Source organism: Polypterus senegalus, chromosome 1, assembly GCF_016835505.1.
Source record: "Polypterus senegalus isolate Bchr_013 chromosome 1, ASM1683550v1, whole genome shotgun sequence".
Taxonomy (NCBI): Eukaryota; Metazoa; Chordata; class Cladistia; order Polypteriformes; family Polypteridae; genus Polypterus; species Polypterus senegalus.
Genome location: NC_053154.1, coordinates 140,516,834 through 140,777,458, shown reverse-complemented (window position 1 = coordinate 140,777,458; position 260,625 = coordinate 140,516,834). Strand labels below are relative to the sequence as shown.

The 260,625-nt window shown below is 38.2% G+C and overlaps 7 protein-coding genes and 5 non-coding genes across 18 annotated transcripts in view; 8 read left to right on the top strand and 4 right to left on the bottom strand.

Annotated features, from left to right (window-relative positions):
• Positions 1–18,936: 18,936 nt before the first annotated feature.
• On the bottom strand, positions 18,937–46,836 carry LOC120532845 (DCN1-like protein 1). The gene is made up of 7 exons (XM_039759272.1): positions 46,438–46,836; positions 40,028–40,244; positions 30,081–30,249; positions 29,635–29,765; positions 29,458–29,540; positions 25,952–26,048; positions 18,937–21,879 (listed from the first exon to the last, which is right to left on the bottom strand). The coding sequence occupies exons 1-7, from the start codon at positions 46,438–46,440 to the stop codon at positions 21,803–21,805; spliced, it is 777 nt and encodes a 258-aa protein (XP_039615206.1). The 5' UTR covers positions 46,441–46,836; the 3' UTR covers positions 18,937–21,802.
• Positions 46,837–75,666: 28,830 nt separating this feature from the next.
• Positions 75,667–107,118, top strand: LOC120532823. Of its 3 annotated transcripts, none has more exons than XM_039759247.1 (8): positions 75,667–76,170; positions 82,334–82,447; positions 87,740–87,865; positions 88,373–88,513; positions 94,633–94,760; positions 96,671–96,803; positions 101,174–101,327; positions 103,219–107,118. In XM_039759247.1, the coding sequence occupies exons 3-8, from the start codon at positions 87,781–87,783 to the stop codon at positions 104,693–104,695; spliced, it is 2,118 nt and encodes a 705-aa protein (XP_039615181.1). In that variant the 5' UTR covers positions 75,667–76,170; positions 82,334–82,447; positions 87,740–87,780; the 3' UTR covers positions 104,696–107,118. The 3 variants fall into 3 exon arrangements, with proteins under 3 accessions (XP_039615181.1, XP_039615164.1, XP_039615174.1); XM_039759230.1 differs by lacking the exon at positions 75,667–76,170 and adding an exon at positions 77,048–77,539; XM_039759240.1 differs by lacking the exons at positions 75,667–76,170; positions 87,740–87,865 and adding an exon at positions 77,048–77,539.
• Positions 107,119–107,308: 190 nt separating this feature from the next.
• mccc1 (methylcrotonoyl-CoA carboxylase 1 (alpha)) lies at positions 107,309–152,395 on the bottom strand. The gene is made up of 19 exons (XM_039759258.1): positions 152,124–152,395; positions 151,633–151,676; positions 147,878–148,017; positions 147,296–147,391; positions 146,205–146,326; positions 137,752–137,899; positions 136,162–136,283; positions 133,568–133,679; positions 132,925–133,006; positions 128,675–128,802; positions 120,327–120,510; positions 119,507–119,616; positions 118,328–118,544; positions 116,271–116,357; positions 114,177–114,226; positions 111,187–111,324; positions 110,971–111,078; positions 110,032–110,103; positions 107,309–107,546 (listed from the first exon to the last, which is right to left on the bottom strand). The coding sequence occupies exons 1-19, from the start codon at positions 152,180–152,182 to the stop codon at positions 107,427–107,429; spliced, it is 2,139 nt and encodes a 712-aa protein (XP_039615192.1). The 5' UTR covers positions 152,183–152,395; the 3' UTR covers positions 107,309–107,426.
• Positions 152,396–154,232: 1,837 nt separating this feature from the next.
• LOC120532812 (lysosome-associated membrane glycoprotein 3) lies at positions 154,233–175,493 on the bottom strand. 2 transcript variants are annotated; one of them, XM_039759210.1, is made up of 6 exons: positions 175,346–175,493; positions 172,778–173,088; positions 172,416–172,535; positions 160,228–160,306; positions 156,703–156,873; positions 154,233–154,555 (listed from the first exon to the last, which is right to left on the bottom strand). In XM_039759210.1, exons 1-6 carry the CDS (start codon positions 175,374–175,376, stop codon positions 154,419–154,421), a joined length of 849 nt encoding a protein of 282 aa, XP_039615144.1. In that variant the 5' UTR covers positions 175,377–175,493; the 3' UTR covers positions 154,233–154,418. The 2 variants fall into 2 exon arrangements, with proteins under 2 accessions (XP_039615144.1, XP_039615153.1); XM_039759219.1 differs by having other exon boundaries at positions 172,778–173,085.
• A 12,279-nt stretch (positions 175,494–187,772) lies between these two features.
• On the top strand, positions 187,773–209,548 carry kng1 (kininogen 1). Its single transcript, XM_039759195.1, has 7 exons — positions 187,773–188,055; positions 196,477–196,587; positions 196,670–196,751; positions 198,886–199,058; positions 199,244–199,348; positions 200,022–200,111; positions 208,579–209,548. Exons 1-7 carry the CDS (start codon positions 187,840–187,842, stop codon positions 209,047–209,049), a joined length of 1,248 nt encoding a protein of 415 aa, XP_039615129.1. The 5' UTR covers positions 187,773–187,839; the 3' UTR covers positions 209,050–209,548.
• A 12,960-nt stretch (positions 209,549–222,508) lies between these two features.
• On the top strand, positions 222,509–228,005 carry eif4a2 (eukaryotic translation initiation factor 4A). Of its 3 annotated transcripts, XM_039759150.1 has the most exons (12): positions 222,571–222,614; positions 223,806–223,919; positions 224,001–224,058; positions 224,141–224,273; positions 224,520–224,659; positions 225,002–225,170; positions 225,305–225,414; positions 225,806–225,949; positions 226,268–226,405; positions 226,488–226,577; positions 226,670–226,749; positions 226,911–228,005. In XM_039759150.1, the coding sequence occupies exons 1-12, from the start codon at positions 222,586–222,588 to the stop codon at positions 227,053–227,055; spliced, it is 1,350 nt and encodes a 449-aa protein (XP_039615084.1). In that variant the 5' UTR covers positions 222,571–222,585; the 3' UTR covers positions 227,056–228,005. The 3 variants fall into 3 exon arrangements, with proteins under 3 accessions (XP_039615091.1, XP_039615084.1, XP_039615100.1); XM_039759157.1 differs by lacking the exon at positions 223,806–223,919 and having other exon boundaries at positions 222,509–222,614; XM_039759166.1 differs by lacking the exon at positions 222,571–222,614 and having other exon boundaries at positions 223,888–223,906.
• On the top strand, positions 224,320–224,388 carry LOC120520247. The gene has a single exon (XR_005631798.1). It is a non-coding gene; the product is annotated as a small nucleolar RNA SNORD2 (small nucleolar RNA).
• On the top strand, positions 224,831–224,958 carry LOC120520071. The gene has a single exon (XR_005631757.1). It is a non-coding gene; the product is annotated as a small nucleolar RNA SNORA63 (small nucleolar RNA).
• On the top strand, positions 225,203–225,266 carry LOC120520255. The gene has a single exon (XR_005631800.1). It is a non-coding gene; the product is annotated as a small nucleolar RNA SNORD2 (small nucleolar RNA).
• On the top strand, positions 225,439–225,619 carry LOC120520219. Its single transcript, XR_005631790.1, has one exon. It is a non-coding gene; the product is annotated as a small nucleolar RNA SNORA81 (small nucleolar RNA).
• Positions 226,026–226,207, top strand: LOC120520208. The gene has a single exon (XR_005631789.1). It is a non-coding gene; the product is annotated as a small nucleolar RNA SNORA81 (small nucleolar RNA).
• Positions 228,006–228,066: 61 nt separating the features above from the next.
• rfc4 (replication factor C (activator 1) 4) overlaps positions 228,067–260,625 on the bottom strand; it is a 59,839-nt gene continuing 27,280 nt past the window's right edge. For both annotated transcript variants that reach the window (XM_039759183.1, XM_039759175.1), the window contains exons 3-11: positions 256,716–256,794; positions 242,297–242,376; positions 241,589–241,708; positions 233,309–233,452; positions 230,085–230,205; positions 229,777–229,902; positions 228,712–228,792; positions 228,322–228,438; positions 228,067–228,240 (exon numbers count right to left, since the gene is read on the bottom strand). In XM_039759183.1, the coding sequence (XP_039615117.1) occupies positions 228,145–228,240; positions 228,322–228,438; positions 228,712–228,792; positions 229,777–229,902; positions 230,085–230,205; positions 233,309–233,452; positions 241,589–241,708; positions 242,297–242,376; positions 256,716–256,794 (964 nt within the window). In that variant the 3' untranslated portion in view covers positions 228,067–228,144. The remainder of the gene's footprint in view (positions 228,241–228,321; positions 228,439–228,711; positions 228,793–229,776; positions 229,903–230,084; positions 230,206–233,308; positions 233,453–241,588; positions 241,709–242,296; positions 242,377–256,715; positions 256,795–260,625) is intronic.

Below are 260,625 nucleotides of genomic sequence, written 5' to 3'. Positions count from 1 at the left end.
AAATGTCTTGAATACGGTTGACCAAAGTTGACTTTGATGTCTTTATCATCAGGGTGGTGGACAGTTGATACTCACACAGGGCCATGTCTGCAGACATCTCTGTGAATCCAACGCAGCCCATGCAATGTGGGCAGGACACTGTCAAGACGAAGAAAGGATATGGTCAACTGCTTTCTTCTCCACTTTTCTCTGATTGATGTCACAATTGCCAAATCAAATCAGAATAGTTTTGTCCAGTTTATGAGCCTTTTGAGGTGTTTGAGTAGTATGGATGATGTCCTCCACATTATGACAGGTTGTGCACATGATCTTGCTGATACTTACATTTCTTTGGTGTTGGAGAGCCCTCATGCTTCTTCCATGGTTCTGATTGCTGAATTGTATTTAGGTGTCATCCCTTCTAAGATTTTCCCCATTCTTAATCCATCCATTATCCAACCCACTATATCCCAACTACAGGGTCAAGGGGGTCTGCTGGAGCCAATCCCAGCCAACACAGGGCGCAAGGCAGGAAACAAACCCTAGGCAGCCCACCGCTGCCCATTCTTAATCCAGTAACTGGACAACCCAGCATGCACAGAGTCTGCTTGTTTTTAAATGTCTCTGTGGTGTCTGCTATCATACACCTCCGCTCTCTTCACTTCTTCAGTGAGATTCCTCCTCCTATTGCTGAAATCAAAGGCCAGCCTGATCTTATATCATCTTCAAGATATGCCTTGCAATAGTGGAATTCTGCAGACCACCTCTTGAACAGGTCAGTATGAACCTCCAAAGATTGATGTCAAGTGTCAATAACTCGTCGATAACTCAATGGTTGAGTTTGTGGTTTTTTCTGTATCCTTGTTGACTTGATTCTGAAACAAGAAGCATAAACTTGAAATCAAATATTCTAGCTATTTTGGTCACTTACAAAATGGTCACAACAGAATTGTCCTTCCAGGTTTAGGCTCCAAACACCTTGATCACTCCACGGACATTTGTGGTCTATAAGAGATGTTCACCACTGTGGACTTTTTCACATTGACTTGTATTACAGTCTGGACACCTAATGTATGTTTTATTTATTAATTGTTTTAAACCATGAATGATGTTGCTGAGCTTTGGCTCATTGTTAATCTGAAAAACGATGGCCCACCAAAGCCCCTGTCCTCTTTCACACTGGAGCACATTCCCCCATTTGGTGTTCTCTTCTTCAAATAGAATATCTCTGTAGTATAATGGTGGAGGCACCGTGTTCCATGCTAACAATGGCTGTTGCCACACCAACATTTAGCCTCCATCACAAATTAGAGACTCTGATCTCCCTCAAACTCAAGATGATGATGTTCTTCTTGATCGTCATGATGGTTTTTGTCTGCATTTCTCCCAGATTTGTCAGTTAGCCAAGTAGTTTCTCCCATGGAGGGCTCTGTGACTTCTTTAGAGTTGCACTTTGGACTGACTCCTTTCTGCCATGTTCCACATTCAGTCATGATGGACCCTTGTTAATGCTGGTTTTTACTCTAACTAGTTTCTCAATCAATGCATTATTCATACTTTATAAACTGATCTCTTTGTTTATTAAACTGTCCAATATTGTATATTTTGCCAAAAATGTAAATGCTTTAGTTTACCTTACCATTTTCTTTTTAATTCACCCTTTTCTATAGAGTTTGGCCCCTTAATAATATCTAAAGGCTCACAATGCTAAGCCGAAGGCAAGCAATTTCTTCAGTGCCATATTCGCTTAACTGCTCTTTTGTAAGAAACATTTCTTAATAAATAGACCACTGAAGATGGCATTTAAGTAATTGCTCTTATTTTGCCTTCAATGTTGTTTGCACCTGTGTCTGCACTGTTGCTAATCACCAGCTTATGGATACAATTAGGTCAGCAAATTCTGCAAAAAAGAGTAAATTAAAAAGAAAAATGCATATTGTAGGCTAAACAATGAGATCAACTGAAAGTAAAAATGATGCATTGACTGTAAAACTGACTGAAACAAAAGATTGCAACTATGGGGATCCGCCAGGACTGAGTTTGAAATCTGCTGCTTGTGCTGTGTCTCCATTTGGACTTCAAGCTTTTCAGTGTCTTGTATCCTCCCTTTAATTTTCATTAATTTTATTTTGATATTTGGTCCGGTTTGAGATTTGATTCCCTTTTTTATCCCATGCAAATAGCAGTAAGACCTCCACAAACATTGTTAGACTGGCACTGAGATTTCCATTCTGAAATGACAGCAATTCTCAGAAGGTGGCCTGTGCGTGAAGACAAAGGTCGGGTTTTTCTAGTTGAACACTTAAAGCTCATAGCCATGCAGTGCCTGGCACCCTCACCGGAGTTGATTGTGTGCTTGCTATCAACTGATATCTTTGCATCTTCCCAGAGTGCCACCAAACTTTCTCCGCACAGTAGATGCCAAGTGATCACATCTCTTTTTTCCAATCCAGGATACCACCCCTTCTTCAGTTGTTCGTCCACCCGATTGGTTAGCTTAGCTAGGTTAGCTTAACACAACCTCGGAGCCGATGGACTGCACCTGGGCCTCTGCGGAAAGGTACTGTACTCCGTCACACCCGCTGGCAAATCCTAACACGGGAGTGGTATTGTTGAATGGGAATTCAGTGGTGGCTCTGTTTGACTCCGGCAGCAACATTGCCATTGTCGCTTGCCATTATGTATTACCGCGACAGTGGCTTAAACAACATTTGCAAGTCACTTGTGTGCATGGGGAGACCAAGTCATATCGTTCCGCTCGCTGTTACATCACCTGGAAGGGGCAGTTATCCAACTTGACGGTTGCAGTTTTGCCCGAACCCCCCTATCCAGTGATTTTGGGACAAGACTGGTCACACAGGAAATGCGGTAAGACCAACACCACTCCCGGGGCCTCACTGGGTCTGGTTATGAGGGGGCGAGGCACCCTTCCCGCGGTCTCCACGCCGTGCTCTGGGGCAGGCCCTGGGGAAGTGTCCGCCGGGGAAGGGACGAGCCGGGGAACGCTTCCGCTGACCAGCTCACAAGACTCCCTGAGCAATTTGGACCATCAGTTTCGCGCCACGCCTGCCTCATTTAAAAGAGAGCAGTGGAATGACGATTCCCTGCGGTTTGCCCGTAATGCGATTGTTCTGCCAGGCAGCTTACAAGCTGACGGAGCCATGCCACGCGAGCCCTTCTTTGTTCTGGAGAATGATCTGTTGTATCGGGTGGAGATCCACGAGGGCGAGGTGCGGAAGTTGTTGCTAGTCCCACGTACCTTCCGGCAGGAGTTATGTGAACTAGCTCACGCTCACCTCCTAGGCGCCCACCTCGGGGCCGAAAAAACATTAGAAAGGATAAAACTCCGTTTTTACTGGCCCGGGATCAACGAGGAGGTCCGGCGTTTCTGCCAATCCTGTCCGGAATGTCAGATTCGCCAGATTCCTAGGAGGGACCGCGCTCCAATACCTCATAGATATTCCCTTTGACAGAATAGGGGTGGACTTAGTTGGACCCCTGGAACCCTCAAACCGTGGCCACAAATATATATTGGCCATGGTGGACTATGCTACCTGATACCCAGAGGCGGTTCCCTGCGCTCCGCTAACACAAAAAATATCGCACGGGAATTAGTCAACCTATTTTCTAGAGTCGGTATACCCAAAGAAGTCCTCACGGACCAGGGTACACCCTTCACCTCAGATACGTTCAGGGAGGTTGCCAGATTACTGCAAATAAAGCACCTGAAGACGTCTGTCTATCACCCTCAAACAGACGGGCTGGTAGAGCGTTTTAATCAGACGCTTAAACAGATGCTCCGCAAGGTAGTCAACGCCGATGGCAGGAATTGGGACCAGCTTCTACTGCTCGTGCTTTTTGCTTACGGGGAAGTGCCCCAGGCCTCTACAGGCTTCTCCCCTTTTGAGTTATTGTACGGGCGACAACCCCGAGGACTTTTGGACATACTAAAAGAGGGCTGGGAGGCTGAGGCCCTTCCCTCCTCCAATATATTGGAGTATGTGGCGCAACTGCGTGACAGGCTCGCTAAAATCAGGCCACTCCTAAAGGACCACGTGACTCATGCGCAGGCAGCGCAGGCCCGGTGTTACAACCGCAACTCTGTTCTCCGGGAGTTCCATCCCGGGGAATCGAGTGATGGTGCTCGTTCCTACCTCCCATTCCAAGTTGCTAGCTCACTGGCAGGGGCCATACGAGGTTAAGGAATGAAAGGGGCTCGTCGACTATTTAGTTAAACAACCTAATCGTCGGCCGAGTGAGAGGATCTACCACGTCAATTTGTTAAAACCTTGGAAGGACAGGGAGGAGTCTCCCGACACTCATAGACCCCTCTCCCTATTCACTAGCACGTCTGCCCTTAACCTCAGTGACGAGCTAACACCCCTACAGCAGCAGGAGATAACCCAGGCAATCCGGGCCGTTCCCGAAGTAGTGAGCGAGTCACCGGGCCGGACCTCGCTGATTGCGCATGATATAGTCACGGACCCCGGAGTAATCGTCCGGGAGAGGCCCTATAGACTCCCGGAGGCAAAACGCGCTGAAGTGAAACTAGAGGTGCAATGGATGTTGGATATGGACATTATCGAGGAAAGTCATAGTCCTTGGTCCAGTCCTATCGTCCTCGTTTCCAAGCCGGACGGTTCCTGGAGGTTCTGTAATGACTTTAGACGTCTAAATCAGATCTCCAAGTTCGACGCCTACCCGATGCCCCGCATTGATGACCTACTTGAATGGCTGGGTGTGGCTTGATACTTGACTATTCTTGACATGACTAAAGGGTATTGGCAAATTCCCTTAACGGCATCTGCGAAAGAGAAAACGGCCTTTAGCACCCCTAGTGGACATTGGCAATACAAGGTCCTCCCATTTGGGCTGCACGGGGCCCCAGCGACATTTCAGCGTCTGGTGGATAGAGTGCTGAAGCCCCACCAGTCCTACAGTGCCACCTACCTGGATGACGTCGTCATCTATTCCGGCACCTGGGAGGAGCATCTATTGCAGGTCTCTGCTGTCCTTGCGATACTAGCTAAAGCCGGCCTCCGCATTAACCCCCGTAAGTGTTTTTTTGGCTTGAAGGAGGCCAAGTATTTAGGCTACCTTGTGGGACGAGGACAGGTGAGACCCCAATGTTCCAAAATCAAAGACATCCTGGAATGGCCCCGTCCGAATACCAAGAGACAGGTGCAGGCTTTCTTGGGGTTGGCAGGGTACTACCGCCAGTTCTACCCTGTTTCTCCGAAAGGGCAGCACCCTTGACCAATTTAACAAAGAAGGGCGCTCCCCTGCATGTGGTATGGACCGACAAGGCAGAACACGCATTCAGTGACCTAAAAAAGGCCCTAACCTCGGCACCTGTATTAAGGACCCCTGACTTTGGGCTCCCTTTTATCCTCCAGACCGATGCTTCGGACACAGGCCTGGGCGCCGTGTTGAGCCAAAGCGTCGATGGTATCGAACACCCCGTGATGTACTTAAGCCGGAAACTGCTGGACCGAGAGACCAGGTATGTGGCAGTGGAGAGGGAAGCCTTGGCCATTAAGTGGGCTGTAACCCATCTCCGGTACTACCTGTTGGGTCGCGAATTCACTCTAGTGACTGATCACGCTGCGCTTCAGTGGATGTCCCTGCACAAAGAGTCGAATCCGCAGGTCACCAGGTGGTTTCTGGACTTACAACCCTATAAGTTCACGGTCACTTATCGTCGCGGCAACCTTCAGGCCAATGCTGACGCCCTCTCTCACATCCACGACCTCTCGGTTAGGTCCGCCTGACCTGACGGTCTTGGGCGAAGGAGGGTTCGTGTCACTCACGTGCGAATAGGAGACCGCGGACGGACCTTAACACGCTTCGGAAGACATTCGCCGGCAGGGAGTGCCGGGGTACTAACCTTTCTCCTTTGCTTTCTTCCAGGAACAAAGACGCTCCGCCACCATAAGCCTCATTTCCGCAGTATGTTACTTCCGCCCTTCCTCCGCCATCTTTCTTGACGTCATCAGTCCCATCCTCCCTCACGGTTCCTTCCCAGCATTCCTCCACTTCCAGTTCCTCCCTTATAAAATGGCCGCCGACGCCTAGTATGGCGTCGCGCATATGAACTGCTTATGTTTATATTTTGACCTGCTTTTGATTTATTGTGGATTTGTCTGCAATATACGGGGCCGGAAACCCCAAACCCTTATGTTGTTTTCTGTTGAGTCTTTTACTATATATATATATATATATATATATATATACTGCTCAAAAGAATTAAAGGAACACTTTTAATCAGAGTATAGCATAAAGTCAATGAAACTTATGGGATATTAATCTGGTCAGTTAAGTAGCAGAGGGGTTGTTAATCAGTTTCAGCTGCTGTGGTGTTAATTTAACAACAGATGCACTAGAGGGGCAACAATGAGATGACCCCCAAAACAGGAATGGTTTAACAGGTGGAGGCCACTGACATTTTTCCCTCCTCATCTTTTCTGACTGTTTCTTCACTAGTTTTGCATTTGGCTACAGTCAGTGTCACTACTGGTAGCATGAGGTGATACCTGGACCCTACAGAGGTTGCACAGGTAGTCCAACTTCTCCAGGATGGCACATCAATACGTGTCATTGCCAGAAGGTTTGCTGTGTCTCCTGCACAGTCTCAAGGGCATGGAGGAGATTCTAGGAGACAAGCAGTTACTCTAGGAGAGCTGGAGAGGGCCATAGAAGGTCCATAACCCATCAGCAGGACCAGTATCTGCTCCTTTGGGCAAGGAGGAACAGGATGAGCACTGCCAGAGCCCTACAAAATGACCTCCAGCAGGCCTCTGGTGTGAATGTCTCTGACTAAACAACCAGAAAGACTTCATGAGGGTGACACAAGGGCCCCATGTCCTCTAATGGGCCCTGAGCTCACTGCCCAGCAGCATGCAGCTCGATTGGCATTCGCCATAGAATACCAGAATTGGCAGATGCACCACTGGTGCCCTGTGCTTTTTACAGATGAGAGCAGGTTCACCCTGAGCACGTGACAGAAGTGAAAGGGTCTGGAGAAGCCATGGAGAACATTATGCTGCCTGTAACATCATTCAGCATGAGCAGTTTGGTGGTGGGTTAATGATTGTCTGGGGAGGCATATCCATGGAGGGTCACACAGACCGCTACAGGCTTGACAAAGGCACCTTGGCTGCCATTTGGTATCAGGATGAAATCCTTGGACCCATTGTCAGACCCTATGCTGGTACAGTGGCTCCTGGTGCACGACAATTCCTGGCCTCATGTGGTGAGAGTATGCAGGCAGTTCCTGGAGGATGAAGGAATTGATACCATTGACTGGCCACCACACTTTCCTGACCTAAATCCAATAGAACACCTCTGGGACATTATGTTTTGGTCCATCCAATGCCACCAGGTTGCACCTCAGACTGTCCAGGAGCTCAGTGATGCCCTGGTCCAGATCTGGGAGGAGATCCCCCACAACACCATCTGTCATCTCATTAGAAGCATGCGCCGATGTTGTCAGGCATGTATACAAGAACACAGGGGCCATACAAAGTGCTGCGTACAATTTTGAGTTGCTGCAATTAAATTTTGGCAAAATGGACTAGCCTGCCACATAATTTTTTCACTCTGATTTTTGGGCGTCTTTGAATTCAGGGCTCTGTAGGTTGATCATTTTCATTTCCATCAAACGATGTGGCATCCTTTCGTTCCTAACACATTACCCAGTCTATATCAGTATAGATATCCAGGAGGATTTCTTTTTCCCATTGAGATCTGATGTGTTTTCAAAGTGTTCCTTTAATTTTTTGAGCAGTTTATATATATATATATATATATATATATATATATATATATAATATAATATACACACACACACATTAGGTGCAATGTATTGTTTCTGGTTAATTTTGGTTTTCTTCAACTCAAAGCTAGTTCACAATCATGGTATATACAGTATATACTCGCGTATAAGCCGGGTCTTGAAACCCAAAAAATTGATCATAAAATCAGACCCCGACTTATATGCCCGTCCAAAATTACAACACTTAATTTTATTATTTGTTTTTTAGATTAGGGTTGCTCTTATGATAAAGGAATATGAGGGTGTGAGATACAAAAAACACAAAACAGTGCAAATGTCGCTTTAGAATAGTTTGTGTATTACTGTGTGGCCGCATAGGCACGATACATAGAAAAAAAAAAGTCAGTGTGCTCCGTGGCTCCTCTCTCGGGTGGGTGTTAGCGTATCACAATCTCTTGGATCAATAGCGTGAGTTTTCCGTATTCTACTTATATGACCGACATTATAAAATACCAGGAATAATACTGTAAAATCAAGTCCCGACTTATCTGCGAGTATATACCGTATTAGTTTTATCACATGAAACTACATTTTAAAATGAAGCATATTTTATAGATTTTCAAAAATAACAGGCCTATATAATTGAGCCAATGGCTACCGCGGTCTTCTTGCAAAGAAAAGCCTTAAAACTTACAATGAAGTAGCAAAGTTTTTGATTTAAGAACGCGCGCCTTCCGTGTTGCAGATATACAGTAAGCTTGTGACAACAAAAGTAAAAGGGAAATAACACGTTTGATCTCAGATTCTTGGTACTCTTCTCTTGAGGTAAGGAAGAGTTTCTTGCTTGCTTGTCTGCTTGCAGCGGCCATCATGAATGGAATTCTGGTAACCTGTGGCATGTCTTGTGCATGCACATAAAAAAAAAAACAAAGGCAGACTAAAGCGCCACAAAGAGAGGAGGACATGACATTCGCTGTTGCTGATGAAGGGGTAATAAAAAAATAAAAAAGCGTACTGATAGCAATCATTCTGTAAATACATGGGGAGGCCATGCAGACTCCATGTGGAACCTGGCGCTGTGAGGCAGGACTGACAGCCCACTCTGCCTGGTTTAAACATCTGCACTGAACTTCAAGCTGGCTAACCTCAGGTGTGTGTGTGTGTTTGCCATGTGACGGCCTGGCGCCCTGTCCTGGTGGTGTTCGTCCCTTGTGCCCTACAACTGACCCTAACCCTGCCCTAAATAAGCGGGTTAGGATGGATGGATGGATGCCTACACCGTCTGTTCAGTTTCTGCCATTTCAAGCTCAACATTCTCTCTCAGTGAAGCCTACACATAGTCGACCTGCTTTTAAAATGGCTGAATCTCACAACGTTTTTTTTTTAACTCTTCTTATAGCGACATGGATGTTTATAACATGTGATTTATCTCAAGACACAGATCAACACTCTGTATGTAACAATTTTGGCTTGAAAAATAGGCATAATCTGTAAGTTTTAAGGCTTTTCTTTATAACAGAACTCTGGTATCATTCACCTTCATTATAAAGTGCAGGAGCAGGCTAATTATTTTTTTTAAATCATAAAAATATGCTTCATTTTAGAACACAATTTAATTTGACCAACTAACGGAGACTATGATATGAAATGAAAAACTTGTGGGTTAAGGGTGGGGAATCTTCCTGATCCTGAAGCCTAAAAATACTGCTTGAACAATAAGTGCTTGAACAGCAATGGCTGACTTCTCATTAAGAAGCTGAGGCGGCACTCCAGGACTGACAGTGCAGACCCCCGATTTGAGCTGCTGGACTTACGGCTACGGTGGTTTGGGTCTGACGAGGCCAAACTGCAGGCTTGTCAGGCTGAAAGAAAAGCTGCTGCTGCTGCCGACCACCAGTCTGAGCTCCTGTTTCTGTGTTAGAAATGTGGGGAGGGATTTTAGTTCGGGTTTCTCCCCACATCCCAGGGGTGGGTGGAATTCAGAAGAGTTGTTAATACGACAAAGAACGAAAACTGGAACGGTCCGCAAAGAATGTTCTGGTATTCAAAGTAACACCATTTTTACCGCTTTACAGAGCTTACCGGTTTAGTCTAGTAGTTCTGCATCTTTGCCCTATAGATGCTTTCCTACCACAGGATCTTTTTTGAAACAGTAATAGCATTCCCAGCCCTGGAAGTCAGCTATTTATAATTCCCAGTATTTCGTACGTATTTTTTGTTCAACCAGGAACTACTGTGGCTAATGAATTGTCCTGATTGGTTGGCCACAAGCACTGGCACCATGTTTTTCAACCTGAATTTCATTACAGTATTAATGAATGTCCATTTAATGAATAACGTTAATGTGTTACCTTCTGCCTGCATGATCTTGAGTCTCTGCAATCCGACGTGAAAGTTGTCTTCTCTTCTGCACTCACGGTTTCCTTTCATTTTTAACAGTGTTGACTAATTCCATAAATCGATTCTCTGAAACAGCAAAAAATGAATTTACTATAACATACAGCACAAGAACTAACAACACCTCGTTCTCTATTGTTGTTGTGGTGGTACTGCTGCTCATTGAAATGACGTCAACAGCTCAGCCTGCGACTTTTGCACGTCAAATGTTTTGCGTAAAGGGTACAGTTCCTCTTGTGTGGTGGGAAGAAAGTGGTGCAAGGTCTGCATTACACGGGGGGCTCATTTTGATTCCTCCATTGAGAATGGCAGCATTCTCATTCCTTTGTTATGGCTTTTCTTTAAGGGGAGCCATTCGATCCGAGAGGAAGTTACTTGTGTGCCAGCTGAATGACAGATCTGACAAAATAAATGAAATCACCTGGGAAAGTGAATGGGACCTTCAGCCACCCTCAGTCACCACAATAGCTACATACTGTACAGTAGAGAGACCCCACTGGTCTACAAAATCAACAATCTCTGAGAGATTCAATCATTCAGTGTTATGGTGTTGGCTGGAGGTACCATCTAGTATTGGGGTCTTCAATCACAATCCTGGAGGGCCGCAGTGGCGGCAGGTTTTTGTTCCAACCCAGTTGCTTAATTAGAAAGCAAATCTTGCCAAAAATTTAATTTAATGGCTTGTTAGTGCTTTAGCTCTGCTATGTCAGGTAATTATAATATCCTAGATTTTCTTCCCCTTTCTAAGGATATCATCCAAATGATTTGAAGGAAAAAATGGACGAGTAATTCACAGTCCTTCACTTTTTTCTCTTCACTTTCCTTCCAAGTATTTAATTAAACCCAATAGTGCATGATAAATACACACAGGTGTAAATGGTAACAAGCTAAACGGAGAAAGGCTGGTCTCTTTTGTCATTTGCATGCTATTGCTAATTAGGAGCAATTAAAAAAAACAAGAATACAGCTGTTTAAGACTAAAATAAGTAATAAGGGTTCAAAATCTTAGTGAGCGAGACAACTAAAGTGAAGCAGAAGTGTTACTTGAGCAATAAGTTCTTCTCATTATGCATTTGGTTTGGAGCAAAAACCAGAAGCCACTGCGGCCCCTCAGGACCATGAGTGAGGACCTCTGATCTAGTACACCCCTTCATAGTGGTCAGGGGGTTGTCTGTGCGTTTCTAGCCATTCACTGAGCCTTTGTGCCCTGCATATGTCATTCATGTCATCCTAAAGAATACGTTACAAGCAGGTTGGAAATGCTCCATCATAAGATGACCACTCAGGCTGTAAAAAAAAAAGATAACATACGCTGCCATAAAAAAATAACATAAAATGGCAACTAGTGCCTTCCAACCTGTATGCATCTCCTGACGTGCTGCACTCGTGTACTCCTTTAATGCTCAGCAGATGACTACATGTATTTATTGACGCGCACAAGCACATTACAGACATACCAGAGGATTTATGTGCCACCTGACTGTTCTTTCCCCCTTGTGTTGGCACTCAGACTCAGTCCCGGGGCTCTACTGGGGCTGCAGGTTTTTGTTCTTTTGACTCCTAGCCCACTTAATCAAGCTGCTATCTCCATTTGCTGTGTTTTGAAGTCAAAGTAGAAATGACAAAATGAAATTTGACAAATTTCTATTAGAATTTATCAAGCATTTATGTCTACTGCATAGTGATAGCGTTTTGTTTGGGTTTATTTTGGTGGATTTTCATCATCATGACTTTTATTCCAGACGTTCTAGTTATTTAATCCTTTATTTACTATTAAGCAGTTAGGGGGTCTGATGCTGAAGGTGTTGGCGTCCTTTCAGTATTTAATATTTAAAGGAGGAAAGTATGCAAACTAACAGGAAAACAGTAAGAGAGTTAACTATACTATATATATACAGTGGTACCTTGGTATACGTCTGCTTTGGAATAAGTCCAACTTGGTATACGTCCTGTTTGGACACAAAATATTTTGCTTGGTATACGACCTTTGTTTGGAATATGACTCGCGTGCTAACCTTGTCTACCTCTCTCGAGACAAAGCCATGACTGCCCACGAGCGTTAGTGCGCCAGTTGCTAGCATTTAGTGAACAACCCGCGCTATAACTCTCTTTGAACTTTCACGTGTGTGATATAGCGGTTCCATAGCTCCTGTCAAAGTCCAGCTTTAAAATAAATAATAACCGCGCTTGCAGCTTGGTGAGGGGGCGTGGTGGTTATGTGGCTGAAGGTTGTCAGGGCGATTCGCAATGTGGGCGTTTCTCACCAAAGTGCACTTGTGAGGGACCATCCGCATTCATGATTGTTCCTGGGGCTGCTTATCTTGATAAACAGAAGCGCGAGTCGGCTAGAAGTGGAGTAAAAAGAAAGAACGGATGAGAGGGTGAGTGTGTGAGGGAGAGAGGGCTGCTTATCTTGATAAACAGAAGCGCGAGTTGGCTAGAAGTAAAAAGAAAGAACGGATGGGAGAGCGAGAGAGAGAGAGAGAGCATGGATGAAGTGGCTGAAGCAGGCAGAGCAAAGGTCAGCTGCAAGTAGGGCGACTCCCCAGTTGGGAAGCAGGCACCGGACTTCTTGTTTTTTTTATTTTTAAAGAATGCCTCCTGCTCTATTTTAACTTCGTCGTTTTTAAGAAGACGTTTTTCTATTGTTTTTAACCTCCACGTTTCACTTTTGATTTTATGGATTATTTTTTGGAACTTTGGAGACTGCACTTTAATTTGAACACCTTGTTTTGTTAATTGTTTTATTAAAAGCACTTTGCACTTTTTCACCATCCCCTTGCTTTACCGATGAGGTTAGCAGTGAGGCACATTACCGACGGTGTAGGATTCAAGGGCTTCCCGGCAGCAGATGGGAGCATACAGCAAACCTGCATCGTCACAATGTGATTTTGTGTTTTTTTCATGTAAATTTTAACTGATTGTTGAAAAGTATGAAGGTGGCATGCGTATCTGGGACATGGCTGTTGCATACCGTTTGCCGAGAACGACTGTATCTACGATTGTGAAAAACAAAGATGTCATTAAAAAGTAAAGTGAGGTAAAATTTTCATTCATTTCATCTAATTGCTTTTGTATTTATGTATTTTAGTATTAAGCAGTGTTTAAATTATTTTATACAACCCCATCAATGTATAATATGCCAATATCAATAGGATTTTTTTTCTTCATGGGAACGGATTAATCATTTTCCCATTATTTCTATTTATTTCAAAATTTGTTTGGTATAAGTCAAGGGTCTGGAACGGATTAAGGACGTATACCGAGGTTCCACTGTATGTATATAAAGGAGAGTTGGGATCGAAGAGACTGTGTTTGTGTGTTTGTGGAGGGATGGAGAGTTAAGGCGGGTGGAGGAGTCACGTGACCAACTCCCTTCCCATTCACGTCATTTCATTCACTTCAATTCGCTCCGAGCTGACGCGGTCTTGCCGTTCTTTTTCCTTATAGTGTTTAGTCCATTCTCCTTTACTAATTTACTGCTTAGTACACGTGGTACTTACACAGTCACTCATAAAAGGGGAGAAGACTCTGTGCAAGAAATGGGTATTGAAACTACCTTGGAAGACATGCAATCAACGAGGCCATTAAACAGATCTCAAGAGAGGTCTTCTAGGTTGGAAAAAAGCGCTTGGCTGCCAAAACCAGGCGATTAAACGAATCTAAAGAAGACAGGATTTCTAGATTGGGAAAAGGACGATCCGCTGCCGAAACTTGCCGGTTAAACGTGCAGCGAAGTGCGCCAGGTCTGCTAGTTGAATATATAAGCTTAACGTGTGATTGTTTAGGTGGCAGATCCACCCTGTAGTACCCATCGCTGGTAGATTTTGCCCAGATTTGCCATTTGTACAGGGTAACACAACAGTCTAGCTTTTGTCTGAAAATTCTTTCCCTTGGGGAGCTTTCTTTAGTGATCGCTCCTGCACTTTACCCTCCCGAGCAGCCCACAGTACCCCTGTAAATGCAAAAATGACACTGCAGTGCTTTTCTGAATGCAGAATAAGAGAAGAGAAAAAAAGACCAGAAATCAATTTGAAAAATGATGACTCGCATACTGTAGCTAGTTGGAAGAAAAACCTGCAGCCAGAGGGCCAAGTGTGAGCGCCACTGCTTCAGCCACATAGCTCTCCCCTCTGACCAACATCAGACATCAGCTTCACCACTAACCCTCATGAAAACCCTCTGAAATTTGGCCAGTCTTCATCAGTTAGGCGTTGGTCAAACACACCCCAACAATCATTCATTCATTCATCCATCCTTCCTTCCACCCATTCATTCGTTCATTAGCCCCCTCTTTCGAGACTGAGCCATTATCTTCTTCAAGCCTTGGTGATTAACCTAATGAGCAACGTCATCTGCCCGCATGTTTCCATGTGACTTTAATGTGGGCCAGTTAATGATTGCTTTATTTTAATCACCTCTGGGTAGGAATAACTAGCAGCTCCAATCTAGTCAAGCGTTTCTTTATGGTGTCAGTTACTTGTGTATTGCTGTCAAGACTAAGGTTAGACTTCCTCAGTGTTACTAATAGCAGTAGAGTGTTGTACCGTGTTAGCCATAGATTGACACCTTTTATTGGCTAACTAAATAGATTCCAAATGCAAGCTTTCAACGAGCTAAGGCCTCTTCATCAGGCAAGGTGCCTCAAAAGCTTGCACTTGGAATCTATCTAGTTAGCCAATAAAAGGAGTCATTTCAGCCTACTTTCTCCTGTATCAGTGTCACGAATGAATGTTGACATGTCGCACTTCTAACGCCATGCATTGGCTTGAGGAAGCAGACCAAATGCAATTAGGCCCCATTCTGAAACAGTTTTATTCCAGCAAGAAATAATGGCAATGTGAATAGCAACAGCTCGAATGGCTGATGTTGAGTGCGTTGGTCCTTTACAAAATCTGGCAAAGCTACCCAGTTAAGCTGGTAGTGAACATTCTTGCCAATGGTGTTTCCACATCTCTATGAATAAGAAAATCATTTATTAAGTGTGCACTGTCATTGTAAGGTTCAGAAAGAAGTTCACTTAACTCAGCCAAGCCTGGACAGAATACAAGTTTGTATTTCAAATATAGTCGATTCTGTCTGAATGCTTGCTGTTAGCATGACATAAAATATACATAAATTTACATGCTTGGCGGAATAGTATAAAAATTCAATAAAAACATCTGGCAAGGCTTCAAGTAAAGGACTTGTGTCAGTGTTTGATAATCTGATCAGCTAGGAGTATCATTATTAACTCTTATTAAAGTGCTATAGTGTAGCTCTGGGGTACCCAATTCCAATCCTGCAGGTTTTCATTCTAACCCTAATTTCTTAATTAGTAGGGATGGGAAACTGATACCGAAGTGTTGAAGCTTGTGTCAATCAATCTGAAGTGTAGTGAGTCAAATCACCACTGTCATATGACCCGTGACGTTTGAAGCGTCAACTGTCATCAGTGCTTCACAGCACGTTTTATTGGTTTGACGGCTTTGGCACTAAATTAACTGGTGGCCTACAGGAAATGCATTGTTCTCATTCGACAATTTGGGGTTATGAGGAGAGAGAGATTTGGAGATCTTTGGTGACAGATGGCAACTAACAGCAGAAAATGGTGTTCAAAAGTTATAGTATAAATGGACAAGAACCTTAGCAGAATAAGATGAACAGACTTTTCTGACCTCTTACTGCTGATATGAGCCTGACAGTTGAGTGCTGCTTCACATGCACTCTTGAGAGCTGCCTTGACCTCAGTTAACCACCAGATGTCACTCTTCAAACTGGGGCTGAGGCTACAAGGCTTCAAATCTTTTTCAGCACAAATAGAAAGAAAGTCTCAAAGCTTCACGAGGCTTCATTTTCCCATCACTATTAATTAGTGGCCAGCATTTTCTATTTAACATCTTTTGTCTTAAAATTAATTGACTTGCTATTTAAAGCCCCAAGCCATTAATTGTTTCTTTTTTCCTTGATTAGCAGCCAAACAAAAATGAGATGCAAAAATGAGCCAACACATGACCAGTTAACCTGTGTCCATCATACAATATTTGAAAATATATAAAGAAAGGTGAGGGTCTCCGTAATGTTGATCTGTTCAGGTCCACAAAACATTTTAACAGTAGCCTTCGAAAGTCAGGTTTGGAAATGTTTGGTGTGACTTAAACAACAGACTTAAATTAATAACAAGAATTGGCTTCCAATTAAGAAATGAAATGGAGATGGGGCCCTGACGTAGCTGGCCATGTGTTGGCTCACTTCACATCTTCACATTTTTAAGGAAGTAAAGGTACTCCTGTGTTATAACCAAGCCACTGAACCCTGACAGCACTCCCTGCCAAAGCTGGAAAACAAAACTCTATGGTGATGACCCTTTCAATGTTATACTTAACAACATTAGAAACTTTGCTGTTTCAAAAGAAATTAAAAATCAAATTTTACATATTCTTGTTTTTGCTTTGTAAACAAACGAGCGTAAAAACCAATGAGGTTTTTCTCTTGCCTGTGGCGGAGTTATAACACACAAGTAGCAGAAAAAAAGAATCAATTCAGAGGGCACAGCCTTAAAAAAAAAAGCAAGGTGGTTAAAATAAAGGGAAAAGAAGTCAATGAAAAATAGAAAATGGTCACTGATTGAGAAATCGGCAGGAAAGAAAACCTGCTGCCACGGCCCCCCTCAAGGATCACAGGTGGACACCTCTGCTGTAGAGCAACACATTTTATAAGAATTGTTTTTTAATGTATAAATTATTAATACAAGCAGTTCATGCTGAGAATCAAACTTAAATATTCCTAATCCTGATCTTTTTATGTAGGCTGCAATGCTGATTTCTGACAGTTGTATTGCTCAGTACTTCAAATGTATGGAAGAGTATTTAAGACAACATAAAAAAATAAATTTATTATCGCTTATTGCATTTATTAATAAACAAAAACATAATAAGAGCATAAATAATTAAACGTTTCATGTTTTTGCTAATTTCTTTATGTATTTAAGGATTTCTTAATTTATTTTATTTTAGTCAAACCACTCACACAACATGAAATGTGCCTTGAAATGAAAACCGTCGATTTCAACCATCGAAGTTGAGAGGGAGGGCTGTAGTGAGTTCTGCGTTTTGATTGGTTGAATGGTCAGCCAGCAAGTGCCACATTCACAGGCAGACGTTTCAGATGCAGAATAAGGAATTCAGAGCTTCCTGAATTAAAATATCCACTTCACAAGGAAATTTCAGGCAACTGGTGTCCTCCACAGACGCAGACAGTCACAACGTTGAGCACAGAGTTTGCTTGCCTCATAAGCACATCTGCGCTACAGACGATTCACCAAAAACACAATACTCACTACAGCCTACCATCTCAACTCTGATAGCTGAAAATGACAAGTTATGTGTGGTGTGAATAAAATAAACAAATGGAGAAATAATGAAATCAATACAGAAAGAAATATGCAAAAATAAACCACAACAAATTTTGTTATTTATAGTCATTTTATAATACATTCACATATTTGTGTATTTATTTGCTTATTTAACTATGCCTCCATTCAATTCCTCCTATATGGGGATTATGGCCAAACTCAGCACTGAAAAGTAACATCATGAATGCAAAAACAGAACACAAGGTGGAGGCAAAGGCTGGCAGAAGAGTCCAAATTAGCCTCAGTATTGTATTCTGTGGCCAAGAGAGCATCTGATCCCAGTTGTACTGCCGATTAAACACATCACATCAAAGTAAGCAAATGGCACTGCAACACAAGTGTTGTCTAAAGAATGCTTTTGTTTAAACTATTGTTGTTTCCCGGAAACGAGATTAGATTTTTAATGTCAATATTTGCATTAACCAAAAAAAAAATTAGGATTTGTCATTTTATTTCGAGACGCGGAGGGGCTTTTTTCTCTCATGGTGTTTGTACCCACTGCTATTCCAATAGGCCCAGCCCTCTGCACAACTCTTAATTGGGTTAATAAATTTGAGAATGTGTGTGTGTGTATTTTCTATATATAACTGAAGACTAATGCAGAAGTACCCAGAGGACAGTATGAACCTTGGCAAACACTTACATATAGATATATATATTTATCTACCAGAGTACACCTACATACATACACATATTGTGATGGACAGCTGGGACACCTCCTTAAGGGAAGGAGCTTGCACAGCACAATACCTCAATACCTCCCCCAGGACAACAGAGGGTTGCCACTGCGTTGAAGCATGGAAGTTCAACATTGCCAGGGCCTGTGGCCACCACCAGGGGGTGCAAGGGGAATGGCTAAGTCCTCCTTAGCCAGGTGCCCTATAAGAGGAGCCAGCTACCACTAACCCAGGAGCCAGAGTCGGGAGGAAAAGAACAAAGCTTAAGGGAGAAGCGGAGGTGGAAGAAAGTGTGAGAGATAGAAGAAGGGACTGTGTGCTGTAGTGGTGCTTGTTGTACTGTGCTAAAGTTGGGAGACAAAAGAAAAGCATTTCCCACTCTGAATAAAGCCTGTGTTATGCTGATACCTGTCTCTCTGCCCATCTGTGTTGGATTAGGGTGCCAGGTGCGCTCCCAGGTCTGCACGGTGTGTGTATATATATATATATATATATATATATATATATATATATATATATATATATATATATATATATATATATATATATATATACACACACACACATATATTATAAGCTACAATTTTGGAGAGTGAATAAGTATGATTTCTTATTATCCCCATCACAACTGGAAAGTTTGCCAGGAATTCTATAATGACCCCATCCTGTTTTAGCACTACTCACCATTTTTGGAACATCACAGTCTGCAAACTGAAGACAATTTTAAGCTTTAATAAATCCATATAATTACACAGTAATTATAACAAAGTTCCACTTTGCTCCCCTCCCCTTTCTTTGAGCAGAACTGACAAATGAGAAAGGGTGTAGGAACTGTAAACATTTCAGATCAATTAATCAATGAATTTTTTGTTTCCAAAATGTCAAATGATAACAGTACAAAAGAAAGCAAGCACAGACATCAAACAAAAGTAACGCTGCGTACATTCTACTTTGGCCCATCATCAAACAAAGTAGATCAAAATATATACGGACAGTCATGAATCTGCCTCTAGAAGGTTTCAAAAGAGAACTTTTGAAAGAAATCAGGATGAATGTCATTAGGGTATTTTGAGACCTTACAGCATAAAGGTCTGCGGAAAAACAAACATTTCTAGCACTATACAAAGTGAACAGTTTTGCATTTCTCCATTTAAAAATCATCAATACACAGCAGCCACTGACATTACTCCAGTCTCTCACTAGCACTCTCTGGAGTGTGCAGAATTGTTTTCCTTCTTTCCTTAAGATTTTATCAACCACCTTTTTTTTATTTTACGTTTTTATTGGCACCCAACGCTTAATCCCACATTTTGGTAGCTTTCCTTTTTCTTCTCCTCATTCACCTGCTTTATTTTCTAGATCGGCTGGCTTTCACAACCACACTATTTGTAGTTTGGGTCAATTTGGAATGTGGCACTTGACACTTTCCTAGTATCTCTTGCTTTAGTTTTACTGAGTTTTAAACAATACCAATTTTTCCCTCACAGCAGCTGATGCTGGTCTCATGCTGCTGATTGACAAACACATATTTAAGTTTGAACATCTGAAAGCCAGTAGATAGGTCCATATATTTTTAATAGCATGACACATGAAGGATGCCTGTCTAACATACAGTTTGATATTGGGGAGAAGAAGAACTCAAATCGACATAAAGCAGTCCGAGAACTAAATAACAGTTTGTAAACCATTTCCTTGCTATGACTACATGAACAATATTTTTTTGATCGCTTAGCCGGTTCCATCTGCACCATTACAGGTTGGAGAACAGCATATGTGACTAGTGGTTAAATTCCTGGACAGAAGTTAAAAGGTGGTTCACAATTAACATACTTAATGTAACAAAAACACATCTACATTAACTATGAAACTGAAAGCTGTTCAACTATTTGAGATGGACCAGCATCCTATTACTGCCATTAATGAGTCACCTACAACACTTCAGGGTCTAAGCTGTGAACACCAGCCTAGCAATGTCATGTTGCCAGTGATGACTGGATTGGGACACAGCTGTGGTCTCACACTGTAGCCATCAACTGGCAAACAAATAGTTGGCATCATTAATTAAACCTTATGCCAACCAGCAGCCTGATCAGCTTTTAGACTACTTGAAGTTACTAACCTTACTTGTGTCTCCTGGGAGACACCTTTTAAGGTCAAGGTGACACAGGACTTCAGTACAACTTGTTCAGACCATCCCAGTCTCCTCAAGCATTGTGACAGAATTTGTTTCAAAGTAGCTGAGGATTATCTGTAAATCTGTTTTCAAATTTAAATTCATGGTAAATGACATGTGATTTAATGGAACCGATTTTTTAAGTTGTGCTTTAAAAAGACAACAGTTTGAGGTACTAGAGGGGCACCTCTGTGTCAAAGCACTCAGCTACAGGAAACATAAGCCATGTACATAATGAAAATTCAAAGGCTTTTTGGGTATGCGAGTTTTGAAAACACCAGAAGCCTTCACTGATGTTTCTTCTAAGGCTTTATAAAAGACAAAACACTTCAGCTTAATGTAGTGGTAAGTTAAATTACACATGTACTCCAAATTCTATCACTGAATTAATACAAGTTGTATCAAAATACAGAGTTTTATCACTTTTTTTACCATTTTAAGGCTTCTCAGAACTTAGGGTTAGAAAACTGAAAATCGTTGCAAAATTGTAAAAATTCCATGAATGATGGATATGAAGAAACTAAAGGTTTTCTTAATTTTACCATGAAATACAATTAATAAAAAGGGATGAGAATTAAACTCTTTCTAGAATTACTTGACTTTTTTGATTCAACACATTATACTCTTAATGAAACTGCACTATAATCTTTAGTAGCATTTCTAAACTCAAAATAGCATTTAAACATGTTTGACTTCTAATCCTATTCAGTATTTTCAGAATAACTTTGACCCAAAAACTAAAAAAAAAAAGAAATTCAAATTCAAACATTAAACTCGGCAGATACTCTTCTAACAAACCAAAAATAACAAAACGTTTAAAGGCAAATGATGAATTTAATTCAAGTGTGCTGTCTTCTTTATTTCCACACGAGAAATACCATGGTCAGTTAAGAATCCATTGTTTCAAACTATGATCCTCTTGGAAATAATAAAAACACATCATACGCTTCGTGCTGGTCTGTCACGTCCTGGCTTAAAAAATGAAACCAAAGTGGAAAAGTGATACGAGGAATAAAAATTAACAACATAAAGTTGTGTGACATTCATTAACAGACAGACCCTTGTGTGGATTAAGACATGTGCTGTGCTTAATGTCAACTGCTTGAAAACAAAAAAATATGAAGATTGGTAAAAAGAGAAGTCAAGGATGATCCAAAATGGGAAATTGTCTCCAGGTGTTTGAAACAGGTACAAATGGAGGTCCCTCACTAAAGAAAGAAGTCCACACCACCATCAGATGACTGATAAAGATATGTCTTTGAACTTCTTGTGTTTTCTTAGCCCTCATAAGATGAGGGAACATTGATCTTCAGCTCTGTCCCATCATCAGCTCTTAGCTGACTGTGCAATTGTATGATTTTTATTTGTACAAAACACATACTGTACGTTCTAGAAGGTTCCAAAGGCTACTAGACTGTTGTACTTTTTGTTCCAATCTGAGGTCGTGCAAACTCCACAAAATCATCAATAAGGACAGGCCATGCACCTAGAAACAATTGAAAATAACTATTGTTAACAAAAAGTAGCATTTATATATGCATGATCCAGCTTATTAAAAGATATACATTGTACAGTATTAAAATCATTTTTAATTTCCTGCTGTTCATTTCCTGTTAGTTTTTAATAAAGTATTCTAACTCGGCATAGAAAAATAGATCTGAAAAATGATCACATTATTTTATTGTACAGACCACTCATTTTACTGAACTGACCTGGGTAATGGCACAAAAGTCAAATGTGCATTAAAAACAAATAATATAACTACCACTATTATCCATCCTCCTCCTAGAAAAAAAAACTATTTTAATTTATACCAAAATAAACACATAGCTTATTCTGGCATTGAGAACACCAGGGCTTAAATTTCAGTTCAGGATTATGGGAACAGTGCCTTTTATTTAAACATTGGGTAAGGTTTATTTTAATAAAGTGGGAAACTCTTAGGCTTACATAACACAATTATGCTTTTATATAATTTTTTAATTAGATCAGAAACACAAATACTGTACATGATTCTAACATGCTTTGAGGGAGCAATAATGTGACCAATCAACTGTGAATTGAAATCGATATAACTAGTATTGTCAAATATTTAAACTGAGAAGGTTGAAATGACAAAGAGATTATTTGCTTTTTTATTGCAGAACTATACGTAGCTTTGATAAAGAAAGGGAGATGTTGCAGTCATCCTCCAACTGTAATGAACACAGCTACAAGTTGTCTATCCAACCATCAATCTTCTAAGAAACTTTTCCACTTCAGGGTCAAAAGAAGTAGGATCACAGGATGTTAGGCAGAAACTAATCTTGGACTGGGCACCATACTCGTACACATCCTCCCCTACTTATTTAAGGCTAATTTAACATCATCTGATTAACTGACTTTGGATTATGTGAGGAAAACAGGGGTACCTAAAGGAAACTCCATATGGATAGGCCAAAAAAGCAATAAAAAATAATTAAAAAGTTAGAATACCTATTTCAGGCAATTTGAAAACAACACAACATATACAGGAGTTTGAAATAATGGATCAATCCTTAACAGGCAAACCTGATTTGAAAAGTGTGTGGTTACAAAAGCAGTCTCTAAGAGTTGGAACAAAATGAAAATATCTTCAGTTATCTTGGTATTCACTAACTCATGTAATTCATGTAGCACTGATATGATGTTTTAATTTTTATATTTATATAGATTTAAACCAGCATTTTTTTTTTTGGTTACCAGGCAGAACATTTAAACAAATCAATGTAGCATTTACTGCTAGATAAATCAAGCAGTCCATGATGATTATATCATCTTTATAGACTCCCTAGACAATAAAATAATGAAATTAAGGTCCTGAAATTTGACAAATCAGCAGTCTATAAGACATTACACAAATGGAGACGTTGTAGGGTACTGAAAGAAAAAGGAGTCCTGAATGAGGTCAAATATACTCGATGCATCATATTAACACAAAGTCACCTACAGGGTACTGGAGGTATGTGATAGATATTTATTAATTTTATTATTATTAATACAGTACTGCTTATGTTTTATCAGTTGTACATCCTACAAAATGTTTAATTATCCATAATTTGTATCATCTGTTCTGCTATAGTAGTAAAAATACCACACACAAGCAAATTGCTCAAAGTTTTCCAGCCTGCTAATTAAAACTATACTACTGTGTTATTTACAGTATAAGGCTTTACAGTCAACTAAAGGGTCTAGACTACAGTAAAACCCTTTGTAAAGCCATTTTTCAAGTAAAGCTTCAGTTAAAGCCAAATAGTGGTTACTATTCAAAATGAAATATTCAAATATTGTCAATTTAATTTCAGTAAATGTAATGTGTTGCTTTTGTGAAATGTTTCCCTTTTACTTAATACTTTTCTTTTTAAATTCAACTATGCAACTATGAATAATATGTATGATGATCTGAATGATTAAGCTTCATACAAATGTATAAAAAAATGTGACCCAACAAAGGCTGCAACAGTTAGGGTTGACACACTAAGAAAGCATAACCTTCACTCATAGCTACTCATGGCAATCTAAGAACTAATAAATGTACAGATAAAAAAAAAAATTAATTAATTCTGTAAAACTGATGGTAAACAAGTACAGTAGACCCCCGTGAAGTTGCGGTTCAGAGTTCGCAGCCTCAGTCATTCACGGATTTTTCCTTAGAACCTAAATAATAATTGTTAGCGGAAACCGCAAATATCCTCCGCAATTTTTATGGCTTTTTTTGTGGCAATACTGTACTGTAGAGAGAACCGCGACTTGGGACGATGAAAGTAGCCAACAGAATTTGAAACGGCAACTTCCAGCAGTCCCTGTAGTGGCTCTGATTGGTCTTCTGCTGAGGGTGCTGGGGCTGTTGAGGTCAAAGGATGTCAGCGCAGCTTTTAAAAAGGGCGCCGGTGACCAAAAGCAAAAAAAAAAAAGTTTTTGTAATTTGTGTTTCAAGTTCCTGTCTGCCTTCTGTTGGGTTACCTGTACTTATTAATTTTGTCCTAGATCGTTTCGTGCGCCTGGATTGTCTGCCATCTTTCTGTGTACATGAGGACTGTAAGTGGATTCATGGCTATCCTGCAAAGAAAGGAGCGCTCCTGAACCCGCCCACCTGTCTTCAGCATTTCAGGAACTAGCCATAGGACTATCTGTACATTCTCATTCAACTTGTGGATCTATGGACTATCTATTTTCATCATTACATTTCATCCGTTGCCCTTTTTCATTATTTACTGTGTGGGTTTTGTATGTGCTTTGTTGTATTTAATGTGTAATCGCCGTAAGGGGAACAGGGGTGGTATCGTTGTTTTCATTACATTCTTTATTTGCTGTTTGATTACCGGTTTGCTTTGTTTTTGTCTCTGTTTGTGAATGCGCGCAGGTCGGGTCAAGGCTGGAATCTCCACCATAAAAATAAATAAATCACCGTCTTCTCGCGCTACGCTCACTTAAAAGCCTGAACTGTACCTGTCCTTTTTGGCTGATTGCTTTGTTTCTTTCTCCTCCCTCAGACATTCCCTGCTTCTGTTTGGGGTTGTGCTTCCCTATAATATTTGTCTGTTCTTTAATCGATAGCTAACTGCATACTGAGCTCCTTTCACTTCTGAAAGAGACAAGTTTGTTTGAAGTGTTTGAATAAAGTTCCTGTCTCTACAATCACCTGTGTTTCTGTGCATTTTTGTGACCCAAGTGTGACACCCTGCAAGCCTCACTGTCCCTGGGATTAAGCTGCTGCAGTAGACGAGCCTGAGAGCGTCAGCGCTTACCTCTGTGTGCTTGTGTGCAGCCTGTTCAAGCACAGTTGGCAAGGTGATTTTTTTTTTTTTTTCCATCCATGGCGTCAGTTGAACTTTGTACATATTGTTCCAGAAGTTTTTAAAATCGTTTTTACAATTCATTAGCAGTGTGTAAAATGATCAGTGTTGCAGTAATTGTGATGCTCTTTGCATGAAAAAAAAAATGTGTTCCATTAAAATTTCTTTGTTAATTGTGACGTTTTCTTAAAGTGCAGCAAAAAAGTATTTGGTGTCTAGGGATGCATTAATACCTAAGTATGTGGCAGTTTAAGGGTTAAAGCCCCAAGACGCCACTGAAACAAGCTGCACCGTCTAAGGCTTCTGGCAATGAAAACACGCTTGCATGACTCACAGTACATATAGCGGTAACGTCAGTATTTTACATTCTAGCACTGCAGGAGACATAGTACAGTATACAGGTTTACCTTTACATTCTTTATTTTAGGTAATGTATTAAGCTGATTTTGAAATTAAAGTGTTTTGGGGGCATATTTCGGGTTTAAACTATGAAAATACATATTTTTTTAACCACATCCAAAATTCATGGTGTTACATTCCTAGGGCACCCGCGAACTTTGGGGGTGTACTGTATATCCTGCCAGTCTTAACATTTAGCACTGATCATGCTTGGCCATTTCAAAATTACTGTACATTCTGATAAAGTAATGCTGTATCTATCGTTCATAACAGGTTCCCTTCAATAGTAAGATTGCACAAGCTAAATACATTTTGCACATTACTTACGTAAGCAGACAGTCTTACCTTCTTCATCATAATTTGACATGTCATCAGCTATCATTGTGCTAAAATCTAACAGGAGGTTCCAGGTATCTTTTGGAATTGATCTTTTATGATGTTCCTACAATAAAAAAAAAAGTGTGTCTCATTTTCATAACTCATAAGAAAACATTCATTTCTAAAAATCATGATTAAAAAGCACGGTACTGACTCAAATGTTGCTTAAAATATCAGAAGTTAATTTAAAAAAAAAAAGACAAAAATGCGTCCAAAAATCTCACAGACCTATTAAATCCCCTTTGAATACACAAAACTGTAAATCAACCATGTATGGAGCTAATGTGTTGAACTATAGCTCAAAATTTAAAATAGTATTAACTCAACTCTAAAAACAGAGCATATAGCAGGCAAATTCAGAACTCAGTGATCTGTATATGCGCATACGGTATAAAGAATGCTTTTTCTCAAGAGTTATTTATTTAAGTAAATTTCCATTCACTCCACCCCACTATCACAAATACAGTTGTGCCAGAAGCATCAAAACTGTGCTTCTACTGCCAAAAACCCCACCAAATGTTATTCCTGGGTTTTATTCCAGTCATTCCCTGCCACAAACTGAAGTTCTTAATATCTAGACAGCAAGTGCTCCAAGAACTGCCAATCTATAGTCAAAGAAATGATTCAAGGTCAATGTTTGATTTTTCTGAATAACTCAGAAAAAATACTAATTTCTGCAATTAAATTTAGTGTACAGGTCACCTTATTTTGAAGTTTCCTTATTCTAATGAGAATACTACATATTTACATTACATGGGTAACTTATGTGTTTTGCCTTTTTTTGACATGCAGCTACTTGCATTCTACTTCAGCTTTACATAACTGAATTGACCAGGAATATTATGGAGGTTTAATCGTACAGTGCAGTATACATCAGTTACAATATCTGTATCAATCTCTGATGGCCAATTGATAATGTCATCCCTATCACTGGTTCAACTAATGGTTCAGTTTCAGTTTGTTCTAAAGCTGCCTTTAAAGGTTCTTATTTATATACCATTGTTTTTGGTTGAAGGTTCCACCTCATTCATGAATATAGATGTGTTTGTTATCTTAGAGAGAAAAAAAGCACAGAAATATTCATGCGTTTTTTGCAACATTATGTCATCCACTAGACAGCAAAAGAATACTGTCCCAATAGTTATTTGGGCGCATAACTGTAAAAAAACGGATCATTACTGTCAACTCAATTCTGACTCTGGAATAACTAATTTCATAGAATTCTGAGCATGAGGAACGATCAGGGGTAATGCTAAGGGGGTTAACTATATAGAGGCACCTACCTTGTTCGTATTAGGGTTGCTGCAGTTAATTAATGTTATCGATGGGCAGGCAAAAATCTTAGCAATCCTACAGCAAAAACAGCACACATAACTGGCAGCTGTACAATAAGCTCTGTAACAACTAAGCAATTGGATAGGCAGCTTTAGTTAGCTGAGGAGAGGTAGACTGCTGCTTATAATTCCCAGCATTCTAAATATGCCACGCATCCATGCCATATCAGGGAGTACAGTTGCTTGGAGTGACACTCTTATTAACCCCTCAGCAAAGACAGCATGTCTCTGCAGAGGAATCAATATTCAGTTAGTGGTGGGATTTTCATTCCATCATCATGCCTTTACCAACTCCACTGTGTCATTATCAAAACTATAAGATGTTTAAGCATAAGGTCAACATATTTTACGTATCTGTGGTTCATTTTAGTTTAAATTATCTGTGTCTTGTGATTTAAGTACTGGTATATTGCATCTATGTCATTTTACAAATAAGTCTGAAACATTTCTCTGTAAAATAAGTAATAAACATCAGGCATTCCACTATTTCCACTAAGTGACATTTTCCATGCAAATTGTAAATAGCATAAAAAACTGGGTTAAGGACACTGGTGGGAACAGAACTCATTCATAACCCAAGAGGCTCCTTTATAAATGTTGTAACTCATGTGTATCTATTGTTTTTGTAAACTACACATTCCATAAATAAAAACAGTGTACATTGATTTAGATTATAAACAGCAATGGCATATTGTTTTAAAATGCTACCGCAACTGAAAGAAAGGCATGACAATATGACACAAAAAAATATCAGTTATGTAAAGACAGTTCATGCTTGCACAAGATGACGTAGATGAATTCATCATTACACACAAAGTGAAATACATGACTTGTATTGTTTGTTTGGCAGTCACCATGAAAAGGACATTTACCTATCAAATTTTCACCAACATTTTTTATTCATGAGTAGGTAAGACTTTCAATTGTGAGACCATGTGTCATGCACAAATTCTTGTCAGCTATATTTTTTAATTTTTTAACATTATTTCACTATTCAGCTTATCAAAATCAGATACAGAATTTATGAGTTCCCAGGATTATCAAGGCAGCAAGTGCATTTTCTAGGGTTTTCAAAGATTTCTAAGGGTCTTAACAATCCTGTGACAGCTTGGGCGAGTAGGTTATCTGCAAAAACACTACTCAATGGTTGGGAATGTCTTTTTACAAAAAACAGTGGTACAAATTAAGCCCTAGTACATTTTGATCTGGTGTCAAAACTTCCTTAGTGCTGGAAAAAACATCTTAATAATGAAAATTCAGCATTCAACTAAAATAGCCTTGACTGAGGGTATATAGTTTAAGAAAACACAAATAACTACAGTATCTCGTTTCTATCTACACCAGTATCAAACAGATAAAGATAAACAGCAGATCACTGTCAACAAAAGCTACAGAAAATAGTGACTGAATAGAAAGAACTTATTACTGGACAAAAAAAGACAGAAGCATTTCTTTTTAAATTTATCAGAAACGTAGTGTGTATAAAGCCTGTTACACAATTATCCATTTGTATTGAACAAGAGCAGAAAGACAGTTAATTTAATTATGTGATCAGATTCAAAAATTTGATTTGAAAGAAAAAAAAAACAGAAGTAAAACAGGATTTGTAAGGCAGAGTGTAAGAACTAAATTAATTAGACAGAGAATACTAAATATGCATAGACTAAAACAGAGATTTCAAGCAATTATGTAGTATATTAAAGTGTTAAAATCAGAAGCATTTGTTAAACAACACATTTTTACATATTATAGTAAGGGTGGCATGATGGCAAGGCAGATCTTGTTCAGGATTAATTCTTACCCAGGCACTAATGTTAACAGAACAGGTTCTAGCTCCCACAGCATTGAATTGAATTAATCAGATTGGAAATTCATATATAGATGATTCTTGTTATAATTAATAATAATGGGAGTATGATTTACTTACAGAATGCAGTTAAATGTTTCATATATAATAAGCATGACAAAGTTTCAAAATGTAACCTGTCAAGCGATATCAAAAATAGTCCTTTTCTAAAAGTAAGTAGAGTAGCATTTGCTAAAAATTAAATCATATGTCTATATGTTTTCTTTTTATAACTAAAAAATTACAATTAACTATGAATAAACAATGTAAAAAAGTTTGATTCTGTAACTTACCAACAAAAACCTATTCCAGAGGTCTAAGAATTTGAATCTTCCTGCAAGTACTAAATTCCAATATGCAATTGCCATTTCTAAATCTGCAAAAATAAAATTTTAATTAAATAATATAGGTTTGGAGCTGTATAAATAAAGAGGATGGATGGATCGATAGATAGATGTTCTAAAACATACCTAAACCTTTCTGTCCAGGATTCTTTGCAAAATTAAATGTAAACTGATAAAAGTCTTTAAATTTCCCATGGTCTTTTAATTCTTGTTCCATTTTGGGCAGCTGTGCTTTTAGTTTTTCTATACTGTCACATCTTGAGGAAACAAAAAAAAATAGTAAGAATTCCATAATGTTATTTTCTAACTTCCATTAAAATATTTACATGCATAATAATCTCAAATACAACATTAATGCTCAATGTTTAATAGTGTAAACTATAGAATAGAATTAACTTTTTACTTTTTCAAAGCCTAACTTACATCAATATTTTTATGTACTTAGAATTACAAGTCATAAGAAAGTTATCAAAAATCTACCGAAGCAAATAAGCGGAACTGTTTAGCAAACAAACTTCAGTTCAGTTATAAAAAGAGATGCATTGTAATTATATTGTTGATATGTAACGTACCCTTGTTCTGCCATTCCTTCCAAAAATTCCTGTTTGGAAAATTCACACTGTGTGGCAGCTTTAAATTTCCAAGCAATAATGAGTACACTTATACTTGCTGGGTCCAATCCAAGGTCATCACAAAACTGTTGTATTCCATCTATACCAATTTTGTTATCATCCTGAGGATCTACACAAATAAAAATGATTATTATTTCATTTCAATTTACTTTGAACATTAGTCCATATCTTGAAATATGCAACAGTAAAACAAGAATAGACTTATTTCTACCTTTACAGTACTGTATTTGTTCAGATTTTAACTATTTAGGGCATCTGTATCTGTGAGAAAGGTAGGCTAAAAAGTCAATTAAACTTAAATCTATCACAGAGTTATTTGAACAAAAATGGGGGCCATTTAAATTAACTGTAATTAGGTTTTCATGTTATGAAACACATTTTCAAAAGGGTTTTGGAATGCATTAACTCTTTCTTAAAGCAGTGTTACTGCTTAAAGTTGGTTACTTGGCTTATTTACTTTAGTAACAATAATATGACTTGCATGCAAAAAGAAGGAAGTCTCAATTATTTTAAGTTTAATTTAATGATTATATATAAAACACAGGGAGCTACTACATTTACTTGTACTTTTAAAACTTAGGTACACTAAATATCAGAAACGTTCTACTTTTTACTGGAGTAAGTTTCTCATGGGTAAATTTTACTTTTACTTAAATCATATTCCAGAAAGGTACTTTTGGGAACTTTATGCAACACTGCCAGTTCTTGACTACAAACTTTAAATCAGTAGTAATGTTACTTTAACTTTTTCAAAAGAAACAAATTGTCTATGTTTATGCTGTTCACTTCCTCTGACCAAATTTAAAATGACAATATTTTCAACACGCATTGTATTTTTTCTCTACACTATCAATAACAACAAAAACAGATTTGAATATAATCTTCGAATTAGAATGAAGATCTACATTCATAATCTAAATCTTAATTTGGCTATGATTACATTTATCAGAACCTGACATGTGAATATGCTTAGACTGGATTTTTGAAACTGAAATAGTTCCTATATTCTTCTTTGTAATTGCAACATGTGCCTAAACCAAACAATATAGAAGAAGTGTTTGATAATAACCATTACAAAAGATGTAGAGGTGGTAACTCAATGTGGGTGGATAAATGTTTCCGTAATAAAATTGCATTTAGGAAAAAAAAAGAACATCTTTGAATACAATGCTCTTTTTGTTGTATGTAAATGCACTAATAAATTTAACTTCACAGGCAGTATTGTTAAAAAATTTTCAATGACTCTCTCTTGCATTAAATCCTTATTAATTTTTTGGCTAGAAAATTCTAAGTAAGAGAAGATTTTTTCAAGTAACCAGACTGTCCACCACTTAGAACAGAGATCAGGTGGAAATAAACAAATGGGTCCATTTGTAATTTGAATTCATTCTACAGCTCATAACAGCAGCTACTTTCTCTTAGTGTCTTACTTCTTTCAGTTTTTGCACATGTAGGGTGAAGGGGGTACAACTTAACTCCCGCAGTGTACAATTTTTATTTTTTTAAAAACGGAAGCTTCTATTAGCTTCTAATTATTGTATAATCCTACTGAAAACTGTCACTTCTGAATAGTTGTATGCTGGTAAAGACTGACAAGTTTGCAATGACAAAGAAATACTTAAGCTGTTGAAAAGTGAAAAATGTGACAAAAGTAATTAATACCATAGACATCTACAAACTTATATCCACATACTCTAAAGTCTCCCAGCATACATGGATTAATCATGGCTTAGATGCTTGATGATGCATAAACACTGTTTTAGTTCAATTTTAGTAGCCGAAGTTGGATGGATAGACGACCCTTTTGATTTTTGACTATCATGGTCAAACTTTATACTTTGTTGAAATATTAGATAAACTGAATGATGCATGCTGCACACTATGATCATATGCCCTCAACATAAAATTTTCTGGGTGAAAAATAATCAAGACATAATCAGATGTGGGGTCTCATCTATAAAGATGTGTGTAGAATGACCTTAAATTTATATGGATGATTATTTACTAAAGGTTTCCATAAATGATTTGTAAAATACTCGTACACATGAATAAGTGTTCATAAATCCTATTCACTAATGGCTTCTTTAAAAGATCACAAATGACCTTAAACTTGTGCACATATGAATGAGCATGTTGTCTCAACCCTAATAACTCTCTCAAATATCTTTATTTGGTAGGATTATCTCTTGAAAAGGCCAGCGATTGGGGTGAGAATTTAAATGTTGATTGAAAGCTGGTGTTTCCTATTCACATAAAGTGTGTTCATTCACTGATGGTACTCATTTCGCAAAATGTGTACTGCACTGGTAAATTTTGGGGAATCCATCTTCTGCTCACATCTACTTTTTTATCATAGGAAAAACTAATGAAAAGCCTTCATGACAATAGGCAAGGTTTTACTAAGAATAGTCTGAAATACTCCAAATCTGTCTATAAGTTGTTTCTTAAAGATCCCTGCTACAATGAATCCATGTACAAAGAACATCTGTACCTTAACTGAAATAGCTGAACTACATAGCTGACCTTTCAACGTTGCAGAGCTGCTGCTGGCAGAGATCCATAAGGACTGCAACTTTTAGCCAAATGTGGCATGAGCGAAGAAGTCTAGTCAACCTCTAAAAGTGCACTCTCTGTGCAACATGCCACTGGTGAAATCCTAGCAAGTGCAGTCATGGCTCACTACGTTTCAAATATTTTTTCCCATATATAAAGTAAATACACCACCCTAATTGGTGATTAAAGATGCTAGACCATTGGGGTTAATGCTACATTTTAAGCAAACGATATCTGAAATAATGAGAAACAGTTTGTGCTTCATAATAGCCTATAGCAAACTCAATGCATTGTATCATTGTGCAAGTTTGTGTTTAAATGGAATTAAACAGTATTTCTATTGCATGCTCTGATTCGTCATTCTGTATTGCTCTTCTGCTGACTTATATCAATATGTGAATACATTTAAATTTTGGTTGCCCAATTTTGTCTTATTGCTTTAAGGTTCTGACACCTGATATTAGCTAAATCTCATGTATTGTTGTTATATTTGTCTACTTATCTTTTTGCATGTGCATAAATTTTGCTTTACTATGCATAAGTCTCCCAACTGAAAAACACAGAGTGAGCAGAAGCCTATGCCAATGTGCGTAACAAGCAGTTTGTAGACACACTTTTAATAATGTAATTGCATATATGTAATTACATTTGAAGGTCCACTTCAGGTTTGATATGTAGTCCACTTTTCACATATAGACAAAGCCATAGAATTTAGGATCAAATCTCTTTGCATGATCATTGTAGAAATGCCTCTGATTCAAGATAGTAAATATGGGGAGTGGGGTATTTCTGTACATTTTCATTGCTGCCAATTTTTGTTTTTAATCATGGACTTGTAACTGAATTAAACATATTATTTCAATTATAAATTTACAATATCATGTTCACTAAAAATTTCACATCATGGCTTATTTACTTCATATTTATTTCTTACATGAATTTAACAAGTATGTGTATATGTCATTTTCTAACTTATTTTTAGATACCTTGGTTGTTTAATCCATTTCTTGCTAACAATTAAAAAGGTGGAAAATATTATGATACAACTGCTTCCCTTTAGTATTGCTTGTCATTTGCATAAGTCTGCTATATTAATGGCAGCTATTTAAATAAAATTTAGAGAGAAAACTTCACAGAAAAAAAGACGTACAAATGAAAAAGACACTTTGATATTTAAATATATCCACTCATTTTGTAAAACCACTTATCCACTTTAGGAATTGAATACATGCAAACCACATATTGAAGTGAATTTCTGACCACAGAAAAAGCACAGAAAAGGGACAGCTATTCAAAAAAAGAATATTATGTAGAAGGAGTAATCAGAAAATATGCCTTTTAATGACAGGTAACTAGCTGACACAGATGCAAATGATTATGAATGCCATACAAGCAAAGCTACTCAACCATCATTTGCACTAAAGTACTAATCATCAGCAAGCAATAATTTAGATATCTCAAAATAAGCAATATCAGAAAAATGATTTTAAACTGATGCAAAGAAGATACAATGTTTGATGTTGAATGAGTTTTGAGGTTTCATTTTTGCCTCACTTTAGTACTTTTATGGAGGCAATTTTCTGTCCAAGGGGCCACTTTAGGAAAGCACCAAAACAATCTGTAACTGTTTAAAAATCTGTTCCTTTTAACCCATATGAGTGAAAGTGTTGATTTGAAAACAGTACTTCATAGTGTTAAATTAACTATTAAAAACAGTTTAATATATTGTTACAAATAAACTCTTACAGAGACAGACTGACAAAAATCAGTTTACTTATCTCAAAACATTAAAAATTGTCACCATTAATTGAACAAATACAGTTTTAATATTGTATGTATTCTTATATCACTGTCACTATTCTGAGGAGACTCGCAATTATGAATTTCATTGTATTATGTACACTGGAAAATAAACTTAAATATTTAAAACTTATCAAGTCAAATGGATAAAAGGATGAGAAAATGTATCTTTCATGTTTTTCTACATGCACAACAGAATACCTGAAATAATAGTTTAATATACTAATATTATTATTTATTGAAATCTCCTCATGTGAGGTACTTTATTTGCCACTTGATTTGCAATGAGGGCAAAGCCAAATGAATGCAGTGTATATTTTCTGTGAAGAATTCCTCCTTCAGCCCTTGCCACTGCTGTCTTAAAACCTGTCATTACCCAGTAGTAGCAATAATTTTAAGAATAAGAAACTTTTAAGAATAAGAAACTTTCAATGAAAATACATTGCTGTATTTGTTTAAAATTAATATGTACATCAGACTTCTGTTTGATCCCTGTATGTAAAATAAGTATGATTGCTGAATAATTGTAGACAACCAGAGCAAATCTGGATTATTCTTGCTGACAATAGCCTGACATGCAAGTGCTTGTGCTACACATTTGCAAAATAAGTTTATTTCTTTAGAAATGTACTGTTTAGGTCAAATAAGATACAGGCTCATGTGATTACAATCGCACATTTAATAAAACTCACTCATACTCAGTCACTCCCAAATCCAAAAACTGATCCTCCTCGTGCAGAATTCCCCTTACTGCTTCGACCATTAACTCTGTGCATTGCAGGAAGATGGCTGCTGCAGTTATTCTTATTATGTCATGAATGTAGAGGCACAGATTTCTGTTGAGGAATATCTATGGCTATGTTTTCACCAGCAACTACAGATCTGCAATTTAAACTACCGCTAAATTGTGTCATTCATGACTTTGGAAGGTGCATTTCACATTTTAAATAAACATTACATTAGTGTTAGGGCATTTCACTCTGTGAAAAATCATTAGGTCTATAAAAGATTTGTACTTTTTAAAAATATCTTTTTTCAAAATCATATACACAGCTTTATGAGCTTTCTCAATAAATTCTTGGTTTAAATTCACACCCATTTGATGGACTCTGCATAATCGTTTCAGTGTTTCTCTTAACTGAAGAATTTTGGTGATCTTTAGATTTCACAGTGAAAGTAGTCATTCTAAAATAATTGCAACCCTCAGTGTATGGACTGGTCTGATTTTTTTATTTTGACATATTTTGCTAAAAATCTTATTGACAGGACCACCAACAATAACCCAACTGTTCTGTTCGACCCATTCAAACTAAAGGTGACGGCTATTTTGCCTTACATGCTTAACAACTTCCAGCAGCTTCTTCTTCAGTGATGAATATAGTATATGGCACAAACTAATTTTTTTAAAAAATATTTATCAACAAATCTCTGTGTTTTGTTTATTCATTTTTATAATGATATTTTATGCTCATTTTTACTAGTGCTCCTTGCAGTATACTTACTGATGGCAACTCATTTTGCCACCTATCGATGGCAGAGTAGATTTTCAACTGAATAATATGCAGAGGGAGAGTATTGTCACTTCAAAATTTTAAGTGCAAAACTAGACATGCACACTTGTGTCTAGTGAGAAAGTATGTAAAATGGCAAAGGAAAAACTCATATAAACAAAGAAATAACAGCATGAATAATTCATACAGAATCAAATTAAAAGCAGAATTTGGCTGATGTAAAAACCTACAAGCAACTGAGGGTCTACAAGACCAAAATTGAGCATTCCTGGAATAATCAGTGAAAAGAAATCAAATTATAATAATTTAAAATAAAAAAACAGAATTAACTTCTTCCTCAGGTTATAGTATCTGAGTAACACTAACAGAGTTTCAAAGTGCAGTCTTAAGTATTTAAGATCGATCTCAAAGATATCCATACATAAAGACAGCTGATTAATTATGAATATGGCAAACTGAACTCTCTTTAACACTGACACTGTAACATTTATTGGTAAATATTACAATGGAAACTGAATTATACTTTTACTGTTCTATTTTGCATTTACATAAATTTCTGGATGTTGGTCTTAAACAAATAATGGTACTACAAGAAGTTGCCGATTTTCCCTCCAGTTTTATCTCATCCTCCCAAAAAACTTACAATCATAGATGAAAAACTCACGTACATTGACATTTTAGAAGTTTATAAATAGCTACTCTCATTAAGCAACTGATCAGTCACTGGAAAGGCTTACAGTATATTAAGGATAGGGAAGGTTGAGGATTGGAAAGGAAGACTAAGTTTATAGGTATATTTATATATTTTTATGGCTGATTTGCACTGTAGTATCCAAGAACATGGGCAAAAGTGGTTCTTACATATTATAATCAGACTATTTCATAAGACATTTACATTTGCTGACAAGCAAGAAAACCTTTTTCACGTGTTTAGATGTCACAGGAACACACAGAAAGTCTTTCTGAATATAGTGTTCATATACCTTATTGTAATATATTGCCACACCACTGCTATATGAGAATATGGTTAACACCCATGTATCACTTTCACATATTGTTCAAAAATTAACACAGTCGTCTCTGAAAATTACATATTGACGGTTCAAAGATTTACCTGCACTGCTACCAAAAGAAGGAGCTGTGCTATTGCACCCAACTTTCTGAGATGGTATCTGTGGGGGAAAGGAGCTATATAAATAATATATTATTACTGTACTCTTACAAAATGTATTGGGGGAAGACTGTGCCTTTTCCACACACTTATCACAATTAGAAATGCTTTTAACTGCTGGGTGCAAGCATCTAGGCCTGTAAACTAGGGTGAGTTTACAGATTGACCACACTAGGAGTCCTGATCTGATCTCAATGTACAAGCAAATCCACTTTAAAGGTAACTGGCTTTCACTTAATGATTCAAAATTTGAGTACACTATTGTCAATCACTTCATTAAAAAATTAATCCCTAATACTGATTGTTTATAAAATGTTTAAAATAGAGATGGGTGTTTGAAATAACTCTACAAAATAATATCACATAAGCTATTACACTTATAAATCGCTGCAAGGTCCGTAAATCACTCTGCATCTCCAACACTGAACCTGGAAGCAGATTTGTACACAGTTCGCTGTAAGACATCCACCTGGCCCTTACACATATTTTTAGTTTGGCAGGAATCCTTCATTCAGTACCACAATTACATGGACATGTTTTTAAAACATCTTTATTTTTAAAGCCCCCCAATTAATAAACAATGCAGTTTAAAATATGTACATTATTTATATCTTAACTTCCCTGCAAATATTACAAACATTTCCTTTATGCCACAAACATTTCTCCTACTTAAAATATGTATTCTTCACTCCCATTCAGCAGAGGCACGTCTACTGCAAAATCAGCATTAACCTCTCACTGGATATTTTCAGACTCTTATCGTTAACTTTTTGGAAAGCTTTATTCTATAATTTATTTATACCTGAACTTTCAGTGGCTTAGATGATCGAATGCCCACTCCAGTTCTAAGAAGTGGCAATCTGCTGGGCATGTAGTCTAGAGAAGGATGGCAAATAACCAACATCATGATTTTAATCCTTGATTTCTCATAGTCATATTTGATGTGCTCATTTTTTTATTCTCCTCTGAGGTCTGCAGTATGTGTTGCGCCTCTAACTCTGGTTTGTTCAGGCATCTCTAGCTCCAAAACTCCCAATGACTAAATTTGGTTCATATCAAGGTATGATGGATGGGGTCCTTGCAGAGGGATTTGACACTTTATTATTTTAAAATGTATTGTTAATGCTTTGTTCTTTGTGTTTACTAGGTTTTCAAAAATGCTCCCAATAAATAAATAAATAAATCTTTCAAGGAGTAGGGGTACTACAAATTTGAGATTTAATACCCATGGCAATAAAAATTTGAAGTAAACAAGTGTTACAAGAGATATGTCTCCTGTATTTCTACAATAGGTAGAAAGACAGCTGACAAACAGTGTGGTTTTCATTAGCAAGAAGGTCCTACTTAGCAAGTTCCAATGCCAATGAGTAAGACTTAATTTTAACACACTACTGATCACCTGTAGCTACTGGATTACATATTAATATAATGTTCAGTCACTTGCTTTGCTACTGTTACACTGAAGTGGTTTGTTCCAGGGCTGCTTTGGAACTATGGATTAGCAAAAAAATCCATTTGAGTCATAAAAATAAATGTGGCTTTTCTAAATTATGTTTTCTGTAAAGTATCATCACCTTTTTTAAACCACTGTACTCCTTACTATGTTATAATCTCCTTGTTTCCTGATACAGAAGCAGCAGTAAATATATATTCTCCAACCTTACTGTTCAAATCATCTGTACTGCTGTTTTTCTCATTGAGTGTAACATGAAAACTGCTTGTAAGATATAGCACATCAGGACTAATTGATTGTTTGAGGAGATAGACTGGGACATGAAAACAAAAAAATAGAAATTAACAGTAATTACTTCTAACACTTTAGCAAGCAATACTGATAGCATTGTAAACCACACAGAAGGAATATAGTGCAGCAATTAAAACCTTGCTAAAACACAAGACATACACAAAACTTCTATAGTCAAGCTTTTCAAAAGTAGTGTTTATACTATTACAATCAACTTGGCAATTAAGATCTGTGAGGTTATTTGTTACCAATCACTCAAGGTGTAGTATCAAAAAATGATGGCTTAGTATGCAGTGTGATTTCACATACTAGTACTGTATGTGGTGTGGAACAAATACATAAATGGTTACATCTTCTTATATAATACGCTACCGTGGCTGTTCGCTTGTCTGTCCAGGATTTTAAATCACCTGTAGCTCGCAAACCGTTTCACCTATTGACTTGAAATTTGGTACACATATACTACGTGACGTCTACTATCCACTTTCGGGGTGATGATTTGTATTACTCTTTTATTTTTATTTTATTATAGAATCAACTTTCGGCAGTGCACAGCAGGGCAGCCAGGCGGCGCATGCGTATGGGCACCGTTCTCATTCCCTACAACCTTCGCTAATCATTTTTGAGGCAGATTGAAGACTTAAATGCAAGTGAAGGCTTAAGTGAAAAATTAAAGAAAACGTACTAAGCAATTGCAACACAAAAATTAACTTGATCAGTTTTAATGCGAAAAGATGCCGGCGAAAGAAGAGAAGCAGCAGGCCACTAGGGTGGAGAAAAGAAGAGCTGCTCAGGAAGCAGCAAGCGCATCAACCTCTAAGCAAATTAATGCTAAATGTGCAGAGAAAGAGGATGAAAACTAGGAATGCTCAAGTCAAGTGTATTCACTGCAAGTTATTGTGCAGTACGCTGTTACTGGTATCTAATAAATGACACACACAGTCTTAAACATATACATTAACAGTCATATCTCCAAAAATTCAAATAAAGGGAATGGTGCAATTTACCATCAGAAATGATATACAGGTAATGGTTTTATGCAACACTTTTTTATGCACCATCTGGTCCATAAAAGAAAACATTTAGCCACCAAAGGAACTCAGCTTACCTCTGTATCTATTGTAGAGCTGTTCTAACCTTTTTCTGTCCAATGTTCCTTTAAGGTTTTCCCGAATATAAAGTTCTGGATTTTGGAAAAAATTGTCTGTAGCAACATCTAATTTCCAGTCATTCTGAGATAAACAGCTCACTGCAGTCTTTTCACTAGATTGTGTGAAGATCATAAATTGGCGAACTTTATCCTTTTGAGAGGACTTCAGCTTGTTCTATAAACAGACAAATTAAAAGTTATTAGAACAAAAGAGCTGCCTTTTTCCGACCATGCCAATAACATCAATAAACCAAATATACAAACTATAATTTTACCTAAAATAGCTAGCTTTATTTTTAAATAATTTTAAAAACAAAAGCAATATTTCAATTAAATAATTACCTTTACACAAATTGATTTAACCAACATTGTACATGTAAACTTCAACTGAAGTTAAATTCAACATTTTTTTTGTGATTTCATGCACATGTATTAACTCTTTTGAACAGTAACACAGAAACAATTCAAAACACAGAACAGCACTGGGTTACCTTGAATGAGCTATTCAGATAAATCTGTGATTTAATTGCAAATATATTATTTTGAATTCAGTTCAAATACTTTTTAGCTGTGGTTTTCATCAACCAAAGAGTTTATGTTTTATTGGCTGGCTTATATCAATATAACACTGTGACATACTTTCAACATTTCGATGAGCCCATACCTGAATAAAATAGGGCTATTCTGAGAACAAATGGGACACCATATTGCTATTATGCAAATGTACATGTTAAAAGTCACCTCTTGTACTTCTGACTTACTTTCACACAACAAAGTGAGCCACAATACTAATCTGAGCTAACCAATAAATGTGTGTTTAACATGTTGAAGAGGGAAACAAAAATCTTGATATATGTACTACAACACAGCAAGACACCGGTCAGCACATCAGAAAAACCCACTGAAGACATTCAACAGTGTGGTGGACAATGGATGAGTCAAAATAATGATAAACCATCTCACACATCTGGAAACCAAAGCCAAGACACCACTACAGTCACTACACCAGGCCAATACGGTAGCAAACTCTGCTGCACTTTCCCAGCAAAACACTTCAACTATAGCAGTGGTCAGCTCTAATGCTTAGAGGAAGCGGTTAAAATGGGTGACTCTATCCAAAGAGGAGAAGGCCGCTGTGAAACAAAGAGATTGGGTGTGTATTACTATACCAGACCAAATGGACAAAAAAGTATTAAACAAAAAAAAAAAAGAGGTCTATGCTAATTACTTAATTAATTAACCCATCTTGAATGGGAAGTAGTAGGAAATAATTCATACAAGCCTTATAAGCAAAGTATTTGAATTTTGTTTTTTTTTTTTGTTTTTTTCACCTTATACAATTTCTTGCATTAGGAATTTGTTCATTTTTGCATACCCCTTGGGGTCTTGGAGCGCAGAGTCAGCCATTGTACAGCACCCTTGAACCAATTGAAGGTTAAGGGCCTTGCACAAGGGTCCAGCAGAGTAGGATCTCTTTTGGCAGTGACGGGGATTCTAACTGGCAACCTTTGGGATACCAGCGCAGATCCTTAGCCATTTCTTCAGTATTTCTCTGGAAAATGAGGAAAGACTAATTCTGTATATGTAACTGCAGCAGCAGCAACAAGAATTCAGTGGTTATATGCATATGTGGAAACCATTCTAAGATACTCAACCTCTAAATGTGGAGTTGCGACCTTTTTGCAAGAAAAAGGTTTTTAGTCTGATTCCCACAGCTTGCAGGAACAGTGTACATAGCAACATGAAAACCTCAATTGTATATAAACATTAAGGAAACACAACTGTATAATTTAAACCATTATTCCATCATCCATTACCCGGCTGTGACACCAGTGGAATAGAAGGACCCGGGGAGAGAGCATCATTGAGGCAATACCTCCCCTGGGACGCTTGAGGGCACCCCTCCTGGGCAGCTGTGGCACCAGGGATGCCCACAGGACACACTGGGAACTGGAGTTTGGTGTAGCCCTGTTGGGTTGTGTGGGGGCCAAAACGGGGAGCTGCATAGTCCTACAGAGGATTTCCACCACACCTGGGAGTGATTCCAGGTAATCCTGATGAACCACCTGCAGGACTCTCAGGTGCTGAATAAAAGGGGCTGCCTCACTCCATTTGAGAAGCCAGAGTCAGGATGAGGTGGAAGAAGCTTGCCAGGAGAGGAGCGGAGGCAGAGGAAGAAGGAAAGAAAAAGAAAAGGACTGTGTTGATTATTGATGCTTTGGACTATATTGTGCCGAGGGGAGCGAAAGAAAAGCACTCCCCAACTGTAAATAAAACGTGTTGTGTGGCAAAGTCGTGTCCTGTCTGTCTGTGTCAGGTTAGGGCGGCTGTATTTGCCCCAGAGCTTCACACAGTATATACTGTATGTCACTGCAGCTTCATTACGAATACAACATTTAAAAACTAGACTTTATCCATATATTTTATATTTAAAGCTGGGAATTTATAAAAAATACTTTTTATCTTCAGAGTTATGGGCCAGCTTGACAAATGAAACAAAATCTTTCAATACAACAAAAAAAAATTTATAAAACTTGTTTATAAAAAGTTAAGACTAAAACTAGCATGAAGAAGAAAATTTGAAAAATTAACAAGACTAGGGGACTCTGTGCCCTGCTTGCTTCATTCGCTAACCCCCGTGCGGGCTCTGTTTCATGTTGTGTTAGAGGTATTTGTTGCGTTATACGATTTTGGTCTGGCTTTGAAATTAACACACAAATACTTTTTAAACGTATACTTTTACAGTAAAACGTCAGTAAAAACAATATTTGAAATTAATTCTTCGTCACTATTGCAATGAATTTTGATTCTGTTTAAAGTTACATCGTGACAATGCAACGTACAACTGATTGTGAGTGAATATTATTTATTTCTCTTTAATAAATAAACTGACTTTTTCGAATGTTTGTCCCTGTGATTTGTTAATTGTCATAGCAAAAGCTATTCTTACGGGAAACTGTAAACGTTTTAATATGAATGGCATATCAACATGGCATATCAACACCTCCTTTGGTGTCTAATGTTATCTGCGGAAGATGTACTACATTACCTTTCTTGTCGCCTGTTAAAATTTTACATGTCAGAATTGTTCGACCAATTTTGAATACAACTAATTTTGTCCTATTGCATATCCCATCATTCAGACATAAATTACGCAATAACATTATGATACAGCCTTCTTTCAACAGTAATTCGGCTGGTGGAAGACCAGACAGTGTTTATGGTTGTAGATATTCTACCGGAAATTGTAAGTTGATGTTTTCATCTTCCGCACCATCACCACCACCTGTTTCAGCATAGTCTATCGATACACATTTAACCAATTTGTCGTGTGACTGATCGACAATTTTCACGTTATTTGTTTGTCTTCATCATTTCTCGATGCTAGGATTGCCCATGTACTCATTTCTTCTGTTGGCAACCCTTTGGGATGAAATTCTTCAATGATTAGGACATAATAAGCTTTTATTGGGAAATTAAAGTGAGGAAAGCATAAAAATTTATAAGAGCTGACAGTGCAGGAACTGTCTTTGTCAAAAGCATTCACACGAATGAGAGGTGAGAAGACCGTGGGCGTGGGCAGTTAACTGTAGATGGTTGAGAGGAGAGCGGGACTTGAAAAAATCTCTTGGCAATAGTCTCATCTCACGGGACATTAAAAAATTTCTTAGAAATAGTCTCAAGTCAAGATTTTATTTTATAATAGAGAGATAAAAAATAAGGATGTTCAGATTTACTAAGCGCCACAAAGGAAGTAATTCACTACAGATCTGTTGCCATAGTAGTGCTTTGCAAAATTCCTAAGTGAAATGCAGATTTTCAATATCAAAATACATTTACTTATATATTTTAAACTGAGATTTGTGTAAAAACAAAAACACTGTGAAGTACATTGATTCCACAAGGAAACTGTAGAATTTGCATACATTATGTCCACAATGTCCATTAACATTTATTTACATTTCCAAAAAATTACCCCAAATTTATGTGATGAATTTTTTTTTTAAAGCTTAAGCAAACAGCTTATCTTTTCTGGGACAGCAAGGATATCTTTTAAGTTAACAAACAAAATCTATCTATGGAGCTATTGATGAAACTTTTCATATTATTAATTGCATACTTTGATATCAACAGAACATAATTAACAATGTCGTGAATCAGTAGGTAAAACAAATGTTTCATCAAAATTAGCTACTAAAATAAACAAAAATACATTGTTCACACTTCTGAAATGTAAAAGAAATTGACGTTCAAAAGGCATCAAAATGGTCAAGCAGAACAGCACATATTTCGAACTCAACTCACAGAGGACCTTTAGCACACAAATAAAATTGTGTGTAAAAATCTGGTTCTCTTTAAAAATTGTGCCTTCTCTACTATGCCCAAGAAGATGAGAGGGATTTTTCTTTTAGTTATGAAATCTCATGATGGTCAAGGACTGCCACTGAGTAAACGGACACTTCCAACATACTGTTTTGTTACATGTGCCCTACTGATGACAAGACATGACCAGCAGCACAAGAATTCTTAAAAATAATTATTAGAAATAAGTAAGTAAAATAGGCAGTAATATCAAGCGACACTCATGTCCAAGTTTAGTGTTCAGCTTGTGTGTGGCCATGTTTTTGCTAACAGTCACAGCCTCTGCTTCAAGTTAGCCCACTGCGAAAAAGCAGGTTAACCTAGGTTGAAGTGCTTGTGATTATTACATTTACATTCCGTATTGTCTGCTATATGAACTGAAAAATTCTTAACCTTCTCAGGACAAGAATCCGGCTGATATACACTGAACCAAGCTATGTTGGGAAATAATCTTTGCCCAAATATTAAGCTACACACTCTCCTAAATCAAGGGAAAAAGTACTTTATTACAGTATTTCACTAACAATATTTAAATGTTGCTGTAGTTACATCTTCAAAATAAAAAAACTATTAATTAATGTGTTTAATTTAATCTTTCTGGTGGTATTCACTTCTACAAGCACATTAATTTATCATTTCGATCCCTCCAGGCAAATCATACAACTTTAGAGAGTGAGTGAGCAAACCATGCAACATAGTTTAACTAATACCTATCTACCCTGCATCTAGCCAAAGCAAACAAAGATTAAAATTTATAAGAAAAAAGTTGAAATAGTATTTAATGCGTCTTCTTTAAAGCTCAGTCAAACGATCATTGCACAGCATTTCAGTGGTTTTCGGCATAATGTGTACACATTTCAAAAAGCAGAATGTGACCAAAAAGCTCACTCTATGTCTACATTATGCATGCTTTGAAGAAGCAAACCCTTAGTAGATGCTGTACACGATTTCAGCACCTCGTCTGGCTATTTCTGCTACTCCTGATATTTCTAAAGCTGCTTTTTAATCTGTCCTAAATTATTATACAAACCGTGAATACGCATACGTGTCCATGGTAATTATTGTTGTTATATGCACTCAGTTCCCTAAGGTAAAACAACAGTATCTTTAAAAATCTTCCGACAGATCTTTTACTAAATTGTTCACATCTATAAAATTGTTCCGTTTTGGCAATTCATCAAGAAATGAGTAAAAGGAACCGTTTAAATCAAACGAATAATTATTATACATCCATAAAAAGACTTTCGCTTTTACAAAGGCTAGGCGACGTGAGAGAAATGACAGCTTTGAGAGTTTGAGGCGACCGCCAGGATTTGTCAAGCCTGGCAAAAGTTTTTGCGGCGCAACTTCCCTGTGTGCAATTGGTATTGTGATCACCTTTTCGCCACCACGTTTTAACGAAAATAGGGTACCGTTGCAAAGCAGATCTCAAATACATCACGTAGATTTATGTTCACTTCAGACCCAACCCAATGTAATGTTGTCACATCTCGTCAGACCCGGCACTCCACCGCTATTATAACCCCCCCCACCCCTTCCCCTGTATGAATAAAATGCAACATCAAAAGGCACTGACATCAGTCACGCTTTCCTTATTTTATCGAAACATGCAGCTGCATCGCAAATGATTCGGTTTCAATACTGCTTTTCATACTGTAAAAATGTAAGACCGAAACAACGACAGTCTATCCCACTAGGCCTCGCGAATCACCGACTCTCGAGTGCTACCGCCTGCAGCGACTCATTCGTCTCTATACGGCTGGGCTTTGAGGAAAGGGGGGACCCGGCATCTTCAGCCTTTGGTGTTACAGTTGCCAACAATGAATTTAAACCGAGCACTCTTTTTTATTTTATTTTTCTCTGTAACAAACCTTCAACCCTCTTGAATTACGCTAAAACATGCACGTTTATATTTGGGTTCTTTCTTCCCGTCCCTTACTTTGAAAGGCATGTCCCATGAGTACATTCTAGAAAGAAAGAGAACGACGGCTATATTTTTCACTTACCATGTTTGTCTATAATTGACAAGACTCTCCTCGACTTCACAGTCTGTTCCTGTTCCTGCTCATGCGCACTGCCTACCGCCAGATCCACCGATGGCAGCGGCGTGCAGTGAGAGCAACAACCGCGTTAGTGCCAACTGCTTGCCGAGTGCCACCGGGCTGGAACCTGCTGGCACCTGTGTGTGTGTGTGCGTGTGTGTGCGCGGGGCACTAAACAAAAACGCGGATCACGCTCCCGCGGCCTGGACCCACACACGATCGTGCAACACAAATGGAATTAGCACATTCGATCGCTTTCTCTTGTGCTGCCAACTTTACGCTAACGTCTACCGCTTCAGGTTGAGAACTTTTGAAAAATTAAATGTCAACTTATACCGCCACTTTAATCCCCTTTGCCGATTCCGGTGACAGTTTGGGATAACTACTATCGCGTTTGATGGTACAAAGTGAAAGCGCGGAGGCACGGAAAAGGGAATGCTGTAGGCATAGAACACTTTGTTTGATATTGCACTGTGACATAAAGGAAACTTTCGTGAAAACGCAGTTTTTATATTTTAAGTTATTGACGCCATGCTAGGTTACAATATGGATTTAAAATTAAAAGTGGTACTTTGCTTAGACATAACATGGAGTTATTATCGAAAAAGAGAGTTAAATATATTTAAATCTTGTTGAATTTCCTTGCAGCAGCCCTTTATTTTATATTTACTTAAAATTACAAAAAAAGAACGCATCATAAGAACATATGCCTTTGCAAAGTTATATAATTATTTCATCAGTTTCTTAATTCACAAAATTCAATAACGGGACTAGGGTTTACCATAGCAGGCAGGGTACATATTTATACAATTTTTATTAAAATAACTGTGGAATGAGTGTAATTTATATATAATATTTTAAATGTAAAAGTTATTTTAACAATAATATTGGAACTAAAGTTTTTAATTTAAAAAGTCTGAGTTAGTGTAAGGCACACTTATTTGGGGTGTTCATTAGAAATGAAACAATTTACTTCATAAGGTAGAAGTACTGTACATTATGAACAAGAAGAGTCATGTCATTTTCTATCCCACATAAATTGTGGACAGGATCACAGGGGAGCTGGAGCCTAACCCAACAAGCTCAGAGCACAAAGCAGGAACAGGGTTCCAGTCCATCACAGGGTAAGCACACCCACACTAGGACTAGTTTAGTGACAGCAGTGCACCTAACCTGCATATCTTTGGACCGTGGGAGGAAACCAGAACACCATGAGGACACCCACAGGGAGAACATGCAAACACCACACAGAGAGGACCCAGGATGTGAATGCTTGTCTCATTTCTGTGAGTCAACAGCACTACACTTCTGACAAACAAGAATAGTTTAGTCAAATATTTGAAATACAGGGCTATTCAAAATGAAAGAGCAGATTTCAAAAAATAATTTCAAACAAACTGTGTAAGACAGAAACATATTCTGCACATCACTGGATAGAGGAAAGCTCAAAGTTTGGTCCTATGGTCCTTGAGGTTGTATGCACTTAACATGACAAACATCAAAACGGTAGACCATTTCTTGCTGCGCAACTAGTCCCTAGTTACCGAGTTCACAGCTTCATTAATTCAATGTTGCAAATCTTAAAGAGGATAGGTGGAACAAACACTCTTTCTTTAATGTACCCCCATAGATAAAAATCGCAGGGGGTAAGGTCTGGAGACTTGGGAGGCCATAGATGATTAGCAAGATCTTGTTGTCCACCTCTTCCAATCCATCATCCTTCACAATTTGCAGCACACAAAATGATTTATCTTGTGGTGTTGTCACCATTTTACTATAAATGAGAAACAATGCTCTCATGTGTGCTTCAGTTTAAACTCTTAAGTCTAAATATTCTCGATTGTAACAGACATTTGTGATAGACGTCCTTAAAAAAAGACCACAACTCAAACATAACATCATATTTGTAATCACTGACATTGAAATAGTCTAAAATTATACCCCCCATACTTATATTAGAAAGTTGTCATTTTTAACTTTCTGGGGGTGGTTCTTAGAGAGCTAGGAGCACAGATAAAGAATCAGATATCAAACTTATTATCATATTTGTGATCAGCAACCTCAAAATAGCCTAAAACAGCACTCCACACAAATATTGTATATTATGGATCCCTATTTTTTCAAAACTCTGTGAAAAGGATTGGTTGATGTGGTATGCACAACTTCAAGTCCTTCTGATAATTTTTGCTGAAGACACCTATTGATTTGCTCTTTATCATATGGATGTCATTTCCTGCACAATATGCAGTTCTAAAATGAACTACAAATTATCAGGTGTGGAGGATCAAAAATAGGGGAAAACCTGAAATATTTTCAACATCTTGCATAACAATTACAGCAGCCCATGTGAGCAGAGAGCTGAGAAGACTTCGTGCCAGCAAAGCAGCGGGTCCAGATGGTGTATCGTCACGACTGCTGAAGGCCTGTGCGTTGGAACTGGGGAGTCCTCTACAGCGCATCTTCAACCTGAGCCTGGAACAGGGGAGAGTCCCAAGGCTTTGGAAAACATCTTGTATCACCCCAGTCCCAAAGGTATCACGTCCTAGTGAGCTGAATGACTTCCGGCCTGTTGCTCTGACGTCACATCTGATGAAGACCATGGAGTGGCTGCTGCTTCACCACCTGAGGTCACAGGTCCACCACGCCCTCGACCCTCTGCAGTTCGCATACCAGGAGAAGGTGGGAGCGGAGGATGCCATCATCTATATACTACACCGATCCCTCTCCTACCTGGACAGAGGCAGTGGTGCTATAAGAATTATGTTTTTGGACTTCTCTAGTGCCTTCAACAACATCCAACCTCTGCTACTTAGAGACAAGCTGACTGAGATGGGAGTAGATTCACACCTTGTGGCATGGATTGTGGACTATCTTACAGATAGACCTCAATATGTGCGTCTTGGGAACTGCAGGTCTGACATTGTGTGCAGCAATACAGGAGCGCCGCGGGGGACTGTACTTTCTCCGGTCCTGTTCAATCTATATACATCAGACTTCCAATATGACTCGGAGTCCTGCCACGTGCAAAAGTTCGCTGATGACACTGCTATTGTGGGCTGCATCAGGTGTGGGCAGGAGGAGGAGTACAGGAAGCTAATCAAAGACTTTGTTAAATGGTGCGACTCAAACCACTTACACCTTAACACCAGCAAGACCAAGGAGCTGGTGGTGGATTTTAGGAGGCCCAGGCCCCTCATGGACCCTGTGATCATCAGAAGTGACTGTGTGCAGAGGGTACAGACCTATAAATACCTGGGAGTGCAGCTGGATGACAAATTGGACTGGACTGCCAATACTGATGCTCTGTGTAAGAAAGGTCAGAGCAGACTATACTTTCTGAGAAGGCTGGCATCCTTCAACATCTGCAGTAAGATGCTGCAGATGTTCTACCAGACGGTTGTGGCGAGTGCCCTCTGCTACACGGTGGTGTGCTGGGGAGGCAGCATAAAGATGAAGGACGCCTCACGCCTGGACAAACTTGTTAGGAAGGCAGGCTCTATTGTAGGAGTAAAGTTGGACAGTTTAACATCTGTGGCAGAGTGACGGGCACTAAGCAAACTCCTGTCAATCATGAAGAATCCACTGCATCCACTGAACAGTGTCATCTCCAGGCAGAGGAGTAGCTTCAGTGACAGACTTTTGTCACTGTCTTGCTCCACTGACAGACTGAGGAGATCGTTCCTCCCCCACACTATGCGACTCTTCAATTCCACCCGGGGGAGTAAATGCTAACATTACTCAAAGTTATTGTCTGCTTCTACATGCATTTTTTATTACTCTTTAATTTAATATTGTTTTTTGTATCAGTATACTGCTGCTGGATTATGTGAATTTCCCCTTGGGATTAATAAAGTATCTATCTATCTATCTATCTATCTATCTATCTATCTATCTATCTATCTATCTATCTATCTATCTATCTATCTATCTATCTATCTAGACATCAACATGCTTCAAAGAGTATGTCATATTTTGAAGCTTTTCTTGTACAGGTGAGTCAGGAGGCGCTGGACAAAAAACTGAAGTGGTTTCAAAGTATCCATATGAAAGAAATTTTTATGAACACAAAATGCCAAAACAATCTAGTTTAGCTTGAACAAGAGAAGCAGAAGCGAACATTTATTGAATTGCTGCAGATGAACATAGCTATTATTTGTCTTTTCACTTGATGTCTGTGTGAAAATTGCTCATATCTGTCGCATGCTGAGCAGACATCCACTTGAGTCCATCATCAAATAGTGTACATTGTTTTAGTATTTACAAGTATTTTCCATTTGCATTTAACAGAATCTAATTATTAAAACATATTCTAAAGTCAGTGGTTAGTCAGGTTGGTCACTTGGCAAACTGAATTAACATTTAGTGATACTGTATCGCAAAATGAATTTCAGACTCTGAAAATGTAGATTAGTTTTTAGGATGTCTGAAATATATTTGAGATATCTCTTGAAACAGATGTATTTCCAGATATCTGTAACTGTTTTTGAGATATCTATTAATGCATTTTGAGATATCGCTGTGTTAATACGACTTGCCATACTCTCTATTTAACCTAGAAAGTAGGTAGAGAGATGTTGCTTCTGGTGGAAGCATGTCTTGAATAAAAAATCACCTTCATCTCTTAAAAAATTCTTAGAGCCAAAATATGAACATATTCAGAGATTTTCTGGTCAGTTTTTCATTAGCGTGTCTTTATAAATACAGATTCATATATTTTACGTGTCCTCTTCTTCAGATATACCAATATTTTAATAAAATCTTTATCAGAAATTATGATATCAATGCCATGCAAAGTGCAGTTTGTAGTAAAACTAATGCTAGGTCATCCCTATTGTAAGCAATATGCAAAAATCTCACCCGATTGCTGCAAATTGTTTGCAAGAGCTAGTGCATTAAGAGTGGGCACACTTAAATAAACCATTGCATATAGAAATACAAAAGTAACAGAGGAAGGTAATCACTACAATCAGTGTTGATAGTTTAAAGAGAAAGTGCAGGGAAGCTGCTAAAAAGATGCAAGGGCCACATTCCGTGTGTATAAGAAACTAGAAGTAAAGAAGAAAAGGCAAAGGAACTTAGTACTGGATGCAACATATACTATTGTGAAATGTAGTTAAGAAATGGAAGTCAGGGTTGTCCTGGATCTGGAGAAACAACAGAAAATAATACATGGAAAATGTTTTATCAGTTTAGATTCCACATAAATAATGTTCTAAAAAGGTAAAAGATATTTTCTGGAAAGAACTTGAAGAAGGTATATAAAAGATTCATAAAAGTATAAATTGTCATTGCCAGCGACCCATGTAAAGATGTCAAGAGATGGATATAAGGCTGTAAATGAAGAATTTGGTTTTGGCCAGAGGTATGAAGAAGAAAAGTGATGTTGATCTTTGAAACAGCTAATAACCTGTTTTTCTGCCAATACCTAGTTCCAGAGACAACTGATTGCATGATAGTGGAAGCAGAGTTCTGAGATTTACTATATTCATGTATCTTGGTTAAACATGAAAGAATATTATAAACCTGCGGAGATATACCTGGGAATCATGCATTGTTTCGGCATATGACTCTAGTCAAATTCTGAACAACACCAATTGCAATAGAGGATCATGGACAAATGTGGAATACTGCTCTCCAACAACTGAAAGAATCTGTCAGGAAGCTTTTTGGTGGTCGGTAATTTTTCAGAAATCTCTGAAAGGGAAAAAGCTTATCATGGCAGAAGACCATACATATAGAAAGCTAGGCTGCTCACAAAGGAGGAAGGAAGAAAAAAATATGTCAACAGTAAAAAAGCTGCCTTTTATTAGGAACTACTGTATATGTTTAACTTGACATTTTGTCATAGGAAAAGACGATAAACCAGTTGGCACAAAGATATATTGTAAATAGTTAACTGATATTAAAGATGTTCAAAGGATAAAAATGAAGAAGAAATCCTACAGACAAAAAGGCAACATTATTGACAAATGGAAGTAGCACTTCTGCAATTGTTTCATAGATTTGCAAGGCAGCCATTGGAAGAAGCCAGTGCAGTATCAAGAAGAAGTGAATGTCAGCAGTGCAAAATAATAAAGCCAAGGGCCTTACCCACAGATCTTTGGAAACAATGTAGGCATAGTTGGAATGTAATCCTAAAGATGGAAGAGATATGAAATGAGTGTGCAATGTATTGGTAACCAAATGACTTCTTTACTTCAAGAAAATACTGTATGAAAAAAACAAACAGTGAAAGTGTACTGAGGTTCAAGATACAGTAATCAGAATTTATATCATTATTGTATTATTTTATGATGATACATAAACTACACACACATTTGTGGGACTGTGGAGACAAAGCCAGGAGGAGAAGTACCCTCAGGAAGGAGAGCAGTCACACAGAAGAAGGAGAGAGAGTCACACACGTAGAATTCAAGCTACAACACATGGCCATGTCAGAATGCAGAGACCACTAAATGAAACAAAGTTTTGCACATGTGCTGCACGCCCCAGGAGGACAAGAGAAACTGGAACCGATAAAGGAGACATGGAGCTGTGACCTTCGTTAAAACATGGGAGGACTCTAAAGAGTAGGAAACAAGCAGGTGCCTGAGATCTCTGTAACCAATCCAAGGACAGCAAGTGGAGAGAGCCGACAAGAAACTACAAAAATGCCAGGCTGACAGAAAATGAATACCAGGCAGGTAAGCTGGGGTCTGGTAGCTCTTTCAAGTGTCATTTTGATACACGAGTTCTGAAAATATTCAAGTAAGGAAGAGGTCAATTTTGAAGTAAGGCTGTTATACTCACTAATCATGGAATCAGACAGTGGCAAGCATTTTGCTATTTTCTATAAATGTGACAGTAATAACTCCATAAACCTAGAAATAAGTAGAAGAGTACAAATTTTCAAGAATAAAGGGCTTCGCTCAGAGCTCTCAAATGATCATAGTATCACCAAATAAACACAAAGGTGAAAGAAGAAAGAAACCACCAGAGAGAAAACCTGGGTAGTTAAGAACTTGATTAAAGAAATGTATTTCATTAATAGAAAAAATAAGAAACAGGTTCTATAAATACAAAGCAAAAAAAATAAAAAGGAAGAAAGTTACAAAGGTAATACAAAGCTAATGATAAATTTCAAACGAAGGGTAAAGGTTTAAAGAATCAAAATAAGTACAAAACTAGTGCTAAATATCAAAAAGGGAAAAAAATAAAATTAAATACTAAATTTTCACAAGGTCAAAAATACAAAAAACCAAAACAAGATCAAAAAGAGTCAAAGTGAAAGACTCTGGCACAATGAGGTTCCCCAAGTCATAGGTTTCATACATGGAATTTAGCCAAGGGTAACTACTCCCATTATTCTTGCAAGCAGACGTAATGAAAAAGAGACTTTTCTTTTGATGCCATCATTGTTATTCAGGAAAACATACTGCATTTATTCTGGAAAAGATCGTGTTGAGCAAAACTCCCAGTTAAAAAGTGAATGCCGACTTTATCATAAAAAAGCAAATGCTGTGAAGAAATGTTCACCAACCCATTTTCTGACTTAGGGTGCTTTTGAGGCACAAACAAGCTCTGGATGGGGCACCAGTCTATTGCACAATATATCCATGCACATACATTTTTGAAATTATTTTCTTTACGTTTTGGACTGATTATTGTTTGAATATTGAATGTTGATTGTGTAAATCAGAGTTTTCCAGTCTGCTACAAATTATCAACGTATCATAGTGATGTTAGTGAAGCTGAGCTGCACTGGTGACACTCCTTTCATCACGCCCAATGTGTAGTATTTCATTTATTTTGGTGTTGTTCATGGTGGCACGGAGGCGCAGTGGTAGCGCTGTTGCCTCACAATAAGGAGACCTGGGTTCACGTCTTAGGTCCACCCTGCGTGGATTTTGCATGTTCTTCCCGTGTCAGTGTGGGTTTCCTTTGGGTGCTCTGGTTTCCTCCCACAGTTCAATGGCATGCAAGTTAGCCTTAGTGTGTTGTTGGGGTGTATGTATGTGTGTGTTCACCCTCTGATGGACTGGGTTTGTTCCTGCCTTGTGCCCTATGCTACCTGGGATAGACTCCAGCACCACCACAGCTCTGTTCAGGACAAAGCGGTTTAGAAAATGACTGACTGGTGAGTTTCACTGCAAGGTTTAAACAAAGCATTGCATTTTTAGGAGCAACAAAAATATGTTTTAGACTAATTTAACCAGGGATTACTTTTTTAAAAAAAAATCTACAATCACCCAAGTGGAATTTTCTAAAAATATAAATATTCTTTTTATAATTTTTTTTCTCCTGCTTTTTAGTTCATTTTGTACAAAACATTTGTAGCATTTTCTAAAAATATCAAGTGAGCACAAATATTCTTTGACAAATGTTTTCTCCTGTCAGGTAATCAAAAAAAAATCATGGCTGTTTAGCATGTACCATGTTATTAAAATATGAACACTGACAAATTTTCCATGAATCAATTAAGATTATGACAAGATTTATTAGGACTTGGTAGGTCAGGTCAGGAGAACATTACTTTGTTAATAAATGATTATAAAATTCAAATATCGTGAAACTTTTAATAATAACCCTTTCTACTCACCTGACATTTTATTTAAATTAGCGCTTTTTTGTTTTGAGTCTTTGTTTTTTGTAATTGTGTAAAGTTCATATCAAGTGTATGTTACCTGTTTATATTATACACTTTAAGGTCAGTTAACAAGGGTTTAAGTTCATGTTTGACAAAATATTCAGTAATTTAAATAACAGTGAAAAGGATTGGGGGGCGGCACGGTGGCGCAGTGATAGCGCTGCTGCCTAACCTTAGGAGACCGGGTTTGCTTCCGGGTCCTCCCTGAGTTTGCATGTTCTCCTGTGTCTGCGTGGGTTTCCTCCGGCGTCGGTTTCCTCCCACAATCCAAAGACATGCAGGTTAGGTGGATTGGCGATTCTACATTGGCCCTAGTGTGTGCTGGGTGTGTTTGTGTGTGTCCTGCGGTGGGTTGGCACCCTGCCTGGGATTGGTTCCTGCCTTGTGCCCTGTGTTGGCTGGGATTGGCTCCAGCAGATCCCCGTGACCCTGTGTTTGGATTCAGCGGGTTGGAAAATGGATGGATGGGTGAAAAGGATTGGCACATTGCCACCTAACCTTGTTTGGATCCTGACAGGCTTCCTTAAGAGTTTACAGTTTTAAATGTATGCTGTTATTTTTTACTAGTAACACCAAACATATACATGATCTGTGATGGATCTGGCTGGTTGTCCTAGTTGGATGAGCTTCAGACATGAAATGAAACAAGAATAGGCTAAAATAACGCAATGTTACTTGACAAAAAGAAACATTTCTTGGAATGATAGAAGATGAATGCTCGCTTTTGTCAGTGAAAAAATGAAATCAATGTACTTTAACATGGTGCAGTGAGGCTTAAATGTAGGCTTTCAAGCCTCCTAAATAGTCTCTTCAAAGATCTTCTTTGAACATTGCCAGTTTGATAGAATCACTCCCACGCCAATATAATTTTAATTTCACCAATGTAATTTTCATTTAATTTCTAAGACATGTCTCCGTTCAAAAAGTTGGAAACTTAAAAATTTCCCCAAACAACTGATAAATGTGATGAGGCGGAGTATAGGAGTTTGGTGTAGAACTTGCAGAAAGAATTGTCTGCAACTTAACATCAGCAAAACGAAGCAACTGGTTATTGACTTTCACTGCCCTAAAGAGCCTCTGAGCCCTGTCACTATTCAGGGAGTGGATGTACAGGTGATCCAGCCCTACAAGTACTTGGGGGTCCTCAACAATGAAAGGTTGGACTTGCCTTCTAACACAGTGGAACTATATAAGAAAGAGCAAAGCAAACTCTTCCTTCTTAGGAGATAGCGTTCCTTTAATGTGGGAAGTGACATCCTTCACATCTGCTATAACTCTGTGATAGCCAGTGTAATTTTCTACGCTGTGGTGTGCTGGGCTGGTAACATCACTTCAAGAGAGTCCCACTGAATTAACAAGCTAATACAATGGATAAACTCTGTTATGGGTTCCCCTTTTGGACCCCCTGGCGGTGGTAGCGAAGGAGAGAATTAAAACAAAACTGAGGGCTATTATGAACAATGCTGCACATCCTCTCTCTGACACACTAACACTGAGGAGTTTCAGCCAACAAAAACATTCAGCAGAAGTGTGTCAAGAAATGCAACTGCGGTGTTCCTTGATACTAACAGTATTATGTCTGCATAATACCGCACTGTGACCGTGAGAGCTAGTCAGAAGTTTTTGTTTCTTTTTAAATTTTCTTCCTTTTTAGTCTTTCTGGTCACTAAATCAAAGTCCTGTGCTGCCACCTGTGATATCTGAATGAAAGCAGATACCCCAACTTATCATAAGACCCACTGTTTTGAATTCTCTAAGCGAAAGCCAAAAAAACAGAATACAGAACTATTTAAGAACATTCATGTTAGGTTAAATGTCCAGTGGCCTGAAACCCCTACAGATCTTGTTTTTTTCTCCAGCTTACCTAGACTTTTTTTTCTGTCCACCCTGGCCATCTTAAATAATTGACTGCCATTTAGATACAAAACAATTCTAGATTTAAGGACTCTGTTTCTCTTAATTATATATCATTCTTATGTACACTATATGTGCATTATGTATTTGTCTTTTGTATGCTATTTATGAATTAATATTCTAATCTAAATTTAATTTTGCTGCTTCACCACCTGAGGTCACAGGTCTGAATATATATACAGTATTTATATTTTATATATTTATTTAAAGAGCTTCCATAAAATATCGCCCAAAAGTTGACCCTCTGCAGTTCGCATACCAGGAGAAGGTGGGAGCAGAGGATGCCATCATCTATATGCTTTACCAATCCCTCTTCCACTTGGACAGAGGCAGTGGTGCTGTAAGAATTCTATTTCTGGACTTCTCTAGCACCTTCAACACAATCCAACCTCTGCTCTTTAGGGACAAGCTGACAGAGATGGGAGTAGATTCATAACTGGTGGCAAGGATCGTGGACTATCTTACAGACAGACCTCAGTATATGAGTCTCGGGAACTGCAGGTCTGACATTGTAGTCAAGAATTCAACACAGGGGACAAGCGCCGGTGGCAAGGACTGTACTTTCTCCGGTCCTGTTCAGCCTATATACATCAGACTTCCAATACGACTCAGAGTCCTGCCACATGCAAAAGTTTGCTGACGACACTGCTATTGTGGGCAGCATCAGGAGTGGGCAGGAGGAGGAATATAGGAAGCTAATCAAAGACTTTGTTAAATGGTGCGACTCAAACCACTTACACCTTAACACCAGCAAAACCAAGGAGCTGGTGGTGGATTTTAGGAGACCTAGGCCCCCCCTGGACCCCCGTGATTATCAGAGGTGACTGTGCAGAGGGTGAAGACCTATAAATACCTAGGAGTGCAGCTGGATGATAAATTGGACTGGACTGCCAATACTAATGCTCTGTGCAAGAGAGGACAGAGCTAACTTTACTTCCTTAGAAGACTGGTGTCCTTCAACATCTGCAATAAGATGCTGCAGATGTTCTATCAGATGGTTGCGGTGAGTGTCCTCTTCTACACGGTGGTGTGCTGGGGAGGCAGCATAAAGAAGAAGGACACCTCACGCCTGGACAAACTGGTGAGGAAGGCAGGCTCTATTGTAGGCATGGAGCTGGACAGTTTGACATCCGTGGCACAGTAACGGGCGCTGAGCAGGCTCCTGTCAATCATGGAGAATCCACTGTATCCACTGAACAGTATCAGTAAACGTTAACATTATACAAAGTTATTGTCTGTTTTACCTGCGTTTTTATCACTCTTTAATTAAATATTCTTTTTTTATTAGTATGCTGCTGCTGGAGTATGTGAACTTCCCCTTGGGATTAATAAAGTATCTATCTATCTATCTATCTATCTATCTATCTATCTATCTATCTATCTATCTATCTATCTATCTATCTATCTATCTATCCATATACCAGCACAGAGCCTTGCCCACATTGTCATCTTTTTTCTGTAACAGGTTATTGTTATTTTAAAAAAAGTATTAAAAAGTCATGTAAAAATGGACCATGAATCAAATATGTTATAAATTTTGTTTTTGGGTTCAGAGAAGTAGAAAGTAGCCTGCATATTATATATGGGTTATCCACATTATAACCAAAATGTAATTTTCCCATGGGCTCAGCATTTGGTTGAAATGATGGCAATATATTGCTTAGTTCTGCCTCCTCACAATTCCAGAGGATGGGGTTCATTACCTGCCTGGTCATTCTGGAGTTCACACTTTCTCTCTGTGTATGCATAGGTTTTCTCCAGAGTACTGTGGTTCTTCTCTAACATTTCAATGTGCAAGTTAGATTGATATAAATGTTGAGTGCAAATGACTCTTGTTATGTGCTGGAGTGGTAGTGATAAAGTCCATTCCAGTGATAAATTGGTGCATCCTGCCTTGCTCTCAGTACCCCTGACTTCACAGAAATTTGACTTGTTTAAGAAAACATAAGAGCCCAACATGTCTTAAAGTGCTTAACAGGTTTTAATGCTTCTAGGGTCATTATTACAGCATAGCCACAATATGCTGTAGGTCTTCTTCCCAGGAGAATAAAACACAGTGTCATCCCAAATATCAGGATGTGAGTGACTGATAGAGGTTCAGAAATATGTTTACAGGATGCTGGATATTACTGGGCGATTTACACAATCAGTGTTCACTACCTAGTATCAAGTAATCTAACCTAGTTGTGAAGTTGAGCCATACATAGAATTTACTGTGTGTGACATGTTCCCTTCACAAACAGTGCATTCGCTTGCATATCCGTACAGTGCCACCATAGCATTAGCTTGAGATGGCATGTAGAGAGTAGTCAGCAGAACTGAGACAAACTCTCTTGACAAAGAAAATCATCTCTACTTGGTTGTCAGGTGCCCCTGAGCTGTTGAACTGTACTACAGAACAGTTTCCACGCTGGGGCTCTAGTTATTGATCTATAAGCAGATGCCTCCGCCTTTTTCTTTGCTGGTGGATACTATATTGCAGTCTAAGTGGTGCAGTCTAAATGGCGTCTTTTACTGTATGTTACGGTCCATTTAGGTTTCTGTAAAGATCTGTCTGAGAGGTGATTTAGCAGTGTAGTCTGTCCTCTTTGTTCTCAAAGAGGAGGTCAAGTAGACAACTGTCACAGGCTGGCCAGAGTTCCACTTCTCCTCCACCTCCTCCACCTGCAAGACTTCCACTGGTTGTTGCTGTTTCCTGGATTTGTAACGTCCAGATAAATATCTTGTGGTTGTTAAAATTATATTGAACTATCTGGAGCATTCAGTTGGATGTTCAGTAAGCTCTGTTGATCATATAAATCAATAAAGACACTAATGTACAAACTAAGGAAAGAGCAGCTCATTTTCTGTCGCCATATGATGCCACCAAAATATGTAACAAGTCTTATTTTTTGGTAGATTATTGTGATTAGGGGGCATGTTCTGAAGACAGGTCAGTATCTATGTACAGTACACTTCCTTAAATTTTTAATGTTAGTGTTTTAACCTGGTTAGTTTTATATGATATGTTGCTCCATGACATCCTTTATGAGGGATATAATTCACAGGTACTGTATATATTGAAACTTTTTTTTTTGATTATTTCATGTGATTTTTATATATTTTTGAATTCTGAATTGAAAAATGAAAAACTTTTTCTCCACTATGTTACTTTTTTCACAAACACATGTTTTAGCTGTCAATTATAATTCTTTTGTTATTTTCACATTATAGTTAGTTAAATATCAGTATTTTATTTTAATGGTAATTTGGTTGAAAAAGTACTTTAATAACAATGAAGAATTTGTCTGGATATATTCAAGCAATGAGTCACAGCCATTCACTAAGGATGAACTAAATGATTTGATAAGAGATATAGGCCTGTCCAAGGATACGGCAGAGCTCTTGGTGTCCTGATTAAAAAATAACAACTTATATCCAGACTCAACATTCTTTTGGTACTGAAATAAAGTAGAAGACTCTGCAGCAGATTTCAATAAAGATGGATCCCTGGGTTACTGCACTGACTTTAGTGACCTAGTGCAGAAACTTGGTAGAGATTACAATGCAGAAGAATGGAGACTATAGTCTAAAAAGAGTACTTCTTCATAATGATAATAAAATATGCATGGGTCGTCATACTACCATTGTATGATTCTAAACAATGAACAGTTTGCTGTTGAACTGTAGATGCAGTAGGAGTCATAAACTCATTTTTAAGGACTGTGACATGCAAGTGTTCCAGAAAACACAGACAATGACAAAAGTGAGCTGCCATGTTATGTTCAGACTTTCCAGACACTTCTCTGTATTCAGTAAAGTTGCACAATCTCAGTACTCATATGTCCCCTCGAAACTAAATTCTAAGAAGAGAACAGTGATATTGCATCTGCAGTATTAGACACCTGAGAATATCCCATTTATTCTCACCATTTCATTGTGCTTTGCCACTTAAAGGCATGGACACTTGATATGATGCCAAATATGCTCAGTCGGGCAAATGCCCTTAAATTACGGGTTCTTAACCATTTTTTTTAGTAATACAACCCATTTTGTATTTGCAGCCTACCTCCAAAAAAGTTACACCCCAAAAAATTATTTGCTTTTCCTTAATGCTGAAGTAAGTCATTTAAAAAAGATCTGCATTTTACCATCCATTTCAAAACTGAAAGAATACATTTTCTCCAAAGGATTTCCTTCTTCACGGTAAACTTCTGTGCTACACAAAACAGGATTATTTGCCAATTACAATATAAATAGATTCATTAGTCACAAACAATAGCAATAAATAACTAACAATTTCACAAAGCTTAAGCTTGTTGGGGGTTAAATGATAAAAGATGGCAGTTTAATAAATAACTGATTAACAGCCAATCAGGACATGATTTAAAAAATGACCCATAAGAAGGTTTGCTTACCAATGAGTGATCACGGTTTTGTTCTAACACTTGAAGTAAGGATGATTTCCAGCCAGCCAATGAAACCAGGGGTCTCTGCGTGTGTTTGTCTTCAGCAGGTAAACAAGTTGCAGCTTCACTTCTGCCTGGAAATTACACTTGGGTGAACTTATCCAAAAATAATAATAGCAAAAAAGCTTTTATAGCATGTCACACCTCATGGTCCTCCACCAAAGGTATCTCAAGACCTACAGTAGTAGGGAACAAGGACCAGTAGGGCAATAGGAGAGCTACTATTACAAAAATATGTGCATTTATTGTGTAATAAATAGTTAAAAACAGTACATGGTGCTCAAAATCAGTAAGTATGCGGAGCAAAAAATAAGCAATCAATGAAAATAGTGACAGAGTGAGCACACAACCTTCACGATAAATAATTACAAAAATTCCTTCAACCAAACAAATATTGCACAAATGAGTAAACTAATTGTGCAAAAAATGTAATCTTTTAAGGGTCTCCTCTAACCAACTTATCAGTCTAGAACCACAAATCTCTGTAGCTTTCTACCTTTATATTCAGAAAGTGCAGAATTTTTCACCCAGTGCTGTGTTATCCCCCTTGGGTGTGTTGCCAATTGTTGTTTGCTCCTCACAGGTTGATTCACCATCAATCCTGGCAACAGCAACCCAGCAAAGAAGGTGGCATGAAGCCCCTACCAGTCAGATGTCCACCAGCCACCAACTGGCTCACCATGAGTGACACCGGTAAAAAAAACTAACTTTTTGTTAAACCAGCTTCTTTTAAGACTCATAAAACAAAACAAAAATAAGTTGAGGGACTAAATGCTTGCTTAGTGATGCATCTTGTTACATTGCCTAGTACTGGGGCACTCCTCAGGACAGCTGGGGCATGTGCCTCAGTGTAGCCCCATGACTGGCTTGATGTGTATTGGTATGCCAATCTCAGTAGGGTGAGTGGCTGCCTTCAACATTTAGGCTGATTTTAGTCATTTTTTAATTTTCAAATTCTATTGGTGCATTACTGATCACATACATGGCTGTATTCTTTCTGTTGCTGTATGCCAGCCCCGTAGCCATTAAGTATATCATTAAGTCACTCTGGCTTGGATGTTGTCTCATCTGTGCCAACCCCTGGACAAGGCTACAAGCCCTAGATACCAGTGTGGTGAGACCTGTCATGCCTCCCCTGCCACAATTTTACTAGGGCACATTGCTTTTGCAGTTGGCAGAGAAATTCAAATGACGTAAGTTCTAAATAGCTGTCTGAGAATTCTCATGGGATTTCACAGAATAAAGTTTCTGGCTCCAAACCTAAATAGGGTATCTAATAAAAAAGAAAAGAGCAAATGATGACTGTTCAACCAATCTTTTAGGAATTAAATATTTAGAGCTGTTCTAAAATTTAATATTACTTATTTTTTGTGTTTTTAAGCAAAGAGCAATTTTACAGAATTAATAGATGAAAATAATTTCAATAACAACATATTTTTTAATTAACCCTTGATTGGTGTTATTCTGTGTCAGAAATATTAACAGACCAGCACGATTTCTCCATTTTTGTCATGTGCTACTTAATCATGCCCAATTAAGAAGTTCTCCCATTTAAAATACAGCTTCAGCATGAAATCATTTGAAATTGTTTATCTCAGATAAACATTCCTACCTCCCGTCCCAGCTCCTGCTGGTCTGATCAGGTATGTATGCCGTTGCCATCTCTTATTTCACTGAGCTTATATTTCAAATGTGTTGACAGCTACAAAACCAACAAACGGTATTCCCTTCTTTATAAATAAACCTGATGCAGTAGCTCTGGAAGCTGAATCTGAAACATTAAAGGATTAAAGCCTCGGAGCAACTTTCAGCCTGTTTACTCGTGATATTTAACACATTGTTCCTTGCTAGTATGTTACCAGCATCATAGTGCTATATGATACTCCATTTTGTCAGAGTAACTCTATTTTCATCACAAACTCTAAGTATATCAGATTATTAAACTACGATTAACCAATCAAGCAGAAAAGATAATATTTGAGTAACATAAAAATATAACGATGTATTCATATTACCATACTGCTTTATTATGGTGCTTTTTGTATTAGTTGTGAATGCACAGACCATTATGAGCTTCTCTTATCTGACAAATTGATGGCGACTGATGGAAAGGAAGCAATTCGAGACAATTGAAACACTTTACTAACTTTTATGTTCCATTTACCCAGGAAGTTAGAGCTGGGAATGACATCACACCTGAGGTGACTGCACTCCAGTAAAACATTTGGAAAACCGATATGGATGACTTCAGGAAAGCATTTGTTGTGCTTGCTCATTTGGATTACAGATAACTACTAAACAATGTACTACATGGTATTTTGCACGTCCAAACACTGCAGAATGGAGCCGGGCTGTGTGCACGACTGATTTAATCAGTCACAAATAAAGGGAAGTGCAATAAACTGTATAATACTACAAGAAGGCAGTGTGGTGTTGTGGTTAAGGTTTTGCACTTCAAACCATGAGGTTGTGGGTTCAAGTCCTGCAACTGACACTGTGTGATCATAAGCAAGTCACTTGACCTGCCTGTGCTCCAACTGGAAAACCAAAAGAAACATAACCAATTGTATCATAAATGTTGTAAGTTGCCTTGGATAAATGTGTCAGCCAAATATAATGTAAATAAATGTGTACAGCTTTCACTACTCCATCTTGGAGTTTGACGCCACGGTCAATGAGGATCTCATGGCTTTCTGAGTAGGCAATCTGACCTGTGGGGGGTCTTCCAGTTGAAACTTCCCACTGGTAACTTGGAAATTCTGACTTTCCAGTTCAAATGGAATGCAGCCTGACAGCTCCTTTGAAGGTCTGTAAACACACAGGATTATATAACCGTGTATGTGTTCACCTTGCAAGCACTTTCATTATTTTTTTTCTTATTTTTCTTTAAAATGTTTCTATTGCTAAACAACAATATGTCAGATGGAAACAAAAGACAAATGGCAAAATTGTTTAGGTTCTTCTGTGTTGAATATATTTATAGGGTCTGGACATACTGTACTACTAACAATACCATATATCACACATGTGTGTCTGAGGATCACCATCTAATTTCTTCCCTGGTATGTAATACCATCCCAGGCCAAGAGGGGGCAATGCTTCTAACACCCTTGTCATTTTCTTCTTCATTTTCGGGATTCAGAGTATTTTACATTGTTAGATTGTACAGCTTTTAATTCACATAAGAAAATATTGAGCTTAGTGATAATGATTGCATTAACATTTTCCGTGTGTTTTCAGAAAACTGCAAAATGGCAGAGTGCTCATCTAAGATGCAAGTAAGTCATACAGGTGTTTCTTGTGAGTGAGTAGGAAGAGGGTTGCCATTTATTTGACATTTTTCAAAAAGAGCTCAGTTCAGTTGCTTCTTTTCTAACAGTTTTGCAAAGAGCTCAACTTAGTTGTAGTCTGGTAAGCACTTTGAGCTACTTTTTGTATGAAAATGTGCTATATAAATAAATGTTGTTGTTGTTGGTAAAAAATGAATGCTTGGAAGGAGACTCTCTCTATCTGCTGCTGCTCTTAAAAACTAATACTGGCACTGTCATGAAACTCTTTCTCAGCTGCTGGACACTTAGTTTTCCCTTTAGAAAGATATCTTTTTCTTTTCATTTTTTACACACGGATATATAACTTTAACTAAGGAACTGGACCACCTGAAGTGTCATCTGTGTATTGATGTTGCAAACAGGAATGAATGAACCCACCCAGTATGTACATCTCTTTGCATTGCTTTATATTTGCTGCTATTAAACAAACTTAATTTTTGAATGAAAACTTAACGCCACTGTCTCTTTCCAACTGTTATAAGCATCACTAAGGGTTTTATGCTGTACATTTGTTGTTTACTTCAGTCCCTTAAGTGCTCTTGCAAAATCCTCCTTTGGTAAAGGAGTGAAACTAAAGACAGTCCCAGTGAGCAAGCAGCCTACCATAGGGACCCCTACGGTTAAATACAAAGGATACATTGTGGACATTGACATACATGAGAGGTTACAGCTAACAGTTGCATAGCTGCTTTTAACATTTCCTCCTATTGAACATTTAGTAAAGAACCTAACAGGTATGTTGGTGCCTTCCATGCTAAGTGAATGTCACAGGTGATCTGGGAACACAATAAAACAGTAATTTTGGCATTAGTGCTCTTATCCCATGATAACAGAATTTTGATGATGGCAGCACTCTAATCATGATTTCCCAGACTGTGGAATTAGTTTGTGTCACAGACAGCCAGAGTCCTTGTTCGACCGGGATGCCTCTTCATGGAGAGGACCGGGGGAGCAAGCGTGGACAAAACAGTACCTTCCCCGGGATGTTAGATGGCAGCCCCCATGAGTTGCAGTGGTGCCTTGGATTCCTGCAGGGCTTCATGGGAGTTGGAGTTATCTACAGCCCTGTTGGGATCCGGGGGTAATAATTCATTAATAATAATAATTAATTATTACATTTATATAGCACTTTTCTCAGTACTCAAAGCACTATACACACAGGGAGGAACCAGAAAGCGAACCCACAATCTTCCACAGTCTCCTTACTGCAAAGCAGCCACACTACCACTGCACCACCTGAGAGGACATTGACATACATGAGAGGTTACAGCTAACAGGGTACAGTTAGGGTGTGCTGCAACAACTGCTGAGCCCTCTTGGGCGGGTTTTCTGCCACACCCAGAGGTGCTGCCGGAAGTAGGTCATCGAGCACCTGGAGCATTTCCGGGGATGTTATAAAAGGAGCCAACAGTCACCACTCCTGGAGCCAGAGTTGGTGGTAGTGGATGAAGCTTGTATTGTGCTTTGGACTGTGTGTTGTGGACTTGTGGGAACGGGGAAGACGTTCTCCACGAGTGAAGAAAAATAATAGCATTTGTGTTTTTAGTAGTGTGCCTCCCTTGTATGTCTGTGTCAGGTCAAGCTGGTACAGTGCCATCTACAGTCACATGGAAAACTTGTTGTTTTAGCTTGCAGTTAGTTCAATCTGTGGAATCACGACTTTCTGCATTTAGTCGCTAAGATCCAAGTTTAAGTATCAGAGTTTACCATTTTTGTTTTTTTTTTTTGGATTCCATGACTTCAACCAACTTTTTTGCCAATATTTTTTTCTCATCTCCTGGTCTGTGCTTAAGTCTGTCTTTATGGCGGCAAACATCCAGTTTTCATTCACGTAATCATACAGGAGAACATTAAATATAAATAGACGATGACTGATGTATCCTACAGCAAATGTAAGGGATAAATAAAATGGAACAGTCTCATTTTCCATGCAATGTAGCGAAGCAACTAAAAAGGTAAATAAAATATCAGCTTATATTGTAAAAACTATTAAATATAAATCAGGGGAAGTTATGCTCTGTTGTGTTTCATTCTGGTCACCACACTACAAAACAGAGCAGCTCTAGACCTGTACAGAGAATACCAACTCGGTACATTCCTGACGTTCTTCTTTGACAAATGAAGGGAATTAAACCTCATTAGTAGTTAACAGAGAATGCTTTATGAAGACCTCATCTACTCACTTCTTTAAAATTCTCCACAGCATCCAAATAACTGATCTGTTTGATTTTTTAATTAAATAACTACTCACATATACTAGTGGAAAGTTAACAGAAGACTATTTAAGGTGGAAGCCAGGAGGAATTTATGTACAAAAAAGGCCCAGAGATGGTAAAAACAAACTATGAAGTTATCTACTTGAAATGGACAACTTGGCTACTTTTAAAATGTTGTTGGATGAGATACTGAAACTCCTCAGATAGCAGCTAACCAAATGAGCTTTTTTGGACTGAGTGGTTTCCTCTCATTTTTTATTAATATTATTATTATTATTATTTATTACCAAGATCATTTTCACAGTCTACGATGAAACATTAATTAATTAATTCATTACATTTACCGTATATGGTGCTTTTCTACACTTCTCAAAGCACTTTACATAAGACAGTGGAGAACAATTTCATCCACCACCAATGTATAGCATCCACCTGGATGATGTGACTGCAGCCATTCTTGTGGCAGTATACTCACCACACTTTGGTTATTAGGTGACCAGGCTGTGGTGGGCAACCTAACCAGGAAATTGGGAAACATCCTACTGTTTTAAAAAGATGCCTAGAGATCTTATATGACCAGAGAGAGTTAGAAGCTTAGTTTTACATCACATCCAAATGACGGCACCATTTTACATCACAGTGTCCCCAACACTGCACTGGAGAGGTTAAATCTACATACAGACCACGGGGTAAGTGCCTCCTGTTGGCCTCACCAACATCTCTTCCTGCAGCAACCCAAACCTTTCCTAAATGGTCTCCCATCCTAGGAAAGGTCAGGCCCATATATGCTAAGCTTCAGGTGGATGACCTTTTCTGAAGTGCAAGTGGTGGGGCTGCTGACCATTCATTCAGACCTTTTATTTAGCCTGACTTTGCACCTACCAACACTTGCATTTCAAACTATTTCAGGCACAACCCCGATGAAGGACTAAAAGCCATGCTGTGGCTATAACCTTTTTATTTTTAATCATGGAAGTAACCTTTACCAATTTTTTGCTAAAGTCATCTGTTAAATAATATAAAACTTTAAAGAGTCACAAAATACTGAATTAACAAAGTGTAATAAGATGGATGTAAGATGTGTTAAACTAAATATAAAAAGTAAGCAAATTATGACAAATTCTTTGCCAAAGATCAAAAATATGACTATATATATACCTAATGTATAAAAAATAAGAAAAAAATGAAAAATATAACAGCGGGAATTACATTTATCTAAAACAGAAAAATGCACCATGGTCACCACATCTTCTTTCTAGTACAGTAGCCTTTTCTATAACATTCTGTTGTTTGAAATATCAGACTGCTCTCATTAAATCTCAGGGTGTCTTCCTTACTAACCCACCATCATTCTGACATAATGTATTGCTTTCTTCTGTGTTGATCTTTTGAGATGGTATATTTTATTTGTTCTGAGGGGAAGTTTGTCTTTTTACAGAAGCTCTTTAAATAGATAAATAAATATATATTGTGGCAATCAAGAGTCCAAGACATCATACAGATTTGGGGCAGCCACCCATATATTGTTTTTCCTAGCTGAAAAGGGGTTGCAATAAGTAGCACAATGTGCATATAACAGAGTCCAAAACAGAACTGACTATAGTAGTCCAAGATGGAGGCTTTAAAGGCCTGTGGAGGAACTGATGTCATCAAAATGGCCGGAACCAGAAGTGACATCAGTGAAGGGGCCGGCTTTGGAAGTGACATCAGCAAAGGGACTGGCTCTGGAAGTGATGTCTTCTGAGGCGCCGGAATCTTGCAGGATTTCCCGGGAAAGATCTGTAAGGAACTGAGAAAGACAGTCAGCACACTCCGCCGCCCCCTGGTCGGATGTTTTATTACACTTACTTAGACCCTTTAGCTGCCTCCTACTCGCACGTGTGTGACAATATACATACACACAATAGTCTGAACACACACTAGAATGACTAAAAGGAAAGAAAATTACAACAAAAGACAAGTTCTGACTTGGCTTTCACAGTCAGAGTAAGCCATTATGCATTTGTACTGCTGTTGGTATAAAGGAGGCCCAGTAGCATTACCTGTCACACTTCTGCTGAAAAATTTGTTGCCTGAAAGTCCTCAGTGGTTAGTGTGTCATAGAGAGGATATGCAGCATTGTTCATCCTGGCACTCAGTTTTATTTTAATTTTCTCCTCTGCTACTAACTCAAGGGGGGCAGAATGCATCCTATAACTGAGACTGCCCTTTTAATTAGCTTATTGATTTGGTGTGCCTCTCTTGAAGTGATGTTACCATCCCAGCACACCACAGCATAGAAAATCACACTAGATATCAAAGAGTAGTAGAAGATGTGAAAGATGTCACTGCTCACAATAAAGGAATGCAGTCTCCTAAGGAAGAAAAGCCTGTTCTGCCCATTCTGTTATGGTTAATTTGTGTTACAAGACCATGGAGACCATTGCATTATGAAAATTAATTTTATATTACTCCTCTTCTCTGGAAACTACTGTGAATAATCTGGTCGGAGGCAGGGGTTGTCACCACCAAGCAGTGGAGGTTTGTTCAAGGTATCTGGATCCCCAAAGAGGCGAATTCCATAGGCATTAAGCACTTCAGATTAATCTCATTGCTCAGTATCAAAGGCAAGATTTTATTCAGCATTGTGTTCTGGCGGCTGACTGATTTCCTGCTTAAGAAAACTTATATTAACACCTCAGTGCAGAAGGGTGGAATTCTAGGGATGCCAGGCTGCCTGGAAGCTACAAGAGTAGTCACTCAGCTTATCAGAGAGGAAAGGAGATCTGTTAGTGCTGTGGCTAGATCTGGCTAATGCATATGTGTCAATACCACACAAGCTGGTGGAGGCTGCACTAAAGCGGCACCATGTTCCCAGTAAAATCAAGGACCTCATCTTGGATATTATAACAACTTCAGGATAAGAGTCACTTCTTGGACAATAACATCAAGTTGGCATTGATTAGAGATGGGTATTATCACTGGCTGTACAATCTCAGTCATAATTTTAGCTCTGGCCATGAACATGGTAGCAAAAGCTACAGAAGTAGTTTGCAGAGGCCCATTAACCAAGTATGGATTGTGACAGCCCTCCCATTGAAGCCTACATGGATGACCTCATAGTTACTACATCTTCTGTACCAGGTAGCAGATGGATATTAGAAGGGCTGAAAAGGCTCATGCAATGGGCAAGGATAAGCTTCAAGCCTGCCAAGTCTAGATCATTTGTTCTGAAGAAAGGCAGGGTTTCTGACAAGTTCTGCTCTTCCAGGATGACAACACAACTCCATCTATCAGGAAGTGGCCAGTCAAAAGCTTGGGGTAAACTTTTTGACCATAGATTCAGAGATGTGGCAGCCATCCAGACTTCGATCAAGGAGTTGGAGGCCAGGCACAACTGAGTGGATGAGTCAGGACTGCCCGGCAGATTCAAATGCTGGATTTTCCAACATGGCATTCTCCTTCGATTGCTTTGGCCATTGCTGGTTTATGATGTACTCATTACATCAGTGGAGACAATGGAAAGGAGTGGGTGTCTTTGCAGGTGGCTTGGTATACCATGTAGTCTGAGTAGTGCAAATCTATACAGGAACAACATGCTGCAGCTTCATTTTAACAGCATTATGGAACAGTTTAAAGTCTCCTGTATTGGAGAGGTGTTGCAATATAAAAAATGTATGTCTCGGGAACTTAAGGTCTGACATTGTAGTCAGCAACACTGGAGCGCCGCAGGGGACTGTACTTTCTCCAGTCCTGTTCAGCCTATATACATCAGACTTCCAATACGACTCGGAGTCCTGCCACGTGCAAAAGTTCGCTGACGACACTGCTATCGTGGGCTGCATCAGGAGTGGGCAGGAGGAGGAGTACAGGAAGCTAATCAAAGACTTTGTTAAATGGTGTGACTCAAACCACTTACACCTGAACACCAGCAAGACCAAGGAGCTGGTGGTGGATTTTAGGAGGCCCAGGCCATTCATGGACCCTGTGATCATCAGAGGTGACTTTGTGCAGAGGGTGCAGACCTATAAATACCTGGGAGTGCAGCAGGATGACAAATTGGACTGGTCTGCCAATACTGATGCTCTGTGCAAGAGAGGACAGAGCCGACTATACTTCCTTAGAGGGTTGGCGTCCTTCAACATCTGCAATAAGATGCTGCAGATGTTCTACCAGACGGTTGTGGCGAGTGCCCTCTTCTACGCGGTGGTGTGCTGGGGAGGCAGCATAAAGAAGAAGGACGTCTCACGCCTGGACAAACTTGTTAGGAAGGCAGCCTCTATTGTAGGAATAAAGCTGGACAGTTTAACATCTGTGGCAGAGCGACGGGCATTAAGCAAACTCCTGTCAATCATGAAGAATCTACTGCATCCACTGAACAGTGTCATTTCCAGACAGAGGAGTAGCTTCAGTGACAGACTTTTGTCACTGTCTTGCTCCACTGACAGACTGAGGAGATCGTTCCTTCCCCACACTATGCGACTCTTCAATTCCACCCGGGGGAGTAAATGCTAACATTATTCAAAGTTATTACATGCATTTTTATTACTCTTTAATTTAATTTTTTTTATCAGTATACTGGTGCAGGATTATGTGAATTTCTCCTTGGGATTAATAAAGTATCTATCTATCTATCTATCTATCTATCTATCTATCTATCTATCTATCTATCTATCTATCTATCTATCTATCTAAAGACCCTAAAGTCTCAGCAGCAGGCATTGAAATCCATACTGGCAGAAGATGGAGTGCTGCTAAGGAGTTGAAGATGGCAGAAGTGAGCCTGATGCACAAGACAGTAGGGCGGGGCAGTGGCTACAGGTAGATCAGGCTTGGGTAGCTTTCCGATGCCTAAGTGTACCAAGGCCGAGAGCAAGGAAAGGTGTCTGCTGGTCCAGCAAGAAGTGAGATCAGCAATGGATGAAGTAAGAACAAGCAAGACGGCAGGTGTGTGGCAGCAGGGGGCATGGATGAGATGGAAGAGTGTGACTGAATAAAGGCTCACTTGGAATAACATCTGTGGAGCAGAGCCCCACCACATAAAATTCCTGATCCAAGCTATATATGACACCTTACCTAGCCCGGCAAACCTCCATTTATGGGACAGGTTTGACAAACCTTTCTGTTCTCTGTCCTCTGGGACAGAGACACTAGAACATATATTGAGCAACTGCCCAAATGCCCAAGGAGGTGGTCACTACCACTGGCGCCATGATCAGGAACTTGATGAGAGTGTCTCCTTAGCCATAATAAATAGCAGGCCCCACTGCCCCCCACTCAAATCAGTTAACATTCATCAAGGTAAGCAAGCAGTCCAAACAACAACCAATAGCTTTGGTCGGTCTACTCTCCACTGCACAGGATTGGTAGTTAATGGCAGATCTAGGTAAGCAACTAAAGTTTCTGGTAAATGCTGCAGTAACATTATTGTGACCAGACACTGTCATTTTATCAAAGGCCTCAAAACAGCTAGCTCTGAAAGAACTGACATTGCCTTGGGAAGAATGCATAGAAGGAGACATCTGAGATGAATCTGGCCAAGAACCAGAGACCTTCTGGATGATTGGCGGAAACAGGGTTGGTGAGCACACTGCCACCCAGTGGAAGTAGAGTGCAGAGGCTTTGCTGGACCTTCTTTGAACAGAGTCTGCACCCTGTTGGGTATGAGAGGGCCATTGAGGAGATCAGTCATCAGAACAGCAATGGAGGCAGCAGAGAGAGCTTCCAGTTGGCTGTGGATTAACAGGGTTGATCCATGGGTTAATGATGCTGGGACACAAGTTAGGGCTGGGTGAGGACATATGATGTTGTGAGACCTGAAACACCCAACGAACCCGGGAAACATCACTGACGATGCATCCCAGCATATTTGATCTTCTGGTAAAAACAAGATTAGAGTCCTCTGGAACAGATTATGTCAAAATATAGTAGATTTAGGTTAACTGAACCCAAAGCAATAGCACACATACCAAGCTGAGTGGAACATACAGTGTTATAGAATTTCAGGTAAAGCTACAAGTGATGCTCCAATTGAATAGCTATCAACTGAAATCTGTCCATTTTCAACCCAAATGACGTGACTGAGAATTTCCAAATTGGCTGATCTCAAACATAGATCTTTTTTTTAGGCTAAGTGTTATAGTAAATAAATAGGCTGTACTACCCATCTAAAACAGAATGAAATCTAACAACATAGACCTCAGTGTTAACGTTTGCAGTGAACCATCTATTGGAATGTACTTTGTAATGCATGTACTGTAGTATTCTAAAAGATGGCGCATTACAAACATTAAGAATGCTTTTACAAATCCCATACCAACTGGCATATAACTGAGATGTATGCATTGTATTTGTCAGACCAACTGATGGAGTATTACAAACATTACCACTGCATTTACGATAGACATAGCAACTGGAGAGACATACAGATACACAGACACTTGTCCTTTCGTTAAGGTGGATAGGCTGGTTTCTGCCCATTCAGCAGTTACTCTCTGTTGGAGGCGTTCAGCGTTAATGTTTGCAGTGCAGTGTGTTCGTCCAGTTGCTTTGTCTCTGTTTACACACCATTTGGTACAGGATACATAAAAGCAGTGCTTGTGTTTGTGATGCTGCATGTGTTGGAGAGCAGAGACATAGCAACAGGATGGACACACACACAGACAAACAGACACTTGTCCTTTTATTAAGTTGGATTATAGTGTTATAAAGTATTATGCCCATCTTGGGTGTAACGTTAATCCGCATCTAGTCCTGCATGTAAGCCATGCAACCTACAGGGAAAAACCTGGGAGTTGGTGGCAGGATTTGCACTCCAGCCACCATAAAACACCTCACATTGTTCCATTCCATCTGAACTAATGTGGTGCTGAGGTCTCACCAATTGCATGGCTGCACTCGGGTCCTAATCTGGGATCCTGAGTTGGTTTGTCATGTGGTGGGTGCGGCAATGCGTTGTATCAGTGCGTGCTTCTAGCCTCTCTCTCTCTCAAAGTATTATGGTACTTGAGAAAGTAGCCATGCAGTGCTGCAGCAAGAAGGTGGCCTTTAAAAAGAGAGGGGCGTGTTAGGTTTAGGGAGAGAGAGAAGATTGAAGTAATGGCTTTCACATTGAACAAAGTGCTATAATAAACTGAGAACGTGAGGATAAAAAAATAGGTAAATATGTTATCCTGTTGAATTTAGAGAGAAAGAAAAGGGCTCTGCAACTGACTGAAAAAAGAACACTCACAGAGGTGTGTATCTTCCATTGAAATTAAAAGACAAGCTGCTTCAATCAGTCCAGATCTTTTCATTTTGTCTTTTAGTTACAAGGAATTCTCCTTGTGTGAATGTGGACAGCGGGCAAACTTGTGTTTAGTGCAGGAGCTTATGTTTTGAATTTAAAGAGGAAAATATTGTCTTAAAAATAAAGAGATGCTCCTTTTAACAAGTTCAGAATCTGGCCATGCTGCTCAGTAAACAACAGACTTGTTACCTTTAGAGCCAAATTAGGCAATTTTACTTACTAAATTCTTAAGCCTGTTAGTTTTATGTCTTCTTGGTAAAGATCTTATGAACATTTTAGAATTGTGGATTGTAAGAGAGACTAGACAACGATTTTACTTTATGTACAGTACTTTAGACTATTCAGTCGCCAAAACTTTTTAAAAATGTTCCAGCATTGTCTCAGATTCTAAACTCACCATATATTAAAGTAAGAATTTTAGCAGTTAATCTACAAAACATTGTACATCGTGTAAAATGAAACAAAACAAAGTGAAAATCTTTCCGCAATTTTTGTTAAAAGAGGAAAAATGAGAACAGTGAGATTTATAAAGTATTCCTAACTGTTGTAAATATAAAGTTGACTTTATTCAAGCACCATACCAAGTCACCCAATTTGATGTAGGAAATATGGGGATCACATGTTCTAAATTAATTTATGAACTCACTCTCTTACTGAGGTCCAACAGTATTGTAGAGATTTTCCAAAAAGCAAATTAAAATTAAGATAAAAGTACATTCAACACAAGTCAGCGATAGCATTACAATGGATCACAGTGCAAGTTCATCTGAAAAGCCCTGAAACATACCTTGCAGTTCAGTGAAGTCCATCATACAGAAGTGGGAAAAAGAAAAAACTACAGTCACACTTATAAGGTCAGACCACCATTCTACACTCAGTTTTCAACGAGAATGGCATTTGTCTGAGAGGCTACTGTGACGCCAATTGACTAAAGACCACGTCACACTAGAGGACTCTTCCACTCATAGCATTCATTACATAATCTTAGTGAGTCAGAGGCAGTTGGCAGTGAGTATAATGTGACAGACCCGGTGGCTCACACCAACTAGTCCACAGTTCGCTCAGACAAAATCCAAGAGATTTAGATTTGTTTTTAGTCAAGGGGTGGACTCTGTGTGCATGACAGCTGACAATTAAAGAACACTCACTCAGGAGTGCAGTGTATATAATGCATGACAAGGAACCTCAAGAAGATCAGAAGTTTGATGTTTTCAAGACACAATGGAAAAAAGAAAAAGGGAGGCGAGACTGTGGCTGAACTTGCTGTACCTGTCAACTCTTTGTGCAGCATGGGGTCTGTCAGGCACCATGTTACTGGCTGTCACAGAAAAGGACGAGCACAACTGTGCTGGGCGTTCAGCACGTACTTGCTAAATTTAACTTGCCCAGCGATTTCCAGTCATGTAAACCAACACGGTCTGCCAATGAGATCATCAACTCCAGTTGGCAAGCCTGGCATACCCCACAAAGTCGCTAATATGACTTCACCTTAAGTTGCAGCAGTAAGAGAGAATGTTCACGGATCAACAATCTTCAAGGCCTTTATGGAAAAAGCAGTATGTGTGCCATTAATCTAACATTGCATATTAGCCATACACAATGTAAAATGTGGAGGTGGCAGCATCATGTTGGGGATGCATTTCAGGAGCAGGCACTGGCGATTTGATATGGATTGATGGGAGGATGAATGCTGTACAATGCAGCCCAATTCTGGAAGGAAATTCTGTCCCTCTGTTTCAAAGCTTAAACAGGGAAGGAGATTTGCCTTTCAACAGGAGTATACTGTCAGAGCGACAATGGAGTGGCTTAAAATGAAGAAAAGTGTTGCCCTTCAGTGGCCCGGTCAGAGTCTTGACTTTCTTGCCACAGAATGTTTTCAGCGAGACATAAAAAACAGGTACTGCTTGAGCAAACGATTGGGGAGGAATACTTACAAATTGTTTACAGTTCAGTTTTTAAAATTAATTTTTTAAATGTGTTATAATTATTTTTTGTTTATTTTTGGGGCAGCACTTTCAAAAATAGCATTTTATTTACAAATAAATAATCTCAGTAAATTGGATCAAAATTCATGGGTGATAATGACAATCGTTTATGTGAAAAAAGGGTTGGGAACTAAATTTTTTTTCAAGGCACAGCATATGCCAGTTGCATACATAAGGATACATGTTTTGTACATATTTTTCTACTAATGAATGTTTTCTTCCTTTTTCAACAGATTGTATTTATTTTATTAAGAATTGTAATTGATGGGCACTGAGAGATAAGCCTCCAATTTCTAATTTTGTTAAACTATGGAAAAATACATTATTTTAATTGTAAACATGCCATTGACAACACTTTTAACATAGGAAAAAATCGACTTTTTACACTGAATCTTAGGGTTAAAAAAACAATTCTGGCCAAATCTGTGATCAGTATAAGCCCCAAAAAACCTGACCGGAGAGTCTCTAAAACCAACCATCAGATAACATTTTGTCCTCGTCTATAGTTTCGTAGCTGGGTTGCCATCCAGGACCAGCCTAAATATCACCATTTTTATGCGGATTTCCTAAAAATATTATGTATGTATTTGTCTCCTGTTTGGCTTTACACTGTTAAAGCTATCCACTGTTGGTCAATGCCAGAATACTGTTAGGTAGAGTACCAAAGAAAAATCTCACATAGGGATCAACGTGTAATTTGACAGGATGAGAGTACCGATCGTGAATCCGTAGCGCTAACCACAGCGTCACCTTACTCCTTCAAAACTATCACGTCCATGGCCGCGACCGTTCTTTCTAGCCTCCCGTTTGTGGCATAAAGTCAGTCTTTCATCGGTTCATTACTGGACAAGTTACAGGGCGCCGTCGGAATCCTAATGATGCGGCGAATCCCCTAGCTGCTGCTTCTCACTGCACTTGACAGACGGACCTAGCAGAGTTAGTGTATACTTCCATTCCACTAATCCGTGCTTGTTTTCAAGCACCTCACACATCGCTGTCAACTACACGCATCCTTTTCAGTTTTTTTTTTTTATTTTAATTTTGGTTTAACAAAATAATTAAACATCAAAATGGAAAATTACCGCGCAGCAATGGAACTTAGCGAACTCGGCCGTACTCTGTGTTACCAAAACTCACATCACACAATTTGGAATTGTGATCAGAAACGTCAAGAGCAACAAATCGATGGAAGTCCGGAGAAGATAACGGAATGTCCTGAAACACGCGACATCCCCTTAGTTTTACAGCTGCACATGGCCACGGCGGAATCCCTCGTTTCTGGTAAGATCGTATTCTTTCTTTGAGAAGAGTGGTGACTTTTATTTACTTTGCATCTACACGTAGGTCTCACGTGCAACCATTTCAGCGAGTAAATACTGAATGCTGATGAATACAATTCACCTTCTCAATTATTATTGATTTTACTGTTCATATGGTAAAGAAAAACATATCCTTATTTACGCAGTATTAAAAATCCAAACAAAGAAGTTGTAGTCATTGTGTTTATCAAAGTGGTCTTTGGTAGAGGTCTTTATATGCTTATATTAAATACAAAACACCCGCTTTGCGGATCGATAAGCCCGTGCCTGTGCCATCATCAGCATTGACTTAAAGGATGGAAGTCGCTCCAGCCCGCCGCAGGACAGACAAGTGGAAGGTTAACCGGAGTATCTGTAGGGCGAAATCAGCGAGCATGTGCCGGCAAAGTCAACCAACTGTTAAAAGGATTGAGTTTGTCGTGTCATAGCTTGGTGAAAATTAATGCCAAGAGTTTTATTTTTGTAATGTGAAGAACGAACGCGGAACAATCAAGTAGAAATATTAAAATAGCAGCAAAGGAGTCTGGGCACTGAGAGAAGTCTGCATCTTAGCAGCGCGTTTACATTTCCGGGTTTCTTAGGGGGCTTATGTTTGTACGGATATATCTATTATAGCACTTCAGACCTTTCTTCGCAATAGCACCTAAGCTAAGCCTTGAATTACTGATCAATTCACGTAGCCGAATATCAACTATTAAACTAGGATGTTACTAGCTATTCGCGTGATTACTATTTAGGCTTTTTTAAAAATACCTTATTATTTGTCTGTTTTTAAACCCGCGTATTCCGATTAGGACTCCTGAATTGAGCGTCAGTCCATTCCAGAACACCGACATTCATTCATATCGCTATGAAATGCACACACGAAATCAGTCCATTGCATATCTTGCAGTAGTTTTTCAATTTAGACTATTACATGCTATTATCGTTGCGTTGTACAGTACCTCAATTCACTTTGTGTGTCTTACTGAGTTTAAACCAGGCGTTAAATTATATAAACAGGCGACAATGTGGTGCAGCTTGCAGCAATTCTGCGTCGCGGATCCCGCGCCCTTATATTGTGGAGGAGCACGTGTACATTCGCCCAATATTTACGTGGGTTTTCATCCGGGGACTTCGGATTGATTCACAATCGCTTATGCTTCCTAACTGGACAGACTGATATCCTTTGAAGCTTAATTGATTTGGTATTAAACTGTGATGATTAAATGTTCCCTTAATTTTTTGAACAAAATACATAACTGCTAATATAAATAGTTGAAAATATATATTGCATATAACTGTATATACTGTATATTAAGGTAGTTGCATACTAGTTATACTTTTAGATGTGTGTTTTGCTGGTATTGTATTATTGTTAACTATTTTGAGTATCCACACTGGTAAGAATTTCATTTTACAATAGTTAATGCACTCATGACAATGAACTTGAATTTGCAGTTGATTCCATACTGACCCTATATGAGTGTACTTGGGTCTGTGTGTGACCCCAGTGATAAATTGACATCCTGACCTTGCCTTTTTGCCTCCAGGGCAGCCAGAATAGTCTGGGTTATGTGGTATGGGAACATTTGTTATGTTAAATAAGATATACATACATTTTCTTAACTCCATATAGTCCATTGGGGGTCATGGAAAAGCAGGATCATTGCAGCTTTGTGAGATCAACCCTGGACTAGGTGCCTTCTCAGACACACTCCACACATACAGTCTAATCTGCCTATTCTTCACATACAATAAAGTTTTCGCATTTTTATCATATTTACGTATGTATCTGATTTAGGCATGCTGGCACTTTGATGTGGTTCTAGAAATTAAATGATATCATGTCCACCATTGTTATTGTGCTATTATATGATATTTTAAAACAAACACATATGCTTATTTTGGCATTTTTTTTGGTTTGTGAATGTAAATCAGTGTTAATTGATCTAGACACTTATTTCTTTTACTCGCTTAGTCCAAGAAAGGATCACAGAAAACACGGGTGTGCAAGACAGGAGCTAATGCTGAATGAGCCCAACCACAGGGCACTGCCAGGTGCATGTTTACCCTAAGCCAAGCCATGAAAGATAGCCCCACCTTTACATCTTTTAGATGTGGGAGGAAACCACATTACGTGCAGAAAGTCTTCTCCCCACAAACACATAAGGATAACAAACAAAATGCTGACAGATAGTAGCACCCTGACCAGCCTGGAAATAATTTCTAGTGATAAACGAACATAGAGCTTAAACCATTGACTATGATGTCATGCTTTAATTTATTTTTTGGATTCAAAACTATAATATATTAAAATATCGAATAACTATCATACAGTAGTATTTGTTCATTTTTGAAATCCACATATTCAGAGCAGGGTCACAAGGAACCTGGAGCCTATGAAAGCAAGCAACAGGCCAGGACAGAGCACCAGTCCAGCGCACACACGGGCCGATTTAGTATTGCCAATGACCTAACGTACAAGTTTTTGGACTGAGGGAGGAAACTGGAACACTCAAATAGAACCCATAAACACACGGGGAGAACATGCAGACCCCATGTGGGGAATACCTGGGACGTGAATCCTGGTCTTCTTACTGCAAGGCAGCAGCGCTACCACAGCACAGTCCTACACAGTGGTATATCTGTACATATATCTACTGTATATCTATAAATATATCTAAACAGATTAGATAGATTGTTTTGAGCACATTAACAGAATAAAACAGTTGTTTTCCTATCAGAATTACAAACATTATTATTTGCTGATCCTCCCTGTCCAGGATTCGTTCCTACCTTTCATTCTTTATTGGCAGGACAGGGTCCAGCACCCAGTGGATAAACTAATTTGAAAATGGATGGATGGATCATATATGTATATGGAGGTGTCAGTGTTTGTGTGCATATTCATATCCAAACAAAGTTTATAACACTAGCTTAAAGACTCAAATACAAGGTCAACTACAGTATAAAGCTGTATAAATATTTAAAGTCTACAGACGACCTTGTTCAGATGCTCTTTGCATTGTGCATTTTTATTATATGTTATGTAAAATCACTTGAAAAAGTAAGTACACACCAGAACATGCTTTTTTTTTTTATTACTAGGGGGCTTTGCCCCCTGCTCGCTTCACTCACCAACCCCCCCTGCCAGCGCTACGTGTCAGCCACTTCGCATCTCTGCTACTCGCGTATGTGAATTTCACTTTAACTAAACAACCAAATTTTTAATTCTCGCAGATAGGCTTCTTCATTGGGAAGGAACACTACTTTTCCCTGATGGCAACATGAATTAGATGTTCTACAAGTCTCCAACTTAAAATTTAAATCTGAACAATATATTTGCTGTCTTTTCGCTGTTCCGTTATTTCATCGAGTAATAATTTCCGTTTGTTTGTGCTAATGCAATCTTTACTATGCTTTTTTTGAGATTTTTGAATTTTAGTACTTCCATTATCTAAAACCTGTTCTGCATGTGTACCACACCAACGTTTTTGGAATCTTTTAATTCTCGTGGATATGCCTCTTCATTGGGAAGAAACACTATTTTGGTTTTCCCTGGTGGCAACACGAATTAGACGATCTACAAGTCTCCGACTTAAAGTTTAAATCCGAACAATATATTCGCTCTCTTTTCGCTGTTCTGTTATTTCACCGAGTAATAATTTCTGTTTGCGCTAATGCAATCTTTACTATCAGTTTTTTGAGACTTTCGAATTTTAGTACTTTCATTATCTCTAACCTGCTCTGCATGTGTACCGTGGCAATGTTTTTTATTTCTTTCCGATATTCTACTTTGTCATCTACTCTTTGTCTTTTATTTCCGGCCCCGTGTATGGTTAAATCTCTTGGCACAAAGTCTCGTCTCATAGGACGTGAAAGTATCTCTCTGAAAATGTCACGTCTCGTCCTAGGATTTTTTAATTATAATGGAGAGATATCTGAGCAACCTGGCTGATTTCAGGACTACAGGGGATGAGTTATGAGGAAAGAGTAAATGAGCTGAGCCTTTGCAATTTAAACTAGAGGAGATTTAGAGGAGACATGATTGAAGTGTTTAAAATTTTGAAGGGAACTCGTACAGTGGGTTGAGACTGTTACTTTAAAATTATTTCATCAAGAACATGGGATACAGTTGGAAACACGTTAAAAGTAAATTTCGCCCACCCATTAGAAAATTTTTCTTCCCGAAGAAAATCAGTAGACACATGGAGCTACCCAAGTATCATGGTGGACAGTAAGACTTTAGGGACTTTCAAAACTAGATCTGACATTATTTTAGAAGAATTAAGTGGATAAGACTGGTGGGCTTTGTTGGGCTAAATGGCCTGTTCTCATCTAAATATTTGAAATGTTCTAATATCAAGATTTGATCTTCATTTAAACAGCATCTTTAGATAAAAGTGATGTAAGTAAATTGATAACAATGAACATTTTGACTTTGCAATCATTCGTTCAACACAAGATGAACAGATATGCCAAATCTTGATATTTCCACATGTTAAAAAATGAAAGAAACACTTCATGGGGTGTATTTACTTTTTCACACTATTGTATATTTTAACTCTTCTCAGCTATCCCAGTGCTGCATTGCATTTGTTGTCCCTTTGCATCTCTTGAATCGTAATTTAATGCTACTAAGTTGTAATTTTGCACACTCACACATTGGTGTGCTGCTTTTGGAGTAAACAGTGTGTGTATGTTTGCAGTTAGAATCATATTGTATTGTTTTATATTTATTTAATGTTCTCTTCATTTTTTCGAATTGCATTAGGCTTGGAGACATTTCACTCTTTTTACAGAAAAGTGGCCAAACTCTATCTTGTTATTCTGGAAAAATATCTACAAAATAATGAAGCTTTTACACAGAAACCTAACACCAAGAAAGGTAAGCAACATTTTTTTTTAAATATGCACTTCATTCCTGTAAAGTTGAACAAGAAAGGAAATAATTTAGGAGTTAATTTTTAGTAGAGTGTAATAGTGAAAGTGTTTTGATAGGTTAATTCATTTGGTATCGAGTACACGTAAGCCAGTTGAGGGTCACGAGTGACACAACCCAGCATCAGTCAGGATGCCAGCCCATCGCAGGACTGAACTCAAAATTCTAAGTGTGTGCTATTGGGTTTAGCTGTTAATTATTCACTTGTATGCTGATGGCAGATAAGCTCTTTTATAAATCAGTTGAAGTATACAGATTACTGTATATATTAATAGTATTGTCACGTGTACAGAGGACAGTGAAACTATTACTTGCATGTCTGACAAACACTGTCTGGTGACATAAGTAAGAATGTGTTAAAATCCATAATATCATAAAATCAGCTTACCTGATGTACTCCTTACTTCTGTGCCACTTGTTCAGCTCTGCTTTCATACCTTGTAGCAAAAACCCAGAGAGGTCTGCATGCATTTTTAGATATATTCTTTAGTGATTTGCCAAAATTGTGCAGAAGAATCTCTTACCTAATGCCGTCTAATGTTTTAGTCAAAATTTTCAACTGGAACGCCTCCACAAATCAGATTTGAAAACTTGGTCCACGTTTGTCAAGTCGGAGTTTGTCCGACTTCAGTTTATGACGTCAATCTAAAATGGCGATGTACACTATAGTATTATATGTTTATTGGGATATCTGTCTATTTGTATTTCATTAAACCAGTCGTACACAAAGTACTGTCCAACTTGTATCTATGGACGTGTTCCTCTGGTGTTTGGGTGCTCAAAATAACATGTAATGTGTTGTTATCATCTGGTATTTATTCTGATGGAGCAAGTACAACAAAGGTTTTCCTGCAGTTGTCTATATTGGTTTTCAGAATGTTTGACTGAAGCAGGCCAATTCAAGTGTGATGTCATTCCCAGCTCCAACTTCCAAGGTAAATAGAACACAGCATAATGTCTGTTGTGGACTAAGCCCCACAACAGGTAGACATGTTCTTAATCACTACCACACGTTTATTTACAACTACAGTATTTACAATTAATAAAGTGCCACACAACCACCAAGACTCCCCAAAGTCCAGGCCTTACACTGCCTCTTTGCTTCAGGCCGCCTCCATGCCTCCTCCAGAGACCTTGTCCTTCCTTCTCTCCCAACTCCAGCCTTGAATGAAGGGAGGCAGCCCCTTTTATAGCCACCTGGATGTGCTCCAGGTATCTTCCAGTAACCTTCCACTGACACGCCCCTGTGTGGCGGAAGCACCGGCTGTGTACCTGGAAGCACTCCGGGTGTCCCCGATCCTCTTCCTCCCAGCACTTCCGGGTGTGGCAGAAGTGCTGAGGTCCAGGGCTCTCTAGGCATTGGGGCACCCCCTGGCGGTGACCACGGGCCCCTACAGGGTTGAGCTTCCAAGCTCTCTACCCATGGTTCCCAAAGCAACCAGGGTGGTCGCCCCCTGTTCGGTCCTTTTGGGAGTCCCGGATTGGTAGCAGCCCCAGCCACTCACCACACTGTATAAATTAATTTAAGAGTGACAATAAAAACTTTTGAAAAATGTTATGTAAAAGTTATTGGTATGGTGGGACTGTGGTGAGTATTTTTGTTCCCCAGCTCCAGGAGACCGGATTTGAATTTCAGCTCAGTCACTTTCTGTGTGTGAGAAGTCTCTTTTCACCAAAGTCTCCATAATAGATGTATGTGAATTCAATACCTTTAAATTGGACAAGCAAAAGAAGGGCTGACTGTGTTTGTGAGTGCCCCTTGCAATTGACAGGCGCTCTGTCCAGGGTTAGAGCATTTTCACAGTCCAGGAAGACTCCAGCCCAGCAGGTCCAGGTTTCAGATTGAGGACCATTTACTGACACAGATTTCTCATCCTTTATTTTCCTACATTGTCACCTGCATATACTCACTCACAGTTACAAATTAATTAATTTCCCTAAAAGTGGAAATTCTGGATGATCTTTGCATACAAAACTGAAGTGTGAAGTGTCAGACAGGACATTTTTAGTGCAGTGAGTGGCACTGACATTTGCTAGACTCTACTCCAGATGGCTCCGCAATATTATTTACAGCAAAAATAAAATCAATTTAATCTGCTGCATATAATAATTCTGACAGCTGTGGCAACAGTATTAAATTACAAATAACTCACCAGGAACAAATAAGATATTCAGACATATTATGGCGCCAAATGAGCACTATACTACACATGCTTATAAAGTAGCTGAAGACAGCGGCCTAATCATGCTAACTAGCGCCGTGTACATGTTATAACAGTTTAGTGCTGTACATACATTATGACTTTACATGATACTATGCAATGGTGCACTTCCTACTGTATCTCACCCTGTGAGACCTTGGAGAGCAAGAGCGCTGAGCTGTGACTTGTCTCATGTGATGCAGCCTGACGTTACAGTACGTCCAAAGCTACAACTTCTACTGCAGATATAATCTAACTAACTAAATCCTAAAAGTATCTGAAGTCCTTTTTGCAAATATTTTTCTTTCTTCATCCTGCCCAGTCTGTAACATCAATCTGCATTCGACAATCATGCATACGCAGCTTCTTATGGTTAACAATTCCATGGACATCAGTTTGGTTCATACTTGTTCACTAGATCTCTGCGGGTCCCTGATTTTCATTTTTAGATCTTGATCCAGCCTTAAGTGTACCTATGCAATGATAAGCACTCAGGCCTTTAGAGATGCTTCTGAAGTCTTTTCCAGCTTTATGTATCTCTATAGTTCTTCTTCTAAGGTTGCCTGATATTTCTTTTGATTGCATGAACAGATCTTTCTTGAGAAGAACACCTTTTTCCTCCATGTAAGCAATGATTTTCTTCAGTAGCACAATGACAGGGGTATAAAATTCAACTTTATTAATTGCCAAAGATAATACTTTATGTACACAACACGGGCTGGAACAAATCAACAAACTAACACTACATTTTCTTAATAAACAAGACACACAGATACCCCTTCAACTTCTCACTGTCATATATTCTGCCTCGTATCTCTCTTGAAACTGTTTTCCCACTTTATTGGATTTTCCTTCTTGGACATTGCAGCAGGTTAGAAAAACTAGCAAAGCAATGGAAATGAAATTGGTATTGAATGAAAAAATTCAGCTCATAAATCAGGACATAAGTGAGAATATATAGCTAGATTAAATTATATCCGTTTACAGCTGCATCAACATGTGCCACAATCAGACTGCACTTGGCCAAATTTAAAAAACTGGTTGTACTTGTGTAGGTGATGGACCACACAGACCACATTTGGAGTTGTTTAGAAATGGATTGCATTCACATTTAACAGGAGAGGAAATGCAAATGTGTTTTTTGTTCACATAAAACAATCAAGTCTGTAGGAAAGACAAAAGAATTGTGTAGGGCTATGGTAGCAGTCAGGTTAACCGCATAGAGGTGACCAGTGCTGATACCTGTGCACGTTTGAAAAGAGAGTGCAGTGGCATGTGTGAAGTTGGGCTAGCATCTCCTTCATGAGACTGAAACATCTTTGGCATCATGCTAATACACTAAATCTTTTTATTTCAGTGAGGCATGTGACCTTCTTTTTACTTTTGTCTTATCTAAGCAATAGGAACAGCCTGTTTCTATTCTAAATACAGGTTAGAGGGCTGGGCTTGGTGTGCTGTACTGTGCTGTGCAGATGAACAGAGTCAGTAAGTGGTATTGTTTCTAATATGTCTAAATTCACTGAGCTATGTCCACACATTGTGGAATACAAATAACTACGACAGCCAGTCTCACAAAGTTTTGAGGAACCGCCCCGTATAATGTTCAGAGGACAGGTCAAAATAAACATTTATACAAAAAAGGATCAACCAAACATTTGACAATCTAACAGTTCAACAGAGGGGTATTTAAATTAGGAAGGGAAATGACATCATGGCATCGACTTGGAGGTGATGTCAACCGAGAGGGACGGAAGGACAAATCGGCCATTTTGGATCCAAGATAAGGACGTTTACTTCTCGTCTTTGCTTCTGCAGGAAAAGAGAGAGAGATGTTAGTACCCTTCTGTAACTCTTCGTCTCGCGATCTTTCACTCACCACAGGGTTTGTTGACTGCCTCCAAAGCGCGTGTGAGTGTGCCAACATATAACCATATTTTGTTCTGGTGGAACGCTCCATTGTAGATAAGGAATGCTGTTAAGATAAAGGTGTATGAGGGTGTGAGATACAAAAACACAAATCAGTGCAAACGTTGTTTCGGAATAGTTTGGGTATTACTGTGTGGTGACTTAGGCACAATAGACAGAGCAGGAGAGAGAGGTTAGGAGCACGAGCTGATACAGCGCATTGCTGGACCCACATAGAAAAAAAAGACAGTGTGCTCTACGGTTACTCTCTCAGGTGGAAGTTAGCATATCATAATCTCTTGGACCAATAGCATTCGACTTATACGACAAACATTATAAAATACCAGAAATTATGCAATAAAATCAAGTCCTGACTTATCCACGGGAGAACTTATCTGCGAGTATATACGATATTTAATGTATATGTATAATTGTCCATAGTTAGCACCGATTCGTCATGGATTCCAAGTATCTGTTTGGAGTATGCATGTTCTCCTAATGTTTTTGTGTCTTTTTCTTAAGGTACTCTGTTTTTCTAACAAAATTAGTTGACATACACATGTGATTGTAAACTGATAAAAAATAAATGTGTGTGGTGCCTGTTTCAGTGCTGCTGATATGGGTTCCAGCCTCCTACGCTCCTAAATTAGATGAATTAGGTGAGAGAATGTTATATTATAACAATGTTCGGAAGCTCATTTGATCTAAAGCTAGGTGTGTTATGATTCTTTGTGTAAAATGTTTCAATAATATCAGAGTTCAGGTAACTTTTGACATTTTTTAGTTTATATGTGTGTTTAGTCCATCCTTAAGAGACTTTTAAATTGCCACTGAATAAGAGTGTTTTATTTAGAATGGAAGAAATAACTTTGTATTTTTACTTACTGAGCCTCAGTTCTCTGACCATCTTGAATGTCGGCTCTTTGTAAGTCTGCTCAGCAGTGTAATTGCATATGGCAGGGCAAGCAGTTAAGCGATTCACTGAGCATTTCATTAATACAGTTTATCTTGACTGTTTAGAACTAAAGGTTTAAAATATCACACAGCATTTCAATTCCAGTAAATAACTTTATAGGGCTTTCTTCAAAAGGAATGAGGCAAAGTTAACTCAAAGTCACCTTTTGAATTACAGAGGCTAAATTTGGTGTTGCAACAAGAGGCCTGAGTATTGGAATGTGCTATTCAAAACCTGAGCAACTTGGTGACCTTGTCCAAGCGAGCATAGAATGCGGTCGAATGACACACAGCTACCCTGCAGGTAATACTCACAGCCTCCACTTCTGACATCATTAAATCATTCCCATGCACTCCACTTGCGCAGTATCAAAGAAGTGACTGACATGTCCTTACAGTCTATGAATGTTTGTAAAGAAGCCACTCAGCCTGGCGCCATCTCAGTCCTGTCAAGTGGATTTTACACTGTGCAGAAGAACATTGCTCTTTAACTATTGCACACATTGACTCTTTATTGCCTAAAGTGGAGAAAAATGATGGCATGGTCGTATGCTACAGCTAACATGTGAGTGTACCATAAATGCTTTCCTGCAAAACATCCTATAAATCAGAAGTATGTACAATAATAGTTTTTAGACTTCTACAATTAGATCACTGGATATGAAAATTGACCGTAAAGGGAACTGAACTAGGCTAATACCTTAACCACTAGCTAGAAATTTTAGATCTTGAAAATTTGTTTAAGCCAGGCTTGAAAAAGATAGCTCACTGTGTCCCTACTTAAATATTAACCCAAGACTCCTTTTGGCAGGCTTTCTTGGATCTCTGTGCACTGCACTGTTTGTATCATATGCTGTTCAAGGAAAGCCTATATCGCTGTGGGGACATGACATGTTGGCAGTGATGCCGCTAGCGGAGGAATACTGCAGGAAGAAGATCGCCCAGTTCTCAGGTATGGCAGAAACACATTAAAAGCCATTGCTTTTTGTGCCGTTTGTGAAGCAGCACTTCTAGTGCAAAGCATAAGCCTATCAGATTGTCAGATTATTTTTAGTAACATTTTAAATTTGTAAGAGGTTTTACAAACAGGGTAAAAAGAAAAAAATCCATCATTATTTTACACATAACCATTTTTGTTAAGATAAGCACGGCTTTCAAGTTATGTAATGCCTTTCAAGGTGAACAGCAGTCCCAATTGCTTCATTCATTCAGACAGGACGCACAACACAGAACATTACACTGGATTCAGTAGTATTAAGATCCCTTGAATTTTTTCACATTTTGTTATGTTGCAGCCATATATTAAAATAATTTCAATTAATTTTTCCCCACATCAGCAACACTCAGTACCTCAGAATGACAACACAAAGACAGGATTTTAGAATTTCATGCACATTTATTTAAAAAAAATTAAATATCACATTGGCATGGGCATTCAGACCCTTTGCTTTGACAGTTGGCTCAGGTGCATCCCGTTATATTGATCATCATTGAGATGTTTCTACACCTTCTTTGGAGTTTATCTGTGGTCAATTCAATTGACTGAACATGATTAGGAAAGGTAAACACCTGTCTATAGAAGATCCCACAGTTGACAATGTGTATCAGAGCAAGACCAAGCCATGAAGTTGAAGGAATTACCTGCAGAGCTTAGGGACATGATCATGTTACAGCACAGATCTGCGGAAAACTACAAAAAACTCTGCAGCATTGAAGGTTCTCCAGAGCACTGTTGCCTTCATAATTCTTAAATGGAATAAGCTGGGGACATCAAAGATTCTTCCATGAGTGACCCATCCAACCAAAATGATGGATTAATTATGGGAGAAGGGCCATTTTATGAGAGGTGACCAAGAACCCAATGGGCACTATTGCTGACCTGCAGAGAACGTGTTGAGATGAGGCAAACTTCCAGAATGACAACCATCACTGCAGCTCCCCACTGATCTGGTCTGTATGACAGGGTGGCCAGACAGAATCCTCTCCTCAGACAAACAGAAACCTGCTTGGAGTTTGCAAAGACGCACCTAAAGGATTCTCAGGCTATGAGAAACATGACTCTCTAGTCTGAAGAAACCAATATTAGTATTATATCAGGGAGAAACCAGGAAACTGCGCAATTCCAGTGGTGAAGCATGGCAGTGGCAGCAACATGCTGTTGGGTTGTTTTCAGCAGCAGGGATTGGGAGACTAGTCAGAGTTGAGGGAAAGCCAAGAGTAGCAAAGTACAAAGATATCCTTAATGAAAACCTGTTCCAGAGAGCTCTGGATCTTATACTGGGCTGAAGGTTCACCTTCCAACAGGACAATGACTCGAAGTACCAAGCAAAGGCAACAAAGGAGTGGCTTAGAGACAACTCTGAGAATGTCCTTGAGTGGCCCAGCCAGAGTCAGGACTTGAACCCATTTGAACACCTCTGAAGAGACCTGAAAACAGCTGTCCACCATGGTCTCCATCCTAACTGACAGAGCCTAGGAGGATCTCCAGAGAAGAATGGCAGAAAATTCCCAAGTCTTAGGTGTGTGAAGTTTGTCTTGTCATACCCAAGAAGGCTCCACGCTGTAATTGCTGGCAAAGGTGCTTCAGCTAAATACTAAGTAAAAGATCTAAATACTTTTGTCAAAAAAGGTATTTCCAATTTCTGTTTCTAATAAATTTACATAAATTTCTAAAATCCTGTTTTCCTCTTTGTCATTCATGTAGTGAAAAAAAAAAGAATTTAAGTAAGTTTAGTTCTAAATAAGTTTAGAATAAGGCTGCAGCATAACTAAATGTGAATGCATTTGAACGCTTCTTGAATGCACTGTATTTGGTATGCATTCCTACAACTGAACTTGTACACACGTAATGACCTAAAAACAAGCTCTAACAGGCTATTCATTACTCACAGTAGTATAGAAGATGAGAAATATTTTAACTGTTTTAAACATTATTTAAATTAATTGCCCTTCATCCTATATCAAGAGGTCTTAGATACTTTCATACAAAATATGTGATGTGAGATCCTATAAGATGATACTCCACTGTAAAAGCCAGATGGCAGTTACGTAGTCAGACGTGACTGCTTTTAATTTGGATCAAAGAGATGATGTGGATATGTGCCTGTTCCTTTCAGTAGAATTGCAAGGATAATGTGGACTTAACGTTACTCTTCTCTAAGGAGGAATCAAGAGAGTAGGCAGAAACTGACAAAGTGCAATGAGATCTAATAGATCAAGGGTGAGGAACAAATTCATCAGAAGGATGAGTAGATTGTTCCCACTCCTCCTCTGGACAGTTTGGGCCTATGTTGTCCTCTGTATCTGTGGTTGCCTTTGTTGACATGTTGAAGAGATGGCTAACATGCTGCTATAATATATGTACAGAACCACCTGAATAATAACTTGCATTGGTGGAAACCAGAATGGTAAAACCTTGTGGTCACAGTTGGACCAAAAGGTAACATTCTAACATCACTTGTTCCAGGCGGGTGATGTTAGGAGCCCTTATCCTATATGTTCAGTCAAAATGGTCCTTCATTTTGTGCTCTTAACTGGATACTGTAGTGCACTGAGATTCTAGGAGAATGAGGGCATCGTATGGCCACAGGTGATCAACTGGACACTACAGTTCATATCTAAACATTACAGTTGCAAGAGATGTGGCAAATATTGAGTGTCTTTAGACTCTGTTATATAAGATGGACAGGAGAAGAATGGTTGAAGATGTACAGCCATTAATCACAAGTGAGTGCTCAGTTGTGAAAATGTCTCTGTTGGCCAGAGCAGAAGATATCTTTGAGTCCACAAGGGGTAATGATGACTGAGAAGAGCCCTTAGTAGGCACTGGGAGTTTTCAGAAAGTTGGTCACAGCATGGGTTATAACGGACAATTTGTTACTCTTTAAATGTGAGTTTTGGTCTAAAATGAGTATGTTCTGGGGTTTGTAGACATCTATTAACTTCCTAAACAGGTACTCATCTGTACTTGTTTCTAAGGTTATGCTGGCCATACTACAGGATTAAGTGGATCATAAAAGTGTGACATGAAAACATGAAATGTTCTGTATCAATGTCTAGTCTGAACAAACTCTTGAATGCATACTGGGCCCAAGTGACCTTTGTGAGAAAGATTGTTAATTAAAAGTACTTTGATTTGACACTGCTATTTTAACAGACCCTGTAAAATTCACGAGAGTTGTGCTCACCTAATTCAGAGAAGAGATTTGTGAAAGCCAACCAAAGCTTGCACAGGATTGGTAAAGTTTGGAAGATAATGTAGCTTACAGTGAAGAATGGACCATCTGAAAGAGGCCAGGGTCAGGTCTACTACAAGACACAGGAGAAGTGCATAGGAGGCACCCCAGGCTGATGAAAAAAGCTATTCATTGCTGAATTTAAGATGAGTCAATGGACCAGACATAAGACGGAACAGGTGGTGGGAATGTATGATTATTTTGAAAGACACATGCTTACTGCTGTTTATCATATACCCTAATGCTATCAGAAAAACACAGACACACACACTTCAAAGCAGGTTGCAGAGAACATTAGAGACAAATCATCACTAAATGTGAAGCTAACTGCTGTTTAACACCTTGAAAAAAATGGCGGTGAAGGGGATACATTAATATCACCAGGCAAGAGTTTCTGGAATTACAGGAACAAGGCTGGATTTCTTGTGTGTGGCTAAAGTCTTCAGCTGTGTCCATTTGGATTTGTTCAGAGTAGAGTACTAAAGGCTGGAGAGAACCCTGTGGTATGGTTTCCTCTCGAAAGACCAAATCACAGTAAACTTCTAATGTCATGTTGTTGGTTTTGTTTTGATAAACTTCTGTATTTATGTGAGAATTCACAGAAGTGAATAGAAAATTTATCCTTACCACAAGAAAAACAGTACCAGGAAAATGTAATAAAATGGGTATTTCCTGATCCCTTTTGTTGTCAGAAACATGCAAAACAAGGAAGGCATGCTTTTGTATATCAAAACTTTTGCTGCTTCAATGGTAAGATTTCAAACTTTTGTTTTCTGATGATGTTCTGTGCATTGTATCCTCCATTGTAAATCATTTTTTTAAATTTATGGATAATGCTTACCTTTAGAACACATTTGTGCATGGCAAATGAACATTTACCATGTTTATGAAGAAATAACTTTGACTTGAACAATACTAAACTTATCCTTTAGGCTATTATGATGGACAGACAGTCCATTAGGAAGCCAGTGAACAAGCTCTCTTTTTATCATCTTTGAAAGTCTGATACATGATACAGCTCTAAGCATACACCATCTTCACTCTCTGTAAACAGAATATTCCAGCAGGTTCTTAGCTATATAAGAGATATTTTACTTGACCATTTCTAGTTTGCCTCTGGATAGTTACATTTCAAAAGGGCCTTGTGTCACGACTCATGTTGAGCAGTACAAGCTAAATACTTTTATATTGGTGTATATCTATGTGCATATATATGTACGTAAATATAGCCAAAGAATGACTTTGATGTCTAGATCAGGGGTTCTCAAAGTCAGTCCCGGGGACCCACTGTGGCTGCAGGTTTTTGTTCCAACCAACTTCTGTTTTTAATTGGACTCCTGGGCTAATTAAGTGAACTGTTATTTCTGAGATTCTGTGTTTTGGGAACAATATTGAAATTAGAAAAAAATATTAAAATGTACCAAGCAGTTACTTATATGGGAATAATGCATTTTTTTATTTTTAAGAATATTTTCATCTTGATTTTCATTTTATTTTTCCGGGTGTTCTAATTATTTAATTAATCCATTATTTTCTAATTATTGGGTCTGAAGCTAAAGTAGTCGCATCCTTTCACAATTCAGTGTTTGCCTGGATGTCTGCTCTGCTCGTTTTTTAATTCTCATTATTAAGATACGATGAAGTGAGCAAACTGCACAGAGTAAGGGCAAAATATAATGAAGGCAATATAAGTGAGTTAAGCATTTAAATCTATAGCAAAAATATAAATATTTCTAAATGTTGTGTAAATGTAATAATCATGCTGCTGTGCTTTTCTGAATGTAGAATAAGAGAAGAGAAAAATACCATCTAATTAAATGAGATCAGTGTTGTCACTAATTATAAATCTGGTTTGAAGCAAAAACCTGAAGCTGCAGTGGGCCCTCAGGACCGACTTTGAGAACCCCTGGTCTAGATAAATATTTAAAATATAAATCACAATGACATAATGATAACTGATTTTATGCTGCAATATGGAAGGTGAAGTCATACAGAAAGTTGTTATAGTATGCAAATAGTGAGAACGATCACATTTTCAGTTTTAGACCTGTTATGACCACACACACAACAGTAAAGAAGGAGCAGGAGGCAGAAGGGAGAAGAATACATTGGGCATTGGCCAGATTTAACAGAAACAATGTGGGGGAGTCACATGTAACCTAGTACTGGTTATAGCAGTAGGGCTGTGTGGTTTGCTTCTGAGCTCTTGTGTCATGGCCAGTGCAGCCACAATTACTGAAGCACAGAGAAAAATATGCCTACAGCTGCCTCATGTAATACACATTGTATATGTCATATGGGACATGGCTTGCAGAGCAAGTGTTGGCAGTTACATGGTGCAGCGCAAACAGGGGATGTGTGGGAGAAGTGGACAGTTAATTAACAAATCCTTTGACAGATTCATTCTGAAATACCATCCCAATGGTACTGTGTCATCTGAGACAATGGTCCTTTCTGGACTAAAGGCTTACTTGAAGGCTCAGTAAGCACATTAATTAATTAATTCATCTTGCAAGGCTCCAATTTTTCAAAAGCTGGACAATTCTTGTTAAGTTGGTTACAAACTTTGGATCTTGCTGCCCAGCTGGCCAATTGAACAGTTGGTCAGTTACACCACTTAGTATCAATTTCTCTGAAGAGACAGTAGGCTGTAAAATATAATTTGGCCTATCTAAGTGACCACTGACTGCTGTGAACAATTTGCATTTCATCATCAGGGTGCACCTGATAGAAACCATGGACGGCATCAGTATCTCAGAGCAAATACACTTTTAAGATTTTGGTGTTCATGCCTAATCTTCTGTTTGTATAATTCTGCCTCATCATTATATTTTAGACTACAGAGAAAACTGGATTCACTTTGAAATGAAGTGGCAATATTTCCTTCAACATAGAAAAAATAACCAGGATGGACATGAATGGTCATTGAACTGTGGAACATGTGATGTCAAAGAAGGACTAAAGGTACATTATTTTAAAGGTGAAATTAAAACACTAGGACAGTCATGACAAGAACAAGCCATTCAGCCCAATATGCTCGTCCATCCCCTTTACCTAGATTGTCCAAAATAACATCAAGTCAAGATCTGAAGGCCTCTAAAGTCCTGCTCTCCACCACACTACTTGTTAATTTATCCCAGGTATCTGTGATTGTTGTGTAAAGAAATCTTTTATAACGTTATGAAATATGCTCCTAACATGTTTGTACGCATTAAACCATGCCCCTATGTTCTTGTTGCAGAGTTTATTTTAAAGTAAGAGCTGGGATCCATTTTATTTCTTCAATCGTGTCACTTCTTAATCCCCATTTTCTTAAACTGAAAAGGTTCAGCTCCTTCATTTTTTCCTCATAGCTCACACCTCTTAGTCCTAGCATTAGCCATGTTACTCTTCCATGGACGTTCTATATTGTTGAAATGTCTTTTTTTGTTATATGTAATCCAGATCTGTTTACAATACATTAGTGCATTAAATAACATAAGCAGAACCTCCCTTGACTTGTGCGCTCCACACATCGTGATATATAAATAATATCCTATTAGTCTTCTTCATCGTTTCAGTACACTTTCTGGATGTTGATGGTGACAAGTCAACTATGACTCCCAGGCTCTTCTCATAAGGTGTACAGTACTCCCATTATGTATTTATTTCTATTTTCTACATATAATACTTTACATTTATTTAAATTACATTTAATCTACCCAAACCTGTATATGGTCAAAGTTGTTCTGTAACAATTTAACTGATTATGCATTATCTGCTCTTCCACCTAGTTTGGTAATGTAATGAATGTTTAGGAATGTGAGATGGGTTTAAGGAAATGTGATTATTTTAGTCCTGCATTGTCAAGGAAGTCATTCTGCAGAATAGAGTATTCTATTCAGTGGCTCTCAATTAGGGCCCAGGAGGTATGAGACTTCTAAGGGCAACTAGAGGACAAAGATGTAGTCAAAAAGCCAAAGTGAGAGTCAGAGCCAGGAGAACAGCTATCAGTAACCTAAGCCAAGAATTGCAAGACAAAAATCAAAGTCAAACTGATTGAAGAGATCAAAAACCAGAGAAACAAAACAGATTTCAAAAAGGTTCAAAGGGTTTAAGAATCCGTGTAGTCAGATGGGGGGAGCATAACCCTGGATGACCTTTTATCTTGTCGTGATTGACAAGCCACAAACACTTCAGGATGGTCCTAGCAACAGGAATCAACAACAGCACTGTCAAAATGGCGGCGATAAAATTTCCCAAGCAGCAAACCAAAATTAAATGTATAACTATATTTCAAAAAGAAGTGAAACCAATGAATATCGTAGGTTGTAAACCCCCCAAAAGCAGACAATATTATTTGAGATAGGAGTCCCTGAAAATGATGCATGTTACTGAGGTATCTTCACAGATCATCTTGAGAAAGATCTTACAAAAGACCATGAAGAAGCTGAAAAAACACAAGAAAAATCAATGTGAAAATGGTAAAATAAAGCAAAGGTAATAGCCTTATGAAACACTACTTAAAGGAGAGTCTTATTGTAGTTTACATAGATTAACATTATAGATGTTCTCATATATCTGACTCCCATTTTGCTCAAATATCACAATTTCCTAGAGCCAGGGACCCCTTACATTTTCTTCCATTTAAATTAATGGTAATTATGTGTTCATAGTATAAAAATTCACCCTTTGAAGGGGTTTTCAGGAAAGGCCTGAACTTTACCTGTGCTGTAGTGGTGTGAAACCTGCTTGCCCAGTCCTGGGTGTTTAATTCTGAAGCTTCTCCATCATTTTGATAGATGAAAATTATGTGCCAAAAGATGACTGGGTCAGGAATGTTGGATTGTGGTTGATGATTCTCACTTGCTGATACAATGTGTTTTTCGTGACAGCTGCACAGACGCTGGTGCTCGGAGTTATCTGGGAGAGACAGCCATCTTGAAATAACACTTGTTGTCTATGATGCCTTCTTATCTTCTGGAAATGACTGGAACAAGCTTTGTCAGATGGCAATGTCTCATGAAGGTAAGTCAGTTTAAGGATGTCAGACAAAACCAAAAGTATTTAGCTTCATGTTTTCATGGAAAATGGAGATCAAAAAATTCCTGATACAACTAGCTTCTGCAGCTAGTCTCTTCTTACCTCTTTATTACAATATTTCAGAATCTCTCCTGCATTTTGTTCGGATATGCTTGGATGTCCTTTTTGTCTACTCTCACCAGGTTGCCCTTGATATACTTTCTTGACCATTCTATTTGCTACATTTTTTCCTAATGTCCTAACTATCGGATTCTTCCTTTCTTAATATCCATAATGATATCCATTAGTCACATACACCTATGACTAATGGATATCATGGTCCTCACTCTCCATCTTTTCTTTCTTAATTGGCCCAAAAATCTTAGTGACTTTTCCATGAACATCACCATCCTTTCAACAGTTTAAGTTAGTTTAAGAAGAATCTGTTACTGCAAGCATTTAAACTGACCAAGGCACACCATCCCCCCTAGCTTGTGTAGTACTGTACCTATGGCTTGAAGTGAGCTGGTATGCCATACTGGCACTTAACTGTTTATTATTTGTGAGCTGGACCAGAGCTGCACATTGCAGTCAGACCACCAAGAGGACATCGCAGTTTTCCACAGTATTTTACAACCAAGGGCCCCTGCATGATTACAGCTACAGTTTAGTCAATGGCCTGATTCTGCTTGTGGCATTCATCTTCATGAACTGCAATTCTGTGTGCAACAACTTGTCAGTGCTGAGCTAACCTGATGTCTATAAAGCATTATTACTAGCAAATAAAAAAAAAACACGGGTTGGCTGATTTTCTTTTTCTATAACATCACCAATTTTTCTAGGGTATATAGTTTTTCTATTTCTATATTTTTATTATGATCAGAAAGGAAAGGACGGCCTTATTTTCAATAATGAATGAACAATCAATTATTTTAAGACTGGCAGATAAAGGGGCTGCTCTGCTATACTATTTATGGATTCTATTAAGTATATAACTGAGAGGATGTGCTGATTATTAGACAAGAATAGTTATTAAACACTTGCCTCAGATCCCACATGCTACAAAGCGAATTTGGGCAATCCCACATATAAGGAGTTACAATAAACCTAGCCGAGATGTGATAAAAGGATGAATGACTGTTTCCAAGTCCTTCTGTGAGAGAATAGATTTTAGTTTTGCGATTTGCCTCATTTGCTAAAAACTGGACTTTACTACCATGGAAATTTGTTTATCAAAATTTAATGACGACTCAAAGATGATACCCAGGTTCCTGATGTCATTATGAATGAATTATGTTGCTGACAAGGAGCCAAACTGAGTGCAGGTTTCAGGAGTGGATGAGTTATAACCAAAAATAATGACCTCTGTTTCATTTTCATTTAGATGTAAGATGTTTTGTGCAATCCAATATTTAATATCATCAAGGCATTCAATCAGCTTTTTTGCCAATGAAATGATGTTAGATTTGGCTTTGAGGTATAGCTGGGTATCATCAGCATAGTAATGGAAAGCGACACACTATGTTTGAGAAAGATGGTCCCCAGGAGGAGTAGATATAGGGCAAATAAAAGAAGGGCCAAAATGGAACATTGTGGAACGCACTATATGAGAGATTTTGGCTGAGAGAAATTAACATCTACAGTATGTTAACAGGTATGGATCTAGTGTTAAGATAGGACTCACCCCATTTCAGTGCACACCCATGAATTCTGACTACATACTCAAACTGTTTTAACAGAACCCCATGGTCCACCATGTCAAATGTTGCACTAAGATCCAATAGAACTAAAATTACACAAGAACCTGAGTCCGAGGTTAATTGAATATCATCAGTCATCTTCAACAAAGCGGATTCTCTACTATGAAGTTGTTTAAATCCCTACAGATTTTATTTTTTCTCCAGCCGTCTGGAGTTTTTTTGTTTTTTCTGTCCCCCCTGGCCATTGAACCTTACTCTTATTCGATGTTAATTAATGTTGATTTATTTTGTTTTCGTCTTGTGTCTTTTATTTTTCTATTCTTTATTATGTAAAGCACTTTGAGCTACTGCTTGTATGAAAATGTGCTATATAAATAAATGTTGTTGTTGTTGTTGTTAAAACTTGATTGAAATACTTCACATAAATTGTTATCCTCCAGATATGAAAGTAACTGCAAAGACACCACTTTTTTCATAATTTTGGACAGGAATAGTAGCTTAGAAACAGGCCTGTAGTTTGAAAGAACTGTGTTATCAAGTGTAGGCTCCTAGCAGCTGTGGCTCAACAATTGAATGTTTGAAGTTGTCTGGCATTATACCAGATTTTAGGCAGTTGTAAATAATAGTCAAAACAATTGGGAGTAATGACTCTGAAAATATCTTTAAACAGCTGTGAAGGTAAAATATCTAGTGGATAATTGTAAGGTTTCATATGCACGACTATATCGGCTAGCGGAGGAGAGGAAACTGATTGAAAAAGAGCAAGACGGCTGTGAACTGGCCTAAAGGGAGTTGGTTTTAGCACGCAGTGATCAGAACCTGAATGAATAATGCTGGATCAAATGATTTGAATTTTATTCAAAATGAAATTGAGAAATACTTTAGCTCACAGATCTTGGGGGTACACTTGGGGAAGCTGCTGACAAGGGGTTTGAGAGAGTGTTCATGGTGCTAAAAAGAAATCCAGGTCTCGAGGCAGTATTTGCAATTAAACAAGATAACTGTTTAGATTTTGCTGCTCTCACAGCCTCTTGGTAGTACAATTGCTGTCTCCTTTGCCTTCCTGACCGATTCTTCTCTAGTTTTGTGTTTTGCTAGTGTCCTTGTCACTAATTGGTAGCATGACATGGTACCTGCAGCCAATTCAGGTTGCAGAGGTAGTCCAGCTCCTCTAGGATGGCACATGCATATGTACCATTGCAAGAATGTTTGCTGTGTTTCTCAGCACAGTCTCAAGAGCATGGAAGGGATATCAGGGGATGGACCATTACAAGAGGAGAGCTGGACAGAAGGGCATTAACCCAGCAGCAACACCAATATCTTCTTCTTTATGCGAGGAGGAACAGGAGGAGCATTGCCAGAGCCCAACAAAATGACCTGCAGCTGGCTACTGGTGTGCATGTTTCTGAACAAACTGTCAGAAACTGATTCCATGAGTATGGTATGTGGCCTGGGGTCCTCAGTGGGGCCTGTGCTCACAACCCATCATTGTGCATCTCTGATGGCATTCAACAGAGAATATTACAATTGGCAGCTTGGCCATTGGCACCTCATTCTCTTCACAGATGAGAGCAGGTTCACACGGAGTACATGTAACAGACGAGGAAGCGTCTGGAGACGCCGTAGTGAACATTATGCAACCTGTAACATCAATCAGCATGACTGGTTGGGTGGTGGGTCAGGGATGGTCTGGGGAGGCATATTCTTGGAATGGTGCACAGACCTCCACATGCTAGGCAATGGTGCCCTAGCTGCTGTTTGGTGCTGGGATGAACTCCTCAGAGCCACTGTCAAACATCAGACTGGTGGAGTGGACCCTGGGTTCCACGTGGAGCAGGACAATGGCCAGCCACATCTGGCCAGAGTGTGTAGACAGTTCCTGGAAGACAAAGGCATTGGCGCCGTTGACTGGCCAGCACATTTCCCAGACCTAAATCCAATTGAGACCCTCTGGAATGTTATGCATCGGAGTATCTAATGCCTCCCAGTAATGACACAGACTGTCCAGGAGCTCACTGATGCCCTGATCCAGGTCTGGGAGGGGATCCCCCAGGACACCATCCATTGTCTCATCAGGAGCATGCCCAGGTGTTGTCAGGAGAGCGTACATGAATGTGTGGGTCATATACACTTCTGAGTCACAATACGAGTTAGCGTCATTAAATTCACGCATATTGGATCAGCCTCTGATTTCAATTTTTTGTTCTCAACAAATTACACAGTATTACTCAGTAAAGATTTTCCACATGAATATTTTGTTCATCTAGATCTGACGAGTGATTTAAGTGTCCCCTTAATTTTTTGGAGCACTGTATTATAAATCCCTTCTTTTTAAAGTTTGCTTTATAATGTCTGCCAAAAATCTGGCATTAGTTCTGGAATTTAATAAAGAACACTTGGTACTTCTGAGTTTTTGCAGCTGATAACATGTATATAGGAAAATATATATGTTTTTTTTCTGCTTACCCATAATAGCATAACATAACATGATATTCTCAAATGTGCGTAATCCACAGGATCATGGTCCACCATCGCAAGTCCCAATCATACATCCCATCTCCTGTTCACTCACACTGGGGCAATTTAGAATCACCAGTTACTTTAACAGACTCACCTTTGTGGGTGTGTTTTATCCACAATAACCAAATTAATGAAAAAATTCTGTTTTTATTTTAGGAGACACTGAATCTGTTGCGACTATTGCTGGATGTTTATACGGCCTTTTGTATGGCACAGGAAAAGTTCCCAAATGTTGCCTACAAAAGCTGGTGCTAAGGAATAAAATGAAGCAGCTTGGACAGGAGCTATACCATGTAGCCAATGGAAAGAGGTAACATTGGGTTTGACATTCCTGAATGGTGGTGAAATTATCAAGGTTTTTAAATTGCATTTACATCATTTGGACTGATTTAGTGTGTAGGAAAATGTGCAGGCCTTAAGGGAATCTCCAGACTTCAGCACACTGGCAAAAATGTATTTATAGGACAGACATTTTTAGAGAAGTGAATAAAGCATATTACATTTGTACTACTTCCCTATTTACTATATATCATACTAAATTGTGAAATTAATATAATTATGGTACAGGCCCAGTGTTTCATTTATAAGGATATTTTAATAAGTCTATTTTCACCATTTAAAAGGTATATGCTATTAGCATTATGCACAGTATATCCACTACTGCCAAAAGGAAAACATAAACTTGTTCTGTTCCTTTCTGGCAGTATTATTGGGGTTCTGGCTAAGAAACATTTTAACTTGCAGATAAAGCATTATTAACAACCTCTTTGGTGATCTAAGGCAGCAGAAAAGCAGCTTTGTATGGTAGAGAGCAGAATTAAAGCAGCTTAGGCTCTAACATTGCTTAGGGATGAAAAGAAACCCAGAATACGTGGTAATGTACCATGCTGTTGGTGTGTCCCATTACCAGTCCCTTTGTACACTTCATGACCACTGAGGTTAGTGCCACCAGGCAATAGTCATTTAGAAAAAACACCTTGGATGTTTTTGGTAGGGACACATTTGCAGCCCTTTTGAAGCATATAGGGACATTGGACAAGGGACAGAGAGGTAAAATACTGTGGTCTCACTGTACTCCAAACAAACAGTTTTTTAATGCATTTAATATAAACTTTTATTGTGCCGAGAAAGATAGAAAAAATAAGAATAAAAATTTATTTAAAATATTGATTGTCGATGCATCAAACATGATGACAAAAAGCTATTTAAAAATATAAATGACAATGAAATTTACAGAAAATGTAATATATATTATATATATTTTTTTTTTTACTTAAATTTATCTTGACCTGAAAAATCATTTTACTGATCATGAGTTATTTGTAACAGAAACTTTAGGAGGCTAGGTCAGAAATGTGGTTTGGCATATTATGTACTTAAAAATACCATTTTTAGACTATTGCCTATTTAACAAATTCATCTCACTGGTTGGTTTCCAGGAAGTTTTTGAAAAATTAAGACCAAACAAGTGTGGATTTTAAGATAATTGATTTTATAGTGGGTAGTCAGGTAATTTAATAAACACTTAGGACATCATGACATGGTGCCCTCTGGTGGTTCAAAGTTCTACTACACTCTAAGCTCTAGAATTTATTTATAGGGTTTTTCTATGTTGTTTTTTGTTCTTCATTTTCGCCTTATACAATTTGTTGTATTAGGAATTTATTAGTTTTTGTATGCCCTTTGGGGTCAGAGTGCAAGGTCAGCCATTGTACAGCACCAGACATCTGTAGCAAAAACTGAGCTACCTTTTTATTTATATATATACGTATATATATACACATATATATATATACATATACACATACACATATATATATATATATATACACACACACACACACATATATATATATATATATATATATATATATATATATATATATAGCATATATAAAATATATATGTATATATAAAATAAAAGGTCCATTTTCTAATGCTGGGTTTCTCTTGTACCATTTGGTTGGTAGAGAAGATTGACCTCAGCTTTTGCTAAGCCCACTCCCCAATAGTACTCCTTTGTTTCTTAAGGTTGTTAGTGGCTGGTGGAACCTTGCGCCCAACAGTTTTAGCAGAAGTAGAACATCTTTTGCAATTGATGTCTTGTGCCACTCTCACTTTTACCCTTTGAAGCATTTTTAAAATAGTTATTTAGACTTAAGCATTTTTGTTTGCTAACAGCAAAATCATTCTACTTTCAGGGCTTATCTTGGTGAAGAATTCACATCTTGCTATGATGCTTCTACTAGCTTAAGACACATAGTTAAGAAATTATCCAACAAGCGTACTCTGGATGAAATTAACAATCTTTTGAATTACATGGCAATACTTGAAAAGGACCTTGCTCAGAAAGAAAGCTCCAAATCTACAAGTCTGGAAAACAATAGACTGGGTAAAGTAACTATGCCAAAGAAACCTCGACCAACACGGTTTCAGCTACTTCAGGCTAGGTTTACAAAATTAGGATTGAAAAATATCTTAGAAAAGCCCACTATTAATGAACCTGAAGGAAAAAATGCTATTTCAAAGAAAATATGTCGTCATGCTCTCAAACCCCTACAGGTTCAAAACAGAAATTCTGTCAAAGAAACAGTGGAAGAGACTCCAATGTTAGAAAAAGACAAAAGTGGTATTTTTGTTGAAGGTAATGAATATACTTGTAGTTTAAGCCAAACTAATCCTAAAAAATTAGAAATGGAGACACCACCTGATTTACAAGTTCAAGTTTCACACAGTACTTTTCTACATGATGCATTTCCTAATAACAGAGTGTTCCCTATTCAGACAACTGATAAAGGTCCAGGCCCAGATTTAACTGTGTTACGGGCAAATACTACCAAAACAGTCATGAAGGTGCAAAATGAGGATTTTGCGAAATCTGAAATGGTGTCCCTAGAATCTGACTTGATGCAGACTCAACAAACCCAGCAACAAGACCCACGTGCTGAAAGTGGCACTTTGGGATCCCCAACTAAGGAAGTACACATATCTAATAAGAAAAAGCAGCAGGATAACAGAAATCAAATGCACATAGCTCAAAGGATATCTCCAAAATTACCAGTACAAGCACATGGATACTTGGAACCCAACCAAATTAATCATATATACAGTTATTCTGAAAAATATCAGCAAAGCACAAATTGTCAAAGCCTGCCTGCACACTTGGCAAGAACAAATCTCTTTGGAAATGTTCCCATGCAGCTAACAGACAGCCAAGAAAGGGCAAAGCCAGAAACTAAAATAAGCCAGAAACCTGTCCCTGGACTAACACTTCATGAAAATCTCAGACCTCCACCTACTGTTGTCATCGTTGCAGCAGCAAACACAGGAGACTTAAATGATCCTTCCCTTCAACGAACAACCAATGAAGACAATTCACAGATGTGTCAACAAAGAGTCTTACAAGTTATTTCGCTCACTGATGACAGGATGACCACCACTTTTTCTAAAAACCCTGTTCTGAAAGAAAGTGGGGCTATACTAAAGGTTCAAGATACAAAGATTAAAGAATGTGGAGTGGTCACCAAGTCTGAGCCTACAGCTAAGACAACTTCAGAAGTGCACTTATGCAAGCAAATAGGTTTGCCTTCAATGGGCCTTAGTGAGCAGAGTAGCAAAGACTTTCCCTGGAAATATAAAGTGTACAGTTATGCTGAGCCAGTAACGTTCCCTCAATAATGAGCTTAATACAGATGTAAAAGGCAAACTCTTAATGTTTGTGGACATTATCATATGGAGGGTGCTCTGACGTTTTGTTGTTACATAACCACATGTACATCATTCAAAAAACTTTAAAAATGAAAAATTGTGTTTCAACAGCTCCTGGGCATATCATCAATAGAACAATTATTAAAATAGTGCATGTTACAGTACCTAGTGACATGGTAAAGAACACATACTTACAGTACATATTTACGACAGCAATGAACTTACTGCTGTCACCGTTTAACAAAGCTTACTTCTTTGTGCCTCATCAGCATAAGATGAAATGTTTTCAAAACACAGAAGAAAATTAGATGAATTGTAATCTGTAAATTTAAACCATTAAAATTTAAATGTTATACAATAATAGTTGTTATTCTCAAGTAATCACAATATATTATTGAAAACAACATTTTACAGTCAAAAATACTATTTATAATCTAAACATATATATAATTCTACGAGTTGTCTATTTATCATGAAAAACTCATACAATCCTGGACCTTGAAGCTTCATCTTGCTTTCAGTCAATAGCTTACACCATGACAGACACAACACAACCCATGATTTGGATATCTGGTCAAAGGTGGCCTTGAAATTCAGCTGCAACTCCTTCTCAAGGCCAGTGGAGATGCTGCAGCGCACCAAGACTCACGTGTGTGACTTAGTGGACATGAAAATGACAGCTGAGTGATCACATCATATGTCTGTAACAAAAACTTAACAGGCACAGGTATGTTGGCCTTGCTGACAGGAACCACCCATGACAAACTCCTTGAAGTATGCAGAAACACAGACATACTCAACTCTGCGAAGTGCACACCATCATGCCTACAAGACAAACTACACCGGTGACTGCCAGTGACTGTTGGGCACATTCCACACACCAATGACATACATGTCAAATACAGGACAGAATGCAGATGTGACAAACACTGACAGCTTCCTGCACAAACTTAAGACTCTGCTCCCAAAATAAAGTGACACACCCTATTTGGCCAAGAAAAAACAGCAACATCACCATCAGGCCAAAAGCAAGATGAATGACACAAGATGGACATTGCTGCACATAACAAACACAGAGATTGGCCCCAACTTCTACTAGAATTGCAACAATAAATAAATTTAGAACACATGCACAGTATCAACAGCTCCTTATCTTTTGCATCCATTGCAGACTATTTAAAATACAGTGCATATGTGTTCATGAATTGAGGATGAAAAAAACAAGCATAATACACAGACACTCAGGTTCTATAACTTATGTACATACCAGTTCAGATGAAGCACATAAGCAAACATTTTCATGGCCTAAGGATGTAGACATTTCTCTCATTTGCTTAGAAAAGTACAGGGTAATATTAACAAAAACAGCCCTTACACCCAAGCTGAACAAGAAGAAAAACTACAAGCACAGGCAGATGAAAGACAGGTTCAAGAAGTTAATAAGTACTTCCACAACTCTTTTACACAAGACCAATGCTGTTATTATGCACAAAACTTTGTACATTTGATGCGTACCGCTTGACTATTAAATGAATTTATAACTTCTATAAGAAATGAAAGACACCATTATTTACAACACATGCACAGTATCAACCACCTCTTATCTTTTCTATCCATGAGAGCCCCTGTTGATAATCCCCCAGGATACCATGCCTACGTATTCAGAATTCATAATCAAGTTTATAATTATATTGGTGGATTACACCACTTAGACAAAGACTTACCTGAAACCTACTCCAGTCTTTATAGTTTACGGTGAAGTGTTTATACCAAGACTTTTAAGGCCTGAAAATAAATCTCACCTCATTTGCTTTGAAAATTACAGAATTTCATTGAAGCTGCCAATACTTAGCCCAAGCATTTAAAAATATAACACCAGTTCAAGATGAAGAAAAACAAACAGCACAGACAGAGGACAGACAGGTTTAAGAAATTAAAATGTACTTCCAAACTGATTTTATACAAAACCGAAAATGTTATAGTGTTACAACATCAAATACTATTGCTGATGTGTTCACTACAAACAGCCTATTCATTTTACTACCCTGATGCCTATCCATTATAAGCCCTCATGTCGATCTGATTGTTTTCCATTCCATCTTATTTGAGGACTGGAGGGCTGATACTGTTCCACTACTGTAATATACATTACTGTGACTAATATACTACTAGCGTAAATGCACATATAAAGAAAATAAACAATGAAATATTATATTTTAAATATCAGAATGTCTGAAAAATAATGCAACACCCAAGAGCAGATTTCAGCACAACCTTAGTTTAATAAGAACTCATAATGTGCATTTATGGAGCTGTTAAGATCTCTTTTTATTAATATAAAATTACCACAATCATCCTTTAAAAATGTGCTACCTCTTTAAACCCAAACATAAAATTTCAAAGTACTGAATAAAGAAGTAAATGTGCAAAACAGCACAGGAATGAGAATGAATTTTAAGTATCTGGATTTTCTAAATACTCCTATAAGAAGTAGCAAAGTGTTCAAAATAAATAGCATAAAAAATAATTGAAAATAAATGATAAAATAGACAATTCTTCTTAAAACAGAGAAGAGAAAAGGGAAAAAAATTAAGCAACTTTTTATTTTTTGTTCCACAGAAAATTGATTCAACAAATAACACTATAAAATAATAACACAGAGTATACTAAACATTATGAATTAAGATTAGTTTTTAAAGCCTTAGTCTGAAACTACATTTTTTTCCTCTAGTTCAATGAGTGCTGCATGTCTACTGGCTTGGGAACCTTCTTTAAAAAATACTTTTTTGATCACTCCAGCCTTTGGTGCTCTAATGGTATGCTGCAAAAAAAAAAAAAAAGTAAATCATTTCAGTTAATAATAATTAATTCAAATAGTTTGAGTCCCCAATGTATTAAAAGACAAAACAATATCTATTAAAAGTTAACAAAAGCTCATTTTTTTATTAGCTTTAAATTCTGGTAAAAGTATTCCCACTACTAGCATAGTGTTTCACTTAACTTCAATTGACTTGTAGAATAATGTAATGTAAACAGCTCCATTAGGCATTTATAAGGTTACCCAAATAGATTTAAAACAACCCAAACAAAGGTACGATATTATTAAACTAAATGTAGATGTAGGATGCAAGTTAAGAATTTTTCAGGACACTTAAGTAATAATCATCTAAAGGACCCAGCACTGTATTTTTGATAAAGTAGTCTTTTCTCTTGTTCGGGATATAATGTATTATCCAGTAGCATACTTACTATAAGACTGTGTGGCAAAATGGTTAATTATTGAATTTAGGCTCTGATAACAATTTCACAAGGGACACTGCATTAACATCTGCTATGGTTGTAATTTTAAGCCCCCTGTGAAGTATTCTACCATCTTGAATCGAGTGGTACAAAAGCACTGTTGGCCAATATGTAGTTTACTAGCCATGAAGCTTGCATGTCCACACCATTTCATTAATGGTTTCACATTTAAGTATACAGTACTGTCACAACTAGCGGTGAATTTGGATTCACAGGCACGTTCACGTGTTGGACTGTACACGAGGCAGTGTGGTCTCTTCAGAAGTCGTACAAGCAATCGGTATAGCTATACAACTGAATCAGCTCCAAACCAGTGCTACTCACAACATTTGATATGTATGGTTATGTTTGGACTCGTAGTATACACACCTAACAGTTGCATCAAAATGTACTCACAATAGAGTCAATCTGGGTCACTCTGCTGTAGAAAATTTGATCCATCTCAATGGTACTGCAAATGGTTTACCAAATCATACATATATCAACAAAACCATTTCATATAACTTGACTGTACAAAGATTCATTTTTACAGACCAATGAACTGTCTAAAACCAAAAGTTATAAATTAGATTTTTAAACTGTTCAATAAGTTACCATTTTATTTACACACTTTGAAACTATGTCAGATATTTGCATATTAAGTATTCTGCATATATAACTGCTTTTTTTATTTTTTATGTTTCTACTGTTAGCCTGTTACCCATGAGTGCTTGGAGTCAAAAGCCACCTTTATTACATGTACGTATGCCATAGTAGGAATTTGGATAATCCTAACAACTTTATTTTTATATAATGCACATTTGCTTTTAGAGTGCTAATTACAGCTGCAAGGCAAATGTATTATTTTCTGCTAGTTCTTTCTAAAGATGGCCCATATGGAAATTATATAGTACTGTACAATAATTCCTGAGGAGAAATCATTTTTAGTTGTATTGTACTTGATAATGTGTAAAGCCAGTGTTACACAATGCTTTCTTCATTTTCAGTTTCTACTGATCTTACTGTGTGGAACAGGATAATATTTTGGGAGAAATGGACCGTGAAACCTGAAAAGAAGTATATCTGCCTTTCTATCTTTGCTCTGATTTGCAGCTCTCCTAAAGGGTACTGTGTGGGGAAGTAATCAGGTGTACTCTGGCTAGCAGCCTAAAAGCTATACTGAATCACGGTACTACAAGCCATGTAGCCATGTCTGACTAGTGAAAAATGAAGGAACAAATGTATATTTTCTCATGGTACACTCCAAGAAAGCCACAGCTCTTAAGCATGTGTAATGGTACGAAGGAATGAATTTGGCTAATGGCTCTATTAGGACATTTCTGAAGATCCTTGGCTGTGGTCCTGGGATTCTTTTGGAGATTTTATAAAAGTCTTTTTGTTGTTTACTATAAAAAGACACTTACATGAGGATTATTAAAGGCTATATTTTCCCTATTTGCATATCATTTGTCTCATATTAGTCTGGTGAATTATAAAACATTTGGCTTAATTAACAGCTACTGTACATTGAAATACCTTGTTATAAATCTTAATTTTAAAGTTAATATTTGATTATAGGCGGCACGGTGGCGCTGCTGCCTCGCAGTTAGGAGACCTGGGTTCGCTTCCCGGGTCCTCCCTGCGTGGAGTTTGCATGTTCTCCCGTGTCTGCGTGGGTTTCCTCCGGGCGCTCCGGTTTCCTCCCACAATCCAAAGACATGCAGGTTAGGTGGATTGGCAATTCTGAATTGGCCCTAGTGTGTGCTTGGTGTGTGGGTGTGTTTGTGTGTGTGGGTTGGCACCCTGCCCGGGATTGGTTCCTGCCTTGTGCCCTGTGTTGGCTGGGATTGGCTCCAGCAGACCCCCGTGACCCTATTCGGATTCAGCGGGTTGGAAAATGGATGGATGGATGGATATTTGATTATAAATCAGGCTAATGAGACACCATGGGAACTACTGAGTACCTAACATATATAAGGAAGACTAAAAATGTCTTAATGCCATCCAATCATAAACAGCTCACATACCTCCATTTTCATAGCAATCATCACCATCAATGGATCTCCAACCTTTACTTCATCCCCTTCTTTTACAAACACCTGAAAGCAGAAAATAAAGGCATCACTTAATATAAAGCCACCCATCATGAAAACACTACCCTGAAGTACACTAAAGTATTTCAGATTATTCACATAGTTTAGAAATTGTTTCACTTTTATAACAAAAGCACCACCAAGGAAGAAACAGACACATTTACACCAGATAATTTAACTAGAAAAGTGTAAACATAAGTTGACTTAGCAAAGTTAAGTAAAATGGCTTAACATATGTCTGAATCATGTCTTGAACAATCCTCCTGGTCTTCAAGACCTCCTTAAAAGAATATCAAGTGTGACTTCTGTCATGTTACAAAAATACAATAAGGAGATTAAATACTCCTTCCGTTGTAATAAAACTATGTTGAAATACTTAACCCATATTCTTGCTCATCAGGCTCTACTGGCTACATCAAGAGTTTCTATACAGTAATAGACCTTAATGAAAGGAAAAGTATCTGGGGTTCTAGAACTAATGCAGTGCTAATGTTTCTAATGCGCCATCTGTTGGACTGACAAATGCAAAGCATTTTATTACAACATTGTAATACAAAATACATTCCAATGGATGATGCACTGCAAACATTAGATTTCAACCCCTCTTACATGGGTTAAATATATGCTTTATGCAAAAAAGTAACATATTTCTGCTCCAATGGGAAATTAATTTTGTCATCAGTGAAAATATATACATTTATGAAATAAAAGATTTATATTTAGAAACTTTTAAAGCATTTAAGGATACAAATTTGGAATTTTAATACTGCACTGAAAGTCAAGTTGTACTCACAAAATGCAAGTATATTTTACAGTACACTCATTAAGCAAACAAATTAAAAAAAAAAGTGAAATCTGTGAAAATAAAATCACCTTTTCAATTGTTCCAGTCATAGGTGCTACAGCTCCGCCTTGTGACCCTGTGCTGCTAACCCCGGCCAGGAATTTAGGCACAGGTATGGTCACTTGTTCATGGCACTCCTGGGATAATGAGGGGTAAAGAAGTGAAAGTGTTATATCTAAATGAAAAATAATTTATTTCTTCAAATTGTTGGCATGCACTTCCTAAAGAAAAAATTAATAGTATACCATGGAAAACAGATGAACTGTATTGTTCAAGATAACCAACTTTGATGTTGAAGTCACTCCATTTACTGAACAATTCAGGAAGGATGAACCATCTTTGTAAATCAAACTTCCAGAGACATGGAATAGCTCTCCTTCAATCTGAAAATAAAAATCTGTAATCCACTTATGCATACAAGGTCTTTATTTATCTCAATTCATGTTTCTTTGCAAAATTCTGACTATGTTAACATAAACAGTAGCAAAGAGCAACGACAGAAAAATTAATGATAAAGTCTAAAAAACCTCACCATGTATCTGCTTTAACGTTTCAAAGACAACTAATGCTATCATTCCTCAAAGCTATATCCATTCTGCAAGCAAACCACAGCTTTTAATTAAAATCACATTATTTTTCAGGTAGCATTTGTTGTGATTCAGCTCCCAAAAAAGACTTGAATATTTCAAGTATCACTGAAGGCTTACCATTTTTAAAAGTCACAGCCTATAAAATCACTTAAGGGAAAGGAAAACCATGAAAAATGCCTTACAATATTTACTTAATATATTTTACTAGCAAAATACCCGTGCTTCGCAGCGGAGAAGTAGTTTGTTAAAGAAGTTATGAAAAAGAAAAGGAAACATTTTAAAAATAACCTAACATGATTGTCAATGTAATTGTTTTGTGACTGTTATGAGTGTTGCTGTCATCAAGGATCTGATTATCATTATTTCTTTCAATCAGGTTCATATTTGGAGGTTGTGTTGTGTTCAAGCTACATTCCGTGTTTGTCAACCGTTGTAAAGATAACAGGTTTCATTCATCAAAGTGTTCACTACCCAAATCGGTACTCGTGAATCTAAGATGTTTAACAGGCATTCCCGGTATTAAGTTGTGGATTTGTCTGCGAATATTTAGCGGCAGCGTGTCTATGAACTTGTGGATTTTTCTGCGAGTATTTGGCGGCAACGTCACGAAGTTGTTTTCGTCTAGCTGTATCAGAAAATGTAGCACGACGTCTGACACACCTTCTTTTTACTGCTTTCTCACAGCTTGAATTGCTCCTGTCATAATCGGCTTGAGTTTCATGGTTTGTTTGAATTACGTTAGTATTTGCAGGACTTGTGTTGAAGTGACATTCGGCATCTGTCAAGCATTGTAAGCATACAACCGGCTTCATCGATAACCTCGCATCCAGCTTTTGAGAGTTGAAACATTCATAAACATCAATGTGTCCACTACTCAAATCGTCACGTGTGAATCTAAGATGTTTAAGAGGCATTGGCGATTCTTCAAAGGTGTAAAATATTTGGCCATTTCGGTACAGTTCAAAGCGACAACCGAACAATTCAGCGGCAGCCATCAACTCACATGTAGAAGCATAGGTGAAGGGCTTAAGCATCTCACTCTTATAGTGCCTCTGAGTAGTATAATTATCTCCTGTACTGTCACCAGTCCATACCTGGAACGTGTCCTAGTCATTCAATACATAAGACAAAATGTTCCTCCGGATATAAAGATTGAGCCTGATATGTCAGTACAATATGTAACACAGAGAATGGAAAAGTCAGGCGGCATCTCCGGGCATGGAAACCACTCGGTAAATGACAGTTCTTTGATCGATGGTGATCACCTCGATAGACATCTCACCAGCCAAATTGCTACTCGTGAATCTAAGATGTTTAACAGGCATTCCCGGTATCAACTTGTGGATTTGCCTGCGAATATTTAGCGGCAGCGTCTTTATGAAGTTGTGGATTTGCCTGTGAGAATTTAGCGACAGCGTGTCTATTAACTTGTGGATTTTTCTGCAAGTATTTAGCGACAGCATCTCTATGAACTTGCGGATTTGCTTGCGAGTATTTAGCGACAGCATGTCTATTAACTTGTGGATTTTTCTGCGAGTATTTGGTGGCAGCGTCACAAAGTTGTTTCCGTCTAGCTGCATCAGAAAATGCAGCACGACGTCTGACATGTCTCCTTTTTACTGTTTTCTCACAGCTTGGATTGCTGCTTATATGGGCAGGCAGTCAATTACGTGGGAGGCGTGTGGATGGGTGATGCAATATAGGCAGGCAGCCAACTACGTGGGAGGCGTGGTGATAGGGGACGCAACTCCTCCTCACACGGCGACCGAGCTGCAAGCTATGGACGGAAATATGCACTTAAGCAGGATTCAGTTATGACTGTTACGCATAGAATTTCAAAATGAAACCTGCTTAACTTTTTTAAAGTAAGCTGTAAGGAATGATTTGCCAAATTTCAGCCTTTTACCTACACGGGAAATTGGAGAATTAATGATGAGTGAGGGAGTGAGTGAGTCAGTCAGTCAGGGCTTTGAATTTTATTAGTAGATAAATAAAAAAATTCTCAAAAAGAAAACAAAAATAGTACTAATGCCCCAAACAACCATAATAAAATTTAAAAAACTCCTAAAAAACAAGAATGAATTAAAAAGAAAAAAAAGATACCTTTGAAAAGAGGCAAACTAAACGAAAACAGAAATCAAGTTTAAAGACTTAAAACAAAGGCAAACTACCAAAAACCAGCAATCCAAATGAAAAGGTCAAAAGACCAATTCAAGTTACAAAACAAGAGATCAAAAGGGGAGCCAAAATATGAACAAAAGGAAAAAAGAAAATGATTAATAAAGAAGAACAATACAATATAACACCAACATAAAACACAATTAGCATATCACAAAATAAGCCATAACAAAAACAACGGAATAAGCACAAAAAAGGAAAAAAAGCCCTGGCAAAACCTTAATATTAATAGTGTGAATTACGGATCTCTACAGCAAGACTTTGTAATGAACACATAAAGGAATTTGGAAAAATGTCTGAGTAAATGCTTACAGATAGTAGTACAAGAAAAATAAAATTAAAAGAGAAAAAAGTTGGAAGTCAAATACAGGGAAATGAATGTGTTATTTATCTTTACCCTAAAAATACCAATTTGGTTAATCAATCAAGTTCAATGTAAGTCAGATCTGCACCATAATGTACCTCACCTTTACACTGTATGTGTCATCTCTGTTGTAAGCAATGTAGACCTCCACTTCTATGACAAGAAAAAAGATAATTAATTTAACATAATTTTCATTGATGGGACCTTCCAGTGACTTTACTTTATTCTTTATGGTCAGAAGACTGTGACAGCCAAGTCAGAAGTTTACTTTCTTTTTAATTTTCTGGCCTTTTAGTACAAACCGGATTCCAAAAAAGTTGGGACACTATACAAATCGTGAATAAAAACTGAATGCAATGATGTGGAGGTGTCAACTTCTAATATTTTATTCAGAATAGAACATAAATCACGGAACAAAAGTTTAAACTGAGAAAATGTATCATTTTAAGGGAAAAATATGTTGATTCAGAATTTCAAATCCCAAAAAAGTTGGGACAAGGCCATTTTCACCACTGTGTGGCATCTCCCCTTCTTCTTACAACACTCAACAGACGTCTGGGGACCGAGGAGACCAGTTTCTCAAGTTTAGAAATAGGAATGCTCTCCCATTCTTGTCTAATACAGGCCTCAAACTGTTCAATCGTCTTGGGCCTTCTTTGTCGCACCTTCCTCTTTATGATGCGCCAAATGTTCTCTATAGGTGAAAGATCTGGACTGCAGACTGGCCATTTCAGTACCGGATCCTTCTCCTACGCAGCCATGATGTTGTGATTGATGCAGAATGTGGTCTGGCATTATCTTGTTGAAAAATGCAGGGTCTTCCCTGAAAGAGATGACGTCTGGATGGGAGCATATGTTGTTCTAGAACCTGAATATATTTTTCTGCATTGATGGTGCCTTTCCAGACATGCAAGCTGCCCATGCCACACGCACTCATGCAACCCCATACCATCAGAGATGCAGGCTTCTGAACTGAGCGTTGATAACAACTTGGGTTGTCCTTGTCCTCTTTGGTCCGGATGACATGGCGTCCCAGATTTCCAAAAGAACTTGAATCGTGACTCGCCTGACCACAGAACAGTCTTCCATTTTGCCACACTCCATTTTAAATGATCCCTGGCCCAGTGACAACGCCTGAGCTTGTGGATCTTGCTTAGAAATGGCTTCTTCTTTGCACTGTAGAGTTTCAGCTGGCAACGGCGGATGGCACGGTGGATTGTGTTCACTGACAATGGTTTCTGGAAGTATTCCTGAGCCCATTCTGTGATTTCCTTTACAGTAGCATTCCTGTTTGTGGTGCAGTGTCGTTTAAGGGCCCGGAGATCACGGGCATCCAGTATGGTTTTACGGCCTTGACCCTTACGCACAGAGATTGTTCCAGATTCTCTGAATCTTCGGATGATGTTATGCACAGTTGATGATGATAGATGCAAAGTCTTTGCAATTCTTCGCTGGGTAACACCTTTCTGATGTTGCTCCACTATCTTTCTGCGCAACATTGTGGGAATTGGTGATCCTCTACCCATCTTGGCTTCTGAGAGACACTGCCACTCTGAGAAGCTCTTTTTATACCCAATCATGTTGCCAATTGACCTAATTAGTGTTTATTGGTCTTCCAGCTCTTTGTTATGCTCAAATTTACTTTTTCCAGCCTCTTATTGCTACTTGTCCCAACTTTTTTGGGATTTGTTGACACCGTGAAATTTTGAATCAACATATTTTTCCTTTAAAATGATACATTTACTCGGATTAAACGTTTGATCTGTCATCTACGTTCTATTACAAATAAAATATTGACATTTGCCATCTCCACATCATTGCATTCAGTTTTTATTCACAATTTGTTTAGTGTCCCAACTTTTTTGGAATCCGGTTTGTAATTCTGGTGTGTGTTCAGACTATAGTGTGGATGTGTATATATATTTATCTATCTGTTTATATATTTATTTATTTAAAGGACTTCTGTAAAAAGCTAAAATTTCCCCCTTGGGTCAAATACAGTTCTATCAATCTATCTATTTGAGATGTTTCATGTTCATGATGCTTTCTTCACAGTTCCAAGCAGGAGTGACAAGTTGATCTGAATTTAAATATGAATGACAATAATATGTTACGGGAGTCAGTGAAAAAACTTTTTTTTCTATGAGTTGTAGTGTCATTGTCATTTGTATAAAATACTTCACCACTTCAAACTTACTGTCTTCTCCATCCTGAAAGACAAGTGTTCGAGTGTGCAAAATATTCATTCTTGAACCAGTACTTGAGGCAAAGGGTGAATATGGATCTGTAAAAGAAGTGAAAATGTAATATAAAGTTAATTGTCACACTTTACTGTTTTTGAATTCAGAAGATTATTAAAATACACTATAGTTATCCTGTCAAAATATATGTCAGCACTGATGTGCTCATTTTCATAGATCATTCAGTCTATAAAGCTCAGTTTAAAGAAGTATAATTTTTGTAAATTTTTCTGTTTATATCTGTTTTTTCATAGGCATCTTTGATCCTCTGGCTTTAGAAATGTATAAGTAGCAAGAAACAAGGCCAGAAAGACAAAAAAAAAGAAAAAAAGGGTCAGAAAAGTGGGAAGTCCAAATTAAAATAAAAACCACAAACGTAACCAGAAAAATCAAATGCAAAAGTAGACATGCAAAAAGTTGTGTAGCCCTGAGACATCAGACAGACAAGTCTCTCTTATGTTGGCATGATCCAAACCACCTTGTTTTTCTTCTTTCCTTGTAGCTGCACTGTACACAATGTGCTTGAGTATGAGCGTTCATTGGTTGTCAACATTCACACACATAGGAGCCCATCCCAATGGCTCAAGACAAAAGCTTGATTTTGTCATAGCAAGCTGCAGACCACTATGAGTGGCAGGGGATGTAACACTACACGATACACACATACTGTCTTTGAGATTATGATAAATTTGACTGAAAATCACTGAAAAATCCATTTAGTGCAATGCCAACTATAGATAAAGATCTGCTGAATCAGTCAGTACTTTGTCTTTCTGAAGTAAATGCAAGTAACCTGCTGTATACTGTCTGCATTATTGTGTCATGTGGTTATATTTTATACTACTTACTAAATATCAGATGGCTTTTACTCAATGATGTACAGCACCCCAAGTGAAAGAGTTTGAGAAAACTCCCAAGAATTAGGCAGTGTTAAAGATTTTGTGAATTTTGGTGCTGCTTAATACTGATCAGATACTGTATTAAAAAAGACAATAACAACAGAATAGTTAGTTTTGGACACCTTCTCTTCAAGTCAATATTTACATGTATAGTCATAAAAAATCAAATCCACTGTCTTCCAATTCCGTGTTTCTTGTAATTAACAATGATTTTGTCCTCATCACGTTTTAAAATGAGAATTCTTGTCCTAGGTGATAACACTTTTATAATTTTTGACTTTTTCAGGAATAAAACTGACAAATACAAAAAGGGATCAGAAATACCATTATGACCCAGAAAATCTACTCATGTTTTTTTATATTTATTCACTATTCCTATTGCAATATTGGGCTAACTGCTGTGCTTTTGCTCTAGTAATTTGAAAAGTTTAACAGTTACTGATATTTAAGTGTCCTAAAAAGAAGAATGAAGCTGTAAATGAGTAATGTTCTCAAAATATCCTGCAAAGAATTCCTGCTCAATATAGTTGCCTGTAAAAAACATAAATAAAAAAAAAAACACCTTATACTTCGGTTAATCTGGATGTTCACTTGCAATATATTTAGGGTTGCACACCACATAACACTGCACTTTCACATTTTCACAGTGTGCTAGATGGTATACTTTACGGAAACATATTTAATTGACTTTAAATGATAAATATGACATATGTAGCTAAGATGCACTTTCATGGCGACTTTATTCCTTAAATAAGGTTGATAGGTTTAGATTAAAAAATGTGCATGTTTTTTAACATTGTTCTTGAGAGATACAAACAAAATTATCATAGGTAGCCCCAGAAACATTTATGTCATATACACCTCATATATTAGTGTTTTAATTATACTACAATTGTAATAATAACATATAAGCTAAAGTTTGTTTTATGAGAGTGAATTGAAATTACTATATACTGGAGGAATTTTAAACAATTGCTTACATTTTACAGTTAATTTCATTGTAACAACATCATGCAGTTTGTTGCATGTATTGCTCAGAATGAATATGCAGCATATACAGTAAGCATACCTCTAATCAATGACCACTACTTAGGATCACATCAGGCTGCTCTTACCATTTGAATGTAGTTTAAATTCCTTAGTCAGTGCTTTTTCCTGAAGCAAAAGTCCCAATGCTGCCTGACACAATCCTTCTTTAGACACCTTTCTTGATGGAGGGAAAAGTTGACTGTGGTGTCGTGCAATGAAACTTGTATCCACTTTACCAGCCTCAAATTCCGGATGTCCAGATAAGCTCAACAGGAAATCAATGTTTGTACTGAGCCCTACAATCTATCAAGATATCAGGGAATATATGAATAAATGAAATATTTTTGTTGTGACAGACCACACTATTTGCAAATTTGCAGAAATGAGTGTGACCCTTATTAGATATGCAATGGCACACATTAAATATTACACTATTTATGCATTTTTTGTGACTGAAAGTATAAAATCAATCAATTTTCCATACAAAATAAAACTATATATTATTATCTAGTGCTGTAGAGGTTGTTGATGCTATCTAAGCCCAATACTGGTGAGTTCAAGAGATAGAAAGTAAAAACTAAGCAGAAATACACTGTATGTAGCATTGCTTTCAAAAATTTTTAATGTTTCTTTGCCATCTCATTATATATCAGACATGTGCACCTGGGAATCACTTTCCTAGCTCTGGTAAGGTAAGCAGTTCCACCTCAGAACAAGATGGGGCGCTGACACTAATGGTGTTGTCTTGTTCCCCAATAGTATCAATGGGCCACTGAAGGAGGATTAATATCTTTGCCCCATGTTTCTGGAAATACTCCACCCTGACACTATGAAAACCAAGGCACGGGGGAGACAGGCGTCAGGCATCAGACTTTTTTATTTTGTTTTTCCATTGCGTGCCTGTATTTCAGCTGAGATTAAATGGGGTGACTCAGCTGGTACCCCAACATTTAGCAAACCTAAAGACAGTTTGATCCCAGCCATGTTACAAAGTGTATATACTTCAGCAAGTAATTCATTAATTACAGTCCTATTCTGGTTAAAAAGAACCTTGTTGTAGGCAGATTTCAGATCTAGTAGTTAAACAAGTAATTTCAACAAGTTATTTTCAAAAAGTCAAAATACATATCCTTATAAAAAATATCAGTGCTATATTATACATAAAACTAGTTTGCCATTGTATTCATTGACAAACAATGGTTGTTTCTATTTGAAGTTAAAATCTAAATAATAAGCTCTGGATTTGTAGTAATCTAAACTCTTACATTGTACTGGCGCAGACAGTATCTGAGTTTCTGTAATGCAGCTGACCGATCTTCACCCCAGACAACTAACTTTGCAATCATTGGATCATAATGAACAGAAACTTCATCACCTTGAGAAATAAAAATTAAACAAAAAATATTTATGTTAGAGTCTAAGTAATTATAAGTATACATTCATGTTTTGAAAAATCCTACAAACAAAAAATCAGCAATATAGTGAAAAGGCTGAATATAGCATATATTCAGAAATGCTGGAAAACAATACAAAACTGTATAGCCTTTACTGCTAGATATTTCTGAACTTCTGAATGCAAAATGATGAACAAGTAAAAAATGGTAACAAGACAGGCCCATATTAGACAAAAAATAAAATGTTGCATTTATTACAAAAAATGTCTGGAAACTAAGTTATTCATCATATTATTAACAGAAAAGTACAGAGATTGTTAATTCAGGATGAAGGAAAAATAATGCTGCGTCTTCAAGGAAACAATTAACTAAAAATAATTTTAAAGAATGATTATCCAAAATAGTAATTCTAAAAATAGGAAACCAAGCTATTACACAATTTAGAAAACATAAAATCATAAAATAGACACCAGGTAAGGGATCCCCTTACTGAGTAACTTTCAGGTACAAATTTAAACTTATTCCATAATACATAGTACTGTGATGACAATTTGTGTTATCTGCGGAGCATATATCAGTCTGTTAGCACGTTCTATAAAAGGATATTATACCAAAGGCAGTGGAAAAGTATAGCATGTTCTCCATAATGCTGACCTTACAGTATTTACCCAATTTCCTCTGAACTCCTCACCTTCTCTCACTCCAGTTTCAATCCTTATAAAATCATTAGGTTCTGGAGTTGACAAATGAAGCAAAGGTCCTGCTCCAGGCAAAAAGTCATTGGAAGGATCTTCAGCATATATTCTAGCTTCAAATGAGTGTCCATTTAGAGAAATTTCTTCTTGACTCAAAGGAAGTTTTTCTCCAGCTGCAATCTGACAAATGAAGGAATGAAAGAACATTTCACACTTCAAAAATCCACATCAAAAAGAAATAATTACTTAACTTAATTAAATACATTTGCATTCAAAACTCATAAAAGATTTGAAAGTAATACACAACTTATGTAAATAAAATCTTATTCAGAAAACGTGAATCTAAATAATTTTAGTCATCATAGAAACTTTTAATAACTTTGCCTTTAAATATAATGAAATATCCTAGATGCCATCACAAAGTCATCTTGAACCCAGCAAATTTCAAACATAAAATGATAACTGGCACATTTTTATGAACTGTCATAAAGCTGATGCCATATGAACAAGGATTGGGCTTTGACCATGCTATTTTTCAGGCATTCTGATGTGCTTTGGATGGCTGTCTTGGTACATGACTCAACTAGGCTTTAGCTCCGGTTCAGTTTAAGAATTTTCTGGTGAAGAGTGCAGCATGGTTCCTTCAATTATGGAAGGTCCTCTAGGCCTTGAGGCAACAACGCGTCCCCACATCATCATTTCACCACCTCATCTGGCTGTTGTTAAGGTGTTCTTACAGTACTATGGAGTGCATAATAGGGATTAATGTCATTCATAAATTCCACAGTACATTCATACATATTAAAGTGTATGATTTAAAATCTAAGGAAGCATAAAGTTTTATGTGGAATTTAGTAAAATGATTTTTCAGTTTTATCGAGTTTTACCATTTTCTTGAATATGTAAATTTAAGGCACAAGAGTTACTATCCTGGTAGAGTACTGATCTGAATCTCTGGGAATTACTTTTTAACAAAAAATATATATTATAGAGCTTTCACGGGGCCATCAAACTGATTTGACTCTATGGACCTTGGCCTCATATATTAAACTTTGGGTCGATTTGAGCATGATAATACGTACAGCTAAAATAAAAAAAAACTGAGTGATAAATCCTGGTGTACACGTATTTCTATGTAATTTACCCTTTATAAATCATAATCACCTTGTAAATGTGTGTGTGTGTATATATATATTATTGTGGGATATGACCGACCATTCATTCCGGCCAATACCCCCAGGCCGCCAGGTGGAGCCCTGTATGCAACATTGAGGTACCCCGAGTCCCAGCAGGGCATCAAAGACAGTGGAGTTTTTCATCACAGCCCTGCTGGATGCCATGGGGACCTCCAGGGGACGCTGCAGGAAGGCACAGAGACTTTGGTTTCACCTATAACCCGGAAGTACATCTTAGTCAAGGGGACAGAGGGAACGACGTACTTCCGGGGTGAAGAAAAGGACGTTTTATCTGACCCGGAAGTGATAAGAGATCACATGGACTGGGGGATTGGAAACACTTCTGTGTTAGGGACTATAAAAGGACGCTAGGAACTCCCAGACGGCAAGCTGAGCTGGGTGAAAGGGTGGCAATGCATCTGGGAGTGGTGGATAGTGTATTATTGATTATTGTTGAGAGTTTGAGTATTGTGGAGAGGAGGGTGCTTGTGCACTGTACAATTGTCCAAATAAAGAGTTATTGGACTTTTACCTGGTGTCTGGGGTCTTGGACAAGGGTTCAAGGGAGCGATAGCGCCCCCAATCTGTCACAATATACAGTACAGGCCAAAAGTTTGGACACACCTCCTCATTCAATGTGTTTTCTTTATTTTCATGACCATTTACAGCACTCCATCACTCTCCTTCTTGGTCAAATAGCCCTTACACAGCCTGGAGGTGTGTTTGGGGTCATTGTCCTGTTGAAAAAAATAAATGATCGTCCAACTAACCTGACTTCTGCACAACACAACTGCTGGTCCCAACCACATTGATAAAGCAAGAAATTACACTAAATAACCCTGATAAGGCACACCTGTGAAGTGAAAACCATTTCAGGTGACTACCTGTTGAAGCTCATCGAGAGAATGTCAAGAGTGTGCAAAGCAGTAATCAGAGCAAAGGGTGGCTATTTTGAAAAAACTAGAATATAAAACATGCTTTCAGTTATTTCACCTTTTTTTGTTAAGTACATAACTCCATATGTGTTCATTCATAGTTTTGATGCCTTCAGTGAGAATCTACCAATGTAAACGGTCATGAAAATAAAGAAAACACATTGAATGAGGAGGTGTGTCCAAACTTTTGGCCTGTACTGTATGTGTGTATATATATATATATATATATATATATATATATATATATATATATATATATATATATATATATATATATATATATATATATATATATATATATGTGGCCCGCCGGGCTGGAGCCCGCTGGGGCTAGGAGGACATGAGGAGGGCTTGTGCCTCCTCCAGACCGCGAGGCGTCCGTCCTGGTTCTATTGGGAGCCACGGGTACAGGGCATGGAAGCCCTACCCTGTAGGGGCCCGTGGTTGCCGCCAGGCGGCGCCCCGATGCCGGTTGATCCCATGCAGTCGCCGGCCGGAGCTGGAGCCCGGCCGGGACGCCTTGGAGGACGAGAGGAGGGCTTGTGCCTCCTCCACACCGCGAGGGGGCGTCCGTCCTGGTTCTGTTGGGGGCCACGGGTTGAGGGCATGGAAGCCCTTCCCTGTAGGGACCCGCGGTCACCGCCAGGCGGCGCCCCGATGCCGGTTTATCCCGCGGTTGCGGTCGGGGCTGGAGCCCGGCGGGGCGCTTGGAGGACGGAGGAGGGCGAGTGCCTCCTCCAGACAGAGTGGGGCGTCCGTCCTGGTTAGGCAGGGGCCTCGGGTACAGGGCTTTGAAGCCCAGCCCTGTAGGGACCCGTGGCCACCGCCAGGCGGCGCCCGTGCCTAATTATCCCGGAGCCCGCACTTCCGCCACACCAGGAAGTGCCGGGGGGAAGACTTTGTGTGGCACCCGGAGAGCTGCCAGGAAGACAGCCGACACTTCCGCCACGCTTGGGCGTGGCTAAGGGAACACCTGGGGCTCATCCGGGAGCCTTATTTAGAGCGCCTCCCTCCAGTCATTGGTGGAAGTCGGGAGGAAGCAGACGGAACTGGAGAGAGAGGACGGAGGCGCCAGGAAGGCACAAAAGACTGTGGGCCTGGACTTGGGGAGATAGGTGCGAAGGCACTGGGGTGCGTGAGAACTTGTAAATTGTAAATAAATGGTGTGTGGTGACAATATGATGTCCGTCTGTCTGTGCCGGGGCCAGCGTTCACAGTGGCGTAGTCGGCAGGATGCTCCGCCTGGTGCAAGGCGGGGACCTGTATCAAAAATGTCTGTGAACGGCCCGCGCAGCAGCGACCCACACACTGGCCGCAGGAGCGCCCGTGCACAGCCAGCGGAGCGCTTTACCCGGAGACCGCCGCGGACCGCATTATGGCCGAGCTTCCCAGGTGCGGAGGAAGGACCATGGGCATTGCTGGAGTGCAGCGGGCTCCCGCAAGCACGCCGTGGCAGAAGGCGCCCGGGACGGCAGGCCGCCTATCGAGGCCATGCGGGGCGTTTCCCGGACAGACAGGACCCGGAGGTAAGTTTCCTGCTCGCAGGGAAGGGCCCGCGTCTGTTTTTTCTTTAACAGGCAGGGGCCGCCCGGATCCTTGTCGGTGGCAGGGGCCTGTCGAACCGCGGTGCCTCGTTAGCGCCGCAGCAGCCGGGAGAGCTGCTGAAAGGGAGACGCTGCAAGCTGACGAGCCAGCATGTCGCCGCACTAGGGAAGAAAGAGCCAAAATGGCCGCGGGCCGGATGTCCCGCCCGCTGACAGGCACGGGGTTGGCTGGTGTGTCTAGTGTGCCCGCCGAGGATTGGATGGAGCGGGACCTAGGAACGCCAATCTCGTGCCAAAACGAGACCCGATTGGGCCAGAGGGAGTGGCCCAGAGGAGGCAGGCGTCGCGTGGAGCCGATCGACAGGTAAGCTCACCGACGCCTGTCTCTCTCTCCACCAGCGGCTGGCGTGTGTCGGAGGAGTCCTTCGCCCGCCAAGCCGTCCTTAGAGGAGCTGCTACGTGTTCTCGCCGCTCAGTGTGAGCAGCTGACGGGAAAGGCGGTCGCGTCGGGAGAAACGCCGCGTGAGACGGAGGATCGGCGCGGGCGCTGGAACCGGAGGCCGGCAGAACACGGCGGGGTGGTGAGTATTACCGCCCCGTAAAGCAAGCGGGAGGTTTGCGAACATGGCTGTGACCGTTTACGGGACGATCAGCTCCAAGTAAGCAACCTCCCGACAGCAGACGCCGCGGTGCAGACGGCTAGCGCGGCGAGGAGCTCGAATATGCAGGGGCTGGTAGGATCGGGGCTGCTGAGTGCCCTGGGTCCTAGCGCCCTGCGCTCCAAGCCTGCAGCTGTCTCCTGTCGCTCTGCCTGGACGCAGACGGGGCTGGATTTGAGCTTTGCTGTGCTCAGACCCAGACCATCAGCGTGACCAAGAAAAGAAGGAGGAACCGAAGGGTGAATGCCGGTTCCTCCGATAGGAGAAGCGCGCGCTGGAGTGCTGGCGTCCGAGAAGGGCCGCCCTCTGTGCGGGCAGAGGAGATCCCCTGGGCGGCTGGGCGAGCCGCCTGCGAGCGTGCCGCGGACAACAGGCGGACGGGCATGGAACCTGCGACGGAGGACTTCAGCAGGCAAGTCAGGGGCTGTCGGAGGGGGCAGGAGCACTGCGGTACGGAGACCGGCAGGGCACTCGGGGTGAGTGTCCTGGCAGTGCTTCTGGCCCTCTTTTCCTTTTTTCCACAGGCCCGAAGCCCCGACGAGCGCTGAGGACGACGTCGTCAGGGACCTGCCCTCCTGGAACGGGCCGCTCCGCGGGAGGGCTCCACGCCGAGAGGCCAATAGTGTCCCAACTGCGGGGAACAGCGGGGGCGAGAGCGGCACAGACCACAGGGCGCTGCTTTGCGCCGGGCGGGGTGCCGAAGACGGATGTCCCAGGGTGCCGTGTTGGACCCTGGGGCATAGTAGGACCCTCGCCGGGACGCTGCCCTTCGGGTTGTGCCGTTCGTACCCACGTGTCCTCGCTAGCGGTGGGTCACTGTGGCCCCCGGCCGGGCTGGAGCCCGCCGGGACGCCCAGGAGGACATGAGGAGGGCTTGTGCCTCCTCCAGACCGCGAGGGGGCGTCCGTCCTGGTTCTATTGGGAGCCACGGGTACAGGGCATGGAAGCCCTACCCTGTAGGGGCCCGTGGTTGCCGCCAGGCGGCGCCCCGATGCCGGTTGATCCCATGCAGTCGCCGGCCGGAGCTGGAGCCCGGCGGGGACGCCTTGGAGGACGAGAGGAGGGCTTGTGCCTCCTCCACACCGCGAGGGGGCGTCCGTCCTGGTTCTGTTGGGGGCCACGGGTTGAGGGCATGGAAGCCCTTCCCTGTAGGGACCCGCGGTCACCGCCAGGCGGCGCCCCGATGCCGGTTTATCCCGGGCGGTTGCCGGTGCGGGGCTGGAGCGCGGCGGGGCGCTTGAGGACCGGAGGAGGGCGAGTGCCTCCTCCAGACAGAGTGGGGCGTCCGTCCTGGTTAGGCAGGGGGCCTCGGGTACAGGGCTTTGAAGCCCAGCCCTGTAGGGACCCGTGGCCACCGCCAGGCGGCGCCCCGGTGCCTAATTATCCCGGGAGCCCGGCACTTCCGCCACACCAGGAAGTGCCGGGGAAGACTTTGTGTGGCACCCGGAGAGCTGCCAGGAAGACAGCCGACACTTCCGCCACGCTTGGGCGTGGCTAAGGGCGGAACACCTGGGGCTCATCCGGGAGCCTTATTTAGGCCTCCTCCTCCAGTCATTGGTGGAAGTCGGGAGGAAGCAGACGGAACTGGAGAGAGAGGACGGAGGGGCCAGGAAGGCACAAAAGACTGTGGGCCTGGACTTGGGGAGATCGGTGCGAGAAGGCACTGGGGGTGCACGTGAGAACTTGTAAATAGTAAATAAATGGTGTGTGGTGACAATATGATGTCCGTCTGTCTGTGCCGGGGCCAGCGTTCACAATATATATATATATATATATATACACATACACATACATACATACATACACCTATACTGTGAGAGAGTGCATATTAATCAGCCTCATGCATATGCAATCATGATGCTACAGAGCATCATTGGCTGGCAAAGCAGCCTCCCACCTGACACATCAAGATATCAACACCTGTACTCAAGAGTGTCTGGGTTCACTCTTATCTGAGAGCGGAAGATCATTTGCGGCATTATAGTGCCTCTCCTCTGCAATTTGGGGAACAAAAAAAAAGTCATACAGCACCAGCATCTGAACGTGTAGCCACTATCACTTGGCACATGTAATGACACAATTGCTTTTCAGCCAGTTACCTTACCAACAAGCCATTCATCACATACAACACTATCACAGCTGTACAATCTACTTTGTCTCAAAATAAATGAATCACAGGTTGGCCCAGGACATTGAGACAGTATGTTTGTCAGTCTCACCTTGGTATCACAGATGACTGTGCATTAATGGAATGTCACTGTTCAACATTAACAAAAGCACCCTCTTTCTTGTTATGTGCCCTTATTGTAATATGAGTGCAGTAAATTGCTCCAATTGCATTAGAACCACCAGACAATGCTACTAATTGCATTTTGGCAATGGTTTATGTACGTACACTCACACCATACAAAAACTGGATGTAGTGCCTTGACGGGTGGTTAGTAATTTTCAACCCAGCAGGCATGACAGAGTGAAGCTTGGCAGAGATATTCCTGACCTGCCAACTAGTTCCTTGAGAAGTGACCACAGGTAGCAGATATAAACTGTCAAATAGCCAAAAAAGTTCTTTAGTGTAAATATTCAGCATTGGCCCTCTTTAAAGCAAACTAATATACAGTCTGCATATCATATTCATCACTTTTGAGGAGAAATACGTTTATCACGTCAACACACATTATATTAATGATTTGGTGCTATGAATCATTATGCATGTTAGTCGTCATTTAACTGATTTGGCTGAATTTCCCTGCTTATTCAAGGATGTCATTATTTTCTAGTTTATCCGAAATGTTACGTACACACGGGTAAGAGTTGCTGTAAATATACACATTTCCCTGTGAAGTTTTCTTTTATGAATCCCAATGCTTGCAAGGTAAGTTGTGACACACATTCCAAGCCTTTTTTTGTGTGTACACATGCTGTATAAATAAGGCCTCTGGGCTTGATTCTTGGCTCAGTTATTATTCATGTCAAGTTTGTATGTTTTTTTCTTATGTGGTTTGGGTTTCTCTGGGTAATGCAGCTTCTTCTCAGATCTTAAAGCAGTAAAGGATATGTTAATTTGTAACTTAAAATTGGCCTGTATGTCTAATTAAGTGTGCCTGTGTTGAATTTTCACCAATATTAAAGGTGTATTTTTTGCTTTTTGCTCAGTGTTGATAGAATTATTTCCTGCAGATTCAGAAAATTAAAGGATAGTTACCATTATAGTTGGCAAAATGTTCTTATGAGGGCAGGTTCATTTTCTGCGATGTGCGAGAATGACAGTTTAAGATTTTATCTACAGTATATGTTATTCATTAAACTGTGAATTCTACAGTTAAAGTAATGCACTTAATTCTTTTAATGGGAATTATTTATTGAAATGCATCTTGTATATAGATTGTTATCTGGAAAACATTTATATAACCATAAGAACACAGGATGAGAAGTGTTTAAAAACTAATTATTATACCAATAATTCTAAGTAAGGAAAATAATTGGCTTATTTTTACATACTAACAAGTATTTGTAATCTCTGTCATTTCCAAAAGGTTAGCAATAAGGTTTGGACATTCAAGTTGTCACTTAGTCACATAGTTTTCGTCTTTGACTTGGGCTACTACTGGATGATTCTAATGGGCAGGGCCCCAAGTTATGATGTATTACTGTCTTAATTATGAAGCAATACAAATGAAATAAAGATCACAATATTCCTGGATAATTGTACAAACGAGTGAGGCATGGCGCAATTCTGTCGAGACTGACAGTGGGCAAAACATTGAACAGGAAATGGAGCGCCGTGTCGATCTGTGTATGCAGGAAGAAGGTGACCATTTCCAATACTGAATGTGATTAAATCATTTACACATCTATCAAGGTATGCACTGTATTTATTTAGTTTCTATCACTTCATTATTATGTGAGTAACACATCATAACTCTGGGCCCTGCCCATTAGAATCTCCCTGTATAAATGCTATCATTTTACCTGTTTATTTTTGGCCTCATTTTGGCAGTTTATTATTACTTCTCTAATTTAAACAACCTCACCCTTAGTTGCCATTCGACCAGGTCAGTTCCAGTAATCATCTCAGTGACAGGATGCTCTACTTGAAGTCGAGTATTCATTTCCATGAAATAGAAGTTATGATCAGCATCCATAATGAACTCAACTGTGCCTGAAACATGTTTATAACACTAGTTAATACACCAGCAAATATCACCATTTTTCCCCATGAGCCCCATACTGTTAACACATTTTTTGTTTCCAGAATTTAAAAAAAAATAATTACACCAACATATGCATGTCTTTTATTAAAATACTTAAAGCAACCTCACATAAAAATTATATTCCAAAATACTCACACTCTTTTATAAATTACTAGCCAACCCGCGGCATACCATACGCCGCATAATCAGTCCGGTTTTTGAATGATTTTTAAGCACAGGGAGAAAATTAACATTTGAAAAATCGGTAATGTAATAAATCAGCAAGAAAAGCAACGTTGTAACAATGCACGGAACGAACCAACACACAATCTTCCGTGACTGAAAACCGGCGGACCGCCATCGCGCCTTCTCCTCCCAGACGGAGGGATGGGGGTGGACGGTGCTCAGGTGCGGAGGGTGGAATGGGAGGAGAGGAGAAGGACGTCCATTCCGCTCCCTCCGTCATGCTAGTCTGCTGATTTCTCGTTCAGTATGCACTGCCTGCTCATGTGCCCACCTCCAACTCGTCACTTGAGTCGTTGTCGTCTTTGCACAGTCCAGATGCACCTGTGACTCACGTAGAGTTTTCATAGCTCTGTGCGGTTTTGGCTGCTTTTCTACAGTGGGTACGGAAAGTATTAAGACCACCTTCAATTTTTCACTCTTTTTTTATATTGCAGCCATTTGCTAAAATCATTTAAATTAATTTTTTTTCCTCATTAATGTACACACAGCACTCCATATTGACAGACAAAAAAATAATTTTTGAAATTGTTGCAGATTTATTAAAAAAGAAAAACTGAAATATCACATGCTCCTAAGTATTCAGACCCTTTGCACAGTATTTGGTAGAAGCACCCTTTTCAGCTAATACAGCCATGAGTCTTCTTGCGAAAGATGCAACAAGTTTTTCACACCTGGATTTGGGGATCCTCTGCCATTCCTCCTTGCAGATCCTCTCCAGTTCTGTCAGGTTGGATGGTAAACGTTGGTGGACAGCCATTTTTAGGTCTCTCCAGAGATGCTCAATTGGGTTTAAGTCAGGGCTCTGGCTGGGGCATTCAAGAACAGTCGCACAGTTGTTGTGAAGCCGCTCTTTCATTATTTTAGCTGTGTGCTTAGGGTCATTGTCTTGTTGGAAGGTAAACCTTCGACCCAGTCTGAGGTCCTTGGCACTCTGGAAAAGGTTTTTGTCCAGGATATCCCTGTACTTGGCCGCATTCATCTTTTCCTCGATTGCAACCAGTCGTCCTGTCCCTGCAGCTGAAAAACACCCCCACAGCATGATGCTGCCACCACCATGCTTCACTGTGGGGACTGTATTGGAGAAGTGATGAGCAGTGCCTGGTTGTCTCCACACATACCGCTTAGAATTAAGGCCAAAAAGTTCGATCTTGGTCTCATCAGACCAGCGAATCTTATTTCTCACCATCTCAGAGTCCTTCAGGTGTCTTTTAGCAAACTCCATGCGGGCAGTCATGTGTCTTGCACTGAGGAGAGGCTTCTGACATGCCACTCTGCCATAAAGCCCTGACTGGTTGAGGGCTGCAATAATGGTTGACTTTCTACAGCTTTCTCCCATCTCCTGACTGCATCTCTGGAGCTCAGCCAAAGTGATCTTTGGGTTCTTCTTTACCTCTCTCACCAAGGCTCTTCTCCCCCGGTAGCTCAGCTTGGCCGGACGGCCAGCTCTAGGAAGGGTTCTGGTCGTCCCAAACGTCTTCCATTTAAGGATTATGGAGGCCACTGTGCTCTTGGGAACCTTAAGTGCAGCAGAAATTTTTTTGTAACCTTGGCCAGATATGTTCCTTGCCACAATTCTGTCTCTGAGCTCTTCAGGCAGTTCCTTTGACCTCATGATTCTCTTTTGCTTTGACATGCATTGTGAGCTATAAGGTCTTATATAGACAGATGTGTGGCTTTCCTAATCAAGTCCAATCAGTATAATCAAACACAGCTGGACTCAAATGAAGGTGATCTCGAGGATGATCAGAAGAAATGGAAAGCACCCGAGTTAAATATATGAGTGTCACAGCAAAGGGTCTGAATATTTAGGACCATGTGATATTTCAGTTTTTCTTTTTTAATAAATCTGCAACAATTTCAAAAATTCTTTTTTTTGTCTGTCAATATGGGGTGCTGTGTGTGCATTAATGAGGAAAAAAATTAATTTAAATGATTTTAGCAAATGGCTGCAATATAACAAAGAATGAAAAATTGAAGGGGGTCTGAATACTTTCCATACCCACTGTATATATAATCCATCAAGACACCCGACCACAGTAGTAGCGAGGTGGGAGGGGGGCTGTGTTCCTGCAGGAGCATCTAAGAAGACGCATGTTTGTCGCGGATGCGAATTGCTGTATGTAGCGTGTAAAACAGTTTGCTATGGTACAAGCAGCCATGTGTCGTAACCGAAAACTCGGTTTTTAAAGACTGCTTACTTCATTGTGTTTTAACCTCTGTTGTAAAGGATTGTTTTAAGGATCCCATGGGATACCCCTTGCAAACCATTTTACAGGCTGCATATGGCGATTCACCTCCGCAAGAAACATGCCTCTATGAACAGTCAACGTGGCTCAGAGGCGCATGTGGCCTCTACGACAGACGAATATAAATGACGCCGTTTTTTCTGTGTTGTCGCGTCCGAGTTGGTGGGCGTGGCTCTACGAGTTGTCGTTGTATCCAATGGTCTTGGAGTTGGTGGGCATGGCTCCTTCTTGCGTGCGCCATAGGTGTCTTACTTGTCGGCGGCTTAGTGAATCCACGCCCCTTCCGGCCTGCTTTCCATGGATGTCTTGCCTTAGTGAATTATATATATAGATATTTAAGTGATGATCATTTATTTTCTACCTGAGCAGAAATCACAGCCAACACTTTAAAAAAGCTTTATATGCAGTTTTTCAGAAGGATGCACTATAGAAAAAGAAACTAAATCTACTCAGATAAAATAATTTCAGGTTTATATGGAAATGAGATTAAGTTAAAAAGTGTATATTTCAAATGTACTGTAAACATTCAAAAACATTCAATACAAAAACAACACAGCAGATGTTTTTAAACGTATTATTCTGTAAACAAGCAAATCGTGGGGCGGCACGGTGGCGCAGTGGTAGCGCTGCTGCCTCGCAGTTAGGAGACCCGGGTTCGCTTTCCGGGTCCTCCCTGCGTGGAGTTTGCATGTTCTCCCCGTGTCTGCGTGGGTTTCCTCCGGGTGCTCCGGTTTTCTCCTTCAATCCAAAGACATGCAGGTTAGGTGGATTGGCAATTCTAAATTGGCCCTAGTGTGTGCGTGTGTTTGTGTATATCCTGCGGTGGGTTGGCACCCTGCCCAGGATTGGTTCCTGCCTTGTGCCCTGTGTTGGCTGGGATTGGCTCCAGCAGACCCCCGTGACCCTGTATTCGGATTCAGCGGGTTAGAAGATGGATGGATGGACAAGCAAATCGTACATATTTAAATTTACAATTAAAGTAGTAAATCTGTTGTTGGCCAATAGCAAACTTATGATCAATACCAGTTGTCATCATATTATAAATACTGTAGGAGCAAAAAATGTAACAATGAGCTATTTCACAGCCCTACATTTCAATATGTATATGTATTATTGAATTTTTATTTTAAACCGATAAAGAGTTTCCTTAAAAAGACCCACAGCTGGGCCGTTGCTGCTCCTTGCACCAGCTTGCTCTTGTATGTAATGCCTTCTTTGGATTGTCATTAAAGAGCAGTTTGCCTTTCCCATGCTCACTGAAACATACTCTAAGCATTTTTTGTTCCTAAATGCAGAGCAAAACCTTTAATTAAAAATGTACAGAAAATGAATATTATGTATATGGTATTAGAAACAAATAACCTTCTAAATTGTTGATCCAATATTATCTAAATTTGTGCTGATGTGATCTTGACACTTCAGATGACAGAGATTAGAAAATTGAAAAATTCTACCTATGGCAAAAATAAGGAGTTGGCAGCCCATCCATGGCAAAGGAAAAATAGGATTAACACCAAACTTATCTAGGTGCTCAGATAGCATCAACCACAAAAACAGGCACTTCTAAAAATACAAAACTAAACAAAAAGCAGCACTTACCAGCGCCCACATATTTGACTGCTTTAGCAGCTTTTACAGCAGCCTCTCCTAGCCTCCGCCGCACTTCTGGCTTGATTCCAGGCTGGGAAGGTTGCAAAAAGTACATTTGTCAAGATCTTATTTCTAAACTAGTTTGCGCTGATTCCCTTGAATGGAAAAGGATCAATACTAAAATAAAATGTATTTCTTGGAATGACCGTGGCATCCAGCAATATTTTGTTTCTTTAAACCTTTTATTACTATATGCTCCTTAAAGTAGTAGCCCTATGTAAAGCTTAAAGTTAATCCACTAATTGTGATGTGTGAATGCTGATCCACACTGGTACTGAAGATGTTCATCTTGTGTATTGTGAAAAATGCACTGCATGTGTTTTGCTCAGTAGCTAACATTACAGAGAGTGGAGAAAGGGAATTTAGAGTTCAAGCAACTATACATGCGGATAATTGCCATTAGTTTGTTGTATATGCATATGACCATTCTTCTCAGTTTTGCAGAACTGATTAACCTGAATAACCTGTACATGACAAAAAACATTTGCAATTGAGGATGCACAATTAGCTCCCATTTACCAAATGTCAAGATCTTGCCATTGGATTTGTATGCAAAAATAAGAAAAAAAAAAACAAAACACAGAATCCTCACCCCTGGTGCTTCTTCAATGATTTTCTGATGTCTTCTTTGCACACTGCAATCCCTCTCAAACAAGTACACTGCATTGCCATGTTGGTCTCCAAACACTTGCACTTCCACATGTCTACAAGATCAAAACAGAGGAAGTTATATCTGCTCACAAGCTAATCACTGAAGCCTAGGACTCTAGCATATGATTCAGCATGCAAAGATAATGATCAAAAGTAATATTGAAAAATTTTAAAATCATTAAACCAGTAACGGCGTGAATACACTTGACTTGAGCATTCCTAGTTTTCCTCCTCTTTCTCTGTCTCTGTTTAGCATTCGTTTGCTCAGAGGTTGATGCGCTTGCTGGTTCCTGAACAGATTTTTTTTCTCCACCCTAGCGGCCCGCTGCTTCTCTTTAGTACGTTTTCTTTAATTTTTCACTTAAGCTGGCACTTAAGTCTTCAATCTGCCTCAAGAATAATTAGCGAAGGTGGTACGGAATGAGAATAGTGCCCATACGCATGCGCCGCACGGCCGCCCTGTTGCGAGCTGCCGAGAGTCAATTCTACAATAAAATTAAATAAAAGAGTAATACAAATCATTAACCCATAAGCAGATAGTAGACGTAACATATATGTGTGCCCAATTTCAAGTCAATAGGTGAAACGGTTTGCGAGCTACAGGAGATTTTAAATCCTGGACAGACAAACGAACAGCCACGGTAGCGTATTATATAAGACGGTTAAACCTCTAAATTATGAGTAAAACAGCAATAACAGTATATACCGTACTCAAAGTTTATACAGTTCCCAATGTATTAATAACTTCTGCCTCAAAAATCCAGAAAATAGCACATATTTCAGTATGTGTGCACCAAGAAACAAACTTCTCCACCTGACTCCACTTTATCAATACACCCCTATAAGTGCAGAATCATCTGGGAATTTCGGCAAGTGACATGACCGGGTGTTATATTTATAGTGTGAGGTGTACAGAGTGAAGAGAAAAGGAGACAGGACTGTTTCCTTTAAGGGCAGAGCAGGCTCTTTTTCCTTAGGAGACTGCATTAATTTAATGCGGGAAATGACATCCTTTAAATCTTCTATAACTCTTATGATATCCAGTGTGATTTTCTATGATGTAGTGTCCTAGGCTGGTACCATTACTTAAAGAGAGGCCCACCAAATCAACAAACTAATTAAAAGGGCAAGGTAAGTTATAGGACACACTCTGGGCCCCCTGGAGGTCATAGCAAAGGAGAGAATTCAAACAAAACTGGTTGTTATTATGAACAATGCTGCATTGTCCTCTCTCTGACACACTAACACTGAGGTCTTCCAGCCAAGAAGAAGCTCTACCAGCACTCCTTCATACCAAAAGCAATACACTCGTATAATGCCTCACTGTGACTGCCAAGTCAGAAGGCTTCTTTCTTCTGAATTTTCTTTCTCTGTAGTCATTCTGGTTTGTGTTTAGACCAAAGTCTGTGTGTTAATTTATTTACTTATTTATCTAACTATTTATTATTTATTTAAAGAGCTTCTGTAAAAAGCCAAATTTCACCCTAGAGACAAATAAAGTTATATTTATCTATATGCTCAGAAATGCCTCAAACATGTATATCTGTTGAAAGAAACGTAATTTAGTATAATAATACAGGAATAAACGTAATGCAACGTAAGCTGAAAACAGAACAAAAAAAAAAGCTGTTTGCTAATGAAACCAAGGCTGAACTGAACTTTCTACCCTAAATATTGTATTGGCCAAAATATAATACTGTATATCCCAGAAAGGAAAAAAAACAGTTTCTTAAAAAAATGCTGGTATCTCTTGCATGAAAGCTAAAATAAACCCCAGGAATATATACAAAGTAACACTGGAGAGACTAAGGAGTAAAAATGTAAATATCCACCAGGCATAAAGCCAAGACAATGCAGGGAAGCTTTGGGACACGTCTCTGACAGTCTTGAGTGGACCATTCAAAGCCCAATAGAACATCTGCAGATAGACATGAAGATGCTTCCCAATCAGTTTAACAGAGCTTAAGAGGATCTGCCAGGAAGAATGGGAGAAAGTGCCCAAATTCAGGTATGCAAAGCTTGTAGAGATATACCCAAGAAGACTCGAAGCTATACTTGCTGCCAATCGGGGCACTACGAAGTACTAAGGTAAGAGTCCAAGTACTTATATGAATGAGATATGTCAGTTTTTTTTATTTCTAATACATTTGCAAATCTTTCTGGAAAAATGTTTTCACTTTGTCATTATGAGTTATTGAGTGTCTCCAAAATAATACAATTTGCACAAAGAGAATAAGTCTTAATACTTCCTGAATCCACTGTATGGATTAGAGTGGACGTCTACATTTGTAAAAAGGGGTCAGGAGCAAAGCCACTCCTCAGCCTCCCTGGAAAAAAACAAAGCCAGGGTTCTTGTAGCTAAGACTCAGAACTTGTAAGACATCATAAGAAATATAGCCGATGACTGATTGAATAGCTGTTCTTTTCATTTTTGCATAACAGTATTTGTATTGATAACAAGTGCTTACAAATATGAATTAAAATAAACAGATAAATAGTAAGCATAGGACAAAATAGCAGAGAAAAATAACATACCGTGGATTCTCTACAAACTTCTCCACCAGCATTGCATCATCATTAAAGGACTTACGAGCCTCTCTGCGAGCTGATTCCAATTGATCAAGAAAATCAGCTTCAGTTCGAGCTATTCTCATCCCCTAAAACAATATCATGACCCCTGTTGATAAAGTGTGCAGACAGTGTACAACACAACAAATTGGCAGAGGTCTACATCATGTATGGAAAAACATAAATGCATTCTGTGACTATAAAGTAATACTTGTCCAGATGTTTCTTCACCCAGTTTAACGCACATAAACTCAGAGATTCACAAAATGAATATTCACATTTTCATTCAATACAACACATCTTTCTTTTAATAGTGACAATATCTTTGCTACAGAAGTGTGTTATTTGTCATATTACTATTCACTTGGGCCATTGTTTACTCTGTGAATAGATGAAAGCACTGAAGTACAGATACCCTAGTAATTATCACTGCAAAGCAAAATCTTAATACTTTTACTTATATATTTTGGTATTACTTTCATTTAAGATAGCATTTTGAATAATTAATTCATAAAAGATTTTAATTTTTTATTAAAAATTTTATTAGTTAGATTTTATTGTTTTACCATTTTCTGTTCTTTATTAGCCCTTAATATTTGAAGATTTTCCTTTCTGTTAATATTTGAAGATTTTCTTTTCTGTAAACTAAGGATAACTATTTTCTATTTCAGACTCCTTCATGTGGTGCAGTAATAAATTGCATGCTATGGAATACTGATAGGTCAACATGCAAAGTACTGCTGACATTTTTGTGCTGATGAACATTTCAGCTGCATCAGACTTTAGTATAAGATAGTTAGTAACAAAAGTTAGTATTTTCACAAATACCTTGAAACTGATTCCTATTTTTATAGTCATACACAAATAAAGATACTCAAATAATGGCGAAGTATGAGTGCCATTAGTGTCACACAGATGAAAGCTGCTGCTATGCAAGTTTGACAGTAAAGAATGTTACGCATGCATGCTTGGGGATCTTCCAAGGGGCTCAGGCAAGTCAAACGATACCACTGCTGTGCAGAAGGGGGCACTGCCGCTGTGTCGCTAGTTTTTTCTACAATGTGCCTAGCCCCATCCCTTTCCGAGACCAGGACAATATAAATAGGGCACACAGAAAGGGAGGTTGTCTTTTGACCCACTAGAGAGAGACAGAGATGTAAATCTCACCTCATACACACTGGAAAGAGAACATGTGAGGAGCACAAATCTGGTTTGCTTTGAGTCCTACAGATGAAAATTTTTTTTAATAGTTCTCATGCATCAAAAACAACACTTTTCCTCACATTCACGAGTGTAAAGGCACAACTAAAGGTTCCTGAAAACAGCATCATACTGCTCTTATTTATTAGATAAATATACAAACCCATGAAACAATAAATGCCATTCAGCTTTGTCAGGACCATATTAACAGATGTTGGGTCCAGGTAGGTTTATTTTGCTTTTCAATACCTTCTGCCCTCAGCTCAAAGATCTTTTAGTCTGTTGGACTCAGTTCTTAACAGGGAATCCTCTTTTCTTTCCCTTTGATATAAATTTTGTTCTAGATATAATTTTTACCTTGCCACCCCCTCCACGGACAGCTTTGATCATCACTGGATAACCAATTCTCTTAGCTTCTTCCTTCAACTTCTGGTCAGATTGGTCATCTCCATGGTATCCTTCAATTATGGGAACACCAGCGGCAGCCATTATGTGCTTTGATGTGCTAACAAAAAGAAAGTGACAAAAATGTATAAATTTCAAAAGATTTGAAAAATGTTTGACCCAAAGTGGGAAGACAAAAAAAGATCACACTCTTTACAAAACACCCTGTACACAATAAAATCAGATTCACTATAATCTTTATATAGAGTTTTCTATATGTTTTGAAAATAGATGATACTAGTAAAAGATATTTTGAATTGCTACAAATTTTAGAACAAAACAATGTTTCTCAGCCTTTTCTCCTGTTGCATCCCACTATTTCCCTTATCAGTGTGAAGGAGAGGTCCCACCTTGGTGAATTAAACCAAACCGCCAGAGTGGGGAGGGGGGAATGAAGATCATCTGAATGGCAACCCAATGCAATAGGTCTTGATCAAATGGTTGCAAAACACTGACCTTTGTTCTTCCCAAGTTAAAAATGGGGAATCTGTGCAAAATGTGGTAAAGCTAGGTTCAATAGTGTGGATTTGCATACTGGATGAACAAACATTCAGCTTTATAAAGTAGAGAGAAACAAATCATCTTAAAATGCTTTAAAAAAATATAATATTGGATTTAGTTAATGGAGAGATGAATTAGCATGTTCTTTACTTTGGTTATTTAGACAGTTTCATAAAACAATAATAAGACTGAAGTAATCATTCAAAAAAGTTTTTTCTATAAAGTAAACATTTTTAAATTACATAAGTCAGGTGTATCAAACTTGGATTCTGAAGGGCTGAATTGGTTACAGGTTTTCATTTCAGCCACTTCCCTAATTACTAACCGTTTACTGCTGCAAATTGAACTTCTTCTGTCTTAATGTTAACTGACTTGCTTTTCAAGATTTTCCAAAGCCTTAACAGTTTCTTTTTGACTTAACCAGCAACCAAACAATGACATGCAAAGAGAGTGACACAGCCCTTAAGATATAATTACTGTTGTCCAGAGAAAGTATACTGTAAACTAGTTATTTACTTGTCACTGTTCTTGTTCCACAATGACAGTCTCCCATACCATCAAAACAATACATTGAGTGGCATTATTTGATATGTAACACTTTCTATTGGTTCTGTAGGATTGTGGGGCAGAGAATCAACACTTCCTAGCCTTAAGAGTGGATAGCTCTGTTACAGGCTCTTTCTTCAAATGTACTTCTGCTATCTGTTGTAGTACAGTTTTCAGCTGCTTTAAACTGCTAACCCTCTCCATTTTCTTGCCATTAGGAAAGGTTTTTTATAAACATAGCTGTAATCATAGCACAGCTAAAGACATAACTTTTTACAAGATTGTGGTTACCTTTGGAATGAATAATCTGTCTCGTTTCTCTGCATGAGTAAAATATAGCCCACAAGACCTCATTTAAAATGTTACCACAAAATATTCGCTATCTTCCCAGTGTGTTCTATTTTCCTTAACAAAGTCAGGCCCTGTGGTCTTGTTTGGCTCCATCATTCTCAGTTCTTCAGCACACCCTTGCTCATTGATACCTATGATTTTTATGTTTCAAGATTCTGCTTCTAGTGAATTATTCCCTCTGAAACACTAAAATCTGGCTCTGCTTTCACTACATCTATGAAATGCAAACAGTATGGTGGATAAAGTGTTTTCCCTGTGATTTAGAAAAAAAAACTTCCCACAGCGAAAATATATGTAAAATGTGAAATTTACAATCAAGCCAACATGAAATATTGGCCCAAGTAGTCTTTGTTGCAAAAAATGTCTCTTCAAGACATGTAAAAACAGTATTGTTCAGAAATGTGGAGAAGGAATCAGAAATGCTCATTTGCTAAATGTGAGCAGACACTGGAAGGAAGAAACTGGATATATAAATAAAAATTAATAAATAGAGGATAACCTGTACTGAAAGATTTTTGAAGCAATCCACAATCAATACACAGTAATTGCTGTCTCTAAAACAATTCATTAACCTGTCAGTCAAGGGTGGCAAAAAACACAAACCCTACTGCTTGACAGACTCTCTTGCCCAAAGTGTCAAATAAAAACAAAAGTGGTAAACCAGCAGTACTTGTAGTGTAAGCATATGTAATACAGCTTGAATGCAAATGTCATGAGGTGGTGCAGTACATATGGTAGATTCCAAAAGTATTCAGACTCCTTCACATTTTACTGCATTGTAGATTAAATTTTACATGGATAAATTTCTCATTTTTACTCATCAATTATAAATTGAAAACATGTTTTCAGAAAGGTTATAAAATGTATTAATAATTAAAAATAGCTGAAATCTCTCGTTTCATAGGTTTTCAGCCTGTTTGCTTTGCCACTCCAAACTGTGGTCAGGTGCATTCTGTTCGCTTTAATTATCCTTGAGATGTGTTTGCAACTGGATTAGAGTCCACCTCTGGCAAATTGAACTGATTGGCCAGAGTGTACAAAGGCTTACACCTGTGTATGTAGGGTCCCACAATTGATGTCAGGAAAATAAAAGTCATGAATGTCCACAGATCTTTCTGTAGACCTTTGCTATAAAATTAGCATAGACCAGGGCAAAGGTATAAAACAATTTCTAAAGCTCCGAGTTCTCCTAGGTGCACAGTGGGCTCAATAATTGTTAAATGGAACAAGTCTGGAATCACCAGGGGCCTCATGTATAAACGGTGCATACGCACAAAAATGTTGTGTATGGCTGTTTCCACGCTATCATCATGATGTATAAATCTAGACTTGCCGTAAAGCCATGCACATTTTCACGCTAGCTCAATCCCTGGCGTACGCAAGTTCTCCGCTCGGTTTTGCAAACTGGCGGCACCCAGTGTCAAAGCAGTGCTACTGTTCCTTTGTGGTTTCTTTTTAGTTTTTAGATTCGCATCCCTGACGCGGCTTTATCAAATGCACTGAAATTCACCACATATCGTTTATTAGTTTAAGGTATCTCATTGTAATCAACCTGTAACCATATAATGGTGCACCAAATGTCCAAACTAATCTAAATACCATCACTGCTTTAGTGTTGTTATTCCCAGTGCACCACTGAGTATTTAACCCACTGTATCTGAGTGTGGAATCACAGCTGTACAGCAGCTGATCAGATTATCGGTATACAGCATCTTGCACACGCTGTCTCATTAATGAGCACAATCTATTTTAACTGTTCCCATACGGCAAATGCATCAGAGCCTTTCCTGTAAGGACCTCGTGGTTCAGAAACAGTTTCATCCCAAGTGCTCTAAATGCACTCAATCAGTTCATCAATTGCTCGTGGTAAAACTGTTTGTACTTATAAGTACAATCACCTCACTGTAAACTTGCGCTACAGTTATAATATTGTACAACCTGAGTCACTTTATAAAGCAAGTATTTACATATGATGACGACTGGCTTCTAAGTTGATGTAGATTTCCAAGCACTAACTTCTTGGAGCTCTTGATATCATTTTTTAGATGAAATGCAGAAAGGCATGTTTATTACATTATACAGATAAGTTTTAAACTTCATTAATATAATGTATATTGCTAATAATTAAACATGTGCGGACACAGTGGCACAGTGCTAGCGATAAGCTGGCGCCCCATTCAGGGATTGTTACTGCCTCGCGCTGTATGCTTGCTGGGACTGGCGTGACCCTGGATGGATAGATGGATGGAATAATTAAACATGTACTATGAAGATATTTCAATGTTTCATAAAAGTTTTGAAGAATTGGCGTTCTAAGCTTACAAATGGCTTGGCATCTAATACAGAGCTGATTGTGTGGTGATTGGTTACTTGGAGAAAGAAAAGGAAGGACAGGAATAGGAGGTCGCACACGGCGGTGCAGCAAGCAACTATATCAAGTATACATCTTAATATTTAAATTGTTCAGAGAGCTGTAATATCATGAATGTAATGTATTTTGTGTCCTGTTGGTGGAAGAGAAAGGCCGTTTAAGAAGCACATACTGATTCACACAGAGTACATAGAAGAACATACACAAAACAAAGCATTTAACATGCTACTTTAGTTACAATGGGATCTGAGAAACTAGTAAATTAACACTAGAATTACCAGAGCCTACGAAAAAACTCGTAATTCCGTCCCACCTTAAACTGCTTCTTAAATCCCTTCACACCTCTCCGCCAGCGCCCTTTGTCTTCTAAATGTGCTGATAAAGAGAAGCTTGGAGCAGCCGGCTATTCCATCCCCCCACCAATTTAGAACGTGCACGAACTTCAGCTTGATTGCGTATCTGGGAGTGAAGTGGAGTTTTAGAGTGGAAATAATAGATCGTTATTTGGAACACACGCATTTCATGTCTGTTCAGTTTCTACAGTAATATGTGTCAACACATTGTTAAAACAGAAACGTTTTTTATATTCTAGTAGTAGATGACAAAATGTAGGCATAAACTATATAATGTATGAAGCCTGAAGTCCAAATAGCAAAGAAACATTTTCACAAGAATAACACAATTGCGCTTTTATTCAAAAATATAACTGCAGAAACAAAAAGCCGCCTTAACATGCGACATTGACACCAGTTTACCGAAGCTGCCTCCGTGGTTCAATAGACTCAGCCCCGCTTGGGAATCAAGGGTCACGGGTTCGATCCTGCAAACTGCTCTTATTCTTACTGTTTTAGAATAAAAGCATACATTTGATTTCAGTCTGTAACAGCCGGTGCAATTTATGATCCTTGTAAAGGTTAGCTTTTTTTTTTATTCACTTTTCATTCTCTCAGTCGCGTTCAGAATCAATCCATACAACCCCATCTGACACGGCTGTTTTCACTAAAGACGCCATATAGCTCTGCCGTGTACCACGATGCATACTAACCCCCAACCCCGGTTCTGACACACAAGCGCTGCGAAGCTGCCTTCTTCGTATCTCACCGTCACTTGCTTTTCTTTTTATTCAGTTTTATTGAGTGTTCCTGCCAGTCCCCGCATGTTGCTGTATGCTGTTTCTTTTGTACTCCAGGACATGCAGAGGAAAGAACAGTAAAGACCAGTAACTTCGGCGCTATATGCAATCATCAGACACTCCCCATCTGCCCGTGTCGTTCAAACACAGGAACATATATTGGTGTAAAAGTATAACAAAAGTGCACTTTTATTCAAGTGCACTTTTTCCATCGCCTTTTCCTGTAAGAAGCAATGTCTCTCTATGCTGTGGTTTCTATTACACACCTGAAAGAAAGAGACAATACATGTGAAAATATAATCGCACTAATGCAATATTATTTGAAAACGAACAGCGTCAGATCGGGTGTGAATTTATGCAGGAACTGGAAATTCTCTGATGCGGGACCTTCCCCCGGGGAAGAAAGTACAGTGTCAGGTGCTCATTCAGTGTAATAGAAAGCATAGCACAGAGAGGTGTGTACACGGCAACAAGTACACGTGTCATAAATGTAGGAAGGACGGCCCTTGGGTGTGTGGGAACTGTTAATATTTGAATGTGATGCTTTTATATAACACGGAATGAAAAGCTGCACTTCTTAGCATTGCACCATGCAAGCTGTCGTATCAATCGCCTACTGTAACTTGCTTTCTTTTTTCTTCTGTTATACAGGTAGTTTTAAATAAAAGTGCACTTGTTTTGTTTGCGAAATGAAGAGTCTGCGTGCACTTTTCGTGGCATTACACGTGTATTTTTTGAGCATGCCCGTTTGAGCAGTATAAAAAGTATTGAAAAGTATAACAAAACAACGGGCAGATGGGGAGTGTCTGATGATTGCATATAGCGCGGTTACTGGTCTTTACCATTCTTTCCTCTGCATGTCCTGGAGTACAAAAGAAACAGCATACAGCAACATGCGGGGACTGGCAGGAACACTCAATAAAACTGAATAAAAAGAAAAGCAAGTGACAGTGAGATACGAAGAACGCAGCTTCGCTAGCGTTTGTGTGTCAGAACCCGGGGGGGTTGGGGGGCGTTAGTATGCATCGTGGTAAACTGCAGAGCTATAGCGCGTTTTTAATGAAAACAGCCGTGTCAGATGGGGTTGTATGGATTGATTCTGAACGCGACTGAGAGAATGAAAAGTGAATAAAAAAAAAAGCTAACCTTTACAAGGATCATAAATTGCACCGGCTGTTACAGACTGAAATCAAATGTATGCTTTTATTCTAAAACAGTAAGAATAAGAGCAGTTTGCAGGATCAAACCCGTGACCCCTTGATTCCCAAGCGGGGGCTGAGTCTATTGAACCACGGAGGCAGCTTCGGTAAACTGGTGTCAATGTCGCATGTTAAGGCGGCTTTTTGTTTCTGCAGTTATATTTTTGAATAAAAGCGCAATTGTGTTATTCTTGTGAAAATGTTTCTTTGTTATTTGGACTTCAGGCTTCATACATTATATAGTTTATGCCTACATTTTGTCATCTACTACTAGAATATAAAAAACGTTTCTGTTTTAACAATGTGTTGACACAGATTACTGTAGAAACTGAACAGACATGAAATGCGTGTGTTCCAAATAACGATCTATTATTTCCACTCTAAAACTCCACTTCACTCCCAGATACTCAATCAAGCTGAAGTTCGTGCACGTTCTAAATTGGTGGGGGGATGGAATAGCCGGCTGCTCCAAGCTTCTCTTTATCAGCACATTTAGAAGACAAAGGGCGCTGGCGGAGAGGTGTGAAGGGATTTAAGAAGCAGTTTAAGGTGGGACGGAATTACGAGTTTTTTCGTAGGCTCTGGTAATTCTAGTGTTAAACGATATTAAGATGAAGTTTATGACGTTCTACTTTGATGACAAAATAAAGAACATGATTAAAGTGTAAATGTCAAGATTAAAGTTGACATTTGGAGATTATTTTCAACTGTGTCCCTATTTTGTTTTTCTTTTCTCTGTACCCTAATATGCTTCCATATGACACTCAGACGGTGGGCTTAGACTCGCCTTTTTACAGCGACTTTGATATCTGACCACTTCTTATTTATTTCAGACAATTTGCGACTTTCTGAACTTGAACTTTCGAGTTTCTCCGACACTCAATAAACTTCCTTTTGTTGTTTATATCACTGTTTAAACAAACAAATAGTACGTTTTTCCTTGCCTCCACTTGGTATTTGCTGAAATTTTTCTATTTTCCACGTGCTTTTGCCATTGTCTTTTCACAGAACGCCGAGCTTAAGGGGCTGTTTATAATGATTTGCATATTCAAAGAGGTGTAATTCTAGGAGGAGTTGGGAGTGGCGGCAGGCGCGTGCACGTGCGTTACTTTTCACGCTGACTGGGATTTATATAGCGGAAGAACATGGAAGATTTATGCATCTGGATTTTTTTCTGCATACACACATTTCCGTTTATGTCCGTACGCCATGTTTTAGTGTGAATTCTACACACAGCGTTATGCATGAGGCCCCAGGACTCTTCCGAGAACTGGCTGTCTAGCCAAACTGAATAACCAGGCAAGAATGGCCTTGGTCAGGGAAATGACCAAGAAAGTAATGCTCACTCTAATAAACTTTAGAACTTCTCTGTTGAGATTGGCAAATCTGTCTTAAGGATCACTATCTCAGCAGCATTCCATCAATTAGGCACTTATTGTACAGTGATCAGCTTGCTTGGAGTTTCTCAAAATGCACTTAAAGGACTCAGACAGCATGGGGAAACAAATCTCTGGTCTGGTAAAACAAAAATTGAGCTCTTTAGGCTTTAGTACTTCAAGTACTATGTCTGGCGAAGACCAGGCACTGCTCATCACCTGCTTAAAACCCATTCATACGGTGAAGCTTGGCAGTAGCAGTATCATGCTGTGGGGGTGCTTCTCAGCAGCAGTAGCAGTGAGACTGGTCAAATATAGAGAGATCCTTGAAGAAACCCTGCTCCAGAGTGCACGTGGCCTAAGACTGGGGCAAATGTTCACCTTTCAGCACAACAATGACCTAAAACATATGACCAAAACAATGTTGGGGGGAAGACACCTGAAGATGGCAGCTTAGAGATGCTTCCCATCCAATCTAATGAATCCAATAATAATAAATTAATAAACTGCCTAAATCCAGGTGAGCAAAGCTGTAAGAGACTTGCCCAAGAAGGCTTGAAGCTGTAATTACTGGCAAAGGGGCATCTACAAAGTACTGAATTAAGTGTATGACTACTTATATAAATGAGAGATTTCAGTTTTAGATTGTAAACCTTTCTGAAAAACTTGTTTTCACTTTATCATTATGGCTTACTGAGTGTAGATCGATGGGAAAAAATGGCAAATTTATCCATTAACAATTTAATCTATAACATAATAGAGTGTGCAGAAAATAAAGAGTTTGAATACTTTCTGAACCCACCATATTTGGGCCAATCAGATACAGTTGCATTTAAACTTTCTGATGTGATGCAAATCAGAATTAGGAAAATAACCAATTTGGTTGCTACCTTTTAATACCCATATCTCGAATGGCAGAAGATGGAGGCCCAATGAAAATTATTCCTTCCTGTTTGCACAACTCAGCAAACTCTGTGTTTTCCGAAAGAAATCCATAGCCTGGATGTATAGCCTAAAAAAACAAAAAATATTTTCACATGGTCTAAACACCGAATACTGTATCAAAATCTTGTTTTCTAATCAACTTCCATTTATAATCTACAATACAAACATGATAAAAAACAAGAACACTTATTTCTAGAGGACAATTTCATACAAATGACACAGCTCAAAGTGCTTTACAAGATGTGAAGGAAGTAGTTAGATTCAAAGAAATTAAAACTAGATAGAAAAAATATTGCCTAAATAGTAGACAAAAACAAATAATGTACACTTACATAAGATAGATCTATACTATAATTAAGAGAAACAGAGTCCTTAAATATAGAATCTTTAAGTCTCTAAAAGACGCATTAATAACTAATAATAGCTAATGCACACTATTCAAAAGTACTTTGCATAAACAGAACTATGATTTATTTTTATAGTATTAAAATGAATCAAAAATATGTAAGAATCTACAAATAAAGAAGAACAGAAAATCTTCACTGTGCATAATACCTTTAGCACCTTTAAATGATCAGCAGCAGGTTAAACAACTTAATACCACTCTACTAACACATATTGTTCTTTTAAATTAAAAATTCTAGCAGGATAAATTACTTGCACAGAATAATACAGGGTTAATTGATGGGATTTTAATTTGCTAAATTTCAATATTCATGTTCAAATGCTGTGTCACTGGAAGTCTGGAAATTTTGGGGCAAATTATAAACATCACTAAAGGGGAAAAAAAGAATTTTAAGCCTGACTAGCATCCTGACACAACAAAAAGCACACAAGTTAAAATGCAAGATATAGCAAAATTCTAATTTATTTGAATATTCCTATGCTAACATTTGGATTAAGGAACAACAATGTGTTAATTGTGGATGTTAACACAAATACAATGTAAAAGTTAAAGATTTACAAGGGACTCTCTAGTTCAAAAATATGTAACTACAACAATTAATTACAGTATGATACATTTCTTTGTCTTTACCTGTGCTATTGATTTTTTGGCAATCTCCATGATTTTTTCCATTGATAGATAGCTCTGTTGGGAAGCAGCAGGTCCAATATGATAGGCCTCATCTGCCTAGTAAATTTACAGAAAATATTTATTTTAGACACAAATGCTGGTAGTAGCTGAAGTAGTGACAGAGATCTCCTTTCGCAGCACACTTGACAGTTTATTTTATTGTTTTTATAAACTTAATAGGAAAAATACAGGGAAATATTCAAAGTTTGTTTTAACATATTTTTTTTAAAACAACACTGACTGTTTACCTGAAAAGAAAACTCTGAGGTCACTGAACTCAACATTAAACAGTCACAAGAATTAAACCTGGTCAGTCAACAAACTTCATTCGTATGAACTGAAAGTCAACTTTTCGGTCATCAGTTCTGTGGATCTTTTATACTTGTTTTTATTTTCAATAAAAAAAATCAACATAATGAGCTTTCTATGCAAATAAAAAAATTTATTTTTCATTGATCAATCTTACTAATTTTTTATGCAACAATGTATTATAACATCCACAATACTTCTTGCAGAGACAAGACCAACCCAGTTGGATCTTACCATTGCCACATGCATTGAGTGTTTATCTGCTTCACTATAAACAGCAACCGATCTTACACCCATCTTCTTAGCTGTTCGCATTACCCGACATGCTATTTCTCCACGGTTTGCAATAAGTACTTTTTCGATTCTTCTGCCGCCTTTAAAAAAAAAAGAAAAAATTTTAAAGCATACATGACTAAAAATGTAAAATAAGCTATTCTGCACAAATGACTTTTACTCTTGCAAATTCCTAAAAATTTTTTTCATGTACTTTACTTAAAAATATGTTTCACATCATAACAAATTACTTACAGACATTTTAAAGTAAAAAAAAAACAATTTACCTATAAAGTGGCATGCAAAGGTGTGAGCAACCCTGGTCAAAATTTCTATTACTGTGAACAGCTAGGTGAGAAAAAGATGAACTGATCTCCAAAATGATGAAACATTCTTTTCAGTAGTTTAAGCACAATTAGTGTATTGTTTTGTTTTGTACAATTGTAGAATGGAAAAAAGGAAAAGAGCACCATGAAAGGTGTGGGCACGCCATGAGATCTGAGGTCTCAGATAAATTTTACCAAATTCTCAGACCTTAATTAGCTCGTTAAAGCTATGGCTTGTTCACAATCATTGTTAGAAAAGGTTGGGCAGTGCAAATTTCAAAGCTGTATAAATATTCTGACTCCACTAACTGTTTCCCAGTAATCAGCAGTACTGGGTTTCTCTAAGCAGCTACCTAGCAGGAAAAGAAAAGAAAAGAAAAGAACTGAACTGAACTGAACTTAACTGATGCCTACAAAGCAGGAGAAGGTGACAAGATAGCAAAGCGTTTCAAGTAGTAATTTCCAATGTTCGTAATGTAACTAAGAAATAACAGTTAACAAGAATGGTGTAGATCAAATTGAGTTCTGAAAGACCACGAAAACGTTCAGAGAGAACCGCTTGAAGGACTGTTAGGAAGTTAAATTAAACCCCCCACCTGACTGCAAAAGGCCTTCATAAGATTTAGCCTAATCTGGAGTGGTGGTCCAGTGTTCTACTGTGCAGTGACACCTGAACAAATATGATCTTCATGGAAATTTCATCAGAATAAAATATTCCCTGCATCCTGATCACAAAATTCAGTGTCAGAAGTTTGGAAATTAACATCTCGACAAGCGTGATGCATTCTGGAAACGAGGCCTGTGGACTGATGAAGTTAAAATTGAACATTTTTGCCACAGTATGCCAAGGTATGTTTGGAGAAAAAAGGGTGCAGATTTCCATGAAAACAACACCTCTCCAACTATTAAGCATGGGAATGGATCAATTAGTCTTTGGGCTTGTGCGGCAATCAGTGGCTTGGGGAACATTTCACTAGTAGAGGGAGGAATGGATTCAATTAAATACCATTCTTTACCATTCATACAGTGCATCCGGAAAGTATTCACAGTGCATCACTTTTTCCACATTTTGTTATGTTACAGCCTTATTCCAAAATGGATTAAATTCATTTTTTTCCTCAGAATTCTACACACAACACCCCATAATGACAACGTGAAAAAAGTTTACTTGAGGTTTTTGCAAATTTATTAAAAATAAAAAAATTGAGAAAGCACATGTACATAAGTATTCACAGCCTTTGCCATGAAGCGCCAAATTGAGCTCAGGTGCATCCTGTTTCCCCTGATCATCCTTGAGATGTTTCTGCAGCTTAATTGGAGTCCACCTGTGGTAAATTCAGCTGATTGGACATGATTTGGAAAGGCACACACCTGTCTATATAAGGTCCCACAGTTGACAGTTTATGTCAATGTCAGAGCACAAACCAAGCATGAAGTCAAAGGAATTGTCTGTAGACCTCCGAGACAGGATTGTCTCGAGGCACAAATCTGGGGAAGATTACAGAAAAATTTCTGCTGCTTTGAAGGTCCCAATGAGTGGCCTCCATCATCCGTAAGTGGAAGAAGTTCAAAACCACCAGGACTCTTCCTAGAGCTGGTCGGCCATCTAAACTGAGCAATCGGGGGAAAAGGCCTTAGTCAGGGAGGTGACCAAGAACCCAATGGTCACTCTGTCAGAGCTCCAGAGGTCCTCTGTGGAGAGAAGAGAATCTTCCAGAAGGACAACCATCTCTGCAGCAATCCACCAATCAGGCCTGTATGGTAGAGTGGCCAGATGGAAGCCACTCCTTAGTAAAAGGCACATGGCAGCCCGCCTGGAGTTTGCCAAAAGGCACCTGAAGTACTCTCAGACCATGAGAAACAAAATTCTGTGGTCTGATGAGACAAAGATTGAACTCTTTGGTGTGAATGCCAGGCGTCACGTTTGGAGGAAACCAGGCACCGCTCATCACCAGGCCAATACCATCCCTACAGTGAAGCATGGTGGTGGCAGCATCATGCTGTGGGGATGTTTTTCAGCAGCAGGAACTGGGAGACTAGTCAGGATAAAGGGAAAGATGACTGCAGCAATGTACAGAGACATCCTGGATGAAAACCTGCTCCAGAGTGCTCTTGACCTCAGACAGGGGCGACGGTTCATCTTTCAGCAGGACAACGACCATAAGCACACAGCCAAGATATCAAAGGAGTGGCTGTGAATGTCCTTGAGTGGCCCAGCCAGAGCCCAGACTTGAATCCGATTGAACATCTCTGGAGAGATCTTAAAATGGCTGTGCACCGACGCTTCCCATCCAACCTGATGGAGCTTGAGAGGCGCTGCAAAGAGGAATGGGCGAATCTGGCCAAGGATAGGTGGGCCAACCTTGTGGCATCATATTCAAAAAGACTTGAGGCTGTAATTGCTGCCAAAGGTACATTGACAAAGTATTGAGCAAAGGCTGTGAATACTTATGTACATGTGATTTCTCAGTTTTTTTATTTTTAATAAATTTGCAAAAACCTCAAGTAAACTTTTTTCATGTTGACATTATGGGGTGTTGTGTGTAGAATTCTGAGGAAAAAAAATGAACTTAAACCATTTTCGAATAAGGCTGTAACATAACAAAATGTGGAAAAAGTGATGTGCTGTGAATACCTTCTGGATGCACTGCAAATTCTACACTGTCCATAAAAAGATCTGAAAAGATAAAAAGAGGACTGTTTTCACATCAGGATAGTGATCCGAAACACATCTCAAGTTCCACAATTTGGCTACCTCAAGAGGTACAAGCTGAAGGTTTTGGCATGGCCCTCATCATTGAAAATCTGTATGTTGACCTCAAAAGAGCACAGCATGCAAGACAACCCACAGGACTAGAAGCGAATGGGCAAGAATCCTCCACATGAGTAACTGAAAGACTATTAGCTAGGTAAAAAGCATTTACAAGCTGAGATACTTGCCAAAAGGATTGTTACTAAGTACTGACCATGCCAGGTGATTGGTGCCCAGTTTTGCTTTGGGCCCTTTTCGCTTTTTGTTACATTGAAACTGTAAATGATGAAAATAAAAAAGTAATCTTGCTTAAAATATTAAAGAAATATAACTATGCCTCTTGGAAATGATGTGATCTTTTACTGGCATTGCTTGCTTCACAGTAGCAGAAAGTCTGACCAGAGGTGCCCAACCTTTTGCATACCACTGTCAGCATATCACTTAAGAGTTGCCACCAACTCAGTCTATGAGTTCTTATGGATTAAACACAATATAAAGGCATTTATCAGGCTCAGTCACAGAAGAAAGCTATGACACACTGAAAACTGGATTTTGTGCAATAAGTCATTTCATTTTGTAACTAATGTGTTGTAATTTAAGGCTGCAATGGTTTAATATCTTCATTCATATAGCCTTACCCACAGAGGAAAATCTGACTGGAATTTTGGTCCATATTCTTTTCCTGAAAGTGAGAGAGAAACATTGATTCATTTAAACTTAAACGAGTCCTGTAGAACTTTAGTTGCATTTAAATTGAGGACAAGCGGATAAGAGAAATAATGTCTCAAGAATTAAAATCTTGACACCTGTCAAGTCTTGAACAGCTTTGGAAAACAACGCACGCGCCAACAATTAGCCAATGTATACCTTAATACATAAATTAGTTATATCTGAAACGTATATATCGTTCTAAAAAAATCACCTATGATCAAGTCTCATCTATTGACATTGTGAGTGCACCTAAAGCTTCCAAGGTTAAAAATCAAACAGCAGATGTTTTGTTACACTGTCAGAATGCCGCGTTTTAAAATCACAAGCTCACATCAAGTGAAGCAAACGAACAGATACTTCACGTTTTAACACTGTGGTGGTATCGCTTGAATACGGACAACATGCATATCTTACTTACAGATGTAGAGTTGCACTTGGGCTCTGGTGGCCCCATAACTTCAGCAGCATAGTGGCCATGTTTAATTCCCAGCCTGTTCTGCACTAAAGAACCAAAGCAGAGAGACTAACATTAGCGACAGTCGCCCTTCTATCGCTCTCCTTTTCAGTGTGGAAATCACAAACAATTGGAACTAAAGAAACATTTCAAATGACAACTTTTTTTTCATTCGTTCTGTCCGTTTAATGCTATTTTTAATGTACTGGGAAGATTGTCCCTCAGCCAGACCCGTAGGTGGCCGCGTACACAATAAGCCAATGAAATCGCAAAATCTGAGAGGGCAGGAAACCGTTTAGCCAATCGCTGCAAAATACTTTAAAGACACCAACTCCGAACGCCCGGGTATTACTGATGCTCTTTTGTTTGCTCAGTGTCAGTGCTGGCGAATTATTGTAGTGATTTTTGTTTGTAAATTCTCCCCCTTTCTTAATGCAGTTATCTCTCGCCGGATACTCCGGTTTTCCTCATATCACGTTAACTTTATTGGTGACCCTGAACGGGCCAACGGGTGGCAGTTTGGGCGTCTGTGACCGTTGCATTGTTCTGGCAGGTTTTTGGAATTTTTGGAACACTTGGTGGTGTCCAGACTTTAGGTGGAGTTAAGAGTGAAAGTTAAAAATTAACGGTAACGCGGCACGTTTTAGCCTAGCATTTATTTCATATAATATGAGCAGCATCTGATAATTTCGGTGCACGTATAAGGGAGTAACGGCATGGTGGCGCAGTGATAGCGCTGCTGCCTCGCAGTTAGAAGACCTGGGTTCACTTCCTTTGTGGAGTTTGTATGTTCTCGTGTGTGCGTGGGTTTCCTCCCACAGTCCAAAGACATGCAGGTTAGGTGCATTGGCGGTCCTAAGTTGTCCCTAGTGTGTGTGTGTTCCCCGCGGTGGGCTGGCGCCCTGCCTGGCGTTTGTTCCTGCCGTGTTGGCTGGGATTGGCTTCAACAGACCCCCGTGACCATGTGTTAGGATTTAGTGGGATGGACACAGGCACCTGAATTTCCCAAGCCATACTTCATTGGACTTACCGAAATGTCTGGCATCATTGTCTTGCTGAAACATTCATACTGTGGTCAGCTTGAGTTTTGAACTTATGGCAAATTAAATTCTTTTCAAGAATTCCATTTCCTCAATGAAGTCTGGCTGCCCAGAGCCAAAAAGTAATAAAAAGAGCCCCATGTATGGACACTTCCACCACTGTGCTTGACAGGAGTGATAAAGTTTAGAAACTGTAGATAGGCTGCGTTAGCTCCTTGCCCAACATGGGCCTGCTTGTTGTGCTTAAATATTTTAATTGTCATTATTCCACAACCAGGTGGTCTCTGTCAAGCTTCAGATGAGCTGTTTTGCTCTTTGTTGACAAAAGATTTTCAAAGCTCTGTGTTTTCACCCATTCACAGTGAAATGCTATGTTCTCAGAAATATATGGCACTGGAAAGCTTTTTTAAAAAGTCACTGTTTTCAGGGGATGCGGACAAAAGCCATAATGGAGATATAGGTGTGCTTTTTAAATGAAAACATAGTAGTGTGGCGGAACAGTGGCAGAACAATAAAAAACTTATGAATACATTTTCTTCCTTATGATGCTTGCTTCATAACTGTTGTCGATTCTTATTTTCACAGTCTGCAATGTTAGACCTCCCCCAGTTGCATACCCTGTTGATGACAGTACAGGCAGTGGCTCAGTCTCTGCTAGTGCCTGTCTGAACAGTCACAGCTGCATTTCAACCATTATTTTCCACCCTGCATCTCTGCACATTACTCCGTTCAAACACATTTATGATATTCAGGTTAGGTTAATGGGCAAGTCTAACTCACTCAGTACTGTCAGGGTCTCATGTTCACTGTGTTACATCTAAAAATTCATCTTTTTAGTTGTAGCTTATTATTATTACTATAAAGCAAGTTATTTAAATAATGGACAAAACCTGAGCTAGAACTACTGCTTCTTCTTTTTCATTTTCTCACAGGACTTCTTTCTGGGTATATTAGGATAGTCATATTAAGGTAAAAATAATGTGGTTATTACTCAGGTTACCTTTGTTAAAGAAGTGCAATTGTTTTTTTAAGCTTGTGCATTTATTTTATTTGAATGGATTGTATACATGTTTAACATTCAATGTAAACTAAACGTAATTCAAAATGTATATTTTATTTGTTAAAGATGAAAATAACACAGATGAAAACCCTTTTTCAGGTATGATGAGCCAGACAGGATTCTTTTTGCCATTAATGGCAAGCCTTTTCCTTCCTTATTTTACAAAGTTTGATAGCCTCTTCTGTGCTCCCGATTCATCAAGTATATCAAAAGGATGACAAGGGTTATTCCAACCAGACATGCTCCCAGTATTAGCAGGATTCTTCTTTTTGTTTCATCAATGGCACATTCTTGCACTGTATAAAGAAAATAACCATTATATGTAAGGTGATTCTTACTGCTAGCAGAGTATGTGTCAGTTCAAATGAGCTAAAACATAAACAGATTTACAATACTGTAGATTTCAGAGATCTCTGTAGGTTGGTTATGGTGTGTAGTTCTTTCTATAGGTTATGATTGGATTTCTTTGTGGTGTGAGGTGCATATCAACCATTAGATACAGAAAGAGAAAAAAAACTTATTAGGTAGTGCATTGTTAAGCAAAAATGTTTAACTTCAAAGTATAAAGCTGCCGAGTTGAAAAAAGCCTTTCTGTCATATTGCAAATCTGCACAATACAGTAACTGTAAAATGATTATTCTACTAATATATAGGGTAAGCAGTTCAAAACAGTACCAACTGTGGAGCATTCACTAAGAGGCTAACTTCAATCAAGGAAAGATAAATCATTTGTGAGGAATCTCCCTTTCTGATTATGCAATTCTCAAAGATTTGTAAAGGCAAACCCATTGGAATCATTAAGATCTTTAGGAAAGGCAAGAACTCTACTCAGGTGACTACATCAGGAGCATACTGTATATAATAGTGAGACAGAGACTTGGTCTAATAAGATCTGACTTGAAGTCCATCATGGCTGAATTTAATAGTAAACAGTGATTTCCCTGCTTTTCCGATTTAGATCACTGTTTGTGTATCATTTATACATTCTCACAGTGACTGCAAAGGTTTCTCGTGTTATTCTGTTTTCTTTCCACATCTCAAAGAACAGTAAACTGCGACCTCAATTGGCCGGGCCAGAGTGAATGTGGATGTGTGAATGAGCGTGCTTTGTGACGTCTAGAGCTGATTTCCTGCCTTTTTTCTGAACCTGCTGGTGTAGGTTACTACTCCTTCAGACCATTGTGGCCACCAGGGGGTGCTTCAGCTCCCCAAACACCTAATACAGACATGCTCGGACACAAGTATAAAATAAACAAGAGGATTTATTGTGGGAAACTCTTAGCTGGTAAGCGTTTCCCACCACAGCCACAGTACAAAGCACAGTATACAGACTCAGCAATTCTGACTCTGACTTCAGGACCTGAGGCAGCCGGCTTCTTTTATGCTACACCCAAATGAACTTCCGATGTTCCAAAGCTGTACCTCAGAAGCAGTTGTGGGTGAGGCGAGAGCCTGAACAATTAGGGCTCCCCAGTCTCTGCAGCAACCCTGGCAGCTCCTATGAACCCGATAGGGCTGAATCCAACAACTCCAGTTCCCATAATGCCTAGCTGGCTGCCATCTAGCAGTCTTGGGGAGACAATGCCCCGTGCATGTTGTCTCCCCCTTTCCTTCCATGTTGAGCGTGTCCCAGCTGGGTAAAGATGCCAGCTGTCATTCACATCCTATATTAGAAAATGTAAACTAAAACAATGAATGGATAGATGAACGGTTATATATAAATGTGTATGAAATGTCAATAATATGTGCATATATATATGAATTGTTGTAGACAGAAAATCTAGGCTAATGCAGTATTTCTCAGTCTTGATCTTGGCAATTTCTCTGTGTGTGCTAGTTTTTTGTGCTGCAGAGGTCCTAACCATTATCACTTTGGCTGTGATTACAATAGTGGTAAAACTTCCTTTGACACATTGGGCTCATCATCATCATCGCAAATCAGCACAATGTGCTGTGTTAAGGAAGTGGAGAACACACTCTTTTCTGCAACAGAAAACACTTACTGGACTGGCAACAACAAATAAATATTTCCAAAAACTCAGTTAGAAGATTTATCTGTTCATCTGTTGTTTCATTTAATCCATTGAGGAATTACACTCATCTATGAAGTTCTGCATAGAGCTGTGCAGCTTTCCTTACTCTACTGTAGCTGTATATTCTAGTTTATTTCTACCGATATATAATTATTTTACATTTTGTTGTCCTCCAAAACCTAAAAAAAGGCTAAATATTGTCATTAAAAACAAACTTAAAAGTTATACTACTGTATACTATACTATTTGCTTGATCTCATTTTAAAAGTTATTTCGGTTTCTAACACTTAACGTCACTTTGATTGTATGTCTTTTGTGTTTATGTTTTCTAACCTAAGTACTTCTCAGGCTAGACTTAGAAAGGACCCACACTAGTGTTTTATTAGGACACCCAAAATGTTAATACTTACCCTCTCCAAATGAATCATTGCTTATATTAAATGACTGGATCTGCATGTTAAGAGTTATAAGCTTGAAGTCATTTGTAAATGAAAATATTTGTTGGCTGTTGCACTTGTATGATTTACCAATAGCAGTTTCAAACATTCTGGTGTTGTTTATTCTTCCATAAGTTACTGCTTCTAAAAAACAAAGTATACAGGCAAAGACAATGAGGAGCACACATTTTATTCAGATCGAATACCAATAGACAGAACAAATAAAAACAGAAAATTAAAATGTTTGCATTAATAAGGTAAAAAGGCAGATGTTTCTATACTTACTGGTATATTAAATAACTAATTTGTACATTTTCTGAATCACCACAATAATAATGTATAAATATGATTCACTTCAAATGACATGCCCTTAGCACTGTACACTTTTAAAAATGCAATAAAGTTTTTGAACACCTCAGTATTTCCAGTTTTTCTTCAAATTTAATCAGTTGAAATGCATTGAATGACCTAAAATGGTGAAAAGCTAAGCAGTAAACTACCAGAGGTTTAAAATAAAAATTTATGTTAGCACAAACTGAAACAAATTAATATGGGCCTTCCTCAGGGAACAACTAATAGGTTACAACCTGTACGATATGACAGAACGTGAGATTCACAGCGTGAATGTGCAGCTGACAGATCTGCAGAAATTGCACAATGCAATCATGTCTAATATGGACCAGAATCTCAAAGGAATGTTTCCAACATCTTGTGGCATCCCAAAGTGAAGAACGAAAAGAGGCCTTACCCATTATTAATATAGTTTTCCTAATAATTTGCTCAGCGAGCGTACATATCTACATATTTTAATTTTATATAATATGATAAAAGCCGGAATCACCTTGTCAAGATACTAAACAGTACAACAGACACCCTCTGCTGGCTCTAGCAGTTAGTAACAAACAGGTAGAAAGTGATACATGTTTCCAGCTGCATATCTGTAGTCTCACATGAAAAATAAGACTTTTAAAAGATGCCTCCTTGATCATGAAAATGTCCCATTGTTGTGCTCAAGGGGAGCAGAACCCTTGTTTTTGTAAACTTCTGTGTCTTTTAGGACTCACGATTGAACTCTACTGAGCCCTGCTACCGTGAGGGTACACTTTCTTGCCGAGTGCTATTTTTACATACTGCTATATTAGAATTTTAGAACATTAGAACAATCTGGACAAGAACAGGCCATTCAGCTAAACAAAGCTCACCGTTCCACATAATTCTTCCAAAATATCATCAAGTCCAGCTTTGAAGGTCCCTAAAGTCTTACTGTCTACCACACTACTGCACTTGGTAGCTTATTCCATGTGTCTATGGTTCCCTGTGTGAAGAAAAACATTCTAATGTTTGCATGAAATTTACCCTTAACAAGTTTCCAACTGTGTCCCTGTCTTCTTGATTAACTCATTTATTTTGTTAGATCTGCTGTTCTGAGCATCTAATGGTTTCCCTGCCTTTCCCATCCCTATCTTATACTGTAGGTGAATTAAGCATAGGAGTGCAAGCACTAATAAGCTTGTCAAGTGTGAAGTCTGTTAAGCAACACAAAACCCACAATTATGAATTATATACAAATAGATTAAAAATATAGCTTTACAAATCTGAGCTCTGTAAGAAAAAATAAACCACAGCATTAACCATAATCCTTTAAACACATAGTGGCCACACTAAAAATGGCAACTAAATTCTGGAAGGAAGATGGAGAAAAGAGTTGTTAATAATCATCTACAAAAGTCTCTTTCAAAATCTGAGCAGTAAAGAAGCAGTCAAAGGGGTGATGTATATACAGAAGAGCTTCAAAGGTGCTACAGTCATGTGATAAAGTATGTACAACGTGAAATGCTTTTTATTTTAACATACGTGGACATATCAATATTTGATATTCATTTAAATAGTATTTATAGATAAAGGTGGTAAGAAGTCAAGCAAAATGACACTTTTTATTGGATAACTAAAAAGATTACAATAAGATTACATTTTGCCTAAAGAAGAGGGCCTGAGTTGCCTCGAAAGCTTGCATATTTTAATCTTTTTAGTTAGCCAATAAAAAGTGTCATTTTGCTTGACTTCTCACTATATTCATAATGGCTAACATGGTACAACACCCTAATACTATAGATAAAGGTGATATAACAAACATCATGCCACATTTACAATTTGTACTCCATTGTATAATTTAAATAAACAGAAATTTGAATTTTGCATGTGGAAAAATTAAGTGCAACCATACGTATATCACTGCATCAAATACCTAAAATTGGTGTTCCACATGCGGTGTGGATTATTTGAACATTATTAGAGAGGATCTTGGAGGAGCCTGTTTGGTTTGCTCCTTGTTGTAGAAGTGTGTATAAATACCTTGCCTAGATCAAAAGAGCTGCCAGAATTATTTGGCCTCAGTACCAGAATCCATGTTTGATGAAAGGCCAAGACATCATTTGACCAGAACCATCTGATACCAGTTATAAAGCATGATAGGCTACTTTGCTGCATCAAGGCCTGGGTAGCTGTCCATCACAGAATCCATTACGACTTTTTCATTGTACTAGAGGGTGGTTGAGGATAATGTGAGACCATTTGTAAGAAGACTGAAACTGAACCAAAAGTTGATCTTACAATATAATAATGACCCTAAACATACCAGTAACTCTACCAAGAAATGGCTGAAAAGAAAGAAATGGAGGGTTCTGGAATGACCAAGTCAAATGCCACATTGTAATCCCAGCAAAATACTGTGAAGAGATTTCAAATGGGCTGTGCATAAAAGACATCCTTCAAACATTACACAACTAAAAGTATTCTGACTTTTTCTCCCACTCAGTTTCAGAGACTGATAGAGAGTTATAGGAAACATCTACTTGAGTTTATTTCTGCCAATGGGAGCAATCCCAGCTATTAGAGCTAAATGTGTGCTTACTTCTTAAAACCTCAAATTTGGTCATTTTCTGTGTGGAATTTGCAAACTCTTCCTGTCACTAAGGGTGTGTTTCTCTGGGACTTCAGTTTTTCTCCACACTCCCAAAGATATGTAGGTTGTGATGATTGTCTCTCTGTAGGAGGTGTGCTTGAGTGAGCCGTGGAGTGAACTGGCACCGTATCTCTGTGTAGTTTGTGCTTTGCAACCCAATGAGGCCAGGATGCACCTTGGTCCCTTATGGCCCCAAATTGAATTAAGAGGGCTTGAATACTACAATACTACACTAGAGAAATAAATATTAAAATTAGCAAAATCTCAACAAATGAACTTGGAAAGATATTCAGACTGGTGTGGAAATATACAACCACATGATCATTCTACTAACACGACAGATATTTCAATATGTATGAAGGAAACAGAGGGTGACAGTCTGGAAATCTGGAAGGGTCATATAGGAATATTACTAAATTAAAATGTCTAAGATATAAATTACTTCTAAATGACACTTACTGAGCTTTTCAGCTTCACATTGTAAAACTCCTCAGAAAGTGCAAGAAACTAGAAATGACAAGCAAAGGCAAACTTACTAGCACCTTGAATCTTCTCTTGCACAGTTAAAATAGTCACCATAGCATTAATGTCATCCACATAATAATATGATCCATTCTGTGAAACAAACAAAAATAACTTTTAGGCATTGTGTTCTTTAATTGCATATCAAAACAGATTATGTAAATTACATGAAGGATCGCATGCAACATACTGTGCATCATGTTCCTCTTGATGTCTCCTCAACTCCACTCAAAATATCATTTGAAGCCAACATTTGTAAATCAATACTGAAGCAATCCAACAAAGTAGTAGATTTTCTTTCCATGACACAGGAGCTCATTCCTTGTTGTAGTCAGTGAGGCTGGTATGTTGGCTTACCAGTTAGCTCTTCTGCCTCCCAGCTCCAAAGTCCTGGTTCTGAGTGTGGAGTTTACACTTTTTGCCTGTTCTACTACCAGATGTATGATAATTAAATTGGCAACTCCATGTTGGCCCTATATGAGTGGATGTGGGTGTGTGTTAGTGTGTCCCCTGTGATGGACTATTAACCCACCCAGGTTTGGTCGTCATGCTAAACTCATCTGCCAGCCTGTGCAAGAAAACGGTATTAGGAAATGGATGAATGAATGGATAACATCATAAAGATGTGAGCAGGTGACATACACTCCCTCATTCATATGCAGCAAATACAGGCATGGGGCTCAGAGGTGAACAGAAATGTGTTCCAGTCTCATTTTTTCACAATGAAATACTCCATCAATATGGGAAAGCACCCCACAATGCAAATAGCCTTTCATAATATGATGGCATTCTGCTAGTCCAAAAATATGATAACCAACATACTGATTACATACTATACTGAAAATTCTTTTCACACTGGTGTCCTTGACTAAGTTTCAAGGCTATTATCAATCACATTCTTAATGATAATAAAATTTACATAAATGCTTTAGTGAATGTTCAGGGTATCCCAATGTTTGTCACAGTATACTATGCTAAGTGGGGCAGTAGCGTAAGCCATTGTTCCACCATGCCAACCCAACACCCTTAGTGTTTATTTGTTTTTACTAATATTTTAACCTTAAATTGTTTTCTTTCCTACATACTACATTACCTTCTTCATAAAATATAATTATCAAGCCTGCTTCATGAAGTTTTTGGGTGTCCCACCAGCACATGCTGCCAGTCTATTGTAGGGCACACACACACACACACACACACACACACACAAAACCAATTTGGACTCACCAATGAACCTAACACACATGTGTTTGTGAGGGGAGCAGAAGTTCCCAAAGTTAAAAGCACAAAGACACAGGGAGTAGGGCCAAATGACAACAGCCAGATGCGGGAGACAATCCTAGGGTGCTATATTCATGAGGCTGCGTCATTACCAACTGCTGCATTGAGCATTCCTACTATCATTTTCATCTCACTAAAGCATTTTGAAGGGATGAATTGTTTTCTAAAGCCTCTAAGAGGAAGATCTCTTATGACTGAGCATTCTGATCATAATAAGTGAACCCAAGTAGAAAGAATGCAAAGCAGTGATCATTTAAAGATGGAAGATACTTTTATCATACAAGCAAAATGAAAGATATCCAAACTCTGGAGGAGAGATCTGTGTGAAAGTAATGTTTACTGTGGGCGAGTCATACCACATCTTGGTGAGATATATCCACAGAAACATTAATAGCAAAGCCCAGATAAAAAGATAGGATTGATTTGCTGCTGTGTAAAATATATCTGTGCTTTCCTCTTACTGACTGTGGCATTACAAGAAAGAAGCCTCTCCCCTGTGCTAATAACAACTTAGGAGAAAATATGATGCTGTGTCTTAAAAGTGATAATTTTTTAATTAACATTCAGTTAAAGATAATCAGCCCCCTGCTTACTCACAAGACCCCTTTAGCTCTTAATATCTAATGGGGATGTTAAAGTTCTACTCTAGTCTAATGAGACCTTTTTTTTTTTTGCTCACTGTCTTTTCTGTCTTTTTCTGTGTCACTATGATATTACTGGTAAATTTATTTTAGATGTCATGACTAAAAGTTACTTCTTACATTACAGAATGCCCAGAGGAGACTGGATGGTCTCATGGTCTGGAATCCCTACAGATTTTATTTTTTCTCCAGCCGTCTGGAGTTTTTGTTTTTTCTGTCCCCCCTGGCCATTGGACCTTACTCTTATTCTATGTTAATTAACGTTGACTTATTTTATTTTCTTATTGTGTCTTTTATTTTTCTATTCTTTATTATGTAAAGCACTTTGAGCTACTGTTTGTATGAAAATGTGCTATATAAATAAATGTTGTTGTTGTTCTTACATTACAGAATCGTGATAGTTGTTTCTTTCCAGTCCATCCATCCTTCCATTATCCTTCTTATATTATATATATATATATATATTATATATTATATATTATCCTAACTACAGGGTCACGGGGGTCTACTACAGCCAATCCCAGCAGGAAACAAACCCCGGGCAGGTCACCAGCCCACCACAGGGTGCATACACACACACACACACACACTAGGGACAATTAGGATTGCCAATGCACCTAACCTGCATGATTTTGGACTATGAGAAGAAACCGGAGCTACCCATTGCGCCACCGTGCCGCCCGTTTCTTTCCAGTATGCCATAAAATGTTTGAATTTTCCGAATATCCTTGTAGGGTTTGTGAGTGCAAGCTAGGGCTGTCTAGTCACAACATAAACAGCTGTTACAGTCTAAGAATTAAATATAACAAGTCTTTAGGGAAAAAATAAATGAAAGAAAACAATGTAATCAACTTTCCGCTTTTCATCTGCTGCTTAAACCAGAGTCTTTATATTTGTATTTTAAAAAAAAAAAAAAAACAAGTGTACTTCTAATTGAAAAGCATATATTACATATTGTCAGACATGTAAGATTGAAGAGCATCCTCAGGGCTCTAATGATGTAAGGATGATAGGGCTAGAGATTGGGGACACTTGGTTATTGGTTTCTTCCCCATTTTTACTTGTAGAATGGAAGACAATACCCTGGAAGACTTGTGACATCATTTTTGTTCAAAACTCAGAAGCCCCAATCTTCCACCCTGCCACACATTTAAGAGATCGAGGAACTGAATGTCAGCATTCATTCTAAAACCTGTGACCGAGGTAGGCAGAGCTCTGACTTCAGAAATGCCTCCTCTTAAGGATATTCTAGTCTTGGACCATAATGGTTCTGACTTTTCATTTTGTTGTTGGCGCATAGTTTTTTTTGTTTTTTTTTTTGATGTTAAAAAGGGGATCAAGGATGTCTCCATTCCTTTATCTTGTCCCTTTTGTTTCCTTACAATATACAATGATCTTACAATATATTGGTATATACAATATACAATGTATTACAACATAAAATGATATTTTTAAGGCAGGGAATATGGGGAGTCAATAAAGTAAAAAAGGTTTCAATAAACTGGATTATAATTAAAAAAAGAGAGAAACCTGAGGCAGACCCAGGACATGTTGGATGGATTATAATGCAGCTGTCTGCTAGCCAGGGAGCATGTTGGAATTCTCATGGAGAATATGAAAGACCTTTCTGAGGAGTCTAATCAAGATAAGTGGGGTGAAAATGATGATCTATTATATAAAAAAAACTTGGGACGAGACAAGACTTTTTCAAAGAGACGAGACAAGACATTTTCAGCAAGATAATTTCACGTCCCACAAGACAAGACTTTGTGTCAAGAGATGACTTGAAAACCTAACAGGTCCAAGCGGGGGTGGAAATAGAAGACAAACAGTAGAAGAAGAAAAGACAAAGAGTAGAAGACAAAGTAGAATGTCGTAAAGAGTTTTAAAAACGTTGGCGCGATACACATGCATTCAAAAGTCTCAAAAAACTGATAGTAAAGATTGCATTAGCGCTAACAAATGGAAATTACTACTTGGTGAAATAACGGAAGAGCGAAAAGAGATCAAATATATGGACATAGGTGATATAACGGAGCTACTACACGTTTAATTTCAAAGAAACCATAATTCGGTCAGGTTTATATTTATGATCACGAAGAAGCGATGCAACATAGAAACGAAAGAGTTAAATGAACAGACTTGTTATAAATTTTACTGCCAATAATGGATACAAATCCATACATCCAAAAGTATCGCACTTTACACGAAATGTATCTGAAAAACAGGACAAAGAAGTTTTCTTGGATTTCTATATGATTTGTCAGCAATAATAGTTTTGAAAGGCAGAGATATCAAAGACAGAGTTGATATTCATGTTTATCCAAAAGCAAAGCAGGATTTGTCGCAAGCGACAGATCTGGTAAATGACTAGTGCGTAGGGCCTGTACGGGGGCTGGCAAGCGAAGCGAGCAGGAGGCAGAGCCCCCTTGTCCCCCTAGTTACAGTATATTAAAGTAAAATTTTGCATTCAAGCATTTCCAAAGTATGTACCAAAGTAAATGGCATTTCCAAAAAATTCATTTACGTGCAATATGAAAATCTATACTAATAAAAGGCAAAGCCCTCATTAATTGACTGACTGACTGACTCACTCATCACTAATTCTCCAACCTCCCATGTAGGTAGAAGGCTGAAATTTGGCAGGCCCATTCCTTACAGCTTACTTACAAAAGTTAAGCAGGTTTAATTTCGAAATTCTACGCATAACGGTCATAACTGAATCCTACTTATGTACATATATACGTCCATAGCCTGCAGCCTGCGTCCCCCATCCCCACGCCTCCCACGTAACTGACTGCCTGCCCATATAAAGCTGTCCGTCAGCAGCAATCCAAGCTGTGAGAAAACAGTAAAAAGGAGGCGTGTCAGACGTCGTGGTACATTTTCTGATGCAGCTAGATGGAAACAACTTTGTGACGCTGCTGCCAAATACTCGCAGAAAAATCCACAAGTTAATAGACACGCTGCTGCTAAATACTCGCAGGCAAATCCACAAGTTCATAGAGACTCTGTCGCTAAATACTCGCAGGCAATTCTACAAGTTTATAGACACGCTGCCGCTAAATATTCGCAGGCAAATCCATCCAGTTCATTCCGGGAATGCCTGTTAAACATCTTAGATTCACGAGTAGCGATTTGGGTGGTGAGATATCTATCGAGATGATTACCATCGATCAAAGAACTGTCACTTACCGAGTGGTTTCCATGCCCAGAAATGCTGTCTGCCTTTTCCATTCTCTGTGTTACATACTGCACAGCCATATCAGGCTCAATCTTGATATCTGGAGGAACATTGTCTCTTATGTATTGAATGAATGGGACAGGTTCAAGGTGTGGACAGAACGGTACAGGAGATAGTTATACTACACAGGAGCACTATAAGAGTGAAATGCTTAAGCCCTTCACCTATGCTTCTGCATGTGAGTTGATGGCTGCCACTGAATTGTTCGGTTGTCGCTTTCAAGTGTACCGAACTGGCCAAATATTTTACACCTTTGGAGAACCGCCAATGCCTCTTAAACATCTTAGATTCACAGGTGATGATTTCAGTAGTGGACACTTTGATGTTTATGAATGTTTAAACTCTCAAAAGCTGGATGCGAAGTTATCGATGAAGCTGGTTGTATGCTTACAACGCTTGACAGAGGCCGAATGTCACTTCAACACCTAGTCCTGCAAATACTTAAATAATTAAAACAAACCATGAAACTCAAACCGATTATGACAGCAGCAATCCAAGCTGTGAGAAAACAGTAAAAAGGAGGCGTGTCAGACGTTGTAGTACATTTTCTGATGCAGCTAGACAAAAACAACTTTGTGACGCTGCCGCCAAATACTCGCAGGCAATTCCACAATTTAATAGAGATGCTGCCGCTAAATGACTACTATGACTAGAATAAAGCGAAAAAAACTATGACTAGTACTAGTAGGATGAGGTGTTTGTTTCTCCTACAATAGAGACATGGCTGCCCTAGTAGAAGAACTATAGCCATATTAGATAGATAGATAGATAGATAGATAGATAGATATGGTGTATGATGAGTTGTATGAGATGTTAGACCCTAAGGAGAGAGTAAGAACCTGTACCGATTGGCTAGACGGATGGACCGAGCAGGGAAAAATATGCAGCAAGTTAGGGTGATAAAGGATAAACATGGAAACATACTTACAAACGAGGAGGGTATATTGAGCAGATGGAAAGAGTATTATGAGAGGCTGGTGAATGAAGAGAATGAGAGAGAGAGAGAAGGTTGGATAATGTGGAGATAGTGAAAAAGGAAGTGTGACACATTAGCAAGGAGGAAGTAAGGACAGCTATAAAGAGGATTGAGAATGAAAAGGCTGTTGGTCCAGATAACATACCTATGGAAGAATGGAGGTGTTTAGGAGAGATGGCAGTAGAGTTTTTAACCAGATTGTTTAATGAAATCTTGGAAAGTGAGAGGATGCCTGAGGAGTGGAGAAGAAGTGTACTGGTACCGATTTTTAAGAATAAGGGGGATATGCAGAGCTGTAGTAACTACAGGGGGATAAAATTGATGAGTAACAGCATGAAGTTATGGGAAAGAGTAGCAGAAGCTAGGTTAAGAAGGAAGGTGATGATTAGTGAGCAGCAGTTTGGTTTCATGCCAAGAAAGAGCACCACATGTTTGCTCTGAGGGTGTTTAATGGAGAAGTATAGAGAAGGCCAGAAGGAATTGCACTGCTTCTTTGTGGACCTGGAGAAAGCATATGACAGGGTGACTCAAGAGGAGTTGTGGTATTGTGTGAAGAAGTCGGGAGTGTCAGAGAAGTCTGTAAGAACTGTACAGGATGTGTATGAGCGAAGTGTAATGTATTTGTAATGTTGATGGACAGGTTGACAGACGAGATTAGACAGGAGTCCCTGTGGACTATGATGTTTGCTGATGACATTGTGATCTGTAGCAAGAGTAGGGAGCAGGTTGAGGAGACCCTGGAAAGGTGGAGATATGCTCTAGGGAGAAGAGGAATGAAGGTCAGTGGAAACAAGACAGAATGAATGTGTTTAAATGAGAGGGAGGTCAGTGGAATGGTGAGGATGCAGGGAGTAGAGTTGGTGAAGGTGGATGAGTTTAAATACTTGAGATCAGCAGTACAAAGTAATGGAGACTGTGGAAGAGAGGTGAAAAAGAGAGTGCAGGCAGGGTGGAATGGGTGGAGAAGAGTGTCAGGAGTAATTTGTGACAGATTGATCAGCAAGAGTGAAAGGGAAGGTCTAGAGGATGGTAGTGAGACAAGCTATGTTATATGGGCTGGAGATGGTGGCACTGACCAGAAAGCAGGAGACAGAATTGGAGGTAGCAGAGTTAAAGATGTTAAGATTAAGACGAGGATGGACAGGATTAGGAACCAGTACATTAGAGGGTCAGCTCAAGTTAGACGGTTTGGAGACAAAGTCAGAAAGGCGAGATTGTGTTGGTTTGGACATGTGTAAAGGAGAGATGCTGGGTATATTGGGAAAAGGATGTTAAAGACCAGTTTGAATCACCTTGTATAAAAGTCACTGCCAGCAATGTGATTGTGCTCACTCGCTTTTATAAGCCAGACAGGTATAAATCTTTAAAAAAAACTTCTCAAAAATAATGTTTTAATTAAAACTATCCATGAAATATACAGTATCATTTGTACCTCGACAGTCTGATTTTAATGGTGAAGAGTAGCTCCAGAAAAGCTGACAGATTCTGTTATACTGTAAACAAATGATTATTTTTTTCTCCTTTATATTATTTATGTTGCCAGCTAGACCAGCTGAATTTCCCATCCAGGAATAATAGCTGGACATAAAGATTACATGGACATTAAAGCAGGTCATTTTTTAATTCTAACCCTTTGTAATTTGAAAGACTCCTTTCAGTGATATAATATACATATGACTCTTTGCAGCTGCAATATAAACATATGGCAGATCTTCATCTGATATGTAAATAAATGCCTGGCAAGCAAATATAAATATTTATGCCATTATTAAAAACTTGTTTTAATTAAAACTGTCAATGAGAAGTGTAAATGCCCTACGAACTTCCCTCAACTCAACTACAAAAAGAAGGAAGTGAAGGTTTTCAGTCTGCTTTTTCAACTAACTCACATTTATACCAGAGGCCAGATCACTGTGTAGAATTTGGCATAATTTCAGAATGCAACCTGGGAGGCTGCTTACCACTGAACTATGGTTACCTGCCACTGTTTGTCCAAGTAAACAGAGTTTCAGTGCTAGAAGCAGGTTGTTCCTAGCAAGTACATTTTAATGATTGCATGCTGCCAGGCTGTTACCTTGAATGATTTGATATTTATCTTTACTTTAGGTATATTATGGTTTGCAGTTCACATATTATAAGCTAGTAATAAGCTCTAATCACAGTAAAATGTCTTTCTGTATTTGTGGCTTTGCAATATTTTGTTGTGAAAGGTTCTAAAATATCAACTAATTGAAAAGAGGAGACATGATACTTGTAGCAAACACCTAGGAAACAGCTCATCAATATAGTAAGTAGATAAGTGTCACCAGTTTAAGATAAAGTCGTGGATTTCAATTGGAGGAACACTACTGCTGGGGCCATTTGTTTGCCCAGTAGGTGTCACCAGCTATATTTCTCCTTTTTTCCCTTCAAATCTCTTTTGGAAGAGGGTGGAACATAACATGTTTGCACCCTGGTCACTACTGGATAGCAGGTGCATGTAGATCCTGGCAGTGCCCTGTCTGCCCCAACAGGACAGTAATAGTCATTTATGCCAGTGCCTACCTCTTTTTTCTTTTTAGGGTTTCACTCGCCTCCTGTCTTTTGTCACACTTTTTGGTCAAGTCCTATTCAGCCAGGCCCCCTTAACAATACAGATAGATAGATAGATAGATAGATAGATAGATAGATAGATAGATAGATAGATAGATAGATAGATAGATAGATAGATACGTTACTGATCCCAAGGAAAACTGAAGATATATACTACAGATATGAAGTAGTATTCAGCCCCTTCAGATCTGACCTCTCAGATACGTAACAGTATCAGAACACTTTTGCATTACTGCCACACATGTCCAAGAGATCATCAAAATTATACTAATAAACATTTCCTCATTAATTTCAGAGCAAGTTGATTTTTATTTTATTAATTGGTCAGTTAGAGAAGCTTACAAATGAACAAATGGGACCTAGGCATTTTCATGTAATGTGTAATACATTAAAATTGTTGGTGCAACTACAGCTAGACAAGAATGCATTACAGATCAGTTAAAACAAAGCAAGGGATATTCATGTGTAAAAACTGCTTTGGGGAAAATATACTTACTTATCTGAACTTTTTACAAATTAGAAAAAATAACTACTAGCTTTTTTGTTTTCTTACAAATATGCATACATCCTTTCATTTTCTAGCACAGATTTTCTTTTCCTTCTTTGAAAGGATGATGGAAAGCCAAAGCCATCATTTTCTGAGAGCAATTTCTCTTCTATAATAAGACTTCAAACTAAATAAAGAGGTGTGAACCACCGTTCACCTTGACTGTGTAAGTGTTTACAAGAGGAGGGAAAACACATTATTGTGAGATGAAAAAAGGAGAATTAATTTATTAATGAGTTCATTCATTCATTTTAATCCTGTTTATTTCAATTAAGGGACACGGTGAGCAAAGTATAAGATGAATGGCAATTACAAGCCCTCGACAGAGACCAGTGAATTACAGGGCAAAGGCAAAGTTATATCTTAACATAATCATGGTAGGATAAATTAGTTTAATGAGATATTGAAGTGCAAAGGCTGTTAAAGAAAAAACATTTGATTGCACATTGTCTGTTCTAAAAGTATATGTATCTGCCTAGATAACAGATTAAAGAAAAGCTGAAAATGATTTTCAAAACCCATTAACACAGTGAATTTATTAGCGTAAGGTATTTTTCAAAATTACGTACTATACAGAGGTAGAAGACTGGTACATTAGAATTCGAGAAGCACTTGACTGATGTACTTCAGACTTCTCTTTGTGAAAAAGCTCTGTTCTAAAATTTCTTCAACCTTCAATGGGCACTCATTTCTGAATACACAAACCCACCCACGCATGTTGTATATAGATTTGTACACACAAATAAAAATTTATTTGCACTCTGTATACGTGACAATAATGATCCCAATAAACTTATAGGATGCTTAATCCTAGTCCAGTGTCACATGGAGCCAGAGTTTCTCCCTGCACTGTTGAATCCAAGCTGGAAACTAATCTTGGATGTTGGGCCAGTCCATCACAGAGGCGCTTTACAAGCATACTCTGTCACCCACAATTCAGAGCAGCCAGTCTACATGACTTGCATATCTTTGGAATGTGGATGGAAACCAAAGTACCAAGAGAGAACCATATGAACACAGGGAAAACATGGAAATGCCACATAGGTAGTGATGCTGTGAGGCATCAATGCCAACCAACTGCACTCTGTTGCCATTGCAGCTTAGAATATTATAGAAAATTTCATTATAAAGATTTTCATTTCTCATCATGCTTTTGTTTGCAGTGTACAACATGCTGCATGTTACTTGTCATAGCTCATAACTTCTAACATAATAATTGTTCAAATGTGACATGTTTGTACCTAAGTAGTCTGTTATCGGGTGGCATAGTGGCGCAGTGGTAGCACTGCTGCCTCGCAGTAAAGAGACCCGGGTTCACTTCCCGGGTTCCCCCTTGCCTGGAGTTTGCATGTTCTCCCCTTGTCTCCGTGGGTTTCCTCCCACAGTCCAAAGACATGCAAGTTAGGTGCATTGGCGATTCTAAATGGTCCCTGGTCTGTGCGCGCCCTGCCTGGGAATTGTTTCCTGTGTTGGCTGGGATTGACTCCAGCAGACCCCCGTGACCCTGTAGTTAGGATATAGCGAGTTGGATAATGGATAATGTTATTGGAAAAACAAGCATTTCTTGCAGGAGGTTTTGACTGTATATTTTAAATGAATACATAAGTTAAAGAAAAAACTTTAATAAGTTCTGTCTTATTTACATAACTGTGTAGTTAATACAAAAAATATTCATGCCATCTTGTTACCATGGGCTGCAATATAAAACTGGGACTGTTGCACACTCAGTAAATGTGCACATAGACATGTTGAAAAGAACACTTCTGATTCACAGATTCATAATAACAAAAGAGCTAAACATTTGTCACAAGTACAAGAACAGAAGCTACTGTGGTGACATATCTAACTTCCTTTGAAAACCACATGTGTGTCATTTTGAGGAAAAAAAAAAGAAAACTCCCAGCAGATTCACATGTGGCACTGCATTAAAATGAATATATCTGAATTACAATATTGCACTAACAGTCATTCAGATTTATAAAGCTAATATTTAAATATGAAGCCCAGTGTCACCCTATACATCTTCTTCAGCAACTCAAATCATAATTTAAATTGCATTAGTCTAAAAAGATAAAAAATCAAGTGTCATTCATTTAAAATCAGTGATTGCAGCATGGTAGGACAGTGGTGAGTGCTGTCCATTGTCTATTTAGAGTTTGCATGTTCTCCCTGTGACTGCAGGGAGATTCCCAAAGACATGCATGTCAGATCAATTGGTGAGTCCAAACTGGCCAAATGTGGGTGTTTGAGTGTGTAAGTGAACATTGCAATGGGCTGGCATCTTCTCCCAGGCAGTATCTAGCTTGGTGCTCGGTGTTGCCAGGATGAGCTCTGCTTCTACTACCCCTTCTTCCCGTCACCCTATACTAGACTAAGCGGGGTTGTGAATGTTAAGGTATGGTATACTCAATTATTTTAGTCTTGAGCAATCTCAGGGGTGTGCTGGTTAGCATTGCCAACCAACTGGGTATCTCCTCTCAGTGGTTGTTTGTGTTCTTCCTTCAGGCTAAACACTTAGCATCTTTTTAATTTGGTTTCAGGTGCCCCTGATGTAAACATGTTTATGTGTGCCCTCGTATGGACCAGAATCCTCTGGTGCAGTGAAATTTCCGTAGAGCCTTTTCACTGATGCTGATGTGAATTCCTGTTATCTGAGCTCAAGAGTCTTGTACACTTCATAGGAGTTTTCCATCGGTGGTGGTGGAGTTCAGGCAGAAAGTAAAAGATTAGATATTGTGGGTTGTTAGAGGTAGTGTGGTGTTGTTACTCATATGATAAGATAGCTTTATAACATGAGTCAGACATCAGTTCACCTTGTGGACCGCCCTGTAACACACAACCTGAAACAACTTGCACACAAGGACTATTTAGAAAAGCACAAGCTTAAATGTTTTGAAGTAATGAAAATGTACTGTACCTACCATAGCAAACGTGAAAGTAATAAACCCTCCATTGAAGGATAATGACAACACTGATGTAGTTTTTCCACATTGGCCTCCTAAACTTGCATAACCAGCATTAATGTTGCAATATGTATTTTTCTAGCGGTGGACAAAAGAAGAAAATTAATAATTAAAACACAAGTTCTATGTCTGGACTTAATGCCTTTTTGCATAATTCATATCGTGCTGTAACTACAGCTGCCTTTGTTCAAAGTAACATTTCATTGTTTAATTATATTATTAGCATTCATGCTATGGAAGAGAGTTCTTCCACTGCTTCACATCAAGCACAAACTGCTACTTTTATAGACATAAGTGCAGGTGAATGATTTATTTCTTACCTTATTCCTCACTATTAAAAACTGCAGACCCATATCTGCTTTGATGCATACATTGTGCTGTTTGTCTCTTATGGTATATTTCCCTTGTTTTGGACTAGAATTAGACACATGTTGTTCCAAGGTGTGAGCACAGAGGACTGTGGGTTTCAAAGCTGCTGCTGAAACACTTCCATTTGCAGAAGTCGGTGTATGCTTGCTTGGTGATACTGTGGTATGGGGGTTTTTCACAGTTATTTCATTGCACGGCATGATGGATGGAGATGTCTTACTCTCAGGCCTCTTATGTGCACTTCCTTTGTTAGTCTGAACTGCTTTTAAAAAGTCAAAATGGAAAATAAAATGTTCAAAAAGCAATACTTTATTTAATAAAGAAACAAATATAGCCATTGAACAAAGGAATAACTTTTTAAACTCACCATGTATTCCCTCAGGTGGCTGTTTTTACAGCCCATCTGTACTTTGTCCCTTTTCATCTCTCCTGGTTTTGGTTTGGTTTTTTTTTTATCTTTCCTACCACCGCCTCACCTGCTTATTTGTAATATTTTCCTTCAATTTACAAACTTCATGAAGGCACTACAGCTGGATAATAATTTTCCTGACTTTGTTTCTATTTTTCTGCATGGAATTTCCCCTATTCCCTTTTTTATATATGTATTGTAATAGACACCTCAATATATATATATATATACAACAGTGGTTCTCAACCTGTGGGACGGGCCCCCCCTAGAGAGGTGTGAAGTAACAAAAAGGGGGGTGCGAAGATGTGAAAAAAAGAAAACAATAATCAAAAATATGACAAAAAAACATTTGTTGAAACCAAAACAAATTAACTTAAACTACATTCTGATACTAGAATAATAAATATAGAGTTAGATAAATGTCGATAAAAGTTAAGTAGGTATAATAAAATATGCATCTACAGTTCAAAAAAATGTTAGGGCGATTAAAACTGTTATGAAAACTCGGGTCGCAAATACTTAAAGGTTGAGAAATGCTGATATACAGTTTATATATATATATATATATATATATGACCCATGGTGTCCTTTGAAATGTGTATATATACATTTCAATGGCTAAAATACATAATAAGCATTGAATGAAGGAACAGTATAAGAGGAGTTGAAATGATGGATAAATTCAAATTACCCATATCTGTATATGTTAGCGGTTTCCTTTTCCTTTTACAGTCTTGGAGAGCGAGCAGCAGCATCACCTGCTGGGAAGGATCCATTCCATGTACTGGATGCCAATGGATCAAAGGATACACTCAAGAATTACACCCACATTGACTTATTCTGGATGAAACAATTGACCTTTATGAATTTCTATATGTAGGTGTCTAAGCACACTGACAAGTCCCCTGAAGCAAAAACACTGCTTTTAAAAGTTTACTTCTATCCATAATGATATTTTAATGATCTATGAGTTCAATAATAATAAGCAAGTTGATTTTACATGAAAATCTGCAATCAGTTTGATTAAGCATAAAAGATGCGGGTTACTCATATGCTGAAAAAAGTACGGTTAGAGACACAATGTCAGGGTGTTACTTCCATCAGGTGGCAGGTGAAGGCAGTCCAAAAGGAAACTTTGTAGCTCTAAATTTGGTTTCTTTTTTTAAGTTTTATCTTTTGGCTTTCTTCAAATGCACACTGACACAGACATATTCTATACTGAAATGAAATGCCTTTGCCAATCTAACTGCAAACTTTCTAGAACTTACAGAAAGCTATAATTGTTTAATAAAATTACGGCTTAGTCTTTTAAATGAAATGGATTACCACCGTACAGTTGAGCGTGGGTAACTACTAGATAGTCATCACAGTGTTTGTTACTCACAAAGAGGCCAGGATCACATTAATGAACTGGTTCCAGCCTTAACCATCAGCAGAAGTCAAGTGTGGGGGAGTTGCTGTTGGTATTAAGAGACATAGAGTGGACAGATAACGAGTAATTGAATCCATTCACTTCGACCATGGTGCACATACGGTATACGCGTCCATAGATCTGACAGTTATTTTACACCACACATTTAAAAAAATGTAATGTTTTCTAATAGAGTGATTTCAATGCACATCAACTCAAACCCTTTTTATCGAGGTGCAATCACTGCGAGATAGTTCACAGCGGTAGACATGATAGTCTGTCAGGGTACTTCATAAAGTAATCGGGATGCATATTATTTAAAGAATACAATTGTGCAGAATGGAAACTAAATAATAATAATAATTTTAAACGGGTAACGAAAAACTTAACTATCATAAAAAAAAACACCTTGACGATGGTCCGAGAGTTTATTGCTAATTACTCTACATGGATTGATTCCTGTCTTGCATCGGCATATGCTTCGGACCCCCGGACTCTGCAACGGTAATTAGACGTGACAGCGCAATCTAAGAGCTGATGTAATTAATAGCCGTGGAACTGTTCATTGGCTTCCTGAATCTAAAGGGCATTTTATCTGAACTATTCATAAGTTTACAGCAAATGCAAGCCATTATCCGCATCGTTTTAGTAAGTGAATATTAAACAATTCGAAACGAATAGAGACCGACAAAAACTTACCTATGAAAATGACGAACACAAGCAACTTCATGGGGGCGATCTACAGCGTCTACTCACAGCACGCGGAAACTGCCGTAATAATGAAAGCGAGGAGAGATGCTTCAAGAGGTGCAGAGTTTAACTGATGGTTAGCGCCTGCTTCTTTTGTACCATGTTCGCTACCTGTCAACGCTATGATGCGACTTCTTAACCGCAGTTCGCTTTTTTGTTTTACTTATATTTGTAGATAGACTGTATGAGTGCGTGTGTGTGCGTTTATGTATTGAACTGTCATGATGAACCGGTTGTAGTTTTAGGACATACCGTACATTTATTAGAATTTATTCATTTATCCGTCAGTTTTCAAACCAGCTTGTTTTGGATCGAGAAAGGCCGGAGCCTATTCTGACTGCACCAGGAGGAGGGCAGGGACTATACATGCTTGGGATGGTAAAGATGAAATATTACATGTGTGATTCGTATAATGTTGCACAACTTTGTAATTATTATCATTATTACTACCAAGTTTTACATTCTGTTCGCATATATACTTAACAATTAAAGGCTATCAGAAAAACTGCAGTTAAACCTATTTGGACGGCATTAGACGCTGGGCGACATAATCGCGTTTTTCTTAGGTTAAAAAGTAAAAAACTGATAAGTATTTTCTAATACTTAAAAAATGTGCATAATATAAATTTACACAGTTATACGTATTACTTAAATTGTATTTTGTTGTTATTCATTTGTTTTTATAAATACGGGGCGCCAACGCATTGCAGTGAACCGACACACACATACACATAATTTAAAGTTGCGAATGTTATCTCCTTCATTTGTGTCCGGTGTCCTTTCTCCTTGGTATCTGTGGGAAAACAAAAAAAAAAAAAATACAGCATAACATGGTAACTCCACACAGACAGTGACCGCGCCGTGATTCGAACAAAATATCCAGAAGCACAAATAGTTAACCACTGCCCACCCTATTATTCATTATATCAAACTTTATACTGTGTTCTCTTTTTATATAGGTCCTTTAGTATCTATCTATCTATCTATCTATCTATCTATCTATCTATCTATCTATCTATCTATCTATCTATCTATCATATAAACCAATAAACCAATATGTCCATACTGTATATTACTTACTATAACTATAATAACACAACATAACATTCTCAGTCTCACTAGATGCTCACATTTATACAGTTTTTGAGTAAGGCACATTTCAGCTGATTGATTAAAATTAACGCAAGATTAGATAACAAAATATATTCACTGATAGCCTTCAAGGAAAGAAAGAAAGGAAGAAAGAAAGAACAAGATATACTCATCATATTATATATTTATAGTCATTATTATCATAAGTACAGTGAAACACTTTTAATAATTTACTTTCTAATAATTTTCATGTGATAATCATTAGTACAGATGTATAACAGTATTTTCAGTATTTCTAAGCATTTAAGATGGCCAAGATTGTGGGTTCTGACAATGGTCCCTACCAACATGGAGTCTGCAAGTTCTCCCCATGACTTCTTCAGTTTTTCTCCCACATCCCACAGATTGGTGTCTGTGAATATACAGGGAAGGGGCTGTAGGGAGTGAATGTACTTTGCAATGGCTTTCCTCCTTTCTGCTCAGTGCTGCACCCCCACAGACCCCAAATCAGCATACATAGATAATGGAAAAATGGAACCGCTTTGCTTAGTAGCTTTTTTCCTACAAACTTTGGAAACCCATCCATCCATCCATTATCTAACCTGCTATATCCTAACTACAGGGTCACAGGGGTCTCCTGGAGCCAATCCCAGCCAACACAGGGTGCAAGGCAGGAAACAAACCACGGGCAGGGCGCCAGCCCACTGCAGACTTTGGAAACCCTTCAAACCATATGCATTTATAAAGGAGCAGTTCACAGGCGCCAGTGAGCATAAGCCTTTGGAATGGGAGACAAGAAAAACAAACATCTTTGCACATGCTGATAGAGTTTACTGCCATTTCTGGTCACGTACTATTGCTTTATTTCTCTGAATCTGCTAACCGTGTTGTATTTCAGAGGTTTCTTTCTTGTGCATTCAAATGATTCTTTGTACATCCACCTCTTTGGGGATTATGGTTACTTACTTAGATAATGATTTTAGAGCAGTTCAATAAATTTAATTTGTATTGTCAACACATACAATTTTCTTAGTTTCTGATACTTTTAAATAAAAATTATTTCATAAAAACAAAGAAAATGACAGGCTTTCCTTAAAATCATCCACCCATCCATCCATTATCCAACCCACTATATCCTAACACAGGGTCACGGGGGTCTGTTGGAGCCAATCCCAGCCAACACAGGGCACAAGGCAGGAACAAACCCCGGGCAGGGCGCCAGCCCACCGCAGGGCACACACCCACACCAAGCCCAATTTAGGATTGCCAATGCACCTAACCTCCATGTCTTTGGACTGTGGTAGGAAACCGGAGTACCCAGAGGAAACCCACACAGACACGGGGAGAACATGCAAACTCCACGCAATGTGGACCCGGGTCTCCTAACTGTGAGGCAGCAATGCTACCCACTGCACCACTGTGCCGCCCCCCCTTAAAATCATTAACTTTAAAATGCTAAGTGTAATCTCAGTCTCTTCCATGCTTAAATACCTTTTTTAAATAAGTTCTAAATGTGGTCCTTATCTGATATGAAAACTATCATCGGGCCTTCTTTTTTTTGTCCCATCTCATCTTGGTTATCCCATCCCTCCTCATTACTCCTCTGCCATTGGTTATGCACTAAAACCTCTGTAGCTGCTTTTCAGTGTCCACTAGGAATTCTTTTTTCTCTACTGAAAACTAAGTTCTATATGCATTGCTCTGGTTCTGTGATTTCGTATGCCTTCCATATCTGGCACCATATGGAGATACATATTACTGCAGCAGTGTAATGGCATATATACCCACACCCATGCGTTTTATAATAATGGTATTCTCTCATGTGTTTATTCATGTGTGGCCAATTTAATGATGCTGGGCTCCTGTCATTCCAGTATCTCCAGTATTATTTTGCTCTTTCTTCCTCATCATTTTCTATTATTTACAAATTCATTATTAATAAAATCTGTTCCATTTATCCCCTTGATTCCCTATTTCAATCTTTTTCACTCTTTAAACATTCAGTCTGTAACTTCTATACTATATGGCATAGTGTAGCTTGTAAAGCTCTCCCTATAACTTCAGTTTGGCTGAGAGCTATCTTTTTTTGGCTTCCTCTCCTCCTGACTACATGACCATATTCCATAATGTAATGTGAAATTGTAATTATTAACAAACCCAGTTAAAGTTCCTTTACAGAGTTTTCCCTATGCCCCATAAGCCCTATCTGATGAGTATTGAACCCGACCCTGTTTGTCACTTCTACTCTCTGTGTGTCCCAGGCACTTTTCTCCACACATTCTGATTCTGCCCACTTGTTTTTTTTCCCTCTGGACGTTTGTATCTCAGTCTGTGTCTTCTTACCTCTATGTTGCTATTCTTCTACTACCTAAAACTCTTATTAGATCTATTCTCCCTATGTCTCACCTTTTACCAGGGCCGGTCAGTCCTTTATATCCTAGACATCTGCTACTTTTTGACACTTCTTTTAGTTCAATGCTTCCCCAACTCAGAATGGTAGGGAGTGGTTATCACGGAATGGGTTCTGTTATAAATGTTCTGGACAATTCTGCTTAATTTTGCTGTATTGGAAATACGCAATAAACAATCGATCACAAAAAAGTTAAAAATGTTCAAATGCATGGTGTAGAGCAAGGCTATGAGTCTCTGCTCCTCCATTGGGACTGCTGATTGATTTTCATCCTCATTTGTCAATAAAAGATTACATTTTAACTCTGCTGTGTAAATCAGAAAAGAAATGTTTGCATGAAGGCTTGTGAACACAGCTTGGGGGAAGTTCTTTACAGACCGGCTGCCTCTTTGTTGGGAGGAATGACATTTCGAGGCTCAGCACAGAAGACCCTGAGTTGTCTCTGTGACAGCAACTAGTGCAGCTAAACAGTGTCTTTGTCAGAAAGAGGTAATGAATCAGCCATGGGGCAAGACGTTATCACAGGACACACACTGACATTTAGAAATAAGAATAAATAAATGATAGTTGGATTAGAGCATATTAATCAGTTATATCTGCAGAAATTTGAAATATCAAATGACATTATCCTTTATTCCACTCATAAAAAGAGAAGACAAAATTGATTTGTTGCAATATTTAGTTAACATTGTATCAGGTGAAATTTAAGTATCATCGGTTATGTCCCCTTCTCTTTTTATTGCTTAGATGTTTCTGACAGCAGAAAATCAAAGACATTATCTTTTTTGTGGAATTAGACTTACAACTCTATATTTCTGCATTATTTCAGTCATCCCCAGAACTGTACACATTTTAAGTTTAACTCACATAGGATTAGAAAAAATGACAGCTACATTTTTAATTGAAAATACTGAATTGATTACATTTCTTTAAGACCCAGGAGAGGATGAAATTCCAGTGAGATTCATTATAGTGTCTAGGAAGTGACAGTCAAATGCAGTCATGCTTAGCATTAGAAATGGAAAGAAAGTATGGCACTGAGCTCTACAAGATGCAGTGTCCCTAACAATTAGATTCATATTTGCACACATTCAGAGCTTGGGGATGGACACACATTTTACACAACAGACCTGGTCTGGATTAAGTTTCATAGACAATAGTGGATCTGATTTCTGTCAAACCTACAACTAGACTGTATGTATATTAATATTAATAATCAGATGTCACTTTCAAAAATGGATATACGAGTAGTTTCAGACATACTCAAGAGTTGGACTAGATGCAGTTTCATATAAAACTAGGATTACATGTAGAATCAGTCCAATTCATTCACATACCACAATGTATGCTTTTTTTCAGATATGTCATAAGTTGGACTGAGTGTAGTTTCTTTTCACTTGATACCTTGGCTATAACCTTGCCGCCAAGTTACTGTTTGTTCTGGGACCCCCCATCCATCTGGTGCATTTGTACAGTTATGCTGCAGTCATGTGATGGGAAGAGGAGATGAAATAAAAATGGCACAGTGGCTTTATTTTGTGATCTAGCATTGTGCCACTGTATGTCTTTCATCAGCTGTAGTTATTAGTTTTGAATATTGCATGTAGTGTATTTTGACTGCTTAACTGTTTTTTGGATTTTGTCTTTTATTTAGTATTGTATACAGTGGGATGCAAAAGTTTGGGCAACCTTGTTAATAGTCATTATTTTCCTGTATAAATCGTTGGTTGTTACGATAAAAAATGTCAGTTAAATATATCATATAGGAGACACACACAGTGATATTTGAGAAGTGAAATGAAGTTTATTGGATTTACAGAAAGTGTGCAATAATTGTTCAAACAAAATCAGGCAGGTGCATAAATCTGGGCACCGTTGTCATTTTATTGATTCCAAAACTTTTAGAACTAATTATTGGAACTCAAATTGGCTTGGTAAGCTCAGTGACCCCTGACCTACATACACAGGTGAATCCTATAATGAGAAAGAGTATTTAAGGGGGTCAATTGTAAGTTTCCCTCCTCCTTTAATTTTCTCTGAAGAGTAGCAACATGGGGGTCACAAAACAACTCTCAAATGACCTGAAGACAAAGATTGTTCACCATCATGGTTTAGGGAAGGATACAGAAAGCTGTCCCAGAGATTTAAGCTGTCTGTTTCCACAGTTAGGAACATATTGAGGAAATGGAAGACCACAGGCTCAGTTCAAGTTAAGGCTCGAAGTGGCAGACCAAGAAAGATTTCGGATAGACAGAAGCGGCGAATGGTGAGAACAGTCAGAGTCAACCCACAGACCAGCACCAAAGACCTACAACATCATCTTGCAGCAGATGGAGTCACTGTGCATCGTTCAACCATTCGCACTTTACACAAGGAGATGCTGTATGCAAGAGTGATGCAGAGGAAGCCTTTTCTCCACCCACAGCACAAACAGAGCCGCTTGAGGTATGCTGAAGCACATTTGGACAAGCCAGCTTCATTTTGGAATAAGGTGCTGTGGACTGATGAAACTAAAATTGAGTTATTTGGGCATAACAAGGGCGTTATGCATGGAGGAAAAAGAACACAGCATTCCAAGAAAACACCTGCTACCTACAGTAAAATATGGTGGTGGTTCCATCAGGCTGTGGGGCTGTGTGGCCAGTGCAGGGACTGGGAATCTTGTCAAAGTTGAGGGACGCATGGATTCCACTCAGTATCAGCAGATTCTGGAGACCAATGTCCAGGAATCAGTGACAAAGCTGAAGCTGTGCTGGGGCTGGATCTTTCAACAAGACAACGACCCGAAACACTGCTCAAAATCCACTAAGGCATTCATGCAGAGGAACAAGTACAACGTTCTGGAATGGCCATCTCAGTCCCCAGACCTGAATATAATTGAAAATCTGTGGTGTGAGTTAAAGAGAGCTGTCCATGCTCGGAAGCCATCAAACCTGAATGAACTAGAGATGTTTTGTAAAGAGGAATGGTCCAAAATACCTTCAACCACAATCCAGACTCTCATTGGAACCTACAGGAAGTGTTTAGAGGCTGTAATTTCTGCAAAAGGCGGATCTACTAAATATTGATTTCATTTCTCTTTTGTGGTGCCCAAATTTATGCACCTGCCTGATTTTGTTTGAACAATTATTGCACACTTTCTGTAAATCCAATAAACTTCATTTCACTTCTCAAATATCACTGTGTGTGTCTCCTATATGATATATTTAACTGACATTTTTTATCGTAACAACCAACGATTTATACAGGAAAATAATGACTATTAACAAGGTTGCCCAAACTTTTGCATCCCACTGTATGTTTGTTTAAGCTTTGACCTTCTGCCTTTCTCCAAACTCTTTTTTATATTATTGATTTTATCCTTTCCACCTGCCAGACCTATGCTATTCACTATCTGCATCACCCCCTTGCTCACACTGCTGTTTAAGTTTAAGTTTAAGTTTAAGTTCAATCGGATGTCACTTTGCTCCCACCTGCAAGACATGGAGTTAAAACTAATGTCAGTAGTTAGTAGGCCTGAATGTGATGTTAGTTAGCAGACCTAGTCAAAAACACTTATTTATACAGCACATTTTCATACAAGGGAAAATGTAGCTGAACGTGCTTCACAGCTAGCAAAATAGTCAATAGAAAATATAATAAATATACAACCATAACAAAGTTTTAATAAATGTACAACAACAACAAAGTTTATATATATATATATCTATATATATATATATATATATATATATATATATATATATATATATATATATATATATATATATATATATATATATATATATATATATATATAATATATATATATATATATAAGCCAAATACCACTGACTCACTCATCACAAAATTTCCCGAACCGTGAGGCCTTGGGACTTGAAATGTGGACTATAGGTTACCCTTGGTCTATAGGTGCTTTCGGTTTTAAAAATTTCATGGTCCAAGTGCAAAATTTCTTATAGTTTTTTAGACCTGTTTGTATATCTGTCCACTTTCACAAGAGAACTATTTTTTGCTTGAATATTCTGTTGATTTTGCGACTTTCTCATCATGCTAAGTATAATAGTTCCCTTGCGGTACCAATTTATTAGTGCTAATCCAAGAGAGACTCATCGGGCTGCTGGGAGGGGGTCGGGGCCCTCATCACTCACGCGTCTGCCTTGAGGCGTAATCTTAACTCTGCTAAGTTAGAGAACGAGAGAACTACTTAAGGGATTTAGATCTCTTTTTTTCTATAATTTGCTTGAACATTCCGGTTGATTTTGTGACTTCTCTCAATGCACTAAGAATAATAATTAGCTTGCAGGAGCGATATATTCATGCTAATCCAAGACAGAGGGCTGAGGGGAGGGGGAAAAGTGACAAGAGGAATAGACAGCTGGGCAGGGCTCTCCTCACTGTCCTGTTTCACTAACACGTGAGCGAAGCCATTGGGGATGGCTAGTATATATATATATATATATATGCACCACAGCCACATTAAACAGGCAATACAACACTAAATAAACACAATAATACAATTCTCCTCTCCACTTCACCTCCCAGCAATCTCTGTTACACTCCTCCCAACTCCGGCTCTCTTGCTGGGTCTCCACTAGTCCTTTATATAGCCCTTGACCCCGAAGTGCTTCTGTCCTTCCATCCATGTGTCAGTTGGAGACTTGTATTTTCTTCAGCCCGGAAGTACTTCTGTCCCCATGACTTGGGAGTACTTCTGGGCTATATTGGAAACAGAAGTCCCCGTGATTTCCTGCAGTGTCCCCTTGTGGCACCAACGATACCCAGCAGGGCTGTGAAGCCACACTCCATCTCCTATAGTGCCCTGCGGGAATCTGTAGGGAAGTCTCCATCTAGCATCCTGGGGGTTTCGTCTGGGTTGAGCTGCCGGCAGTCCTTTACAATATATATATATATATATATATATATATATATATATATATATATATATATATATATATATATATATATATATATATATATATATAGTCCTAAATCACACATCATATGCTTCAATTGGCTTTCACAGGCCCTATCTGATAACCTCCCATCCTTAAACTCTCTATGAAAATATGAAAAAACACCTCTAAAAACCTTGCAGGACAAAAAGGAAGAAATCTCAGGAAACACAGTTCAAAGACTGCCTACATGCAGCTTCACATTCATTATGTCAGCAAACTGAGAAGTAAGTTAAGTGAGCACCAGGAGATACACGTGAGTCAAAACCAGGAGATCAAAAGACACGATCGTCAAAACCAAGACATGAGATAAAAAACATAATGAAAAAACATAGAGTAAAGGTCAGTACAACAAAAAATCAAAGGAATAAAGGACACAAAATAAGGTTTTAAAAATGCAACTTGGATAAGGAAGTGACTATTACCAGACTTTTCAACACATCACGTTACTTACCTGCAGGACACAATCACTGAGGACGCCCCTCTGCTAGGTATCCAAAATAGCAGTAATTGCTAAAATACAAGATGATGGTTAAAGCACACCAAAAAATTAAACAACTTGTAATGGAAACAATAGAATGGAAAAGAAATGTCAGAAATGAAATCTGCAACTTTAAAAACCCTCAAAAAAAGTGAAATATTGTAAAAATTGGTTGAAAAGAACATATAAAAATATAAAACGAACACAAATTATAACAGAAGTGGATGTAGTTTCAATTATATGTAGTAGTGGACTGGATATAGTTTCATTCGAAAGGGTAAGATAACATTTCAGTCATAATTAGAAGTGAATTTATTCTAATTTTACTTAAAATCAAGTTTGAATGCAGTGGTTATCTGAATCAGTTGTAAACTGGATGCAGGTTCATTCACATTGATAGGTGGATCAGATGCAGTTTTAATTTAATTGTGTGATCAGATAACAACTGCAGTTACATTCAGAGTTGGGTTGAATTTGATTTTAACCAGTACATTTTCCAAAGTAGATTGGGTGATTAACTGCTACTTTTAATACTATTGATCACATAATTAATCTATACAGGCTTAAAAAATTAGTTGGCCTATCAGGCACTCTTTTTAGCTGGTTTACTTCACACTTGACAAATTGGTTTGTAAATGTGCATAAGTCTGAAGACAGTGCTCCCTCATTTCTCTCCACATTTAGGCATGATGTTCCTCAGGGCTTAATGCTACTTGTAAACGATTATTTTTCTCTCTTTACAGTGTGTGTTACCATTTGATGTAATTAGGAGGCACACTATTAAATCACATTTTTATGCCAATGACACTCTACTGTATTTATCATTAATCCAAATTCCACTTTTTCAGTAACATCATTAATTAATTGTTTAGTTAAACTTTAGTATAAAAGTTTAGTATAAATCAGCAGATGAATGAAAATTGGTTTTAAATTAAGACAAGAAACAAATTCTTGTACTCTGTGCTAATTCTTAAAATAGTAAGGCAATACTAAATACTTGAACTCACAAGGCTTGTATTTTATTCTAGCCGATTCCATCTGAAATTTAAGTGTTATCTTTGACACAGATTTAACTTTCACGCATCACATTTCTATGGTTTTAAAAACCTGCTTTCTAGAAAATATTGTGAAATTAAATTGGCTTCTTAAACTGCTGATTCATGAAAAGCTAGTTAGTTTATTTTGCTCAAGGAAAAATGATTATTTTAACGTTTTATAGTTATGATGTTTAAAATATTTACTTACTAATTTATACAGTAGTTAATTTAAAACACAGCATCAAGGATCATAACTAGAATGGAAAAGCATGACCATATAGCTCCTGTAATTTTGTTAGCTATCAGTTAACTTTAGAACCAATTTTAAAATCATCCAGATAATATATAAAGTTATGGAGCTACTCTATATATATATATACCTTATAGAACTTATCAGTGAGGAGGTTCCAATCTCAAGATGTAAGCTTCCTTAAAATTAGGTGAATACATTTAAACTATGAATTTATCCACAGGATGCTCAAACTATGGAAAGATCCATCTACCAATATTAGAGAAGTCCCATCGATCTCAGCGTTTAACTGAAGGTTGAAGATAAATTCCTGTAACAAGGCACACTTTTTTAGAGCTGCCATTAAGACTGTTTCGTATTGCTGTGTTATACTGCTTTCTAACTATTTGCAATCTTTGTTGATTCGCTATAACTAAGTTATTTTCATTACTAAAGCTAAAGTCTTAGACAATCCATTCATCTATCTTCAAACTGCTTGTTCAGTTCGGGGTCACAGGGGGTCAGTTTCATGGTTTAGCGGTGCTCCATCCCTTACCTTTTTTTTGGTTCCCATTGCTGATTTGCTTTGTAAATTTTTTGTAAATTATTTGTTTGTGTTCATTCATTTTTTTTTTGTTAATCATTTTATAATCCTGTTGCCTTTTCATTGTGATTTTTCTCTTCACACTTTATGGTGAGTCCAGGGTTGTGGGGCCTTCCAGCACTATACAGTAAGTGTTCAGCTAACAGTGTTGCTACCTGAAACGCTATATACAGTATGTAGGGCTCCAGGCTGACCTGAGAAAGCTTCAGTGCCATGGGCTCCCTTTTCACTCTTCATTTGTCAAGCTGGTTTAAGCTATTGTGAATTATGATCTGTGGGGGTTTGGGGTTTTTAGACATTGTGATTTGTGGCAAGAGTAGGGAGCAAGTCAAGGAGATGTGGAGATATGCTCTAGAGAGGAGAGGAATGAAGGTCAGTAGGAACAAGACACAATACATGTGTGTAAATGAGAGGGAGGTCAGTGGAATGGTGAGGATGCAGGGAGTAGAGTTAGTGAAGGTGGATGAGTTTAAATACTTGGGATCAACAGTACAGAGTAACGGGGATTGTGGAAGAGAGGTGAAAAAGAGAGTGTAAGCAGGGTGTAATGGGTGAAGAAGAGTGTCAGGAGTGATTTGTGACAGACGGGTATCAGCAAGAGTGAACAGATATATCTACAGGACGGTAGTGAGACCTGCTATGTTATATAGGTTGGAGACGGTGGCACTGACCAGAAAGCAGGAGACAGAGCTGGAGGTAGCAGAGTTAAAGATGCTAAGATTTGCATTGGGTGTGACTAGGATGGACAGGATTAGAAATGAGGACATTAGAGGGTCAGCTCAAGTTGGATGGTTTGGAGACAAAGTCAGAGAGGCGAGATTGTGTTCGTTTGGACATGTTCAGAGGAGGAATGCTGGGTATATTGGGAGAAGGATGCTAAGGATAGAGCTGCCAGGGAAGAGGAAAAGAGGAAGGCCTAAGCGAAGGTTTATGGATGTGGTGAGAGAGGACATGCAGGTGATGGGTGTAACAGAACAAGATGGAAAGGACAGGAAGATATTAAAGAAGATGACCCTCTGTGGCTATCCCTAATAGGAGCAGCCGAAAGAAGAAGAGGATGTTTTAAGTTTTAGTATTTTTGGCCTTATAAAATATTTAGGCCTTTTGGGTGTTTTTTGAATTTTGAATTACAAAGCCTTACTTTCTTTTGCATTATTTTTGGAATTACTTTGTCTTACTTTCTTGTTTAAATGGTACAATCTTAGCATATTACTTCTACATGTAGTCTGTTTGACTGGAGCCAATTCCAACAGCACTGGATACAAGGTAAGAATTAAAAGAATTAACTCTAAATTGGCTATTAGTATCACAAGTAACATAGAAAGCAAAGCACAAAGAATAAGCCTGTATTGCCTCAGAATTTTACTTTATTGATTTTATGGTTTAAAATCCACCACACTGAGACCTAAAGACCCCAACAAACACAAAATGACCATGAAAGCCCTGCTGTTCAAACATTTGCTCTTCCTGTGTGTCAAAGTCACTGTTTTCTCCACCTCATCTTACTCAAACACAAATGTTTAGATAAACTGTCTCTGTTTGTTTTATGAAAAAGTATATAATGGGGATGAGCAAGGCGCCAGAGCTGGGTAGTGAACTGCCGTAAGCCTTTGGATTAGGCTTCATTTCTCCTGAATGGGTTACGCATTACAAATCTCCAGCATGAAGACTTTAGCAGCACTGTTAATCTACTGTTCCCTGAGCCTCATAGGAGCATTACCTTTGAAAACTCCGACCTACTGTGACAGCGTAAATGTGCGACAAGGTGCAGACCTAGCAATTCAGAGGTACAACCAAAATCTCAACTCGAGCAATCAATTTGCTCTTTACCAAATCCTGGAGGCCATGGAGGTAAGTGAAATGTCAGAAGAGAAAGAAATTATTTTAGCATTGCTGCTGCTTCTTTTTAACAAGTAATCTCTTTAATCAGCTTAATATCTATTTATATTCCAAAATGTAATATGTCAAAGCAATTTAAAACTTTTTAACTTGAAAATATTTTTTTGACAGATAGACAGAACTTTATTTGTCCCCAGATTCATTCTACTTTCTCACTGGCTGGCAGATTCTCTACGTATGTAAAGCAGTAGCTGAAATGAAAAGTTTCATTAAGTGTGAATGCAATTAAAACATCTATCTATCTATCTATCTATCTATCTATCTATCTATCTATCTATCTATCTATCTATCTATCTATCTATCTATCTATCTATCTATCTATCTATCTGCTGAAGGTAGTTCTGGATCACAAGTGGTCAGAGCTTATCCTGGCAGTATGGGTGCATGGCTAGAATGAACCCTGGATGGTATGCACTGTTCATTACTTCATGACAGGAAAAACTTACAAAAACACGGTGTTAAATGACAGTCATCAAATAACCTAACCTGTGTGGACTTTTTCCAGGTACTCAGTTTCTCTTCACACATCATAAATATGTGTACACTAAGCTTTTAGTGACTCCAAACTGGTTTTATATGAGGGAGCCAGAGCATGTGAGTGAGTCCTGCAATTGACTAGTACTCTGCATCAGATTTTAGTGGGGTAGTGTCCTATCCCTATGGCCCTTAACTGGATTAAGTGGATCTAAGAATGCATGAATGATATTCCAAAATACAGGGATAACATTAAAGTGTCCTTTTTTAAAGTAGCACTGTCTTTCTGTTCTTAGTTATGTCAACATAGAATATTGATCCATGGTCTACAAGAGTCAGAGCAAAGTTTAATATTATCATGATCAACATGCACTACAACAAGGGTCAGAAACACCCACACAACTGGAATTCAGATAAGGGAAGGCTTGAAGCTGAACTCTGGACTCACCTGCACAAAAAATAGATTACCTCTTAAATAAAGCTCAAATTCCATTGTATGTTCAACATCTGCGGAATTTGTCATACTAACAGAATATCTAAATACCACGTTTCCTGCCACTCCACCCCCAACTAATTTAGGATATCAGTTATGCCTGTTGCAAAAAGTAGCCTTTGGCATGATGACAGTCAATCACAGGACAATCACTCTGATGCTCTGACAACTCAGAGGTACCATTTGAAAATCGCATCAAGTCTTTGGACTTTGAGAGGAAAGTGCAGTTGGGGAGGAAATCTACATTCACAAATATACTAATTATATATATATATATAGTCACAAAAATCACAATGAGACATAGCAAGGTTTGGGGCAGCCACCCGTATAATTTGGTTTCCTGGCTGCAATTTGTCTTTTAAATGATAGCACTGCTGTGCACAAAACCGAGTCCAATACAGAACTGAGGGAATAGGGAAAAGGTGGAGACTTTTAGAGGGGAAGAAAGGAAGTGAAGTCAAAGGGGTCAGGCTTGTGAGGGTCTTCTGTCATTGGTGCAAGCCCGGACGTGACATCACAGGGGCTGGTGCCGGCAAGGTCTCCTTCCATTGGCTCGGTCCCGGAAGTGACGTCCAGAGGACCAGGAAGAATCTCTCGTGAATGGTCTGCAGGCAAAGGAGAAAAAGAGTCAGTGCACTCTGCCACCTCCCGGTATGTCTCGGAACTGCCCTTACTCAAGCCCATTAGCTGCCTCCCATGCGCACGTGTGTGACAATATATATATACAGTCCATTCCTGAAGGTGATATGCTTTAAATAGGAAAAATGGGCAAGCGTAAAGATCGGGGTGACTCTGACAAGGGCCAAATTGTGATGGCTAGACGACAGGGTCAGAGCATGTAAAAAATGGCAGGTTGTATGGGGTGTTCTTGGTATGCAGTGATTAATACAAACCAAAAGTGGTCCAAAGAAGGTCAACCGGTGACAAGGTCATGGGCACCCAAAGCTCATTGATGCACACGTGCAGCAAAGGTTAGCCCATCTGGTCTGATCTTACAGAAGAGCTACTTTTGTGCAAACTGCTGAAAAACTTAATGCTGGCAATAAGAGAAAGGTGTCAGGGCACACAGTGCATCACAGCTTGCTGTGCATGGGGCTATGTAGTCACAGACCGGTCAAAGTGCCCATGCTGAACCCTTTCCACCGACTAAAGTGCCTGCAATGGGTTTGTGAGTGCCAGAACTGGACCATGGAGCAATGAAAGAAAGTGGCCTCATCTGATGAATCACGTTTTCTCTTAGATAATGTTGATGGCTGGGAGCATGTGAATCATTTACTTCAGGCTAGAGGATGTACTAGGAGAAGAAGGCATGCTGACAGAAGCAGTGTGATGATCCGAACAATGTTCTGCTGGGAAACGTTGGGTCCTGGTATTTATTTGGATGTCATTTTGACATGTACCACCTACCTAAAAATTGTTGCAGACCACATACACTCCTTCATGGTAAAGGTATTCCCTGATGACAGCAGTCTCTTTTAACAGGATAATGTGCCTCACCAAACTGGAAAAGTTGTTCACGAATGGTTGGAGGAACATGTCAAAGAGTTCAAGTTGTTGACTTGGCCTCTAAATATCCCAGATCTCAGTTTGATTGAGCATCTGTGCTGGAAAAAGAAGACCGATCCTTTGGTCCCCACCTTGCAACTTACAAGACTTACAGGATTTGCTGCTAATGTCTTGGTGCCAAAAAACACAAGATGTCTTCAGAGGTCTTGTGGAGTCCATGCCTCGACCAGTCAGAGAGATTTTGGTGGCACAAGGAAAATGTACACAATATTAGGCAGGTGGTTTTAATGTGGCTAATCGGTGTGTATATACATTCTGTACATACCTGGGGCCTCATGTATAACGCCGTACATAGAACTCACACTATAACATGGCATAAGCACAAAAGCGGGAATGTGCGCACGCACAGAAAAATCCAGATGCAGTAATCTGTGTGTATGCAAACCTCCACGTTCTTCCACTACATAAATCCCAAACAGCGTGAAAAGTAACGCACGTTCACGCGCCTGCTGTCCCGCCCCAACTCCTCCCAGAATTACGCCTCTTTGAATATGTAAATCAATATTAATAGCCCTTAAGCTCAGTGTTCTGTGAAAAGACAATGGCAAAACCATGAGGAACAATAGAACAATTTCAGTGCATACCAAGTGGAGGCAAGGTAAAACGTACTATTTGTTGGTTTAAACAGTGGTATAAACAAGAAAAGGAAGCTGATCGAGTGACATAGCATGTCAGAGAAACTCCAAAGCTCAAGTTCACAAAGTCGCACAGTGCCTGAAATAAAAAAAGAGTCGCATATCAAAGTCACCATGAAAAGGCGAGTTGTAGCCCACCGTCTGAGTTTCATATGAAAGCTTATTAGGGTACAGAGGAAAAAAAAAGGCACACAGTGGGAAAAAAGCAGGAAATGTCAACTTTAATCTCAAAATTTCCACTTTAATCATGGAGTTTATTTGGTCATTAAAGTAGAACATCATAAATTTAATCTTAAAATCGTTCAATTTACTAGTTTCGCAAATCCCATCGTAACAAAAGTAGTACGTTAAATGCTTTGTTTTGTATTTGATGTTCTATGAGCTCTATGTGTGTGAATCACTACGTGCTTCTTAAACCGGCTTTCTCTACCTCTGACAGGACGCAGAATGTATTACATTCATGATATTACAGCTCTCTAAATAACTAAAATACTGCGATGTATAGTGATATCATTTTCATGATGATAGGAGTTAAAGCCCGTTATTAAACATGGGAACACGGTGGCGCAGCGATTGTGCGCGACCTTCGATAAAATAATTTATTGTAGCAGTACTGTCTCTTTCAAACGTACTAACCTCCAATTCCTGTCCTTCCTTTTCTTTCTCCAAATACCTAATAGCCACACAATCAGCTCTGTAATAGATGTCAAGCCATCTGTAAGCTTATAATGTCAATTCATCAAAACTTTTAAGGAACATTGAAATATCTTCGTAGTACATGTTTAATTATTCTATCCTTCACGCCAGTCCCAGTGAAGCATACAGTGCAAGGCATGCAGGAACAATCTGTGAACGGAGTGCCAGATCCTTGCTAGCGTAGCGTTTAATTATTAACAATATAGATTATTTAAATAAAGTTAAAGTTTTAGCTGTATAATATAATAAACATTTTTTGCTGCATTTCATCTTAAAAATTATATTATCTTAATATGTAAATATGCGCTTTATAAAGTGGCTCAGGTTGTGCAATATTATAACTGTATCGCAAGTTTACAGTTATGTAATTGTACTAATAAGTACAAACAGTTCTACAAGGAGCAATTAATTGAGTGCGTTTAGAGCTCTTGGGATGAAACTCTTTCTGAACCGCGCGGTCTGTACAGGAAAGGTTTTGAAGCATTTGCCGTGTGAGAAGCAGTTCAATAGACAGCATGGCTGAGGCAGTGTGTGCTTGATGCTGTATACCAATAATTCTCTTTCTGATCAGCTGCTCTGAGTGGTGCAGTGAGAGTAATATGGAAAAAGATGATCTGCTGTGGCAACCCCTAACGGGAGGAGCTGAAAGAAGAAGAAGAAGGTGCAGTGAGAGTAACAACGTTAAAGCAGCTATGGTATTTAGAATAGTTTGGCCATTCCGTGGACCATTATATTGTTACAGGTTAATTACAGTCAGATGCATTAAACTAATAAACATTATGCGCTTAATTTCAGTGTATTTATAAAGCTGCGTCAGTAATGTGGATCTGAAAAATAAAGATGAACCACACGGGAACAGTAGCATGGCTTTGACGCCGGGTGCTGCCAGTCTGCAAATCCGAGCGGAGAACTTGCATACGACAGGGCATGAGGTACCGTGGAAATGTGCGTAGCTTTATGCCAAGTTTAGTTTTTATACATTGCGATTTGAACGTGGAAACGTTCTTACGCAACATTTCTGTGTGTACGCACCTTTTATACTTGAGGCCCCTGGTCACTGTTTATGTACAGTTTGCTTGCTTTCCTACTGTCTGCATTTGTTTTCCTCCAGGTACTCCACTTTTACACCAACATCCCTAAAGACATGCTGGTTAGGTCAACTGGCATTTCCAAACTGACTTTGTATGAGTGTGAATGTGAGTGTGAGTGTGGATGTGACTGAACCATTTCATAGACTGTCCTCCCTATTAATATTTCCTGTTTTGCCCCAGTGGTGCTGTGATAGGATCCTGTCCCCATGACTTTAAATTTGATTAAGACACTTTGAGAATGTTGTTTTATATAGATTGGTTCATAGTGTGTCATATGAGAGGTGGCAACCATGTGACTGACTGGTGCTGTTTAGTTACTACTCCCTTATGCTGCAAGATTAATGATGAGAAAACAGAGGACTTACAATATTGGACATTCTAGCAGACAAATTGTTGAGTGCAGATCCCTAGTCCTACCAATATTAGAGTGTGCTTACACATGCAGCCCATACACCATTTTCATCCAGGAATGACTGCATCTCTGTTAAAATCCTGGCTTCCACACTCTTGAAATCCTTGCACTTATTCTTTTTGGCTGCAACCATATACCTTCTAGATATTTAGCTTTGTAGCAGATAGAGGCGTGGTCCACCTCTAACACCCTCGGGTACCACTCTGAACACCAGGTGAATTATTTAATAATTATATGAAATAATTATTATTTTTATTATTATCCAGTGCACCAAGCACCCTCCACTCCACACTCATAAATCACAAATAAACTACAAAATACTCTTTCCTCCTCGCCCAGACACTTCGCCCTCCTACCTCCCAGCTCAGCTCACTGTCTGGGCCTTCCCACAATCCTTTTATACACCCTGACCCGGAAGTGTTCCTGTCCAATCAGTCCACAATTCCTTATTCATTCCGGGTCAGGGCAAACAGTCCTTTTCTTCATCCCGGGAGCACGTTGTTTCTTCCCGTCACATGACTATGACATACTCCTGGGTTATAGGGCACATGTGAGCCTATGAGCCCCCCTACAGCGATGCCTGGTGGCCCCCAAAGTATCCAGCAGGGCTGTGTATAAACACTACAAAGTCCATGATGCCCTGCTGGAACTCGGGGCATGATCATGCTGTCGGGAGGGCTCCTCCTGGCGGCCTGGGGGTGAGGACCGGAGTAACATGCCGGCAATCCACCACAGCTTTTAAACTGAAGGTGTTGACAGGAAGTTTGGTTAACACTAAGCTTCATGAAGGGTGGCGAGCGGTCCCTGAATATGCTTTGAATCGCACTCAAAACTTAACTCCACCAAATGCCTTGCGATGCTTTTTCACAACTACTGTAGTTCTGAGCTTCTTATTACGTGTGTGTCTGCCCACTTGCCTAGTAAACATATATAAGTGTTATACATGGGGATAAATTAACATTCTTCTTCTTATCTTGATTTTTAAGATTTTCGTCATCATCACCATCACCATTATGATTTTCATTCTTCTTTTCTGGGTTTTCTAGTTATTTAAGCTGCTATTTACTAGTCTAACGCTGATGTAGCCTTTAAGCATTCACAGTTATTTGCCCAGTTTTAACAGTTATTATTAGGATACAGATAGGGGCGCAAATTCCATGGAAGAATATGAATTAAAAAGAAAACAACAAAAAAGATTTATGTATTTAAAGCTATGGTAGAAATAAAAATGTCCCTTATTTTCATATACTGTAAATCCAATACTACCTCATTTTGCATGTTTTACTGTGTTAGCCAGAATGGATGCAATGAGAAGCCAGGCAAAATCACACCTTTTATTGGCTAACTGAACAGGTTACAATATTAAAGCTTTTGAGGGAGCTTAGGCCCCTTCTTCAGGAAACCTGTAATCCTAAACTGTCTGGAAAGCTTGCATATTGTAATCTGTTCAATAAAACGTCTCATTTTGCCTGACTTCTCAATGCAGAATATAAGAAAAAAAAGACCAGAAAATTAAACAGTGACATCAGATATGACTCATTTATCGCAAAAATGGTTGGAACAAAAACATAAAGTTACAATGGGCTCCCAGGTCTGAAGCTGCGAGTCTCTGCGATATGATATATGTTTACACAGCCAAATCATATGCGGAGTCAACATGGTAAACAACAGAATGGTAAAAGGTTTTCTTTAAAAATATGGGAGGCCATAACTTAGACATCCTAAAACTAGTTCCTTATGGGTTCACCTGCCTGCTCGTTTTTATTTCAACTCTCCTGCCCAGTTTGTAATAAGTACAGTATTTCTGAGGGTCCTCACAAACCCTTTCTCATTTATAATGACGTTTGTCACAGCTGCAGTTATTCACATCCTTTCTGGGGTTTCTGCCCATCCTTTAAACACTTTGTTCCCTTCAGTCTACACTTCTGCCTCCTATCATTATACATAAACACATTCACCGTGTGGATCATGGATCAAGAAAACAGTGGACAGAATTTAATTAGTGATTTAGTCCGTTATTATCACCTACCATAAACAAAAACAAAATCAACATGTTCAAGTACAATCACTTTCTGGCGACTCTCTAAGTATGTATACTGTTAAATCCTGTGGTCATCATTAAGAGGGAACACAACTAAACAGCACTCTTTTAAATGAATGGTGGCAAAGGCACAATGGAACAGCAGGAGAAGGAGAAGAAAGAGCCCAGTGTAAGACAGGAAAAGGAATCAAGAATTGACAGGCCAGAGCAGGCATGCTTGCCTAGGACAAAGCTTAAGAAAGAATAGACTGGGGATAAGTCATAAAGTGGCTAGCATGTGGATTTATTATTTGCTGTCCACAAATAGCTTGTTCAATAAACATAATAACATTAGACTCATCCATACAAGGCATCCTGTATTCATATGGGGTTAGAATAAGGTCAATATTCCTCTTTAGTGTTTTTAGTGTCAGGAAGAACATCTGGCCATAAAAACTTCCACTTTAGTATCCCTAAAATGTGTGAGACATTCAGTCAATCTTAGTGAACCCAGAAAACGGCTTTTAAACCAACAGAGAGAGAGAATGGGGGGTTAGAGAGGGATTTAGCTAGCAGGTTTCAGCCTTGTAAGCCAGGGGATTGCAAGGGTAGGATAGCAGTGAAGAGACCATGATAGATAGATAGATAGATAGATAGATAGATAGATAGATAGATAGATAGATAGATAGATAGATAGATAGATAGATAGATAGATAGATAGATAGATAGAAATCTTTATCATTAATTTATAATTTATCATGCGATTTGCAGTTTTTATCAGTGCCATAATCACTCTGGTCTTGTGTCACAATTACACAAGTTCACATTTTTATAGGAAAGCGACCTCTTTATTACTGAAACTTGCACTATCAGTCATGCCATACTGCCACTTGATATGTCATGTCTCACCCACACAAACTTTCACCACAAAAACTTTTGTTTAACTATTAGAATCCTAAATTGTATTTCTATTTTTATTTTCACAGGCTGAAAATGGAAGTGAATACTCTATTAGCCTTGCCATTAAAGAATCCAACTGTCCTGTAGGGGGAGGCAAAGTCTGGACAGAATGTGACCACCTTCCTGATCAAATTGGTGTAAGTTATTACTTTCAGATCCTTTTCAGCCACATAACAAAACAAAAAAAAAAAAATCAAATATACTTTTTGTTTTCCACAGATAATGCGCCATTGCACAGCAAATGTTTATATGGCACCTGTTTTGGAAGACTCCAATGTTACCATATCTTGTGATGTATTTGGTATGTACTTATTTGAACTTGCATGGCTTTTGATTTAGCCAATAAAAGAAACTTATAATATGATTAGCGATTTGAAGCAAAAAGAAACAAAACCAAGTGTATTTGTATTTTTCCTGGTCAGGTTTGCAGATAATTATAGCCTGTCCAGACAGAAACAAACTCACAAACTAAAACTGGAAAGAATGACAGTCCACTGCAAACAATGATGCCAGTAAAGCTAAAGTCCTCAGAGGAAACCCAAGCAACTATGGGAAGAGATTCAAACACTATTTAGTGGTTGCTGAAACAGGGTTCAAGCCCTGTAGGGGTGTTGTGTTGCTTTATGTGTCTTACTTGTAGTCACATTAGAATTTTGAACTGGATGCAATGCAATGTATCATTTTTTAAAATTTTATATAGTGTCTCACTTTACAAATCAGCTTCTTTTTCTGGATGTCATGTAAAATGTATAATGCGCACATAAATCCTGATAATCTCAATATAATCCAAAGGAAAGCACACAGAAGGAAATAACAAAATGAAAATAGGTGTGTAGTATATGAGCATTGTGGCAGGTCTGTGGATGGACTCAGGTTAGACTCATGGTTGTGCTGACTGTCTGCTATTCCTGCTGGCCACATTCTGACACAAATGCAATTTTAGCCTCATTCAGTTTAAAAAAGAATGAATTAAGTGGGTGTTTTAAAAGGCAACAGAGACAAAAATGCATCTTAAGGCTAACAGAGACAGATAGACACACTTTGGAGAACAGATAAGAATAAGAAATTAAACAAACAAGGTTGAAACCGGATGGTGAAAATTACCCTGCATGCATTATGACTGAAGTAAAAGTGACCTCTCTCTATATAAAAAAAACAAGATATTTTTACAGCAATTTTCACAACTTGGCATTCTTGAATAAGATAAATGTGTCAAGGAGAAGGATCAGTTAGACAGTGGACAGGACACCGAGAGGATGAACTTAGTGCCTATTTTCTGTTGTTGCAATTGGGAAATCCCAGCAATACAATGGATCAGTTTTGAAGCATTTGTGTAAAACATAAAGGATTGGGTGTGTTACTAAGATGAAAAAAGAATCCTCTATTAGCATGAAGTAACACTCACTGTTATTTAAACTGTTGATTTTTAGTTCATCTTCCAGCAATAGTCAGGGACCTCTTTATGCAGTAAATATGAAGAAAGAGTCACCTCTTCTAAGTGTTACAGTTCATATGTATTATTGGAAGAGAATATAGTCTTTTTCTTGCTTTCGAGAAACTCACAGTGCTATTGCTATATTTATCTTCTTTAGTTTGGATGTGGAGTCATCATAAGCTGTGTCTGAAAGTGAAAACTGCAACATCTTAAAAAAGACAAGTGATTTCATACACTAACATGAAATGGTCTCAAATATATGAAAATAAGCAAATAAAACACAATATTCTGAAACGTACTCCACCCAGCTAGGGCCTGTCTTGATCAATGGGTGTAAGGTGGGTTGCCAGTCCATTGTAGGGCCCACGCACACACACCTACACGTACATCTATACAGAATCCATTTGGAATCACCAATCAACCTGTTGTGCATGACTTTGTGGATGCTGAGAAAAATATAAAACAAAGTATCTGATGGTGGGACTGTAATTTCCTCAAAGACAAAAAATCCCAGACATGGGATGCAAACCCAAAATGTTGAATCCATGACAGCAGCACTAACCACTCTGCCACTGTGCTGCTCCATCAAAACTTGCAGCAGACAGTTCTGAAAAATAGTAAGCATAGACAGGAAGCCTCTGAAAAGAGAAAGAATCAAATCTTAGATACACTGTAAGTGTACAGACTAGTTGTAAAAGTATGCATAGGTAGACAACAAGTTGAAGAAATGAAAAAAAAAATGTTAAACTAGATAAATCAGTTGACATTAATGCAGATGTCAAGTGAAGATTAATAAATAGAGACCTGACTTTGAAACCAGCCTTCGGGAAAAATAATGAAAAAGAAATATTGCAACCTTAAGAAATTAAACAAAACATTCAATTTGGTCAGATTTTAAACTGACGTTACCTAGAAAATGTTGTGAGCACTAAGACAATGGAGTTGTAGAGCAAGAGGTTATGTCTCAAATGTAATAATTGTTATATTATGTTCTTTACAGTTGAAAAACCAATCATTCCAGAAAAAGCACATTGTGTTGGATGTCCAATGGATATAGATGCTAATAACAAGGATCTGGATGAACCATTGTTTCATGCAATCAATAAGTTCAATAAAGAAAACAATTACTCCAATTATTTTAGAATTTCTGAAGTTCACAAAGCTTCAACACAGGTGAGATTTCTACCAATCTTAAATGGCAAGCAGTATGCCTAAAATTCTTCCATATTTTAGGTTTAGATGGAACAAACCCTTTGCAGAATTGTCACCTTATAAGGGTAAACATTTTTCTTATGAGGACTTTTTTGTAAAGAAATAGAAATGATTATGTTGATCAATTCTATTTTTCCATCTTGTAGGTGGTAGCAGGCATAAAGTACAAAATGAGTTTTTCAATACACGAAACAAACTGTTCTAAAGCAGGCCATCCTGAAATACTTCCAGAATGTGAATCTGGAAATACTGTGAGTAATCTGTATCATTTCATGTCTTGGAAAAAGTATTTCTTGTACATCTGTTATGACAATTTCGATGATTGAAATGAGCACATGAAAGAATGTACCATCATAGGATAATTAATCAGAAAAAGGGAACACTTAATGACCTGAAGCCAACATAAAATAATACCAGGAACCCATAATGTTACTTGTTAAAAATTATCAATTGTTTCTGTCTCCTTAGAGCGCCAGAAAACAGTATCATTTGAGGGCAGTGGAACAGGAGCTATTTTTTGGTACATGGATCAGCACCTGTGGTGACAGAGTGTTTTAATTCCTTCCCAAATGTTAAACTGTATTCTGGAATGCAGCTTCAGTTGGTGTGGTTAGGTTGGAATAGTGAGAATCAAATTCTTTCAAACCAATACAATATGTGTGTCATGTAATTTGAACGTTTGTTGGGCCAGGATTGCAGGGAAATTAGAGCCCACAAGGGCTACATTCTTGATGTACGTTTCAGGATTTCTACACCAACCCAGGGGCCACAGGAGCAAGAATTAAAAGTGGTACAATTATCTTTACTTTAAATTGATTGGTTTACAACCGCTTTTCCATTTAGCAAGCCTTAAATACTCTGGCCATCATTATGGGAAGAGAGTAGAATTCCTTACCACTTAAACGTTTTTTTTCTTTCTTGCAGAATGAAGGCCATTGTAATGCAACAGTTGTCATTGTTAGATGGATGAAAACAGTCCATTCTGAGGTCGAATGTGATGTTCATCCTGTTCAGGTAATTATAATGGCCCATCCACAATAATTTCCAAGTATTATTTGCATACAATATATCTCACTCTCAGCAGTTCATTTCATGTTATTGCCTGTAGACTAGTGATTTCAATAGATAGATAGATCTATAGAACTTCAAATAAACCTTGATTGTTAACCTCAGATGAACATCTGCCTCGTTAAATCTGCCTTACAGTACTGACAGTCTGTGCTATCTATGTCATTTGTTGCAACACAGACAATGACAATTGTATCCACCTCTGCTTTGGGCAGTAGCCATTTCTTGTGTCCAGGGATGCATTTTGTTGTGCTCAGGAGGCAGCACACCATATGATACCTGGGTTTCAATCCCTCAAATAAATTAATCCCTTACTATCATCACCTCCCTCTATATGAGGACTGGTTTACAAGTGATCAATTGGGGCTCCCCATCCCTGCCTACCACTTCTAAGTTCCCAGGGTCATATTCCAGAACCATACAATCCAAAAATGAATTGGACATCTTCAACTCTGGGGAAGATACTCATACATGGTGTGTACCTCTTGCTTTGCATTTATGTCTGACCATAACCTACCTGTCTCTAGCTCTCTGGTCTGGGCTCTGCTCCTGACTCAAGCACTGTATTAGCTGGCATTTCTCCTAGGTGTAGTCCTCCAAGAAACAAACTTCTGAAAAGTCCTACATCATACAAGTTCCCTTTAATACTTTGTTCTCACTTTTGCCTCCAAGCAAAAATGCTGTTGCCTGCATTGTATTTAATTAAATGTGCTTTGTCTTTGCTCCCATCCTAATGCAAATGATCAGCCACTTGGGAGTCATTTAACTTTTTATAGTGTATTCTTTTATTTCTTTCTGTGGATTTTAAGTAGCAAGGACTTGATTGAACAACTTAATATCTCTATCTCTGTTTTTGTTACTGCCTGTACCTCCTGTATGTGCTGCAAATGCAAACCCCTTCAGCCATTCTTGCTACCCTTCATTTGGTCGGTGTTACTCCTATGAAATTGAATAAGCATCAAAAACACTCCTTCTGAGGGAAAAAAAGCTGTAATAGTACAGCCTGACCTTTAATAGTAAAGAAAATGATGTTTTAGAAACAAATCATGCAAATAAAATTTAAACTTGCACACCGAATGATCTCACAGGTTTGCCTAATCCTGTTGGGTTGGATAAGAGTATCCAGGTACTATAGTGCACATGTGTTTAGGATGGACTTATATGATTTTTGTTGGAGAGTTGGAGTGTGCATGACAACATTAGTCAGTAACTTGTGCAATTATCTGTAGAAGCAATACGTTGAAGTAATTGTATTCCTCCTTACAGCTCTGTTTTAGTTGGTCAATGCTGAGGTTATTAGTTTATAAACAGCTCTTGTAATGTTCCACAATAACATCTGAAAAATCTTTATTCTTTCCTTTTTTCAGCAATTCAGTTGTAGATGTGTCAGTGTGCTCAGGATCATTGTCCTGGTGTATGATTTATATTTGACTTTGCTTTATTTGTTGAATAGATGTCCTATTTTCTTCTAGAACACTCTGGTGTAATGAGGAGTTTATGGTGACGGTATTGATTATGAGGCACTCAGATTCTGTGGCTGCAAACTAAACCCAAATCACCACTCCGCTGTGCCTAAAAATTAGCAAGATGTTCTTATGGCAGAATACTCTGCTGGGTTTAAACATGGGATTGTAAATAAGAAACGACTCTGCTTTCGTCTTGTCCATTCAGAGCACATTATTTTAGAAGTCTTGTGATTTTAGTTCAGATGCACCTTTGCAAATCTAACTGATGCTGCTTTGTTCTTTTTGGAGAGAATGAGCTTTCTCTTGGTTACCCTGTCATGTAACCTAGAATTATTCAGTGTTCTCCCATAATGATTATCTCCCTATTGAAAGAGTTCTGTAGACAACCAGATGTATCCTCTGTGTTTTTGCAGATTCTGCAAGGTATTCTGTAGATTGATCTCTTTGGTTGAGTTGCCTTGACCTCCAACTACTGGGAAGATAGGCAACAGTGCTGAATATTTTCCAACAGTAAATAACTCTTTTTGATGACGAATGATTGACTTCAAATTGTTTTGAAATGGCTTTCTAACCCTTCTCCAACTGATAACATCTGGTTCTCTGAGATCACTGCAGATGTCTAATTTGTTTGACATGTTGTTTCCACAAATTTAAATGATGAAGAGTAAACTGGAAAAGGTTGTGCTTTTACACAGAATTAGTACCATTTTCTAAGCATGAGCCAATCAACTTTTTAAATGATGTGGAAGCAGTAAGGGCAAGTTGCCTTATTGTTATTGATGAAAAAAATAACATAACAATGTAAATTCTGTTATATGCTGTTGGATGAGGCTGGCAGGACTCAACTACTAGAATAAGTCCAAGAAGTCCAAATGTATACAAAAAAGACACCTTTTACTATGCAAATAAAGCACAGGAGAAGGATTAAGATGTGGACAACACAAAGTACCAAAGCAAAATAGAGAGACAAATGAAATCTTACTTTCCTCAATGACCCTGCTCTTCTCTGCCTGGTGGGGTGGCTTGTTTACTTGCACACATTAAAAACATACTCAGACTCCCTTTCTAGCCTCCTGTCTCTTTCTCTTTCTTTTACACTGTCATCGACCTGGCCACTTTCTTTTTTACCAGTTGAGTCTTCACCACCAGCCCTCCTCACGATGCCAGACTCAATTAGATTCTAATCATGATGTCATTTCTGGCCAACCACTGGAATCACGCTGGGGTGAAGCATAAGCCCTAACTTTTGCTTCAATAGCAACATATCAGAACTCCAGCTACTGTTTCCCCTTAACCACAGCTATTTCTGTTACCCTTATCAGGCCATTCTCCCACATAATCATTCAGAAGCCTTTTCACTAACCTGCCACTACTCTGTTAACCTCTTGTGAAATGACCAGGAGAACAGTGGCATCCTGACTGTCCTTTCCCAGCTTTCACTGTCTCTTGATTGTAACCATCAGATGCAGTATGTCTTTTTGTCTAGGTCAGGTAAATTTGTAAGAGGTTAAAAGCCTGAAAATCCTGATTTGTAGAAAATTATTCAGAGTCCCTTAGGAGAACAGAAAAATTAATCCCTTATGCATATTAAAAACTGTTAAAGAACAACTACCACTAAACATATAGAAAAATCAATTGTAAACATTATAAAGAGGAACTTATATGAAGTCAGATATATTTAGTTCTCTTCAGGCCTTGTACTCGATTTAAAATATGACTTGACTCAAAATATTATTTTAAAATAAATATTACAAAGATAATTAATAAAAAGAGGCATTTGAGCTCCTTATACTGCATTGTCAAAGTCCGTGCATGTAATTCATTTTCAAAAGTACAGCACGTTATTTTTTCTTAATCACATTAATTGACACTCCTTGATATCTGAGCCAAAAGTTTTCAAACTTAGAGCTGCAGCTCCTGAAAGGTTGACTATAATAAAAATATCAATACAAATTTTAAAGATTGACTTTAAATGGCCTAGTTTTTAAATAAACATACTGGCAAGTGAATCTGTTTTTCAGTTGTTAAATAAAAGTAATCAATAAACATCTGTCTCATGGTGCTCCTGCTATGACACTCCACTCTAGTCTTTCCAAATCGTACTTTTAGAAACAGCAGCTCCCATCACTTTCACACCTCACAGCAAGAGAGATGGATTTCTGTAAAAGTGAGCACCTCATGTGAGTCGTCTCTTTCTCCCCACTCCACTTGCAGAAGCAGGCTGTATAGCATGTCTCTCTCCTTCTTTCTCCTTTAACTTGTTGAAGGTGAACGTGAACTTGTTTTTTGTACTGTTGCTTTGAACCTAATTATTAATAATAAAAATATCTAAAATTTAAATTTTTAGTATTATCAATATTAATCAGCAGCAGAAAGCTATTGTTTCAGTCAGAATTTTTAGTGTTTGGTAACTTTCATCCTCCCTTTAAAAATAAATACAGGAATAGGCTGAAGTAAGAAGCAGAACTGTACATAAAGTTATCAAAAATAGATCCACAAATTGATAATGATGACTCTATAAAACATAAAGAAAGTCAACCTTCACAATTGACTTTGAGTTACTTCTCTCCTTGTTTGACCTGTAGTTATATGTAACGTCAGTTACTTTTCTGTTTCTTTTGATCTAGATGTACATATAACTACAATTCTTGTAGATTAAAAATTTTAGGCCTTCTTTATTCTTTATCAAACCATGCTATTGTTCTTGCTTTAAAAATAATTAATTAAAAAGGTATTTGATGTGCATAAGAAAAACTAAAGCACATACACAAATCACACAAAAAAAACCCCTGCAATCACTTGTTAAAATCTCCAAATGCAATATTAGGGGAAGGGTGGGAGTAAAAAAAAATCTCCCTTTTAGTAGTGACTAGAATGAGTTTAGTACTTAACAATTTACGACTGAAAGAAAATGGTAATACTTTAAAATATTTAAATTCCTGGAGGTGCTATCCCAAGAAAAAGGGCTAAAATTTGCTAGCCTAGAGATACCACTTGACATTGACTCACACATGTGTCAATAGTCTCTTGACCAGATGGTACAACATTTTGGGAGACCTTGGAAACCCCTGATCTAACCTATTCCATTAACAATGGCTAAGAAAGATGACATTTATGATGCTTGCTTTTGGTGTAAAACTCTCACAGGCAGTTCAAAGAACAGAATTATTGATACTTGTAAACTTACTGCAGGCAAATTCAAATATCACTGCAGTACAACATCATTGGTTTATTACTTAACAGCAAAACAAGCATGATGCCACTGTTAAAAACTGTGACATTACGTAGCAAAATCTGTGGAGACGTTAGTCAATAAATGAAACAAGATCTAAAGCATTAACTACCGCGATTTATTGCAAAATGGATCACGTCAGACTGCAGACCTCTAAATTTAGCTGAAGGTACAAGTCTGGGGCACATCATTCAGTGAGGTTTGACAATTCTTATACATTACGTTCACATGGTACAATTGTATCACATTTCAAGGATTTCTATGAAAAGTAAAAGTCTTTGCCGTTTGAGCAGCTAAGAAGCAGTCACATTCACAGGGGACTACTGGACATCAGGAATCACAGTTAATCAGCTGTATAAGAAGTACTATATAACTAACTGAATACTTTACTGTATACAGTATTTGTTGGTTTTTAACCTTTTTTTAGCCAGGGGCTAACATTAATTAATAGAACGTTGTTCTTTTGAACATGCTAAATATGATTGTACAAGAGTAAAACATTCCTTCCACAACTCATTTGCTGCTTTTCCTAGTGACCGTCCTTGACTTTTGTTGATGGTTATTGGAAAACATAATGTTACAGAAAACTGTATTCTTTTGGATTCAAACAGGTGATCAGTTGAATAATGGGAATTTTGGGTATAAATATAATTTCACCCTGTAGCACATCCTGTAAAAACAGAAACTTTAGTCAGATTTGAAAGTAACACTTTGAAATGTAATCTTGTATTATTACAACATTTTGGTGGGTTTAAATCAAAAGCAGTTCACAAATTGAAACAGGCCCAGTATATGGAAACAACAGTTTAGCTCAGAAAAAGTGGTGAACAGAAAGTTGGAACCAGTAGGTACTGAAATAAACCTCAATTTTGCAATATGGAACATGATGGAATGTGAAATGAAAGGTAGAGCAAACCGCTAATCCGAACCTTAAATTGCTCACTACGTAAATAAACTGCTCAAAAAAATTAAAGGAACACTTTGAAAACACATCAGATGTCAATGGGAAAAAGAAATCCTCCTGGATATCTATACTGATATAGACTGGGTAATGTGTTAGGAACGAAAGGATGCCACATCGTTTGATGGAAATGAAAATGATCAACCTACAGAGCCCTGAATTCAAAGACCCCCCCCAAAAATCAGAGTGAAAAAATTATGTGGCAGGCTAGTCCATTTTGCCAAAATTTAATTGCAGCAACTCAAAATTGTACGCAGCACTTTGTATGGCCCCTGTGTTCTTGTATACATGCCTGACAACATCGGTGCATGCTTCTAATGAGATGACAGATGGTGTTGTGGGGGATCTCCTCCCAGATCTGGACCAGGGCATCACTGAGCTCCTGGACAGTCTGAGGTGCAACCTGGTGGCATTGGATGGACCAAAACATAATGTCCCAGAGGTGTTCTATTGGATTTAGGTCAGGAAAGTGTGGTGGCCAGTCAATGGTATCAATTCCTTCATCCTCCAGGAACTGCCTGCATACTCTCACCACATGAGGCCAGGAATTGTCGTGCACCAGGAGCCACTGTACCAGCATAGGGTCTGACAATGGGTCCAAGATTTCATCCTGATACCTAATGGCAGCCAAGGTGCCTTTGTCAAGCCTGTAGCGGTCTGTGTGACCCTCCATGGATATGCCTCCCCAGACAATCATTAACCCACCACCAAACTGCTCATGCTGAATGATGTTACAGGCAGCATAATGTTCTCCATGGCTTCTCCAGACCCTTTCACTTCTGTCACGTGCTCAGGGTGAACCTGCTCTCATCTGTAAAAGTACAGGCACCAGTGGTGCATCTGCCAATTCTGGTATTCTATGGCGAATGCCAATCAAGCTGCATGCTGCTGGGCAGTGAGCTCAGGGCCCATTAGAGGACATGGGGCCCTTGGGTCACCCTCATGAAGTCTTTCTGGTTGTTTGGTCAGAGACATTCACACCAGTGGCCTGTTGGAGGTCATTTTGTAGGGCTCTGGCAGTGCTCATCCTGTTCCTCCTTGCCCAAAGGAGCAGATACTGGTCCTGGTGATGGGTTATGGACCTTCTATGGCCCTCTCAGCTCTCCTAGAGTAACTGCTTGTCTCCTAGAATCTCCTCCATGCCCTTGAGACTGTGCAGGGAGACACAGCAAACCTTCTGGCAATGACACGTATTGATGTGCCATCCTGGAGAAGTTGGACTACCTGTGCAACCTCTGTAGGGTCCAGGTATCGCCTCATGCTACCAGTAGTGACACTGACTGTAGCCAAATGCAAAACTAGTGAAGAAACAGTCAGAAAAGATGAGGAGGGAAAAATGTCAGTGGCCTCCACCTGTTAAACCATTCCTGTTTTGGGGGTCATCTCATTGTTGCCCCTCTAGTGCATCTGTTGTTAATTTCATTAACACCACAGCAGCTGAAACTGATTAACAACCCCCTCTGCTACTTAACTGACCAGATTAATATCCCATAAGTTTCATTGACTTTATGCTATACTCTGATTAAAAAGTGTTCCTTTAATTCTTTTGAGTAGTATATATAATTGTAGCAAGCGAATTGAACTAATGTTGGCTTCAGATGTGGGTTTTTACCTTGTTCACTTAAGAATTTATTTTCAAGTTTAGCACTAGTCGTATTTTTATGAGGGAAGGAGAATGCACTATTACAGTGTTATTACCATTTTTTATTTTATTATTTTTTCATTTCCTCAAGTGTTTTTTATTGTTAATTGGTATTACGAACATAATGATAATATGCAGGTGGACAACAGTGTTGGCTTTTGCAAAAATGCAACCATTGATTAAAAAAATGTTGTGTGGTCAGTTCTTTTCAGATTTCTTGCCACGTGTGGTGTACACAGGAAAATGAAGTGCATGCACCCCACTCGCTGCAGCATTATTACTGACATATATCAACAGATAAAAAAAAAAAACATAGCTTGGCTCATTTTTTTTTTTATAATGTTACCAAATTTCAGTCAAATCGGTCAAACCATTTTTGAGATTTTTGGGTATTTTTTTTCTATTTAAATGGGAAATATGCTTTTGGTTGATAAGTAAGCATATATAGTAGAAGTAGTAAAAGAAAAATAAAGTTCTAAAAGAGGTAAAATTAATGAATCCCTAATCTGTGAGTTTTGGATGGTTAAAATGGTAAAGTCTGAATGATAATATATACTATGGTAAGATGTGCAGAAAAGAGAGGAAATCGAAAACTTTGACTGAAAAATGAACTTGTAATGCAAAAAGACCCTCTTAACTTCATTGGGGCACCCTTAGTTCTTAAATGTAATAAACTAATATAGTATTGTCTATGTATGATAAAATTCAAAGATTTTGTTTTACTTTTCTTTCTTTTTTTAACTTAATTTTTTAGCATCTTGTAGTGATATAAGAAATCTAACATGTGCTGTGTTTCTTAACTGAAAAAGCAGCCTTAGTAATATGTTTAATTTGTGATTTAAAATTTACCTCTGAATCCATAATGACACTTAAATAACATACTACTGACCTGGCCTACAAGGCCAGATGATCGTTTTTTTTTTCCTTAACAGCCTCACTGTTTTTACTGCAGCCAAAAGCTAAAGTTTCTATTTTTCCTTGTTTAGTTTAAGGAAGTTACAGTTCATCCATTCTGTAATGCTAGAAGGATGAGATCCTCAGGGTCATCTGGTGCTACAAGTGAGTAAGGCTATGTGTTTGCCTGCATAACATTATATTTAATGTTTTTTTAGGAGGTCTCACTTTTCAGAAGACCACCTGGAATCACTCCTTTTCGAAGTGTTATTATGCCTGAAGACATACTCACTGAAAATGCAAACTCTGAAGCCCGGAAATCTAACCTTTTGACTGCCCTTAAACGTTTTAAAAGAGATGAACCGAAAGAGGTACAAAGCATGGAAAAATCATCTGAGGAGTCAGAGGAGACCTCAGTTAAGCCTTCTGTCATTGTGCCAGTAGTACCGAATTTTGATCCCATAGGATATGGGCCAGATCCAGCAGTTTTACCATCAGCCTCAAACAGCCCAGCTTCTGGTCATAATCTAGAACCACTAGAACTTTCTCAGGATCTTAAACCTGTGGTTCTCCCCTACATGTTACACTGTCCTAGTAAGCCATGGAAGAGAATAGAACTTCCTGATAAAATAGATCAACAACCTTCCAAAACTGGAGATTTTCAAGATGTAGACCTTTTGGGCTTTTAATCAGATGCTTGCAAAATGCAGAATAAAACTTGGTTGGATGAGTAATGATGCATACTTGAATCCTTATTACATGCTTCCGTGATCAAAAAGGGTAGTAAAAAGTTAATATACAAATACAGTATTTGAGAAAAATTCAAGATTTAAATTAGGAAGGTCATTACATCAAGCAATCTCAACAGCTCTTTACTGTCGCCTTCCATCATGTCAACAGTAAGTGAACATGTTCATCAAAGACAACAATTGTTAATGCAGTTTATAATATGCTAGAATATGTGTAGTTGAAACTCAGTAGCCAGCATACATGTTTTTGGCAAAATGTATATTAAGTTTTGTAGTATATCCAGCCTTTACATTTTTGTTCTCTTCCAGAAATGTGTAGCTGTTCATTTATTAAAAATAAGTTAAGCATAACTCTTACTGGCGGTATGTTAGAATGGTATTTAATATAACAAATCCCTGGCACGTTCATCTGGTTTCTAATAAACATACCTAAATAAGAGAACATGTGCTACTCGTACTGGTGTTTTCTTCTTTAGTAATAGTCTTTCCTTCCTAATCATTTTGAAGGAGATACAAATCATTTCTATATTTGTTTAAAATTTCAGAGTCTACTCACTTACAGGATAGCATTTTTCTGCAGACTAAATTTGGCAGCAGACGTAACCTATTACTAACCTGTCTGGTAGCTATAGAATTTTGGAAATGTATTAAATTAGACAATATTTTTCACTTGTTTTCGAGGTACGTATTATTAAGTGTCAAGTATACATTGCTCTTAACTCAATTTTGAACAGTTATACTTATGGAGTTCACCATCTTACAGGCAATTTGTTTTTATTAACTGCTTGCCCATAGCAGCCAGAATTATTTTGGTCTTTTTTTCAGACATTATACAATTACTAACATACAAAAAATGCTCCATCTGTGCAGACAAAGAGTTCAAGTAGGGTTACATGGCTTTTTTAAGTGATTTTCTGTCATAGATGTCATTTACTTATTCGTAGGGAGTCATGGACAGTCAACAGCATGTGCACATGACCAAGTGTCATGTTGTGTGTCATCCCCAGTGACTCATTCTGCATTATTGTGGAAAATGCTTTTCTTTTTCACACACTGACACTGAACTTTAGGTTCTTTGTTATGTGGGGGCATATACTCCAAATTATAGTACTACAGTATATAACACCTTCACCTGCAGAATCTATAGGCAGAATAGCAGTGAAGGCAAACTGTTCATTTACTCAATGTAATCTAAATTTAGGCAGAGGTACAACATAAAGTAGTTTTAAGATGGTATTTCACTCCAGGTGGTACAACTTTATATTACAAGACCTCTATAGAGGCAGCTTATGTCATTTCAGATGTAAAGAGAAAAACCCTCTCTCTAGGTTTTTGTCTGCTTTTATATTCCCAATCTGTTAGACATGCCTATGATGTGAGGGTAGAGCCATGCCTTCTTCTTATCTATTAAAAAAAAACACTCAGTTAATAAATCCTTTAAAAACAGTAAAAAGATCATAAAAAAATTCACCATTAAATGCTTTTGACGGAGGAAAAATCAGTTAATTATAAAAGCTTAACCTAATTAAATAATAATGCTATGAAAAAACACAAACTGTTACATCTTAACCAAGTCAAGCAGTTTCAGTAATGTCAGTTCAGCATTTCAACCTATACAACAAAGTCCATGTAATTCCTCCCATGGATAAGCCTCCATTGTCAGAATGGAACAATTCAATTGAAAATTATGAAACACTTGCAAGTTCCAAAATTTATATCTACATATCACAGTCATAGTGCTTTTCCAAAACCACAAATATCTAAATCAAACAGATTTGATTATTGTCTTAAGTCATAGAGACAGGCTTCTGTGTGTACAAGAGTTGACTGGCAGTGAGTGCTAAGCCAGAGGTATAACGTGCCTGCAAAGTAAAGAGGAAAGCAGGTGTCTGGACTGCATAAACAGAAGAATGGCTGTTTGGTGTGTACTGCTTATCATATATTACAGAATGGAAAAAGGGGAGGTGGTTAGGGTGGTCTGCCTCTTCTTCACTGATTTGGTGGGATTAGAGTCTGAATGCAAGTCAAGGCAAAGTCTCAGGTGGTGCAATGAAGAAAGACAGAGGAAGAGGAAAAGGGTCTGAGGTGTTCGAAGAAGCAACAGGGCTACGCTTAATTGAGTAAATGGGCAGCCACCCAGTTCTCAAAATACTCCAGCCACTCCTTGCCACTAATGTTGATCGACTAAATTCACCAAACCATTTTTACAGTGAATTAGCTAGGTTCACCAAAATCCATCCATCCATCCATTATCCAGCTCGCTATATCCTAACTAAAGGGACACGGGGGTCTGCTGGAGCCAATCCCAGCCAACACAGGGCGCAAGGCAGGAAATAAACCCTGGGCAGGATGCACACACATACACACCAAGCACACACTAGGGACAATTCAGAATCGCCAATGCACCTAACCTGCATGTCTTTGGACTGTGAGAGGAAACCCACGCAGACACGGGGAGAACATGCAAACTCCACGCAGGGAGGACCCAGGAAGCGAACTGGTTCACCAAAATTTCCCTTGAAATTCTTTGTTGCTGTCAGCTTAGATAATTTTTTTTTTACAAGTCTAACATGTCATCACAATGCTGTAGAAGCAACATTGAATGTGGATATTATTAATCTTGAATGTGGAGAAATTTCAAGCATGCGTACTGAAAGAATACTCAACCACACATTTGCTGCCCAGTCTGCTTTGCGCATACACGCATGTACAGTATGATATCACTAGCTGATCAGTATTCCAGACAGATGTGCACCCCAATCAATTTAAATAAATAAATTAAATAAATTATTTGAAGGGTACATTAGCTGACTAGCTGACCATAATAAGAATATTATGAAAATACTTTGTTGTTCTACATAAGTTCATTGTATGTTGTACATGGTATCTTCACTACTGGATTAAGCATATTTTGCTCCTTACTATATAGCGTAGATCAGGTGGTGACAAGGACAGCCCCCTGATCCCTTGTATCACAGGCACTGAAGGTGTTAATTAGTTGTAATGACAGGAGCTCAGGAGATGCAGAAAGAATAAGGGACTTACAGTATTGTAGGTTTAGAGTATCATTTTATTTCAGGGAGGCATGGTGGCACAGTGGTTAGCACTGCTGCCTCACAGGTCTAAGAGACATTTAAAAAACAATTGTACCATTATATTCCACTCAAACTAAGTACAGTTTCTCCTTCTCCATTAACTTCAAAGCATTTCCGTGTTTTTACCAAACTTGAGACAAAGTGAATGCAGTGGGGTTCACTCATCATTACTTGTCACTAATTCCTAAACAATTTCCACCACTTCCATTTTCTCTAATGCATCCACACAACCTTTGTCCACAATTTACACACAGTTTATAGCCCACAACCTTCGTCCACAATTTACACAATTACAATTTATAGTAGTTAACTCTACAGATGAAACCTGCTACTATTTTGTAAATTATATCAAAGGTAGTCTTCTTGATGACTACACATAATTCTGGTGGCAACCACCATAATTCTCTCTTTGCTTCATAAAAGGCTAAAGAGTTTATACATACACTGCATTTATGGAATTCATATAAATATGTGTTTGAACTCACAGAAAGCATATCACACTTGAACAGCTGACTGTAAAAAATCACAGAAATCAAAAGAAAACACCATGCCTGAACTTCTTACTTTGCATATGCACTGCCACAGGATCACATTTTCACAGTCAGTAAAGACAGGATGGAATGGAATATGAAATGTAACTAGGCTGGGTTGGGCCTAATCTGGGCTTAATACCAAAAAGACAAATGACTGTACACCAAAGCGAAAATAACATCCAAAAATCAAAGTCAAAATTTCTGTAATAGGGTCTCATTCATAAAACTTTAAGTGGATTTGAGTGTGAAAATATGTGCATGCCAAAAAAACAGGAAAATGCATACAGAAAAAATAAATAAATAAATATAAATATATACAGTATATATAACCAAAATATAAGTAAATTAAATAATGATGACCAGGAAAATATTGTGAAAATTCTAGCTATCACAACAACATAGAATTAAATTAACCTGCACCTTAAAAAGAATGCATGCCCACTCTCTCTGTTGCAGATGATATTGGTATTTGGCATATATTTAATGAAAAAGCCAACTGAGTACCTGTAATGAGTTTGTTTCTCATACTACACACTCTGATGTCATTGTTGCAGTTTATGCAGTTTTATGCAGTTGCCCACCTGGGCCTTCCTCTTCTTTTTCTATTCTGGTTAGATCCAGTTTCTTTTGTCTGTTAACAGACAACTTTATAAGAAATTTTCAGTTTCTTGGAAATCTGTTGCATGGAAAAGTCTAGTGAATTCTGGTAATTAATAATTCATATCTAAATATTATAAAAGGAAATCCTGGGACGAGACTTTCTTAGAGATAATTTCAACTCCCGCAAAAAACAATTTCAGGACCCGCGAGACAAGACTTTTTGCCAAGAGATTTTGACAAGACCCGCCCTCCTCTTAAAAATTTACAACCACACCCATGATTCACTCACTTCTCATCAGTGTGAATGCTATTGTCAGACACAGATCCTGCGCTCTCAGCTCCAAGCAGAGTCAGAAATAAAAGACAAAGAGTAAAATACAAAGCAAAACATCATAAAGAGTTTCAAAAACGTTGGTGCAATACACCTAAATAATAATAATAATAATACATTTTATTTGAAAGCGCCTTTCAAAACACTCAAGGACACTGTACACAGTAAAAAATAATAATAAAAGTAAGAAAATAAAAAGCAGGCAAAAGAGCAGGTAATTTACAAGATCATAAAACATAAAACAGTTCCAAGATAGGAAAATGGAGAAAGTTATGTGGGATAAGCTATTTTGAATAGGTGAGTTTTTAGTCTAGACTTAAAAAGAGAGAAAGAGGTGATGTTTCTTATTTCAGGATGTAGGGAATTCCAAAGTCAAGGAGCAGAGCAACTGAAAGCCCTACTCCCCATAGTGGCAAGACGGGGGACAGGTTACAGAGAGAGAAAGAGAAGAAGAGGATCTGAGACACCGAGATGGGATGATGATCTGTACCAAATCAGAAAGATATGGAGGAGAGAGATGATGAATAGCCTTAAAAGTATTCAGAAGTATTTTAAAATTAATGCGATATTTGACCAGAAGCCAATGGAGCTGCTGGAGAACAGGGGTGATGTGGTGAATAGAAGGGGTCCTGGTAATAATACGGGCAGCAGAGTTCTGAACACGTTGAAGCTTATGAATTGATTTTTGAGAAAGACCAAAAAGAAGTGAATTACAATAGTCAAGCCGAGAAGTAACAAGGCTGTGAACAAGAATGGCAGTGGCCTGTGGAGTAAGAAAGGAACGGAGACGATTGATGTTACGCAACTGGAAATAAGCAGACCGAGTGACATTATTGATGTGTGAATCAAAAGACAGAGTACTGTCAAGGATGACACCCAAACTTTTCACACATGGGGAAACAGAGACCGGCAAGTTATTGATAGCAATAGAAAAACTATTAGTTCTGGATAATGTTGATTTAGAGCCTACCAGGAGAAGCTCTGATTTATTGCTGTTGAGTTTCAGAAAGTTAGAAGAGAACCATGTATTTAGTTCAACTAAACAGAGAGTCAGGGAGGATGGGGGGAGAGCAGAATCAGGTTTGGTGGACAGATAAAGCTGGGTGTCATCAGCATAACAGTGAAACTGAATATTATATTTACGAAAAATATATCCAAGCGGGAGAAGGTAGATAATGAAAAGAAGGGGCCCCAGGACAGATCCCTGGGGGACGCAGAGCAGAGCAGGTTAGAGATTATGAAAGTACTAAAATTCGAAAGTCTCAAAAAACTGATAGAAAAGATCGCATTAGCGCTAACAAATGGAAATTATTACTCGGTGAAATAACAGAACAGCGAAAAGAGATTAAATATATGGACATAGGTGAGATGGCAGAAGAATGTAGATATTTTATGGCTTTAAACTTTAAGTCAGAGACTTGTAGATCGTCTAATTTGTGTTGCCATCAGAGAAAAGTAGTGTTTCTTCCCAATGAAGAGGCCTATCTGCGAGAGTTAAAAGATTTGTTGCTTGGTGAAAATGAAATCGACATAAGCGAGTGGCTGGTGCATTATGCAGGCCGGGGGTTCGCGAGCGAAGTGAGCAGGGGGTGAAGCACCCTACTGGTTTAAAAAAAAAAACAACAACAACAAAAGTAAAAAAAAATCCATGACGTCTATCTTTACATACATTTATATTCATAAGTAATTGGACAGTGGCACAGTTTTCATAATTTTGTCTCTGTATGCTACCACAATGGATTTAAAATGAAGAAATAATTACATGATTGAAGTGTAGGCTTTCAGTATTAAATAAACAGTTTTACCAAAAATATCGTATAAGCAATTTAGAAATGATGGCCATTTTTATGCATGGTCCCGCATTTACAGGGCCTCAAAAGTATTTCGACAATTGACTGACAAGGTGTTCCATAGCCAGGTGTGAGTGGGTCCCTCATTGTTTCACTAAGAATGAAGCCCTTGGTGATATCCTTGGTGAAGGAAATCCAATTCACAACATTTAGCCAAACCAAGAACACTCTCTGAGAGTTAGGTCTATTATTGTAAGTTTACAATCAAGGGAAAACTTCACGAAAGTAAATACAGAGGATTTGGCACAAGATGCGAACCACTGGTAATCCTCAAGCATAGGAAGGACAGATTAGACTTTACCAGAAAATATTTTTAAAAAATCAGTCCACTTTTGGAACAGTTTTCTGTGGACAAATGAAATTAACATTAATATGTACCAGAATGATGGACAGAAAAGAGTATGAAGAACTGAAGGAATGGCTCATGATCGGTAACATACCACATTGTCTGTGAAACATGGTGGAGTCAGTGTTATGGCATGGATATGCGTGACTGCCAAAGGAAATGGGTTACTGGTATTTATTGATGATATAACTGTTGACAAAAGTTGCAAGATGATTTCTGAAGTGTACCATGCTATACTGTCTGCTCAGAATCAGACAAAAGCTGAAAAACTTGACAGTACAGATGGACAATGAGCCAAAACATACTGTGAAAGCAAACCAAATGCTTTTCAAGGCAAAGAAGTGGAATCTTCTTCAATGGCCAAGTCAATCAAATTAACTCAACTCAACTGAACATACATTTCACTTGTTGAAAACAAAACTGACTGTAGAAAGTCCAGAAAACAAGCAGCACCTGAAGACAGCTGCAGTTAAAGGCCTGACAAAGCAACACAGGATAGAAACCCAGCACTTGGAGAAGGCCATGGGTTCCACACTTCAGGTAGTCACTGATTGGAAAGGACTTTCAACCATGGATTGAAAATGATCATTATTTTCATGATCATGTTATTCTGTCCAAATACTTCTGAGACTCTAAAAATGTGGGGACTATGTAAAAAAATGTTTATCTTTTCTAAACAGCTCATACAATATTTTTGTTAAACCCCTTGAAATAAAACTACAAGTCTACACTTCAATCACATCTTGATTGCTTCATTTCAAATCCATTTTGGTGGTGCATAGAGCCAAAATTATGAAAATTGTATCACTGACCAAATACTTATGGACCTAATCAAAGATTAACAGTAGTGTAAAAGCATCCACCTGGATGTCCTGATGCAAATGAAGCAACATTTCCAAGCCACATGACTTCTGAACATTGCTGCCAATGATGCTCGCCACTTAATAGCAGACACAATGTTCTAACCTGGTATTCCTGCAGTGAGAAGAGGACTACTTCTAATGGTAATGCCAAGAAGTAAAAAAAAGGGCCAAATAAAACTAGAACCAGGAGATAAGGACCCAAGACCATAAACCAAAAGAACAAGCAGGGGTCAAAAACCAAAAGATCAAAGAATACCAAGCAACCAAACCCAAAATACTAACCAAAAAAAAAAAAAAAAGTCAAGTAAACAGGCAAAATTCTAGCTCCCTGAGAAGATGCAAATTTCTAACTAAATCAGTAGAATTTTTACCAGAATCTAAAACCTTAAATGCTGGAAATAGTATGGCACCATCTTAAGTAACGGTGGTTCAGTGATATCATGCACCCTGACCTCTGGCAACCACACAAAATGGTCACACGTGTGTTCAAAAACAAAAAAGAAAATGGCATTGTGATAATATTTTAACAATGATGACAAAAAAATAACATGCTCAAAATGAAAATATGAGTATGAAATAAACACAAACATGAATTTAGAACTTTCCACAGCCTCCATATCATGACACTAACACCCAAGGATGTTTGAGAGTTGCACCAAACCAGAGTGCAGATGAGCTTGGAGGTGGAGAGATGCTAAACTGTATGTACACAAACTAACTAAACTCCTCAAGAAACAAGTGGGCTATGTTTTCAAATTCCTACTGTGCTTAACGATTTGAAATTAACCTAAGCATGGGCTAAATTTGAGGTGTTACTACTATGTTCTATCTAATACTGAAATTAAAAGAAAAATGAATCAGCATTTGAAAATCAGACATTGCACTCATGATTTTAGATTTCAAGCAGGTTATCATGCCAAAAACTTAACATTCCAGTAATGTATGAAATCTACTTACTCTGAATAACAGAAGAGAAAAATTACATTTATACAGTAATTTTAAATCTATTCTATACATTGTCGTGGATGCCAGGGGCGATGACCCGGCCGGGATGCCTTGGAAGACCGGAAGTGGCCGTGTGCCCATCTGGGATCACGTGGGGGCGGCCTTCCTGGTTGCTTTGGGGGTCACGGTTTCAGTGCATGGAAGCTCCACCCTGTAGGGGCCTGTGGTCACCGCCAGGAGGCGCCCCAATGCCTTGGGGACCTGTTGCCCCAGCACTCCCGCCACACCAGGAAGTGCTGGGGGGAAGATTTAGGACGACACCCGGAGAGCTGCCGGGAGGACAGCCGGCACTTCCGCCACACAGGGGCGTGGCCAAGGGAGGAATGCAGGGAACACCTGGTGCTCATCTGGGAACTGGATAAAAGGGGCCATCTCCATTCATTCAGGGCTGGAGTCGGGAGGCGGAAGGACAAAGCACAGGAGAGGTGTGGAGGTGGCCCGAAGAGAGGCATTTGTGTGGCCAGGACTGAGTATTTGGGATGTTGTGCACTGAACTGGGTCTGAGTGACCATTATTATTATTGTAAATATTGTAAATAAACGTGTGGTGAGGATTAACAACATGTCCCCCTGTCTGTGTCCGGGTCAAGTCCAAAACATCTATGATTTATTATAATAAAACACTAATGTCAATATTTGTATGCAAACCTTTTGAGCAATCTGATTGGTCAGTTTGCCTTAGTCTGATTGGTCAGTTTCACTGTGGTTGCTCAGTCAAACATGACTGAAACAGGAAGCAATGGGCATTGGGAGATTTTACACACACCAGGACACAGAAAAAGGAATAGAATGAACAATACAAATAATGTTTTCACAGCAGATAATGGTAGCCTCTACCATTAGTCGCAGTCAAAAAGTGGCAAGGAGACAAGCAATGCTCCTCAAAATGACAGAGTTTAAATGCAGGCTTTATGGGAACATGATTGACGGAGGAAATAGTGGACTACGAATGCCCCCAGTACACATAAGGCAAGAGATATCAAATATTAAACATTTTTACATTTACTCTGTTACCTGTCTTACACATAGCTGGTATATTATAAAAGGCTCATCTATCATTGTAATCGTTTTTTGCTGTCAATGACAGTTAAAAAATGCAGCTGGAAATGAACCCATCTTAGAATAGATAAGAGTTGACCACAGGAAGTGCACATCTACATGCACAGAGAAGGTATACAAGGATAATTAAAATTAAGTAATCAGTCTGAGTGCACAGTATGTGTAGGAAAGTGTAACATAGTGGTTAAGGCTGTGCACTTCAGACCTGAATGGTTTGGATAGAAATCCTGCTACTGACACTGTGTGACCATGAGTAAGTCATTCTCACCTGCATGAGCTCTAATCGAAAAAACAAAAGAAATGGAACCAATAGCATCTCACATGTTGTCTTGTTATCCATCTAGCCTTGGATAAAATTATCAGCTAAACAAATACATGTTAAATAAGAACATGACAGCAACCATTAAAAAGGATATCAGGGAGGCTAAAAGACAGCTGGAGAGGAATATAGCAGATAAGGCAAAAGAAGACCCCAAGAGATTCTTTCAGTATTTTAGTAGTAAAAGAACAGTCAAGGAGGAGGTCAAGTGCATCAGAAATAGTAAAGGGGAATTAAAAGACACAGACAGTGAAATAGCAGATGCCCTAGAGTTACATTTTTCTGAGGTGTTTACAAGTGAACAAGTGGATAACCTCCCAGAGGTAAACACGACTACTAAGGAGGTACTGAGGGATTTGAAAATTGTAGAGGGAGAAGTGCTGCTCAGATTAAATAAGATGAAATCAAACAAATCACCAGGCCCAGATAATATTTATCCTCGTGTTCTTAAGGAGGCTAGTGAGTACATATATAAACCCTTGACACGTATTTTAGGAAGTTACTGTGCACTAGAGAGATTCCGAAAGGAGTGGAAAATGGTAAATACCATTATATAAAAAGGGTGACAGGGCAGATCCAAGCAACTATAGGCCAGTAAGCTTAACATGCATCACAGGAAAATTAATGGAAGGAATTATTAAGGATAAGATTGAGCAACACCAGGCAAGGACAGGAGTTATTCTGAACAGTCAGCATGGGTTCAGAAGAGGGAAGTCATGTTTTACTAACATGCTGGAATTCTATGAGGAGGCAACAAAAGGATACGATCAAAGTGGAGCTTATGATATTATTTATCTGGACTTTCAGAAAGCATTTGATAAGGTGCCACATGAGAGGTTGGGCATCAAGTTAAAAGAAGTGGGAGTTCAGGGTGATGTTTTTAGATGGGTGCAGAATTGGCTCAGACACAGGAAGCAGAGGGTGATGGTGCGAGGAACCTCATCAGAACTGGTCGATGTTAAGAGTGGTGTTTCACAGGGGTCAGTGTTAGGGCCCATGCTATTTTTAATATATATAAATGATTTAGATAGGAATTTAAGTAACAAGCTGGTTAACTTTGCAGATGGTACCAAGACAGGTGGATTAGCAGATAATTTGGAATCCGTTATATCATTACAGAAGGACTTGGATAGCATACAGGCCTGGGCAGACTTGTGGCAGATGAAATTTAATGTCAGTAAATGTAAAACGTATTACACATAGGAAGTAAACATGTTAGGTTTGAATACACAATGGGCGGTCAGAAAATCGAGAGTACACCTTATGAGAAGGATTTAGGAGTCATAGTGGACTCTAAGCTATCAACTTCCCAACAGTGTTCAGAAGCCATTAAGAAGGCTAAAGAATGTTAGGTTATATAGCACGATGTGTGGAGTACAAGTCCAAGGAGGTTATGCTCAACCTTTAAAATGCACTGGTGAGGCCTCATCTTGAGTACTGTGTGCAGTTGTGGTCTCCAGGCTACAAAAAGGACATAGCAGCACTAGAAAAGGTCCAGAGAAGAGCGACTAGGCTGATTCCAGGTCTACAGGGGTTGAATTATGAGGAAAGATTAAAATAGCTGAGCCTTTACAGTTTAAGCAAACGAAGATCAAGAGGTGACATGATTGAAGTGTTTAAAATTATGAAGGGAATTAGTACAGTGGATCGAGACTGTTATTTTAAAATGAGTTCATCAAGAACACAGGGACACAGTTGGAAACTTGTTAAGGGTAAATTTTGGACAAATTAGGAAGTTTTTCTTTATGCAAAGAACGGTAGACACTTGGAATAAGTTACCAAGTAGTGTGGTAGACAGTAAGATTTTAGGGACTTTGAAAACTCGACTTGGATGTTTTTTTGGAAGAAATAAGTGGATAGGACTGGCGAGCTTTGTTGGGCTGAATGGCCTGTTTTCGTCTACAGTGCTCTAATGTAACTCCCAGCAGGAACCTATATGAATTTGGGAAGAGTACCAAAGTGAAAACAGAAAGAACTAGAAATAGATGTGCTCAGCCTTCCATGTAGAAAACTTTAATAATTACTTAAGTATGTATAATATAAATGCATGTATTAAATATGTATTACACGTATATGAATGCTGGGGACTGACTACATAAACACTGCTTAGCACTGACAGTCTTCTAATAACTACAAGACCTGTTTATTGCATTTTTTTACTGTGTAGCATTCCATATTTCTGTTTATTACTACTTTTAGAATGTATTGTTTTAATACTATACCTAACTTATGCTCCTTACTTTCCACTTTATATCAATATATCATATTTAATACAGTATGGTAATGCACAGTACAGTAATTATTCGAGTGCTAGGAATGAGAGACAGAAATTGAAACTAATATTTTTGCTGCACATGTAACAGTGGAATAAAATGACGTGCCTTATTCGGATAGTCTCTGGAAGATCACTCTTTTATTTGTTGAATAAAGATGTCTTTACAAAGCTCAAAACGTGTTAATACTTAAAGGTAAATATCAAAGGAAATACATGTTTCTTCAGGTTAAAAATGAAACAGATCTCTTAGCCTACTGAAAAAAACATTCTAGTAACATAGGTGGGAGAATCCCTTCTTTACACAGAGAGTAGTGGGAGAATGAAACAAACGGCCCGGTCCTGCTGATGAAGCAGAAAACCTGAGCGTGCTAATTAAAGAGACCACAATATAAATATATTTGTGTTTAAATCTAACAGTACTGTGAATACTGGAGATAATGTTGAGTGCACACGAATTATAATTCACCCTTTCATTTCTTTCTACACAGATATAGAAAGAGTCATTGGAAGTCTATTTTATCTAAAAAGTGAAAATTGTTTCTATACAACTGATCTGTCGACTCCATGTGAAACATTGCACCATGCATTGTATTTAAACAGTTCTAGTTTATATTACCGTCATCATTAATATGAACATGCGAATAAAACAGCAATTGCACTTCAATAAATTTGTACTGAAATAAAAATGTCCTTCCCTATCCCCCGCCCCCACCTTCTCTCTGTTTAAGGTAACTGCAACACTCAGATTCTTAAAAAAGGGAATGCTGTACCCGTCCAAGAAATCTACAGGCTCAAACCCAAAAGGACATTTTGTCGTCAATCATGTCTTAAGGGACCAATCACCTTAACGTATAGGCAGTACTTCCGATCATTTTTTTTCCATTTACTTGTGCAGGGGCAGTCAGGAGACCCCGTAGGAAATGTGAACAACGCATTTTTTTGCTGCAATATCCTTCCGACACATTAAACAATCCCAAGCACCAGTTTAGAGAACTTTAATACAAAAACAAATATTTTATATTCACGACTCCTTAAAAAACATACACGGATACTTTATGTGGCAGGATTAGATTTTCACGAGCTGGCCAAAGTAACTTTATATTTCTTCCTGCCGCCGGAAGTTAAAGTCCCGGTAGGATAAATAGAACGGCGCCGAAGTACAACCTCCTTTTCAGTTGAGCGCTGAAGCCTCGGCCGGATCATGTCAAGCGGTTCTGCGGATTATAACAGGTAAAAATGTAAAGTTTGAAAATTATAAAATTGTTTAATCCATGAAGGTGTAAATTAATTAATCACTTAATAAGTCCGTGATTGACAACCGGAGTGCAAAGTACTTCATGTGGGTGCTGAAATTGTTGAACGCGTGTGGGGGATTCTTTCTACCTTCTCCCGATTAAAGTAGAAATGATTATAATCGTAGAATGTAATCTTGTCGCGTTTATAAAAAGCGGATGAAAAAGTAAGAGGTGGAATTTACATATGCCTACATTAAGGCGATGCGGTGACTTTAGGCCTGCTCCGCATTTAGGCCTTTTTTTTCCACCTCTCCGCCACTTCTCCTCATGGAGTCGGCAAGACGCCGGCACGCTGCATAATTTTCTGAAGCGTGCACCTCCACCCAATTTTACGAGCAAATCGTCTTTAACGCCTTCTGAATTTTGTTGCCATTAACCTTGTGGTGCGTATATCTTATTTTTCAAGTATAGAGACGTTTTAAGGCAAATTGCGATCGGAGACATCAGTGCGTAGTGGGGTGTGGAAAAAGAGCGTTTTCTCCCTTATCATTTTTTGGAGCGTTTGCGCAATTTCTCTGGGAGTGGTGATTTCTCCGACTTGGGTTGAGGGACGATAAAAATTTGGGAAGTTTTTTTTTTTTTCCGGATGCGTTGCTAGGCATATTTTTTTTAACTGTTACTATGTTTGAAGTTTGATCCCGGAATGTGCTTACGTGAGTTACAAACGGAATTAAGGAGTTATCCTTCTGTAAGATCACTTGCTCTTATTAGATTTCCTTAAATTTACGGCATGAAAGTAAAGCTGACTTGATGTATAACTTTAACCATTAATACAGCGGCAAGACTGAGCTGTCTTCCCGTTATTCGCTCCACGTGGCGTATCTTGGGGATTCGGCGTTTGCCCTCGGTGACATTTTACGAGAAACGTTTGGCTGGGCTCCATGGTATTTATGTGAAACCCGAACGTTTGATAATTTGAATCACCTTAAATGTCATTTAGACTGTGCTTAAGTAAGGGGTAATGTGCACGGTGCGTAGGTAATATGGCCCGTTGTCTTTAGGGTCTTTTAATGTGTCATTGAGAATACTACTTCTAAGCAGTATAACTTAAAAGGTATTCACTTATTGGTTAGTTGTAATGAGCAGATCCTCTTTTCTTTTTTTTTTTTTTTTTTTTTTTTTAAAGGCTAGTGGGCTATTTGTTCAGCCGCTTTTGGGAGCAATTTGCAGCGAACTTTTTTAAAAGCATCTTCTGCCTGAAATACGTCCTAGATCAGAATCAAATTAGTAAGATCTGTTTGTACGTGCATCCACGCTAATTACTTTAAAGTTGCATTTGGAAGTATTTAACAAGGAGGTTAAAATATTTTTTTTGTTTCAGCTCTAGAGACAGAGATCATGGAGGACCCGAAGGAATGGAGCCTGATGGTGTCATTGAGGTAAGTGGGCAGAGCAAGAAGCTTTCAAAAAGGTTAATATTGAAAGGATTTCTAATCTAATACATTACTTCAACTCTTTCAGAGCAATTGGAACGAAATTGTTGACAATTTCGATGATATGAACTTAAAAGAAACTCTCCTGAGGGGTATCTATGCTTACGGTTTTGAAAAGCCATCAGCGATTCAGCAAAGAGCAATCATTCCTTGCATTAAAGGTAAACTTTCCCCAACCCCCCCCCCCATTTAGACTGGGCAGCTCAAGAGTGAAATGATGGTTACCATCTTTCGGGACTGACTTGCAGTGGAGAAAAATCTAAATGCTGATCACTCTAAATTGGCCCTCGGTTATGAAAATTGTGAAAGTAATTTTACATATCTAATGTTTATCAGTTGCATATTTGGCAGTTAATTGGAGTGCAGGGATTGTCACAAAACGTAATTTTTCTCAACTTATTTCCTAGGGTATGATGTCATTGCTCAGGCACAGTCTGGAACTGGCAAGACTGCCACATTTGCCATTTCTATACTACAACAGCTGGAGATAGACCAGAAGGAGACTCAGGCTTTAGTCCTGGCTCCAACTCGAGAGCTGGCTCAACAGGTATGCAGCACCTGAAGCCATAAAAATGTAAACCTGCATTACAATATAGAGCAGTGTTGTAAACCAAGGCGACATATTTTGGATGGTGGTCCAAAAGGTACTTTTCATTTTCTCTCAGTACTTCATGTTTGAAGGACATTTTGTAATTTTGAGAAACTGTTTTAGTTAAATTTGCAGGTAAAGTTACAATATAGCTGCCACGTGCTGTGTTGTCGTTCCCCCTGCATAAAGTAACTCGTTTCATACTATCCCTGATTGTCTCTAAAACTAGACAGACAGGGACGCTTGGTCACGAACATGATGCCAATTTAAAACTAATTTTTTTTTTTGTTTAATTGGCAGATTCAAAAAGTAATTCTAGCTTTGGGTGATTATATGGGTGCCACATGTCATGCTTGTATTGGTGGTACAAATGTTCGTAATGAGATGCAGAAACTTCAAGCAGAGGCTCCCCATATTGTTGTTGGCACACCAGGAAGAGTATTTGACATGCTGAACAGGCGATACCTGTGTAAGTGTGGGGGATTTTTAGTTCTGCTGTTTAAGTGAAGTGATGTTATCTTTCGGGACTGACCTGAAATGAAGTCACCCTTAATGCTGATCATTTAATATGCAGATTAAACATTCCCCAAATTGTTTTTTCAGCTCCTAAATGGATCAAAATGTTTGTGCTGGATGAAGCTGATGAAATGTTAAGCAGAGGCTTCAAGGATCAAATCTATGAGATTTTCCAAAAGCTTAGTACAAACATTCAAGTGAGTATAACAATTTGTCAAATTACCTTCTTTATAAAGTTCTGTGCTAAAATTGACTAAAACCAGGTTTTATCTTGGTTTTGTTGATGATGCTAGCAGAGAATAAAAGGGAAGAAAATTATATGCACTGTATTGGAAATGAGGAGAGGTCGGGCCTCTTTCTTAATGTCCATTGACCTTCTGCTCAAAATCCAGTGCCACATTGGAGTTTATACTCTTCACAATGCAGGTTGTTCAGCTACTTGAAAAATGTGGCCCAATTGCTTATTTTTAACTTTAGGAAGACTGTTTAACTTTATCTTTTTAAAGACCACCTGAATAACAGTGGTCAGTTGCTGTTTATCTTGTATGTTTTATGAGGGTTGTCCGTTTGTGTTGGTCTTACTTGCAGGTTGTTCTCTTGTCTGCTACAATGCCAGCAGATGTATTAGAAGTGACCAAAAAGTTTATGCGTGATCCAATCCGGATCCTTGTGAAAAAAGAGGAGCTTACACTTGAAGGCATCAAACAGTTCTACATTAATGTGGAGAGAGAGGTATATTTTTATGACATACGTTGCACATAGTGTGATTTCTAATTACCATTAAGTAAATATTCTGTTCTACATAATTCCCTTCCTGTTAAAGCACCTTGCTAAAATTGCAGTTGTCAGACTGATTGTCTGGCTATTGCAGTGATGCCAGTAGGGTACACCCAGGAAGAAGAAAAATATGCACAGTGTCATAAAAAGACTTGGGTGGACCTCTTTCTTAATGTCCAGTGTCCTTGATCTTGTGATTTCTGTGCTACATTTCTGTATATCGTAAAAAAACAAACTCTGGTTTTTTGAACAGATTTACCTAAATTTTTATAGGAATGGAAGCTGGATACTCTTTGCGACTTGTACGAGACTCTGACAATCACCCAGGCTGTCATTTTCTTGAATACAAGAAGGAAGGTTGACTGGTTAACAGAAAAGATGCACGCTAGGGACTTTACTGTTTCTGCGTTGGTAAGAAGATTTTAGGATTACTTGTATAATGAAATAAAATTTCCTTGATTAATGTCATGTTGTTCATTTTATTGCCTTGTAGCATGGAGATATGGACCAGAAAGAACGAGATGTCATCATGAGGGAATTCAGATCAGGTTCTAGTCGTGTCTTGATAACAACTGACTTATTGGTAAGGATAACCTAGGAATTGTTTCGAGATTGACCTTTAAATGAAAATGGATAAATGGCTGAGCACAAAGTTTTTTTTTTATATATAAACAGGCACGTGGAATTGATGTGCAGCAAGTATCTTTAGTTATTAATTATGATCTTCCTACCAATAGAGAAAATTACATACACAGGTGAGTTTATTTGCTGTTTTTTGGGATACTGAGTGTGCATTTGATCATTCTGAGATTAAGTAGAACAATGCATCACAGTATATATACTGAAGTTAATTGGAGGTTGTCATTAGTCCAGTGCAAATGCAAGGTTTTTTTAAGCTTTTGACTTGTCTCAACAGAATTGGTCGGGGTGGTCGTTTTGGCAGAAAAGGAGTTGCCATTAACTTTGTTACTGAAGAGGACAAGAGAATACTTCGTGATATTGAGACTTTCTACAATACTACTGTGGAGGAAATGCCAATGAATGTTGCTGATCTGATTTAGTCCCTTGGAGATTGTCGAATGCAGTGCTCGCTGTTGCTGAATAAACAGATGTGCATTTTGCTTTTGGAAGAATATTGAAAAATATTGAATCTTGTCTCAATGCTGAAATCGGATTCAAAATACACATTTTCTTTGACAAGTAAAGCGACTTTTGTCGCAAGCTCTTGTGGGGAGAGCCTTAGGCCTTGTCCTCTAAACAGAATTAGACTGTTGGGGTGGGGAAATAAACCATGGGGTCTACAGATATTTTCTTTAAATATTTTTTTCTTTGTTTAATAGAAGTATTTGTATTAGATGTTCTTTACCATTTAATTATTTACTTGTGGACTAAAAGATATAAGTGCTGTATTAAATCTGCCAATTATGTTAAACTAACATATTTACAATTACTGTAAAGAAAGATTGTTGGATAGCCTTTAAAAATTGTGAAGCACTTTTCTACTCGTTTGTTTGTGGGTATATTTATTTAATAAACTATTTAATCGGATCTGTTGTGTTCAAGCCCTCATTTTCAGTGGGCTAAACAAAATTTTGAGGCACTTAACCCTTGTCAAGGATGTTGGTGTTTACAAAAATGGTGGTTTATTTTTTAAATGCATTAAAGGGATGCACAAATCCAATTCTTCCAATTTAACATGTAGCAATTTCATTTACAGTACTTGTATCTTTAAGTCAATGCCACTTCCATTAATTGTAATGATTTCTTATTACACTTGTTCTGAAGTGCATGTGCAATAAATTACCACACTTGTGTGTACATGCTTGCGTTTTGAGAATTATTGCTTGATTGGGGCGGTAAGTCTACTAAACTTCCCTCATGCATTAATAATGCAGGAGTAATGTATATAATGGAAGTGGCATGATCTAACAGTCTTTGTATCAGAAAAGACCATTTCTATACAAAGTTCTTGGGGATAATGGACAAGAACAAATACACTAATGAATTCTGAGGTGGAGTAAATGAGTTTTTTTTTGGAATAGCAGCTGGGGTTTTATTAAGCAAAAGCAATATTGTATTTTCAGTTTACACTTTATTGTCACTTTGTATACAAAATAAGAAATTACAAAAGGGCAATTGCAGTTAAAGCTTCAGTTGCACTGTGTGATATGCTGCATAATTACTGAACAGAGGGCCATTAGTTGCAAATATTCATCAGCACCATCAGACAAGCATTTGTCCACTTCCTAGGGAGGGGAAAAAAAAGTTAAAATTTTACAAGTTAGGATTTACAAATTATGCATTATATTTAATGGAACAGTCAGTACCGCAAGCTTCTCTGCAATTGCTGATTTCTGCTTGTCATTTAGATCTTCTCTTTTAACAAGGTTGTCATGAAGCTGGTTGATTATCTGTGTGGCTGCAAATCCTTCATTAACCATATTCTACAAAAAAAAACAAACCTAATTGGGCTACCAAAAGCATATTAAATTACAGTATTACAAAAAATTGCTAAAGGTTAACATTTCTGAATATTAAAATGACCCTCCATGGCATAATGAAACTTGTAGAATTTTATGCCACTACTGTATTTCCCCATCTTGATTTGCACTTAGTAAATAAAGACTGCAGGACAAGGCAATTCAATAACCACCATTCATAATATTTAAATTAACAATTTATTTGGTAATTAATATTGAACATTAAATTTTTACTACCTTCACAGACACTTCTAGTTTCTCAAACGAACTGCTGTAGCAAGACTGCAAAAGACTATCAATCATCTTGTCGGAAACCACCTATGCAAAAATTAATTTTACAAATGTCAGTATAGTGCACCTACACCAAAACAGTATATATTTTTTTACACTTTTTAGTTATGTATGCATTTCATACAATGTATAATGCTTTTGGTCAGTCTCATTCCTCTGAAATTCGATATTAAAAGAAAAAGGTTTGAGGCCAAAGTATCACACATCTAATCTGTGATCTTTTTGAAAATAGGGCAACAAATGATTCATGCACCAATTTTATTATATACGCTATTGAAATTGTATTTTAAATGGCATCAATTTGGGGGAATCACTTATTTTTCTTCGCTCTCAATCTTGACTGACCAAAAAGAAAAAGCTGTTCTCAATACTAAATTGTATGTCATCCTGAAAACATCAGGTTCAACCCCGTTTAGTTCAATTCATGTTCATGGGGCCCATTTATTGCATTGCTAATAAATCTGTTTTGGTTTTGGTTTCCTGGGCAGCACAGATAAATTGTAAGAATTTAAACAAGTATATGTTTACATTTAAAGTTTGAAAAATGAATAACTGTTAATTGCACTCGGACTATAACCTTGTATGAAATGGAGTTAGTGAAAGGATAAAAAAAAAACAAATGTGCATTTCTAAAATTAAGGATAGCAATTTTTCTCAAACTATTAACTTGAATTTTGTTTCAGATCAACACTTTCACATTGGTTATGCCAATATCAAGCAAAGATCTAAATTTGTCCACACTACATAAGCATGCACATCTAGCAATCCTTTGAGGGCAGCAGCTGATATCTTGTCACACTAGTCTGCTACTGACATCGGATACCATGAAAGTTCTGTTGGTTACACTTTTATCAAAATACTTTTATGTGAATGGCCTAACAATTCTGCAAGCTGTCAAAAGTGTCATTTGTGTTTTTACTCCTTAGCAACTGAAAAATGCTTAAATCAACCTCATCTCTCTTTCTGAAACCTCATATTATAATAACATACGTATTTTCAACTTTTACTCACCCCAGCAATTTCAACAACAATACTATCTGTAATTTCCAAACCACCCATGAGCCGTGCACAACTTTGTAGAAAGGTGATAGCTTTTCGTAAATCGCCTTCAGAAACCTGCACAAGTGCTTTAATTGCCTGAAATAGAAATAGTTGGATGTTTAAAAGCTACAGTTGTACTTTTTAAAGGTCTACGCTTCCTGTAAATATCTTTTTGTACAATTACTTGGGAAATGGGTGAGCTGTTTTCTGATTAGTAGGCATAAAATACTAAACATTAGTGCTATACACATTACCATTCAGCTCTATGATTTCCATACCTCTTGTGTATAATGGAGGCCTTCTTTCTGACAAATGTCTAAAAGTCGCTTTTCCTGCACCTTGTCTGATAAAGGCTTGAAACGAAACTTAGAACATCGAGATGTGAGCGGCTCAATGATTCTAAAAAAAAAAACAAAAACAAAAAAAAAACCTGCAAAATCTGTAAACCATCTGATCATACCGAGTAACTACTCAATAGTACAACATGATTAACCATAATATATAAACAAATGGCCGCATAGTGGTTCAGTGGCTGTCACTAGCACCTTACATTTGCAGGGACCTAGATCACTTTGTATGTGGATTTATTTTTAAAATACACTCCAAGCTGTGGCCAAATGTTGGGTGTTCCACGCCCAAATTAATATAAAAAAAAAAATACTTAAATGCTTAGTAGACACTACTGCTATTTTCAAGAGACTCCTAAAAGTGAACAAGGAAAAGGCACAACTAATAGTACTGGTTAGCTAACGTAGGTGATCATATACAGTGAAGCTAAACTCAGCCAGCAAAAACTTAAGAGGAATGAGGTAGTGGGTAACATTACAGGTTAACACTCGATCACCAGAAACAGATATGAACATTTTAATTTGTCATCAGCTTACTAGATAAAATTCCAGACTAGAGTATTCCTTTAAAAAACACATAAGCTATTTCTCCTTACACTCAGATAAGAACTTAGCAAAGCATGAGAAAAGAGTCTGTCTTATAAACAAACATTGTGTGCAAACCACACACACACTTACCTCTAGCTATGTTGGACACTAATTCTCTATTTCTTTAGGCACTGCAAAGATATGGCAAGTAGGTATTCTGAAGTACCACTCTGATAATGGGCAATTAACTTTCCTGGTCTCAGAATTGCTGCTTGTCAGTTGGGATGATATCAAGGGTCCACCCCGCTGCTGAGGTTCTGGCCTCAGTTTTCCTGTTGCACACAACAATGGTTATTTGGAGTGTGCTATTTAAAGAAGCAGCCATCGGAGGACCTGTAAGGCATAGAGATGCTGCTGTACTTATCCGCTTGTGTTCTCTGTAGCTTTGCAGCTGGGCCTTGTTCTATCTTGGTTAGGTCCAGTTTGCTGTTTGCTCTCAAGACAGTATTGGACACCTTGGCATTAAATTTTTATTTTATTGGCAATCTCTTGCATGGAATATCCATCATTTTTCAAAAACAAGAAATGGTTACCTTTACCACAAATTTGCCTTATTTTGGCCATTTATGAACCCACAAACTAATACGAGATGTGCTTGTACCTTGCAACCCAAGTAAAGACAATTTACTTGCTTTATGGAACAAATCAACAGGTTTCAATGGTATTTACACAACTATAGAGGTTAAACTTGATTCATTAAGGATAAGCTATGACAGTTTACCATTAGGAGATAGGATTATTGGCTGCTGAAAATGGGGCTTTGCAGTCATATGTGAATAATAAATTACAGATAAGTCACTTCAAGCAGTAATTGCCATTAGTAACACTAGCAATATCTTAGCTATTTTTATCCAGGTGCTATTAAATTGATTAAATATAACATAGCTTAGGAAGCAAGCAACAGTGGATGTCCTCTGTAAGGCTATCAAAACAAACATCACTATTCAAATATAATTCAAATTTATATGGAAAAAAGTCTTGATTGAAGATTCATGCTGAGATTTGATTGTAAAGGAATAGCACCGCCCCCCCCCAACTTTTTTTTTTGCACATCACTTCCACGATCAGCATTTTTAATTGTTAATTTTTATCATAGTTCATAAAATGGAACATTTATTCTACTATACTGCTCTACTTTTTGGTTATTGGGTGTACTAACCACAGATTAAAAAAAAGAAGAAAATTCTACCAAAAATGCCCTAAAAGTATTGTTTCACTCCTGATCCAGTCCTGTTTTACTGTACCCGAGATCTTCAATTTGCTGTTGTTTTATATTAAAACTATTAGGCATTCATGGTAGAAATATATTTGTTGGATTTATTTATACATCACCGCATCTGTGGCCCAAGAATTTCACAATGACCTTGCAGTGTATTTGTCAATACAGATCTGAGATCTAATTATTGCTGTACCTGTAATGGGGGAAAATAATAACATTTTGTTTAATCTTGTATGTCATTCTTTGACCAATGGCACCCTACTTTACAAATGTATCCAATCGACTGCTTCACACACCTCATGCATCTTCCACAAACTTTTAACTATAACCTACCCTTTCTTGTGATTTATTTGAAATTTTAAAAAAATGTTGCTGTGTATTACTATTATTTTTTTTTTTACTTAGTAGCAGGATCATTAAGTCGTAATTAATGAAAGTGTCTGCCAAATAAAAAAATATAATGAGGTGGGAATACTTAAAGATCATTGCAATGCAACATTTAGTACATTCAGTAACCTCTTTTGTGAAACAGGAATAGACTCGCCATTCCTTGACTTATATAAAATATGCTGTAGTTGCGCACTCACTTTACATCTTTTACACTCATGGAGCAGAAAGGCACACAGCACATCAGAGGCCTAGAAGTGGGGGCTGGGTACCAGGACTAAAGTAACGTGTGTTTTTAACACGTTTGGGTAATCGGGAATGACTTTGTGCATGCATGAAAGGCATGTGAAGTGTCCTGGTTCTACTTTCCACTTTGATCACACCACTGTCCGTGCAAAGAAAAAAATCATGTTTCATGAGTCATAAGCAACGCATACTTGGCAGACAGTGAGCAAAAATAAAAAAAAGCAAAAAGTATTAATAATGAAGCATACAGAGGTAATGTAAGTGTATGAGCAATTTTTAATCTACCTTTAAATACATCCAAACATGTACTTATTTTTAAAATGAATATCTGAACCCTAATTTTTATATAACTTGACAGCCCTAGTCTACTATAAGGTGCATTCACACCCACACTCCCATGTTTACCCAATAACCAAACATACACGCATGTGTTTGGGGGTGTGGGAGGAAAACAAAAGTAGAGAAACCAATGTAGGGCTGGAACGACGTGCAAAATCTACACAAACAGTGATCAAGTACAGGACTCGAACCCAAGGAGATGATTTCAAGTGGCAGCAGACCTAACCATTGTGCCATCATGCAGCTCAAGATTAAAAAAAAAATTAAAATGTTATAAACACATATTTTTACACAGTCTATGTAAACATTTAACATTAGTATTTTACATTTCATTAAGAAAATAGTGATGCATTTCCCAACTACTTTGTGTACTAACCTGCTAACATAATTACAAATCAGACAGAACCGCGTAGTTTTTGACTCTTTTTCCATGGTACGTCGAAGCGCAGCTTGAGCAGCATTAGTCATGGAATCTGCTTCATCCAAGATCACTATTTTAAATGGAGGGCACAGCTTGCCACTATACAGAAAATATTAAAAACAAACAAAGTATATTGAGATTACTTGTAAACAGAACAATCAAGAACAAAACTTCCTTCACCTATAAGGAAAATGGAACTGAATTATAATGATTCTTTTTTATTGTGTTTTGGCTTAGTGTGAATTGCTTATTTTCTTAGCTGCATAAAATATATATGAGGACACCCCTTACATTCAACATGAGTTACATTTAAGTAAATTTTACATAACAACATCCCTAGAGGCCAAAATTAGACTACAAACAGCAATGAAGTGACAGATCCGACAAAGAACTGTAGCAAGAGAATGGCCCAGAATGCATGTAAAGCAACTTGCTATCATGTCTATAAGTAGCACACAAACCCACTTTACTGTATACAGTTGTGTTTAAAAGTTTGTGAACCCTTTTGAATTTTCTATATTTCTGCATAAATATGACCTAAAACATCATCAGATTTTCACTCAAGTCCTAAAAGTAGTTAAAGAGAAACCAGTTAAACAAATGAGACACAAATATTATACTTGGTCATTTATTTATTGAGGAAAATGATCGAATATTACATATTTGTAAGTGGCAAAAGTATGTGAACCTCTAGGATTAGCAGTTAGTTTGAAGGTGAAATTAGAGTCAGGTGTTTTCAATCAATGGGATGACAATCAGGTGTGAGTGGGCATGTTATGTAAAGAACAGGGATCTATCAAAGTCTGCTCTTCACAACACATGTTTGTGGAAGTGTATCATGGCACGAACAAAGCAGATTTCTGAGGACCTCAGAAAAAGAGTTGTTGATGCTCATCACCAGGGGCCTCATGTATAAACGGTGCGTACGCACAGAAATGTTGCGTAAGAACTTTTCCACATTCAAATCGCGATGTATAAAACCTACACTTGGCGTAAAGCCACGCACTTTTCCACGGTACCTCATGCCTTGTCGTGCGCAAGTTCTCCGCTCGGTTTTGCAAACTGGCGGCACCCAGCGTCAAAGCAATGGTACTGTTCTTGTGTGATTACTCATTATTTTCATGACGCGGCTTTATAAATACACAGAAACTAACCGCATATTGTTTATTAGTGTAATGCATCTGATTGTAATTAACTCGTAACAATATAATGGTCCAGGGAACAGCCATAGTATTCCAAATACCATAACTGCTCTCACTTCTTCTTCTTCTTCTTCTTTCAGCTCCTCCCGTTAGGAGTTGCCACAGCGGATCATCTTTTTCCATATTACTCTCACTGCACGACTCGGAGTATTTATATCACTGTATCTGAGTGTGAATCACAGCAGCAGCTGATCGGAAAGAGAATTATCGGTATACGCATTAAGCACACGCTGTCTCTGCCACTGCAAAACGTTTCAAAGCCTTTCCTGTATGGACCTCGCGGTTCAGAAACAGTTTAATCCCAAGAACTTTAAATGCACTCAATCAATTGCACCTTGTAGAACTGTTAGGACTTATAAGTACAATCACCCCACTGTAAACTTGCACTACAGTTATAATATTACACAACCTGAGTCACTTTATAAAGCGCGTATTTACATATGATGACGATATCATTTTTAAGGTGAAATGCAGCAAAATATGTTTGTTAAATTATACACATAAACTTTAACTTCATTTAAATAATCTATATTCTTCACTGGGAGTGTCGTGAAGGATAGAATAATTAAACATGTACTACGAAGATATTTCAATGTTCTTTAAGCGTTTTGAAGAATCGGCGCTAAGCTTACAGATGGCTTAACGTCTATTACAGAGCTGATTGTATGGCGATCGGTTACTTGGGGAAAGAAAAGCAAGGACTCTTGGGCGGCCACACCAATATATATTGAATATAAAACAGAAAGAGAAAATAACAACACAGCTAAAAACGCAGCGACAAATTTCGACAAAAGATAAATGCTTGTCATGAGCACGAGGCTCATGAAACCCATGTTTAATAATGTGCTTTAGCTGCTATCATCATGAAAATGATATCACGTATACATCTCAGTATTTTAGTTATTCAGAGAGCTGTAATATCACGAATGTAATGGACTCTGTGTCCAGTTGGAGGAAGAGAGCCAGTTTAAGAAGCAAGTAGTGATTCACACACATAGATCACATACAGTAGAAGATCAAATACAAAACAAAGCATTTAACGTGCTACTTTAATTACGATGTGATTTAAGAAACTGGTTAATTAAACGATTTTAAGATGAAGTTTATGATGTTCTACTAAATGACAAAATAAACTACGTGATTAAAGTGGAAATGTCGAGATTGAAGTTGACATTTCGTGCTTTTTCCCCACCGTATGCCTTTTTTCTCTGTACCCTAATAAGCTTTCATATGACACTCAGACAGTGGGCTACAACTCGGCTTTTCACGGCGACTTTGATATGTGACTTCTTTTTTATTTCCGGCACTGTGCGATTTTGTGAACGTGAGCTTTCAAGTTTCTCCAACACGCTATGTCACTAGATCAACTTCCTTTTGTTGATTATACCACGGTTTATTTGAACAAATAGTATGTTTTTCCTTTGCCTCCACTTGGTATTCGCTGAAATTCTTATATTTTCCCAGTGCTTTTCCCATTGTCTTTTCACAGAAGGCTGCGCTTAAGGGCGATTTATATTGATTTGCATATTCAAATAGGCGTAATTCTGGGAGGATTTGGGGCGTTACATAATGCGCGTGCGCGAGCGTTAGTTTTCACGCTGATCGGGATTTATGTAACGGAAGAACGTGGAAGTTGGAGCGCACAGATTCCTGCATCTGGATTTTTCTGTGCGTAAACACATTTCGGCTTTTGTGCTTACGCCATGTTATAGTGCGAGTTCTACGCACGGCGTTATACATGAGGCCCCAGGGCTGTGGAGTCAGTAGATAAATGCTCCGACTCCTCAGTTTCTAAATCTTCCGACTCCGACTCCTCTGTATGTATATACTATGCTAACGTATTTTCTACATCCATTAAAGGAAAGGAAGGCAACATACATGTCATTTCCCCACAGAACTACTGGCTAGGAAGCCAACACTCTACTATAATGCCAGATTAAGGACAAACACAATTGATTGCCGGCCGCAGATTGCGGGTGTCCACATGGACGGGCAGATCCAGCTTGCCGAAAATCTCGACCACCGCCCCCATCCAAAGTAATGTGATGCCTCTGTCTGCTGCAGTGGCTGTCTCCTCTGTCAGCCAGCCGGAAGTTTAGTGCATTGTGTCACTCACCGGCCAGCTGCGCAGGGAGACCTGTGTTCTCGGCTCCTTCGGCCCCCTTCACTAGCGCATAGCGAAGGGGAGCCGACGGAGCTGAGAACACACCAGATGATTTTTCAGGCGTTTGACGCGTGATGACTCGTTGAACGGCCGAAAAATCGGCAGTGCATCTGTAAATGTATGGGGGGCTTTAGGCTAGGTTCACAGTTCCCTGTAACAGTGGAACACGACATAATGGAAAGCGGTGCCGCACCTTACCTGTGCATTACATCCCATATAGTGACGCATACAGTCAATGAAAAGCATGCTTCATGGTTACTTGACATGTTCGTTTTGTGGTAACATTATGCACTGCATGCATTGGGCTTTATTCTTACAGCAGAGAAGTAGTTCATTATGACTGTTTGTGAATTGGGACATTTCAACTTACTTTTTTGATTCCCATTTAAATTTAGTAGGAGTCGGTTAACTCCAGGTACCCAAAATTGTCTCCGACTCCGACTCCACAGCCCTGCTCATCACGCTGGAAAAGGTTACAAAACCATGTCTAAAGAGTTTGGACTCCACCAATCTACAGTCAGACAGATGGTGTACAAATGGAGGAAATTCAAGACCATTGTTACCCTCCCCAGGAGTGATCAACCAACAAAGATCACTCCAAGAGCAAGGCGTGTAATAGTCGGCGAGGTCACAAAGGACCCCAGGGTAACTTTTAAGCAACTGAAGGCCTCCCTCATATTGGCTAATGTTCATGTTCATGAGTCCACCATCAGGAGAACACTGAACAACAATGGTGTGCATGGCAGGGTTGCAAGGAGAAAGCCACTGCTCTCAAAAAAAATACATTGCTGCTCATCTGTAGTTTGCTAAAGATCACGTGTACAAACCAGACGGCTATTGGAAGAATGTTTTGTGGACGGATGAGACCAAAATAGAACTTTTTGGTTTAAATTAAAAGCGTTATGTTTGGAGAAAGGAAAACACTGCATTCCAGCATAAGAACCTTATCCCATCTGTGAAACATGGTGGTGGTAGTATCATGGTTTGGGCCTGTTTTGCTGCATCTGGGCCAGGACAGCTTACCTTCATTGATGGAACAATGAATTCTGAATTATATCAGAGAATTCTAAAGGAAAATGTCAAGACATCTGTCCATGAACTGAATTTCAAGAGAAGGTGGGTCATGCAGCAAGACAACGACCCTAAGCACAAAAGTCATTTTACCAAAGAATGTTTAAAGAAGAATAAAGTTAATGCTTTGGAATGGCCAAGTCAATCTCCTGACCTTAATCCAATCAAAATGTTGTGGAAGGACCTGAAGCGAGCAGTTAATGTGAGGAAACCCACCAACATCCCAGAGTTGAAACTGTTCTGTACGGAGGAATGGGCTAAAATTCCTCCAAGCCAGTGTGCAGGAATGATCAAAAGTTACCGGAAACATTTAGTTTCAGTTATTGCTGCAAAGGGGGGTCACACCAGATACTGAAAGCAAAGGTTCACATATTTTTGCCACTCACAAATATGTAATATTCAATCATTTTCCTTAATAAATAAATGACCAAGTACAATATTTTTGTCTCATTTGTTTAACTGGTTTCTCTTTATCTACTTTTAGGACTTGAGTGAAAATCTGATGATGTTTTAGGTCATATTTATGCAGAAATATAGAAAATTCTAAAGGGTTCACAAACTTTCAAGCACAATTGTATATTCAGGCTATTCCAAGAATTTACTGGTAAATTCCATGACAGAGTGCTGGGTCACGAACCCTAAGAAGGTTTACAAAAGCAGTATCTCAGGTTCCCCAATTTCCCTAGTAGTTTTTTTAAAGATGATTGTGTGTTTCATTAAAGGCAGCATTAGGACCGGTTTATACTTCATACTCAGAACACATACATGCCCGCATCATGCCGGCCATGCGTTCCCAGAGTTCATTTAACACGTCCTATGAGCAGGTCCTCAGAAATTAACGTGACGTGTGCATGAGTTGCAGTACCAGCAAAAAGTCGGGGGGCGCAGTGTGCTAAAAGTTGGAATGTGACATCAGAGTCTCTGTTTACTATCTACATGTAACAGAAAGCCTCTATGCGGATCCTACGGGATCGATGTGCATGCTTCGATGTTTGATGAATGGTTCTATGTGGTGAAGCAAAATGCTGACATACAGATGCATTCATGGTGCTTTTATATTCGTCACATATTCCCGATCGTAATGATACGATACATTTTATAAGTCTCACATACAATCTTTTGTGCCGTCTTTTTTTTTGCAACATCACAACAGCAACATAATGCACAGTGCTGTATTTGAGCCACAGACAAAAAAAATTAAGGACATGGTGAAAACATGTATTTTGTGATTAAAGTGGATATTTGGGCTTTAATCTCGAAATGTCCACTTTAACTTCGAAGTTTACTTTATCATTAAAGCAGACCGTCGTAAATGTCATCCAAGTTTTTAATTGCTATGAGCTTCTTGGACCTGACAGTAGCGGCTAGCAGCAATAGATCATTACACAGAACACATTAAATGCATGATATTCCAACTCTCTGCAAATTTAGAATCTTTAGATTTATACTTGATATCACTTCATGATGAAATGCAATAAAGTATGTATGTTACATTTTACAGATAAATTGTTAATTTCGTTTAAATAACAAATACTTTTAATAATTACACACATGGGGGTGACACGGTGGCGGAGCGGTAGCACTGCTGTCTTGCAGGGAGTCATGTCGCTGGTATTCCCTGCTTGGAGTTTACATGTTTTCCTGCTGGGTTTCCGCACTGTGCTCTGGTTTCCTTCCAAAGACATGCAGATTTGGGGATTTGGTGCCACTACAATGACTCTAGTGTATGCGAGTGCTTGTATTCACCTTCACCTACATAAAGTACACGCGGACGTATAAACAGTCAAACACTAGCGTAGCAGGAGCGTCTGCTGCAGCATGCGTCGTGTGAAGTATAACCCCGGCCTTACTGTATACTCATTTAAGATAAATTATACTGGAATCATACAGTTAAATGAATTCATTATTCAGCTTCACGATTTTGTGATTGCATTTACCAAATAACCCGGATAGGTCATTTTGAAACAGCACTAAGGTCAATATGAAAAAAAAGGCAATGGTGAATGGCATGGCAATGGTGAATGAAAGTAGGATATTTCTGAAGTTTAGAGCTACAGAGTTAAGGGTTCTATTTGGTCAGACCACCCTACAGTGTTGGATAAGGCAACAGAAACAAATCCGATTTAATATTAAGTGTAGATATCAAATAAGACTATCCCAGACATAAACTTCTTCTACTTCTGTAATTGTACAGACATTATCCTAGCATCAAATCCCAGTTTCAAAAATTTTTCATAATAGCTTTTTGTCAAGAAAAACTGTGGCAATGATTATCTGTTATTATATTTTAAAAAGCTTTCAGTATGACACCTAAAACGTATGACTCCCTATAAATGGACAGTTTACTAATGCAGTTAAAATGACCAGAAGGAACCTGAGTTACACAGCAGGCTATGTCAAGCATAAATCAATGGTATTTATCTGGGCTCATGTAAAATATGTTTTTGTAAGCACAAAAAAAAAATTCATGATTAAGAGCTAACATAGAAGATGTTCTTTTAATTATATAGGGAATTAGTATAATAGCTTGCAACTGTTGCTTTAAAATTAGTTCTTCAAGAAAAACAGAGGGACACAAACAGAAGCAGGTGAAGGGTAAATTCCACACAAATCTTACAAAATATTTCTTCACATAACGAATGATGGATGCATTACCAAGCACATGATATATTATTTATATGTACTTTTATATACTTTGAAGACACTCAAATTTCAACCCAACAGTTTTTTTATGTTATATATATGCGTCCACTGAACAGTGTCATCTCCAGGCAGAGGAGTAGCTTCAGTGACAGACTTTTGTCACTGTCTTGCTCCACTGACAGACTGAGGAGATCGTTCCTCCTCCACACTATGCGACTCTTCAATTCCACCCAGGGGAGTAAATGCTAACATTACTCAAAGTTATTGTCTGCTTTTTTTATTTTAATTTTTTTTCATTTTTATTACTATTTAATTTAATATTGTTTCTTTGTATCAGTATACTGCTGCTGGATTATGTGAATTTCCCCTTAGGATTAATAAAGTATCTATCTATCTATCTATCTATCTATCTATCTATCTATCTATCTATCTAATGAGCTAGGTTGGAATAAATTGCATGTTCTTGACAAAATCTTTTATTTTGTTAAGATTAGATCTGGCTAATAAAAAATTAACTTAAAATGTCATTAATTTTCAACTAAATTGAATGTTTTGATTTTTTTGATTTCGACACTTTTTTGCAGATAAAACATTATACTTGGCACTAAAATTAAATACACCTATAGGATCATTATTGTTGTGTGTACAGAGTACAGTGAAATTCTTACTTCCATGTAGCAATTGACATACAACAGGTCAGCACACTCCAGTGCCATGATTAGGTTAGGCAAAATTATCATTCCAGACGGAAATTTAATTAGTGAGTATAACTAAAGTAACACTTGTAAAATTTGTCATCTGTTGCTTTTTCTAACAAGGTTACATTGCCATAATGTTACCAATGTTAACAGCAGCTATCTGACAAAGAAGGCAACAAAAGCAAAAATATTAAATGATGAAAACAAAAAATAATAATTGACATATCTTGATAAAACGAATCTGGTAGGATGGCTAGGTTATGCTTAATTTTTACTTTGAGTGAAATTCTAAAGGACTGTCAATGTTTATTCCCCTTCCACAAAAAAAAGCATTTACCAGTCTATTAAAGACTAACTGAAAAGTAAATAAATATATTCATGCATAATTAAAATGCAATATTTTTCAAATTTTATATTTTACAGCTTCTAAATGATTACTATTGTTCTATGTACTTACTCTGTACGTGTCCCAGCCACGGCCAGCTGTGCAAAAGTCTTAACCTTTTCTCTAACAACTTGAATACCACGCTCATCTGAAGCATTTAGTTCTAATACTCTTTGCCGAAACAGCTCTGGTCTAAAGGAGATATAATAGTAATAATATGCTATATTAAATTCCAAGCACGTTTTAACATTATTCTCTCAGTAAACATTATACTGCAATTAAAACAAGCAAAATATATCTAAATTATAAAAAGTATTAACTAAACTATCACATGAGAAATTTTTTCTGAAAGTCTGCAAAAGGAGCTAACTAAAATCTCTCAAATATTCTTCCATCCACTTTCTGAATCTCTTTTTTTCCTATTATATGTTCCAAAAGCCTCCAGAACATGAAAGACCAAATTAACAAAATTGTTTATATATTGTAAGAGACATTTAATAAAAAAAAATCCTGCATAAATAAAATAATTAAAACAAGTTTTAATTTTTACCACATAAACAAAAAAGGCATTATTAAAATATGGGTCAAAAATATTTACTGTATATGAAAAAAGCCGCCTAGCAGTTTAAAAGTACATTTGCTTCTGTTCATACAGGCTGCAGGATTAAGCCATTGGAAAAACATCAAGAATGTTGTGCAGTCAGCAGTTTCAGTCACCCTGGCTGAAAGCCAAAATAGAATCAGGCTTTGACAAGTTGGATGCTCTGTGTATAATCTTACCCATAGAGCTCTCTTGCTGCTGCCAAGATAGTGGATGTCTTCCCAGTTCCCGGAGGGCCATAGAAGAGCAAATTGGGAAGCTGCAATAGACATAATACAAATTATAAAATATTTGAACAACATTTTAAACAAAATTACCAGGTTACATTCCCAAAATATCAAAGGAAATGAACATCATATGATTTACAGTTAAATTTAGTTTGCTAATAGATAAAAGCTGAACATTTTTGAATAACTCTAAGTAATAACTCTTATTTATTTCAACATTAAAACTTCAGGCATGCAAAAAGGACACACGTTAAAAATAGGAATAACATCAGACTGTAATAGATAGCAAATGGCAATGCTTGAATACACATTAAAAATTAACAAAATAACTTTGGCTCATACTTAACAGACTTAAATTAACAGAATACTTTAAACAACATAAATTGTTGATTAGGATATACAATTGTAACTCCATTCTTCTTCTTCTTCTTCTTTCAGCTGCTCCCATGAAAAGAACTGAACTGACATTACAGACATACACCCAGTGCTTGAATGTACACTTGAGCGTATTGGGGCGTACTTCACCACTGCAAGCCCTGTATACATCCATATTTCTAACCAGCTTACTCAGTCCAGCAGGAACCTATCTCAGCAAGGCAAGGCAGGAACAATCTCCAGAAATGGCACCAGTCCAAAACAGAGCAATCATGCACGCACACACACACACACTCAAACATTCTCTACGGGGTTAATTTACAAACACAAATTTATCGGTTGAAGTGTAGAAAGTTCAGTACAGATATTTTAACAAAGGCAGAGTGCGCTGCCATTCCTGCCTCACAATGCATGTTTGTATATAATTTATAGATTGACTGGCATCAGGGTCAGTAAGTTTACTCATCCAAAAACACTGTTCTTGGTTCTTTTAATTCTATATTGTCAGCAAAAGTAACTCATCATGCATTTAAAAAATCTATAGGGGATTTGTGGTGTTCCAATCTGCTATGTCATATACTTTGTCTTTTTCTGAAGGTTGATGCTTTTAAAAAAAACAAACTAGGCAGTATAATCGGTTCAGATGTATTATCATGCACACAATGTACAATAAAACTTCATTGATCATTTTTCACTACTCTGTCATTTGGTGTACATCCTGCTTCATGCCCTATGTAAAACAACTACACAGCTTGTAAGGGGGATTGTGGCATGCCTTTTGTGTGCTTGCAGCAGCAGTTGAGTTATGACAAATGAGCAAGTAACATGTCCTTACCAACAGGATGAAAACATTGTGTTAAAATGATGTTTCCTTACATTATCACAAAGATGCCTCATAACTTTATGTGGCAAATCAATATATACCATGACTGTGAAGAAATAACTTTGAACTGAAAAACATTCCTTTAATTCATGTAAAAGCCAGTTTTCTCTAACAGTTCCACTTAGTATATGCTTATTTTAACTAAATATTCTAAACTATATCATTTGTTCTGTATGGTACCTTTCAAAATTCATTTCAGACATCTTCAGGTACATTTAAAAAGATGGCAGAATTCAAAATGCATTTTCAAAAATATAAACCAAAAAAACACTCCTTATTTCAATTTTAATGTAGCAGACAAGTCATTTTTAAAACATATAAATGTTTACAGGAAGTCACCCATATTTTTCTAAATGTATAGTTTCTGCAAGATACTGTATTTCAATATGCAGTTTAAACAGCTTGATATAGACATCTTTTTAGATACCTGTGAACAGACTTTAACTTTCCGTAAAAATTAATCTGTCCTTCACTAGTGCTTGGGTGTCAGATGTATTTATCCTAAGAAAAGGTAATAATTTAGCATTTCAGTTTCAAAATAATGGCCAATAATTTTGGGTTTCCTATCATGGTCCAAAGACATGCAGGCAAGGCTTAACTATGCTAAATTGGCCCCTAATATGTGTGTGTGTGTGTGTATCAGAAGTTCACAGGGTTTTGTGATGTATCTAGTGCATTAGTGTAGTAGATGGAGGGAAGGCACACGCCTACTTTCCATCTGAGTGCAACTCCCTCGATTGCAGCCCGCAGCCGCTGGCTAGCTCTTCAAGGTTAACAGGGGTCCAAGTCTTTCCACTAGCCAGTACATACTGTAGGTTCTCCATCACCACAAAACCTGCCTGGGCTCCTCTTTGCCACACATGGTAACCGAGAGCTTTGCATCTCCAGGCAAACAAGACAGGGGATCTCAAACTTATAGTGGTCTCCAGAGGTGACATGCCCTGGTGTGGGTCAACCATTGTCTCACTGCTTTGTGGTTTAACCTGGAACATATTCAGAGAAGAGCCCACACAGTAGCAACATGCATAGGCACTTCTTAATATAATGAGAATATGGTTGCTGTCTGCAGCCGGAGGAGGCTACTGGTTGTCTTGGTTAACCCCTTACAACTGGACACCACCTTCTTTTGGTCAAGATGTGGGGAATTCACAGGTCACAACTTTGACCTTGGTGACAACATCTAGAGAAACTTTAAAAGCAAGGCAGTAATGGGCTGTACAGTGATGGGGGACAGTTTGAATGAACTGGCAACTCCTAGTCAGATCCTTGTACATCAACAGCATGAGGCATACTGTCTGCTAGCAACTGGGACCCGAGGGGCAGATGCTTTTGGCACACCCTGTGTGACTGAGGATGGAATGGATTACGCCTTTTTTCTGGAAAGGATACCCTGCTGATGAAGGCTATCTTCATGAGAGGGGGCTAGCAGTCAAAAATGAAACACAAGTAGGCACTAATGAAAGACTAATGTCCCTTCATATTCTCCTTGCCAAGAAGTGCATTACTACTCTTCTCAGGACTTATGTACCCACTCTTACTTCAGAGAATAAGGTCAAGGATCACCTCTACCAGTGACTTAATAAAGCACTGCCCAAGATTCCCAAGAGTGACAAAATCCTCTTGCTTGTGAACTTTTAATGTTAAGGCAGGCAAGAATAACAGGATATGGAGTTTGAGAGCTTGGTAGACATGACATTGGCCAGATCAATGCAAATGGCTTGAGAACTCTCACACTTTGTGTTGAACATGACTTAGCTATTACCCACATAATGTTACAGCAAAAGAACTAATATAAAATGTCATGGATGTACCAAAAGTCTAAACATTGGTAACTAAATCGACTATATCATTGTAAGATGCAATTAAATTAGCGATGTTCTTATCACCTGTGCTGGGAGAGGTGCAGACTGCTGCACTGACCATTGCATGAAAGTGGTCAAATTTTGCACAAGAGTGTGTGCACCTGTCCAAGTGAAAAAGGGTACCAAGTAAAGGCTTCACTTTGTCTGACTGAAAAGTGCCATGACTAAAGAAGAGTTTTGGCAGGGCCCAACTGGAAAGCTAAAGGAAATTAATCCTTAAGCTGCCCAAACAAACAATCCGGTACAGAGCTAAAAAAAAAAAATAGTGGTTTGATTAGAACTTAGAGAACATTATTAGAAAACTGGACACAAGCTACATAGGGCATCCCTGAATGAACCCGTATTCCAGAGCTTTCAGACAGCAATGGAAAGCAGCTTGCATGGATATACAAAAGACTGTGAAGAATGAATATTGGAAAACTAAGACAACTAAAATGTATACAAAATGCACATAGAAATATTTGTAACTTCTATAACTCAATTAAAACCATATTATGGCCCAAAGAACTATTCTCTAACTCCCTTAAAAACAGCAGATGGTCTCACACTCCTCAAAGACCAACACAGAATTCTGTTGAGATGGGGTGTTCACCTTAATGCCATTCTTAACCAGTGTGCTCCTGCAGACCTTGCCATACCGGAGGAATTGCCTGAACACCTTACTATTCATTACCTCAGTCTGTCACCAACCTTCCTTCAGGTCCTGACTGTTATGCATGCTCTAAAAAACATTAAATCCCCAGGAGCTGAAAACTTTACTGCTGAGTTGTGAAAACAAGGAGAATACCACTGTACAAGAACATTCCATCAGTTTATTACCAGGGTATGGGAGAAGGAGGAAATTGGAAACTCTGCAATAATTTAGAGATTAAGGTTGTGTACTGTACAGTATCACCAATTGTACATGCTACCAACACAGATGATAAATTCACTTTGCTAACTGTATGTTTATTAAAACAAAAATTACAGTAAATTAATAATGTAAGAAATGTAAAGTAATTGTGAAAAAAGCAATACATGCTGAAAAATATCAAAAATAATTCTATAAAAAAAAGCTGCTTTCCGCAATAGTGAGAATTTAAAAAATGTTTGGATTACATCTCACTTAAAACCTGCAAATTCTCAAGAATATGAAAATGGCTTAATAAATACGAGTATGTAAAACTAAACAGATCAGAGATAGATAATGGAACTCTGTAACTGAACTTTTAAACTTAAACATTTCTTAATTCTCCTTGACCTTTCCATCAATTGCATTCATGTCAGAGGCACTAAAATAACAGTATTAAAACTTTATTTAAAAAAATCCACAGATTTTTTTTTTCCAAGAACACCAGTATGTTCACTATGCTTTGCTTTAAAGACAAACACTGACATGTGACAACATTCCCAGATGCAGAAGTCTTTCAGAAGGTGCATTTGCACAGATACAGTACTTCCTGGCCAGTCTGTTTAATTTAAGAAAGTTAACTGGTGGATTTTCCACCAAGGCAAACAATCTTTCTCACTGTCGATTGTGGAAGTATTTAAGTTTGACTTCAGCAGAAGCTGCAGGGCAAGGTGTGGTCACAATTAATGCATGCAAGACACTTCCCAGAGTCATCTTCAGCCTCGTCTCGTTGTGTTGGGCTATGATTATGTGGCTCTGCTGAGGCCCAGAACCTGAACTGATTGAACTTGTGGTGCTAACAGCAGCAGGCTGGTGCTCCTGTAAGAGAGAGAGGAGGATTGAGCATTCAAGTATTTTTTAAAATACAGGCGAGTTATATTTTAAGCTCTTCACTGATCAATAATTCCAAATAAAAAATTACCTTTAGTGCCACAGTCATCTCAGACAATAACTTTCACTTGATGTCTGTGAGGTTTCAGAGCACATATAGGCTGCAGTGAATCGTGGACCAAGGAAAGTGTCCAACAGAGTCTGGGCTGTGAGGTCCTTGTATTTTCTCTCCATTTACTCCCATACTCTTTCTGATCGAACAGGTCAAATCAATCTCTTTCTCATGTGCTACAAGTGTTTTCGTTTTCAAGTGATGAAGTACTGGTTGCACATAAGACACACTAACATAGTTATCTCAGGACAGTGACTCTCTGTTGATTTCTGAAGTGGTTTCAGTGCCTTATTCACTGACTCAGGAAGCTCAATGTCCTGTCATGTTGGAGCCAGGTGCCATGTCTTTCTGTCATCAGAGAGGACTTGTGACAGAGCCCATTGTTGCTCTGTAATCAGACCATGCTCAGGTATTCCATCTGTGCAGGCTTCAGTACCACCTTCTTTTCCCAACTGTGGGAGAAATGGCCAACCAGCTTTCTCCACATCCCTGCAGCATGATCAATGCATGTGTCAACTTCAACAGCATTCAGGTGACAGAAGCAGGAAAGAAAAAGAGAGCAAGGTACAATCCTGATTGAAATTACATTTACAAAAAACAAAAAAAAAATATTTGCAAAGTTTCACTATTATTGAGGTAAATTGTCTATATGTTACCTCTAGCTTCTACCTATCTACATGCTGTGTGATGGATTGTCTACAAACTAAACAGGAGAAATGCTGATTTACATGTGCCCCTTGCCTATAACACCACATTTTAAATAAATAAAATTATAAAATCAGATTGCAGCAAAACCTAATAACAATCTAGGCCTTGGGGTACAATTGCCCACAACATCATACAGCAGACAGTAACGTACTTCAGGAAAAGGGGAAAAACTTACCAGACTATTGCCTTTGTTTTACCTTAGCTCAGGAATCCAGTTTGCCAGTACACTTGAAACATTTACCTAGATGACTACATAGCACTCACAATAAGTCACCCTAACAGTGTCTGCCAAATGAGGTAAACATAAGCAGTGTAAAGCATAACAGAATGGCAAACCATTTTAACTCAGCACTACTCTGTGTTACTAGCCAATTTAATTTCTGAAATAAACACTGATGGCAAGGTGCAGTCTTGGTCCAAAACACTAAAATCTGCCCAAGTCATTTACTTCTGTAGCTTTGATCATATTTTTCACATTGTCAGAAGTAAAACACACAAGTCCATCTTCAAATAAACACCAGTTAGCCAAAGCCTTCCATAATCACATAGTCGCCACTGTGTTCATGGGGAAGTAGGATCTGTAAACACCATTCTATAATTCAAAATCACAGTCGATGAAGTGAATTTTCAAGCTTATGTAGGGCTCTGTTGTCCTGCTTGACTAAAGACTAGTTGTCTTTCAGCTTTTCCAGCACCCCTTTGTAACACTGCTCATCTCCAAGATGGCGATTCTGGAAAAATACATACGGGATAGAATATGGTATTGTTTATCAAGTTTGCTGATAAGGTACACAAAACCTTTTCTTGTGGACAGTATTTATCGGCACCATGTCTTTACACAGGTAGTGGGTAATGGCCTGCATTAGTTCTTGCTGTGAATAATCAATAACATCACTAAATGAGTGATACTTGAGTCACAATGTACATTTGGAAAGAACAGAGGTACAGCTGAAATGATCTTTATCATAGCAGCCTGATTTACAAAAGTGCTGTGAACAGCATCAGGAGCTCTTTCAGACTTTCACTGATCTCTGCAAAGCATGCAACATTCAGGCCATCTTTGCTACTGATGTTAAAGCTTACAGCAGGATGGGGCTGTCAGTCACCATCACCAAAATACAGGTGATCCTCCAGTGGAACTCTAGAACATCAGATGCTCCCAGTTTTTACAATTAACCTTTATCAAATTAAAATAGTTCTGTCATTTAAATACCTAGGCAGCATCCCCTCTGAGAACAACAACACTGACCATAACATACAAAACTGGATTAAACAAGCATTGGCTGACTTTGGGAGATTTTGGCAGTGAGTCTATTAAAATAAGAACTTTTACCTACATACCAAGGTTGCTATATGCCAAGCTATCTGCATACCCATCCTCCTCTACAGCTGTGAAGCCTGTGTCACCTATACGTACCATATGAAATTACTGCCGCAGTACCATATAAAATACATCTTGAGTCTCAAGCAGCATGATCAGGTATCTTATACTGACATACTTGCAGAAGCCCACTTGTATGTTAGTCCATTAAGCAGGGCTGGTCAACCAATTAGGAAACACAGACAGAAGCTTAGTGCACAATTTAATCAAGTTAAGGGGCATATCCCTTGGACACCAAGGTGGACTGTCCCCCCATCATCTCACTCCTTGATGTCTCATAGTAGTTACTGCATGATCCAGACACCGGTTGGCTACAGAAGCAGCTGAAGTTGCCTTATTAACCTCTATAAGTGGGTGGAAACAAGACTGCAAGTGCATTTGTAATGCAGACTGCAGAAATCGATATAGTGAAAAATTAGTATTGAAGTAATTTAAAAAATCCTAAAAATTGATACTTTTAATAGCCCTACAAATATTGCATACAAAAATGCACTTATTCCGATACACTCAATTAAATAATGACACTATAATTGATGCCAATTGTCTTAAGAAATTTCCTGGATGAAGGCATTTAACAGACCTAGTACACAAATAAAATTTATGGAATCTCTGTATTGTAAAAATGACTTATGCAACAACAGTAAAAACAGTTCATGAGGTAAATGTGTTCCACGACTTTAGTTCATTATAAGAAACTTCATTATCAGGGGTATCTGTACAATAAGAAGAAAATTGATTTGTATTGTGGTGATCTGGTGCTGCCGTAAGTGCTAAATGACACTCCACATGCTCTTATCTGTTTTATCTCTTACCTGCGCATTTACCTTCACAATATCTCTCACCATGTAGGAAGGCTGCTCAATGACTTCCACTGTACTCTAGTTAACAACTGCTTGAATTTGCTTGAACCACATGGCTCATTTTATTGTGGCTTTGTTATAAAGGAGCTTTGTTCTCACAGTATTTGTTAACCAAAGTAATATTGTATACTAAACTTGATTAACAATACATGTAACATTAGGTTCAATTTGTGTATCATAATTTTGTCACTGGGACTTTTTTTTGTAGCCACAGAGATAAGAGATTATCAGTGTAAATTCAGTTGTGAAGGCTTAGCATTGCTTTAACACTAAAGCAGAGTGTGACTTTTAAGCTGTCAACCTTGGTAAACTGCAAAAAATAACTACACAAGATTTCAGCAGGTTGAGTATTTTTATATATTTCACAATCATTATGGTGGGAAAACTAAGTCAGACTTTGCGGAGAGACAACACAAAACTTGAACAGGTTAAATTCCTTCTGGCTTCAATTCATAAAGAAAATTGATTGATCTATTTTCATACTTTATGTACTTAAGTTTCTTAATTAAGCCAGATTATCTGGAATATTAATAAATAAATAAAAAAATCCAAAATTTTGAAGATGCATACCAAAATGTTGATCACAGCTGTAGGTGCAATTGACAACATAGACAGCTTCTGAGACAAATGCCTTATTAAAATTAATGAATGAAAAAATGTAAGATTTAAAATGTGTATACTAAATACAGTGTAACTTTCAGACTGCATTAGAAAATTGATTAAAAAAATATATTAAATTAATACATATATTGTATATGGGCAGTAAAAGGCTACCTTTTTGATGTTCAAACAATAATTCCAACATTGGTTAATCAAACCTGTTGATGAAACCAGTAAAAGCTGAATTTCACTTTAGAAAGAACCATGAATGTTTGAAATGGCTTGTACAACTGCAAAAGACATAAATTAAGATAATCTTGGAGATAAGAAAGAATGATTTGAATTTCAAATAAATTAGACATGTTAAGATTTTTTTACATCCTTAATGGTGTGAAAGCAAGAACTATTTTTCGTTATCCATTGCATAGTTTCATACCATTTGTAATAAAAAATGCTATGAAAATGGCAACAAAATGAAACTTTTGACAGTTGACTGAATGTTTTTTTAATCCTCATAAGCAGCATAGTTTATGATTATGTTATGGATCTAAATTTCTACTAGTGGTAGATCTCTGTTGCACCTAAACAGTTTCTGCAATTATAGAATATCCCATTATTTATCAACAAATCAGGCCAAGTGAGGATATTACAATTACAAGGAAACATCAGAATTTAAGGTGGTTAATATGCTATTTTAAGATTAGCCAAAACACATTCTGGACATGTTGAAACAGCACATCATGGAAAACAAAGTAATCTCCTTAAACTATCAGGAAAAGATTTGACAAAACCATGACCAGAAAAATCAAAAGAGTTATTTTAGGATGGAGGGAAAAAACAGAATTACAATGCTACAACATACACTGATTTCAGTATCAGAAATCAATATACAGTTGCCTTTCAACATTTACAGGAAACATTTTTCTTTCATCTCCTCATGTGTCTTCAGAGATGAACCTGGAAAATAATCAGGGCTAGCCTTGAATTTGTGCTGGAGGTTGACAGATTAAGCTTTAACCCCCACCCATGACCAACCACAAGCCTCTATTAGAATAAGAAGATTCTGAAAGTAAATTATTGAACGGACGTGTCTCGCTTAAAACATAAGTAAAATAGAAACATTTGTGATTTTGTGGCCAATGTTGGTGGATAATAGATAATTTTTTAAAATTTGGTTTAATCAGTTTTGTGCATAAAAAAAAATCACGTTTCTTTGCTTTAATGGACACCACATTTAATTGTGCCATGCCTTTTTCTTTTCATATGATACAAAACATGTTGTCAAAAAAATCAAAGTCTTCATTTTAAATATTCTGTAAAATGGTGCTACCACAATGTACTCTGGTTATTTATTTACCAACTTCACTGCATTCTCAAACTGAGCTGAACATGAGCTACCAATAAAAGAAGTTAGAATGCTTAGTGCCTTTTTCATTCCAACAAGCAATGCCAACAAAATGCAAGCAACAGACAAGGACCCTTTCAAGAAGTCCTAACAATGTTAAAACAGAGCATGTAATAAGCTTAAAAAAATGTGCCTAGTTTTAAGTCCACATTACAATTAAAACCATATTTCTGCTGAGCTTGTTTCTCTATCAGATAATCTGCAAGTATTTAGCATGATATAAACCAATAAATAGCATTCAGTTACACTGAACAAATCAGATTTGAACTCAATTAAAACATTTCAATTGCTGAGGAGTACAACCATGTTAAGGAATTAGCAATAGCAGCATAAATTAAAACTACTGTATTACATTAAATGGTGCTTCTTTTTTAGATTGTATAAGATGAGTGATTCAAACTTAAGGCATTTTAAAAAAAAAACGATTCTGTTAATGGTTCTTTCTAGGTGACTCAGAATATAGGCACTATATACGATATGTGCTCTTTTGTCTTCTCACTAATTTACTAGGTATTACCTTTAGGATTGTGAAAAGGTTTATTTAAAAGTTAAGCAATACTGTATTTTCTGTGCTTGCAAAAGGGCAAAGCAATTCACCAACTGTGCAGGTACGTTTCCCAGCATCAACCCTATAATAAAATGACTGCAATATACAGTATGTGCTGAAATACTTTTTAAAACAAACCACATACATATTATGTTTTCCACAAATGATACTAACAATATACTAGCATAGTGTTAAACCAATATTGTGTGACGGTAGTCTAAAAAGAGTAGCCTGACACTTCAAAGTAACAAAAACTAAACAAATAGTGCCCTGCATGGAAATGTTTTTTTTTTTCCTGAAAGATTTCAAGGCAAAATTAGCTATGAATCCTAAATTTCAGATACAGTACATGAGAATACAGAGAGGGGGGTTAGGAGCACGTGATGATACAGTGCATTGCCACACACACCACACAACAAACCAACTCAGGATCCAGATTAGGACACACGTACAGCTATTAGACACCTCAACACCACAGTAGTTTAGATGGAGTGGAACAGTGTGAGGTTTTTTTTTATGGTGGCTGGAATGCCAATTCTGCCACCAACCCCCAAGTTGTTCTGTGCAGGTTGGAGGAGTAAAGTAAAATTATGATCATTGGAAAAAATATTTATGCCATTTTTTTTGACAGCTTATTATGTTTAATGATCAATTAGCATTTAGTAATAGTAGCCGATAGATATTTTGATTAAATATGAATAGGGATGTTTTGTTAAATTACTTATTACTTTCTTTATTCTTTCCATGGAATAACTTGCCTAATTAAACCAGATATTTCTCCCCAACAGCATCTTTAAATTGTTAGTACAAATTATTAATTCATCAATGTGTCCATTTACTAAATCCACTAACCCTGAAAGAACAGGACACATGGTAAGAAGTACATACACACACTCACTGATTACGAGCTAATTCAGAATTTCAGGGAATTGTACTTTACATTAATATATAGAAAAATGTGTTGTATGACACATGGTGAGAAGATGAACAAATGATTTATGCAAGTAATAAACTTATATAATAATTTGGGTTGCTTTTTCACAGCTCCAGAGTCCTGGGTTGAAAGGCAAACAGTATTTATTATTTAAAGACCTCATATTTCCACTGGTGTCCTCGGGTACATGAATTGCCTTTTATTGTCATTTTCATGACTAGATTCTGGGACAGCTTTATCCATTTACTAAAGAGCCACAGACAATGAAAACTGCATTTTTTTCTTTTTTTTACACACACACACACACACATTATGTATGTTCGTTTACAGTACTGCAACATTTTACACAGTGTGTTTTTGATGGACATTGTTGCTATTGAAAACAAAATAATTCAAAATTACTACCAATTCTCTTAATTTTTCCATTATAACTTATAAAAAGCATCAGGTCAATATTACTTCTCGGCTTTTTTTGAAGGCTCCTAGAAACATGAGCTAGAAATACACACTTAAAAAAAAAAAAAAATACTGTTAGGAATCAGATTCCCAAAAATGCATTCAGCACAGTTGCCTGTAATTAAACACACTTGTGCTTAGTGAATTTCTCTGTGGTTGATTTCAACACTCACTTGTTAGTGAGAGCAGCCTGTAACTGATAAACCTCATTCCTGAGGAAGCAGGAGTACTAAATTAATTGCATTTGCATAATCATGATCAATATACAATCAATTGTGCAACCTTAGTATATATGACAAACTTGAAGCTGGCTTAATTTACGGTGACTGTACAACTTCCTTTTGTTTCTACAGACTTCTCTTGATAATCATGTTTTTACCCACAAACCAAAGAAGTTTATGCTAGGTTAACTAGAAATTATAAATTGTACCAATACTACTGCTGCCCTTTCTGGTTATGAACAAATGAATAGATCCTAATATAAAAGTATTTTGCTCCAAATTTGTATGCTCATTATTTACTGATTATTTTCAAAGGAATAACAAAGCAAAGTCTTAGTTAGTCTCAGAACAATGCATTTACACTTGGGAGTAAAATACACATCTTTATTAGGGTTGCTATTTGATTAAAAAATGTAATTGTAATGAATTGCACAATTACAATTTTTAATCAAAATTAACTTCATATTAACCACAATTTATAGTATTTCCTTCAGGCATAGTAATATTTTTAAATAATGCAGAAAAAACTCAGTGATTAATTTATAATACAGACCAGTTTTAATAATCACTTGCCTATGTATATTAAATTATTTCAGTTAGTTTTTTTAAATAGCTTTCTGTACCAGAAACACCACCAAACACCCCCTCACAGGTTGCTATAATATTTGGGAAAACCAACATGTATGGTTTGAACTGCTATGTTGCAAGACAACATACCAAAAGCACTAATAATTGCACAATTAAAAATTAAAAAAACAAAAACATAAAATCATGGTTCCGCTTTGTTACACAATTAGCACTGTTATAGCATGGGCTGTGCTTAACTGAGTGATACACATGAATAAACTCTGCACCTGTTACCTGGAGTGGAAGGCATTAATTAGATTGAACATTTTTATACATTAGGATTTAAAATAGCAAAGGACAGACTAAAAAATACATCTGATAGGATTATTTATTGTGATGTTTTAAATTGCACACTGTCAATTTATTGTATCATATATGAATCTTTATAACATCTTCAAAATCCGACACAAATTCAGGTCCAGGCTTTGGACTTGTCATGTCTAGATTACCATAACTCAGCACTAGACCCGCGTGTGCCATCAAGCCACTGCATATTGTCCAAAATGCAGAAGCGCACTTTGTATTCAACCTGTCAACATGGGCACATGTTGCTTCCTTTCTACAGGTCACTACACTGGCTCCCTGTGGCAATACACATTAAGTTCCAATCATTTGTGCTTGTCTACAGAGTAGTCAATGGGTCAGCACCTGTACATATGGAGACACTAGTCAGGTGCTATGCTACTTCACTCCAACTCAGGTCTACCATTAACACAGTCTGGTGAACCACCTCTACATGGTATCAAATCTCAGTTCCGACTCTCTTCATAAGTAGCTCCTAACTGGTGGAACAAGCTGCCCTATGGGTGGTGACTCACTGACATTCTGTCTGCATTTCATGGGAAGACCAGGATTAGCAGACATTCCTATGTGTGGGGTCTTGTTCTGGATATTCCAAAGTACTGCTCAATGTGACTGATTTTTTTTTTTTATGTTAATGTGTGAAAACTGCATAAAGGCAAGGATGACACTGACATGCAATCTCGCTCAACATGCAGTGCTTTTCTGTCTGCAATGTTACTGTGACACAAAAATCAAACACATTCACTCCACTTGTATAGCTCGTTTTATTTTATTTGTTCTCATGTTAATCTCTGGACTTTGAAGTGATAGTGTACAGTATATATGAATCAATTTGTAAAAAATAAGGCGCAAAGCATATACTTTATTTATTCAATATGGTACACAGCACTTTATGTTCCAATATGGGACGGTGTCCGAATTTAAGGGACAGGTGGCAACCCTACTGGTGTGTGTAAATAAAGTTCATTATTAAGAAAAGACACAGGGAACAATCAATCACTGGTGACTCTCTACTATTATTACTGGACTTGGAATGTGATGATCCATTATCAATGAATGTAACGCAGTCAATTAACCCAGATTAAATTAATGAATTTAAGGGTGCAATAGAAAAATGTAATCACTGAATTTTTTTACACGTTAATGCCAATTAATAAGCAGCTCCAATTTTTGTTAAATATTTTAACACACACATGGTTTGGCATTTCTCAACTTAGTAAACAAGAAAATAAGATCCTTAATTAAGTAAGGATTTAGATAAGTGCCCGTGTTTAACAAGAAACTGTTTAGACTGAAAAAAGTAATAATGGTACGATAGTCAGAACCAGAACTGAAAAGCACATTTGTTTTATAAAATGTTGAGAGTAATGTACTCACATCAGCGCCCTCTAATGACTTCTTCAGAACAGCTACCACTTCTTCCTGGAAAGCTACTTCATCAACACATTTTGGTCGGCTGAAGATAAGAAAAACACATTTAAACACATGTAAATGTTAAAATCATCATAACTGCATTTCCATTTTTTATAAACACATCTTTTAAAGTGAAAGTCTCTAAAGACAGAACTATAGAATGGTAACACCACTGACTGATGATTACAAACTAGACAACACTGCTTTACCTAAGCAACAGATGGTGTCTTCCCTTTCTCTGTGGAAAGTGCAAATTCAATCACATTTACTGCATTGAACATTATTCTGAAAACCTACTCATATGTTTAATTTATCTGGTAAATGAACAAAATGAATACAAACATTTTTTTTTTCAGATAATCCAACATGGTCACTCACAGTACAACAAGAAAAATGTGCCTATTCCTACGCGCATAAATATGGAGTAATTACTATTAAAGAAAACCTAATCATTGAAAATTAAATGTTCCTGCTATCAAGAAAAGCTTACCATTTGCTTTCAAATATTTCAAGATAAAAGTAAAGTCAAATATCTAGGTGACAGTATCAAAGTGAAAATGTAATACTTATTTAGATTCCAAACAAATTTAAAACGGGAATTAAAAAAATATAGAACTATGTACAAACTGTATCATCCAGGAATAGAAGTCTGTTATTATTATTGACTAAAAATGATCAAAACTTTTGTAGGCTGAAAAAAATAACTTCTAATTTATTTTTAAAAGTATAGTAGCAAAACCTTTCCTAACAACAATGGAGCTTTACAAGAGCTAATTACAAATGGTGCACTAGGCAACCATATAACACATGCTCTCACATAACAGCTTTTAATCTTACTAGTGCAACTTACATTCATTAACACTTTAAAACTATGGATAAATTAATACATACAGTGCTTTAAAATGTCTGAATTTATACTATGGAAACAGATTTTACTGAAAAAAGTTGTAAAAATTAAGTTTTTTTTCACCAATATGCAAATACATGCTGGCCATGCTCTACCACAGTTTAAACAACTTCTGAAAATATATATAATTAAATGATTAAAATGCTCAAAAATGTAAAAATGCTGAGAACAAATTTAAAATATTATGCATTTTGTATTACTACAAGTCTCTAAATAGAGTAAATGTGTAAGCAGCAAACAAGGCTTTGGAGATCTATGTGATTGAATTAGTGTGCCAGTTTGAAATTGCAAACTTTAATTTATTTCTGATATTGAAATACAGGTGCTGGTCATAAAATTAGAATATCATGACAAAGTTGATTTATTTCAGTAATTCCATTCAAAAAGTGAAACTTACATATTAGATTCATTCATTACACACAGACTGATGTATTTCAAATGTTTATTTCTTTTCATTTTGATGATTATAACTGACAACTAATGAAAGTCCCAAATTCAGTATCTCGGAAAATTAGAATATCAAATAAGACCAATGCAAGAAAAGGATTTTTAGAGATGTTGGCCAAATGAAAGGTATGAACATGAAAAGTATGAGCATGTACAGCACTCAATATTTAGTTGGGGCTTCTTTGGCCTGGATTACTGCAGCAATGCGACGTGGCATGGAGTCGATCAGTCTGTGGCACTGCTCGGGTGTTATGAGAGCCCATGTTGCTCTGATAGTGGCCTTCAGCTCTTCTGAATTGTTGGGTCTGGCATATTGCATCTTCCTCTTCACAATACCCCATAGATTTTCTATGGGGTTAAGGTCAGGCGAGTTTGCTGGCCAATCAAGAACAGGGATACCATGGTCTTTAAACCAGGTACTGGTAGTTTTGGCACTTTGTTCAGGTGCCAGGTCCTGTTGGAAAATGAAATCTGCATCTTCATAAAGTTTGTCAGCAGCAGGAAGCATGAAGTGCTCTAAAACTTCCCGGTAGACGGCTGCGTTGACCTTGGACCTCAGAAAACACAATGGACCAACACCAGCAGATGACATGGCACCCCAAACCATCACTGACTGTGGAAACTTTACATTGGACCTCAAGCAACGTGAATTCTGTGCCTCTCCTCTCTTCCTCCAGACTCTGGGACCTTGATTTCCAAAGGAAATGCAAAATTTACTTTCATTAGAGAACATAACTTTGGACCACTCAGCAGCAGTCCAGTCCTTTTTGTCTTTAGCCCAGGCGAGACGCTTCTGACACTGTCTCTTGTTCAATAGTGGCTTGACACAAGGAATGCGACAGCTGAAACCCATGTCTTGCATACGTCTGTGCGTGGTGGTTCTTGAAGCACTGACTCCAGCTGCAGTTCACTCTTTGTGAATCTTCCCCCACGGTTTTGAATGGGTTTTGTTTCACAATCCTCTCCAGGGTGCGATTATCCCTATTGCTTGTACACTTTTTTCTACCACATCTTGTCCTTCCCTTCGCCTCTCTATTAATGTGCTTGGACACAGAGCTCTGTGAACAGCCAGCCTCTTTAGCAATGACCTTTTGTGTCCTTGCCCTCCTTGTGCAAGGTGTCAATGGTCGTCTTTTGGACAACTGTCAAGTCAGCAGTCTTCCCCATGATTGTGTAGCCTACAGAACTAGACAATTTAAAGGCTTTTGCAGGTGTTTTGAGTTAATTAGCTGATTAATTAGTGTGGCACCAGGTGTCTTCAATATTGAACCTTTTCACAATATTCTAATTTTCCGAGATACTGAATTTGGGACTTTCATTAGTTGTCAGTTATAATCATCAAAATTAAAAGAAATAAACATTTGAAATATGTCAGTCTGTGTGTAATGAATGAGTCTAATATACAAGTTTCAATTTTTGAATGGAATTACTGAAATAAATCAACTTTGTCATGATATTCTAATTTTATGACCAGCACCTGTAGGCTCCAGCTTCCCTATGACCCTGCTCTGCATAAACAAGGATGGATAATAAAAGCACCAGAAGTACTATAAAAAGGTAGACTAAGCTGCCTTCAGGTTAAGTTCAGAAAATAACATATAGCAATCAGACCAAAGCAAGACACTTGAGAGATAAAGTAAGATTGAGCTTTTAAATATACTGTAGTTATTGTGAGAAAAAAACAAATTGGTCTGGTCAGAAGATTGCTGCAATATGTAAATGCAGTACAAGGAAACAGAACATTTTTCTCAATGTTCTACTTCTTTAAATACATTAAGACACTCCAAAAAGGTACACAGTTAATGTCAGTAGTTTTAGCATAGTCATGTAAAAAGTAAGTACTGTATATTCCTTGAGATGTTTTTTTTTTTTAAAAACACAAAGATTTGATCTTCATTTTAACAATATCAACAGATAAAGGTGATATAACCATCATCATGCCACAGTTGCATACTGTACTTAATTATAGAATTTAAATAAACAAAAATGCAAATTTTGCGTATGGAAAAAGGAACTACATTCCTACATTAATCACTAACTCAAACACCTACATTTAGAATCAGATGAGCATGAGGACAAGACTAAAATTTGCCCATGATCAACTAGGCAAATAATTAGAACACGAGTAGAAGCAGCAGAAATGGTTTCTTTGCAGGGTAGCTGGGCTGACACTCTGTTGTGTGGTGAGAAGCTTAGCGAATTGGGAGAGTCTCAGAGTAGAACTGCTACTCCTCTGAATAGAGAGGAGCCAGTTAATTTGGTATGGGAATGTCATAAGGATGCCCCCAGGCAAATTTCCCTTAAGCTTCTACGGGCATGTCCTACTGGGAGGAGATCATGCAGCAAACCTAGAATGTGCTGTAGGGATGGCCTCTCTCAGCTGGCATGGGAAAACCCAAAACTTCCCAAGGAATAGCTGGAATCTGTCACTGGGGACATGAAAGTCTGGGCTGACCTGATTGGCCTGCTGTCACCATGAACTTCACCAGGAATAGTGACTAAGATGATGAGATAAGATGA

Bases quoted from the DNA above. Each gene is read 5' to 3' on its own strand.
- LOC120532845 (XM_039759272.1), bottom strand. The intron at 29,541-29,634 runs GTATGTTTTAGA...TTATTTTTGCAG, and splicing joins TCCTGGACAGAAAGGTTTAG to ATTTAGAAATGGCAATTGCA. The intron at 21,880-25,951 runs GTAAGACTGTCT...AATTGTTTCTAG, and splicing joins GTCAAATTATGATGAAGAAG to GTGCATGGCCTGTCCTTATT.
- kng1 (XM_039759195.1), top strand. From the start codon at position 187,840: ATGGGTTACGCATTACAAATCTCCAGCATGAAGACTTTAGCAGCACTG. The intron at 196,752-198,885 runs GTATGTACTTAT...TGTTCTTTACAG, and splicing joins CATATCTTGTGATGTATTTG to TTGAAAAACCAATCATTCCA. The intron at 199,059-199,243 runs GTGAGATTTCTA...TCCATCTTGTAG, and splicing joins TTCACAAAGCTTCAACACAG to GTGGTAGCAGGCATAAAGTA.
- mccc1 (XM_039759258.1), bottom strand. From the start codon at position 152,182: ATGGCCACTATGCTGCTGAAGTTATGGGGCCACCAGAGCCCAAGTGCA. The intron at 136,284-137,751 runs GTAAAAATTATA...ATATTGTTTTAG, and splicing joins TCCGTGGAGGGGGTGGCAAG to GGGATGAGAATAGCTCGAAC. The intron at 133,007-133,567 runs GTGAGGATTCTG...CAACCTTCCCAG, and splicing joins TCATTGAAGAAGCACCAGGG to CCTGGAATCAAGCCAGAAGT.
- LOC120532823 (XM_039759230.1), top strand. From the start codon at position 77,329: ATGGAAAATTACCGCGCAGCAATGGAACTTAGCGAACTCGGCCGTACT. The intron at 88,514-94,632 runs GTATGGCAGAAA...ATTATATTTTAG, and splicing joins GAAGATCGCCCAGTTCTCAG to ACTACAGAGAAAACTGGATT. The intron at 101,328-103,218 runs GTAACATTGGGT...TTCTACTTTCAG, and splicing joins CATGTAGCCAATGGAAAGAG to GGCTTATCTTGGTGAAGAAT.
- eif4a2 (XM_039759150.1), top strand. From the start codon at position 222,586: ATGTCAAGCGGTTCTGCGGATTATAACAG. The intron at 224,274-224,519 runs GTAAACTTTCCC...CTTATTTCCTAG, and splicing joins AATCATTCCTTGCATTAAAG to GGTATGATGTCATTGCTCAG. The intron at 226,750-226,910 runs GTGAGTTTATTT...TTGTCTCAACAG, and splicing joins AGAGAAAATTACATACACAG to AATTGGTCGGGGTGGTCGTT.
- LOC120532812 (XM_039759210.1), bottom strand. From the start codon at position 175,376: ATGAAGTTGCTTGTGTTCGTCATTTTCATAG. The intron at 160,307-172,415 runs GTAGGTACAGTA...TTTGTTTCACAG, and splicing joins TTACTTTCACGTTTGCTATG to AATGGATCATATTATTATGT. The intron at 156,874-160,227 runs GTAAGTTTGCCT...TTTGTTTTTTAG, and splicing joins AGAGAAGATTCAAGGTGCTA to AAGCAGTAACTTATGGAAGA.